The 288,358-nt window shown below is 41.6% G+C and overlaps 1 protein-coding gene across 4 annotated transcripts; it reads left to right on the top strand.

Annotated features, from left to right (window-relative positions):
* Nucleotides 1-62,364: 62,364 nt before the first annotated feature.
* Nucleotides 62,365-268,689, top strand: LOC125321200 (amyloid beta precursor protein). Of its 4 annotated transcripts, XM_048293618.1 has the most exons (17): nucleotides 62,366-62,580; nucleotides 89,132-89,299; nucleotides 123,666-123,795; nucleotides 161,420-161,532; nucleotides 162,960-163,153; nucleotides 181,849-182,048; nucleotides 192,848-193,015; nucleotides 200,461-200,594; nucleotides 209,616-209,690; nucleotides 210,763-210,921; nucleotides 220,450-220,578; nucleotides 222,648-222,747; nucleotides 237,159-237,380; nucleotides 244,410-244,463; nucleotides 256,069-256,169; nucleotides 260,324-260,470; nucleotides 267,731-268,689. In XM_048293618.1, the coding sequence occupies exons 1-17, from the start codon at nucleotides 62,524-62,526 to the stop codon at nucleotides 267,830-267,832; spliced, it is 2,253 nt and encodes a 750-aa protein (XP_048149575.1). In that variant the 5' UTR covers nucleotides 62,366-62,523; the 3' UTR covers nucleotides 267,833-268,689. The 4 variants fall into 4 exon arrangements, with proteins under 4 accessions (XP_048149577.1, XP_048149575.1, XP_048149578.1 ...); XM_048293620.1 differs by lacking the exon at nucleotides 244,410-244,463 and having other exon boundaries at nucleotides 62,365-62,580; XM_048293621.1 differs by lacking the exon at nucleotides 192,848-193,015.
* Nucleotides 268,690-288,358: the final 19,669 nt, after the last annotated feature.

The raw sequence follows: 288,358 nt of genomic DNA, 5'->3' as shown, positions 1-288,358 counted from the left end.
AGGTATCCAGGGATGCATGATACCAAAAATATAATTTGATACTTGGTAGCAGAATAATTGGTTTCTGCCTTTTGTTCAGGCCACTCTCAATTTGAGACCTTGCTCTTGCATGTGTTTTTTTTAAGGCCACTGAAATTATCTTCATGCAGGCAGCAACTCACCCTGATGCCATGAAAACAAACAAGAAAACAAATAAAAGCTACATCTGTCATGTTTCCTAAACTATATTGATGAAAAGAGAAACCAGGCCATAGGAGTGATTATGTGTATCAGATGTCTGACAGCCTATGCAGTCAGTGACTTAAATACTTTGCTTGAAAGAGAACAGTACTGCCTACAAAAAAAAAATATTATCTGAACCGGAAGTAGGACCTGACTTTTCAGGGTTTGGGATTTTTTTACTTGGACTTTTTTATTCTGCTTTTTAAAATTCGTTTTGTTGTTGTTGTTGTTGTTATTATCTTCCAGGCAGATAAATACGAAATTTACTGACCATCATACCAATAGAAGGTATTGGCACATCTCTTTTAAAATATGTTTTGTTTAGGTGACCTGAAATAGCTCCTAAAGGAAAAACTACCCATTACAGGCTGTTAGAGAGCTGATAAATTAGATGAGTGACCTGCTGAAGACACCTTGCTTTCTTCATTGCCTGCAGATGGATCCTAGATAAAATGTGTACTCTAAACACAGGGGGTGTGTTTCAGTTGTTTTAAGTCCTCATGTGATTTCAGCTTTTGGCTCCTTCAAAGGGCAGTTTGGGGCTAGAAGATGATGCAGGACTGGTGGAGCCACACATCTTCTGAAGCTGCAGGTAGGTTAGGCTGAGAGTTCTCAAATGATCGTGGATATTTGTGGTTTTGTTACGGATTTATACCTATGCCAGTTAGACCAGGGGAGTATTCCCCTGGTCTCTCCCTGTTACTGAGGACTGTGCCTTGTTAAGAGATCTGCAGCTCTTGAAATTTGAAGTAAAAGATAAGAAAAGCAATGTAAATCTCTTGGCTGTTTCAGTGCAGAGAAAAAGGTTTCATCAAGTATGTGGTAAAAAAAAAGCTTTAAACCATAAGGAGTTATGGCAGCTTCAAGAATCATTCCTACTATTCCCTGTAGCTCTGGTTATCCACTGCAATCTACTGTTGTGACAGCAATGAAATTGGTTGTAGGTATGTGGGTGTTCATGCAGGTATCTATAAATTGTGGTGGTTCTTTGACACCTCTGTAACTACAAGAACTCCAGACTGGTGAAGCTATTAAGTTTCCAGTTCCTGTTTCAAAATGGCAAGAAATGGTTTTTAAACCTGACTGTTTGCTGGAGCAGTGACACCGGTCATACCCTGCAGGCCCATACTTGTGTTTCTGGAGTCTTTCAGCCACACACACTTTGGCTGTGGTACCTATTAAGACTCTTATTTACACAGTGTCATAGCAACACATTAATTTAGCTTTTGGCCTATAACTGCTTGCTGGATTTTGTTTTCTGATACAGAACAGAAACTTTTTGCTTTAGTGCCACAGCAACAAGATCAGTTTGTATGTAAGCATGTATTTACACGAAGATATGTGCTTTTGGGAATGTGTGTAAAAATCCTGGAGGAGGGAAGGGAAGGCACAGAATTAAATGATTTGCCATTACGGCAGCATAATAATTCAAATGGACAGAAAAATCCCTTTAGCTGGGAGGTGACTCACTTGCCAACACACTCCACAGCCTGTAAGACCCAGCAGGTAGAATGAGTTGTGCTCCCTCCCCAGCAAGCATGGGGAAGGAAAAGTTCAGTGATTTTATTTTTTTCATGCTTCTGCATTTCTGATGTAAATAGTGCTACTGACAAAAATGAGAGGAAATCAGAGGGAGGGGAGAGACAACTTTGGAACAAAGTCAGAGGTTATTTCACAAAACACGTGGCAAGAAGACTTCCTAATTCAAATGTTTCTCATTGCCCTTGAACATTCTTAATATACTCATAGTTCACTTTTTGTGAGTAAATATCTAGCAGGTGGCAAAACTCCACCAAGCTCTGCAGAGCTTCAGGCCCGTGCCCCCATGCAAACACTTCCCAGTCTACATCAGAGAGCTATGTGCCTCAATAGGGGCCAGCCACTGCAGCTTCTGCCTGCTGTGTCTCTGAAATGCTGGGCAGTTAGGCTCCCTGTCTGGTAATCACATTTTGTTTGATATAGCCTCTTAATTATGCCATGAATTTGTGAGGAAACTGCTCATCTCTTTAGAGTGTGTAGATTAAAATTAAAACCGTCAGTTTCCTCTGTTCTTGTGTGAGTGTCAGTTCAACAAACTAATGCGGAGCAAGAAACTGTCCACAGAGGTGTCACAAAAGCAGTCTTTTCAGCAGCAGGAAAGGCTGCTATTGACTTTATTGCTGAAGGAAATGTTTGCTTAGACTGTGTCTCCAGGTAACAATAAATCTATTAAAATAAACTCTGCATTAATTTCCTGGCACTTTACATTTCCTCAATGCCTAATGTCTCCATAGAAAATAGCATTGTTTTTTGGGTTTCAAGGATGAAACATGAACAGGTCTCCAAAGATATATATGTTTAATATTATGTTTATTAACAGCAGCAGGGAGGGAACTCTTGCCTCTTCCCTTTATTATTCTTGTGATCAGCCAGAAGCTAGTGTAAAGATTTTGGATCTGCAATGTTTGAGGAAGCCAGTTGTTGTGTGATGGGCGCCATTCTGATGTTTCTGAAATGTACTAAATCAAGAGGAACAACCATTTCTTGGGTTTAATCCTTCAACCTTATCATTCTGAAGGCAGTAACATATTAATTCAGGTAGAAAAGGAGTGGATAATAATTTTTTTCACTTTTTCTATAGAGGAAGAACTGCTGTTCCCACAGTGAGGCTTGTCCATTAATATGAAAGAAAAGGGTAGTACAAGAACCATCAGTGTATTTGGCAGCATTGCCTTGAAGGCAAATAGGACATACCTTTGTGTCAACTGGTATTCAATTGAAGCAAGGCCTCCTCAAACAGGTAACACAAGAACATGTCCAGGTGGGTTTGGAATGTCTCTGGAGATAGAGTCCACAACCTCCCTGGGTAGCCTGTTCCAGTGCTCTGCCACCCTCCATGGAAAGAAGTTCTTCCTCATGTTGAGGTGAAACTTCTTGTGTTTTAGTTTATGGCCACTGCTCCTCATCCTGTTGCTGGTCACCACTGAAAGGAGTCTGGCACCAACCTCTTGGCACCCACCTTTGAGATATTTATATACATTAATGAGATCCCCTCTCAGTCTTCCCCAGACTAAACAGGCCCAGTTCCTGCAGTCTCTGCTCATAAGAGAGATGCTTGAGACTCCTCATCATCTTCATGGCATCTGCTGGACTGTCTCCAGTATCTCCTTGTCTTTCTGGTGTTGAGTAGCCCAGAACTGGACACAACACACCAGATGTGGCCTCACTTGGGCCAAGTAGAGGGGGACGATCACCTCTGTTGACCTGCTGGCCACACTCTTCTTGATGCAGCCCAGGATACCTTTGGCCCTCCTTACTATAAGGGCACTGCTGGCTTATGGTCAACTTGTCACCCACAAATACTGTGAAGTCATTCTTAGCAGAACTGGTCTCTAGCAGGTCAGCCCCAGCCTGTGATGGTACTGGAAGTTGTCCCTCCCCAGTGCAGGACCCTACACTGAACTTGTTGAACCTTATTTGGTTTCTCTCTGCCCAGCTCTCCAGCCTATCAAGATTCCCCTGCATGACAGCACAGTGTTCAGGTGTATCAGCCACTCTCCCCAGTTTTGTATCATCAGCAAACTTGCTGAGGGAACATTCTATCCCTTCCTCCAGGATGTTGATGAACAAGTTGAATAAGACTGAACCCAATACTGACCCCTGGGGAACACCACTAACTACAGTCCTCCAACTGGATTCTGCTCTGCTGATCACAACCCTCTGAGCTCTGCCATTCAGCCAGTTCTTGATACACCTCATTGTCCCTTCATCCAACCCACATTTCCTGAGCTTACCTACGAGGATATTATGGGAGACAATGTCAAAAGCCTTGCTGAAGTCAAGGTAGCTGTCCTGGGGTGACTAAAACCAAGACAGCAGCCAACATCCACTGCTCTCCCCTTGTTGACCATCCTGCCATGCCATCATAGAAGGCTATTAGACTGGTCAGGCATGATTTCCCCTTGGTGAATCCATGATGACTACTCTTGATGACCTTTTCGTCTACATGCTTGTTGGTGACCTCTAGAATGACCCTCCATCCCTCACCTTTCCAAGGACAGTGGAAAGGCCGACTGGGTGGTAGTTTTCCGGATCTTCTTCCTCTTTTTTGAAGACGGGAGTGATATTTGCCTTGCTCTGATCATCAGGCACCTCTCCTGCTCTGTATGATTTTTCAAAGATGATGGAGAGCAGCAGAGCAACAACATCTGCCAGCTCCCTCAGCACCCATGGGTGCATCCCATCAAGGCCCATGGTGTTTAGTCTGCTTAGGCAATCTCTAAACCAACCCTCTACAACCAGAGGGGAGTCTTTCTTTCTCTGGCCTGCTCTTACCTCTGAGGTCTGTGGCTCCCAAGAGCCATCCTCAGCAGTGAAGATTGAGGCACAGAAGGCATTCTGTAATTCTGCCTTGTTTGTGTTTTCTACTACCAGGACACCCATCTGATTCAGCAGCGGCCTCTCATTTTCCCTACTCTTCCTTTTGCTGCTGATATGCTTGTAGAAGCCCTTCTTGTCCTTGATGTGCTTTGCCAGACTTGATTCCAAGTGGGCCTTGGCCTTCCTTGTCACATCCTTGCATACTCTAATGATGTTCTTATAGTCCTCCCATGTGGCCTGTCTCTTTTTCCACAGCCCATAAATTTCTTTCTTGCATTTGAGATTTAGTAGCAGCTTCCTGCTCATTCACGCAGGTGTCCCTGTGCTCTTTGCCTGATTTCTTCATCATGGGGATACACTGGTTTTGAACTCAAAGGAAGTGTTGCTTAAATAAGGACCGATTCTTGGACTCCCTTCTCTTCTAGGGCCCTATCCCATGGGAGTACTCTAAGCAGGGCCCTGGAGAGGCTGAAGTTGGTTCTCCAGAAATTTAGTCCTGCTTACTGCTTTGCTTCCTCCACGCAGGATCCTGAGCTCCACAATCTCATGTCTGGCTTCCAACCTTCATGTCTTCAACCAGTCCTTCCTAGTGTGTTAGCACAAGGTCCAGCAACATACCTTTCCTTGTTAGCTCTGCTACCACTTGCATGAAAAAGTTATCTTCAGTAATCTGCAGGAACTCCCTGTGTGTGTGCTGGGACATGCTGTCCCTCCAGCAAATATCAGGATGGTTGAAGTCCCCCAGGAGAACCAGGGCCTGTTACTCTGAGGCTGTTTCCAGTTGCCCATAGAAAGCTTCATCAACTTTGTCCATCTGATCAGGTGATAGTAAACATCAACAAGAATGTGCCCCGTATTAGCCTGTGCACTAATTCTCAACTCATTTTTCTGTCCCTGGGTAGAGCTTGGTACATTCTAGTTGCTCTGTCACCTCACCTCTGACCTGTCCTTTCTAAAAAAAGAAATTCTGAGTTGAAGTTTTCAATGAACAGGGCAGAAATTGAGCATGGCATAGGTGATGCTTATTTTGATAAACCGTTGAGTCACTAACCCAGGCTTTGTCTGATTCTAGATGCTCATCAGTAATGATGGAATATGGCAATGATGGAATATGGCTAGTTAATGGCTGATTTGCCTTATCTTTCATTATGTGTAGCACAGTGCTACATTAAATCTACTTATATTTCATATTAATTCACTTGACATATTCTTATTGTCTGCAAAAGTCTGCTTCTGCCACTCCAGCATTATGAGCTTTTCTTATTTTATTTTGATCAACCTTTTTTGGGGGAGGTGACAGTAGGAGAACATTCTCTGACTTTGATGTGTTAATATATTTTTAACTAGAGACAATTTAGAACTATGTCAATATGTGGTACAGCTGTACTCTGCAGTTTTTCTCAAGGAAAATGAGGGGTTGTGGGGACAGAGCAAAGAGGGGTTGATCTTTTTGCCCTCATGAACACATTAGACTCTTCTCAGGGATCTACACTGGAGTCTAATGCACATGATGGATATAGGGTGCAAATGGGGCATGCATCCAACCCTAGACCTCAGCAGGTGCTCCGGGTACATGTGCCTGTGGGTTCAGGGGGGTCTGCATGCATATAAGTGTATTTCCTACTGTTTTGAGACATTCTTTTCTTGAGAAACAGAATTATCTCCTCTTCTCTTTTGTGTTGGTGTTACATGGTGTCCTACATGGGCTTTGTGGGTGATGTTAAAAGGCACAAAATATAGATAATGCACTTGGTGGTATGTGAAAATCAAACATCAAGTAGCCAAACATGGCCTAGAAAGAGACAGAAGGACAATTTCAAGCTAGAATGACTTGTTCATAATCATCTGTTTGACTTTATAAAAGTGACTTGGTCAATCCTTGCTTCTTACTGCAGGCCTTTTTTGGCCTCTCTACCAGCTCAGCGGAAACATTACATCCAGTTACACTCTTCCACTTTAAGTTTACTTCATACCATATACACAAGAAATACAGCTTAAAATAAAAGCCAGATTGTATCATAGAGTGTATTCCTTTGGCAAGAAGCAAAATTGATTTTGTGGTAAATTTTACAGGCGTGAATTCTTATCATAGAAGAAACTGAATACAGGGTTACCCCAGACTTGGCAATGGCAATGTCTTTTTGCAGAACAGAAAGGATGTGATAGGTAAAACTCAGTTATAACTATTTATATATATTTTTGTTTGTGGTTGTATTTTATAGGCAGGGGAAGAAGCAGAGATGTTGGTTTCAATTCATCCCTAAAAGATAAAGTGTAGTAAATGAGAGTGGCTAAACAACAGTACGGAGAATAATGTGGAAGTGTTGAAATACAGAAAATATTTGGGGAAAACAGACTAAGTCTTAGGGATAAATCAAGGGCACCAATTTATTTTTATGTTCTTCCAGGGAATCTTAAGCTAGTCTGGCTCTCAGTGACTTTTGCCCCACATCCAAATGAATTTGTCTGTGTGTGTCCAAGTCCTGCCAAGTGGAAATGCAGGATGGCTGATAACAGCCTATAAAGCTTCCTGTCCCTTCCCTTTCATGGGCTACTGGGAATGCTGTGTCTCACGTTTGTTGCTGTCTCTTTTGCTAATACCGTGAGGAGCAGTTCTAGTGAAATAGGCATTAACAACTACAAATTCACTTTCAAGTGGCTGTCAGACATCGAGAAACCCCCAGCTTCTGAATAATGGCAGCATAAAGCCAATGCTGTGAAATCCTAAAGCCAGAGTTACAAATATGACCGTAACACACTGAGATACAAAACCACAGCATTTGGAGCCAGGCCTGCCATCAAACTCACAGCATAGCTCAGTATTTGAGTTAAGAGGATTTAATCCTTCTAAAACAATATTAATAGGAACACAGAAAAGGGAACCTTCATTATAAGATGTTATAAAATAACTTCCCAGGAAAACTTGCCTTTGCTACATCCCTGAAATCTAATAAAAGTAATATTTTAGTCTTTGACACAGCATGGCTTCAGCCTCTGATGAGATCTGTCTGTATCTGCATGCATAAAATGCACTGGTATCAATGGATATGCTTTCCCAGTTGAAATCAGATCAAGTTTTCTTAATGCTAATTTATTTATTTTAAGCTTATGGTGCCATAAGCCTTTATTTGGTTTATCTTAATTGGTAAACCAAAACAGATACAAAATGTGTGCCAATATCTTACCTTATTCCTTTTTTTAAAAAAAAATCTCTCAGAAAGTTAATCTTTCCACTGACTATGTCTCCCTCCTGAGCTCAGCAGGAGGGAGTGATGCCTGTGGAAAGCCTTGCAGGAGCCAAAGCTGCATGTTTTCAGTGTTAGCTTTACTGAGGGGTTTCTCTCATGGATCCTGATTGCACATAATATGATTCTGGGGAAAACGGAAAACACTGAGGGGACTGGAAAATAACAAAATAATAATCCAGCTTTTCCAGCAGTGCTCATAATGCTGAAGAAAGGAAGAATCCTGTAAAACAACATCTGAAAGAAGTATTTAATCATTGTGTTAACCCTTCTTATCCTGGATTTTTTCCCAAATACCATAATATAAAAAAAAGACTCAAAATCCCAAACAGACTTGCACAAGTTCATATAATTTTTATATAGACTTTACAACTAATGTGTTGCACAGGAAACCTACTTTATAAATTCGAGGAAATCTTTTGCATTTAGCATTTCTGCTAAACCTACTATGTTTCTGCTAACCTACTATGTTGTTAAAAAAATTCACTTTAACTCAGAATGGGCATGAATATATAGCCTTTTCACTAGTCTAGTTGGACTGGTTTCAACTTTAACTTGATCCAAGGCAACTTGTTCTTGTCACCTCAGATACCAGCTATTTCTAGAGGGAAACAGCCGAGAATGTTTTCTTTGGGAAGGCATTGTACTCAATGGTCTGAAAAAAATTCCTTCAAATATGTATACTCAGCCTCCTAAAAGAGTATGTTAAAAGATGTAATGTAGTCGTAATAGTGTTATTCTTTCTTGGCTTAACCATTAACTCTCTACAAGCTTCAACAAAGGGAATCCCAGCCTCTGTGGAATTGGTCTTGACACAAGCTGAGTGCACCTGCTGGACACTTTTCATGGAGGAAAAAGTCATGTTGCTCATCTTCAGCTCACACGAACTAACTTGCCATGCACACATACCTTCAGTTCTGTGACCAGCACATAAAATCAGTTTAGTTTCTCAGTATGCTTCTGAGGTGGGAGTTCTTGACAGCTGGTTGTGAGGAAAGCTGAGAAACCAAGAGGATACATGACTTAACATTTCTGGAAATCTGTACTAGTCAGCCATCAAAAAAGGCTCTGCAGGCTCAACTGAACTTTTTTGAGTGCTGCTTCAGGGACTTTGTGGCACTTCAGTACAATATTTTCTCTTTCTGTCTAATTCTGCAGGATGTCCCTATTTGTGTAATGCTTTCATAGCACAGCCCTGTATTAATATGAGTATGGAGTTAGCCTGGTTCTGTCTAGTCTATAATAATGGGAACAGGAAAGTGGGGTGGCACCTTGGCTATTCAAAAAAATGCTCCAAATCTTTCACTAACTTTCCTGGAGTCAGATGTTTCACATACAAACTCTAGCTCCTTGCACGATATACTGATAGTCTATCTGTACGGGGGCATAATGCTTCCAAAATCCATAGGTGCTCTAAGTAGAAATAATGATCATGATTTACTCTATTGTAAATCAGTATGGAATTTACAATATTCTGATATAGAAATGCTCAGCCTATGCAGTTTCTGTCACCATAACAGACAGGAAAACTTTGCTCATCTCTTCAATTCTATAATTTCTCCCATGCTTAAGAAATAGTTGTCATTAAAAATTTTAACTACAAATCATGCTGTAATTTTGAAAGAAAGCTTGATGGCATAGCAGACCTCACTCAAATTTTGAGAGACAGAGCAGTCTCTTGTAAGATTGAGCTCTTTGGAGCTGTTGGAAGATCAACCTAAATGAAATCCAAAGTAAAATGGATTATTGAGGAGTATTACTTTCTGTTGATAAGCAAAGCTGCTTCAACTTGTGGCCTGATAGAAGAAAAAAATGAGGAGAGATTCAAGAAAGTTTTAGAGAAAGAATCCCAAATTGGGCTTTGGGGTGGGGGCTATGGAGGACAGCTCAAAACACATCATATAGCTGACCTGGAACAGAAGTGTATTATAGGGGTATGTAATTTCTACTCTGTTCATACACTGCATTGTTTTACCTATAATTTATATCACAAGACAAGGATGTTAACAGTGTCCCTGAAGTGCAGCCAAAGACAGTTACAAGAAGCCAAGGCCTTTCCCTTGTCCCTGCAGAGCCTGGGCTTCCTCTGACACCCAGAGGTTTGCAGATTGAAGGGACTAACTTTGTTGGTCAGTTTCCACCTAGAATACCAAGATCCTTCAAAGCTCTGACCTGCTCCTCAGATGGACCTGCTGCATGGCCCAGTGTGTGTTCATAGGAGATTTTATGGAATTTTATGCACCATTTATCTCCTAAATGGATGTGCTCAGATCTTTTCTGTAAGTCCAAAGATGCTGACAGGCAGACAAATATAATACAATGTTGATAGCTTGTCAAAAACAAGGAAAGATGGACTCTGTGAATTGTTGGAGGGAGAGCTGCTGGCTGCTGAGATGTTGCTGAGGGGAACTTTGCCACAAGTATTACCCATTCTTCCTGAGAAATACTCGGGTTGCACTTGCCCCGTGATATCACTCTGGGATGTTGCTGGTTGATGATACCTGGTCTGCCCCTATCCTGCAGCAACTAGGGTTAATCCACTGCTTGAAGTTGAGATGAAAAGTCACCAGAGACCACAAATTCAGACAACCTGAATGATCAACCTGTCTGTCTTGGCTTTGGAGCCTGTTTTCAATCTGCTGACATAGGACTTGATCTTCGACAGATGTATACTGGCAATATACTGGAAACAGAAGTATGATTAAGGAGACAGAATGTATCCAGTCCTGATAAGGGGCTTTATTTACTTTTCATCATGTCTTAATTCATAAAGGTTTTAATCTTCTCCTAAAATAGACTTATAAAAATGGAGAAAATCACCCTGCCTACAAATTTATAAGTACTATAATGACTAACATTACATTAGTATCACTGTAAGTATCACCACTGCTAATCAAGGTAACTGCCAACTTAGAAGGGTTTCACTGATAATCAGATAAATGCTTTTGCAGTCATTTGGGGTTCTGCAGGCTCATTCTCATGAGGTTGAAGAAAGCTCACTAAAAATGGAAATACCAGACCTTCCACAAACCTTATTTTTTTGTTAGTTTCTAAAAACAACTTTTTCTAATCCTAGAGCAGAAAACCTAACTCTTATGAAGAAGGAAGGTAATTTATGTTGAACCTTTGATGTTCAGTAATCAAGTCACTGAGATCTGATCGTGGGATTATGTACCAAGGATATTTCCAAGTTAGAGCAAGAACATTTCAAGAGATGAATTTCCCTTTCTTCCTTCAGCTAACACTTTTGTCATAGAAATTACTTTCCATATATCTGACTTTGCAAAGGAACTAGAGCTGTTCCACAATTATTTTAACCAATTACCTAAACTATGTAAGAAGCTTTTAATCAAAGTTTACTGAAATAAACCAAAAGATTGCAAGGCTATTGTGTTTGTACATATTCTTGGCTTAACTTTGAGACATTTGTTCATAATTTGCCCATTTTTATTAAACCTGCCACTTCAATTATTCTTAAATCTAAAAAAAGTGCAAGCAGTAGGAAAAAATAATGAAAACTTAAATGAGTGTGTTTTCTTACTGCATAAAGACCAAGAATATATTTTTAACTTTCAGAAAATAGTTAAGAACAAAAAAAACCAAAACCAAAAAAAAAAAAACCCACACACAAAACCCTCTCAAAACAAAAAAACCCCAAATCGATCGACCAACCAACCAACCAAAAAAACACCCCTTTGCAATTCACCTTTCGCCTTTAAAATACTATGCTCCTGAGGTTCTTACTGGGATGAATGTTTCTGGGGCAGCAGAACAGGAACACTAGCCTACGGAAACATTTGACATCAGAGCCCACCTAAGAAGAGTACTTCACAACGTGAAAATTACCCTTCCTTCATAAGTGAAGCCATTAAATTGTGGTTTTCTTCTTTTCTCATGAAACATAAGCATTAGGTTTTTGTTGTTTGGGGGTTTTTTGCAGAAACTGCTTGCTTGAACAAATTCAAATGAACTATTTTTCTTTTTGAAAAAATTTTCTTCAGTATTTGCAGGCCTCAGGCTGCAGGGAATTGTTATTTGGTACTTTAAAACTGAGCTGTGGAGGTTATGTGTGAGTGATCTCAGAAGTTTCTCCTTGTTTCCTGACTGACCAGAAAATGCCATTTGGTTTCTGTTGCCAACTGCAGCAGCACTAATTCCTGTAATCAAGGTGAGGGTGATGCCACTGTGTTTCTTTGGGATTTTTTAAAACTTGAAAATCCCTTTCTTTGAACTTCCCAGGTCTGGTTTCTGTGCAGGTTAAGACTTCTGTGCTTTAAGACTTCTTGGTTTCGGTGCAAGTTTACAATGTAACATTTCTGTGTATGTGCGCATGGGTGCCTGGAGAAATTCCTGGCTGTTTCATGGAGCTGTTGTGAGGTTCCGGCAAGAAGGCCTGTGCTGAGTGGTCCCCTACAGTCCTCCCCTGCTGAGAAACTCCTGCTGCTCCAGTCTGGCTTTGATTTTTTTGCCCCCAAGCATAATAGGCAATTTATTCCCAGGAAAACTGACACCCTAGAGCCCTTAAAAGGTGGTAAGTCGGGGGATAGAAATGGCAAAAAGTCACCTATATGCAGATTCTCAGACTTAGCTGATTTCTCAGGAGTTCCAATCCACCAAGAAATCCTGACAAACCTTTTCTCACATACCTGAAAACAAGTACTCTTGAGCAGAGGGAAGTGCCCATCATCTAATCAGTCATCTGTTCTTACATGACTCAGTGAGGGGAAGACAGCATATCAAGCACAGGGATTTATTCTCACAGTATGGTCATGGGTCTGTAACTCCAAAAACTCCAGAGGTGAATGTGATCCTCTGTCTCAGGAACAGAGGATACTAAGGACTGAAGTCACGGTGGTGTAACAAGGACTATGAAAGCACAACACTCAATACCAAGTTTGTCCTCTGAAACTTACTGGTTTTGTCTTCCGAAACACCTATTGTCATTCTAGAACTTTGGTTTAAGTGGTGGAAAATCGACTATGCTCTTCTAACAGATACATGCTGTATCTGTCAGCAAGCTTTGAGTATTTCTGTTCTATCAAAGACAACAGTTGTCTTGACTTCAGCTGATCTTGGTGATCTGTGTTAGTATTTCTTCAAGTTTCTATGTTTGGGAAACCATTTTGTCAGGCATTATATATCTTAACACTACCAAGATTTTCTACAAGTAGATTTCATATTGATGTGGGGTTTAAGCCTTTATTACAAAGTTGTTACAGGTTCACTGTTGTGGGCTGCTTTGATAGCCCTGTGTTCCTTCAGAATATCCACTCAGTAGAATTGAAGAACACAATAAATAACACACATCAGGTGTTCTCATAAAACCATCCCAAACTTATTCTGCATGCTAACCAAACAAAGGAGTATTTCGCCTCTTTGTGATGCAGTAGATTTTCTTGTGGACTTTGCCTATCTTATTTTATCCTTATACATACATAGATTAACAAGGTTTATTGGTCTGCAAAGCAGAGCAGTGGCCCATCCACAAGTGAACCCTTTGAAAAATTGCTGTATGTGATAGACTGGTGTCAGTGTCATGCAGTGGTGAGGAATTAAAGAGAAAAGAAACAGTGATGGGAACAGAGCCTTACAAGCTTGTTATATACAGCCACAGCTTCCGGTTCATAAATGTTTTAAGACATTACTGACCTTCTCTCTTGTCCCCAGCTGAGGAAGCTGGGTGTGCACAACACCACAGCTGAAGTCAGTTGTAGACTCAGATTGCTGCAGCCTCTCTAACTTAAATGGCTATGACTGAGAGCAGCATGTGGCCAGGTACATGACTCAAGACATGGGCTGGGCCCACACTTTCAATGTGTAATTTTAGACTTCCCCCCAGAAGCTGCCTGTGTGTTGTAAGCAGAAGAGAGAGAGAAACCTCTCTGCCATTACAGTTGAGGGATGTGAAATCCAGAAGGAACAGAATGCAGGCACACAAAGGTTTTCTAATCTTCAGACCACCCCTGAAGGCTCTGAGTTGCAAACAGGCAACTTCCTGGGTTAGCCTCACTTCAGGGAGGCTGTGCAGGACTAAAGCAGTCTCTGTGAAGGTTTTGTCTGAACACACAGTGTTGCCATATGCAATAGAGAAAGCTCAGTGGCTTCATGAGCCACTTGTCCTTCTCTGTAGGAAATAAAAATGGAAGCTGTTAAGAGAAGGGTGCTGTGGGAAGAGGGAGACACCCATGTCACCCACCATTTCAACATGGGATAGTGCTTACTTGCAAGTCAGGGCTGCCTTCTACTGCTGATAGATTTGGAACTTAGCTCTGGATAATAAGCCCCTAAAATCTGTGAGTGTGAGCATACGTGCCAGGTTTAATCAGTGACAGATGAGCTAAAACCAGAAAATGTAGTTTGCTAGAGATTTCTGATCCTATAGCTGAGATAGGGGAATGGTTTGTGAAATGATTCAGTTATGACCTTATATTACAGTGCAGTGAAATTAGTGTTGGGTTAGAGTAAAAACCAAAGAATGTTGAAAAGCAGATACTTTTATCTGGAAATGTACAGGTATGCAAGGGAATACATACAAAGACTGGATGTGAAAATTTGCAGCACTCTGTTGTTCATACACCTGCTTGGGTTGTCACCTGAAGCTTTCCAAGTTATGGATGCCAGGGTGACTCTAAAAGACATGCTGTGTTTTGTATTATCATTTATGGTTGTGGATTTCATTCCATCTCTAAACTGCAATTAAGTGTTCTTATCATTTTGTAAATGAGAATTTCTCTTTTAAACATCATATTTGCAACTCTGTGTTCATATAATCCTGTAATTATGTAGCTATTTTCATTCCAGCACTGATTCAGCAATGTACTTAAGCATATGAATAATCTCTTTGAACCTAATGGGACTCCTCACAGGCTTACAATTAGGCATGGTTTAATTACTCAACAGCTACACTGGGGTATAGAAACAGGGATAAAAGAGGTGGCTTGCTGCTACTGTAAACACTGTTATTGAACTGGACATTTCTAAACTCCAATTTTATCTTCCTAATTTTAATGTTTCCAGCTGAATCATATTGTTGGAGACACCATATGTGAAGTATTAAGATTGAATGACATCTCTTAAAACTGTTTTCTCTGGAGACAAAGAAGTTTTAGGAGGCTTGATCCCTCCCTTGCCCTATGTTCTCTGGAAGCTGGCTGCCCTTTCAGGCATGCCACAGCAACTGGAGAGATCAGCACCAGAGAGGGCCTTTTTTTCCCTTTAAAAGAGGAATGCTGCGGTTAAGGAGATTCCAGCATGATCTCATATCTTGTAGTTATACTTGAGATGGTGATAAACCATGATACATGATCAGGAACTGATAGTGGATATCAGAAGGCCTGGGGCCACCTCAGACCACTATGCTACTGAAGAAAATATGTATGTATCTACATTCTGATAAATCTTTAACTTGCTCTTTAATCCTAAAATTGCATATTGTCTAGGATCTAAAATGTTAACACTTTTAACCAAAGTATATCCATGAGAACTCTTTTACCTTATGCTATATGAACTAGGAAACTTGAAGCATAGTCACTGATCTGAAATTACAGCTCTTCTATGTTCAGATGAAATGGAACATCAAGAAGTACCCTTGAAGAAAGTGGGAACATAAAAGAATGAAATGAAATATTACAAACTGCCTTTTATAGCAGAATATGAAAGTTTGTAATAAGTATCTCCAATATTTACCTTAGGAAATGCACCGGTAAAGTTCTTTGAAGTTAAGTACAAATAACTGATTTCTATGAGGCACAATATTGTGATAATTTTAAAGAATTTTTCTTACTGTCATAATGCCTGATCCACACATAGAAGAGCTGTCAGAGAGCAGTGGTCTTGCCCTGAGTCAAAACAGGACTGATAGGTTTGATACCTTTGGTATTTATACAGTGATTATTTAACAAAATATCAAGACACAATCAAAATTCTCTACAACAGGACAGGCAAGGACAGAATTTGGTCCCTAAGTCAGTACACAGAGAAAAAAAAAAAAAATTAAAATATGGTTAAGGACTATTTTAGAGACAGAATCCATACAACAGCGTTTAAAGGTCTTGTTTGTGGCTTAATAAGCACTAATAGAGATGGACTTACCTGAAGCTGTGAATTATGAGAGGCTGCTCAGACAAATGTTTACTGAATAAGGTGGCAGCCTGCAGGGAGCCTGAATCTCAATTAATAATCCAGTACCCAACCCCATGAAAAAAGAAGACAAAAGGAGTAGAGGGTATTTTTACTCCTTGGCTAGGAGAGTTGTTTGGTGATATTCACAGAATAAACGGGAATGGATCCCTTGTGAGAAAAAGAGGATTTAGAAAGAATCAAACAAGAAGGCATTTGATCTATTTGTTTCACAGTAGGTTCTGAAAAACAGATTAGTCTTTGAAGTAAAGGCCTGATTATTGTTTTCTAGTTGAAATTCTGTTTTATAGAGATTTTAATGGTAGTGGGCTAGTGGTGGTGACACTGCTACTAGCAAACGACTAATGCCCTGGCAGACATTAGTGGAAAAATTTGCCATCTTGCACAGATCAATCCATAACTTTGCCAAATGTTTTTTTGCATCAAGCCTTTACCTTTTACCTGAACATACCTTCTAAGAATTTAATGTTGATTTACAGATTTATTTTGATGAAGAATAAATACTCTTCATCTACTGAGATGTGCTTTTTCTTGCCTGAATTTCTCTAGCTCCAGCTATCATGAGTCAGTTAAATAGGTCTTTTTATATCTCGTTCCACCAAAAAGGTCACTGAGTTATTATATATTATATTAAAAACCTGTTTTGCCTTCTGATGTTCTAACAGCAGTCATCTCTGACTCCAGAGCCAGCCTACTATGGTCCAGGGAATCCAATTAAACAGCATCTGTGTAAGAAAAACATAGCAATGTTTAGCACTCCAGAATGTAATTTAGTTACCTAAAACCTATTTTATGCAACCTAAAATTTGGGTTGTAAACCTCCAGCTCCTACTTACCTATTCAGACTAGACATAAATGGTGTTTTAAAATAGCATTAAAAAATGAGATTTGCAAATGAGTAGAAAGACCATGCCTTTTTACTTTATTTATTTGGTTTTTGTTTTGATGTCAAGCACTGGGACAAAAATGTCCTCACAACGTGGATGAATACCCCAGTGAATATCTAGGCTCTTGGCCTCAGTGGAGCAGTGGTATGTGCCGGATTCTCATGTGCTGCAATTGAAAGAGCCGGATACAGCTCCTCAAACTGTATTCTGTCTGAATGAAATCTTAAAGAAAATGAAGATAAAGACATGACACAAATTCTGCCTCTTTAGGGCTCTGGAGTTTTATAAAAGTGTGGGGTGTTAGGGCCATTGGGAGATCGCTGCTGTGTTCCCCAAAACCGTCTCGGGTGCGAGACCGCTCGGGTGCATCAGTTCACGCTAGCAAACTTCTCCTTTCAGCCCCGCGCAGATGTTAAACGCTGGTGACACACACACTCAAGCCAGATAGCTCAATATTACCAGAGATAAGGAGCCGAGGAGGGCCCTCCACATGGCGCGTTCCACAGACAAGTTTTATTTCATCCTCCACAGAGGCGACCAAAAGCGAGAGAGAGTAAGGCATGTTCGTGCTCACGTTTACATAGGGTCACAGAACCAGTGATCTGAGGGCATGGGGGCGGTACAAAGGCGGGACCAGGGAAGGGAACCATTGAGCAGAGGGAAGGGGCAGAGTCGGGGATCAGGTCAGGTAGGCAGCCCCACAGGCTGCTGGGAGAGGTAGTTTTCTTCAACCAGGGTTTAGGGGGTGTGTAAGGTTACATTTCATCCGCAGGGAATTGTGGGAGAGGCTTTTCCTTTACTCACACAGAGGTGAGAGTGGTATCTCAAATATCTGAGTTTTTCTACCAGCAGGCCTTTGCTGTTTTGGGGCTCTCTGGCCCACCAGCTGGCTCAGCTGTTGGCTCAGTGACTCCAGCAGAGTTTACTTGTGGTTCCATGTCTTCCTCCAGTTAGGATTCCAAGTCCCATATCTGTGTTTAATAATTGTTTTCTTTATTTCCTTGCAAGAATAGATCAAAGATTGTTTTTCTTTTAAAAAATCACTCAAAAAATTTTATGTATTCTGTTGCTAGTTTTGACTGCTGAGTGTGGGAAGTCCTTGGTAATGTACTCTGGAATGTGAGTCTTCCTCATACTCTGTGAGCTTACTATACCAGACATATAGGTACTCATATTATATGCTTTCTCATATTTTTCACAGTTACAATGAAAGGGTTTATGGCTCCTTGTTCCTATGCTCCCTTTCTAATGGAATCCTTTGGGTGGGAAGGGCCCCTGGGAGGTCTCTGGTCCAACACTGTGCCCAAAGCAGGACCACCCCTGGGATCAGGCCAAGCTGCCTCGGGGCTTTCTGCAGGCAAGTCTTGAAAAATCCCCATGGCTGGAAATTTCTTTTTCTTTCTTCTCTGTTGGCGATTGAGGCATGGACCCAGACCAGCAGGGGATCTGAATGGTTTATTCAAAGGAATGAGATGGTTTTATACACTTTTCTAAGGCACAGTATTTCCTTATATGGTAATCCTCACTACGTGACCTATCCCATATTGCCACATCAGCAACACACTTTATCAATGTCCTTCTATGAGGTGATCACTCACTGTTCACCCGTCCGTCAGCTCCCGGCAGGCTCCTGTCTGTAGGGGTCTGCTGTGTGACACCTCCTCCCCCCAGGGTCTGGTGGGGACAAGCCTCTGTGTGCCACCATGTGCTTCTTTGTGTGGCCATGTGCCTCTTCAGGCACATTTTACAGCTCACAACCCAATTCTATCTTCTTTGTGTGGCCATGTGCCTCTTCAGGCACATTTTACAGCTCACAACCCAATTCTATCTTATTTCTCCCCATGCTTCTCCCATGGATGACAGCCATTACTCTGGTGATCAGGCCATTCTCTTGAAGTAAACTGGCTGAATGGGAGCTTTGATATTTCGCATATAGCAGCGTCTACCTTTTCTACCAAGCCTGCAACCACCACTACAGTTTCTTAACACATGCAGATCTGCCAGTGGTTGTCTGGTGCCTTCTGTGAGGGTCTGCCTGGCGTATGGGTTTCAGAAGGTGCACAGAAGGATTTACTTTATGGTTGATTTAATGACAGTAGGCAAAATAACTTCTATTTGTATTTAACTGTGTGTTTTTATTTTCAAACACAGGGCATGTCTTCTCTGTAACATGCTCTTCCCTTGTCAATGGCAATCTCCAGTTTTAGCTCCTTCATATTCTCAAAATCTCCTTCAAATAGTGTACTTTTTTTATGTTGTAAAAATCTTTATTGTTATAAATGTATTGTGATGTTGACTTCTTGCATGTTACATAATGTTAGAAAAACTTTACCTGGGTTCTGTAATGTAATACATGATATAGAATGTCTTTTGTTTATGTAGTCAATTTAGAAAAGATAGGCAGAGAAAGTCTTCCCATTCCTGGAGTATCTTATCAGAGAAGAAGAAAACCAGAAACCAGAGAGAAGAATTTATGGAGGGAGCAGAGACAGAATGGAGCCAAAGAGGAAGATAAGGCTGATGGGATGATACATAGAGACTCCAAAGAATTTATGAATAATGCATGATTGTGATGAATATGCAATAAGAGATGTACTTTTAAAGACAATCTTTTGGATGTAGAGGTGTGCCTTTGGCTCTCTGCCAAAGCACCTGGCCATAATACCCATTTTGCTATTGTCTCCTAATTGTCCCTTTTATTAAACTTCTTTAAAAATTTTACAAAGAGTGAACAGCGTTTTTCACATTTACCAAAATTAAATGACAAAAGGTTCATTAATATGGATGAATAATAAATTATAGGATGTTGCCCTTAGATAAACCAGCTATAAACACTCATACAAGTGATTGTTTAATGTAAACACAAGTGTGATGTCCTAATTTTTCTGCTTCCTTCTGTTTGCTAATTCATTGATGTATTAAACTGCTTAGCTGAAAAAAATACTTTGCAAATAACAATTTCATTTGTTTACACACTTATAAATGTTTAATATTAATAGTTTAGGAATTGAAGAGGGGAGGTCTGGAATGATGCTATCACCTGTGCAACATGATTTTCCCAGCTTGCCCATTGCTCAAGATTTAGATCACAGTGCTCATAATAATCCGACTTTTGTGTACCCTGTCTGTGCAGGAGGGGAATGAAAGAACTGAGAACAGCCTCCTACCTGCCATGTGTCCTACCATGTATGTAAGTAGCCAGTGTGCTGAAGGAAGAAGAAAAATTTCTTGGGCCCCCATGTATATGAGCAGATGGGTCAAAGACATAAGAGACTTAAGGACTGTATGCATCAGAATCATTGTTCTGCTGAATTGCATGCCATGCAGGGTACAGAAATTTTATGCTTGGTGCAGCTGTCAGATTCTTACTAGTATTGCTTTGATTTCTCACTGCTTATTAGGAAATCATTCACATTTGTGATGAGCATCATACAGTGATGAGTCATACAATACCTTCTTTATGATGCATCTTTCCAACATTCACAAAGCTGCTTGGTTTTGATTTAGGAGAGGGAAGTGAGTCCAAATAGCTACTCAGCTCCTGTCTCTTCCACTTTTTTACTTAAATTTCTCACAACTTAAATTTTCAGATGTTGGGCATGGATTACTATGATGTAACTCATGCTTAGTAACTCAAGATCACATTACTGAAACAATTCATTACAGGTTTTACAAGGTTTACAAGGAGAATGGTTTCTAGTGGAGTAGCTCCAGTGCAGTTAGACTCCAAGCAAGCACCTCTGTTTGACTTTGCTCATGGAGTACACTGGAGAAGCTGCCTAGTGAGAGCTCATCAGGGTTCCTGTTGATGCAGGATTTGTGAAGCATAAGCAAGCAGGTTGTCTCATGACCAACTCCCAGAATTAATCTGTTTTCCTATTCATTCAATGAAAAAGAATGAATAAGCTTTTCACATTCTTAAACTCTTTGTTCCGTTCATTCATTCCTTAGGATAGCTTGCTTTTTCCTTTCATTAAAAAAAACAGAGACCTAATTTCCTCTCATCTGTTCAATTAACTACTCCATTCATGATATGACTCAACTGATCTTAATATATGGAAGGTAATGCATTTGATCCAGTGAGTTTTAAAGCAATGGATTTTTTACTTACTTTCTCCTACATGTATATGTTTCTTTAATTTTTTTCCTACAAGTCATCAGATGGCAACATTCCTATTTTGTAATATAAATACATGGGCATTTGTCTTTGTGGGCTTTAGGATGATTTGTTTACCACATTCTAATAAACACCGTGATTACCACAAGGCTCTGCTCATAGGCAATACATTATCTTCAATCTTCTGAATAACAATTTCCTTTATTTTCACAATAATATTTAGGGGAAAAAAAGGTAAATGTGTTTTGCTAGCAGTCATTGTCCCTGCTCTGTGGCCAGTATAGTTTGTCTCAAAGGATTTATATTGTGGTTATTAAGGATTTAGAATAAATAGAATTTTTAGGAAGAAAAACTCTTTCCTGTGAGAGTGGTGAGGCCCTGGCACAAGTTGCCCAGAGAAGCTGTGGCTGCCCCACCACTGGAAGTGTTCAAGACGAGGTTGGATGGGACTTGGAGCAACCTGGTCAGGTGGGAGGTGTCCCTGTCCATGGCATGGGGTTGGAACTGGATGGTCTGTAAAGTCCTTTCCAACCCAAACCATTCTATGATTCTGTGATAAATTTGCTTTAATCATTAGAGCCCAAAACTGCCTGAACATCTTTAGTGAAAACAGTCATAGTCCCCATGTTGAGATTCTCTGCGAAAGCTGACAGGTGCTTGTTGCAGCACATTGTGTGCTGAGATGCACCAAGTATTTGTCATGAATGTAATTGGTAAAGACTTAATATCCTCATTTTTGTTTTTATACAACTTAGAAATCTACTTTAAAAGAGACAATGGAGGTTTCTGGGAGAAGCTTGCAAACAAAAGAAAAACATCCCTGAAACTTCTCTTGTTTTAATTTTGCTGTGGACACTTTTTCAGTACCATGTAAGATGATAAAGGGAGAAGTGTGGTCTTGGGCTGTGGTCACTTAAGAAGCAGGAATTGAAAAAAGCTGCATAAAGCATCATGACCAGCAGATCAAGAGAGGTGATTCTCCCCCTCTACTACACCCTGTGAACCTCCATTTACAGTAATGGAACTCTGAGGTCCCAAACACAAGAAAGACATGGACCTGTTTAGAGCAAGTCCAGAGGAGGACCCATGAAGATGATCAGATGGCTTGAGCATCTCTTCTAGTAAGAAAAGCTGACAGGGTTGGGGTTGCTCAGCCTGGAAAAGGCTCTGGGGAGACCATAGAGGCCCTTCCAGTGCCTAAAGGGAGTTTGTAAAAAAGACAAAGGGAGAGACTTTTTACCAGATTCTGTAGTGACAGGGTAAGGATTTTAAACTGAAAGAGGGTTGCTTCAAATCAGATAGAAGGGCTGGGGTTTTTTTACAGTGAGGGTGGTAAGAAACTGGAACATATTGCCCAGAAATGGTATGGAAGCCCCATTATTGGAAGTGTTCAAGGACAGGTTGGATGGGGCCTTGAGAAACCTGATACAATGGAAGGTGTACCTGTCCACAGCAGGGGCTTGGAACTAGATAATTTATAAGGTTTCTTCCAACAAAAACCATTTTACGATTCTATGAAGAGTGTAAATTAATAGATTTCACACTGCCTAGATGCACTGGTTTTGCATGGCCTGGTTTTTAGTAGCAGGGGAGGCCACAGAGGTGGCTTCTGTGAGAAGCTGCTAGAAGCACGCAGTCATATAACACACTGGTATATGAAATTAAGAAAAATGTGAGTGTGACTTTTGTTCTTATGTACTTTTTAATTCTCAACTAAGAAAAACCTTTGAAAAACTCTATGCTGGTTAGCACCTGCAAAACCTGCTTTTCCGCTAAGAATTTTAATGAATTGAAGCTTGCCTTTGCAATTTTGTAGCTGCTGCTTGGGCCTTGTGTGTAACTTTCTATATACTGTTAGCTCCATGGAAGTTCAAAGCTGCTACTGTAGGTACAAAAATGCTGTTAGTGAGGATCTTCTTGTTATTTTTCTAAGTCCGTGAGAGACTCTTCTCTCTCACAGAAGAGGTAGCAGGGAATGTAAACAACCAAGCCACCTGCAACCTTGGAAAGTCTTGTTTATGGTATAGTGGAGAATATTTTGATAATGGATGTTTGCAATTTTGTAGCTGCTGCTTGGGCCTTGTGTGTAACTTTCTATATACTGTTAGCTCCATGGAAGTTCAAAGCTGCTACTGTAGGTACAAAAATGCTGTTAGTGAGGATCTTCTTGTTATTTTTCTAAGTCCGTGAGAGACTCTTCTCTCTCACAGAAGAGGTCGCAGGGAATGTAAACAACCAAGCCACCTGCAACCTTGGAAAGTCTTGTTTATGGTATAGTGGAGAATATTTTGATAATGGATGTTTCAGGATTTTGGCCAATCACCCCCAAGGGGTGGCTGGTCCTTTGTCCAATTAGACTATGAAGAAAAAAGTCTATAAAAGAGTTCGTAAAATAATTAAATAAATCAATCTTACTGCTCAATTCCTGCCTGCTGGATCTTCTCCTCCTCCTCCTCCCTATGGCTGCAGGACATGGTGATATACCATAGGAACCAGGCCTGCGGTAATATTTGGTGCTGCCCAACGTGATCTGCACTCTCTGACGTGTCCTGCTGCTGCGAGCCAAGCTGAATTTCTCTAGAGGTACGTTGTTCCCCTACCGGGAGGTCCAACAGGACTGAGAAATGGCGAACAGCGGGTCACAAACCGACGCTGTCGTACTGGTCTGGAAAGGTGTGTTTAGCATATTGCACACCTCCATTCCTCAAAACTCAGTTCAGGAATTATTAGACTGGGCTACTTTAAAAGGGATTTCCATGGACAGAGATACTGCCCTGGACTTTGCCTTATGGCAGGAACTTGGCTGTGCTGTCCGACACGAGCTCCCGACTGGGGACCCAGCAGCGTTAGAACTATATCAAACCTGGCGGTCGTTATTTATCCTGCTGACAGACCTTGACTGTGATAGCAGGGCTGGATCGCCTGTCTCGGTGATGAGTGACGGAGGAATGTCCGAGGGGGGCCCCGCTGACTGGGCTGCCGGGGCAAGTGATGGTGGATTTGGAATAACCCCCCCGGCTCCACAGGCAGAGCCTGCGCCACCTCACCCTGCACAATCGCAGGACTCCACAGCCCCCAGGGACCCCGCGCCACCAGAGGCGGGGGGGTCAGGGCAGAGACAGGGTGCACAGCCTGCCTTGCCGTTCGGCTGGACGGCAGCCACGGCTTATCCAGGGCCGCAGATCAGCGGCTTAGCAACTTGGATGCCCAGAGAGCCTCCTAGTTCGGTTCCGTATGCACCTGGATCTAACTTAGCGGGCGCAGCGCCGGGCGTGCCCCCCCTGGGACTGCCTGGCTATGGTCCGCTGCCCTCCCTGGCACTGGACTGTTCTGCACAGTCGTAGGACCAAGCCATGGACTTTTTTATGCAGCATCTGCCCTTTCTGTCAGAGCTACGAAACCTATCCTGTAGGATGGAGGACTTGCTCAGCCTGTTAGAGCGGCGAATGCCCGAGCCCGTGCCGTCCGCGCCGCCCGCGCCCCCCCGCCAGAAGCGGGAGACGCAGCTCCGAACCGAGAAACAGCGCGGCCAGTGGCGAAACCGGGAACAGCGCTGCTGCGGGGAAACCCGGAAGCGGCGGCGGCTGCTGAGAGGCGGGCAGAAGCGGCGGCGCCGGGCGCGTCTGCAGAGCGCTGGCCAGGGACGGCGGCGCCGAGCGCGCCTGGGGAGCGCAAAACAGCAGCGGAAGCGATGACCGCGCCAAACGTGGCGGCTGTGCGAGAGACGAGCACGGCGCCAGCCGTGGCGCCGAGCACAGCCGTAGCCCCAGAGTCAGCTGCAGCTTCAGTACTGACTTGGTCAGACCTGGCCGAGATGGCCTCCTGTAAAGAAGCTGCTGTAAAAACTGCCGCACAGCCAGCTGCAGTCTGTCCTGTCTGTTCTGGCTCTGGCAAACTTCGCCAAAGTGCCCCCCCTCCCCGTACATTTCTGTTTACTCCCAGCACCCCAAAGTTGCCTTTGCCTGATGATTCCTCATCAGGCAGTGAGGCAGATGAGGTTCTGGCCCCAGGTCGTCAGGCAGCTGTAGCCGCACGGCGAAGAAAATGGCTGCGCCGGTCTCGCCCCTGGACTTTTCCGGACTGCACGGTAACAGTGTGTCCGACGCATTATAATCGCTTCCTGGAGTCTCTTAAGATGCAAGCATTGGGGGAGGGTGACTGGAGGTTATTAGAAACCCTTGGAATGCCAAATAGATCTGAGGATTCTGGGGGTAACCAGGGAGCTGTTACACTCCATCCGCAGGCTGTGCCAGTAGTTCAGGATGGTACTGGTTCCCCAAAAGAGATCCAAGCTTTCCCAGTGCATAAGGCTCTCCCAGATTCAGGGGAGCATGACAAGCATGAGGTAATTGCTTGGAAAGTTGCCCAGGACCTCCAATCCAAGGTGGCACAATATGGGCTAGGTTCTGCTGAGGTTATGCAAATAATAAGGGTGATAAATACAGATTTGCTTTCTCCATTTGATATCAGACACTTAGGTCAAATTCTATTTCAACCTGTACAATTTACAGTTTTTGAAAAAACCTGGAGAAAGCTGGCCGGCAAGACTGCATTAGCAAATATGCAGCTCCCTGCTGCTGATCCTAGACGGACAGCAGGAGTGGATGCTTTGATGGGGACTGGTCCCTTCTCTGATCCCAGTCTACGGGGTAACTTGTCCTCTAGTGTCCTGCAGCAAGCACAACAGGGCAGCATGGCTGCCCTGTTGAAAACCATAGAGTTGTCAGCACCCAGAAAGCGATATACTGAAATAGTTCAAGGGAAATTAGAGTCATTCCTCTCTTTTGTAGAGAAAGTCGCTGCTTCTCTCGAGAAGCAGGCTGAGGATGACAGGTTAAGGCAGATGTTGTTAAGGCAGTTAGTGAGAGATAACGCAAACGAGGAGTGCAGAAAAATCATAGATGCCTTACCAGGGGATCCTGAGGTAACAGACATGGTCGAAGCCTGCGCTAAGGTGGGATCTGGGAACCAGAGAAGGTCTGCTTTGGCTGCGTTCCTGCAGCCTGTTCACACATCTTCTGGTCGTGAACCAAAGCAACCAAAACAGGCGAAGAAACGGAAGCGGCCTAAGCCGAGCCAAAAAGAAAACACACCAATCCCCCAGTGCAAGAGGTGTGGCAGGCCAGGGCATTGCACGGGCTACTGTAGATCCCGGACTCATGCCGATGGTCAGCCTTTGTCGGGAAACTCGGGAAACTTCCGCCGGGGTGCAAGGAGGGGGAATTGCTCTCTGATGCAGTCGCTCCCCCAGAGAGTGGCACAGGTACAGGCACAGGCCTACCCAGCCACCCTAGAGGCGGCACCCAGGGATCAGACAGCACCCACGGATCAGACGGGTTTGACGTCCACACCGCAGCCGCAGTCGTCTTAGACTCTAGCGGTATTTATAAGGTTCCCTTGGACGCATATGGACCCTTAGCCCAGGGATCCAGTGCGATGCTGGGGGGAAAACCTGATGTTGCCCATCAAGAAATCTTAGTGCACTCAGGAGTTATTGATGCTGACTTTAAAGGTCAGATTTGCGCTATGGTCTCCACGCAAAAACCCCCTGTAACTATTCCTGAAAAGACCTGCCTTGCTAAAATAGTGCCTTTTAAGTCTTGTGTTCCCAGGATAGAACAAACCCACGAAGATAACGGCAGTGGATCTATGGGACTTCCGCAGGCCTTCTGGACTGCAGACATCTCTGACCAAAGGCCACAGATGACATGTACCCTGATCCTGCCGAACGCCCGTCCACCCCGGACTCAGCTTCGAGGTTTGATTGATACGGCTGCTGATGTAACGATCATCTCCTTCTCTGCATGGCCTCCCTCATGGCCTTTAGCCCCGGTGGGATCGGCCATCGCAGGATTAGGAGGATCCACACAGAGCTATTTAAGCGAACGGCCTGTGGTGGTGAAGGATTCAGAGGGGCACACAGCTACAATTAGGCCTTATGTTGCTACCACTTCCCTTAACCTTTGGGGACGGGATGTGTTGGCAGCTTGGGGCGTACGGATTGGGACAAATTTTTAGCAGGGGTCACTGTGTGTAAGGGCGCACAGTATCCTACACTGCCTTTGCGGTGGTTGACTAACACACCAGTCTTTGAGCCGCAGTGGCCCCTATCAAAAGAGAAGTTAGATGCCCTTCATCAGCTTGTTCAGGAATAGTTACAACAGGGGCACCTTGAACCTTGTACTAGCCCCTGGAACACTCCTGTTTTCGTAATTAAGAAGAAATCAGGGAAATGGAGGTTATTGCAGGACCTCTGGAAAGTTAATGCAGTAATGGAAGGTATGGGGGCATTGCAGCCTGGCATGCCCTCTCCCACCATGATTCTTACGGGGTGGGACATCCTGATCATTGTTTAAAGGATTGTTTTTTCACAATTCCTTTGCATCCTGATGACAAACCAAAATTTGCCTTTACTGTGCCTGCCATTAACAATGATGAACCTGCTAAGAGATACCAATGGAAGGTCCTCCCTCAAGGGATGAGGAACAGCCCAATTATCTGTCAGTGGTATGTCGCCCAAGCTTTAGCCGGAGTTTGCAAGCAGTTTCCTGATGCACGCTGCTACCACTACATGGATGATATCCTGGTGGCAGCGTCCACACGGGACGAGCTGCTGAGAATACAGCCTCAGCTGCTCGCTGCTCTGCATGCCTATGGATTAGAGGTAGCTCCGGAGAAAGTTCAACAGCATCCTCCTTGGAAATATTTAGGAGTGAAAATTTTGGACCAAACTATCCAACGCCAAGAGGTGCAATTCCCGGATTCGATTAAAACCTTGAATGATGCTCAGAAGCTGTTGGGTGTCATCAATTGGTTACGACCTTATTTAGGTCTAACTGCAAAGCAGCTTTCCCCTCTTTTTAATACATTAAAAGGGGACCCTGGTCTGAATTCACCTCGGGAGTTGATTCCAGAAGCGCGGCAAGCGCTGCAGGAGGTCCAACGGGCTGTTTCCGCTCGTCAGGTTTATCGAGTGGATCCCTCCATTGCTATCACTGTTTTCATTACTATTCCAGATCTCCATCCTACAGGTATCATTGGCCAGTGGAATGCACAATGGCCTGATCCTTTGCATATCCTAGAATGGGTCTTTTTGCCTCACCAGCCAAAAAGGACGGTGACCACAGTGTTTGAATTGGTCGCTTCTCTGATAATCAAATGCCATCAACGGTGTTTGCAACTGATGGCTGCAAATCCTGCAGTAATTGTTATTCTGATCTCAAAGGAATACTTTGAGTGGAGCCTCATCCATAGTGCTCCTTTGCAAAGCGTGCTGCAAAACTTTTCAGGGCAGATCACTTACCATCTGCCCAGCCATAAATTACTGCAGCTGGCAAAATCGACCGTACTTTCCTTGCACCCGAGAAATAGCCGAGTGCTGGTGCAAGGACCCACCGTCTTTACGGATGGTTCAGGGAAAACTGGGAAAGCCATTGTTACCTGGAAGGAGGGATCGGAATGGCAGGTGCTGAAGGAACACGAGTCAGGCTCTGCTCAGTTAGTTGAATTAAGGGCTGTTACCATGGCTTTTCAGCGATTCTCACAGGAACCTTTGAATTTGGTTACTGACTCTGCTTATGTAACCCAACGCTTAGATTGTTCACTTCTGAAGGAGGTGAACAATGCGGCTCTGTTTTCACTGTTGCAAACCTTGTGGTCTGCAATTCAGGCTCGAGTGCATCCGTATTACATTCTGCACATTTGAAGCCACACCAATTTACCAGGGTTTCTAACAGAAGGCAATGCCAGGGCTGACATGCTGGCCAACCCTGCGTGGGTAGGGCCTCAGCCTCACAAAATTGCACAAGCCAGGCATCGCACAGTTTCTTCCATCAAAGTGCACATACCCTGCAGAAGCAGTTTCATTTAACGCCAACCGAGGCACGCAACATTGTCAGCGCTTGTGCTGACTGTCATGGACTCGCTGCGCCTTTGCCAGCGGGGGTAAACCCCAGAGGGCTAAAAGCCTTGCAGATTTGGCAAACGGATGTAACTCACATCCCAGAATTTGGTCGGCTGAAATATGTGCACGTGTCTATTGACACTTTCTCCTCGGCTATGTGGGCTACTGCTCACACTGGAGAGAAGGGACGTGATGTCATTGCCCATTGGAAATTGGCTTTCTCAGTCCTGGGCGTGCCAGCTTCTGTGAAAACCGATAATGGTCCTGCCTACGCCTCGGAGAAGACGCGGCAGTTTTTACACCTATGGGGTGTAGACCATACCTTTGGTATCCCACATTCTCCTACTGGCCAAGCCATTGTCAAACGCGCTCATGGTACCTTGAAGCGTGTTTTGGACAAACAGAAAAGGGGAATGCATGGAGAAACCCCACAGAGCCGACTAGCAAAAGCTTTGTATACAATTAATCACCTTACAGTACCACAAAATTCAAATAATCCTGTTATTCTGAATCATTTTCTCTCATTGCAGTCTGCAGGCGACACACAACTGCCCCGGGCAAAAGTCTGGGTATGGAATTTACTCACTAACCAGTGGGAAGGCCCTCATGAGCTTATCGTTTGGGGTCGTGGGTATGCTTGCGTTTCCACAGATACTGGGGTACGGTGGCAACCTTCAAAATGCGTTCACCCTGACCTGCGGCACCAGAGGCAGAACAGGCAACCTCCAAATGATGACCAGAACGCCAACCATCTAAATGGCGACCAGAATGTAGATCATCAGCCTAATGACTCTTCTGATAATGACCAGGATGTCGACCATCAGGCAGATGGTCCTTCTACAAGCAGAGACTGAATTTTAAATTTCTTGTTATGGAGTCAGATAGTTAAAGCCTTAAGGACATATTTAGAATTAATAGCTGATGTAGATTTCTATTTAGGATTAATAGTAGGGTTGTTATCTTATAAAACAAAAAGGGGGAATTGTAGGTACAAAAATGCTGTTAGTGAGGATCTTCTTGTTATTTTTCTAAGTCCGTGAGAGACTCTTCTCTCTCACAGAAGAGGTAGCAGGGAATGTAAACAACCAAGCCACCTGCAACCTTGGAAAGTCTTGTTTATGGCATAGTGGAGAATATTTTGATAATGGATATTTTAGGATTTTGGCCAATCACCCCCAAGGGGTGGCTGGTCCTTTGTCCAATTAGACTATGAAGAAAAAAGTCTATAAAAGAGTTTGTAAAATAATTAAATAAATAAATCTTGCTGCACAATTCCTGCCTGCTGGATCTTCTCCTCCTCCTCCTCCCTATGGCTGCAGGACACGGTGATATACCATAGGAACCAGGCCTGCGGTAATACTGCTACCTTGTAGCATAGCCACAGGGGGTTGGGTTTTCAGACTTGGTATGCCATACATTTTCCATGAAAAATAATGGAAGATTCTCTTGTCTAGAAACCTTAGGACATTTATTTCATAGACTTACTTGGTAAAGCATTCTAGGCATGTAATCATTTGAGATGTCTCATAGACAAGAAATAAGTGCTGTTACACAGGAGTGTTGCTAATATTGATGGGCAGATACTAATCGCTTTGTGATTCCTACTAGAGTGACGTATCCTTAGAGATGCCCAAGAGTGCAGGAAGCAGGGAATGATGAATTTAGAAAAATACTTTTGATAAAGTCTTTGTTGTTCTATTGAATTATTAGGGACTACCTTGGCTTGAGTGCTCTGGGTGTCTATCACACACCCTCCAGCAAGCACCCCAGTAAAACCCCCAGGTTTATAACCCCTGTCCCAAAGCCCCCCCAGGTACCTCCAGACAGCTGCTCTTAGGTTTGTGCCCAGGTGCTGACTCATGGGTCATTTAAAGCCTTGTATTCCACCTGGACAGGTGTCAGAAAGGACACCAGGCAGGACCAGGAAAGCCTCTCTGAGACTGCTCCTGTGGTAAGCATGGCACAGTGTGTCACAGCCCTGGGGTTCTTGCAACTGAGGGTGTTGAAGTCTGTTCCATCCCGCTATAAAAGGGAGGCTGGGGAAGATTCTTTTTGATAGATTTCTTGGACGAAAATAAAGCACAAGCATGGCAATATTAGATCTGAGAACTGTTTATTGATGAAGAAAGAGAAGTGTTCCTACCGAAGGGGGAGAGAAAAGGGAGCAAAGAGGCGAAGAGATGGAGAAAGAAAACCGGAACAGATCATTACCGCTGTACCCCGGGCACTCTGTTAGCACCAGGTCGGCAGATGGAGCGTGTGTGCTGCAAGCTGCGATGAGTGTGTGCGGCTCCCGTGGCGGGCTAGGCGCGATTTTCAAACAGCAGCAGGCTGCGTGTCTCTTCTGTCAGTGAAAATCAGGTTGCCATGGCTACAGGCGCGCTGGTGGAGCAGTTGCAGGTTGTCAGGGTCAGGGGGTGGCGGCTGACGGCGGCTGTGGCTGCCACTGGGAAACAGTGGAGCGCTGGGTTGCTGTGGCGCCGAGCTGCCTCGGGGAAGCGGCAAAGCAGGGCAGACAGACAGATGTGGAGGGAAGATAACCAGGGAAGAAGCAGGACCTCAAGGAGGAAAAGGTGGCGGGGGGGAGGGAAGGAAGGCGGGGGCCAAGGTGACCCTCCAGGCGTGCCCCTGGTCGCTCCAAGAAACCCAAAGGAAAATGGCCGGGGATTGTGGTGCACTTACTTGCTTTTATCTGCTAAGGCTCCTCCCATAGCCTGATTTCCGAGGCACTTTGTTCTGGGCATCTGGAGATCTGCCCTGCCAGCAAGCGGGACGGGGTTCATCAGGGGTCAGGTTGCTTGCAGCCCAGTTGTGGAAGCTTTCTCTCCCCTGATCGGCTGCCAAGCAAAGTTTCGCCAGGGACAGGACTCCCAGTACGCCTACAGTAGTTTTTCACTTGATGTATAACATATGTACATAAATAAAAATCAAATTGGTCCCTCTCAAAGTCCCATATCCCATCCAAGCAGTATGGCCACCTCTGCCAGTGCCACACTGTGGGGGGGAGGGGAGAGCCAGGGGGAAGCCTTGACTTGCCACATCTCTTCTCTGCTGGGACTGAATGGCAAGCAGCAGGAGTGAGGTGGAAAAGGATGGGGGTGACTTGGAAAGGGATGTTCATAAATGCTGACAGTGGAGCTGCCCAACAGCCCAAAATCCCGTCAGAATCAGAGTCCCACAGCAAAAATGTTCAGAGCCTCCTTAAAAGTACGCAGTCCAGGTGAAAGAGGATGACTTGTACTATACATGTCCTTATGCCCACCCTGCCCAAGGGATCACTATTTATTTCCCCCAGCTAGAGTCTCAGCCTGGATAAATCAGCCCATTTGCACTGGCTGCCATAGAGCCACCATACCTGTTTCTTAGGTTTTTGTTTTTCATTTTTTATTTTAGCCAATACTGGGAACACAAACCAAGGCACCTGCTGGATCTGTTACCTCCTGATCCTTGAGCTGATCTGTAGCCACAGAATCACGGCATTTTAGTATTTTTGGAGCCCGCTCTTGGGCAGTCTCTTCAAGAGATGCTGAATATTATCCAGTGAAGAATATATTTGGTGAAATCCTGGTTTTTGTTAACCCAAATGAGCTGTGCATTATGGTCAAATCAAAATAGTTTGCTCAGGGTGGGCAGGAAGAGGGAAGGGTAGAAATGGAAAACTGAGGATCTAAATCCACAGACCTAAGGGAAATAGTAGTGTTGCCTTTCCCTCCAGTGCCACAGATTTCTCTCTGAATGATTTAACCCCATGCTTCTGGGTAATATAGAGACAGTGGTAACAAGCCTGGATGGCTAGGGATTCTGACAGAGTCCAGTGGCATGTTTTGAATGAAATTAAATGTACCATGGAAGATTTTCTTTCCTGTAAAGAAAATATTTAAAGTTCTTATATTTTATCTTTTTTATGTGTGCATGTGTCGGGGTTTGACACTCACTAGAAGCCAGGCACCCAGGAAAAACTATCCACTTATTTTCCTCTGCTATAGCTGAACAGAGGAGGGGAAATTAAAACAAAAACTTCTTGAGTTAAGGATTAGGGGAAAAACACTTTTAAGGCACAACAGGTTCAAAACTTAAACAATATAAAGAAAATTTATTATTAACAGAATTAAAAGTAAAAAGGGTAATGAGAACTAAAATAAACCTTTAAAACACTTTCTTCCCAGCCCCTCCCTCTTTCCCACCAACCACGCAAAGAGACAAACATGGGGTTTTTGGTCAGTCTTTCACTTCCTAGAAATCTTTCCTCAGTATGCTTAGGGAAAAGTTTCTTTCTCCTGCTGTGCCGTGGGATCCTTCTCATGGGAGGTCGTCCTCTTCAAATTTTCTAGCGTGGTCTTAATTTTCCTGAATAGCAGCCCTTCTCACCTGCTGTAACACGAGTCCCTCCCACGAATGGTGCAGTATTCCCAAAACTGCACATCGTGGGTCATTTTAGTTCATGGGGTTTAGTCTTTTAAGGATAAGCTGTTCTAGTTTGGAAGCAAGGGTTCTCTATCTCTGGAAGGGTCTTCTCTCTCTGTTCGAGTTCCTCACTAGATTACAGCTTTTCAGCATCCACTCATGCACTTAATGAATTACAGGGAAACAATTTGTTGCATTATAGTCCTCACCACGGTTCGAGAAGAATCTCAGCTCCGACGCCCGAAGCACTTCCTCCCCCTCCCTCCTTTGCACTGACCCTTAGTGTCGCCATGTTGTTCTCCTCACGTGTTTTCACCTTTTCCTTTTCTCTGACTCGGGAGAGAGTCGGTGTTCGTAAGTTAATTTGTTCTCAAGTTCTATCAATTGAAAAGTTTTTATAAAGTTCTACAACGATGAAGAGTTGATCGAGTCCGGGCTCTGTATCGGGGAATTGCTCGCCATGCCCCTCACCGCTGGCCACGTGGTCTCCGCCAGCACTGCGCCGGCCGCCGGCTCCACTCAGCGCCTCTCTTCACGCAGGACACTGAAAAGGAGAAGTTGCTGCCGCCCCTGCCCTTCTGTCCGCAGCACGGCTAGTTAAAAGCAGCTAAGCAAGTAAAACTCATTGCGAGCCGTGCTGAGACAGCAGCGGCTGCGCCGCCCCAGCCGCGCGATTTCGGCCGCGCCGCCCTGGCTGCGTGGGCGTTCCCGGGGCTGGTCCCGGCCGCATGGCTGTTCGCGGCGCCAGGATGGCCCCCCAGCGGCACAGCCCCGGCCACCGCGCCGGGAAGGGGCTCGGCGGCCCCCTCACCAGTCCTCGGAGGGGAGCAAAAAAGAGAGCTTCCGGCGCTTTTTCCCTTCTTAAATATGTTATCACAGAGGTGTTACCAACTTCTCTAATTGGGCTAGTAACCTGCCCATCGTCAGAGCCTGACACAATTGGCTATGTGCTGGACACAGTATAAGCTTCGAGCAGCTTTCTCCCGCCCACCAAAAAACTAGACTATTTTTAAACTAACACAGCATGCAACTTTTTGCTGCTCCCGCAGTCCAGCTGAAAATAAAACTAGCCTTTTGCACAGCCAAACGGAAAAGAGAGATGTTGCTAGAAAGGTCTTAGATTCTTGGACATTTTTTAGAGTAAGTTTTAAAATACCTGGCTCATGATCTGTCTCTTCATGCTATGAAATGCCTAATATACATCTCAAAGGGATAGCAGAGAGAGGTAATGTTCTTTGAATATGACCTTGTTAGGGCTTCTTTAAGTGCCAGATTTCTAAGAAATCTTGATGAAAATGGTTGCCTTCAAGCAGCATCCTAGTTGCTCTTCTATATATAAGAGAAAGCAGGAAGACAAAAATAGGAAAAAGCAAAACCTATTTTGTGGCAAATACAGAGCTGTTGAGATCAGGACAATTTTTTATGCAGTAGCTTGTGAACCTTATGCTAGAGCTTTCAGAAAATACAGTCCCTCTCTTCCTAATTCAGTTCTGTCCAAAAGGAAATAGGATTTAGTCTCTTCTTCGCAAAACAAACTAAAAATGTCAGTCAGGTATTCCATAAATAAGGATGGACACGGGCCATGTACACCAGGCACCAAAACCAAGTTTGGCTCTATTCTAGAAGCAAGATTTGGAGATGACTTCAGTGTTAGTCCTTCTCTACACACATGAAGATAAATGTGTCTTTCATTCTCAAACTGCAGGTATAAAAACCTTAACTACCAAATTGTGTTAAAATTGAATAACTTTTGAATTGATATTGATATTCGAACAAAAGCCTAAGCCAAATTTAGGAGTAAAAATTCTGTCATCCCATTTAAACGCAGTATAAAACATTTGTTTTCATTAAAGTGGCTGTGATCATTGAAGGTACTACCTGTCCTTAGGTATTGTGTCTTACTACCTCTTGAACATAAAACTGAAGCTCTGGAGGATAGGTGGTCTCTAGGAACTGAGTTTATTTCTAAATAGACACATACTAGGACTGAACTGGCTGAAAATGTTGTTTCTCTATGTTAAACACTGAAGGAGAAAATATTTCTTCTCATATGGATTTCTCTTCTCCTTTGGGATTATTCTAACAATTTGTTTTCTGTTTGGGTGGGAAAATCTGTCTGCCCTTCATCCCAGCCAGTTTTAATTCCCACATCACCTAGGAAAGAGGTGGATCGGGAAGGCCTGGTGGGAAATGGCAGCAGAGGGCAAGAAAAACACTGATTTTATCCAGTACTGCAATTATTTCCCTGTGCATGGATGTGAATGATTGGTTTCTATGGCACACCAGAGGGACGGAAAATCATTAACAGCTGTTCTCACAAGTTTGAAATTAAACACTTACAAAATACTGAAAGAAACAGGTTTTGTCTTAGAATTTTTTCACTAACCAAAATTCAGTGGAAATTTTAATGAGACTTTTTTTTTTTTTTTTTTTTCCTTACGACAAAAATTTGGGGGTCCTAAATTTTTTTTGTTGTTCTGGACATGACCTTAAAAATTGACCATTTATTTTGACAGGGAAAAAATTTTAATGTGCTTTCAAGGTAATGGTTAAGAAATGATGAATTCCTGTGTTGTAAAGATACAGATTTTTATTGCTGTCATATTGATGTCAGATAATTTGATGACTGGTCCTTCTACAGGATAGAAAAACATAGCCTTGGAATGGGTTTCCTTTAATATCTGTCAAATATCAATTAAAATGTTTTCATTAATGCAGTAATGTCTCTCACCATATAAACTGTATTGTCTAATTCTGATAAATTTAATTATACATCTTCATTAACTGGAAGTCTGAGGGACTGCTGATGCGAAAAATATTTGATGAGCTGTCCTTCAAGTCAATCTTGGCAAAAACATCATAAACCAGTAATTTGGGCTAACTTGTTTACTTGAAACCTCCCCCCCACCCCCAATATTATTTATTGTAGTTTATTGTATTTGTTTATTTAAATATTGGGGTTTGGAGGAGAAATAGCTGAAGAATGAGGATCTGGAAAGAGGATAGTCTAAGACTGCCTTATCCAAGAAAAGCAATGTCTTGGAGAAAGAAAGTCTATGCTTCTTGTTTTCAGGAAAAGTACTTTCAATGTATGGTAGATGGGTAATAGTACAGGTACTTGGAATAATATCTTGGACAGGTCACTTAATTAATTTAATTCAAAACAACTGTAGCCGTTTTAGTTATCTTCTTTTTTATCCCAGCTGAAGACCAAGTCTCTTGATCTTGTTAAATGGATACAAATATATGTTTGTAAAACAGCAATGCTTTAGATTTTGACAACAGAAGCTGTAAGTCATATCAGCATCAGGATGAAAAGCACCCTACTCCAGGTTTGTTGATTAAAAAAAAAATTCACTTGGTTCCAAAACAGAAGATGAATCCTTGAGGCATCTGGTTACACATAGGAAAATAATGTCCTGTGGCTCAATTCCTTTGATTTTCAAATATGTGTCTACATAAAAAACACAACAAAATTTACTTTCATTGGCTTCACTGCTCTTGATGTTCTGATTGTAACACTTCATGTGCGTTCTTTTAAATATTGTATCTCCCCTTTTTAAAATCCAGCCTTGGGTTTGGAGGCATACAGGTTGAAATTCACTTCTATTTATGATACACAAAACAGCTCTGGTAATAGATCTATTAGAGTGTCTAAACGTAAACTGTATAGACAAGTGAGGAAGAGCATAGAAGATGAAGGGTTAAGTGATGATGTGAGAAGAAACTGAGCTCAAAACTGGAACTGGTATAAATTGAGAAAACTATATAGCTCCAAGGTGTTTTAAGACTTGAAAGCTATTAATTCTTTACACAATGTTACCAATAGTTACCTGGGTAGGTTGTATTAAAATAAAGCTGAGAGTTAACTGAAGCTTACGTTTTACAGGTGCATGTTTAATTAAATTGTATGTTTTATCTGTAGTAATAAAATATGAGACTCATCTGAGTTAACATAGAGTTTTACAGTTTGAAGGTCTGAACCATCTCCAGCATCTCTGTGCAGGGCTGTTTGGTATATGAGCCATAACATCCATTCAAGAAAAGTGCTATTCTCTGAACCTTTCCATTTGCAGCTAGAAAGCTGTCCTGCTCATCATGCTGGTGTTGTATTAAACAAGTAAATAGAACAGCTTCCTGTTCTGGAATGAAGTGAACCTACGAACTCAAAAGAAAATTCTCCTGATTATCAGAGAGCACTCGTCTTTGCATGTGATTTAAATTTAAAAGCACCAGCACAGGATAGTACTCTGAAACTCATCCTTCAAGCCATGCTGAAGGACATACCACAGTTTTCTGTTGATGTTGGAGGACATAGAAGGACACTTGTACATAAGGCAGCATTACTTGATAAACCCTTATAAACCACCTGCACTGTTCTCACAGTGGTTGCTTCTAGTCTTTGTTGACAGTGAATAATCTTTTGAATGTCTCCCTGCTACAACAGGCTAGATTTCAGGTATAACCCTGGAAAAGGCCCAATTCAGTATGTCCTGTATGTCCTACTGCTTCAGTTTTGTCTACAGAGGAACTGAACTTGCTTGATGTGTACTTTTAGACTATGATTTTGCAAACTGAATGTCCAGAACTTTACAAGGAAAACTGATGACCTGATTGGTCACTTCTCCCTTATCATATCACAGCACTTTAACCTTACTCTTTTTGAAACCAAAAGGGCTTCAATCTAGTTCCCACTCAAACCAGTGCAGAAACCCCTCCAGAAGGTTGGCTAATGAGGTTGTCTCCATTTGGCAAGGGGATTTTGCCAAAACATCTGGATTCAGCTCTGCAAGCAGTCCAGTAGAATTGCTGCGTTTAAGAGGAGGAGGCTGGGAAGTTGAGTGCCATATCACTGTTGTGCTTGTCCTGTACACTGGACGAGCCTGAGCTGGCAGACATCTGCCAGACCATGTCTACCAGCCTTTGGCTGCAGCTCAGGCAGAGAGAAAGGTTTAAAATCTCCAATAAAGGTTTAAAACCAAAGTATCCTCTGCCTGGTGGTTATATTATGTGGATGCCAGTGCTGTGACTGTCCAGGCTGCATGGCAGGAGTTAGGATGCACCAAGCCATCTCAGTGGTTAGAAAAGGCTGAGTTTGGCCTTGTTTTGCTTGTGCACAGACGAGTCAGCACATCTGAGCAGATTCAGCTCATTGTCCATCTGTCCTGGCAGACGACTGTGATGCATCTACCAAGCTCTGGCAACAGGAATGCTAAGAAACTTTTAAGGTAGAATCATACATGGTGACTTAGCAAACTTGTGTGAATAAGGAATGATCCGGACAAAACTGAAACGTATCTGCTGAAATTGGGCACAAAATTTCTTTGCAGTACTTTATTATCCATGAAAATTCAGAAAGATTTTCACATCCACGTCTGTTGAGGTCCAAGATGATTTATAGAGAAAAGTCATCTGAAATGAATTAATCTAATTTTCTCTACAGTGTTTGCAGTATTTTGGCTGTTCTTTGATTGAGCTGGGAGAGAAGAAGGAAACAACTTTGTTTTTATTGCTATATTATAATGAATTTTCCAACTAAATGGATTCGCAGCACTCATGTAGCTGCTCTGTTCCCTAGAAGCCAATGTAGCCAACAAAAACCTCTGCAGAAAGAAATCAGTACGTGTTGGGGTCTCCTCCCCCTGCCGTGTAGCCCTGGGAGAGGGGCCCTGAGGGCACAGACACGGGGTTTCCCTGCCCCTGCTCAGCCTCGTTCCCATTGGTTGGTTTGTGTCCCCTGCGCGGGCAGAAGGACCCTTGGTCCCGTGACTGTAACAGTTCCTCGGCAGAGCTCCGGCCATGCGGCTGGAGAAATAAACATCTCTGAAACATCTACCAAGAATCTGTCCATATATATTTCCTTTCCACGGGACTCCTGGTTTGGTGCATTGTGTTACAGAACCCCCGCTGTAACAAGTACCTGTACCCTGGAGATCATCATTGATTAGTAATGGTATTGATTTGTGCCCATCATAGGGCAGAACACATCTATCATACAGATAAACAATTTGTTCTTTAAAATACTGCTTGTAGGTGTGAAAGATTGCTGAGGATTGTTTTGGAAAGCTTGGACAAGTATCTCTAGCTGAAACATAAGCCTGAAGTCTCTCAAATACAATTTTCTGTTGCCTAACAATGTTTACTGCATAGGTATGCAAAAATATGTAACACTTTACCTTTGATTGTAATATCAAGTGGAAATGTAGCTTTTTCTTCTAAGGTTGTTAGCCTTGGCTAAACAAAACCAAAAAGTGACTTTTAAACAACTACCTTTTATTAGCAAGCAATACCTTAAACAATCATTCCCAAGAGAAATAGCATTACACTGGTGAAAGGAAGTAATGAGTTATTTAAGGTTTGGTCCTTGATTGGAAATTCTCTTCAAGCAATGATAGTATTCTTTCTTCTCTCTATAATAGCACCCTGGGTTTGAATTTGAGACTATAATGTATACCTGTAATGATGCATTGCATGCACATTTATTGGGCAAATTCACATCTGGAATTTATTTTTCTCTGTTTAGTTTGCACCCCAGAAGAAGAGAGAAAGCAAAGATTATTTAAAGAAAAAATATTTTGTTATCATGCCTGACCAGCCTGCCTGTTTTCTCTGGCGGTGTGATGAAAGGGAGAACAGAGGGTGTTGTATACCTTGACTTTAGCAAGTCCTTTTATACTGTTTCCTGCAGTATTCTGGCTGCCAAATTGGTGAGATCTGGATTGAATAAGTGGACAATAAGGTGGGTGGAAATTTGGCTGGACTGTTGGGCTCAAAGGGGGATGATCAGCAGTACAAGGTCCAGCTGGAAGTGGATTACTAGTGGCATTCCTGGGATGGACACTATGGCCCAGACTGTCAATGGCTTTATTTACAATGTGGACAATTCCACTGGCTGTGTAGGGTTATTTTCATCTGGGGAGACACAAAATAGGTATGGTTGAACACAAGCACATATGTGACCCTGTAAATATGCTCACTCTCCTTGCTTCTAAGGAGCACTTACAGTGCTTAACAGAGTGTGTGGATTCAAAATGACGCCAAAATTATTTTTGCTTTTATATATTCTTCATAAATATTCATAGCTCTGTAGACTATACTGTATAGTTATATAGTTCCTAGATAACTCCAGTCTTTTTCCTATTAGACTAAACACATTCCTAGGCCTCAATCCTAACCTTGCTTCTTCTGGGAAGCAAGGACAAGCCACTCTCCCAAGACACTTTCTCATAAACAAAGTACAGCTAGTAGCAAGAAAGGGGGGCTCCAGAAGAGGTGGAACCAAAGGGGGGAATTACCTCATTACCTGTGCTTCTAATTGGGGATTCTTGTCAATTATTCTAATTTGCTAAACTTATGGAAGTGTTGAAGCCCTGTACACATAGGAATTTTTCCATACTTGACCCTGGAGGCTTCCAATTAATGATCAGCTTTTATATTACTTCCTATATTGTCTCAAAAGTGTGTTGTTTTGTTTCTAGATTTTTAAGGCATCCAAAACACACTGACTTCATCTGTTCCATAGTATGAAGGAAGAGACATTGGACTGGGCTGGAAAATTGTGACCTAAATTGGTAATACTCCTGTTAGCTGATTTACTACTCCTGAGACTGCCTCTTATGTGTAAAATCAATCAGTAAATAATGGTATTTTCTCTTTATGCTGAACAGCTAAGAGCAGAGAGGGTGGATAGCCTTTGCATCACTTCAGATGATACTCTCCTGTGGTTCAGCATCACCCCTAGGACTTGGCCTACTCTTTAACTGTCCCACGCACATTTCTCTAGGAACTGCTCCAAAACTTAGATCTGAAAATCTTTCTTGGGACAAAAGTGGTATAAATACTGCTGTGGTGGGCATTTATATGAAAAAAAAAAAAAATTGCTCTGTGGTAGACAAACAGTTTAGTGTCACACTGACCGCTGCTGTCTACTGCCCAGGCGAGCAGCCGGAGGCACGGAGCTTTAAAGCTACTCCTCTGAAGCCTCTGCTCCACCCTGGTGAGCACAGGCTCCAGACACTGTAGCAGCCAGCAGCCCCCTACGAAGGGAGAGATAAAAAGTAGCGAGGGGCTTGCCGCGGGAGGTAATCCAACTTTATTGAAGGGTCTCCTCTGAGGACAAGCCCCACCTGCAACACTCCCATGCCTTACAAAGGGGGGGGTGAACAAGGGGAGTAAACCAACTAGGGACCAATAAGTGGATTAGGAGGGAGGGATGCTGGAGGGATGGACTCACACCTGGTCCAATGGTCTTGGTGGGTGGAGGGAGAGGGGTCACATGCCCCAATGGGGCGTCGAGGTTTAGGGGATTTCCAAGAGGGGAGGTATCCGAGGGGGCAGGATCTCGGGGGACTGACAGGAGCCATATAAGGGTAATTAGGGAGGGCTCAGGTGATGGACACCGAACCTTCGGGAACAACAGGAGGGGTTTGGGTGATTGATAGGCAGAGCCAGAACAAGGGGAGGAGAACAACCATATAGGGAGCACCGGGGGAGCAGCATGGGTCTGGGGCAAACCAATTGGGAGTAGGAATGGGGAAGGGTAGGGATGAACCACTGGGGTACAGAAAACATATAAAAATACAATAAAAACCTCGCATCACCACAGTTTAGTATTTACCTGGAGAAGAAAAACTTTCAGTGTCCAGGAGAGGGGTGGCAGCCAGCTTGTTTTTAATGGTTTAAGGTTTGGAAGTTTTTATTGGTAGGTTTTTTTTGGTGGTTTTTTTGGGTGTTTTTTTTGTTTGTTTTTGGGGGGGGACCTCTGTACCAAAACAGCTGTATTCTACCCTTGAAGCAATATATGATTTTGGGAAAATAATATAAAAAAATCCTTTGGCATTTTACCCATTGGCTAGTTATTTCTAGACACCTATTCCCACCTGGTGTTTTGTAAACTACAGATTTAAAGCACTTCAAGTAGTCCACAAGACACCCATCCTCCTATTTTGCTGTTCCTATCTTCTGTCTTCAGTGTGCCTGACGTGAGTCATTACTCTCATTTCTACACTTCCTGACTATGAGCAGTTTGGGGTGAGACTAGGTACGTTTTTTTCCCCTCTCAGCTGTTATTTTCTTTGGGAGTAAAGGGCAGGGAAAATGTTTTGAAGTAATTTAGTGTTTAAAAAGGTTGCCAGAGTAATGCAGGAGCTTCTTTTCTCAATGAAATGTGAAAAGGCACAAATTTCATTCATTTCCTGCCAGGATTCTTCTACTGTGACCTGAAAGGAAAGCCTTAAGAATTAGGAAGGCATTTCATTTTATATACCATCAGGGTTTCTCCACCCCACCTCTTCCTTGTCTTTTTCTTTCCCACTTTTTTATTCCTGCTATTATTGTTTTTTTATTTCTTACTTGTTTCTTTCTCCTGCTTCCCTCACATACCTTTCCTACAGCTGCATTTCAGGCTTCATCTCAATTTCTCAACTTCCTTCGGATTTCAACTCACTTCTAAATATTTCCTCTTACTTGTGTACCAAGGATCTAAATTACATGCAAAGAGAAAGTAAACATCTCATCACATTGTAAAACCACACTGTCCTCGATGGCTACTGCCAAAAAATCACCAATATTTCTCATCATAGATCATGGAATCATAGAATGGTTTGGGTTGGAAGGGACCTTAAAGACCATTAAGTCCTAACCCCCCTGCCATGGATAGGGACACCTTGCACTAGACCAGGTTGGTCCAAGCCCCATCCAATCTGGCCTTGAACACTTCCAGGGATGGGACATCCACAACTTAGCATTCATCTAAAGGAAATGCTGTATGCCATACCTGATAACATCTAAGTCCTCTACAAGCCAGTTAAGTAACACATAGTGCTATTTCAGAGCAGTCCTTCTTTCAGTAAATACTTGCATGGCTATTTCTTTCCCGTTTCCTATTTTAGCATATATACATTTTTTAAAGAAATACAATGGGAGGGTTCTTTTTCTCCTTAAGACATGATTTATATTCTCAGGTTGGTTTTTTGTTATTTGAGTAATTTCTTGTGGATGCAGAAAATTAGTAATCACCTTCAAAAAGAATGGATGTCAGAACCTGATTGGAGTAAAATGCATCCCTACCATTCATAAGCCACCAATAGATTCCACAACTCTACTGCTGTCCCTTGTAACCTTAAAAAACCGAACAAAACCCACAAAACCCAAACAAAAACAACACCCCCCCAAACAACAACAAAAACAGACAAAAACCAAAAAAAAAACAAACCTCCAAAACACCCCCCAAAAAACCCCCGAAAAACCAACCAACCAACCAACCAACCAAACAACAACAACAACAAAAAAAAAACCAGAGAGAAAAATAGGAGAAAGACTGAAATCCAGAGATTCTCACTTTGAATACTGGACTTCTGATGTGCTTTGAAGTCAGAAATTCATTAAGTGTGCCATTCTGGTCCTGAAACATAAGCATTATAAAATATTAACATCCTCTAGAAGTATTTATCATCCACTGACAGGAACATTGCAACTGTACCCATTTCTAGAATATAATTTTCCACTTCAACACTCAACCACAGCAAAGTTTATATTACAGATGGTGCTGCCTCAAATAGGTATTTGCCAAATAGACAAAGATCTATGACCAGAATGGATAAAGGAACTTCCACCCACAACTTCCATTTATCAGGACAGGAACTTACAAGTTTTCAGCTGGATTTTGAATTGATGCTTAATGCTCTGCAGGATTCCACTCATGCTGCTGATCTGAATACACCCAGTAACTTGATAAGCTATGCAACTTAAAACATTCTAATCAGGAGAGAGTTCCTCATAAAAAATTTTTAAATGTTATGTCTGTTTTATTAGCTGTAGGAGCTTGGGGGTCATTTATTATAACAGTTGAATTTTTACAAGCTTGGGGAGGAGAAAGGGGATTTAACTGCTTCTCCTCCTGCACTCAGTCTTACTTAGCCCAGCAAACCTCACTGTTTCCTTGCTCTAATAGTGTCACGTTCTGCTGTGGGGCACTGTGAGGGATTCTTTTAAGCGGATGCCTGAGGCAAAATTAGATGCAAATTAGGTCAATATTATATCTGTGAATATTATGTCTCCATTTTACTGATAGAGAAAAATAAATGGCCCTACCAGAGGAGGATAGAAAAAACAGAAGCGAAGGAAGGAAAAGGAGAAAGGAGTCAGAGAAAGACAGGGGGACGGGGCATTACTACCAGGGCTCCGCAGTGTGCCATCGGTGTTTGGTCGGCAGATGGCCCGTGTGCACCGTGAGCCGAGGGAGTCTGCGCAGCTCTCGAAAGGAGAGGTGCAAATTCAGTGGTCAGCCAGCAGCGTGTCTCGTGCGTCGACGAGCGGCAGGACACTCGATGAGTCGGAACGCCGGCAACAGATGTGGCAGGGAAGGTAGTAGAGCAGCGGGCAGGATAGTGGCAGGCTCCTGCAGGATCGCGGGACAGCGGCGGCGGCAGGAACAGGGGGATAGGAGAGCAGGACCGTGGACAGGGACAGTGCAGCAGGAGCGAAGGTGGAGCGAGAAGGGTTAGCGAAAGCAGGCAAAGGAGAACAGGTGCTCAGGTTCAGGGGGCACCAGGGACCCCAGGGAGGCAGGGGAGCAGGGGCTAGACAGCAAAGACACCAAGCAGGCAGGCAGAAAAACCCAGGAAGGAGCAGCACCCTTGTGACACGTTTCATAATTGCTTTTATATCCATAGCTCTTCCCATGGTCTGCTCGCCCGAGAAAGATTATTGAATAGTCTGCAGAGACTTCGCCCCAGTAGCAAGAGTTACCATGCCTCTAGGGGGAGTAGCTTAGAGTCTATTGGTGGAGGAAATCTTCCCCCTGATAGGCTGCCAGTATAATCACCCCAGAGATAGAACCCTTCTCCACAGCGGTTACCTAGAAACAGAGCCTTTCTCTGTGCAGGTGCTGCCGTGTGCTGTTACTGCCAAGGCGTGTGCAGCCCGTCTAGTACTTTTCCATTCAAAAATCAAATGCCAGATTCATAACCCACAGTTCAAGGAATAAAACTAAACAATGTTGAGGCATTATTATTTCAAAATTAAATTGGTTCCTCACAGATAATGAGCAGATGCTGTTCTTTTCAGTGAGTTTATTCAAGTGCATGGAGTTGTGCACTTTCTTAAATGCTTTCCTGGATCAAAACCCTGAGATTATATTCTTTTGGTTGACTTGATGTCCTGGGTTGCAGTGTATTCCATTACCATCCTCATGAGCTGTTGAAATCAGGTGGGGCAGTGTTTCCTTGCCTCTTCCCCCCAGACTATCTTTCTGTTAATGGCCCATCATTGTCCTGCCGCATGACTCAGAGATAACTCCCTCCAGACTATCTTCTGTTAATGAGCCTTATCAACACTTGGCCTCATGACTCATTACCCCATTGTGAGATGCTCCACCCAGAGGGAGGAACCAAGCATCCCATCGTGGATATAATCTGAGACTCTGAACACCAGAGACAACCCTTTCCACTAGATTTCCAGAGGACAGGAGCTACACAGCCACCACTGGACTTTCTGAGGAAGACCAGACCCCTTTACTACAGGATCACTGCTTCAGAGGACTGCAGCCACCATTCTACCAGACTGCTACCACCACCCTGCCTAACAGGGACTCATGTTGTATCTTGACTCTGTCAGTTTGAACCAGTGTTTTCTTTTACCTTTTTTTCCTTTTCTTTAATTTCCATTAAATTGTTATTCTGACTTGGTGCCTCCCACTGGTTTGTTTTCAAACTAGTACACTTGGCGATCTCCTATTTGTCTTTACTCTTCCACATGAAAATGATTGGTGATGACTTGCTCTGTGGTGTCTCAGCAAGCAGAAATATTTCAACATATCTTTGGATGCTGCTACAAAACAAAGGTATTCCGTAGTGCTTTATATTGACATTTTCACTTGTATTAACAAAACCTCATTCTTTTTGTCAACTGTTTGTTCATTTTGATTTAGTTTTATATGCACAGCTATTAGCATCACAGCAAAATATTTTTTCTGAAGTTAGATCCAACTGACTGAATCAGGTGGGAATATCTAGAAAGCAGCAGCACTGTTCAAAGCACTGATTTCAAAAGATTCATTAGTTGTGAGATACATTCGCTCTTCTTGGCTTCTGCTTCTCTGTTCACTTCTGTTATTTAGCTCAGCACAGCACTTGCTTCACTGTGAACTCAGTCTGCCCTAAAGAAAAAAATTGAATCATGCTAAATCATGATACCTCAATAACAGTGAGAGAGAATATTTTTCAGTTTGTTATGCTTGCGAAAGTACCTGGGTCAACAGGACTGCCAGGACTCGTAAAACTCTTGTGTCACTACCCATTTATTGGCATGAATCTACCATATCTTCCTTTGATGTTTACTGGCTCATGCCAACATTAGCTTCCTTTGATTTTAACCCTCTGTGTGTTCTTGGGCACCCTTTGGAACTGGATATTTTTGGTTCATTGTGTTTATGTCTTTTATTTTTTCTTTCTAAAGGAAATTTAGGTACAAGGTTGTCTTCAAATATGATGTTCTGGAAAAGGAAGGGTCTGATCAGGTTGATAAGCTCCTTTTCTTTTTGAATACTGAGATTCATGTGGACTTCAGCCTAAAACGATTTGCCCCAATATTTTCTTACTTGAAAAACTGCATTTAGATGCCAATACTTCAGAAAGGGTTGGTGTTTTTTTTATTTTTTAAAAAGGTCTTAAATCTCCTGCTATGATGGTACACAGCTCTTTAAAGTACAAAACACAATCAGCCACTTTCCATTATTATATTGTATGACAGTATGATTTCATTCCTAACGCAATTTACTTAAGTTATACATTTTGGCAGGTATGTGCAAGAGACTGAAAGAGCAGAGCTTCTATTAAATTCCATCCTGAAACAATAATAGATTGTGTTGTAGATCTAGCTATGCAGTAGTTCCCATCTCTGCTCATAACTTACTGCACATTATAGGAGACAAAGAATGCCCAGAAAAAGACTAAAAAGCCCTCCATGATATGTCCAGAAATGACAGGCATAAATAAATTATTTGATTTGTGATGGAGATGTTTACATAGCACTACTTCCTAGTCATCAGAGGTCAGTAAACACATCCACTTGTGATTCCAGTGACACTTCTGAGAGGAAACAAGCAATTCTTTAGTGAAAGATGCCTTTTTCTTCTCGTCTGGTGTGCTTTTGAACTATTTTGCTTTGGATAAGTGACAAACACAAAATGTGATTGTTTCTGCAGGCTACAAACTCTGCAAGCACTGTGGGGATTTTTGGAATGATTTGTATGTGTGAATGAGCTACTGGTTGCTATACAGGAATGAAGGCAGGTAAAATAAATTCTCCTTGCACTTAGAATAAAGTCTTATCATTGGCTGAAAAATCTCCATTAACAAATTCAGGGCAGCCCCTGAGATCTGTGTCTCCTGCCTAAACGCAAGGGTACTCACACAGCAGAATGCTCTGAGAATGAAGCAGGACTGTAGACTTCTAGTCCAACCTTGAGGACCACTGAGGTAACTTTTAAAACATATTGGATTCAAGAACAAGTTCTTGAACTTGACAAAATATTCTGTGGAAAGTCAGCCTAAAAGTTGCATCAATATTCATATCTCACCCTCATACTTCCTTCTTATTGGAGGAAGTTGTCTGTTCTGGAGTTTTGACTGGGATAGTTTCAACCTGACTTAAGTCAACTTTAGACTGATCACAGGGCAAAAATATTCCACATGAAGGACTAGATGTGAGGATTTCTGTACTTTGGTATTAGATAGGAATTACTAGCAATAACCTGAAAGCATTATTGTTTCTCTTTTTTTTTTACAATGTGTAAAAAACAAAGCCAAAAAATCCCCACCCGTGACAAAACTAGCTCCATTCTGAAAACCTTGATTTTTGAATAAGCTTTACTGATTTTCTAAGACCGTAAGTGCAGCCCAAGATGCTCAGAAGGTGGGATCATCAAGTTCTGAGTGTCATGGAAAGATAAGTTTATCAGGTCGTTAGTACTACTTCCTCTTTTCTTGACTTCCTGATTTTTTAAAAGACCTATTTAAAGAAAAGAACTAAGATGAAATAACACTGGAGGTGCCACTTGGCAAATCAGTAAAGGACATACTTAAATCTGAATTGGATGACACAATAAAGTACATCAAAGATTTCAACCCTCTGATTAAAAAAATCTCTTAAAACATACTAGACTTTAATGACTTTGAATAAACTACTTCCTTCTACTTACCAAGAGCAGTGTCACATAGGTCCTCCTTCCCATGCTGCGCTGCTGCAGAAGTGAGCCTTCAAGACTTCAAGAGCTAAATTTGCAGCTGAGAAGCTCCTGGCCATTTATATCAGCTTGTCTTCTAGCCCACTAGATCTCTTGTCCATAGAGCTGCACAATGGAGCAAGAATGCAAGATGACCCTTCAGTCAATAAAGTCCTCTGAAAGTGCAGAGAGGTCAGAAAGACCTAAAGGGACCAAAACTGAGCAGGCTTAAAATACCAAAAAAACAGTATTCCCAGATCTTGCCATGAACTTTGCTAACTTCTGCAGTAGTCAGGCTGTGAGCATACAAAGTACTAAAGTAAGGCTGTTTGAGGCACACCAGCAGCCTCCCTGCGATCATGATTTTTCATGTGTTAAATATTGATTACTGTAAGTGTTGTGCTGGTTCAGAGCCAACAGACATTTGCTTGTCACAACGGGCTGTTCCTTCAAAGGAAGGATCACCTTTAATGGGAGAAGAAAAGGCCTGCTTAGGGAAAATGGGAAGCAGATTTCTTCTTCTACTAAATTTAAAAAAGGATGTTTTTGACGGTGTTGGCTGATACATTAATTTCTTTTAGCAGGGGTTGACTGCTTGGGACTAACTCAGAGATGGCTCAGTCCTCATCTGCCCACTAGAAGTGTGAAATGCCATCAGTAAGGAGTTGGTGGTGTCTAATCACCTTAGAAAGCCTGGAACTGTGTCACCTGAGGCAATGGAGCTGTTTTCTATCCATTCCTGCCATAAATGAAAGCAAAAAGTATTAAAGTTTGTCTGCTGTGTTTTTGTTTTCTAGTATAGTAACCTATATTTAACCTCAACTTTTAAATTAAAAGCCTGATCTTTTCTGTTCCTATTTCTACTAACAGTCCCTATTCATTTACATGGATATACAGATGGAAAGCTATTTTCAGAAATGTTCAGCATTGGCTTATATTCTGTAGAAGTCAGCAGTAAAACTCCTACTTATTTTTACTTGGGAGTAGAACTGTGTCAACACCAAACAGTTTTGAAAAGCATAATTTAAGCATCATTTTGACTAAATGCTGCCCAGATACAATCCTGAAGAAATGAAGTAAAAACATTTATTTTAAAATGTCACCGTATTTTCAGTTCATGTTTTCTGCTTAATGTCTTCACAAAGACAGAGTCAAATACTTCCTGTGGATACCACAGCTTAATTCAAGCTGCTGCTGTGATGTGTTTACTTGAAATGCGTTGGAAACATACCAGCTTTTTGCACCCTTGCTGCTATACATAACTCCTTTCTTTTTTTATTTTCCTTTTTTCTTTTTTTGAGAGCAGGAATCGGAAAGAATTCAGATAATTTCTGTTTGAGCTTGAGCAGGGTGCTATTAACATCTGACTAAAACAGTATACGATGCAGTTCTGCAAGAACAGAAAAATCATCCATATGATGATGGTAATTCTCATTTATATCTATATATCTATATTCTTAGATATGTACACAAACATGTGTATTTTGGTAATTCAAGCACACTGGTTTTTAACACCTCTTTCTCTTACAGCGGGGATACTGCAACACGATGCACCAAACAAGGAGTCCCATGGGAAAGAAGTATACATGGACAGATTCTTGATAGATGTTTCAGAGATGTTTATTTCTCCAGCTGCATGGCTGGGGCTCTGCCGAGGAACTCTCACAATCACGGGACCGAGGGTCCTTGCCCATGCAGGGGAACACAAACCAACCAATGGGGAACGAGGCTGACCAGGGGCTCGGGAAACCCCATGTCTGTCCCCTCAGGGTCCCTCTCCCAGGACTACATGGCAGGGGAAGGAGACCCTGACATCTTTCCTACCAGATTCAGGTGTGAAGAGTGAGTTCCAAAATCTAAGCCTAGGCTGAGCCTAGCATGAGCAATTTAAGCGTAGTTTGAGATGACTGCACAAACAAAGTTCACCAGAGTAGATGTTGATTGGTTTAAATGGCTGTGGAATTGCACCAGAATATCTTCAATGTTTCTTGACGTGAACCGGAGATGCGTTGCCTTCAAATCCTATATGTTATCTGCTTTGTTGATCACAATGAGACATGGACCAGGATTTGTGCATGTAAAAAGAGCAATAAATGACCTGCTTTCTTAAACATTTTTCATAAGGTCAGTGATGGCTCAGTCAGTTTTGAATCTCACTAGCGCTGCTGCAATGCTGATGGTTTGCTTCCAGCATCTCACATGATTAATGGTAGTCTGTGCTGTTTTTCTCATCTAGACATATAATGACATCAATAACTACCTTAACAGAGATATATAGCTATAAAATACACCACAATGAGTGTATCATGTTGTATATATTTATATAAGTGTATATGATATATATATTTAATACTGTTAGATATAGAAATAATTTCAGGGTATAGATATGATATTTAAGTGCCAGGGGGAGGGAGAAGGAATAGTTATTTTAACAGTGTGACAGTAACAGCTGTACTACATTTGGAGTAAAAAGCATAAGAAGTCAAATAGAACAACTTTGATATTGCACCTACTAATGTTGGATTTATCTGCTTAATTGCCTTCAATTTTTTTTTCATTGGGGACTTCAGAGGCTGATCACCAGTATTTATATCTGTTTATTGTTTTTAATATATTTAGGTTTATAGCCATGATTTAGTAGGCACAATGTACAGCTATTATGGTAGAAATATTTGTGCATTATACTTTGAGATGCTGTTAACTTTTCATTAATTTTCCCAGCAGTAAGAATTTATCTGTTTCCTTTTTCTCCAAAAACTGAATTTGTATTAATTTTCTTAAATGTACTGTGTTCCAAACTCTGAGAAAATGACAGATATATTTGCCAACTCAGCTGTGTCGTAAAACCTCCTGACAATTTTCAAAAATGTGGTTGTTTTTTTTTTTTTTAATTTGAAAAAAAATGAGAGGCTCAAGTTGGGTCTATGAAGGCATAAGCAAAATATATCAGGTGATGTGTTTTAAATAACCTTGGTGATTTCAGAGTCTGTTGACTTTAAACGAAATGAAGTCAACAAATTGCTTTTCAAAATAGAACTTAGTGAGATTTAACTGAATATTGGCTTTTACAGCTCGATCTGGCTTGCTCTGTGATTCTGTAGTGCAGTAGCTCACAATAAACTGCACCTAGAGCTAGTTCCCAAGGAGGTCTGTCTGTTCTGTACAGCAATAGGCTTTCATAAGCAGGTGTCAGAATATGTTCCCTCTACAGCACCATGTCGATATTTTGAAAAAAGTGGATGGTTCCTCAAATGACTGACATGACACTGATCCTCATTAACTGCATAATTCCATGCTAATATAAAAGCAGCTGCATCACTTGTAATGCTTCACTAGTTAAAAATGCAAAGAATAATGTCAGCATCTCTGTTACAATGAATATCTTGACATTCACACTGCTGGGTGCCTGAAGGAGCACACCTTGAGCTGCACAGGTGCTGGGTGCTGGCATCCCAACTTGCAGCTCTCCTGCCCCATTGGCCACTGACGCTGAATGTACAGTGTGTACAAGCCCTCTGCACTATAATTTTTGTAGCAATTAGTAGATCATCTACATATTGTAGGAGTGCTCCCTCCCCAGGTGGAGACTGCCATTGTTCCAATTCTTTGGCCAATTGATTCCTAGAAACTGTGGGACTGTTTTTGAACCCCTGAGGTAACACCATCCAGGTAAGTTGATTTTTCCTGTCTGTGCTAGGGTTCTCCCATTCAAAAGCAAATATGTTTTGACTTTCTTCTGCAAGTGGCAGGCAGAAGAAAGTGTCTTTGAGATCTATCACCGAGAACCAAATGAGATCATCTCAGAGTTTAGTTAGCAAAGTGTAGGGATTTGCAACCGCTAGGTGGATACTTTTAGCAATCCCATTGACTGCTCAGAAATCTTGCACTAATCTGTAAGTTCCATTAGGTTTTTTCATGGGTAGGATAGGAGAATTAAATTCAGATTCACATTCTTTCAACAGTCCTAGTGTCAAAAATTTGCTAATAATTGGTTCAATCCCTTTTCTGTCCTCTATTCTCAAGGGATATTGTCTCCTAACTACTGGCCTGGTTCTTGTCTGTAATTCAATCTTAATAGGGTCAGCCAATTTTGATCTCCCAGGAGCATTGGTATTCCATACTCCTGGGTATACCTGATTCATTATTTGTTCCAAATAGTTACCTGTATCAATTGCCAATCCTAATGCTAAAATCAATTTGCCTTCAGGTATTTTAAATTTCATTTCTCCCTCTCTAAACTCAATTGTTGCCTCTAAATTTTCAAGGAGATCCCTGCCTAATAGGTATTTAGGCGAATTTGGCAGATAAAGGAATTGATGTACCCCATCCTTTTCCCAACTTTGTATTCTAACAGTTTTAAGAAAAAAGGCATTCTCTGGTTGGCCTGTGGCTCCCATTACCTGGATATGCTTTTTACTTTTAGGCCTTAAAGCTTGATTTAAAACCGAATATGTGGCCCCTGTATCTATTAAGATCCAACTTCTTTATCATCCCCTAGCTGTATCTTAACCAGCGGGTCCGTTAGGGAAAGATCTGCCGGTTCCCGTCACTCACTGTTACTTACTGCTGTAACAACAGTTTCCTGTGTAGTGTTTGGTAAACCTGGGCACTGGCATTTCCAATGCCCTTCCTCCTTACAGTAAGCACACTGATTTGGCCCTAACTTCCCTTGGGATTGATTTGAGCCACCTCTACCTCTGCCTCTGCCTTGTCCCCAACCACGTCCTCCTCTTTGATGTTGCCCTAAAGCTGCCACTATGGCCCCTGTGAATTTTTAGTCTTGCTTCTAGTGTGAGCTGTTACTGGAGTCCCTGGGCTTGTTCCCTCATCTGGGTCATCTGAGTCATCTCCTTTCTCACTTTCTAATCTACTACCACTAGGTGGTAATTGAGGGCCCCCGGGGACTCTTCTGAGGAGATTGGATTGTAATTCTAAAAGATCAACCTCACTATCTTCTTCTCTATCTCTCAGCTAAGACATCTCTGACCTATACTACATGCATCTACATCTGTTTGATGTACAACATCTTCTCATTTTTCTTTTGCCTCCATCCTTTTCTAGGGCCAAAACTAAGGGATCTTGTGGGGGTAAATTAATCTCACATCCTCTCTGCCACTCTGGTTTCCCTCTCAAGATAACATATGCAGTACTTCATCAAGTCACTTTTCTTTACATTACTTCCAGGGATCCCTCCTAAATCCTTCCAATGAGCCAAAACACACCCCAAACAACTCTTTTTGACAATCTCCTTACTGCCGCTGCAGCCCATTCTTGGTGTTATCCAGATGCCCGCACTTGACACTGGAAATTATCACTTGTGTTCCTTTCTTTACTCTTATTCCATGGATTCTGCACTGACCACAAATTGGGAATCTTAGTTTCAACCTGCACTAGTATTCACGTTTACAGTGTTGACAAGCAATAAACATGAAAGGATCACACGGTCCACTCCCATACAACAATCTACACCGTTCTGACCCACACAACAGACAAGGAAACAGAGTACAATGTGGGATAAGCTGAAAACCTTTTAACAGACACACAGGCAAGAAATGAAAACTTTTTAAAAGACACACGGACAAGAAACATTAGTCTTATATAGAAGACACAAAATGACACATACAACAATGAAACCCGAAATTCTAAGACCTAGGCCAATACTTAAAGTCATCAAACTTCCTTTTAGGGGACTCTAACCCCTAGGGGACTCTAACCCCTTATATATCAAAATCGGGAATTTCACCCGTGATACAGCATCCTGCGTGAGTCATCACACACGTCTTACAGGAGTTACTTAACCAAACCCAGAAACAAAATTCAAAACAATCAACAAATACCTTAGATTTCCTGCAGCTGGTCCTTGTCTATCCCCGCAGAGAGCTGGTGAAGCGCGGAATACCTCAGAAATTCTCAGCACGCGCCAAGGGAATCTGCAGCTCCAGTGGATCTCACAGCCGGGCAGAGAGTTCCTCTTGCCTGGCTCACCAGACTGATACCCAAAACTTGGCAAGATTAATAAAACTCTATAGTCCAAGGGTTACAAAGCAGGTATTTGTTTATTCAGCACTGGGAGTGAGGGGGATCTATCCACCAAAAACTCACTCTTCTTTAGCTTTCAGTTACATTTTAGAAGTCCTTCCACACAACGTCACAATTACAACATCTCATTAGCATACTTATATTTGCATAAAGCTTTGTCATGGTTTTACAACAGTTTGTTGCTCCCGCACATGCATCAGCTCCTTCTGTGGTGGTTGTCAGTCCTCTGGTGGTCTTTTGATGAAGACTTCTGTAGTCTTCCTCATGTTTGAACTTTTTACCTCTATTTACAAGGCATGCCTGGTGCTTCTTGTTTTTCAGTCTAACTGTTTTTAGCTAATTTTGCAGTTTGCAAGTTCCATTAACACTTACTATCTTGCTCTTGATGGCTCATGTTATCTCACCGGCTTTGGTGTCTTGCTTGCTTTGCTATCTTGCTTGCTTTTTTACCTGCACGTCTTGTTACAATGTTACTTGTGGTTAACCTTTTGTTACATACCACTTAGGTTTCACAACCTCACGCATACAAGCACTGCTCAGGCTGCCCCATGACACTCTTTCACAGTCTCCTAATGTGACTTTACAAACAGCAAGCTAAGAAAGTTACAGATGCACACTTTAGCCTCTGCTTCCTCCTCCTCCCACCTCAAATGTGGCTGCAGCCCAGCACTGGGAATGCAAACATACTGTTGCTGTGGAGGTTAATAGCAATTGTCAGAGTGAAAGCACTAGCCGCGTACAGAGTGAGCATATGGGGCTACGGCAGCATCACCATTTATAGCTTCCATCATGCTCCACTGGAACCAGAGACTTTCAGGTAATGCCTGTAGTCTTTCAAATGGCTGTATGGGGAGTGAAGAGGCAGAAAATTGTGGCACTTACACATCCCACTGCTGCTGAAATAATTGAACCCATGCAACAATTTCTTGAGTTGGGTGGTTTTTGTCCACATTTGAAGTGCAGGCTTATGGCTTGAGAAACCTTCTTGTCACCTGCTGAATTTTGGTGGAGTTGTGTTCCAGATGAATTTGTCATTTCATAATGTAAAGGTCTCAGACTTCACTTCCTCTGAACAGTCTCTGTTGACCGCTTCAGATTTTCACAGCCTTCAGAAAACTATGTTTTTTCCTTCCCGGACATTTGGGGAAAGGCTAAATCATGTGATGAGTTAAGTCTGCTGTAGGGAGGTTGAAGAATGGGAATGCTTTTCTTAAAGTTCCATGACAAACAGATTCTCTGTATTAAGTAGGGTCTGCTACTGTTCTTGAATTTATTGGATTTAATGTCACTATAGCAATCTAGCTGGGTCTTTCAAAATTGAGTCAAGCATTGTATTTCTAGCAACAGGTAGGAGGATGGGTCTTTGAGCATCCCAACCTGCTGTGTTAACAATTAAGCAGGTGTTTTAGGGTCTGACACTATGCTGAAAGAATCAAAATGACAGTGTATCCTCTCCTTCTGTACAAATGTCTTCAGTTAACTGAACTCAGAATCTAAGAAATATTTTGTGTTTATATATGTATACATACATAACCATCTGCTAAATTTCCTGATTTTTTATTTCTGTTCCAAGATAGTGTGGAAACAAAGCACGGTGTCTGTACAGACAGCTTCCTTTGGCCAGCCAGAGATCTCTTTTTTATCTTGAGGTCCATTCAGGCATCCATAGAAGGCTTGCATGACCTGGAAAGGTGGAAGCTGATTCAAAAATAACAAGAATTTTGTTTAATAACTTCACAACTTTCAAGTAGAGTTGCTTAATTTATCAGCAGCACTTTTCTCTCATACAAAATCTGTAAGGGAAATTAGGTGTGTATTAACAGGTTCTATCTCAGACCATGAAAGTGTCTAAAGACAGGAGTCTAAAAACTGAGAGGAATGTTTGTGGATTCCTGGTTTTGGGGGCTGGGCAGGGCAGATGACAGACAGCAGGATAGCTCTGAGCAAAGACACAGAAGAGCTACATACCCTGGATGGAACCTGGACAAAGCTTGAGAGCTGTGTCTGTGGAGAATTGGGTAAAATATTGGGGAAACACAGGAATGGGATAAAATAATGAAGTAAATATTTGACACTAAAACGAAATTACTTAATGAATTTGAAGTAGTGTTTAAAAAAGCTTACTAGTGCACTCAGATATTGAGAGAAATCAAAGACATCCTGTTGGTTGCCTCTCTTTTTGTTAAGTATTACTAATTTGGAATGTTCGCACCACAAACTGCAATATTGTTTTATCTGGGAAGACAAATCACAGTAGAACAGGCTTCTGAAGAGATGCTGAGAGACCCATAACCATCCCATCTGGTGGCTTTCATAACTGCAAATGCAAAAAGCACATCATAACTTTCAGTTAGAGGGTTGCAAATGGTCAAGTGTCATCTGCTCTGGGGTTCCTGTGGAGTTAGATGCTCTCAAGGATTTGCTTTAATCATTCAGAAATGCTGATTGTTCTCTGGGCTATGCCAAACATTACTTGCTTGAAAAGAAATTGGCTTGGTTTACAGTAGGGTGGGTTTTTTATTTGTTGGTAGAAGCATGTTAGTATTGAGTGGTTCGCATATAGGATGGTGAGTTAAAACACCAGAAAGCCTGCACTTGCAATACTGTACTAGTAAATAAACTACACGAGCATGAGGCCAAAAATATCTAGGAAGATTCAGTGCATGCAGTGTGGGGAAAAAAAGGAATAGATATTAAACTCTGATTCTGCTAGGAATATTTGCATTATGTAGTAATTAGGTAAACAAAATCAGGAGTACAGAATCAAATGAAGAAGCAGATATCCTAAAGATTTCCCCTTTACTGACACCATGAGAGCACAATATCTTATGTTAACAAAGGGAGAAGCCAGAACAGCACCATATTTATTTGGTATGGAGTATATTCATGGAGTATGTCCATGTATATTCATATCCTAATCACTGGAGGAATTACTGTTGTTTGCATCTCCATTTCATTTCCTTGGCTGAGCATGCCTGGAATTTTGGACCGTGATTTCATTATTCACTTGGCTCTGCAATTTGTATTGTGTACCTGCTCCAGCAGATATCATCAATGCCTAATACTCCTGTGCTATGCAGAACATATCATTTGCATTTCAAAAGGTAGCTATGGCTACTGGCTACTTAACTGTGTACTGCATCTGTAAAAACTAACACTAAAGGTGCTTTGCAGAATTCAGACAACAACCAACTGTTCAGTATTTTAAATCATATCTGTACCCATCGCTGTGACTAACAGCACGTGTTTGAGTAGGGTTGATTAGGTACAATCTCTCTCTTCCTATTTTGGATTAATATTTAGACAGCCTTTTTCTCAGGGCTGCAGTCTGACTCCAAAGGAAAAAAAGTGTCTCTAGAGGACACTTGCATATAGTGAACAGATTAGTTATACCTGCAGTGGTTCAAGTTGTAGCATAAACCCAAAAGATCTTCATTAAAATTCATGTTATGCATTTAAAAACACAAATTCCTCCTCGAGCCATCTGAAATAAATTTGGTCATTGTCCTGGGTTACAGAAGGAGAGTAACAATGTGGGGTGTAACCAAACTGTGTACTCTACCCCACTCTGTGCCATTTTTGACAAACTGTTAATGATGGGTGGTTTACAGTAGCTGCCCAGTGCATACCTGACCCCTCAGGCTACAAGCTGGGTGTTAAATAAGAGGCAAACCCTTCGAGGCAGTGAAGTGTTTCTTTTTCTTCACAAACAATTCAGTCATTATAACTCCCTCCTGCGAGGCACCAGCATAGTTACACCCATCCTGAGGGGGTCATCTCTACTAATGGGCCATAATGGTTCAACAGCACCAGCATAATGGGCAGTAGTAACGACCTAGACCATCAAGGACTCACAAAAAAATCCTATGAGTCACAGGATTACATAATTCCATTGTGAAACACCCTGCCCTGGGGGATGTACTGAACATTCCCTCCTGAGCCCGACCATACCGCAACTGAGGATTTGAGACCCCTCCACCACCACTGGTCAGATCCAGAGAAGGACCAGAACTTCCACAGGACCGCTGCTTTCAACTGCAACCATCACTTCAACAGGACTGCATCCTCCACTTGATAGGACTTGATATGACCACCACCCTGACCAACAGGGTGCCAGGTTGCACTGTGACTTTGTGGGTTTAAGCCAGTTTCTGTGTATCATTACATTTATTGTAATCTTTCTATTAAATTGTAACTTCAACCTGAAATCTCTCTCAGGGTAATTGTTTGGGGTTCATTTCTCCCTCTGGTTTACTTTCTAACCAGCATAGTCATTTATGCTGTACTAGTTTTTAGAGTGCAGATAAACTCCTTAACTGGGACTAACACAGGTGTCAGCTCAGTAGGATCTTAGCCTTTAGCTTGCAGAGGTTCATTCAGAAATACTAACCCTAGTGCTTTGATCTGTTCTGTACATGAATCAAAAAAGGCAAACAGTATTATCCCCTGTGAAGAAAATGGAGAGCACTGAAGCGAAGCAACTTCAGGAGACAGTGAGTCAGCATCTAAATCTGGACCAAAAATCAAGTTTGCCAACTTGGAGCCCTCTTCTCTGAGATGGGAGCAAATGGAGAAATTGTCTCCATGAAAGCACTAGCTGCAGCATTGTTCTCAAAGAATCTGAGGAAGTATTTCTCATACAAATAAAATATAGCTGACAAATGCTTCTGTTTTGTTGGTGTGAATGAAGCAAGCCTCTGGCATCAGAAATTCAGTGAAAATGGATAAATGGCAGGTATTCTGTAAAACCACTTGCACATATTCAGAGATATCTGGCAATGTTGTAATTGTGTCCCTGCCACAGGCTGCCTGTCCCTCTTCAGAAATCACAGACAAGTTCTGTTCTCTAATTCATTAGGTTATGAAGCAGGCTGAGGTGGTTTATTACCTATGGTAGAGTCAGTACTGGTGGTTACTTGCTTCATGAGTATTCAATGAGAAACGGAATGGCTGAACAATGTTTGCATATACATAATATATTAAAATGACAAGGCTGTAAAATAATATTAGACATGATTTGTAAAAAAAAATATACAGGCAGAGCACAGAAGTGGCCAAAAAATGAAACATGACATGCATGTTTGCTTATCACTGGAAAGTTATCACATTAAGATTGAATAATAAAGCTCATCAGTTAAAGGCAAAATCACATCTGGGTATAGTTTTGAATTGTTTGCATTGTATTAGATTTGAATATAAACCCTATCATTTTGTGATCCAACCTGTGCTGCCTTCTTCAGGAAGATGATTTCCATTGTTGGCCCTGCTGAGAGGCGGTAGTGGGCTTTGTTGCACTCCAGCTATGACAGCTTCTGAGGTCTGGTAAGAATAGATTTCTATACTAAGATGACAAGTAGAGAAAGCAAAGAAAAAAGTGTATTAGACCTTCTGTTGAGATCCTGAAAGACGATAGAGTGGAAAATAGGACATAGTCTTTGTTCTTTTCTCTATCAGCAGGTCATCTCCAAATTTTGTAGGCCTTACAAACAGCTTTCTAAAGTGTCTTTACCTATGACCTTTCAGTGGGTAACTTCATGAAATATTAAGCAAACATCCCTCACTGTATTTTGGATATTGCCACTGGTGTTTAGTGGCTGTAAATGGAAATACCTATTTCATAGAGGTCTCCTGGTGCCTTTGACTTTTCCCCATCTTTTCTTTCCTGCTCTCCTTGAAGGTGTGCAATCCCAAGGGTCTGCCCCACCCCTAGCCATAGGCAAAAGGGACCTCCAGCCTTCCTGCATGCCCACTGTGACAAAAGAAGCAGGCTTGGCTGATCCAGAGAAGCAGCAGTTGAAATAGTGTTTGATTTTAGCACTAGGAAGAAGTGATTACAAAGAGGTACCAAGCTAACTTATAAAAAAAGAGCTACATGAATCTATTTTGGTTTTCCATTCATCCCTTTTCTTTTTTTCCAGAAACTTGCAAAGAGCTTCCTTCTGATTGCCTCCATTGTTTCAGGAAAGAACTGTTTTTTAATGACCTCTATCAGCTTTAACAGGATGTTGCTTATTTGCAGCCATGGAGTTGCTTTTCCAATGTCTGCGTTTAGAAGCCAACTGGTTAGAAAATTTGCACAGCAAATCCTTTCTAACCCCTCAAAGCCACGTGATCGTTATCCTAACAAGCAGAAAACACTGTTAAATTATTGCAGCTAAGCCTGCCATTGTTACTGTTTAACTAATTTCAATTTACAGTTGTGTCACTGGTGTGTTTCAGCTCAGCTGTTATCTGCCTGCCAGAGATCTGTTAAATTCATCTGGTGTGACTCAAGAAATTCCCCAAAAGTGCCACCATATACTGGCAGTTCTTAAGCTTGTTATTAGAAGATTCATGTTTGTATGAGAACAGTCTTCTAAATCTAGGGCCTGTCTGTAGGGGTGAAATGCTATAGCACTACAGTCTCCCACTGTGTGTTACAGCCCACCTGACAGGCAGTCTGGGTTCCTCTCACCTGGAAAGCATCCTTCCACATCTGGACATAACTTTGACCAAGAGTCTCAGTGGATTGCAGTTCTGACTTCAAAGAAAGAGGAGTATGAGAATGGCAGTAAGCACAACACTGGGCTTCTGTAGTGAGCCATACACCAAGGGCATATCATAGAATCATACCACAGAATCAATTAGGTTGTAAAAGAACCCTAAAATCATCAAGTCCAACCAATACGCAGCACTACAAAGTCCACCACTGAACCATGTCCCAAAGTGCCACAAAATGCCATACATCTTTTAAATACCTACAAGGTTCATGAGTCAATCAGTTCCCTGGGCAGCTTGATCCAGCCTAGATCTCCCCATTGCAACTTGAGGCCGTTTCCACTTACCCTATCATTTATACTGGGGGAAGAGAACAATCCCTACCTCTCAGCAACCTCCTCTCAGGTAGTTGCAGAAAGTGAGAAAGTCCCTTCTGAGACTTTTTTTTTCCAGGCTGGACACCACAGGTTCCTTCAGCTGCTCCTCATCAGACTCATCCTCCAGATTTCCATCACCTGCCCCTCACACGCCCTGGCTGCAGGTCCCTGTTACGGGGTACGTCTATCAGCTGCTGTCTCGGGAGCCTTAGTGGGAGCAGAAAGTCTGCCACAGAGTTTGCACATCAGTGGCAGAATGGGTCAGGCTCTGTCACACTGAATTTTGGCTACAACAGCAGCTCTTTCAACATGAAGCTCCTAATACACAGTTTTAAGTTCTCCTTACAGGTTTACTATACCAATTATAACAGTGCTGTTGAGAGGGTGAGACAGAGAATTTGCGTTGGCCTCCTGATTTAATAATATTTGACAAAGTCCTACATTTACATTTGATTTCTTCCTCGTTCATCTGCCATAAGCCCGAGCTCTTCCGATGTTCCTGCATATCTTTGTTATCGATGGTATGTGTCATGTGTGAAACGGCTGTGCTGACTCATCACCTCCACCTCGACAGGAACGGGAAATCCTGGGTTGGTGTGCAGCCTTGCCAGGAAAGGCAGAATGTGTTAAATAGCCTCTAAATCACATAGCATGTTTAGATTTGGGTGTTTTTGTGAGCACCTTGGAAAGATGGGCGTTGCGTTTTTGAACGCAGTGCCTCAGCGAGCGGGGATAGCGCATGGAGGCGTCGCCGTCCCTGCAGATGCGGGCGGCGGACAGGCGGTGAGGTGCCTTCGAGGAAGGTTATCGGCGGTACCCGAGCAGCCGAGGCGGGAACGCTACTGAGAACTACTAAGGGCAGGGAAGGGCCGGTCCGCCTGCCCCGAGCCACGGTCGCACCGCCCGGGCGCTGCCGCCAGGGGTCCCCGCGGGCCGGGCGGGTGCACCGCCCGCTCGGGGGCGGGCCGGGCCATCAGCTGACCGGCCCCGCCGCGCCGCTCCCGGATCTACAGCAGATCAGTCGTTTTCTTCGGCAGCGGCGCGGCCTCGAGGATTTACAGTCGGACCCCGTCGCGTCTCGCTGGCCGGCGTCCCTCTTTCCCCCCTCCCTCCCCGCTCCCGACCGCCGGGATGCTGCCCCACTTAGCCGTTCTGCTGCTGGCCGCCGGCGCCACCCGGGCTCTCGAGGTAAGCGGGGCAGGAAGCGGCAGGCGGGGGCTTTGTCTGTCTGCAGCCGCCCCCGCGGCGTGGGCTTGGCCGCGGCGGGGAGGGTGAGGTTTGCTTTTCCGGGGGTAGTCTATCCCCAGCTGCCGTCGCTCTCCCTTCGCCGAACAATAGGAGCGGCAGGCCGGGGGGTGGCGGAGGCGTCGGGGAGGGAGTAGGCTGGGAAGTCCCGGGGCCGGCGCTCTTGGCCTTGCTGCGCGTGTCTGGCTCCCTGCGCTGGTTCGGCTGCCGGGGCGCTGCGCCGTTAAGTTTGGCCGCCGCCCACCTGCGGCGGCAGCGGGCAGGGGTCCACGGGCAATGCTGCGTAGGGACGGCAGGGGCGCCGGCTCTGCCTTGGGGCTGCCTCCGCCAGGGCCTGGGGAACGGAAACTTCCCCCGCGAGCAGGCACGCCGCGGGCGGGTGACCCGGTGGCATCCCCCCATGGGGCGGGGGCTAGGGGCGCGCAGCCAGGCTGCGAGTGGGGAACGCGGGGGCGTCGCCCCGGGAGGGAAGCGAAGCCGGTCTGCGGAGCCGGTGGCATACCCCCATGGGGCGGGGGCCGGGCTGCGGGCGGGGGTGGCGCAGGTGTGCGGGGCGGCGGCCGGAGCTCTCCGCCGGTTGGCGCAGTGGCCCTGCGGGAAGGCGGTGCCCGGGGGGCGGTGGTCGGGGCCGGCCTGAGCCCCCCCCGCGGGCCGGAGGCGCGGGAAAATGGCGCCTCTGCAGTGCAGCAGAGAGGAGGCGCCGGCAGCCCGCGCCCCTCCGCCGCCGCCCCTGCCCGCCCTCTTTCCTTCCCTCCCCGGGGCGGCTCCGCCCGCCCCGGCCGGGCGGTATCTCCTCCGGGTCCCCAGTCTGGGTGGGGCGGAGGCTGGGGGTCCCCCTGTGCCCTCCCTCCGTATGGGGATGTGCACGCACCGCGGTCCCTGCGGGGTGGGCTGAAAGCAAGCTCGGACCCCAGAGGAGGAGTTGGCACAGCTGGGTGTCGGTTCTCCCCCCCCCCCCCCCCCGCCAGATCTCAAAAAAGAAGGTATGGGAGGGGTGAGTCACCTCCTGGTCTCCTTCGCTCCCTGCTTGCCATACTTCAGCCTGAATACCTCGGCTTCTGTCTTACTCCCCTATGAATCCCTGCTTTTCCCGGGGGGATCAGGGACTGGGTGGGGGTGAGGTGGATGACAGTATTTAGCCTGATAGCAAAGACGGATGCTCGCCGTCCCTGCCAGGGCATGGGGATGCAGGTCTGTGGCTCAGGTGCCCTTCCCAGGAGGGACCCCAGTACCCCAAGAATAAGACGAGACAGTTTCATACCAGCGCTCCTTCCCTGCAGCCAAGGCTGCCAGCCACAGGCTCTTGCTTTGAGGCATGATCTTGACAACATTGAGCATGATGTATCAAGCTGAGCAGTTCTAGAGATGCTCAGACGTTTAAAGCTTTCAGTTACAGCATTCGGTGGGGTTTTAGCAGCTTCTTGCAACCATTTGTTGTCTGAATGCAATAGAAGGAAATGTCTGCCTTGGGTGCGTAGCTTAAGTAAAAAATGAGATTTTATGGTTGAGACCATGCTTCAGGATAGACCACAGAAGGATGGGGTTTTCTGTTGGGTCATTGTAGCCCAAGCCTTACAGATAGCTGTGTAGGTGTTTCCACTGCAAAGGTGCTGGAAGAAAGGAGGCTTGGATTTAGCACCAAAACTGTTCAGGAGGATTGAACGTCTATGCTCAGAGACCTCTGCAATGGTGTCTGCCTTAGTGATAGCCAGAATTTTGAGAGACATCATCTGCCTGGAAAAAGGCACTGATGTTTCTACAGAAGCTTTTCTGTCTTCCATCATTCCATGTGAATGTTTGAGGCTTGGCATTTATCCCTTTTCTTTATGTTTAATGGTGGGGTACGTTTAAACATCTGGTGGTCTTGTGATAAGACATTTGTCGGTCTTGATTCTCTAAGGTTATATTTTGAGCAAGCTGCTTGTTTTTATAACACTAAAATATTTCATAATAGAAATAGTGTGTGTGCATGTTCTGCACTTGAACTTTTTATGCTAAAGAGTGGAATTTTAATGTTAGAATTTGATTTTTTGTAGATCTCTTTTCTGAAATGAAGTGTTTCCCCTGCCATTTTAACAAATACTTTTTGGAAAGCAGCAAAGAATCTGTACTTTGCTTTCCTTGGGAAATGATATAAGGAGAAAAAGCAGGAACAAAACAAATTCTATCTATCTTACACATGAAGAATTCCTTTCTAAAATTACAGGCAGATTAATAGTGATTTAGCATCTTTAAAGGAAATATTCTGTAGTGATGTCTTGGTGATGCCATGGTTGCTTAGCATTTTACTTCTGACACTCATGTGAATCATACTCACTGTGGTTAGGAAATCCATTGGCCAAGAGCTGCCATGGTTTGTGAAACTGCCATATTCTGCAGTACCTATTTTTGCATTTAATGTTTTTCAGTAATTGTCTGGTCTTAGTAGATAAACACAACAGACTTTTAACTATCATTGTGAATTTGCGTGAATGATCCTAAGTTATAAATAATTTCCTCTTGTTAGCACAGGCTTCTGCCATGTCTATTCTGCTCACTGGTCTAGCTGCCTGTTTCAAAGCAAGACTCCTTTACCAGCTGACTGAAATGAAATTGTTAAGATATTGGTATCTCATAAGCTGCCCCTCAGAAAAAAGACAAAAAGGATGCTGCTTTATTAAAATGCCCTAGGGTATAGTACAGTGTCCTGCAGCCGTAGGGAGGAGGAGAGAAGATTCAGCAGGCAGGAATTGTGCAGCAAGATTGACCTATTTAATTATTTTACAAACTCTTTTATAGACTTTTTTCTTCATAGTCTAATTGGACAAAGGATCAGCCACCCCTTGGGGTGACTGGCTAAAATCCTAAAACATCCATTGTCAAAATATTTTTCTACTATACTATAAACAAGGCTTCTCAAGGTTGCAGGTGTTTCATTGTTTACAGAACTCTGCTACTATCTTTTGTGAGAGAAAAGTCTCTCACGGACTTAGAAAAAAGCAAGAAAATTCTTGCTAGCAGCATTTTTGTAGCTACACTGCTTGACAGTGTTTTCCTTTAAGCTGGGTAATGTAGTGCTCTTATTTTTGTTATTCTGGCATTGTTTGCTTTTTAGTAGAAGGCCCCAAATATTTGTTTCTTCATTGTTTAGTTTCCTAGTAGATCTTTCAAGAAATTACATTTAAATGTGGGAGGGGGAGAGAAGCCTTTACTTTGCTTCTATTACAGACTTTTAGTTCCTCTTTCTGTTGATTCTGTTCCCAAATTCCCCTGATAAAGGTTTGCATTTGTTGCAGGATCCCTTTTGCACTTCTATTTAAGATGCTGCCATGGGGTGGGTGGCTGAGTGGGTACATAGGGCAGGCTCTCTGGGATAATCAGAATCCTTGGCAGTCAGGTGGACAAATGAGTGAGTAAAAAAAAGAAGCTTCTCCCTTGCTTTCTCATTTGTCTTTTGTTTATTGGTGAGCAACAGTCATTTTGAGACTTGCATGATCTTCAGGTGCCTTTTCTGTGGAAAAACCACGATCAACTGCTGTGCTTCTTCACAAAACGTATGAAAACCTGAGGAAGCTAACAAGATCTTCATGTTTTTAAATTTTAATTTTTTTTCCCCATGGGCTCTTTGTGTGACAGATGTAAACCATCTCCCTTATCCACTTTTAATTGATCAGTGCTGAATTACAGGGCAAACCCACAAGAAGCATAGATCTCCTTTGGCTCTTCATGACTTGCTCTTTGCATGTGTTTAATAAACTGTAAAGGATAATAAACAGTTTTGATTTATAAGTTGTGTGAAGAAAAGGTATGACAATTTCTTTTAACTAGTAGTTCTTTTCCAATACAAAGCTTAGCAAAATAGCTGAAGAGTGTAGTAACTTAATCTAATTGCTTGACAAAATGACAGCTGTTTCTCTGAGCAGAGTAATTATTTTAGTGACTCAGTAAAATAATTAACACCAGCTATTGGGTGTGGAGGCTTGGTCAAGAAATTGGTAGATAGCGTCACCTGAAGGAGGTCTCTTGTCTGACCCTGTGCCCAGAGCAGGGCCAGTTCTGGGATCAGACCAGGCTGCATGGGGCTTTTTGCAGTTGAGTCTTGAAAATGGAGCTCTAAGGTCTGAGCTTGTACCACCTCTCTGCATAGCTTGCTCCATCCACTGTTTGGTTGGTTCACCTGTGTTGAATTTCTCTAGGCTTGACATCCTTAGTCCTGAGTACTCTGAATGATGTCATTTTCACACCTTCCAAAAAAGGTATGCAGTAACCAGAAGTTGAAAAAATTGTGTTTGGGTTAATTAAGTAAAAATTGTATTTGTCAAATGTCCATGTATATCTATATACATGTATGCATACACATAATGCATTAAAACACCTTATGTATCAAGATAATGTATGCAAATATATTTAACCTCTGAACATACTTGCATATATAATGTATTACATTTAACATTACTATACGTATATGTCTGTGTCTTACTAGTTCATAGAGTCTATTAAACCAGCAGACACTTACATACATGCTTCGGGACAAGAAAACTTCATGAATATGCTAAAATTACGAGAAGAATAGAATTAATTCGGACCCTGCCCAAAAACTGTATGAGAAGGAACCAGCCGAAGCAGCACTCGTGAACTTGGGAGGTCTGATGCGATAGAGGTCAGATCTATACGTGTTCATCCAGCTCCGACCCCGGGCTCGGTGCTGCTTTTCTCGATCGTGGCTTTTGAGACCGATATTTCAGTCGCATAATAAATGTTATTTCTTTATAAATTTTGTTTGGGCAATTCTGTTTATCCTAGGGAGAAAATCAGAAATTCCAGGGAAGGGAAAAAAATTCAACTCTGTCTCTCTCCAGAGAAAAAGAAGCTGAACAACTGGCCAAAAAACTGACTCAGCAAAAAGCAAGCTGGGTGCTTCCTCCCTCCCCTGCCACAGCTGGGGGGAAAAAAAAAAAGTCTCTATCTCTGTGTGACCTTGAAAAAGCTGCAAACTGCTTTGAAAAAGTTCTGCTCAGTTTTTCCTTCCCCCTCTCAGGCTCAGTTTAGAGGCAAAGGAAGGCACAAAGTTAATTTCTGGGCATAGGGCAGCAATATGGGATACACATCATAAAGTCACCCCAAGACAAATAGTAAGACTCATTGTTCCCTGAGTACCCAGTTCCCGGAGCTGTAAGATTGGGTTGGGGAGCAGAAGGAAGCCCTGTAATCCAAGGGGAAATGGTCAGTGATCTGCTAAATGCTTTAGACATACACAGCTACGGCACCAGATGGGATCCAGGGGAGGCTCAAGGGGGACCTTGATACTCTGCCTGACAGGAGGCTGTAGCTAGGTGGGGGTTGAGCTCATGTCCTAGGTAACAAGCATGGGACAAGAGGAAATGGCCTCAAGTTGCACGAGGTTTAGATTGGATGCAGGAAGAATTTCTTCACTGAAAGGGCTGTCAAGCACTGGAACGGACTGCCCAGGGCAGTGGGAGGCACCATTCCTGGAGGGATTTAAAAGATCTTTTGTTGTGCTTTAGGAATAATATTCCCCAATTTAGTGCTCCTGTCAAGATTCTCCCAAACCAGACACAGTTCACTGGCTCCCCACTTCCACCTTCTCCCCTCCTTCTTGTTCCTGCGTGGACCTGAGAATTAGAGGCACAAAAAAGTGAAAATCATGGCTTGAGATAAGAAGAATTTACTGGAAAGAACAATGAGATAAGAAATATAAACAGTAACAACAACAATGTTAATAACAAAAGGTGTAAGACAAATTATTGACATGGAAAGTGAAACAGTACCAGACTACTGCCACGGTGTGAGATGATATCAAATAACAGTAGTCTGGCCATGCCCTCTTCCTGGCTACAGTAATAAATAAACCTTGTTCTGACTGAAACTAGAACAGGTGTAGATGTGGCACTTAAGGGCCATCAGACTTGGCAGTGCTGGGGGACTGGTTGGACCTGATGATTTTGAAGGACTTTTCCAACCTAAATGATTTTGAGATTCTATAAGCACTTAATCTTATGCTAGTGTGTTAAGGGATGATGCCGCAGCCAGTTAGTTCCATTACTATTTGGAAACCTGTCCTTAGATTAATTGGGTGGATTTAATTGATTTTCCACACATCCCCTCTTCCATAGCAAAATAAGCTTAGAGTCTGCATATTAATCAATGTATACTTTTTTTTGTTCTATATATTGTCCTCATTGCCAGTTGATGATAATTAGACCATGGCTGTATATCATTGTTGCTGACAGACAGGTTTTGCACAGGCTCCTGCAGTGTGTTGCTGTGCTGGGGCTGTTCAATGTCATGTACTGCCAGCTTGGGTGCTTGTGGAGTCCTCTTAATCAATTCAGCCTCAATGCGACCCAGATCAAATGTTGCGCTCTGTGATCTTGTTAGCTTCACACCCTGTAGCTTACACTGAGTATTTTGATTCTTGCCTGACCATACACAAGTTTATTTTCTGATTTTTGTAATTTGTTTGTGATAAACTGAATGGAGAATTAGAAAAAGGTTTACCATTTCTGATAAAAAATAAAACCATGTGATCCATATGCATATGTACTTCAGTTATGTTTCATTTAGGTTTGTATGGTAGTTCAAAATTGGTTGTCTTGGCCCTTGTGCTGGTGGAAGGAAGGCCAGGCTCTCAGCCTGCATTGGTGGCCCAGTTCATCATTGTATTGACTTCAGAAGCTGGTGGTCCCTGGGATTCTCCACTAATCTACATTGTTTTTCAAAACAAGAAATCAACAGAACATCTTCTTGGTGCTGGTCTTATAAGTATCTTGGTTGATAAATAGTATCTGTAGCTTTGGTGGTAACTGGTTTCACAGGGAATCATCATTCTGCTTGGGGTAATTGAGGGATGCTCCCCACCAGTGCATTGATCTGGTTAGGTGAGGAGCATTTTACTTTTCACCTGTGGGTCTTTGTGGGACACTATCCTGAATTTACTGTTTGTTTTGTTTGTGAGAAAATAAATTTCCATTTTACTATTTAAATTGTGTCCTTGGAAAACTGGCTAGCAATTTGTATTCCCCAGTGGATTTAATTGGTATATGAGATGGAGTTGTCACTGCTGTGCCAGTGTATACACAATATACAGTACTGCAGTCTTGTTTGTGCAGGAAAAGTAAAAGGTTCCTTTTTGTTTACTTCTTTTCACCTGCTCAGAATTCAGAGGTAGATTTTGTAGACAGCCTATGTACTGATTTTTATAAGGAGTAATACTGCTTTGCATTCTTTCATTTATTTTTGTGTTCCTTGAAACTTGGTAGGCATTTACATTGAAACTGTTCTTGCAAATGGTTTCCAAAATTGAACACTATTTTGCATTGACAAGTAGCAAATGCTTTCTGTGGTGCTCTAATCTTTTATTTCCACCTTTCAAGTGTCAGCAGAACTGTCCAGGTAAGGCTTTCAGGAGGTGTGGGCTAAAAGGTGAAAAAAGTGGGAGTCCTTCCCCTCCTTTGGCATCCCCTCATTCTTGTTCCCCCTTCCTTACTGCATTTGTTCTCTGAGAAGAGCCAGAATTGTTTTCTTCTGAAGGAATCTATTGTTGTAGGGTGTATTTCTATTACAGCTTGTCCCATTTTACTAATGTCAAGGAAAGAAATGTCCTGTTGTGGTAGAAGGCTCTGCTTTCCATCCCTTGTGAGCTGTCCTGGGCGAAGAAAGAGGAAGTATTTGTTACCTTGCCTTTGCATTTATGCATTGTTTTTTTTTTACATCATAATGTAGTAAACAAATTGCCTGTGCAGGCTCAGAATGAAAACATCAGGCATGTAACACTGATCCCTTCGAAGAATAAATGCTTGAGTGTTTTTTATTGTGCTGGAGATCTGGGATTTGTGAAAGACTGAATGGCAGGTGGGACAATGCAGGTTTTGTAGCCATGTGCTGTTTTCAGTAGGTTAAAGAATGAGGGAAGGAGTGCTCAAACAGTGGTCTGAAGAAGGTATTTGGTATACAGAGCTGATTTGAGGTGTTTGCTTTTTGCTTTTCTAATAATCTGCTATTAACTTTCAAGTGAGTTTCTCATCAACTTTTAGAAATAGTAAATTGCATCATAACTGATTTTTTTGAGAGACTTTGTAAGCAGTTTAATATATGGATAGCACAATAATAATAGCTCTGTATCCCCAAATACAGATTGACGAAGTTTTGGGGTTTTTTTTTTCAGATTTTTCAGTCCTTAAAGTTTCTGCCTTGCTCAGTGGTGTGTTTGGAGTGAAGTGAAGCCAGTCTTGGGTAAAGGCTCTGATTATTTTTACAAACTTGCTACCTGACTGTAGAAAGCTGAGTAATGTACTTTCTCAAACGTTATTTCACAGTACAGTGATAATGCAGGGTGACTGCCTTGCTGCATCTCCCAGGGATGCCCCTCCTTGGAGGGAGGGTGGAGAGAGCATGGCAATGTTCCATGACTCTGCAGTGGCCCTGACACTTTGTGCTATTAGGACTTTTAAAAATGACTACTTAATTTTTCTAGTAAAAGATAATATTGTTTTGAGGAAGCAGAAAAGACATCCCGCTGGAAAATCTCACTGTAGGAGCATTTTTATGTCTGTCCACTTTACAGCTCTGACCCAGATTTTCAGCATACTTTGGTAACACTCAACACAGAAAGTATGATTTAAACTCTTGCAGGTCTTTAATTCAGTCTGCTCTTCAGTGGCAGTGATGGCTTTTCAATGGGGTAATTTGGACATCTCTTTAAAAAAAGTCTCTTATGTTTCCCTCAATGCAAAAGTACTTGGTCAGTGACCTGAATGGTCTTGAACCTAGAAAAGAAACTTCATGGTGGTTTTGACAGTCTGTTGTAGCTGCGTGTGAAACCATCTTTGTATTGCTGTCCTGCACCTTGTTATTTCATGCAAGCCCTAGTGCAGGAGATAAAACAGTTTTTTAGTGCTTCAGGTGTTCCTGGTTGTATAATCATATGCATCTGTTGTGTGTCACTTGCAGTGGATTTATAGGGTTTGTTTATTCGGGCTAATTGCGTTTAACAGATTTTATTAAAAAGTTTTGAATCACAAGTGGGCAGATAGCTCATTTCTCAGAAAGTTCCCTGAGCTAGAGACAGAATGTAGTATCTGTGTGAGGAAGAGAGTTTTGCAAGTCCTGTGAGAACAAGCCAAAAAGGTCTGATGACATGACCACCCTGAAATCTTGCAAGGACCAGAACAAATACTTTCAAGTCCCTTACTTGAAAAGGCTAAGAACTGATGTCTTGCCATTTAAAAAAAAAAATCTGCATTTAATTTATTCTTCTCTATAGTGTGGGAAGAAATATATGTTGTAGACTCTAAACTTGTCAGGCAAACATATTCTGAAGATTTACTGAGATGGTGAAAAGCATGGGTATTGAATCTAATTCAGTGTGCATGTGGAAGAAAAACAGTAACTGTGTTTTTCCTGTTAAAAACTGAGGAATTGTTGTAGAAGTACTAAAATTCTCTCAGTAGTTTGCATTTGTAAATCAGTAAGAGGAACAGATGTTTGCTAAAGTCAGGAGATGGTTAGAGGAAGAAAAATGCCTTTGTGACAATTCACCAGTACTATTTGGGAGCCTGGGATGAGCTCATTGTTAGTATCGATTTGATACTTATTTTCTACTTTTATGTAGCAAAAGAAAATTAAACTGTGTCTGAAACTAAGTATGTGTGCTTCTAATGATACTCTTCGTTACCTTGAAACAACTTCAGCTGTCCTCATGGTTCTACAATGCAAGTAAAAACAGTGCTAGTATTAATGGATGATATTCCCTGTTATGATGACAAAGGGAAGAACCACATAATGTACACTGGCTGACTGCAGAGGGCGAGGATGAAAGAGCATGTGGCCCTGTCAGCAAAAGGGAGAACTCTGTTGCCAGCTGGAATGAGTTGAAGAACTCTTAAAAGTACTCAGTTTTCAAAATACTGTGGTTGTGGATGATTAGCGGATATGGAAGTATGCCATTAGTAAAGTCCCCATGGTATGTGTGTACATAGTGTGAATGTAATACTAGGAATTGCTTTATTTTGAGTAAATCCTCAGTTTGGGGTCCTGCATTGCAGTGTGGAGTGCCTCACCACTGCAGACTGAGTGTGATGAGGAATGCTTACCTTGGCTAAGCCTAGGCTGGGCACAAGTAAGGGAAGTGCCATGTCTTCTCCTGAGGTTTTCCAGGGCCTCTGGAGCGGGACACTGTGCTGCTGCTGCTGTGCTATTTTAAGCTGAACCCTCTTGACATCTTGGCAAATGCTGGGAACTGTGACCATGTTCCTGAGCTTGTAGACAGGAAGGGGGGAGCTGGGGGAAGACTGCTTACTTATAGTTCACTGAGAAGTCTGTCTCTTGCTGGAAGGTGGTTGTTGCCAGCTGGAAGGAGAAGGACTGTAAGCTCCAGTGCAGATCTCTGACCTTTTCATCTGTCTTGGGTTAAAAGCACTATTTCTTGGTGTATATGTATATACATATACATAACTTCTGTATGAAGTTAGTGCTTGAGGTGGTCTCAAGGCTCATATGAAGATGGAGTCTTCCCTACTTGGACTTTTCAGCTCTGTGTTGTATTTTCAGGTCATCTTTTTACTATTTTCTTACTTTTGCTGTGCCATGCTCAAGGAATCCTGCCAAAGTTACTGTGGCTGCTGAGTATGGCTGCTGTTGCTTTCAGCAGTAGAACAGGGTTGGAAATGGAAGAACGTGAAGGGAGTCTTCTGAAGGTGGGACTAGAAAGGCAGGTGTAGGTTGCCTTGGATTACCTTAGCTTGTACATGGAATAAGAACAGGGTATTAAGGCAATTCTTGATGTCAGCTGTAGTTGGTACTATGTTTTCAGTGGTACTGTTTCTTTCAATCTCTCAGCACAACAAGTGAAATGAAGCCTAGTTGTGTAAGACATCTTGAGTTTTAAGGTTTCTTGCCCTGAGGGTGAAAATGAATGTGTGTAACTTTCAGGGAGCATATTCTTTCAGAAGAGGAAGAAACATCCATAAAAGAGGCTTTGTGGCAGCTTGGGGCAACTTTCACCAATGTGGGTTGTAAGCACTTTTTAATATCTGCAGATAAACCTGCATGGAGAATTGGAGGAGAAATAAACTGTTGTGTTGCTACTCTGTAGTGTTTGGATTGTGGGCAGCTTGTGTAGAGTTTGTGCTCTACATTTAGTACTCTGGTCGAATTCCCTGTCAGGGGTCAGCATCCCTGCTTATAGTCCTTGGATGTTGTGTCAAGTGAAATAAAATACGTGTTATTTCTGCTTTCACTGCACCCTAGCTAGTCTTAAATAAAAGTTCACAGCCATTGTTTTTCTATTAGTGTATGGAAATAAGGCTTCCTTGCACTCCCTGCACAAGGTGTCATTAGTGTTCAGCGGGATTTCTGTAATAGAGTACCAGGCTCAGTAACCAAATAAAAATTTTTCTTCCTTTCCATTGTTGCAGTGTATGTGACATCTTTCATGGTGTAAATTGTTCTTATTACATCTTGATAAAGCAACAAGCAGGAGGTGGGAAAGCATAGTATTGTTTTCTTTTTTGTGGTGATGGTTTATCAGGATGCTATAGCTGATGAGTGTCAAAAGCAAGATGATGTTTTAATCTTCCAGATTATTAATTTAAAAGACAAATGAAAAAATCCCCAAAAGTAAGCCAGTGTTTGAAGTATTTATGTGTTCTAAACAGCAAAAATACAATGGAGCTTTTTAAGACAAAAAATGCTCACCTTTCAAGTATGTGGTTCCAACATGATTAAAAAACCTGGAAGGTTTCTTACCCTCCTTAGCAGAGGGCTAATGATTTGGGGGTTTTTTATGCTTAATGATCTGTGGTGATTTTAGTCTACTTACTGGTAAGGAAACAGCCTTCATCTTTATTATGTCATCTTATTTGGATCAGTTCTTTCGGATCTGGCTATAATAGTTAACAATGGATAGTCTCATTTTTCTTTTATCGTTTGGTGATCTGAAAGTTGCCTCCAAGTTCATCTTAATCTCTTTCATGGCAATCTCTTAAATTCAATTAATATGAATTTGAAATGTAGTCTTTAAGGATGTTGTGTTTGAATGCAGTACTTCTCATGAGCCTTCAAATCAAATGAGTGTGACCATGTCTATTCTGCTATCACTGTTGTCAAGACAGAGAGCAGTTGCTGTTAGTGGGTGGACCTACAAGAGGAGTCTGAGGCCTTAGTGTAGTTGAACAAACCAGAAACTCATATTCTGAATTTTTGGCTTCTGGTTCACCTCTTCAATCAATTGCTTTTTCTATCCTTGTCTGAATGAGAGATGTTTATGTAAGATTCTGGCAGCCACAATTAACAGCATGTCTTCCCATAGAAGAGCAAGAGTTGTCAAGCACAGTTTTTCTTGTGTTTCCATGTTTTGCATAAGTAAACTTGCATGTGGTACCTACTTCTGTGTTATTAGAAAATTACTGTAAGAATACCACACTGGAAGAAAGTTATTGGATTGACAGAATCTAGTTTCCCTGGCTCCCAGACCTAACCAACAGCTGGAGTATTCCATGGCACTCAATAAGATCAGAAATTCAGAACTCATGGTGGGAGTATACCTTCTACATAGGAAAGAGTGAGAACATAAATAGGGTACTCTGCTGTCTATTTGGTTAACATTCCGAATGTTGAAATCAGTAAAGCTTTTGCTAAAAACTGTCTGTGGAAGAATTCAGATGAAGGCTGTGTCTTTAAAGAGAGCAGTTGCTGTAAGATACCAGAGGTAGGGTTTGAAAATTTAAATATATATATTGGAAAAATAAGTGTACTTCTGTAGGGTGGCCTTCATGTATTGAGAAGAGTGGTTTGAACGTTTTTTTCGTCTTGTCCCATATTGCTTCCTGCATATTAGTTGCTTTTTTCCTGTTGTTTTCTTGAATCTCATAATGGATTTTGGAAAGTCATAAGCTTAACATAACTATCTTTATGATTATTGTGTTGTTAGGGATTAATTTTATTTGAGGCTGACTAAATATGTTCATGTCCAATTTTGGGTGGTTTTTCTTAGCTTTTTAAGCTGAAGAGTTGCAGTCTATAGAATAACTAGTTTGTGTGGTCAAGCCTGTAACTCCTTTGGTTTGCTATTTCCAATAAAGTTGAGACTCCTGGCTTATATAAATGGTTTTTGTTTGTCTATCATGGTTGTGCAGAGGGGTATGTATGTAATGTACCTGGTGCGTGATCCCCGCCGAAGGGAGAATTGGTGCTGGGGCCCATCATGTATTACTGTTGCCCAGTCTGCTGAACAAAGCTGCTGGGGTTGATTCTGTGAGAGCTTCACTGTGTCTTCATTTGCTTGTTTTTTTCCTTACTCTTGTTTCTTGTTCACAGGTCCTGAAAAAGAAAAGATTCTTGGTTTTAAACATTAGCACAATGGTATGTAGGTCATGTACAGTAGCTTTTAATCAGAAAAAGAACATGCAGCATGCAAACTGTAGAGGTGAAACCTGAAATGTGCCCAGTTGAGAGAATGAAAGAATACTTTTCTTTTATTCTTCCCAAAACTGAGGAATCCTCTCCTTTTTTCTGTTAAGCACTTCTGAAGGTCTTTTTCTTTATTACTTACATATGTATTGTTAATATTATATGTATGCAATAATTATGGTCTTGTCTTTGGTCTGGTCAATGAAATTAAATAAGCTGACTCTGTGTGCTAGAGCCAGAAAGCAGAGAGATGGAGAAATGGCTTCACCTTGTAGACCATGGGAGTGGGGCATAGTGTCAGAGGTTGAAGGCCAGACTTTCTTTTGAATATGCAACATGATTATTATGAAAAAACCTCATGGACATGGAGTAGCTGCTCAAAAACCAGCAGCTGGGTGTACAGTGATATGAAAATAGCTCGTATCTAGTGGGACAGTGAAGTTTTGGTGGGGTGGTTTTTTTTTTTTGGTAACAGGTGATTCAAGTACCCTAAAAACAGATCCAGGGCAGGATCTATTTCAGCATGGGATGTCTAATAATGCTGTATTAATTCCCTTATCACAGTTCTGTTGTGGAGAGATAAAAATTCATAGATTTTTTTAGAGGAAGGATTGAAGAACTAGACCTTCAACTCAAAATGAAGGGAGTCTGTCAGCCATCTATTTGACTCTGTCAGGTTTTTCTATATGCCTTGAAGGTCATCCAGGTAATGTGTTACATTGTTTAATCCTGCTGTTAACAGATTAATTCCTTGTGGCTTGCTTATAGTGGTGTTTCTGTGTGCTAAAAAATCGTTTGTCTAATTGGTGATGTGTTGGCATCTTGGGTAGCATAAAAATTTCAGGAAGGATCTTCTGGGCGTGTTCTTCCTTGTAAGCAGTCAGCAAGTCCTCATCATGCGAAACACTTGATGGTTGAAGTCAGCAAATGCCAGAAATATCTTGTTAATTCATCTTCACGTTGTTTGTGGAATAAAATTGGGAAATGGTTATTTTTATTAATATAATAACAATTTTAGTAATCCAACTAGTCGGACAGCTTGCAGAGAAGACTGAGTCACAGATTCGCCACTTGAGCAAACAATAGTTCTGCATCAAAAGAAGATGAGGGGGACCTTTGGCATAAATGTGGAGTGCTGTCATAGTGCAAAATAGCTGAAACGCCTTGTGTTAAAACTGGTGAATTACATCAGACTTCTCCCATGGCTCTGTTCAGATGTTTGTGGCTCAGCCCAACGACAGCAGAGGATGATTCCGTTTGTATCTTTGGAGAATGACAAATAATGCAGTCCATGGAAGAGTTGCTTTAGCAGTGTAGATGGTGCCTCTGTATCAAGGGCAGATAAAGAACTGTATGCAAGATAAGTAATAATGAGAATAAAATATCAGTCTCAGATCTTCCTTTGAAATCCAGTTGATGCAGGGTGGAGGTCCCGTTTCACAAGGAAAATTACAGCTCTTCTGGCTGTGGTGAATTTTGCTTAGGTAGAAAAAGCTTTGTTCAGATTGGAACACAGGAAAAATCCTCTGAGCAGGTTGGTTTCGGCTTCCATTTTTTCTTGGAGAAGCTCACAAATGCATCGTATTGTTGTTGCAATGCAGTAATAATTCTGTAGATTTAGAGTAATTAGTTCAGTCATCTAATGTTGTCTTTCTACAATAGGAAAATGATGTAAGTCCACAGGATTTTCCAAATTGAAAAATCTGGTATCTCTTTTTCAAGGAGGTTGGTTTCAGGAGAACTCATGTGCCTTGTATACTTTCTCACTTTGTCTAATTCCTGTATTGTCAAAAATACGGGATGTTAGCACTGTGTAATAAATCAGTAATACAAGAATCATGCTTAGAAATGTAACTCCAATGTTGTGGTTTTTGCACCGTTTTTTTAAGTTGTTATTATTAGTATGTATTTATTTATTTATTTATTTAGAAAGTTTCAAGTCCAATTACTTAAATAGAGGCCTTTGAAATAATATTGTCATCTGTACTGTAAGCAAAGTTTGTTCGTTTGCCCAAAGGGATCTAAAAAGATTAAAAAGAGTGCCAAACAGGTAATTTAAATACTTTATTTCCTTCCTTCCTTTTTTCCTCCTTCAAAATGCATCTGAACATCCTTCTAGAACCTTCTAGAACCATCCTTAGCACACTAAGGCCCATGGAAGACAGGGAGGTGATTCAAGACCAAGTACAAGCCCTGCCCAACCAACCCAGTCGCCTTCTGTGATGGAATGACTACATCAGTGGACAAGGGAAGGGTTATAGATGTCATTTATCTGGACTTCTGTAAAGCCTTTGACTCAGTCCCCCACAACATCCTTCTCTCTAAATAGGAGAGACATGTATTGGATCAGTGGACTGGTAGATAGATAAGAAAGAGATTGCATAATCACAGCCAGAGGGTGGTGGTCAATGGCTGAGAGTCCTGATGGACATTGGTGACATGAGTGGTGTCCCTTAGGGGTCTGTATTGGGAGGGGTGATATTTAATACCTTCATTAATGACCTAGACAGAGGGATTGAGTGCACCCTCAGCAAATTGTTGATATCACCAAGCTGAGTGGTGCTATTGCCTGAAGGGTGGGATGTCATCCAGAGGGACCTGGATGAGCTTGAGAAGTGACCCATGGGAATCTCATAAGGTTTAACAAACCGAGTCGAAGGTGCTGCATCTGCTGCAGGGCAACCCCTCGTATCAATCCAAGCTGGGGATGAACAGATCCAGAGCAGCCCTACAAGAAGGACTTGGGGGTGCTGGTGGGTGAGAGGCTGGACATGCCCCGGCCATGTGCACTGGGAGTCCAGAAACCCGCCATGTGCTGGGCTGCATCCAAAGCCCCATGGGCAGCAGGGCAGGGAGGGGATTCTGCCCCTCTTCTCAGCTCTGCTGAGACCCCACCTGCAGTGCTGCATCCAGCTCTGGGGTCCCAGCACAGGAAGGACACGGACCTGTTGGAGCCAGTCCAGAGGAGGGGCACAAAAGTGATCACAGGCATGGGACATGTCTCCTATGAAAATAGTCTGAGATAATTGGGATTATTCAACCTGGAGAAGAGAAGGCTTCAGGCTGAACTTATTGTGCCTTTCTGTACCTGAAGGGAGCCTAAAGAAAAGATTGAGAGAGACTATTTACAAGGGCCTGGAGTGACAGAACAGGGGGGAATGGCTTCAAACTGACAAACAGTAGGTTTGGATTGGATATTAGGAAGAAATTCTTCCCTATTCAGGTGGTGAGGCACTGGCACAGGTTGCCCAGAGAAGCTGTGGCTGCCACATCCCTGGAATTGTCCAAGGCCAGGTTGGATGGTGCTCTAAGTAACCTGGTCTAGTGGAAGGGTGTCCCTGTTCATGGCAGGGGGCTGGAATGAAATGATCTTTAAAGGTCCTTTTCAACACAAACCTTTCTAAGTTAGATATGACTCTGTGAGAGGCTGAGTAACAACAATTTTTTTGGGATCGAGGCAAAATATAAGCATCCCTGAAAGGGATTGCTATCCTATTACAAACTATCCTTTTGCAGCCTAGTTTTAGCAGGAAAAGTTGAAAAACAAATCACATAAAAAAGGAATGAGGATACTATACAGAAGGATTCTTCCATGAGATGCTTAAGCATGATAGTGGAAATGTGATGAATGAGATGTGAAGCTATCTTACAGTCCTCAACTACGTCGAATTAAAAATAAGTCAATAAATTGCTGAGCATTGATTGACATTTGAGGGATCAAGTTCATTTGAGAAGCTGACATTGCTCAAATGTTAACGTCTTTATCAAGTGCATTGAACTAGGATTGTTAGTAATTTTTTGACTGAACAGATAGAATTTAAATTTATTTCATATTACTGAGTTTAGTTCTGCATATAGTAATTTTTTTTTTCACATCCTTTCCAGGTACACATGCAATGAAATAGGCTTAAAATATAATTTACACCACTCAAAAAAAAGGTGCTTTAATATAAACGCAAACTAGAAGTCAGGGCTTTTTTAATACTTACTCTCACCTTGTAGTTTCAGTTTTGCAGCAGTGAGTTTCATGGGTATGATAGGACCCCCGAAGTTATTACTGAGCTTGGTTCTGTGGTCTGTTGCATTGCTGTGAAATGCACTCTTATTTTTCTTCTACTTCATATATTTGTTTAAGATAAGTGGTAGTGGCTTTGAGTGTTGGAATAGAAAATACAATCCTAGAATTAGATGGTTTACAGTGATTTATTTCAGTGCAAAACCTTGATTTGCCCTGTAAAACAGAGTCTTGTGTTTATTTTGGGGTAGTGACAGCCTTGAAGGTGATGAAATTTAAATGCAGTATCATTAACATTTCTGCACATGTAGATGTACCAAAAGAAATCATAACACTTGTCATATTTTCTGGTATCATTAAACACTTCTTTTGTCAAACTTGCACACTTGCTGAATTTAATCTTTTTTTTCCTCCTATTTTTCCAAATGAATAAAAGATCATTAATTCTGACAGGATTTGTCTTGTTTACCCTGCTTCTGTTAGTCAACACATATTGACACATAAATGACCAAAGACTGTTTCAAAATCTAAATTAATAGCTTGGGAGCAGAATTAGCTTTTTTTTTTACTTTTGTCTCCTTAATGAACTTTTTATTCAGCTTGTAAAATCTTGATGTTATTCCACCTCCTCTGCCTTTCCATCCCCTATGTTAATGGTTAGTTGGTGCTGCACTAGATTTAATGCTTCCTGAAAGTCATTCCAGTCTTGGATAATTTTGGTCAATCTGCTTGTTATAATTTTTCTTCCTGCCAAAATGGCAGTTTATATAAAAAATGGTGACTAAACTGTGTGGAGGTACCTGCAGGCTGGGGATAAGTGTTGGCTGTGAGGGTTTTCAGTTACTGTTCTATCAATGGCTAACTTAAAGCTCTGTAAATTTGGCTACGGCCTCTTTAAGGTAATTCCAGGGAAGACCTGGTTGGGTGAAGGTTGTCCCTGCTCCTTCCATTATCCTCCTGCCCTTGGTAGTGCCCAACTGCTAGCACTCCTGGTCTGGTTGTGACCATGGTGACGTAGAGGCTAGACTGGAATACAGTATTTCAGTTGGAAGGGAGCTACAGTGGTCATCTAGTCCAGCTGCCTGACCAAGTTACAGCCTGTTACTAAGGGCATTGCCCAGTTGCTACTGAGAGTCTTGGGGCATTGCCAGCCTTTCCAGGAAGCCTATTCCAGTGTTTGACTATCTTCTTGGTAAAAAAATACTTCCTAATGTCCAGTCTGAACCTGGCACAGGGTTGAACCATTCCCATGCATCCCATCACTAGATCCCACATAGAAGACCTCAGCACTTCCCTCTCCACTTCCCTCCTCAGGAAGCTGTAGGGAGTAATGAGGTTACCCCTCATCCTCCTTTCTTCCAAGCTAGATAAGCCTGGAGTCCTCAGATTTTCCTTATGGGATGTCGTTCCTTTCAGCCCTTTCAGCAGCTTTGTAGCTCTCCTCTGGATGCATTCAAGCACCTTCACATCATCTTAAATTAAGATGCTCAACTTGGAGGTTGTGGGAGTGTGGCTTTTAGGGTTTTTGGTTTTTTTTGGAAGCAGACTTGTTGCTGGTAGGGTTGGTGGTAGGTAAGAAGCTCTTGACACTGCACTTATAGACGAATGTGTTTTTGTTATGTTCATGTAGCTGATGCAAAGATCTGCCTTCTCTGACATGATGGGGTACTCCCTGTGATAATTCCTCACATTTATAATGACATTCAAAGATGCTGATTTTTGTAGCTAAATTTTAGTTTTTAGTCACTCTCACAGGAGCATGGAAATGTGTGCAGGATGACACTGGACAGGTTCAGCACAGGAGCTAGGCTTCTGCTGCTCTTGTGGTTGTCCTCCTTGCTTCCTAGTGATTCCAGGGACCCCAGGGAGGGAAATCCACTTGCTCTTGACACATGCACGTGCAGGTCAGCTGTTTACATAGACACTTCTGCTCAGGTCTTGTGAATATCTCTTGTATGCACTTGGTTGCTGGTTCACTCAGGTCTTCAGGGAGGGGAGCACTCAACCTCCCTGTTGCTCTACAAGCTATCCTTGTGAACTCGGTGCTTAGTCCTGGCATATTTTTGGTTTGGTTTTGACAAACACGTGGGGCTGGGTTGGGGTGTCATTCTACAAGTACGTGGAACGTGACCTGAGGGAAGCACTAAAACTAAGATGTATGGAATAAATACAGCCTATATCTCAGGACCTTGTGAAGGGTGTGGGTGAGGAGAATGATTGGCTGCCAGAAGATAGTTTTGAGAATACTATATTTTCCTCTGCAGGCTCGAAGGCAGAGTTGCTTTTATGTTATTTGTGGAGCAGTTGATCCTTGAGCTGCTGTGGAGATGTGTGTATTGTGCTGTTGTGATGCATTTTGGCATCATTGTTTATGAAGTGGGTCAGGAGGACAGTGTGCAGATAGTTGCACTTGGGTTAAATAGGTTATAGTCAGGGCAAATAAACTTCTGTGGTTTTCCAGAAGCTTTTTGATGGAGTGTGTTTCTCAACCAAATTTTGTATGATGGCTTTTTGTAAATCAGATCTGGATCTTCACAGGGTTTTCTGCAGGTTAGGAAGGTGGTTCTTTCTGTGACTGTTTGCGATAAACGTTTGTCTTCCAGGAGGAGCAACTGTACTGAGCAGTTTTAGTGAGTAATCAGTAAAGTGTTTTTCTGACCTCTTTCTATAGGCTGTTGACAGCAGTAATTGCTGCTGCTGTTTCTATGTGAACATTATACAATGAAACACTGTTTCTAAATTATTCGTGTTGCTTTTGACAACCTTACTCTTTTTCATCTCTACGGAAAAGTGAGGAGATGGAAACTTTTCCTTGGTTTTGACAAACAACCATCCTGAAGTTGTGAGGCGACAATAATTTGATATTACCCCCTTTTCTAATTTGGGTGCCTTATTTTTTAATTCTTTTTTTTTGTCCTGATTGCGTTTTCAAGAAAGGAGGAGATTTTTTCATTGTGTATCTACATGTGCAGGTTTTTAAAAACAAATAGTCTTTAAAGCATTTGTGTTCTGTGAAGATCCTAACAAAGCTAGGAGGAGAAATATTTTATATTAGTATCTATAATATCTAGAGCAGAGTGTAATAGTTTACAGTCTGCCAAAGTTGATGGCTAACTCATGCAAGAAGTCATGGATTTGTGTCCGGTGACATAAACCTGTGTTTGCATGGCATTTGCCCAATTTGAACTGTAGACTTCTAGAACTGGGTAACAGTCTTCACTTGTAGGGTTCAGCAGACCAGACAGTCCAGTGGAACAAACCTGGTCTTTCCAACTGGGAATAACAAGTCTCTGTATCGTGTTTTGCTCACTGAATGTGTAAGGCAAGCAGAGAGTCCTTTCATACTCATTCTATTTTTACCTCTGTTATTTATAGGAAAAACAGTTATGAGTGGCCCCACTTCAAAGATAGAATTTCTTTTATTTTGTTAATAGTCATAGAGGAAATAAACTGCTATGTATGCAAATTGGTGCTGCTTTAGTTAATGTGAAACCTCAGATTTCAACCCAAATATGGTATAAAAGTTTGGAGGAAGCACAGCCATGGGTTGGAAGGGTGATGTGTTATGATTGGATATACTTAATTGTTCACATTATTTGAACCCCTGTTTTACTATTTTTGTCAACAGAAGTTGTTAAAGCTGTAGTTGCTGACTTCTTGGTTGGAGGTTTGAACTGGTATTAGCATTAAAAATGAAAATCAGCAAGGGATTATTTTAGTCATCTCCTAAACTAAGGAGGACATTTGCTGTTCTTGAACAAGTTGTAGATATGGAGATTGTTATTGAATATCCTTTTCTTGAAAGTAATTACAAATTAAGTAATTATTGCAAATTAGGTACACTTTGAATGTTTATAAAAGTGGCTTCAGGTTAGTGTTTGCAGAATAAAGCAAGATCAATCACAGAAGCTGTCTTAGGACTTCTGCGAAATGGTTTTTGATGTTTCAGTGGTTAATAACAGCACATAGACAGTCTGATGCTTATTTCCCTATTATATTGTAGTTCTTAATTATAAGTTAATAGCAGAGCTATCGTAAGTGGTGTTACTTTGGTCCCTTGATGGAAAACCTCTTGAGAGTAAAATCTTGCAGACTGTGTTTTCTGAATATAACCTGAATTGTGAAAAAAGCCAACACTTGTTGGTTAAATAGGGATTATGAAGCGCTATTAGCAAATACACTAATTGTATCTGCAAAAAGCAGTGACAGAGAGAATGGAGGAGGGGAGAGGGCTATGCTTTCTGTCTTAAATAATGATGGTGTTTGAAACGAAAAGGCCTTTTGATATTATGATGGAATGCCAGTGAGCTAAAAAACTCCACATACTTTTTTCTTAATGTAAGGTATTCCGTATTATAGTTTTGTTATTGGATAAACTTCTTTAAGTTCTCTGTACTCTGCTATCAAAATCATTTTTGCGTGTCTCAGGAATGGTATAAATGGCATCCAGCATGTCATGTGGATGTGCATCTCTCTTCAAACAGATGTGCTAAATTGCCAGGCCTGAAAGACAGGAAAGCAGAGGCATCTCTACTGCTTCCTAGCATGGAAAGGAAACAGATTCCCTACATATTAGTATTTTAATGCTTGCATGATTTCCTTTTCTTTTTCCTTTTCCTGTGTTATATGTAACTCAGCATTTTGAAATAAATACTTGTAATGACTATTTTCCCTCTAAAAACAAACAGAAAAATGCTATGAAACACCTATTTTTAAAGACAGGCTCCAGTCATTAAATTATGCCATTCAGGTGGCCTTGCTAAGACTGACCTTGTTTTGTACCTCCTCTTTCCATATCCAAAGCAGTTATATACCCAGTGGGCTTTATCTTACAGAGTTGTCTTCTGATTTCAGTCTTTAGTGTTGGTTGGATTTTCTTTTCTTTTCTTTAATATCCCCACCTATGAGAGTATGCAAAATACTGAAAGCCTACTTGAAAGGTATTTTGAATTTGCTTTCTTTAAAACAATATTTTAAGCACATCATCATTTATCTGCTCATAAGAAGGAAATGTAGCAAAGGAAGATGCACTCAGATGGAAATGAAATGAGTCTTGAAACTGGAAGATAGGCCTCTGATATGCTGGAATTCTTTATGGGAGTTCCTGCTGTCAGCATTGAGCTTTACCACAGCCATGGAACCTTTCTTTAAGAACTTGTACCCTTACACTTCTAAAAATCAGTAATTTTGTTTTCTATATGAAAAAGATGTCAGGCTAGTGCTTGAATGTCTTGTGACATAGTAGACTAATGTAGAGATCTAAATAGTGTACCGTCAGTTGAGTTAATTTTTTCAGAGTCCTGTAGATGCCATTTTTCAAATTTATGTAGTTCCCATTACAGAAATCATATTACAGATGTCTTGTGTAAGTGATGAGTAGTGTTCTTACTTGGTCTCTGAAAACTGGATATACTGAGAAAACCTGAGCATAACATTCGAAGTTACCTTGAGACGCTGTGCTAATTGGTCTTTTATTTAATGATTTGCCAAGAGGCAGGAAAAAAAGCCATGCTGCTACTTCAAAGTTGTTTGCAAAGGAGACAAAATAATATGCGATTACAGTTCCAGTAATATGCTTGGACTTTTTGCTTTTGCAGAATATTAATAAAGTAAATAGTTGCTGTTAATGTAATTTGCGTCCTGTGAGTTATTCTTTGGGAGACTAATCTTACTGAGAGCTCTAGGATTAGTCAAGGAGAGATTTACCACTGCAGGTGTTGGTGTAATAAACTGGACTGTAGCTTTATGTTATTCAGCATTACTTCTATAGAAGCTGCTTATCAGTGTAGATTGGTGCTCTAGATTATTTAATTGCATTGTAATGCAGATATTTTTTTCTTTTGAGGGTATGAATGTAAATGAATTAAACCATTGGTTATGAAGAAAACTTGAGTGATGCATAAAAATTGTCACCAGCTCACATATTTAAGCTGGATATACCTTTGACGTGACCAGCTATTAATTCATTCACAAGTTTAAAATGTTACGGTAGTATGGGTGGGACAAATCACTGTGTTGGTTTTACTAATGTTTTAGTCTCCTGCATTTTTTTTTTGAGGTTTTATTCTTTGTTAGTGTATGGTTTTTTACAGAAAGTGCTACATTTCCCCGCCTTTCCCCCAAAATACTGGTGTTCAGTCTCCTTTGTGATCAAACTGCTGTTCGATGTTTCTTAAAATAAGTAATATTTCATGAGATTTTATGTTATCAGGAACTTGCACCATATAGAGACCCCTTGAAATTAGTTATCTCAGCTAAATTTTATCTTTTATTTTTGGCTTTTATTTTGCTTTAAATTGGAGCGTTAGGTTTACAGTTGGACTCAATCTTAAAGTCTCATTCAACCCAAATCAATCTTTGATCCTATGATCTAAGTACTTTAGCTAGGTTTACAATGTCTGTTAGTTGCTCTAGTATTTCTTTATAATTAGAAACATTTAGCTGTCCTAATCAATCAGATGAAGTGCTATGCTGAGCAGGTCATCAGGCCCTGACATCTCAAAATATAGAAGGCTAAATGTGATCATCTGGTAATTTAATTAAGCTGGGAGATGTCATGGCTTTTCTGAAGGGAATGAGATTTTAAGTAGACAGGCATAGGTTGTGTTTTTAGAGTTCAATTGATAGCACTTTAAATTTTATCTGTCTTTCTAGCTAGGACAAAAAAAATACGCAAAAGCTCCCAGTTACAAAACCACAGGGCAAGTTCTTGATAAATTTAGAACTATGATATTGAGTGAAAAAAATTTTAAATCTGCCTCAATGTGACTACTGTGTGCTTTATTAATTTAATAAAGATCTGAGTTGGAGTAGCGGACTGGGAATATAGAGTTCTCATGCATACATCACCTGTGGAATGACTTACATCTATTTTTATTGAAATTTTGATAGGGTTATGTTGCATGTATAAAGAAAAATAAAATAGTTAACTTGGAGGATATTTTGCAGATGGTTATAGATGTGTTACATTTGAGTTGCTCTCCAAAGTTTCTGAAGGTATTAGAAGGAGTAAGCATGTGATAGTTTTGCTGATCGAGGCAAGCCAAGACAAGGTGACATCCCCGTTACTGGAAAATTCTCTAATTTTCCAGTGAAACAACAGTGATAGTAGACTTTTAAATGGTACAGAATGTACTTGTTTCACAGGAGAAGAGAAATTGAGATAGTAAAGGGAAATCTCTGCCAGTTGAGGTGTTCCTGTCTTTTTATAGATTTTTTTATTTTTTTGAGCTGAATTGCAGTGGCAAGTTAACATCTTATGAAAACAGGAAAAGAAATGTTCTCTCCTTTCTCTTTAAAAAAAACCAAACAAAACCTTGGTTTAATTTTGGCATTTTCACTTTCAATGCTAATCTAATGGATAGTTAGATGTTCACTCCTGCAGTGTTTCTTAGTGTGGAGTTTGGGGTTTTTTTTAGTACTGTGGGCATATAAAATTCTTTGTCTTTTTTGTGTCTGTTTAAACAAAGAGTGAAACTAATATCCCGGGTTTGCATACCTCCCATAATACCATAATTCTGTTTCTTCAGTTTTTTGTGAATTTTTAAAATGTTTATTTTCCTCTTGAGAAGTTTTCTAGCTAAGAGATTAAAAGTTGGAAATAGATATTTAAACTGAAATGAATACTCTGCTGTACCTTGAATATGATGGACTGGCCTTTGGAGTGTGAGGGGCAGTGGAGAGCTGTAGGCTTGTCTCTTGAGGTACCTAACCCAGAGAAGAGGTTTCTCTTTGTGTCATGTTCCTCAGATGTAAAACAGAAGTGAGTCCTTTCAGCTTATACCTTCAAGGGTTGGCTCTTGATTTGCCTTCAGTGCTGTGGTCCCATGGGAGAGATTTAAACCCATGCTGAGGGTGCCTCTGATGTCTGGCTCTATGCCCCAGCAGTGCTTGGTTTGAGTGTCAAGGACAGTATGTCTGTGGTTCAAGAGGAGCCCCTGTCTTGAGCCTGGTATTCTAATGCTTGTTGGGGAGATGGTATTCTATAATTCTCGGTTGTGAGCTGTGGTTATACTCACAGTGCTTTTACCGGCTAGGCTTGTAGTTCAATGCCTTAGAAAGCCGCGAGCAGTCTAGAGAGGTAGCATGGACGATCTAGCATTTCTGTAGCTCTAAAAAGCGGCAAATGGTAGCTGCAAAGCTAATACCACTAGTAGAAGCAAAGAGGTAGAAATATAGCCCTTGGCTTATGCTTCAGTCTTGCAATCAGATGCTTTCAATAGAATCACAGACACATGAGTTATTCGCAGAAGGGAGCTGAGCCAAAGAGGCCGGGCCCACTCTGAGCTCTCTTTTATTCAGGGAAAGGGAAAGGAGAGAGCTAGGGGCGGACCTGGGGTAACTGGCCAATCAGACACTGCTCCAGAGTCTGAGTTACTTTTGGTTTTGCCTGCTCATTAGAACAAAGTGGTTCAGAGCACAGGGCAGGGGCAAGTCCTGACTTGTCTGACTAGTATTGAGGAGGGGGAAAGATGACCTCGGAGCAGGCAGCAACAGTGAGCTAGACCTTTAGCAGACCTATTTTGATATCTCCCCAGCCCCTCTGCATTTTGAGGTTCAATCCAAGAAAAGCTTAGGTGGAAGCTGCTTTTAACCCACCATCTTCAGAAGATATGATAAAATAGAGCCTGTGTGGTCAACAAGGAGATGAACTACCGAGGGGCTTGAAAAAAGATACACTGTGAGCTTTTTTAGGAAACTCTTGCTAAAAACTTGTTACTTTTTTGTTGTTAATAAACCCCTCCTCCCACAGTATAACAGCTATGTTTGGAAAATTAAACTTCTATAATTGTGCTCCAGCTGTGCTTGTTGTTCTGTATTTACCCCAAGTTGGTAAGAAGACAGTTTTGGGCCACAGAACAGTTTCCTTACAGCTTTAAAATTATACTATTGTAATCTGAACTTCTGTGAAGACCCCAATTTGCATTTCTCACATCTTCCTGAGTAAAAAATTTGGTCTTTGCTGCAATGGGTGGATGAGTCTGGAGTTTGTTTCAGGCTTGCTTGACCTGTTGCTGCTTTGGCTGGACTGAAATGTCAGATGTGAGCTTAAAACTTTTCTTCTCCTTCCAGGTGCCTGCTGATGGAAATGCAGGGCTGCTGGCGGAGCCTCAGATTGCCATGTTCTGTGGCAAACTCAACATGCACATGAACGTGCAGAATGGAAAGTGGGAATCAGACCCCTCTGGCACCAAGACCTGCATTGGGACAAAAGAAGGAATTCTTCAGTACTGCCAGGAAGTAAGTGCTGTCTCACAAATAACTGTAGTGGGTGTTCGTTCGAAAGCCTAAGTGCAGGCATGTGCTGGAGAGTTCAGTCTGTAGGGATCTTCCGTTTTATTTTTTGACCTCTTCTGCTCCATTGCCTTCTTGTCCTTTCTGAAGAGGTTCTCTCCAGCGCTTGTTAAAACAGTTTCAGGAATTGGTTGCTGAGGGAGTCACTGGGACTGTTGGAAAATTTTGTCTCTCTCTCCTCTACCCTTGGGGGATAATTTTTGTATAGTATGTGTGCAGTGGACTTCTTTCTTATGCAGTGTTCTGAATAAAGCTGAGGTGGCAGTTTATTACTTAAAATGCCCTTGGTCTTTTTGGACTAATTTGGAACAATAAGCTGAAACATGACTTTTGTTGTTCTACCAAGACACTGAAATGCACTTGTGCAGTCAAGAGTTATTGGCCTCTGCTGCACACAGAACCATTCAGAATTTCCTAATAGAAAACCTTCCTTTACAGATGACATCACAATGACTGATTTCATATTTGAGAGCAGAAACTTTTTACCCACTTGCTTATATCCTAAGAACAGATTGTGGATCTAATTTTATTTTGTCTCCATGATGTGATAGTACGATAACCTCATACCAGTGTGTAACAATTTGAAAAGAAAATGTGTTATTTCATGTAGTGAAACAAGAGGGCATGGTTCGAGTTGCCTTAGTCCTTACATTTGCTATGCCATCTCTTTTTTTTTTTTTTTCTTTTTTTGAGGGCTATTACATATTGCCATAGCAGTAGCTGCTTTGTTTCCTAAATGTCAAACCAGTTCCTGTGAAAATATTTCTTTAGAAAGCAAGAGAATTTATTTTTCAGGTCTTTGCTCTCTTAGCATCTTCATTCCTGTCATTTCACCCATTGATTGTTCTTTCTGGTTTTTGTAGTGTTTTGTTCAGTTTTTATTGCATTTGGGCAAAATATTCATTTTAAGGATGATTTTGTAATGGCAATTGAAATTGATTCTTCATCAGTAGCTGTGACTCTTTACTAAGAAAATTGCTTTGTGAAACTCATATTTTTGTTTGTCACTAACAAAAATACCTAACCTATCCTACTAGTACAGTTTCAAAGATTTCTTCTGGTTTTCTGTTGTCTTTGATTGATCTAAATAAAGTTGGCTTATGCATAATGAAATTATTGAGGGTGAGGAAAGGAATAATTAAAAAAAGAAGAGCATCGATGACTAAAGGTAATAAGGCTATATGAATTTACAGAAATAAATATGTGAATTATGGAAGTAAGATTAGAAAGTTTGGGGGCTCAGTAGGTTGGAGGTTCAACCACAAATGCTGCAGGCAGGGAAGGATTGTGGAACAAGGTCTCAGAGCTGTAACTGTCAACCGACTTTCAGGTGATTTTGAAATTTGGGGTGGCATTTAATAAAAAAAGCCCTCTCAAAATAAGAGAAGAGGTAAGCAAAAGCAGTCAGAAGGTAATAGACAGATTGTTAAATTGATGCCTTTTCTTGGTCTTAAAATCAAGAGTCATACATGGTTAGAAGGGGAAAAGGTATTTTACCTTGGTATTTATTTTAAGGATCCTTAGGTGCACACGTCCAGGTCATATACATCGAAATGCACCCCGCAAAATGCGCGCCGCGGAAGATCTGGTATAACATTAGAGGTTTTACTAATTAGCATATCTATCAAAGATTCCCCAGTGAGAGGCTCAAGTGAGCCCCCCTCCCCAAGGAGCCTTCCCCTGGATGGTTCTATCTTCATTTACAGAATGTGTTCTGGAGAGGACTTTGGGGACTGGGGCACACTGACCACTAGCTAGGAAGCTTCTAAAATGTTTAGTCTCTTAGCTTGACAAACAAGTCGAAGAATGTAGGCAAAAAGCACTAAGAATACTGTAGTTGTAAAAAGATATATAAGGGGTATAAAAGAAAAGGCAAAAAATCTTCATGGCATCAAAATGACAAAGAGACTAATAAGAAAAATTTTGACTCTCTAAGGTAAAAAATTGTTTGCCATGTATGGACACCAAGAGAGCTTAACTGGGCAAGGGTGCAAGCAACTTGGTCTGGCATAGATGTGAGTCCTGGCTGGAGCTGAGGAAGGTCTAAGGAACCATGATAGGTCTCTTTTAATGTGAATTTTTTTTCAACTCTGAAATTTTCTCGTAACTGAAACAGAGGAGAGACCTTGCATTACTTGGGGTTTTAAGGGTAAATACTTAAACTGCAGTGTGTTAAGCCCTATTTTGTGTGCTTGACTGTTTAGTAGCTTAGTGAAGATTAGATGATAATCATAATTTTGGAGTGTCTCCAGCTCCAGTTAAAAGTATGGCTTATGGGGTTCTGCCCTGTTGTGGGGCAAAGTGCTGGCAGGTCTACTCCCTAAAAATGGGGTGAGCATTTATAGATTTTAGTTAATCTCTGTTAATTATGTGAGCGGTATGCTTTCACCAACTTGAAGTGAGCAATTCTGTTGTGGTCTATTGAAACATGGGAATCTCGCAAACCGTCCCCATCTTTTCTTGCTGTGCTCACCACTATGCTTTCGGTTTGTTTGCTGGAAACTGCCAATGTCCTGCTGTCCTGCCATGTCCTTCCCACACACCTCCTTGAGATGCACAGTGCAGCTGCTCTAGGCTGCTGATGGAGAAGGGACAAGGTGGTCTGGGGCATAAGAGCATGAGGCAGCAATGGGGTCTCTGCCAGTAGGTGTTTTGGGGTGGGTGGAATCATGTGAGCCCCAGGTTTTTGAATGCTGGTAATAAATTCAGAAATTGATAGCAAGTATTAGGAAGTTCAGATCTGCTGACAGTAATTTGAAACAAAAAGCCACATGGAAGTTGATCCTGATGATCGGAAAAAAACTCCACTACTAAAGAAGTAGTAAAGTAGGTATGTTTAATTCCAGCGCTGGGACGCACGGGGGATCGCTCCTCCAAAGTCATGCGTGCCGACAGCTTCATTCAGCTCGGTATTTATCGGGTTACAAGTTCCATATTCATTAAGTTTCGCAACACGCCTATACATATTCATCACCTAGCCCCGCCCAGCCTCGCTTCGTATTATAATGAACCCAAAAGTCATTTACATCCGCGTTGCGCTTGCGTAGTGTTGTTTGGTGTTTTTTGGTAGGGGTCTCCGAGGGTCTTTTTGATGAAGGCAAGAACTCTTCCTCGTCCTGAGCTTTTCACCTTTCTCTCCCGCGCATGCTCTTTTGTACCCCTGGCCTTTGAGACTAGTTTGAGCTAGTTCGCAGGATATCTGTCTGAGACTCCCCCTGGTTTTATCAGAGGTTTCTTATCTTTTCTTCTTGCCCTGGTATGCTGACCAAGCTGGATGCATTGTTCCTGACAAACTAATTCTCCTGCTTCCCATCCCCCTGATTCAATCCAACCCAGCAGCATGGCAAGAAGCTCCCAGTTCTGTACAACTCTTGCCCATGGTCTTCTCTCCTTCCCCACACCCCTTTGGCCAGATCTGTGGCATGCTGGGCTTTGGCTTTGGCCAGGGAATGGCACTGATGCTTTGCTATGATTAAACTTGCCCATGACCCCACAAGACAGATGGAAGAGTTGGTGTCCTGGGTTGCAGTGTATTCTATTACCATCCTCAGGAGCTGTTGAAACCAGGTGGGGCAGTGCTTCCTTGCCTCCTGCCCCCGGACTATCTTTCTGTTAATGGCCCGTCAATGCCATGCCCCATGACTCAGAGATAACTCCCTCCAGACTATTTTCTGTTAATGAGCCCATCAACGCCTTGCCTCATGACTCATCATCCCATTGGGAGATGCTCCACCCAGAGGGAGGAACCAAGCATTCCATCCTGGATATAATCTGAGATTCTGAACACCACAGACAACCTTTCCACTGGATTCCCAGAGGACAGAAGCTACATAGCCACCACTAGACCTTCCGAGGAAGAGCAGGCCCTTTCTACAGGATCACTGCTTCGACAAAACCACATCCATCACTTCAGGAGGACTGCATTTTTATTGGACTGCCACCACCACCCTGACTAACAGGGTGTCAGGTTGTATCCTGACTCTGTCAGTTTAGCCCAGTGTTTTCTGCCTTTATTTTTTTTTCTTTTATTTCCCTATTAAATTTTATTCTGACTTGGTGCCTTCCACTAGTTTGTTTTCAAACTAATACAGTTGGATAACAGCACCCACTTCTACCAAAGAAATTAATTTGTAGAAGGTTGCTAGTAAATGCAACTCAAACTGGCTTCTTAGCTTTACCCCTTGTTATTGTGGTTGGTATTCCAAATATACCTAGTATTTCCCTTGCTTTCTGCTGTTTACCTTGGCTGTAAGACAGTACTTGCTATCAGGGAATGGGAGAAATTTGCAGTTTCCCGTTAGCAGGAAGCAATAAGCAGCAAGGATGAGATGTTGTACCTCTTGTGTTGGAATAGTACGCAGGTTAAAATCTCCTTTTTGATTGCTTTTGCCAAATAATGATATTTTCCTTCCTTTCTTTTCTCTCCTTTAATGCTGCTTTTTTCCCCAAAAGTAGGATTGCTTCTTCCTATGTGCTTTTTTTCTTGCTCTAGGCAGAGGCTGCGTGTAAATGCCCTGCTAACCCAAGGGACAGGTACTCTTTCTGCATCTGCCTTCATGTTTCCTGGCACTGTGGCAGCTTTCTTGGTTCTTCACTCCTGCTCTAGCAGCAACTCTTTGTACCACCTGCTGAAGAAATGGGTTTTTTTTTACCCAGCTCCAAAGCATGCCCTGAAGTGACAGCAAGCAAGGGAGGGTTTGGCTTTTCCACCCTGTACTTCTATTGAGAAATCTGTCCATCTGGTTTTTGTTGCAGATTCCTTGTGAGCGCTGTTCCACGCATTGTGATAATGACTGTATTGCAAGGGGCGATGCACTCCAGCTTGGGAAAGACCAGAAGGGACATACCAAAAGGAGCCATTTGGGTGGAAACTCAGTGCGCAAGTGCAGTGCTCTTGCTCTGTGGCTCCTTGGCTCGAAAATAATGCAAAATTAATTTATCAGGAAACTCTACTCACTGTTAATAAGAAAATGATACTTCATGTATTCTCTGGGTTTCATTTCTTCCTTGAAAGTATTTTTCAAAAAATAAAAAATACCATCTCTCTTTTCATCAGAACTTACAAGTAGATGTGTAACTCTGCCTCGTTGTTAGCTTTTCTTTTAAAAGAGCTTCTCTTGACAATGCAAGGCCAGATGCCCGAGTGATGGGCGGGGCTAGGAGGTGCATAGAGTACAGAAGGTCTTGTGTTTCTCCTGTAGAGATGTACTGTGAACCTTGAGATTCTCATTGTTTCCTCATGCGGTCCACTGCCAGCTTAGGTGGATTTTGAAGTCTTGATGCAGTAGATGAGCATTGCAGGGTGGAAAGGGAGGAACAGGGAATAAGCAGAACCACCTACATGTTTTAAAGATTAATGTTGCTTGGTTTTGCTTTACTTCTTTTGGGTGGGAGCTCAGTGCAGCACAGGAAATATCAGAGTTTATATTTGGAGAACACATCACAGAGTTTAAATGTGGCAAAGCTCCGACAGTAGATTGCTTTTTTGAAAGGAAATGGAAGATACTTAAATGCTGCCTTCCAGCTTCCTTGACTTCAGTTAAACTCTGACCCTGAACTTATAGGAAGTGGTCCTGGAAGCACAACTGCACATTCTCTTGTGTTCAGTGTGAGCTGGTGGCTTCTCTTGGTGTTTTTTTGTTTTGTTTGTTTTGTTGGTTGGTTGGGGTTTTTTTGTTATTGGTTTTTTGTTGGTTTTTTTGTTTGTTTTGTTTTTTTAATACCACAAAATGAAACTTTCTTGGGTGGAATGAAGTGCTGTTTGGAGAAGTACAATTTATTAGTAGTTTCTTTTAATGTCAAACTAGTTAGTATGCTGCTGTATGGATTTTACATGTTACTGGGAATTAAAACCGCATGGGCCTGATCTGCAAACAGATGCCAAGTGCAAGTGCTGCAGGTGCTAGAACAACAGGGCAATGATGTAAATTTGGATGGTTTACAGCTCTGTGTGCCAGAATCTTTAAGATGTTGAGTGATCTAGGTGACACTTCAGATGAAGCCACTGGTCAGTGAGTCCTGAAACACCAGCTGTTTCAGAGGAATTTTGGGAAAACCCTGCCATACTACACAATTACTCGATAACTACCCCTGGGGAAAGTTTCTTCCTAACAGCCCCTTATGGGTAGTTAGCTGAGTTCCCAAAGCAGGCAGGGACCACTGCTCCTGGATTTGCCTTTTGTTGTTTTATAGAAGGAGCTGTGTTGCCCCCACCTACCATATTGAACTGCTGGGGTGGCACATTATTGTTGTAGAAAGGTGCTTTTGGAGGTCAGCTCCTGTCTTCCTAACAGTGTTCGTAAAACCCATCTGGAGCCTGCCCTTTGACAGAGTGTACCTTCAGTTACATGAATATGCTGAGTAGGAAGTTAATTTAGCTGTGCTTCATTCCATGTTTAAAGGGAAAGAGTGTTCAGATGGAAGATGCTGGTGTATGTTGTATTTTATTAGCAATTTTGAGCAGTTACTATGTGCAGAATTTTATGTCTAGTAATGAGGATGCATTATATGAGTTCCTTGAATGACTGAAATTATTTCATCATCTGTGCTGAACTCACTGTCCAAAATGAATTGTAAAGCAGTCACAGCTGGCAAAAAATGTTTTTGTCTAATGCATGTTTTTTCCCCCACTTAGTTTTGTTTGGAGATCCTTATTTCCATTTTAAGTATGCATGTAACTGTTTGTTGGCTCTTTTATTTTCCCCCAAGACCAAACCACAGATACAATAAAATAAGTTTGGATCTGGATAGTGTGAGGATGAATTAAACCTGGGAGTTTGGAGATCTAGTGCACTTTGTAATCAGCAGCTGGCTTGCTTTGCAATCTTTAGCTAGATGCCTAGAGTAACTTTCAGATGTAAAGTGAGTGTTGGATTTGGGAGATGTTACACTTGGCATCTCATGACTTGGTTTATTGTGTAAAGTCGTGACATGTGTCCACTTTCCTTTTAAACATTACTGGGATGCATGAGCGTCTTGTGGTCAGTGTGTGTTTCTTACAAAAATCCTCTCCAGAAATAACAAAATTATAAATGTGTGTTACTACATTCTTAACTGTTATCTTTGTGTTACATGGAGCAGAGAATAGTAGGGTAAATTCTTGTAAGAGGTAATTCATTACAGCTGTTGACAGAACACTGTTGACATTTCTACTCTCTAACCATAATGCTTCCAGAAATTATTATCTTGTCATTTTCTCAAATCCCCTGGGTTTGTGCCATGTGTTTAGGTATGTTGCTGGTGAAACCCAAAAGCCACTTTTAGCCAGGCCCAGTATACGCTGGGGTATGATCATGCTAAAGCTTTGACATTAATTCACCTCACAATCCCCAGATGTCCCCTGTTTTGTACATGGGCAAAAAGGGCCACCAGATGACTGGCCCATCTCTTTTTTTCTTTACTTGCTTGGCTTCCTCATGTTACCATGTCTGATAATCCTACTGTGCTTGTTATCCTAGGGCCTACTCCAGGCAGCACTGATCGCAGCAGTTCCTTCCCTCTAGTCTTTGTCTTCCTGCTAAAGAGTTTGTTAAACTGCCAGGGTTGACAAGGTTTTTGAAAAGATAAGAATTGTTTGGCCTCTTTTTTCTGAGAATTTGAGACACAATGACAACAGTCTTACTGCTTTGATAATGGTTTCTCTCCACCTTGTCATTTTCATTGTAATAGAAATTGTTGGTTTTATCTAGGCTGCATAATGTGCCCTTTCTGGTTTCTCAAAGCAAATAGCCATGGTATTGAAGGTGAAAATGAATTTTAAACCTGCACTACTCAAAATTCAGCAGTCTAAAAAGCCATAAATTTTGCTCTGAGGAAAACCATCTGTTTAATGAAACATCATGGAAAACATACAGATTTTTGGCAGTACAGAATGTCCTTAAAAACAAATGACATTTTCAATAGAAATGGATGGTGGTATATTCGGAGATGTGTACAGTAATGCTTAAAAGTTTGAGTGAATGGTATCTTGGCACTCTTTGCATTGATTATTGAGGTCTATGGTTTTACTTAGCTTTTGGTCCACAGCAAAGGTTGAACTAGTTTACTCTTTCTGCCAGTGCTTAGATTTCATTTGCTTGGAAATAGAGGGACTACTACTGATGGTATATTTATCCTGCAGTTAAACCTTAGTATACTCACCTTCTTGAGAAAGAATGCTGGGCTTTTTAGCCCAGACTGCAGTCTACCATTGAAATATATTTCAAATCAAGTGACTAACAAAACTCGGAGCTTATGATGCAAGATGATTCCTGTCTTTCTTTTATTGATAATAAAAGCTCCTCTCTTGTTTTTCCCTACACTGATTTTTTTTTTTTTGCATTTCTTGAAAAGAAATTAAATGAAAAAAATAAGGACTTTTTCAACAAGTGCTTCTGCTTTGAGGCTGAGGGAGGAGAAAGGATGAAAAGGGATGAGGATTGTCTGCATAAATAAATATTTAGTTAAACATGTACTGCAGTGTTTAATGAAACTGTAATGCTGTGTTTTCCTCTAGATTAATTTTGAATTTCACAGATATGACGGACAAGATTAATCAATCAGCATAATGTTTGTGCCAGGAGTACAATAGTTTATTCTGTCTTCTAAAAGGCACAAATGCAATGGCTGTATGCAGGGCAGCCTTCTTGCCTTGTTTGGATCATAGCTGAGCTAGCAGATGACCATTTAGCATGACTGAGAAAAAGTTCTTCATTATTGTCAGCAATTTGTATTCTGTGCTTGCGGTTTGCGGTTTGCTCCTTCAGGTTACAAAAGGACTAGCCATACTTGCACTAGTTGCTCAGTATGCCCAGCTGAGGGAGCGAAGCTCAGCTGATTCAGCTCTTGGCCCAAGATACTTCTGAGAGGGCTGTGTAGTGTTTGATGTGGTCTGTAGAGACATTGCCTTTCCCACATATCTGGTGTCATGGTGGAGACAAGACAGCTGACATTTACTACTGCATTTCACATTGTCTTTTTTGTCTTACATACAGAGTTCTCATCATATGCGGTCTGCAATTTTGTTTACAGACACGTCTCTTGGTCTTCCACTGTGTAACTCTGAGATGGACTGGTAGCAGCTGTTCCTTTAATAAATAATAAGCCTCAGACATAACAGGCATAAAGTGTGATGGTTACCTTAAGAAAAGAAAAATCTATTATGAAATATACAGCTGTTATATTCTAGCCATTTTGAGCAGGATAGAGAAACTATTTGCAAGAGCATGTAGTATAGGCATAAGAGGGAGTGGCTCCATACTGACAAAGTAGGTTTAGATTAGACATAAGGAAGAAATTCTTCCCTGTGAGGGTGATGAGGTGGTGGCACAGGTTGTCCAGAGAAGCTGTGGCTGTCCCATCCCTGGATGTGTCCAAGGCCAGGGAGGTTGGAACAAGATGATCTTTAAGGTCCTTTCCAACCCAGGCAATTCTATTATTTTTTTCATCCACTTTTTGAGACCATGGTTGCATGGACACTTCAGTCTGGCACAGATCTACCCCACTTTTGTTCAAGATCAGTCTGGGTCCTCTTGAACTCCTGGCGCTTTCCACTGAGATGCAGTTTTTATTCTTAGGGGGATGTTTTCAGAGATAGGTCAGTTCCTTGATCCAGCTTCTGTGCTAACAGTGGCTCTTGGAGAGATTTCAGCAGTAAATGGACAAGAGATGGAATAATGCAGGAATTGTGCCCTGGCAATGTTAGACTTGTGTCCAATTCAAGGCATGGAAACCACAGCCTCAGCATCTGCAAGTACCTCTGCAGATGGATGGGTATTGCCTCCTGGGAATGGTGCTCCTGAGACCTGGAAGGCTGCCTGCAGGGTTTGGGTGGTTGAGTGGTTTTAAGTGTCTAGGGGCTTCATCTCCTTCTGGCCTTCCTCAACTCTCTGTGCATGATTGTATGTATGTGAATAGGTAGTATGCTTTGGGTTGTGTTCCATATTTTTTTGATTGTCCCCATTCATTAGGGATGGCTTTATAGCTCTCCTGTGCTATAGCTTGTTATTGTCTTAATCTTACCTTGTTATTATCTTCCTATCTTGCTTTTTGTTGTCGTGGTAGTGTTACTGTCTTCTGATTTGGTTTTGGGGGTTTTTTGTGGACGCAAGTTTTTTTTTCCTTTTTTTTTTTTTTTCCTTTCCCATTTCACCATTGTCCATCTACTTTGGAAGATACAGAAATCAAAAATACTGGCTACAGCAGTGATTATTTCCCTATAGCAGTGTATGAAGCTTGTAGTAGGAGCAGTGGTTGGTATTATGAAATGGGTTCATGTTCAGAGTCTCTTGGCAAGGAAAAGGTCATTACTCACAGTTTCAGCTGCTGGTTCTGCAGGGAAACATAAAAAAGGGAAAGACAGTTCCTCTTGTTCCATAGCTTTGAAGCTGTCGGGAAGTATGTTTGCTGGAATTCATCATTGGGCAATGGCCCAAAGTTGGATGGGGGAAGTATTTCTTGATTTCTGGGACATTCCTTTTTTCCCAAGCAGTTTACTACTGCCACTTTCTAGTTTCTAATTCATATGGCAGCATTATCATTCAGTTAGCCTTTATCCAATTAAAATGATTATGATGTAGCACTGTATTGAGTGCCTGCTTTAATCTTCCAAATACTCTATGCCTCTAGCTAATAAAAAATCCCACTGATAATCTTTTTTTATAGATGTGTGCTCCTTACAGAAAATTGTTCTAGATGATTGTGGATTAATTGTAATTATGGAAAGGTTTCAGAATATCTGTATATCTGTCCAATTATTAATGGTTTTATCTACCTTTTCCCCTTATAAGTATGTAGCATGTTTTTAATGGTTTAAGCAGAATTTTAGCTGTTAATTTTCTTTTTCTTTTTCCTTTTTTTTTTTTCTTGAGTGGGACAAGATTTTCACTGGAGGAGTGTTACTTCAAGTTGCTAACAAAAAAGTTTGAAAGGTGAGGATTTTTGGGGTTTAGATTTTTTATTTTTTCAGAGTTCTTGAGGCATTGTATTGGTTTTGCACGGCCTGGTTTTTGGTAGTGGTGGGGGGCACAGAGGTGGCTTCAGTGAGAAGCTGCTAGAAATTTCCACCATGTCTGGCAGAGCCAATCCCTGATGACTCCAAAGATGGACATGCTGCTGGCCAAGCCTGGACCAATTAGAAATGGTGATAATGCCTGTGTGGTAACTTATTTAAGAAGAAGGAAAAACAAAGGTTGTGGCACAGTTTTAATTCCAGTCAGAGAAGAGCGGAGTGAGAATATGTGAGAGAAACAACTCTGAGGACACCAAGGTCAGTGAAGAAGGAGGGGGAGGAAGTGCTCCAGGCGCTGGAGCTGAGATTCCTATGCAAGCTGTGGTGAGGACCATGATGAAGCAGCTGTCTCCCCATGGAGATCCACAGGGATGTAGAGATCTGATGCCTCCCATGGAGAAGCCCCCGCTGGAGCGGGTGGATGCCTGAGTATGGCTGTGAACCCATGGGAGACCCATGGAAAGTGGAGCCCTGCTCCCAAGCTGCAGCAGCCTGTCCTTGAAGGACTGCACCCTGTAGAAGAGTGACCCACGCCACAGCAGTTTTGGGTGGACTGATGCCTGTGGGATGTACTCGCATTGCAGCAGTTTGCAAAGAGCTGTTGTTTGTGAGATGGACTCACATCAGAGAAGTTAGCGGAGAACTGTCTCCCCTGGGAGGGACCCCATGGTGTAGCATTGGAACGACTCCTCTCCCAGAGCAGCAGGAGAAGCCATGGATGATGAATTGACCATAGCCCCCATTCCCTGCCTTTCTTCTGGAAGGAGGGAGGGGTCGGGGGGAGGGTGTTTTTAAGGGCTTATTTTACTTCATATTATCCTACTCTGATTTCATTAGTAATAAATTCACCTTATATCTCGAAGCTGAACCTGTTTTGCCCGTGATGATATTTAATGAGTGTTCTCTCTCCCGGTCCTTATCTCAACCCATGAACCCTTTGTTAAATTTTCTCCCCTCTGTCCAGCTGCAGAGGGGAGTGAGTGAGCCGCTTTCATGGGTGCCTGGCATCTGGCTAGCATTGACCCATGACAGACATCTGGCTTAGTGTTGAGACCAAAACTAACTCTAGATTTAAGACCCTAAGACTGGTCCAAATTGTTATGGATCTTTGTATGGAAAGGGAAACTGTTCCTTCTCTTGAGCTGAGACAGGAGGTTCTACTAGAAAGACACTGTGTAGTGTTTAGAAGATGCATCACAGTATCTCTTAAACATCACCTTTGTATTTTGTGAGTGCCAATAGCTGTTGCATATATTAACAGAAAAAAAATACATATTTTTACAGTAATGACAATAGCATGTTTAGTTTTTTCTTCTGCCCAGATATGAATATCGAAACATGAAGGCTGTTCATCTGGATATGAGGAAATATTATTCAAGATAACATTTGTTTTACCAACACAGTTTCTTTCTATGAGTGTCACTGTAGATTAGAAAAGCACTGATCCCATGGGAATGTAATGATATTCAGAATGTCCCATTCCAGCTGTGTGAAGAAACCACACAGTGTTTCCAAGCCAATGCAATTTTTTTTTTTTTTTGATTCTTATCCTGAGTCACAGGTTTTCTTGAAGAACAGTGATAATTAGGGATTTATAAAACATCTGATTTGTCCATTCATTACTCACTTCCACTTGTCATAGGTTAGCAAGCATAGTCCCGGAAGGGACGTCCTTGCTAAGGGGTGCTTACAGTTTCCTCTGGGAACTGATAGAACCTATCAGCTGGCCAGTTTGAATATGGACAATTCTCTAAGCCACTTAAAGTTGTGATCACCTCTGTGATCCACATTTAAGAATAGGCAAACTCCCCCTCCAAGCTCTCTCTCGTTTCCGGTGCTGGGACAGGTGGCTGCAGGACCCGAGCAGGGCCCAGTGGGCCCGGCCAGGCCCTGCTTGGGCCAGGCCGGGCCGGGCCATGGCCATCCTGCTCCCATGGACCTGTTCCAGCCGTGGAACCCCCCCCACTGCCTTGCCGTGGGCAGCCGGAGCGGCTCGGCTCTCCCCCCTCTCCACTGCGATAAGAAAGATTCAACATTCCAGCTGCAAAGCTGCAAGGCTGAGGTGAGAGTAACCCTTTTATTGCTGTGAAGAGCTGAAACCCTGAGGGAAGAGAGAGAGGAGATGCTTAAAGCTGAAATTCTGTTGTGAAGCTATGATATATCAGAGTATCCTGTTGTAATTTCATGAAGATATGGGGGGTGGAGTGTTCAACTCGTGAGCAAAAGCACCTGCGCCGAGATAGGCAGATGCTGACACAGCTGTAATTTCATGAGAAGTTTGGACAGGGAGAGATGAACCCGATGAGGACTTTTGCTCCAAACGGGAAAGGAGAAAACCTCAGTCCCTAGAGATGCTCCCAGAAATAGTCCTAAAGATGAAGATGATGAAGACCCTTTGCTCCCAGGGAAGGAGAAGGGCCTCTGTTTTTGTTTCTGAACGGCTCGACCTTAAAATTGTACCCCAAAATCTTCAAGAGTGGACCCTCGAAAGCAGTTGTGGGAAAAGCTGCAAGTCGGGGGAAGGGACTCACACGCAGGCAGAGAGACTCCTCTTCCTAAATGGACTGAACAAAGATATTTGGAAGTGGACGGCTGTCTCGTTGTGATAATGTTTTCATAGCATGAGCAAGAAGAGATTTCTCTTTCTAAATGGACTGAACAAGGTTATTATGGAAGTGGTAAACAGACTGAACATCTTAAGGGTTGTCTTTGAACATTGTCAGTGGGAGAAGGGAGGAAGATGGGGGGAGGAGGAGAGTTCTGAAGGTGGTATAATTTTTTTTCCTTCTTCTTTTAGGTCTGTCAATAAACTTCTTTATATTCTTTCAAGTTTGGTGCCTGCTTTGCATTTCTCCTAATTCTTATCTCACAGCAGATAAACAGTAATGAGTATTTTGGACCAAACCACTACACTAAATTGGTGTTTCTGCCCGGTTACAAACCGAACCCGCGACACTTGGGAAGACATCTCTGACAGAGTTGTGGTCAATAAATGGCTTCCTTGTAAATTCAGGTTCTGAGGAACTTTCACTTTTTAAGGCATTATAAAGATCCCTTAGTATATTATTGCTTTCCTTGTGTGAGCCAATTACAGACTTAAAAAAACCCCCGAAACTATTTTGGTGTTTCCTCAAACATCTGTGAAGTTTTGCAGGTAATGTTGCTTTTCCAAGTTCCCACACAGTTTGGCCAGCTGCCATCTGACAGCAAAAAACAAAATGAAAAGTGTTGCAGTGGGGATCCTGCAACACGCATATATCAAACCAGGAGTCCCGTGGAAAGGAAATATATATGGACAGACAGATTCTTGATAGCTGTTTCAGAGATGTTTATTTCTCCAGCCGCATGGCCGGAGCTCTGCTCAGGAACTGTTCCAGTCACGGGACCAAGGGTCCTTCTGCCCGCGCAGGGAACACAAACCAACCAATGGGAACGAGGCTGAGCAGGGGCAGGGAAGCCCGTGCCTGTGCCCTCAGGGCCCCTCTCCCAGGGCTACAGGCAGGGGAGGGACCCCAACACCTCACCCGTTTTATTTTAATAAAAGGAGAATGAAAACAACTGGATATACATAACAAGAACAGTTTCAAAACAAAACAAGCCACCCTCCTGAGTCTTTAAATGTCCAAACAGGTTCTGTGGAACATCTTAGGGCTGACAGAAGGGAGACAGAACTCTGAGCATGCTTTGTGGGGAAACTGAGGCAGGAGAGGGTTTAATTTCTTCCCTCCCCCTTTTCATCCCCCACTCGGCATTGGAAAGGGATTTTTGGGGAAACAATTGGCAAAAGCATGGTTTTGTGAGGGAAACCATGGATGAAAAAACGGATTGGGAGTACACTGGGGGTAATAGGATATAGGGTAAAAGGGAAAGGTGGGATTAGGAAAGGGAAACTGTAGGGGGGGCTTACAATGGAGATACTGTCTAACATGACTACGATTTTTTGCATATATACTGCCTTTTACAGGAACACCATCAGGCCCAGTGACCTGCGATGCTTGTAACCCTTTTCTCCCTAGTACAATATTAAATTCCACCACCTCTCCATCTCCCAAGCTTGGGATGCATTTTTCAGGGTTATTCTTTTTAATAGCAGTTCTATGCACGAATATGTCTTGCTGGTTGTCACACCTTGTTATAAAACCATAATTTTGCTTAACATTATACCATTTTACTATCCCTAAGGTCTTAGTTGCTATGATCTTTTCCTTTTTCCGAGTGGCTGCTGTTTTCTGTCTCGCTGCGTCTTTGCTCTCTCCTTCGGTCGCTCCCGTGTTGGAATTGTCGGAGCTGCTGGTGCCTGCGCGCTCTTCCCGGGGTCGCGTTCGGGGCCGCGCGGGCCGGGTCGGGCCGCGCCGCTCAGTTCTCCGTGCGTCGCCTCTTCTGGTCGCAGCTTCGCTGCCGCTGTCGGGCGCTGCACCCACGTCTCGGCCGGGTCCCCGGGCGATGACTCCCCCGCGCCCTGCTCCAGCGCGCGTTTCGGCTGGGCGCGGCTCCGTTCCACCGCCATCGCCGCCAGCCGCTGCCCGCGCGCCGCCCCTCTCGGTCGGGCGTTCACGGGGCTCGCTCCACCACGCACTGCACAGGACCGGGCAGGCACCGCCGGGTCCCGCCGCGCCTCGCTCCGCCACCGACACTGCGGCTCGCGTGGCTCCGCCCGCGCGCGGGAACTGCCTCGCTGCTGCTCTCAGAGCGCTCGGTGCACGTGGCCTGGGCCGCACGGTCCCTGCGCCAGGCTTCCCTTCGCCAGGACACAGCTGACATTGCTCAACAGTCTCGGTAACTAAATAATATTCACGAAAATATTCTTCCATCGGCATATATTTTGACTCCAGTATTAACTGTGTCCAAACGGTTTTCCAAAAGCCCTTGGTAAGAATTAAATCCCAAGAAACATAGAAAAAGTTCTTAAACAACCATGCCAGGAAGTGTTTCAGTTCTTTTTGAGCTTGAATCAAGCTAAAATTTACAAATCGTTGTTCAAGAATCATTTTAAGTTTAAGATAAATGTCCATATGCGGCTCTGAGAGCCAAGAGTCTTCCCACGGTTCCTCCATAGTTTAGATATGGAATAGCAAAGCAAAACCAAGAAGAGGAATCCAAAGTTTCCAGGGTTTACTCACACAAATCAGTCGCTTAGGGATCGGGGATCGTTCTGCTCACAATTCTCTACCATTTGTTGCAGTGGGGATACTGCAACACGCATATATCAAACCAGGAGTCCCGTGGAAAGGAAATATATATGGACAGACAGATTCTTGATAGCTGTTTCAGAGATGTTTATTTCTCCAGCCGCATGGCCGGAGCTCTGCCGAGGAACTGTTCCAGTCACGGGACCAAGGGTCCTTCTGCCCGCGCAGGGAACACAAACCAACCAATGGGAACGAGGCTGAGCAGGGGCAGGGAAGCCCCGTGTCTGTGCCCTCAGGGCCCCTCTCCCAGGGCTACAGGCAGGGGAGGGACCCCAACAGAAAAGGATTCATCTAAGAAGCAGGAATTGCATTTATGATTCTAAATAAGGAATCTAAGAGGATTTGATTAGTCTTATTAAAGCTAAACTTGTAATACCATGTAAGTTATTGTCTTACTAAAAATATGTTTATATTTTTTAGTATTTTAGAGGAGATTGTAATAGAAACTTGCTTTAAGCTATTGCTGAGAGCACATCTGTGGATATGCTAACAGATAATTACTTGCTTAAGTCTGGAAGATGACTTCTAACATTTTGGAGCCACTGTGGGTCAGAGCCACTCTTCAGTAGTGGATTGATGTGTTCCTATCAATTTCATTCCTTTAACCCAGGCATTACTCTAGTTTGGAGTTTGGAGCAACGTAGAGGACTGAGGAGTATCCCGTACTCAGCCAGGCTTGAAGTTCCTGTATGTCCCTGCTTTTGCAGACTTTCAGCTTAGACATCTTGAGCTGTTGTAGCTTAGGATCTGTAGCCAGATCTGAGATGGTCAGATTTTGCAAGCTGATTTTAGAGTTTCTTGCCAGGAGAGCTGCTACAGAGTGGTTTAGCACCAGTATAGAGCTTAAGCAGTACATGCTGTTGCAGAAACAGTTTTCGTATCTCCTTCCTCCTCATTTATTCTCTGCTAAATTTTAGCATATGTCTGATCTTGCAGTGAGGAAGTTTAGGGAACTGAAATGACACAAAGCAAACCCCAACAAACAGAAAAAGGGTGAGTTTTCTACTTTGACCCTCTCCTCAGATGAGCTGGATTGGTAATGTTGGAGTAGGTGTGGGGGCAGGACTACTTTTCATGACAGCTGACCAGAGGATGGCTTTGCCTCTGGCAGAGGATGTCTTTGAACAGCCTCTGAAGAGAAACTTTCTAGATCTTTCTGAAGGCACTACATCTTTCTGCCATTAGGTCCTATTTGTTTTCAGAAGAACACATGCTGTTAATCCCTGAATTTCCCCAGCAAGCTTTCTCTGGGAATAAAAAAAGACAACATGAGCAATTTGAAAGGGAAAAAACTCCCAATATTATTAGGTCAAGAAGACAGATGTCAAATCAAGTCTATAATGAAGGGTAATCCACATGTTAATCAGAGATGCAAATGGAGATCCACAATTTCATTTTAGGCAGCAGTAGAAACATAAGTGGAGAGCAAATATATTTAAAATATCAGAATCTACAGAAAATGAGAAAAAAGGCAGGTGAAAATAAAGAAATGTGGAAAAGGTTGATAGTTTTAGGCAGAGTGATGACAGTAGGAAGGACAGAGGAGAATTGATAGGTGAATGAAAGACTCAGAAATTTGATGTAATGCAGTATCCTTGTAGTGGTTATCTGATCTGAAATTTAGTTTTTTTGGGTCAGTTGCTGAACAGTTTCACAGACTCCACAGACCTGCCATAAAGATTTTGAGAAAAAGCATATGTACCCTTCATTTCAAATGCAGAATCCCAATTGTTGCTGTTTTGCTGTAACTTTGGTTTTTGCCAGGGTTTTGCAGCTGGAGGTACAGGAGGAGCATCAGTATTGCATGCTGGTTTCTAAGAGAAGGCTTCTTTGTAGCTGTTGTTTAGCAAACTAAAATACTGTCTTTTTCGTAACACAAGTGGATTTGATATTTGCAAATTAATTTATCACGTTGTGTAGCTGTGTCATAGAATTTCTGGTTTATGGGGTGTTAGAGGGTCAGCCTGGTGTTTTTCACTGGGCTTCAGCAACAGCAGTGTCAAAGTGCTTGCGCTGTGCTGGAAATTAAATACAGAAATCTGTGCAAATCCTTACGTTTACTTTGCTGCTTAGATTAGTCTTTGGAGGAGGAACTTCATTCTAGTTTAATGTCTAACTTTCATGAGTGCTGAAGTAAAGCTTATCTCAGTTACCCCACTAAACAACAGAAACTGCTAAGCCACAGAGCACAGTAATTGATTGCATCATAACATAATCCTGAAAATAAGAGCATTTAAAGCTTTGATCTGCTCTTTTTTTAATGTTGTTTTTTTGTTTGTTTGTTTGTTTCTGAAGGTTTCAAGAGGAGTGTAAGTGCAGTTCTGAGAGGCAAGAAGTAATTTCTCTCCCAGGATGAGGCAAGGCAGTATGGAATGTTAAGGATTTCTTGTTTGTTTTTCAGCAATTTGAAAATCCTTTCAGTCCAGAAGTCCTTGACTGGAATGGTCATATTTGATTTATTTATGTTTACTTCAATCCAATTCAGTGAACTTAATTCTTGTTGGAGAAAGGGTGCCAAAGATAATTTAAATGTGTTGTTTGCCAGCCTTACTCTGAAACAAAAGTAAAAAAAGACTCATCCAATAAATTATCATAATTACTTTTAATATTAAAGTTTTCTCTGGATTTTGAGGACCTGGTAACCTTGAGGATTCTGTGAGTATGCTAGGATATCTGCTGGCAAGATGCAGGGTGCAGAGGGACACGTATATGGGCATGTTCCAGCTTTGCAGTGGTTTATATTGGAAAGCAGATGCAGGGTTACAGTCCTTACTCTGTCCTTTGGAATTCAAGATCAACACATCTCAGAAGATTCATAATTGACTTAGACTTCAGTTTATTCTGATGTTCCCTTTGCTCAGTGTGCCGTTGAGCAGCTGGAAATGCATATCCCATTTCTGAGAATAAGATCTTAAATATATTGGTGTTGAAATTTTGTGGGATATGATTGGGCTTTGTTGCATGACAACAGTGTTGTTCTCTAGGGATTGACATCACCATGGTCAGTTGAGTCATTGGGAGCAATTTGAAGTAGTTTCTCCATTTGGCAGCCATCCTAATCCTTTTGGGACTGTTCTTTTGTAGGATGCAAAATATAAAGCTTTTCATTTTTCAGGTTTTCTTGGAGTTGGATTGAATCTTTCTGTTAGAGAAATTGGTGTCAGTGTTCCCATTGACTTCAGTGGAGCATGCAGTACCAAGCTTCAAAAAATGTTTTACCATCTGTGTGGGAACATCCTGCAGGAGGAAGAAAGCTGGCAAGAAAATGTTCAGCTTCTTTTTTAGTGGGGAATGGAGCACTAAGACAGAATGTTCTTTGGTTTGCAGGCTTCTAAGCTGCTTCTGGTAAATCTAAAGATGCCTATAGGCAGCCTGGTGACTGGCAACTTCATGCACGTGGAGACTTGGTGCTTCTGTGAGTTTGTTGTTAAGAGATTCTTTCAGAACCTTTCTCCTCCCTTAAGTGTAAAAGGTTCAGTAGCCAGCTCTACAGCAGTGTTTCTCACCTGTAAGTGGAAAAAATGACGCAAAAACTTTGGCCCTTAACCTCTCCTGTGCTATGTGCACAGCTTGGAGCTTGTGAGTCGTGGGGCTTGCTGAGGAAGTGCTGTTATAATCCGGTTTAAACCCAGAAGAGCAAAGAAAATTAAGTCTCTGTGTATAAACTGGAAGGAGCTTTGAAGGTTCAAAATACACCCAAAAATGAGATTAGAACCTAACAAGGTTAAGATGTTGCTGCCAAAAAGATTGATATGTTTTATTTAATGGTAAAAGAGGCAGAAAGAGAGTAAGACGAAAGAAAGCAAGAGAGAAAGAATTGTGCGAGGGGGAGGTAGGGGGACAGGGAGAGAGTGACAGGGGTTAGGTGGAAAGCATATCAACCCTCCAAGGCTCCCAATGGCATCTCATTGCTCCCCTCCATCTGGTCTTCTGGTCGTGAGGGTTCCCTGTCGCCGCTGCCATGCCATGCCATGCCACGCCATGCCACGCCAAAAAGTATAGAGTATAGAATCCAGTGGATTAATACGTGGTTTGGGCAGGTGGGAACGCCCACATGTCTCCCCTGCAGGGGGCGAGTTTGACACTGTCCCTTGCAACACTGAGGGTCTGTTGCATCATCTGTGGTGTAGGGTCTGGGGACCCGTTTGGGGAGGGCCTTTGATGGGCCATGACACCCCCTCTGTCCTTTATGTGGATGAAGCTTCTCTGAGTGAAGGGCCCCTCAGCTGGGCTCCTCTGCACAGTGGAGGATGGGCATTACACCCAAAGCCTTTTTTCCCCCCACACTGTGGTGTGAGGGTCTGCTCGAAGCCTGGCAGCTGATAGCCCTGGGGCTCTGGTCTCCACCCTGAAGGTGTTAAGCTTGTGCTCTGTGAATGTCCCCAACCCCGAATTGTTACTTTATCTTATCTTCATCAGCGAGCAGTGTAGGGCCTCTCAGAGCCCCATTCAGGGTGTGATAGTCTTCCCTCCAGCTTTTGTAATACAGTTTTGAAAGTCCTTCATGAAAGTGTTTAAGTCATAAACTATAATATTTCAGTCCCTGACAAGTGCAAAGGTGAACTGTGGGCTTGAGAGAAGACCCACCTCATGTTCTCACTGCTGGAAAATAAACCAAGGTGGGTGGGTCTGATGAGGTAGTGCAGCAACAGAGAGGGACTTTTTGCAGGGTGATTTTCATTCTGAAAAAACCACATTATTTTACAAAAAAGAGTGCTTAGTGAGTGTTAAGCAGCTGAATTGCCCTGGGGGTTGCTTCATGTATACTTTTGTTTCAACCCTAGGGCTGACTCAGTCTGCCATTACAGACCTTGTGCTTGTGAGTGTGTGTGCAGTCCATCAGTTGTGGAAGTCTGGTGTAGGAAAAGGATGGTAGGACTTTGCTGCGTAACGCACATTTGATGATATCCACTTCATTCCTTGCTTTGCTTTCAAGCTGGCATTTGCTAGTGAATTCCAGGGTACAGCTTCACTGACAGGATCATAGCCAGAAGCCCCTGTTTTCAAAAGTGGGGAATGACTAGGAGGTCCTCCTGATAAATACCCACATGGACATCATTCAGGGCCTCAGAATGATGGCCTACTTCTTTAGCAGCCACAGTGTTTAGCAGAAAATTTGGATTAGTTGAGTTTTCAGCCCAATTTATTAACTGGAAATGAAGACATCAATCAGTTTACTAAAATAAAACAGCAGTTTTACATCTTTCGTGGACAAATTTCCAACCTTTGTTGCAAAGATCTTTGCAGGCGTCAGTCTTGATGATCTCTCCATATCTTCCTTCTCTTCTTCCACCGTGAAGCAAAATTGGAGAAACAGTAAGTGCAATTCATGAGTAAAAGTGAATGGTGATTTGCAGAGCTTTGATGCTTTTAATGGTTAATGAAGATTTCTTAATATCCTGTTGGAACATTAGCTTTCAGTAATGCTTGTGAGTGTTATCAAAGTAGATACTGCTCCCTGTAAAGCAGAATTTGCACCACGTATGTACAAACTGCTCCTTGGCAGATTTTCTTCTTTGTGTGACTTGCTGAGGCCTCCATTGCCTGATGCTGAGTTCTCCCCTTTTTTTTCCTGCAATGTGGAAATGTGAAACAAATTGCTGTGGAAGTCTATCCTGGTTTAAAAGACAGGTGTCTGCCAAGGAAGGCAGGAACCTTCCTGGAATGGGAAAGATGACCCCCCTCCCTCCAAATTATTATAACTTTGAAATTATGGGGCTTTCAGGCAAAAATATGGGAAAATGAATATCCGTCCTTTACTAGAATATATATATAAAAGAAGACAAGCAAACAACAACAACAGCAACAACACAAACAAAAAGGAAAATCCCAACCAACAGCCTTTTTCTGCCTGTCGAGCACTTTCCTCTTTGGTGTAGTTCCGATCACAACTGTGGGCCTGATGTGGATGCTGATGGCTCCTGGTTAGACAGAGAGGCTGCAGTGGCTCCCCCGCGGCTGCAGTGGGCGCTGTTGGCTCCTGGTGAAGCAGAGGGCGGCCGAAGCAAGCTGTGAGTCTCCCCAGGGCGTAATGGTGAGAGAAGGTGGGGGGTGTTTCGGTTTTTCCCTGGCTCTCACGTGTCCCGAGGGTGTCCTGGCGACGGCAGTAGCAGCCGAGGCTCCAGTAAGCAGCCGCGAGGTGCTCCCTCCGGAGAGAGGGAGGAGACAGGGGCCACGTTTTCCCCTGAGGCGCCCATGCAGATGGTGGATCGTCTTTCTCCCAGACACGGCGGGTGCCGAAAGTCCAACGGCCGCTTCTGCGAGCAGTGATCTCCAACGGCAAGGAGAAATGGCAAGGAAGGCTCAGCTGTAGCAGCGAGTCCCCCTGGGCAGGAGAAGTCCAGCACCAAAACCCACAACCCACAACCCTCCAAGCGAGGCAAAGACTGACCCACCCCCAGCTAAGAAACTGCCAACCATCACACTGCTTCTCCCCCTCCCCCAGAACCATTCTAATGATATGCCAAAGCCCTGGCTACATCTTTTGTCTTTTAAATCGACGTCCATTCACCATCTCTATGACAACAAATGGAGGAAAATTCCCTAAAGAGAAGACTTAACTCCCAACAAAGTCTCAGCAATGTTTATGATTCATCATATTAGTCTTCTTTTACAAAGTTCTCTGTTTCTTTGGAGAAGAATTGTGAAAACTCATTCAAAGGAAAAAAGAAAAACTGAAAAATAATGGTTCTTTGAAAATATTCCTACTTTGAAGCTGAATACATGAAGCAAATTAAAGTGTAGAAGTTTTTTGGTCTCCTAAAGTGTAGTATCCAAATTTCTGAAATGTTTCCAATATTTTTTTCAGGGAATTCTTTTAAGGGTGGGAGGGGGCATATCTTCAGACACATTTGTATCATAACGGGTTTTCTGCATTTGAAAGTTACTTCAGACTTGCAAGTTTAAAATGAAATCTTGCGTAAGTTCATGTGGGTCTGATCAGAAATAAGTACATTTTTAAAGCTTATTCAGCTTTTGGACTGGAATTTATTGCCTTTGTTTTGGAGCATTGTTATTTTGTAGAGTCTCCAGTTTGAAACACTGGCACATATGAAACATGAAAGACTAATGAACTTCTGTCTTGGAAGTGGCTCCAAATTGCAGTTCACTTAAGTAGACAGGGCTTCAGAAAATGCTTAGTGACAGTTTTTATTGACAAGCTTTCATGGTGAACTTAATTTAATCTGAGATATAGTTAATATTGGTAATGGACATAAGTGCCTGATTTGTCTTCAGTCATGTGTTCTGCAGGTTGCTGTCCTAAGAGAGCAGTTTTCAGGCTGAATTGTTGTATCTGTGCAAGGCAACGGTGAGGCAATTCTAATTATTCTGAACCAAAAAAAAGTTATGAGAAAGAATTGGACAAAAACATGTTTATAAATATTTGTCTAGGAAGGATTGATTTTATTTCTTTAGGAGATTTTTATCCTATCTTTTTCCTGACACTAAATAGTCTCTGTATAATGTATAGCTCGTTCACAAGAACAATAATAATTAAAATATATTGCTATTTGATTTATAAAGAAAGAAAAATGCACTGTAATCTTATAGCTGCTCAGGTAATTACTGTAGGTATCTTGTTTAAAGGACAAGGTGGAAATATAAGACACTGAATGCATGTTGTTCACAAACAAGAAATGTTACTGATCTGAATGTTTTCTGCAGGTGCCCTCTGTATAGCTTCGTTCCTCATTCTTTTGTTCAGTTTCTAATTTTCTTTTTTTTTTTTTTTTTTCCCTTTTGAGGTCAACTTTTATTTTAGAGTTTCAGGTAGTCCATTTTAGTTTGCAGACTTCCCTGACTTTTTTTGTATAGCTTTTACTACTGGACTAAACCATGCATGGTTTTCTTGTGTCCTGGATGATGGAGTACAACCACTGTTTCAGAATATGACCTTATATTACCACTTCACATTCTTGGTACTAGGGCCTGAAGTTGGTTTCATGAAAAAGGAAATCACAGATGTATTTGTCTCTTGGGGTATCATACAAGTGAATCTAGGCTCTTAGAATAATAAATTACCCTTTGGCTATATCTGCAGTAAACTCAAGAATGCATAAATTAATTAGATTACAAAAAATGAGTTCCTGGGCCCATTACTTTGTGACAGTTTTTGCATGGCCTCGAAGACAACTTTGACATAAAGTAGGTCATTTTGTAAACAGTGGAACTTGGAAATACTTCAACAGAGAACAGTTAGGTTTTTCCAAGTATGTTTTCACAGATTTTCTGCTACAGCTTAGATATATTTTGTACTGTGATTTCCTCAACAAACATAACCAACAACTCAGCCACATACGTTCCCGTTTTACAGAAAGGTAGGAGGTTTCTTTAGGTAAGGCTTGTGAAAGTAATTCAGGTAGGTAATTCGATGATTTAAAAAATGCGTATTATAGCCCACTTTTATTAATGATTTCTTTGAAAATCTGGGGATAAGGAAATAATAACTTTGGGTGTGTAGTGATTTTCACAAAGCGGTTACATTCTTTATTTCATGCCTTCAGAATGGTGCCCCATCCTTGGGCAGAAACTGCTGGCACAAAATCTGCTTCTTTCCCTGCCAGCCCTTTTTGAAACATATCATGCCTGAGGTGAAATGCAGCATTTCATCTTCATTATGGTAATATTACAAAGAGAAAGGTCAGACTTTGTTGTTTGGTGCTTTGGGGATATATTGTGGGGGTTTTTTTGTTTGTTTCTGGGGTTTTTTGTTTTGTTTTGTTTGTTTGGGTGGTTTTGTTGGTTTTGTTGTTTTTTTTTTTTTTTGTGGGGGGGGGGGTTGTCTCCTTTCTTTTTATTTTTTCTTTTCATATTTCCTTTTTTAAAAGAGTAGTAAGGATTGCTCCTGAAGATCCACATCAGGTAGCTGAGCCTTTATTGCGGTCCCCAGGATGCTGGTGCTGTAGCCAACAGTTTTGTTTAAGCACTTTCCTTGTGTATTAGTTGTCTTATGCAGATCACTGGCATTTCATATATTGATGTGATTGAGGAGCTGCTGCCAGGAGAGCACTATGTCTCACCTTCCTTCCACGAACTGGGCTGTTGGAGGGATGGCAGCCTGCAGGAGAACCTGGAAAACCAGACCTGGGCTCTCTCACTGCTTACACTGTTCCACCTTCCTTGATCTGGTGCCACACAGTGCCTGAGGCAACTCTGAAAGAGGGAGGTGGGTGGATGAAATATTGTATCATGCCTAAAGGAGAAGATTTTTATTATTTTTAAATTACTTCTGGCTGCTTTTCCCCCTTCCCCTTCACCGCCTTTCTAGGAGGACAGCAGTCCTTTGCACATGATATGTTACTTTGAGAGAAAAACACCCTGTTAGCTTAATTAGATATTATTCTGTTTCACTGCTCTAATACTTAACCTTATTCATGCAGAAATTTAATTAAAAAGCACAAGCATAGACGCAAAAAAACCCCCAAAACACCACCAACACCCCCAAACCCCAAACTGTTAATTGCTTCTGGTGATGCTGCAGAGTAACAGGCAGATGAGGTTTCAACTCAAGGAGAGTGAATCTGTGAACAGGCTTGTGGTGACATGACAGAGTGGACTTTGCTGACTCTGAATAAAATACTCTGCCTATGGAGAAGTAGAAGTGCTTGTTGTGCTTGAAGTGGACAGCAAAGCACCTTAGAAATCCAGCCCTGTTTTCATACTGAGGTTTTACAGTATGAAAAGCTGGATATCATCTGCAATTACACAAGAGAGGCTTTAGAGAACCTGACGTGGTAAACAGAATATTCTCGGCAGGGCTCAAATTTTGGTTTAGTTTTCTTACAGCATACAGACTTTGTGCTATAAAATCAAGAACTTGAAAGGCAGTGTGGAGAATGTGTTTGACTATGCGGCCTTACTTCTGCTTTCATAGGCTTCTGCCTTCCCTGTGTGCAGAGAAAAACGTTAAGAGAAAGCCAGTGTGAGTGTTCAGTTTAGGTCTGTGTTAAAACATGGTGCCCAGTGCATGGATTAGGGTTGAGCAGGCTGCCTCATGGCTGGCAGCCTTTCTGAAGACTTTAATTGCAGGGGAAGTCGCAGTCTTGCATGAAATTCCAGATAGAAGCACATTAGGGAATTTTAAGAAAAGAGATCATGTATGTATCAAGCTTCATATGGGTGAACCAACCTAACTGGTCACTGCGTTAAAACCAGCTAATGTTTCTACCACTCTCAATACCTAAGGCAATTTGAATGATATATCAAGATGTTGTATGTACCCTGCTCACAGAGAAAAGCAGTAAGTGCATGTTGTCGTGACCAAGAGTTAAAAACTGCAGCAGCATCTTGATCTCTGACCCCATCTCCCCCTGATCTGTGGTTAATGCCTAGAAGGTTCATCATCTCCCCTCTCGCTCTCACAGATACACTCACACCTGCATGTTTTGTTTTGCTTCGCTTTCCTTTCCATAGGATAAGATCAGTAAAGAAGTAAACTAATGTTTGCTGACTTTGCATGCCTAGAGAAAAAAGGAAGAGGACTTAAGAAATGAGGACAACATTTGGGTTTTAGAAGTCACTGAGTGAGCAGAGAGATTGGAAATGAGAACTAACAGGATGCCAGAATGAGTGAATTGGAGAAGCAAAAGTTTGAAAGGATTTGAAATAGTGGGTGAGTTTTGTGGCAAGAAGCTGTTGAACAGCAACTCTGTGTATAACAGTGAAGCAGCTGAGATGTTGGAAAGGAGGGTGATTTATTAGATGGGCCCAAAGAAATAGTTATAAGAGCAGTATGTGAAACTCCTAGGTGAGGCTGAGGGTTGACTCTGATAGCTAGTGAGGCTGGAGCTATTAAAAGAATAAATGATGAATAAATGATAAATAAAAGAATGCTATGGATGGATGGAAGAGGATGTAGAAGAAGTAGTATGTCTCTAGAAATTTGTCCTCAGGATTTAATTAAAAGAAAAAAATCCCTGGCTGGTTTGGAAGACATTCAGCCTGGGTTTATTTATTTATGCTAAGTAATTTGGTGTGGGTTTTAGTTTAGGAATTGATTACTGTTAAAGTTTTTCTTTTAAACTACGGGGTTAAAAGAATATATGCATACACTATGTCCAAGTGGCTGCTGGAAATTAGTGCAAATACCTGAGATGCTGATTAACTTGCAGCAGTAGATGCCTGGGACTTGTGATACAGGGGCAGAGCTGTTCCTTCTTGGTTGCCTTGCTACTTCTCATGTTGGCCCATGACAGAGAATTTCAGAACTCCTCCAATGCAGTTAATGCTGGGTTTGACTCTCATAATTCTCTTTGAGCAAGTGAAGGCTTTGCTTGGGTTACAGAGAGTGACAGGAAAAGTTTGGATGCCAGCTTCAGCTAGCCCTGTAGCCTTGCTTCTGTGTGTAGAAGGGCCTGATTGCTGAGAAAGCCAGGAGCAAGTGGTTGAGCATCGTCAGGCATGACAGGACACAGCTGAAGCCACAGAGATGTGGCAGAGAAGGAAAGTGTTCTGCTGGTGATGGGAGTGCTCTGGATCGGAGGGGTGATGGTTCCTGGGCAGGGGGCTGCCACAGGGAAAGCCATGGAGCTACTGTAAAGTAATGTAGAAGAGTTGCTGTAAAAACAAGTAATAAACTAGGATATTTTTACATGACACATTTAGTAACTTTATTCTGCATATAGCTGTCTGTTTTCTGGTCACAGACTGCAAGACTGAGAACACAACATTTCTTTTAGGGCTGATGGTGTTTTTGTCACTGCTGCTCATGTGACACCACTCTTGCTGCAGCTAATCTGGGACTCTGCATTGTCACTGCTTCCTAAATTGTAGGTTGGAAGGCTTGCAGAGACAGTGTATGGACATACAGAAATAATTATCCTATCCTTCCACTTCATGGATGTGCCAAACAGTTGGAAATGAACGTAGCATGCTTGTTGCTGCTCTTCAGCACATCAATGCAAAATTCTGGGAAGCAGAGTCTTTATAGATTCTATATATACTTTAGAAAGGAATAGAGATAGTTTTTGATCCAACTGTAGTTTGTTAATCTGGAATTGAAAGCTTGTTCTCATACTTGAGGTATTGTTTAGTTATCCTTCAGATGCCATTGCTGTCAAAGGATCTTTTCCACAAGCAATTTTAAGACCCTAGTCTTCCTAAATGGTGGTTATTAAATGTGTGTATTCTTTTGTGCTTGTAGTAACTGTTTGCAGATTACTTCACTGACGTGATAAAACCCTTCTTTGCCCATTTAAAGCGCAGAGGTAAATAGTTACCTGTGTCACATCTGTGATTTTTGTTTCCAATTTTAAAAAGCAGATGGTCTGATAATTTCTGTGACTGGTTCTTTTTATTAAAGTAACATTGATATTGAAAGTATAGAATATTCAACACATGAAGTTGCAGTATTCAGGTAAGAGTAAACTTGTCCACAGACCAACTTGTTTCCTTGTTTGTTTTCTTTTTTGGGGAAAGCTGTGGGAGGATAGCAGGCAAGGAAAGTCTGGATGTAATCAATCTCTATCTTACTTTGAATTATGTTCCCTTTAAGTATTCAAATGATTCAAGTTGCTAAAGATGCAACTGCTAAAAACACCCGTATTTTTGTTCTAACTATTTACAGCTGTAATTGCTTCTTCACTTCTTTTATCTGTATGAATATTCCTTTCTAGCATTTCTATAGTCACTCTTGGATTTAGTTTTTAATATAGATCCTGTCACTGATGTCACTACCTGAGATGGACGTCAAGCAGAATTCCAGCTCATAAATTCCGGTCAGATACATGGTGTGTCAGCACGAGTTGTTTGGTGGTATGCTGCAAAGAGTCTGGACCTTATGCTTTCTGAGAGACTGAGTAGCCCTTTTCTCCTTGTGACAGTAGAGTTGAATATTACATTTGAATTCAGTCTGGGTTAAAAGTCTTGCTGTGCCAGATGCTGAAGCTTAGGGTAAAAGGAAGGTTTAAAACCCACAAATGCATTATCTAATTTAAGCCAGGATATCATGAGGAGGTGCAGCAAACAACTGAAGGATTACGGAGAAAGAATAGAGAGAAACAATAAAAAGAAAATATGTCCACTTCAGACTGGCAATTAAATGAATGTATATCTTGGATTTAGAGCAGTCAGAATTCAAACTGATGTGGGATGCAATTTGGAGAAAAATACTAAGGTGTTTAAATTTAAAAAATGGCAATTAATTACATGTTAATTTTTTGCACCTTATTTTTAAAGATTTTTTCTTGCCTCTTGACAGGTTGTCTTGCATTTCAAACTGTTGGTGAAGATGATGAAGAATACCAATTCCTGATTATGCTTTACAGTCTCTAAAGATACTGTTTATCATTTTCTTCCCCCCCCACCCCCCCATCTAATTCATATTAAGGTGTAACACAACCCTGTATTTCACAAAGGGTGAGCATACATCTTTGTATGTGCAAGTGTGTACATGTGTGTTCCATTTTACAGTTTCCATGGATGAAGCACATTCCATTAGGAATTCATACCATTTGTTACTCTGAATCTTGTTCTCTTCTCTATGGTGATTCTGCTCTTAGAATATACAGGAAAAGATCCTTATGTTCAAGGAGAAGTAAGAATAAATCTGTACCACTAATTCAAATCATATACCCTTATAGTACTTCAAGATTTACATATAGTTATTTATATTGCTATTGTTTTGATTGTCTAATAAAAACTGAAGATATAAATTGAAATAGCTTCACTAATCTGATCATCAGCTAACCTTGAAAACCTTTTAAAATTTTATTTGAAAATATGATGAAAAAAGCAATATTTTGAATAGTCACTCTAGAAGATGAGGGACACAATGAATAATATCTAGGTGAAATACTAAGCTTTTGAATTTAAATGTCTTCTAGTATCAGAGATGACTTACTCATGATTACACTGAAGTACTACTTCAAGATTGAACCAAGATGTGCTGAGCATGTGTGACTGGATGGAGAAACTTATTTATATAATCATGTGTCAGAGATTGATTTAAAAAACCAAAAAGTATCTCTCATAGGGATTCCAGTTGCATATAACGCTTGTATTTGAGTGCTGGCAGAGGTTGGATGACTCTGGAGTCTTCATCCCTGCAGATACTCAAAAGCCATCTGGACATAGTCCTGGGCAGTCAGCTCTAGGTGGCCCTCCTGGAGCATGGAGGTTGGACCTGATGACCCCCAGAACTTCCTTCCAATCTTAACAAGGCTGTGATTCTATAGGGATCAGGGCAATCCTCAAAGATGGCTAGAGGAGAGGTTTGGGGGTACACCCACCTGCACCAACCATGCTGAGAGGCCTCTTGGCTGCTCTTCCTTACGCTGGCAGGAGAGGCAGCTGTGGTGAAAGTGGCCTGGCTGCTTCTTTCCTTTAGTGTTGTCCTCTGCCATTGCATCTTTGGTTTTCTCAGATTTGTTTCAAAATAGTTTCTGATCTCCACTTGGGTAACACATATCCAGCTAGTGGTATCATCTGCACCTTCGTGTGTAGACATTTACAAATGCCATTTCATGGAATCATAGATTATCCTGAGTTGGAAGGAGCCCACAGAGATCAGCAAAGTCCAGCTCCTGGCCCTGCAAAGAACAGCCCCAACAATGCCACCATGTACCCAAGAGCATTTTCCAAATACTTCTTGAATTCTTGTCAGGTTTGGTGCTGTGATGACTTCCTGGGGAGCCTGTTCCAGTGCCCAGCTACCATCTGGGTGAAGAATTTTTCCCAATACCCAACCTAAACCTTTCCTGAGTCAGCTTCATGCTGCTTCCACTGGTCAGAGAGAAGAGATCAGTGCTTGTCCCACTACATCCTCTTTAAATTCCTTTAATTAGAAATATTTTTCCCCAAGTTGAGTCTCTCTTGCCTATGACAGTAATTGGTAAAGATTTTCTCTCTATCTCAATCCAGAAGCTTTCTCATCCCATTTTCTCCCCCTCTTTTATTAAGGATGCCTACATTTTAGTCCTAAATCTATGTGGCATCAGAGCTGGTAGTGGTAAACACAAGTTTTAGCAAGATGATATGAAATTCTGAATAGCCGGAATGGCTTTTTAGATTTTTGTTTCTGCAGTCAGTATATAAGGAGACTTGGTAATGAAAATGGAAGTAAATGAAGACACAGCTGTAACTCTTGATTGCCAGTTCAGTTTTCTAGCTTTCATTGATCTCTGTTTGCTCCCCTGTTTCTTTTAAGATGAATTAAAGGAACTTCTGTACAACAAGTTACAATAATGTTGAAAGTTTGGATGTCTTACAACTTTCTAGCACTGCTTGCACTGACACTGTAGAAGGAGCAGTGGCTCATTAGGGACACTATAAATAAATATGAGGCTCATTTTTCTGTGCCACTAAGTAGTGGCACAGAAAGTTCAATTCAGAGCAAATATATAAGTCTAGTGAGGGAAACTCTCCTCGGCACATTCACTGGCATTAACCTATTGATAATGAAATTCAAAGCCTGTTTCCTCTCCTGAAGGGTGGACTGAGTTTTGTGTGAGCTGTCAGCAGAAATTAGGAGTTTAGTAACTGATGCAGTAGTAGAAGAAGAGGCTTCTTTGTATTTCTTTATCCTTGTGTGTTTTTGACAAATACTGCTAACTACTTAGCATTTGGTCCACTTTACTAACCAGCAGTTAAAATGGTGGGTTTGGGTAATAGTAAAAATAAAAATGATGTATGAACTTATTTTTCCCTCTAATATTATTGTTTCAACGAGGCCCTACAGTAATAGTGTGCTCTTACTCTTTAGAAATTCATCTCAGGAAAGCAACTTAGTGTATCTTTGTTCTTGTGGATCAGAACCCTATTTTCTGTCACTTTAAAGCTGTGTTTACACATTCATGTGGGTAAATAAATTGTTTTGAGTTTTTTGTCTTAATTTCCTTTTTTAAACATTCCAGTCTATCAATTTTGAAATTTCCTTAGTTGTCTTCATTTAAGGCATTTACTTCCTCTGGGCAATGTTAAATGTCCCCGATGAGAACATGTCAGTTGACACTGTGATATATCAAGCACATTGCTTGTGACAGCACTCGGTATTATATAACCACAGGCTTTAATTACTTGAGTGTGACATTTGTGGAGGTATGAACTGAGAGAGTTCCGCATGACAATGCTAAAGGAAGTATCCAAAGAAAATCAAATCTTCCTCTTGCATCATGCTTGTTAGCTCATGAGGCAGTTATGGAGTCTTGCAGGGTAATATTTACACAGTAGTTAAGATGTGAAGTTTCCTGCTAATCCATTTTGGCAGTGCTGCTACAGGAATCAAGAAGCATGTGCCAGAGCTTTCCTTGAACCTGCTGTTTCAGTTCAGAGTTCAGTATCTGAAGCACTGATGAAGCAGGGGAACAGCAAGTTCCTCTGGAGCCACTTTCTGCAAGCAGTGTGAAAATGCGGGTCTGTATGTAATGTGGACGATGACCATCAGCCTTAGCCACCTGCTGACAAAAGGAAGAAAGTAAAGCTTCAATCTTCTGAGTGCAGGAAATTTTCACACTTTTCAGTTCTGCCCTGTGGACTTTCTTGTGGTCACTGTATTTGTATGCTGGGTTAACATCCCAGGCTGCACCTTCAGGCTCTGTATTTCTTCAGTCATCAGTTGTAGTGAGTGAGGGTGCTGTTGAAACTGGCAAAGATCTGACAGATGGATTCTATGAAGTACTTGCACAAGAAAAGAAGTATCTGATTAATAAATTATATTTTGGAATAGAAGGCGGGGTTGATATTCAAGCTCTTTAGCATAAAGTGCACTGTTTAGGCAGTGTCTCTTTCTGTGGTCATTTTTGTGGCATTGTTACTGTATCTGCTCTTGTTTTGTGCATTAAGCTGTTAATACAGTTCAATTTTAAAATTGTAATAGCCCCTTTGTGTCTCTTAATGAAAGTAAGAAATTATTTCCAATTATTTCCAGGTATGCTTTGATTGCTTTCTGATTGTTCCCATGTGTATGGACCAGGTCACATTCATTTAAAGACTACTGATCTCAAATCTGAGAAGGCTCTACTGTTGTTTGTTAGTGTATTTTTAAGTTTAAGACTTCAGCTCAAGCTGCTTGCTTCATTTTTGCCATATTTTAAACCTTTGATCTGGGGAGTGCCAGGAGTCACTGTTTCTCAGATGCCATGACCTCAGTGGAGATCCATGATTGAGACAAATCTTTTTTACTTGAAGTGGGACTGTCAGGATTCTTAGAGTAGTTTTCCAAGCACCAGTTTTGAACTCTCAGAATTCACTCTTATCTCAACCCAGCTTTCTTTTGTTGGGATTGTGTTCCTTCTCTGCAGGATGTTTTTTGACCATCTCCAGTTACTTCAGACTTGTTCCTATTTCTGTTTTTATTTTCCATTGGTAGGTACGAGTAGACAGTAGTTTTCAGTACACTTAAATCCTCAGATCTCACACAGTTGGAAATTGGTAAGGATTGCTTGAGGAAAGGCAAAGGAAAATTAGTACCTGCTGAGTTTTGTATTAGGGCTGGTAAATTGCCAATTTGAAAAATATAAAGCAAGAGCTACAGGCTGTGTTAGCATAGGAAAGGGGGGTGGGATAAAGGGACTGAGGGGGATAAAAAGCCGAAGTTGTGGTTTGCCAATAAATTAGTCAGCAAGTTTGCTGGTGTCATGGTTGTAGGTGTAGAAGTGTATTGCAGTATTAAAGCAGATAGTATTTTGATCTCAGCAATTTAGAAATGGGTGATGTAAACCTAAATATGAATAACTGTTTCAACAGACTTTTAGTACTAGGCAGACTGCAGAGCAGGAAAGAATGATGATGTTTGCTAAAATGGTTGAGATGAACATAAAGGCATGTTATTAAATTTAGTTGTATGGAGATTCTGCCCTGTATATGGAGTTTTGCAGTAGCCTAGACATGGAGGAGAAGGTATTTAACCGTGATTAGCTGATCTTTACCTTAGTCAAATATAACTGGCAAAGTTACAATTTTGACAGTCAGCTGTTACCACCATAATTTTTCTGAACTGGCAGCCACATGGTTTTACTGATGAACAGACACACCAGCTTTCCAGGTACGTGCACACAGTCATACCATGACATAAATATTTTACACAGCAGAAGAGGGAGAAGAGAGGGAAGATGAATATTGTGTTGTTACAAACGTGTGACGGTGACTCAGAGTACATACTTGTGATAACATTTGTCTTTTCCTATACTTTTAATGCTAGGTCTACCCTGAATTGCAAATCACCAACGTTGTTGAAGCCAACCAGCCAGTTACAATACAGAACTGGTGCAAGAGGGGATGGAAGCAATGCAATGGTCACCCGCATATTGTGGTTCCCTACAGATGTTTGGGTGAGTGACTCAGTTTTAGTCTGTTTTTTCCAGCTGTATTTTTTCATGAAAAAGGTAGAGAATCTACATAAATACCTTTTATACCTCAGTATTATTGTCTTTTCTGAAAGGAGTTTTGTCCAATTGTTCAGTCCTTTGAAGGTGCATTATCTAGAAAGAAAGTACTCCTGCTCTTCCCTAAATAAATTCTTCTTTTTCACATTAATTTTTGAATATCTAGTACTTAGACTCTTACTGTGAAAGACAGTGGGAATCTGTATTTGTTGAAACAAAACAAAAGATAGTTTATGAATTCCCCCATTTCATCCTGCAATTTTATTTTTGTAGCAGTTGCTTGCTGTTCTCTCCTGCATCCTTGGTGGTTTGAATCAATTAAAAGGGACGTTTGGGCCCTCATTTTTTTGTTAACCTTTACTTTTGTCTGCATTAGAAAATTGAATCATTAATTTGCTGCTTTCATTGACATTCTAGGTACAACATTTTCTTGATATTATTCCATGAGTTACTTATGTTGCTTTACCACTGCTGTTTGAATTGTGATAAATGCTGGAGTTCAGAGTTGGAACTTGCTTTTCTAGTAAGCCAAGACAGCTAAAAGGCATGGAAACCAACTCAGATCAGTTATTCCATGAAACAAATAATGAAAGAAATTTTTAAAAACTATGCAATGTTTCTAGAATTTTTGTTCAATTGTGTAGAATAGGTAAAACACAGGGTGCAGTCTGCCCTTAGCAAAGCTGGGACTGAAGAACTAACAGAAATGCTACCAGTGTGGTCAAAGGTGCCAAAACAGCAGGTGTGTAAAATCTGTGCTAAGTATCAGAGAAATTTTTTTGTTTGGTAAAATTTCTAGATCTGATGTTTGTTTATATAGATATAAAATAGGTTTTTCTAAAGCTGCGGTATGTCATTGTTGATGCTACTGAGGCTCTGCAGGACCAGTTTATTCTAGGCAAGAATCTTCAAGGAGAACCCAAATTAAAGACTTTTGGTAAGGAGAAGAACCTGCTTCTAGGAATTACGGATTCTTACTGTGGGAAGGAACCTGCTGGTTTTTGTGTTTTTCCAGACTTCTACTTGAGTTGGTTGGTTCCACCACAAGCTTTAATGCTAAAAGGGACATGCTCTTTTACCCATTTGTTGCTGTGTTTTCTTTAGTTTTTCATAGTCAGGATAGAAACATCAGCTTGTAGTGTTAATATATGTGTAAAGCCAGATAAGCAACTTATTAGAGGTGAGGCGGTCTCACCTAGAATGCATCATGATATATTAGATCAGACTCCATGTGAGTGCACTTGCACTAATTGTGGATATGGCAGAAGTACATCAGACTAGTGGAACTACAAAAACTAATTTTTATTATTTATTTTATTGTCACTACAAGCAAAACTCTGAATTAAGAAAAGGGCACTCTTAGGCTTAGGACTCTCTATTCTTATGTAGATTTGGTCAGTGTCCTGGAGATCTTAAAACCTAATTTAAGCTAAAAGGCAATGTCATCACGAGAGCAAATGACTATAAATTGGCTCTGAATAAATTTAATCTGCAAATTATAAGGAAGTATATGCAAGCATAAGGAGCTCCAACAGTCTTCTGGTAAAGGAGTAAGAAGTCTAATCATGTGGAAGGAAGTTCATAAATTCATGGACAGGACTATATGCAGTTCCTTGCAGGAGTGAGAAACTGAACTTGGATTTTTAAGGTGTCTTCCCTGAGTTGCAGTTTTGAAAGAAAAATCATTGCAAGTTGTATGGTTTCTATCTTAGGTAGCAAGGTAGGCTTTGGAGGCAAAAATTTTAAAGTTGTTTGAGCACTTCATTCCCATTAGCCCTTAGCTCTTATTTTTTATTTTAAAATCCCCTCATACGCTATTTTTTGTCATATTTCCTTGTAATTGAGGCTTATGTAGTTGTGTCTGACACATTGTTGTGTTTGTTATCTTTCTCATATGCTGACATACATCTTTTGACCCTGACTAGAATAAACCTTAGATACTGATGCTCCCAAGGGCTTACTGGGGGATAGGTGGCCACATAATTACTTCCTCTAGAGGGGAAATGGTGACAGTGGCCATAATATATAATTTCTCTGTCAAACAGCCCTCTGCTTGTTGTGTACTATGTCTGTCTTGGAATACTTCTTCTTAATAATGTTTTTTTACAGAACTAAGGAGTCCAGAGAGCTTTTTTTTCTCCCCTTCTAGTACTTCTTCAGTGTTAAAAGGTTTTTTTTTTTAAAGTTGCCTCTTGCCTGTCAGCTCTGTGTGTGCCTCAGCTGTTCTTAGTGTGGTAGCTGTTAGTGGACATGGCCGGAAGCTGGGCATTGCCAGTGCCCATTTGTCACAGGTTGGGTTTGTAACCGGGCAGAAACACCAATTTAGTGTAGTGGTTTGGCCCAAAATACTCATTACTGTTTATCTTCTGTGAGATAAGAATTAGGAGAAATGCAAAGCAGGCACCAAACTTGAAAGAATATAAAGAAGTTTATTAACAGACCTAAAAGAAGGGAAAAAAAAATTATACCACCTTCAGAACTCTCTTCCTCCCCCCATCTTCCTCCCTTCTCCCACTGACAATGTTCAAAGACAACCCTTAAGATGTTCAGTCTGTTTACCACTTCCATAATAACCTTGTTCAGTCCATTTAGAAAGAGAAGTCTCTTCTTGCTCATGCTATGAAAACATTATCACAACGAGACAGCCGTCCACTTCCAAATAACTTTGTTCAGTCCATTTAGGAAGAGGAGTCTCTCTGCTCGCGATGTGAGTCCCTTCCCCCGACTTGCAGCTTTTCCCGCAACTGCTTTCGAGGGTCCACTCTGGAAGTTTTTTGGGGTACAATTTTAAGGTTGAGCCGTTCAGAAACAAAAACACAGGCCCTTCTCCTTCCCTGGGAGCAAAGGGTCTTCATCATCTTCATCATTAGGACTATCTCCGGGAGCGTTTCTGGGAACTGAGGTTTCTCCTTTCCCGTTTGGAGCAAAAGTCCTCATCTGGTCCATCTCTCCCTGTCCAAACTTCTCATGAAATTACAGCTGCGTCAGCATCTGCCTATCTCAGCGCAGGTGCTTTTGCTTACGAGTTGAACACTCCACCCCCCATATCTTCATGAAGTTACAACGGGATACTCTGATATATCATAGCTTCACAACAGAATTTCAGCTTTAAGCATCTCCTCTCTCTCTTCCCTCAGGGTTTCAGCTCTTCACAGCAATAAAAGGATTAATCTCACCTCGGCCTTGCAGCTTTGCAGCTGGAATGTTGAATTTTTCTTATCGCAGTGGAGAGGGGGGAGAGCCGAGCCGCTTTGGCTGCCCATGGCAAGGCAGTGGGGGGGGTTCCACGGCTGGAACAGGTCCATCGGCTCCAGGATGGCCGTGGCCCGGCCCGGCCTGGCCCAAGCAGGGCCTGGCCAGGCCCGCTGGCCCCCCCACAGGGCCTGCAGCCACCTGTCCCAGCACCAGAAACGAGAGAGAGCTTGGAGGGAGAGTTTGCCTATTCTTAAATGTGGATCACAGAGGTGGTCACAACTTTAAGTGGCTTAGAGAATTGTCCATATTCAAACTGGCCAGCTGATAGGTTCTGTCAGTTCCCAGAGGAAACTGTAAGCACCCCTTAGCAAGGACATCCCTTCCGGGACTATGCTTGCTGACCTATGACACCGTTCTTCTGTAATTTTAGTGCAACTAGACCCTTGCCCTTGACCACTGTTAAATCCATCTGGTAAGAATTAAGACACCAACAGAAAGTTTGTCAGTGGGCAGCTGATTGCAGGGTTGAGTCTTAATTTTGCGTTGCTCTGAGGATCGCTTGAAGTATCTTGAGTCATCTCAGTAATTTCTTCTATCTTGACATTTGTTTTTCACAGTTGAGAAACACTGAGTGACAGAAATCTGGCTGCTTTCAGGCCAGAGCATCTTCACAGTCTGTTTGCATCATAATCTTCAGCCAAGTGTTTCAAACGTGTAGAGCCCATTTCACTACAGCCTTTGCCTGCTCCAGCAGTTTTTTCTCTATGAGACTTGTGCAGGGCAGTAGTTACAGCAGTTATTTGTAGCAGTATACTTTAGTAACATCCATCAGATTTACTAAATTACACAACTTCATATTTTCTTAAGAGAATGCAACTAAAGCATAAAAACAGTAATTTAAACAAGGCAAAATGAAAGCCCCTCATTTGGGTCAGTCATGTGTCTTTGCATTGACCACAGAAATATTCCCTAAAAATGTTCTAATTTAATTTAAATCTTAAGAGTTAAACTACGTTGTTTGAGTGGGGAGTGTGGTGATTGACATAGAGCAACAAATGTGTTTGGGTACACAGCAAAGATGAGGAGCTGTGAGATGTACTGGTGGAAGAGTGAAGATCTGCCGAACTCCCTTTTCCTGGTCTCAGGTGTATGTGCCGTCCTCACAGCTGCACCATTTGCTGTGGGGCACAGCTTGCAGGGCTACACCAGACAGTGCCAAGAAACCAATGATTCCTGCTTTACAGAAACTGTTTTTGGGAAAATACCATGGCCACCAACCTGGCTGTGTAAGTATTGGTGGGAGCTCTGCCGGTGGCAGCAGCAGGAGGGCAGGATTTCTGCCACTGTTGGGGCAGTGTAGGCAATGAGCAGTTCTAGTCTGCATTTTTTCCTCTCTTCACTGCTTGCCTGAGGAAAAGCAGCTGGTGAATTTATGCAGTCTGGGCAATGAAGTGGAGTAATTCACTCACTCCATGTTCCTTTCTGGTTGTGGGAGCAGACATCCTTGTTCCAGTGATGTGATTCTTTGTATACCTCAGATAAATGTATGGCTATGCTCTTCTGAATAGATGACATTATTTTCTGTTGGTGAAATACATATGTCAAACCCTGGATAGAGAGGAGAAGCTCAGTTATGTGCGTGTTTGTGGATCATTATGTGGGCATGGTAGACAGAATATGGCAAGGTGTGGCAAATGGGGAATTACAGATTAACCGTGCTGTGTGAAGTGCATGTTCAGGAGTGGCTCTGCCTCATTATACTGTTAACGTATGCTGCTAAGCACTGCATTCACAATGTTGGAAGGATCCAGGTGTGTTGGAATCTCATTATGTACATAGCCTCTGTCAATCAAAATGTGATTACTTGCAGTCATTTGTCCATAAACAAGTGGATTAGGTTATATGAAAAGTATATTTTGCTGTGTAGTTATGTAGTGAAAAACTGGCTTCTGTTTCTGGTTTTAACAAAAACATCTTTAAGAATATTTATTAACTTGTCATGCTTTATTACTCTAGCAGTTTGTGAAGTTATCCACTTGTTGATGTGTCTGGGTTTCAAGGACAGGTGTCTGCCAAGGAAGGTGGGAACCTCCCTTGGAATAGAAAATATGACCCCCTTCCCTCCAAATTATTATAACTTTGAAATTACAGGGCTTTCAGGCAAAGATACGGGAAAAGGAATAACAGTTCTTTACAAGTATGTATATGGATAACAAGGCAAACAAACAACAACAACGGCAGCAACAACAAACAAAAACTAGAGACCCAACCACAGCCTCTCTTGGCTGTTGGGCCCTTTCCCCTTTGGTGCAGTTCCGCTCACAGCCGGCAGGGGCGCTGATGGCTCCTGGCCAGGCAGAGTGGGTGCGATGGTTCCCCCGCACCTGCAGGGGGCGCTGTGGCGCAAGATCAGCAGTCCATCCATGTGGTAATGGTGACTCAGCCAGCGAGGGAGATGGAAAAGGGGCTTTCTGTGCAAACCTACAGGGGCAGCTGATCCTGGTGCCCCTCCGGATGGTGAAATGGGCTGTAGCAGGAACCTTGGAGCGGTAGCTGGAACAGCGGGGGGGTACACCCCGGGTGACAAACAAAATGTAGCAGAAACTCTGCAGACCTAGCAGGAGCCATGGGGTGTCCTGGTGGGCACTGGGTGCTAGATTAGAGTGTAGCAAAAAAGCCCAAGGCAGCAGCAGAAAACGGTGGGGCAACTCGACTCTTCCCCTCTGATCCCAAGAGCAAGAGAGAGCGAGGAGCTGAGCCCAGCTTGTGACCCCCCCAGCCAAAATCTTGTGGTATCTCTGCCTTTCTCAAAAGAAAAACTGCCCCCTCCTCCCCTGCCAGCTAAGAGAGTGGCCAGCTGCACCCTTCCCCCTCCTCCCCTTCCCAGCCACATCATTTGTCTCTTAAGTACCGGTTGTTATAGTCTCTTAGGCAATAAATGGGACAAAATTCCCTGAGAGAAAGAAAAAAAAAAAGGAAAGATCCTAACTTCCAATATGATGTTTGAAGAAAAGACACACTCAAGTTTTGATATGCATGCCTAGCCAATTATATCAAAGAAAACACCAAGATTATGCCTTGGTTATTTAAATAGAGGTACATGTAACTGGCAGTTCTACTAGTAGTTCTTCTAAAATTACTTGCAGTTTTAATGGATTTTTTTCTCACAAGAATGTGAAGTGCCTGTATATTTCTGCTTCATGGCAAAACTTGCTGTTTTTACCTCCTCTAAACTCACATTGCAGTGGTGGAGCTTCTCTTCTGAGTAATTGGAAACACTTTCCCCTGACTTTTCCATGCAGTGCCTAATTAACAGAATGACATTAAATAATTGTCCTGGAGTTTTCCTGTCCCTGTTAGTTTAGCTTTTTGGCTCCAGCTTGCCTCAGTCTCCACTCAGCCATGTGAGTGATGCAGACAAGCCTCACACCACAGTGTTCCAAAAATAAAAAAAGTCTCTTAGTTTCAGCCTACATAACTACAATATGTCTAGTTTTTCTGACAACACTTGCTGACAGGAAGGAGAGGATCTCCAGAAATACCGACAATCTGAATTGCTTAGTGGGGAGGCCACAGATAGAGAAATCCTAGGTGTAATGAAAGTTGTAAATATTTCATGTGTCTTTGCTGTCTCACAGACAGAATTCCTATCTATTAGTAGTATATTTGGTAGAGTGCTGGCAGTGGATGAGAAAACCAGGCCCTTTTTTTTGTGAAACTGCAAGCTCTGCAGGGATAATGAGGTGTCCTAGCACACTGGTTTCCTCCCACTGCAGCAAGGCCTTCCAGATGCCCCCTAGCCAGGTCCCTGCCCAGGTCCAGCCCTGCTGGCCGTATGTCAACAGCTCTTCAGTGTTGTGCTGGCAGTCAGAGCTTTCTCTGGGTCCTGCATCCTCATGGCTGAGCTTGTTGCCTCAAGCTTTTCAGACCTCAGTACCTAATGTGTGGTCTTAAATGTGCTTCTCTGCAGTGGTGCAATTAAGAGCATGCCGTGATATGCATCAGTGAATAGAAATGGTTTGCCATAATACCTGAAGTCTTCTGGCCTGGATTTTATGTTCAGCTTTGGTAATAGAGAAAAAAGTGGCTGTTAAGTATTAGTTGAGTTACTGATCATTTGTATACACATTAACGAATGTATTGGTTTATTAAAATTCTAAGAAGCTCTATTGCCTCATGGTTTATAACTGTGTCTTTTCAAATATTTTCGTCTCAAAGCAGGACTGTATAGACCATTTAAAATGGCCTTTGGCATGTTTCAGGGAACAAAATCCCATCAGCTGGACAAAGAGGTAGAGAGTGGGCAGAGAAATCCTGAATGAGATCACCCACCAGCAGCACAAAAACTTCCTCAGGCAGTCACAACTCTGTTTCTGAAGGCTTCCACCTTTTCACTTGAGCCAAACATCGGTTCAACTGGTGGGTTAGCCACATCCTAGCTGAAGTTGTAGAAACCCTGAAGTGCAGAGATAAAGCAAAATTAACATTCTGCTAATGACCAGAATGTATCTTCATGTGTGACTAAGAGCAAATGTAAAACATCTAATTATTGTTATTAAGACGAGAAGAAGAAAGAATTCTGAACTTGTCTATTTCTGTGCATTCTTGGGATGTACATGTGTTTTACTTGTTTGGTGGTTGTAGTAAGGTTTTAATAAGAACAGGTCACAACACAAAAACTTTTTGAGATCTTGAACATCACAGCTCTGCAGATCTACTCCTAAAGCAGTAAAATAATTTCTTATAGGTAAGCATTGGAAACGATATGTTTGTCTCTTTACAATGGACAAAGGAAACCACAAGTAGTGCACACACTTCAGGAACAGCTCACAGGGAGTGGTCACTAGTATACGAGTCTTCTTCATAGCTATCTGCTAAAGACAGCAATATACATTGTATTAAATGTTTTTATGTTAAGGAGCTTAAGAAGAAAAATCAGTTTTCCTGCTTGAATGACCAAAGCTAGCTGGACTAAGTTTTCGGTCACTTGTAACTCTGCCCAGGCTGAGCTATCAGGGATTAAAAGCATGTGTTCCTGCTTTTTCTGCAATGCTTTCTATAAAAAGAGTTAACCTCAAAAAGTAGTGCTAAAAGACTATTAGTAAGGTTAAAAATAGCTCAAAAATTGAAAAAGGTGCTTCTCTGATCATAGTTTGACCCTTCCTGTTCAGAGGGTTCCAGGGAGGCTATGATTGTGGGGCTGCTCTGTCTGCCTGCCTTGTTCTACTGTGGGTGCTTGAATGAGCTATTCTGTTTCCTGGTCTGTTGCAGTGGGGATACTGCAACACGCATATATCAAACCAGGAGTCCCGTGGAAAGGAAATATATATGGACAGACAGATTCTTGCTAGATGTTTCAGAGATGTTTATTTCTCCAGCCGCATGGCCGGAGCTCTGCCGAGGAACTGTTCCAGTCACCGGACCAAGGGTCCTTCTGCCCGCGCAGGGGAACACAAACCAACCAGTGGGAACGAGGCTGAGCAGGGGCAGGGAAACCCCGTGTCTGTGCCCTCAGGGCCCCTCTCCCAGGGCTACACGGCAGGGGAGGGACCCCAACACTGGTCCAGCCTCTCCCACACCCAAGTTACTGTTCACCACTCCGTAGAACAAAGAAGACAAAACGAATTTTCCTCTCAGAAGTTTCTCTACTCTTACCCAAACACTTTGGAGATCATAGGTTTCTTTTCGTAAGGGTCTTAAGGGAGAGGGGTGTCATCCTTAATTTGTAGTTGAAAGCTGGAGAGAAGCTTCAAACCCTAAGTATCTATTGGTAGTTGGGCTTCAAATTGGAAAACGCTTGAAAACAGTCTTGATGTGTATCTGTTTTCCCAAGAAGTCTTTATGATGCATAGCTGCACCTTTGGTTTTGATAGATGGGTATATTCACACACACACAACCTGTGAGTAATGCATGAACCTGCTGCATAAGTTTCATGTCTTGTTCATTGTACGCATCTCGTTTTTGGAACAGACAGACCAGGAAGTTTTCATCTGAATGTTTTTGTAGTGCCACAGAGCTGATTCATCCTCTTTTTTTTGGTGTTTTCCTTCAACCTAAAGAACTTAATTTTGCAGTTGGAGAATCCCGCTAATTAAAGTGTGTTGTTTGTTTTAACATCTTAGGAAGGAAAGACACGGAGAGGAAGAAGGAAGCATCCATCTTACTATGTGGTCATGAAATTGATCTGCATAGGTAGCATTTTTCAAAAAATTTCTCACCTAACTGAAAGTAGCTGTAAATTCTCATGCTAAATACATTCTTGGAGTAGAACTGAATGTTGCCAGCAGATTTGATGCAGTTAACTGCAGAGGGAGAGTCAGTGACGGGACTCACTGGGTATTTCTAAAACGTGCTAGGGAATATTCCAGAAATACAGTTCAGTAAGTCTGTCTGGGAGATGGGATGCTTTTTTTGATGGGCTGAACATCCAGGAATACTGGACTTGTCAGTGAGGATGATAGTGAGCAAGACGATTTTTTTTTTAAAGAGTAGGTAGACAAGTGGATAGTGTGCCTCCTTTGATTTTTCAAAAGATATTTACCAAGGTCCACTACCAAAAGCTATTAAAGAATTTCATCTACCATGGGATAGAAGAGAAAACTCTTATGTGGCTAAATAAAGATAAGAAAAGGCAGGAATTAATGGTCCATCCTCAAACTCTACAGAAAGCTTACCAGCAAAATCTCAAGGGATCAGTTCCTGTGCCAGTGATGTTCAAAGAATGTGTGATTTGTAAAAGAGGGTTAATTGTGAGGTGACCCATTTGATGAAGATACTAAGTTATTCAAGGTAGAGTTAATAAAGGCAAATTATGAGGAATTTCAGTGGGATCTTTGATACTGAGTGACTGGATGTAAAATGGAAGCAAAAATTAATGTAGTAAAGTCAGTGTTCATAGGAGAAGCCCAAAATGTAGTAATCTTATCTTAGTGTATATGGTGAGACTGTGAGTAGCTTCAGACTTCTCAGGATTGAGACCTTGGGGATTAATAGTTCTGTGAAAATATATGTTCATTGTGCCAAAATCCAACAGTCTTAGGGATTATTAGGAAAGGAATGGGGAAGAAGACAGAACATAACTGCACCACTGTGTCAGCTATGGATTTTCTTGTATTTGTGAGCACTGTGTGCAGTTCTGGTTTTCCTAAGAAGTGCAGAGTGGAAACTGAAGAGTTAAGAGTGATGGGGAGTGCTTGAAGTATGACATGGCTCCCATAAAAGAAATTATACGGATCTTTCCAGCACAGAAAGGAAAACGACTGAAGGATCTGACAGCACTTTGCGAAGTCATGAGTAGCTTGGCGAGAATGGATGAGGAATGGTCAATCACCCTGTATTTCATGAGGAGACCTCAGATTATCAAATAAAACTTGCTGGCTTTAGGTTTCAAGCAAACAGAAGTAATTGAGTAGTTAAAAATTTTGTTGCACAATGTACATGTGAGCTCCTCATCCATCTCCCACAGTGTCTTTTGGATGCTGAGAGGCTACAAAGTTTCAAAACCCAACAGTTCACTACAATATAACTCATCAGGTGTTAGAGACCCTAGTTTTGTGTCTGTTGAAGTTGTGGTGAAACAGTCTTGGGGAAGTAGTGCTGCATGCTCTTCCGCGTACACCTTTATGCCCTTTTGTGATGCAGTGTTGATCTGCTTTTGACCACTTGAGCTAAAATGTTTTGTGGACTGAGATAGACATTGTCATGCTTATGTGGTTTCCTCTGCCATATCAAAGAGTGCTTGCCATCAGACTAGTTACTCCTTCTAACCTGCTTCTCTCCTGCCCTTCTGTATCTCTGAGGGTGCTGCCCCTCTCTGGCTCTTCTTACAGAGCCCCTTGCTCCAGATTTTCCAGCCTTGCTCTCTTCTTTGCCTCAGCAGATGCTACTGTCTTGTCCATCACCATTCCACTAAAGTCTCGCAGGCAGTGATGCTTCTTCACCTCTCCTTTCCTTCTGAGTAATCCTCTTCCTATCTTGACATCTGCCTTTTCCTCTCAGCACGTTCTCTTCTTCCTGTCAGCATCTGCTACCCAAGCCAGTTTTGTTTCTGTCCGCTTCCCAGCCCTTCATCAGCTCTGCCATGCACCTATTGTCATCTCATTTCACACCTCACTTGAGCAATCAGATAAGGACTCTGTGGTCCTTCCTGGAAGTGATAAAATTGATCTGTTCCAGCAAGATGGCAAAGGAGCCCTGTTCTAGTTTCAGCTGGGACAGAATTAGCTAGCACAGTGATGTGTTTGGGATTTAAGGTGAGAATAATGGTAACACACTGATGGTTTAGTTGTTCCTGAGCAGTACTTGCAGTCAGTCAAGGAGTTTCGGCTTCTCACCCCACCAGTGAGGAACTGGGAAGAAGCAGTAAGGACAGCTGACCCTAGTGACCAAAGGGATATTCCATGCCATATCATGGCATACTCAATATATAAACCAGGAGGAAAGCTGGCCGCAGACTCTGCTTGGGAGCTGCCTGGGCATCGGTCAATGGGTGGTCAGTGCAAGCTTGTTTTGTAGTACAATATAATACTACTAATAATTTTTTATTCTTAATAGTAGTAGTAGTAGTATTTCTCCTCACTTTCATTTCTGTCCTGTTAGGCTGTCTTTATCTCTTACTTTTTTTTCCCCAATTCTCTCTTGACACAGTGCAAGTGGGGGTGATGGAAAGAGTGCTGCGTGTGTCCCAAAATCATGCCTCGGAGCAGCTTGGGGGGTGCCATACAAACACACTAGGACACATTCTGACACACCGGAGTTGGTGAATACACCAGTGAGTGTATTCACCAGTGATGAGTGCAGCCACTCACACACACAAAGCTGGATAGCTTCTGCAGCGTCGCCGGAGGCAAAGAGGTGGGAGGGGTCCTTTGTATGGAGTTCCAAGGGGTTTATTTAGGTCCACCCTCAGAAGGATCCAGGGACAAAGAACCAAGAACATGGAGGGGTCCAGGGTTTTATCCAGGGTGGCACCAGGGGCCGGCAGAACATCAGGGACCAATCATATGGGGGCCGAGGGGTGGAGGGGACATGGGGTGACAGGACAGTGACCAGTGGGGAAGGTGAGAGGTGGAACAAGGGGACCAGGAACCAGTGGGTGTTGCAGTGGGGATTACTGCAACAAGCATATTTCAAACCAGAAGTCCCGTGGAAACTAAGTATATATGGACAGATTCGTGGTAGATGTTTCAGAGATGTTTATTTCTCCAGCCACATGGCCGGGGCTCAGCTCAGGAACTCCCCAGTCACGGGACCCAAGGGTCCTTGGCCACACCGGGGAACCCAAACCAACCAATGGGGAATGAAGCTGAGCAGGGGCAGGGAAACCCCGTGTCTCCCCCCTAGGGCCCATCTCCCAGGGCTCCATGGCAGGGGGAGGGACCCCAACATCTCACCCGTTTTATTTTAATAGAAGGAGAATGAAAACAACTGGATAAACATAACAAGAACAGTTTCAAGACAAACCAAGCCACCCTCCTGAGTCTTTAAATGTCCAAACAGATTCTGTGGAACATCTTAGGGCTGACAGAAGGGAGACAGAACTCTCCGGGCATGCTTTGTGGGGAAACTGAGGCAGGAGAGGGTTTAATTTCTTCCCTCCCCCTTTTCATCCCCCCCTCGGCATCGGAGAGGAATTGTAGGGAAATGGAATTGTATAGAGAAGCCATGGGGTGAAAAACGGATTAGGAATAAACTGGGGATAGGGTAAACTTAGGAAGGGGTTCATATTGGGTATAGGGTAAAAGGGGGAAGTAGGCTGTGGGTAGGGAAATTGCTGGGATGGATATTGTTTATAATTTTGTGCATAACGGCTGCCTTTGACTGGAATACCTCCAGGCCCAGTAACATTTGGTGCTTGTAAACCCTTCTTTCCTTGCACTATATCAAACTGTACAACTTCTCCATCTCCTACACTTTGCAGGTAATTTTTAGGGTTATTCCTTTTAATGGCAGTTCTATGGATGAATAGATCTTCCCCTGTATCATCTCGTGTTATAAATCCATAGTTGTTTTTTACATTGTACCATTTCACAGTTCCTGTGACTTTCATTGCTATAACTCCTCCTATCACGTGCTTGCGTGTTCGTCGTGGCTGCCGGTCCTGCGTGGCTGTCGACTCCGACGTCTTGGCTGGGCCCCCGCGTTGCGGCAGCTCTGCGCCCTCCGAGCGGCGCTGCTCCAGCACGTGTCCGGGCTCTGCGCGGCCCCGCGTTGCCATCGCCGCTGGCTCCGTGCCCTGCAAGCGGTTCCGCTCTGCAAACTCCACGCTGCTTTGGGTGTGGCCCCGTTCCGGCTCGGCGCTGCGCGGCTTCTCGTGTCGCTGTGGGAACCGCCGCTTCTCCCTCCACAGGGCTCTCCGAGCCAGTCGCTCAGAGCGGCCTGCCACGCCGATCCCTGGTTCCTGGCTGCTCGTGGCCCACGGCACCCGCGGCGCCTGCGGCATCGCTCTCTCACTCGCGGTCGCGTGGCCGGGGACCCCGAGACAGGGATGGGGTCTGCAATAAGGCACGGGCTCCCGAGGGGGCCGGGCGCATCCAGCGCAGGCACCTCCGCCAGCATGTGCCACAGGGATGGCGGCCGCGCGGCCTCGGCCGTGGGACTATGGCCATCCTTTGCTTTAGGGGTAATAGGACCATATAAATGATCCTAAATAGCTTCACTGACTACCATGGATCCACGCAAGGGTTCAATCTAATACAAACTAATACATGTTCTGTTTGATCTTTCATTTCCCACAAGATCTGGTCCCAAAAACACCCCTGACAAGATCCAGGAGGTTCAATATCAAAAAGTAAGTCTCGAGAAATATAGGAGAAATTTTTGAAAAGCCAGTTAAAAAAAAGTTCTAGATCTCCCGGTTCCATAACTTTTTTGTTTTGTTGTTCAAGGATTCCTTTAACTTCTAGGTACATTTCTTTCTGTGGCTCAGAGAGCCCCATTTCCCACGATTCTTCCATAGTCCAGAGAGAATATCCAAACCAAGATGAGAAGAGAGAAGTCTAGAGTGGTTATTTTACTCACGAATCTTCCTCAGGGATCGGTATCTTGCTTGCATTCCTCCACCAGTTTGTTGCAGCGGGGATTACTGCAACAAGCATATTTCAAACCAGGAGTCCCGTGGAAAGGAAGTATATATGGACAGATTCGTGGTAGATGTTTCAGAGATGTTTATTTCTCCAGCCGCATGGCCGGGGCTCAGCTCAGGAACTCCCCAGTCACGGGATCCAAGGGTCCTTGGCCACACCGGGGAACCCAAACCAACCAATGGGGAATGAAGCTGAGCAGGGGCAGGGAAACCCCGTGTCTCCCCCCTAGGGCCCCTCTCCCAGGGCTCCATGGCAGGGGGAGGGACCCCAACAAGTGGGGTATTAAGGAAAGGAGAACTTGTAACGCTCGGGAGCAGCGAGGAGTCCCCAGGCAGGTGCAGAGGAGGACTTCTATTTACAAAAAACCCAGACTTTTTATGCCGTTAGTCGGTTGTTAGTTTACATAGTTTTAAGGCACAACAAACCAAATTCAACCAACCACCATACACCACGGTGCGGGCACAAGGCATTCAAGCAGCAAGCCTCACTTCCTCTATTCTAGCTGAGTCATTCTCCCACAGTCTCTTCTACTTAGGCTAAGTAACAGGCTGGAGTTGTGATTTTACCAGGCCTTCCCTTTACAAAGCTTTACCTATGGGTCACAAGAACTATCTAGAACATGGACTTAAAAGGGGTAAAGTGGAGTGGTCTTAGACCTCTGAGCCTGCCACCAGCAGACCTCCACTGTTTTGGGGTTCTGTAGCTCCTTGGTCACTCCCGCGGTGGCCTCAATCACTGCAACACTCTCCCCCGTTCCATGGGGAGGGGTACAGTACACGGAATGGTGAGCAAACAGTAATACGGTGTTTAGCTGCCTGCCAGCTTAAACCACAACAAGAATTTAAGACGAAGGAAAAATATCCTTCTGTCACAGCAAAAAACCGCTCTGGGTTCTGAGCGTTAAGGTGTTTGTGTGTGTGTCAGCAATTCATCAAATGTAAAGAAAGCTGTAATTACTCAAATTAGTTTCTATTTTATTTTTCAACAAACTACAGTAAAATTTAGTTTATTAAAGTGTTCTAAATAGACTGTTATAAACAAAGACTGAATGTTGTCTGTGATGTTGCTTTATTTGTGTTGAAGGAAGATTCTGATGCTCTGTTTGTCAGATGACTTCACTGCTTAGAGATACTCTACTTAAAGCTTAGGTAAGATGATGTTGTGTTGTATAACAAACATGGTCATTCATTTCCCCTTTGGTGGCTTCTGATGAATGTTTTAAATGGTCTTTAATTTTCCCTTTTCAGTGAAAAATGTGATTCCATGTTTCCTTATAGTTGCATTTAATTATTTTTTAAAACAAACGTCAAACAAAATCCTCACCTTAAGATGTTTTTTCTTCTCCATGATTTCTATCCCATTTGTGGCTTTTAACATTGGTTGAAGATTTCCTTAGTCTTTATTTCAAGTCCATTATCTTGTAGTCAGGATGGAAGAGCACTATGGATTTCTTTTTTAAGTGGCATTGTGGTTCTTCCTGAGCATTAAGTCCAACATTAAAACTGAGCAAATCAGGGAAACTTGGAATAATAATGCTTCAAAGCTCTGAAATCCAAAGGAGAAAAAAGCCACAGTGATGGGCACTGTGGAAAGGAGAATCTTGGTTATAAGTAATGGTATTGAAATATGCTATTTCCAAAGTCTTGGAAATGCAGTGGAACAGTGGATTGGGCCTGTGACGTTTTTAAAATAACCATTCCTTGTCTGAGCCTGCACTGTCCTCTGTCCCACATACATGGGCAATCACGAGCAAGGCGGTGTTCTCACTGAACTGTTGCTTTGTGCAGAAGCAGATAGGTGAATTCCTTGGGAACACTGAGCACAGTTCATTGTTTTTATCACTGTGTATGTCTGGTAGTGCTTCTAGAGTCCCCTTGAGTCTGAGAAAAGCTGAACCACCTCCCACTGCATGAAACACAAATTGGCAACACTTCCAGGGTATCCACAGCTGCTGGACGAACACTGTTATTGTGCACTTGAGTTGGGTATTATGTGTTGGGTTTTTTATGGTTTTCAACAGTACTTTAAATTAATATTACCCATGTAATTTAGAGGTGACATTACATTTAAGTTCAATCACTTTGAATTTCTTAAGTGGTTTCTAGATCTTGTATTTTTTTTATGACACAATACTTTCATCAAAACATCAGAAGTACTTTTCAGGAAATATGTCCTTTTAAGGAGCACAGTAAAATGGTTAGTAATTTGTTAACCATATAAAAAAATTAAAAATACAAATATAATGTTTAAATATAAAATATAAAAATAATTAAAAAAATATTGTACTATAACCAGCAGTATACGTAGTAGGTTTTTTGTTGTCACAGTGTTGATATGACATAATGTCCGTATTTGTCTGGTTAATTTAGGCAGGCAAAACTGTGTGTTTAATGATTTTTAAAGAGGCTTTCTGTGAAAGGTATTTTGTCTTTCATTGAGAGACTTTAGACATTTGTTTATAAATATGCTCTTACATTCTTATTTTTAGGGGATAGCCTGGGTTTTGAGGAAGATTTGTGTCAGAGAGCTCACGTGTAACCTTGATTTTCAGCAAGTGTAGGAAAGAGCTTGGTTGGGGGTTTTTTTTTTTTTTCAGTCAAGGATTTCTCATTTAGGGCACATTGCCCTTCAGACAAAGATAAAGCTGGTACTTGGGATGTGACAGTGCAGTGCCTCAATGTTTATCTGCTCTCAAAGGATAAATTGTCCATACTGGCAAGGGGAGGCATGGCAGCATTACGGGGCTGTGCTCCAAGTATTGGAAGTCACTTTGTTCTGGCACATTCATTCATCAGACTTTGTCACTGACAACATCAGGATGAAGAAGAGGAATGACCTCACACTGGGCAGACGCAGACTCAGCAGTGTACCTGTGAAATGACAAGCTGGGATTCAAGGGCTGCAGGGCTGTGATGGGATGACACCAGCTGCCTTCCCTCTGGATAGATTGTGGTGCTCAGTGTGTCTGTGGGGAAAGAATTCTTCATGCTTGTGTAAACATCCAAAATCTTTGCAAGTTGAACATGCTGGTATTTGAAGGTCAAGCATGCTTCAACACTTCCAGTCTCCTTTACCCACAAACACAGGCATCTTTGTCATGCAATCAGAAATTCCCTTTAGGTTCCTTTCTTGTCACAATGACCGCTACTGACCACTGTCCAGGCTAGCGGTATGCAGCAGGAGTGGGGAGCAGCTGGAGGCTCTTGGCTTTGAAGCTGCTCCTCTGGAGTTCAGCTCTACCCAGGGGAGCTGAAGCTCCAGGCACAATAGCTGTCAGCAGTCCTGACGAGGGAGAGGATAAAAAGTAGCAAGGAGGCTTGCCACAGGAGACAATCCAACTTTATGGAATGGTCTTGTCAGAGAACAAGCCTCGAGCAGCTCCGGTAAACATCTTATAAAGGGAGGTGTTACAACGGGGATGGCTTAACTGGGGACCAATAGAAGTCTCTAGGGGAGGGATATGTACACGGATAGACATTCACATAAACCAGTGGTATCGAGGGGTAGAGGGAAAGAGATCACATGCTCCAATGGGACGTCGAGGTTTAGGGGATTTGCAGGAGGGGAGGTGTCCAAAGGGGCAGGATCTCGGGGGATTGACGGGGACCATATTAGGGTAATCAGGGTGGGCTTTGGTGACAGGCACAGAACTTTTGGGAAAGCCAGGCGGGGTTTGGGTGATTGATGCGGAAAGAGCTAGAACAAGGGGAGGAGAACAACCATAGAGGGAGCACCGGGGGAGCGGCTTGGGTCTGGGGCAAACCAGCTGGGAGTAGGAGTGGGGAAGGTAGGGATGAACCATCGGGGTACAGAGAACATATAAAAATACGATAAAAAACCTCGCATCACCACATCTTCTCTTTTACATGAAAGCTTGCACTTGTGGTTGATGCTAAGAATGGCTGTATAGCAGGAGGCATTTTGTGTTGAAATGTGGGAGTTTAGTTTCTTGCAGAAAACTTCTGCAATGGAAAATATAAGTTGAGAATGGGTATGCAGAATTTGTAAGAGCTAAGCATCCATTAACCATCTAGGAACTTGGGTTTTGATGAATCCATGTAAATACTAGATTCTCTTTGCAACTGGAAAAGCAAGATATTTTAATATGTTTGTGATGGGATGAGTAGCAGCAGGAACCTAAGAACTTTCTCATGCAGGTGTATTTGGCGGTTTGGGGTTTTTTTTGCAAACTTCCGTTCATTCCAAATTCTGTCACTTCATGCTTTTGATAACATTTTTTGGCTGTGACTTCTTCAGGGTTGTAATTGTTTGGGTTTTTTTATTGTTTGGGGTTTTTAAAGTTTACTTCTCTTGAAGCTCTTTAGAGCTGGCCATGTGGTTTGTCAACAGCACTGGAAGCTGAGAGCCGAGTAGACTACAGCTATCAGCCTTCTATCCAGGTCTTCTGTCAAAACAAGTGGAGCAGTACTGTATATTTTTTAAGGAACCATTTTGACTATGTGTGAGGTTTTTGTGCTTGGAAAGCTGTGTGAAGGTCAGGCAGGGGATAAGTGGTTGGGATGGGGGTGGATGTTCTGAGAAGTCACCAGCTTGGCCCCAGGAAGCTGGGGAACTGCTGATGGGTAGGTGTTCTGTCCCCTCCAGAGCGAGTTCTTTTTTCCCTCCTGCCACCACCATCTGCCTGCCAGCCTTTGCCTGTTAGCTCAGGAGGTGTCACAAGTTTTTGTAAGTTAACTCATCCCTATTGTTGCAGGAAGCTAAAGTAAGAACAATGGTGGTATCCAGGGGTGGGAATGCACTGACATTCACTTACCAAAGTGAGCATTTGATGGGAATGTTTGGGTGTTTTTGTTTAATCCTATGCTTGCATTTATTTGTTTATTCTCCATGAGAAGACTTGTATTGGTTTATTTGAAAGGTACTGTAATCTGCTTTTCTCCACTTCTGCCTTCATTGGGTTAAAAGTGAGGAAAAATGCCTGCGTAGGGGAGTCGCAAAATGATGGGAAGGAAGAATCTGTTTCTAAAGAGCAGTTGTCCATGGCCAGTTTGGTTTTAAACTTCTAGATTTTATCTATTTATACATAGATCATTCCAGCTCTGGAATTCCGGCTTGCCATTTCATGGGAATGCTGCTGAGTCTGAGACTGGACAATGTGAGGTCATACCTTAATGATACCCACAGCCTCCTTTTTAACAAAATAAACCCAATAGTGTTAATACTCTGTTAGCTTGAAGGATTGCTGTTTTACTGATTGCAGTATAGTCTTTCTTGATGAGTGTTTGCATCTCTATTAATGTATATATAAGCAGTTCTGCATTTTTTGGATTTAAACTTTATTCGGACATTTTGAAGTTTCTTACTGACCTTCAAGTTGAGAAGTAAAATTAAGGTGTTTTAGTGTGTTCAGAATCACCTGGAAACTTTCTTAATGATCACTAAGGGAACTTAAAGGGGAATTTGTTCCAGTTAAATATGTCAAACTGAAGCTGATACAAAGTCCTTTAGTTTTAGTAGAACATAGAGTGTGCTTCAAAAAAGGACAACTTTAGTAGTAATCTTTCTTCTTAACCTTCTGAATTTCTGTTGTTGTTTTCTAGTGAAAAATTCTTTTGTATGTGCCTAAAAACCACTGAATTGATAGGTAAGAGTTGTATCTTAGGAGTTAGTTCTGTAGCCAAGCGTAACTTGTACTTAACTCAGCCATTGAAAATGCTTCCCAGTTGTTCAGTTTGAAATACTGAAAGACAGCAAAAAACTGTATTAGGGATAATGAATGAGAATCATGATTATTGGAAGTTATTTACTTTATGCATTACGGTGTTTGATCTTTTATTCCCAGTGGCTTTGTCAGTGAGATCTTGATGTATAAAATATTTATATTTTTCTATTGGATCATTGCAACTAGAAAATTGAATCTTAACTACTTCATATCAAAGTTAATTTTGGTAACATAAAATATTGTTGGCTCTGTAGTAATATTAGCTTCTATTTCTTTTTCCAGAAGCTGCTCAGGTGAATACATAATCAGTGTCTTCTTCTTAGGAAGTCTGAGCCTCCATGCTTTGAAGGAGGCTGGTTTTTATTTTAGTTTTAACTCTTCCTAATTGAGTTGGTCTTATATGTGATATGTTTTTACTCCTTTTCATTATAGTTTAACCTAGGGTGTGATTTCTGAATATCTGTTATTTTGCCAAGTCACTGTCTTTTGCATGTGAATGTTCTTAATCTGTTAGACGATTACTAACTATTCATGATGAGCTCCTTTGACTACAGTTGTCTGGATCCACTCGACAGAGATTACAGATCCTTTGTGAAAAGGACTATTTTATATGTTGATTAACACAGGAGCACCCTGCCCTATAATCACAGAATATCCTGAGTTGGAAGGGGCCCATCAGGATCATTGAGTTCAACTCCTGGCCCTGCACAAAACAACCCCAACAATCCCACCATGTGCCTGAGAGTATTGTCCAAACACTTGAGCTCTGTCAGCCTGGGTGCTATGACAACTCCCCTGGGGAGCCTATTCTAGTGCCCAACCCTCCTCTGGGTGAAAAACCTTTTCCCAATATCTAACCTAAACCTCCCCTGGCACAGCTTCCTATGACTGAAAAGGAAGCTTTTGAAATTTATTTTACAATTTATTGAAAATGCAAGCTCTCAGGCTCATCAATGATCCATGAAACATTTGGCTACCCAGAGTGGTTTTTTTCTAGTTCTCTTGGGTTTTATACTCTGAAATAATGGGTTGACTTTGAATATAGAAAACATAGCATGTGTAAATCACAATGAATGTTGTATTGTTAGTGTAGAAAACGGAAGTAATACATCTTTCATGTTTCTTTTCCTTCTAAATCTTCATGTTTCAAGTTTTGGCAAAAAAAAAAGAGTCAAACTTCATTCTAGTTACAGGGTGAACTTTCCCTGCACATGACCTTGTGCTCCATTCTGTAAATAAGAAACAATTTGTATGTCACTTTGTTCTCAGTTAGTCTGGGAAACAAGGATTTTAGAATGAATATCTAATTGAGTCCTAATCTAACGTTTTTCTGTAGCCTACCCAGAGCCTTTTTACTGCTTCATTTGTTCTCCTTTATTAAGTAACAATGATACCCCAAGTTAATTTGACATGTCACAAAGGAGTAATACTGAATTGTCATGCACCTTTCTTTTTTGTGGAATTCTCTGAAATGATAGGCTGCTGTAGGATTTTATGTCAATTTTCACATATGTAAGTGCCCTCAACTTACAAAATGTCTCTTATGTCAAGCTGTTTCAAGAGTAACTTATATTCTACTAAGAATGGAAGGCGTTACTCCATTTAATTTTGTGTGAGCAATTACTTGTGTTATGTTATTGTTATCTGGTCTGTTAAAACAGACCCAGTTTACAGTGGGCTTTTGCATGTTATCATCAGAGCTAAAGCTCTGAAGTTAAATGTTCTCTAACATAGCATGCACTATATTGTGGCCAGCTGCTTTAATTAAGGACGTGTGAGAACTGGGAGGATGCCTTTCAGATCCTCTCAAGTGCTTTGAGGTGCCACCTCCTCCTGTTTGTCCCTCTCCCTTCTTCAGCAATATGGCTTGTAAAGAAGGTGTCTGATACTGCTCATTGGCCAAAAATCCTTTTGTTGTCAACTGCACGTTACAAGAGAAAGTCTGAACAGTGTCTTCATTGTGTTTTGGCCTGTGTGTGACACTAGGAGATGCGGAATAACTCATGCCCAAAGATTCCTCTTAGAAATTGGGGCTCGGTAGATGATACCTTATTGTGGCACTGATGCTTAGAAGTACCCTTTTTTTCCATCTGTCTCTCTGCCATAGAATTTCCCATTATTCTCTCAAGATTTCTGTTTATCACATGACAACTGTAGCTGAGGATGAAATGGGATAAAATAGCATATTTCGGGAAAACTTGAAAAAGAACTCATTGATGTGGCTTTTCATTTGGCAAAACATTTTTTTTTAAGTACTGCTAGAAGGAAAGTGTTTGTTTTGCTGAACTGGAACATCAACTTGACTCTTTTGTCTGATGTGGCAGGTTCAGATTTCTTTCTGAGCTAGAAGAGCTATGGTGCAATAAAATGCCTGAATACCTGTTTTGGCAGCTGTGGTCTGAAACTTCGGTTAGGCAATATATTTTATAAAGACTTTTTAACCATGACAGTCCAAACAAACTTCTTATTTGCATAATTAAATCCTATGTACAGAATCACAGTCTGGTTGAGCTTAGAAGAGACCACAGTGGATCCTCTGGTCCAACCTCCCTGCTCAAGCATAATCATCCCAGAGCACATTGTACAGGGTTGCATCCAGATGGTTCTGGAATATCTCTAGTGAGGGAGACTCCACACCTTCTCTGGGTGATCTGTTCCAGTGCCTAGTCACTGCACAGGAAAGAAGCTCTTCTTCATGTTCAGTTGGAATTCCCTGTGCATCCGGTTCTTCCTGTTGCCCCTTGTCGCATTGCTGGGCACCAACAAGCAAAGCCTGGTCCATGCTCTGACTCCTCCCTGCAGGCACTGACAGACACTGAGGGCCCTTCTCAGTCATCTCTTCTCAAGGCTGAGCAGCCCCAGCTCCCTCAGCCTTTCCTCATAAGGAAGATGCTCCAGTCCCTTCATCATCTTTATCACCTTGATAGGTGAAGTTTTTCATGGTAGCAGTTTGACTTCAAAAGCAATCAAGGCTCTTGCTGTCCTGTGGCATCAGTCTTGGCATGAATATGTTACGAGTTTGTTGACAAGGTGCCCCTCTGCGTGACTATTAAGAGGACCATTGAGAGAGAAGTTCAGCTTCCTGGGCAGTTAGGGCGGAGGTACTTGGGGGAAGAGGCAGCACCACCAATAGATGTTGCAGTGGAGCGCATTTTGTGTCTGTTTTCCACTTTTAGTTACTAACACTGCTAGAGGCTTATCTGCAGTGCTGCCTTGCTGCTGATGTCAGAGAAACTGCAAAGCATAACGCCTATTTTCATCGGCTCTTTTGAAAGTTTTTGCTCCTGATTGTTGCTAACCAGTTACTTAAACTCTCTGCTTCCCAGTTGTAGTGGTTTGGCCCAAAATACTCATTACTGTTTATCTTCTGTGAGATAAGAATTAGGAGAAACGCAAAGCAGGCCCCAAACTTGAAAGAATATAAAGAAGTTTATTAACAGACCTAAAAGAAGGGAAAAAAAAATTATACCACACCTTCAGAACTCTCCTCCTCCCCCCACCTTCCTCCCTTCTCCCACTGACAATGTAAAAAGACAACCCTTAAGATGTTCAGTCTGTTTACCACTTCCATAATAACCTTGTTCAGTCCATTTAGAAAGAGAAGTCTCTTCTTGCTCATGCTATGAAAACATTATCACAACGAGACAGCCGCCCACTTCCAAATATTGTTCAGTCCATTTAGGAAGAGGAGTCTCTCTGCTCGCATGTGAGTCCCTTCCCCCGACTTGCAGCTTTTCCCGCAACTGCTTTCGAGGGTCCACTCTTGAAGTTTTTGGGGTATAATTTTTAGGTTGAGCTGTTCAGAAACAAAAACCAGAGGCCCTTCTCCTTCCCTGGGAGCATCTCTAGGAACTGAGGTTTTCTCCTTTCCCATTTGGAGCAAAAGTCCTCATCTGGTCCATCTCTAGGAACTGAGGTTTTCTCCTTTCCCGTTTGGAGCAAAAGTCCTCATCTGGTCCATCTCTCCCTGTCCAAACTTCTCATGAAATTACAGCTGCGTCAGCATCTGCCTATCTCAGCGCAGGTGCTTTTGCTTACGAGCTGAACATTCCACCCCCCATATCTTCCCATATCTTCATGGAATTACAACGGGATACTCTGATATATCATAGCTTCACAACAGAATTTCGGCTTTAAGCATCTCCTCTCTCTCTTCCCTCAGGTTTTCAGCTCTTCACAGCAATAAAAGGGTTAATCTCACCTTGGCCTTGTAGCTGTGTGGCTTATTGCTGTTGGTCACCTGACCTCTGCCGGACATTGGTGCCGATTTGCTGAAATCTTGGCCGCAGTGGAGGGGGGGGGGGAAGGGGGGTTCCGAGCCGCTCTGACTGCCCACAGCCCTGCTGGGGAGAGTCATCCTGGAGCTGTGGCCCGGCCCAGCCTGGCCTGAACAGGGCCTGGGCCGCGCCCACTTGGCCCCGCTCGGGCCCCGCAGCCACCTGTCCCAGTGCCGGAAACAAGAGAGAGCTTGGGGGGGAGTTTGTCTATTCTTAAGCGTGTATCACAGAGGCGGTCACAACTTTAAGTGGCTTAGAGAATTGTCCATATTCAAACTGGCCAGCGGATAGGTTCTGTTAGGTCCCAGAGGAAGCTGTAAGCACCGCTTAGCAAGGACATCCCTTCCAGGACTATGCTTGCTAACCTATGACACCAGTGTTGTGTATAACTGTCCAAATGGAATTTGGGTTCTCCTGAGCAGTGCCCACTTCAGCTAACTTAATGTTTTCTCTGTGTGGGAACTCATAAGATACATTTCAGCTCAAATACACATTGTCAAACATATATATAGAAAATATGCAATGCACTGACTTTCATTTCTTTAATATCATTCTTGTGTTGTCTTACACATTTGGGATAGATGCTTTGCCATTAAATTTTTGACTAGGCACAGAAATTTGCAAAGGATTTAATTAGAAAAATAAGCTTTTATAGACCTTTTAGATATATTACAAAATATTTCACTCCGGTGGTTAATCTTGATTTATTCCGTCTTATTTGGTCATCCTTACTGTAGGCCTACAATATGATATATTTAGTGTTCTTGTAGAGTTTAATGTATTCCTTACTGTTGTTCACCTTACTCTAAAATCCATTTACTCTCTCAATTTTTGTTGTTGATGTGATACAAGATATTTGAATTATAAAAAAATCTCCACTCTGATACTGTGGATTAGACTAAGACACTATACAGTGTTTCTGAGCATAAAGTCCATGCAAATAGCAAATATTATTATATATCCCTCAGTATTTGCATGGAGCATACTGTTTATATTATTCCTTAAGGGCATTCAGTTCTCAATAGAACATGATAGTACATGTTAATCCTGACTTGGTTTCTGTCCATAATGACTCATTTACAATGAAGAGAAAAAAATGAAACAGGTTGGACTTAATCACTTGATAAAATATTAATATCTTCTACCAACTCTCGGTAACTACTGTTGTGTTCACTGAGTTAATTCTTACAATAAGAACTGGAGAGGAGCAATTTTGTTATAAAGAGGATTAGGGTTTTTGTAGGTAGTAATATTTATACTAAATATTTGTGTGGCATTGCACATTCACAGAGATTGCTGACTTTCACTGAATGCAGAAAGTATGTTACCCTGACTTCTGGATTATTGGGTGCACTTATGGGAGGGTTAGTGACAATACAGAGCTTTTGTTTCTTAGTTATTCAGAGCAGTTCAGCCCCATCATTAGTAACAGTTATAACTTTCACATCCAACCCTTGAATATAGGAGAGTTGGAATTCTGGTGAACAGAATCCTGTCTCCTTTCCTCTCTCAGCGTATTTAATGATAGAAGCCAGAAACTATTTGCATTGTGTTTATTTTAAAAACTATTTTTTAATATCTGGAGTGGGTCCAAAAAATTTGCATACCCAGTGAGGCAATCTAAGGTACTGTCTTCCTCATTAGGCAGCCTGTCTTCTCATTGATAGATTACACTAAACAAAATCAGTGCTGAAAAGAAGTCCCGAGGTGTGGTATTTTTACTTCCTTCCAGGCAGAGTATGGCCGTGAGTTCAGTAGAGCCAGGAGCCATTACCCATTGAGGTCCACAGCACAGTTTTTCACCCAACTAGGACTGCATCTATGAAAACCATAACATTCCAACTTAGTTACAAAGATGTTGCAAGAGAGAAATGGTGTTGCATACGTTGTTAGAGTTAAGGTGGATGGTATCTACTGCTCTGTTCTTAACTCACCAATTTTGCTGTTTCATCCTAGAAGGCAAGTTAGGTTGATCAAGCACAATTTACTGTTGTTAGTCTGTTTTGGCTATTGCTAATCATCGTCATCTCCGTGTGCCCACAAATGGCTTTCAATAGGACTTGGTTCATGATTTTCCCAGAAACTGAAGTGAGGCAGTCTGGCCTGTAATTCCCCAAAGCATCTTTCTTGTAATGTGGTTGCAGCTTCTGCCTTTTTCCAGATATCAGGAAAAACTTCCTCAGACTCTGTGACCTTAAAATATGGAAATCAGTCAGGTTTTGCTTTAAACTTTGTATTTTAGTCTGGTTTATAAATCAGAGAACTTAAAACTTCTAACCATTTAAGGTGTTTTTTGGAAAACCAGTATATGGTAGCCATAGACAAGTTTCAAGAAGTTCTCTGTTGCTCTAATACTTAAAAACCTGGCTTACTAACCATTCAGAACTGTCCTTAACATGAAGAAATGCCAGTGTTTATCAGTTGTCTGTTGCTAATAATTAGTATTTTATTTCCAAAAATGTTGCTGGCTGAATGCAGACTGTGACATTGCATTCAGTCTGTGTGGCTGCTGCTTGAGTTACATGTATAAATAGGCTCTTCTCTTTCTCCCGAGCTGTCCTATCCTGGCTGCCTCGTGGCTGAGCTGCCAGACCACACTGCCATCCTTCCTATGAGATGGATAAAGGCTTTGCTTTGTATAGAACAAAATCACATTTTGTCAGGTAATTGTTAATTTGATTGCTTGTAAACTTTGCAAAGCCTCAAAGCAGTTTCTTGTTTTCCCATGTCACTGGTAATATGGCATAGTGCTTCTTGCACAAGTAGTAACAATTTCAGTAAAAGTTTGGTCAGGACTCAGCAGTGTTACAGGATGTGATTGCTTAGGGTGTTAAAAATTCAACAGAGTATTTCTGCAAAGTTGATCTTCAGCTGCTGCTTATGGAGTTATTTATTTCAAATGTTGCTTATGGAGTTACTTGTTCACTCATGATAGCCTTTGCACAAGATTGTATTGCAGAAACATTTACTGCTCGAACTGGCCTTCATACTGATTTCTGTTCTTGTCAGAAGAGAGAGAAGGAGAGGAGCAACTGGATTAAATTACTACTGAAGTAAAAGGAATTAAAATTTTTATTTAAAAATGTGCCATATGAAGGTGTTTAGGAAGGAGGAGCAGGGGACCAGAACTGAAATCTTGCTGAAGTAAACATGTCCTTGTTTAACATGTGTTATATTCTTCACTGAAATGTTAGCATTTGATGGTCAAACCTTAAATGTCTGTAGTGTTTTCATTGTTTCCACCTATCTATGGTCATTACTCCCTCTAGACATCAGTGACTAGCAGGCCCTTCTCTAGCCTTAATCCTAATACCAGATGCTTTATTCCAATTACCAATAATTGCCCATGAGAAATATCTCATCATATAATAATGCAAAGCACAGCATGATTACTGGTCCCAGTTGTACTGCATTATTCCTAAGCATTTTATCTTTATGCCATCTTTCCATTTGACTGGTGTCTTTAGCAAGTCACTGGTATGAATATATAGGGTATTAAAGAATTCATTAATACAAATTGCTTCTCACTGGATGTTGTTGCCATTTCAGAGCCTGTTTTACAAGTACATCTTGCTTAATGAAGTGCATTAAGTGTCCCTTCGGCCAGAGGGACGGCACAAAATTTTAAACTGCTTGGAGATTTGCATTTGCAGGTCTTGCTGCAAAACGTGCCTGCTGCCTGCTGTGAGGGGGGGAGCAGGAATATTGACAGCTGGTGTGCAGCTCCTTGTGCAGCTCGGCAGTAACAGACCATGATGTTAACAGCTGGAGTGTTAAAATTCGCGCATTTGCTAGCATTTATGAAGCCTAATATGTTTCGAAGTTCAGACACGTTACAGCTTATGAAAACCTGAAGGCAGCTGGGGGAGAAAAAATATTCACAAATATATGATTCCTGAAGGTTTGGAATGTATCTGCTCTTTAGAAATACCACTAAATTTTATTTGGGGTTTATATTTAAATATAAGGAAGGGCACTAAAATGGGTCCTGCAGTATCAGTCATCTTTATCAAATCATGGTATACAGTTTTGTTAATAATTTCTGTAAAAGTTCTTAGAAATGTTTTTATTTTTTAAAAGCTGCTGTCTTTGTTCTGTCTTACCATTTTTGGAAACCAACTTCATTAAACACTCACTAAGTACGGAGAAGAGTGCCTTGAATAACCCAATTCCTTTCCTACTGTAGAGTTAGGATGTGTGAATGGGCTCTTCTGTTTGCCCCTGAGTCATGCAGTGCTCTCCTATTTTTTGTCCTGCCTGACAGAGCTGTACAGGAGCTCATCAGCCATGAAAAAATGTGTAATTGGAAGAGAACTTAAGTACATGAGTATAGGGAATAAAGGGAATCTCAGAAAAGTCAGAAGACTACAATATAGGGGGAAATTAATATTTTGAGATACAAATGAAAAAAATCAAAGTGTACTTTGTATGAAAGAAGAGCCTGAAAATGATGAGGAGAATGTTTCTGCAAAATAATTCACACCACTTGAGGCTTTTTCTTAGTGTCTGTGATTTTTTTTAATTAACAGTATCTCAACGCTACACTGATGATGCTGGCATAAAGACTGTTTCAGTGGTGTACCGATGTCATTTTTCTGTCCCGAGGATGAAGTAGGTCCTTTCTTGAGGTAATAGCTGCTCCTTTACTAAGAATACATGCAGCATCTGTATATATGACATTCCTGTTTTCTCCTCTTGAGCCTTCCTGGGTTGGTGAGTCCAGATAGTGTTTCTGACCTCTGGTGCAGGGGTACTTGGGCAATGTGCCTCTTTAGAAGAAAGCCTGTCTTTCAGCCAGTTTTTGTGTGCATGTTGGTATACTTTGTTTTACCTGGCTGACTCAGCAGGTACTGACTTTGAGGTCCTGGGACATGCTTGAGGATGGCTTTTGTTAGCTAAGCACTATGAAGAGAAGTAGATGTGGAGAACAAAAGGCCTTTGGTGGATTTATGCACTGGATGTCAGAGAATTCCTCTGTTTTAAAGCACTGTCACAAAAAGAGGGATAAGACTAGAAGAATCTTACCTTGCTAAAAGGAGCATACCCAAATATCTGGAGTGTTCTGCACTATTCTGGATATAGGAAGTCCTCAACATGTGATGTGGGGTTCAGAAGTCTTTTGGGTCTTTACCCTTTTGTTTCCTATTTCTTGCACTCCTGCATCCTACACGTCACCCTAAGTACTTGACAGGGATGTGTGCACTTCATTGTGGAAGAAAAAGAGTTCTACCTGTTTTGGAGGAGGAGAAATATTTATGAAATCTCAGGTTTTGTTTTTCGTGACAATTTTCAGGGAGGTCATGGAGGTCAAGATACTCTTACCTCTTGTCCCTTGCACTTCCTTTCCAGGCTGAGGTGGTCAGTGCTTTGAGGAACATTTCTGGGCTCCTTTTACTGCGCCTTGCTGTACAAAGGTATACAGGGACAGGATGTTTTGCAAACAGAATGACAGTGGTGTGTAACGGCAGGGATATAACTGCATCTCTTAGGCAGCACTGTGTAAGGACATGGTTTGTTTGGAGTAAAAGTGTTGTTATCTTTGAAGGTACCACTGTCCTATATTCCTCATGGATTTTTTTTTTTTTTCCTACTGGGTTGTGGCCAGAATTCTGCCCAGGGTTCTTGACAAAATCTTAGTAAATCTTCACAAAATGGTCTCATTAAGCCTTTCATATTTCAGATCTGTTCGTAAGAGTTTTCTGGCACTGTTCTTTTTTCAGGCTTATTCCTTTATGTGAGTTTTACTGACTTTTCTGTAGATCAAACAATTCCTAGTAGTTTTTTTTGTTACTCTGTCCTCCCATTTGAGGAGCCCAGTAATTCCTTCTGTTATTCTTTATGCAGGATCAAGCAGTCTTTTCTAACTTACCTTGGCTTTCAGCACCTTTCAACTTCTTACGGTTAGCTCTTTTTATAGTTCTGCAGTAGACCTAATTTAGCCAGACATGCTGCTGTCAGTTTAGAGTCTCAAAAACCAACCTCCCTACTTGAAAAAACACCAGAACTCTCCACCAATTACTCTGCAGCAAGCACCCACTCATGGCATCCTTCACTTTATAATCTTTTTTACCACTGTAAGCAGCTATGCTTCAGTCACCAGTGTGTTCAGCAGCTCTCCAGAGCAGCTGAGCATGTTCTCTTACAGATTTGTCAGACAGAGCTACTACCATGATGGAGTGGAAAGGAAAAACTGGATCTAAAGACTCTGCTGGGGCTGTAGAGAAGAGAAGGGAAAAAGCAATAAGCAGTTAAGAACAGTGTGGGAGGAGAAGAAAGGTTTTTACTTGGGCAGAATCACAAAAGAGCTCTGTGACTGAGACAGGATGGAGTCAGGCCATCCAGACTTCATTATTCCTGCTGTTTTCTAACTCAAGAATTCCAATAAATCAGGCAGGATTTTGTAATTGTGAGGGAAGGGCCTGTGTCTGCAACAAATACTCTCTCATTTGTGGGAGAAGCTTTGCAGATATAACCTGTGCACTGAGGAATTGGAAGGGAGAGCAACTTGGTTGAGAAATTTGTTATCTTCCCAAGGCGAATTTTGCAGTCTGCTTTTGGGCCTGTTTCTTGGTAAACTGTGTTTGAGAGGCGAACTCTTGGTTTGTGGTGTAAGGCAAGAAAGTTTGCTAGTGTGAGTGGTGGGTGCCTAGAGGAAGAAAACTGAAGGGAAAATCCCTCAGGGAGCCTATTTTGAGGTGATCTTTACTGTTGGTCACACTGATAACTTCTGGGATGGGTGTTTTTTGACTTTGTAGGCCTTTTAGGAAGGTGGGACAGGAACAGGAATCCCTGTGGCATGGTGCTAGGGTAGTGGGTTTTAGCACAGCTCTTTCATGTTGCATTACTGAGCAAGAGAGGGACAGAAAAGGCATCTTACTGAACTCACAGCAAAATGCTTCCGTGAAGACTGGGGAGACAAGTAAAAAGCAGGAGAGAAGTAAATGAACTTAAAGCTGCAATAAACTGTTGACGTGCTGTGGACTTTCAAAGAATGTTTATTTGCTTTGTTTATAAAGATGCAAGTGTGTGATGATGTGCATTTGAATCTTCTTGCATGTAAACAGATATATCTGTTAATGCATCAAATCTGATCTTGTGTTATATCTGGGAAGTAAGACAATTGTATCAGAAAATTCAGTCAGGCAAAACAATAGCAAAGTGAGTAGAAATTGCATTTACGTCTGTGATGGAAAAGCTACAGAGGAAGAAGGAAGAAGGTTTGAGAAATAACCTTTTTTAATGTATGGTGTCCTATGAAAATTAAGACATAATAAGGACCATGAATTAATTATATTTCTTTGTATATTGTTAATTGCTTTAGTCCAGACAAATGTACTTTGATGAATTGTACCTAAAGGATTTTAGCCCTTTGACTCCAGAGTTCTGAGTATTATTTGGGCTTGCCAAAAATCACAGTAGATCATGTGATGTATCAAGGCTGGAGCTCCTTGTGGTGCATGTGTGGATATTTAGATGTCAATGAGTCCATTTCAGAGGGGTTTCCCTTCACCTCGATCTCATGTCCCAAGCATGTTGCATGTTGTGTGCCATTGCAGTGTTTGTGGAAAGTACCTTAATTGCCGTGATTACTTAACACCATTGTAAGAGCGTCAAGATGCTAAAGTATAGTACAACTAGAATTATCAGTCAGTTCTTAATCTAATAGGAGGGCTTTGCTCATCCCAAATAATTGTCTTTTGTAGCCTAGAACAGTGAAGGTGTTTTACTTGAGAGTTACTGTATCAGAGTGTATTTTTTGCTATGCCTGCTAAGGAGCAGAACTACCCACCCACCCCCCCACCCCCCCACCCCCCCCCCCCATAGTTATGGAAAATATTTTCTTGGTACTTCAAGGATGAAGGGTAAATATTTAGATCAGCATTGGTTTTGGCCAAGCCTCTGGAAGACAGCAGAATTGCAGCTATTCCCACTTCATGCACCAGAGGTGGATGCTCAGGTCATGCTGGCACTTCTGCTCCTACCCTTCAAATTCAGGTCTGCATTGCTGTCTGTCTGCAATGCTGTGGGTCTCTAACTGAAATTCATGTTACAGGCTACAGATAAAATGAGGGAGTAGGGACAGTTTTGCTACAGAGCTGTTTTTGGAAGCAGTGTTATGGGCAGGAGTTAAGCCTCTTCTCATCAGAAAAATATAGATGTTTCAGGCTGCTGGGGCACAGACACATTTTATCAGCACCACCTTGCCTTCATGTTGGCTGAAGGATGGGTTTTAGGGAGAGGCCTTTCGCTGCCTGTAGAAACTGTAGAAAAACTACCTGTGAATGTCCGCCATGTAGATGCCCATATCCCCAAGAGAAGGGCTAATGAGGAACACCAAAACAATAAACAGGTAGATCAGGCTGCAAAGATAGAGGTGTCACAGATAGACTTAGATTGGAAACACAAGGGAGAGCTGTTCTTAGCTCAATGGGCCCATGATGCCTCAGGCCATCAGGGCAGAGATGCCACCTATAAGTGGGCACGAGACCGAGGGGTGGATCTAACCATGGACAGTATCTCCCAGGTTATCCATGACTGTGAGAAGTGTGCTGCGATCAAGCAGGCCAAGCGAGTGAAACCCCTATGGTATGGTGGGCAGTGGTCCAAGTACAAATATGGCAGATCAATTACCTCACACTGCGTCAAACACGCCAAGGCAAGCGCTATGTGCTCACAATGGTAGAAGCCACCACAGGATGGCTGGAGACCTCCCCTGTGCCTCACACTACAGCCTGTAACACCATCTTGGGTCTTGAAAAACAAGTCCTTTGGAGGCATGATACCCCTGAAAGAATTGAGTCTGATAATAGGACTCATTTCAAGAACAGCCTTATAAACACCTGGGCTAGTGAACATGGCATAGAGTGGGTGTACCACATCCCTTACCATGCACCAGCTGCAGGCAAAGTGGAACGGTGCACTGGGTTGTTGAAAACCACCTTGAAGGCACTGGGTGGGGGAACTTTCAAAAATTGGGAACAGCATCTAGCAAAGGTCACCCGGTTAGTTAACACCTGCGGTTCCACCAATAGAGCTGGTCCAGCCCAATCTGAATCCCTGCATACAGTAGACAGAGATAGGGTCCTAGTAGTGCATGTCAGAGGTCTGTTAGGAAAGGCTGTTTGGATTAATTCTGCCTTGAGTACAGACAAACCCATCTTTGGGGTTGTTTTTGCACAGGGACCAGATTGCACATGGTGGGTAATGCAGAAAGATGGAACAACACATTGTGTACCGCAGGGAGATTTGGGTAAAAGCCATCTGTAATGTGGAATGCCTATATACCACTGCTTGTTGAGTGTCACTGTCACTGTTTGTACATAGCTATATATTACCGCAGGCCTGGGCCCTTGGGTGTATCACTGTGTCCCGCAGCCATAGGGAGGAGGAGGAGGAGAGAAGATCCAGCAGGCAGGAATTGTGCAGCAAGATTGATTTATTTATTTATTTTACAAACTCTTTTATAGACTTTTTTCTTCATAGTCTAGTTGGACAAAGGATCAGCCACCCCTTGGGGGTGATTGTCTAGAATCCTAAAATATCCATTGTCAAAATATTTTTCTACTATACCATAAACAAGATTTTTCAAGGTTGCAGGTGGCTTGGTTGTTTACATTCCCTGCTACCTCTTCTGTGAGAGAGAAAAGTCTCTCACGGACTTAGAAAATAACAAGAAAATCCTTGCTAGCAGCATTTTTGTATCTACAGCTATATATATATATGTATGTATTAATGTGTGTGTGTAGAGTTAGAATATCTTAGTGTGGACATTGAGCCAATGCTATGGGATAAGGGGTGGAATGTCTTGGGGTGACTTTATGATGTGTATCCCCTATCACCTACTCTATGCCCAGACATGAATCCTGTGCCTTTTCTGTAGCTTTAAGGCAGACCTTTAAGGGGGGGGGAGGAAGCCAGTGGAATTCCTTTGACGCTGTGTTCAAAAACACAGATAGCTTGCCGGCTTCTCCTGCCCGGCTGCTCCGCTTCTGCAGCAGGAAGGAGAATTACATTCCTTTTGCTTTCTAGCGAGCTTTTTGTTTGTTAGCTAAAGCAAGTTTTTCCTGGGACTTTGGCTTCTTCTTTTTCTCTTCTGGAACTATTCAGAACACCAGAACATCAGAACTTCACTGGGAGGCCTTTCCACCGAGGCCCAGAGTGGCCCATGCTGAGCTCCAGCTCCAGAGAGGAGAAAGCCACACCCACAAAGGACTCTGAAGTCTACCCAGATTCTCTCCACAGTGAGAGGTTTTATTATTTAGCATTATACCTTTTTTTCCTGTGCCTGTGTGCACTCTGCTTGTTAAAATAAATAGTTTTTTTCCTTTTTCACTTGAAAAAAAATCCCTAAACAAACCAACAACAGAAAAAAACTCAATAATTATTTGTCCCAGTTTGAGACAAATTCAGAGGAACGTCTGAAATGAACGTCTCTGATAGAAGGCAGGTTACAGCCGTCCCTCCCCCACCAGTTTCAGGAAGAAATTCCTTGGAGGAAAGTGAAATGAGAATTTGAGTTACTGTGATGCTGCTGTTGCCTTATTTTCAAGCAGTATGATTCTATAAAGCAGTGCACATTTTCTGTGTGCTGGCCAAATCTAACACTGTATCTTCACTGACATCTGAACATCTACTATTTCTGTAGTGTATTGTTATGAGTTGGTTGATATAATTAGATGCTCAAAAATTGATATGCTTTATTTTAAATTAATTACATACTCATGCATACTTTTAATGACACTGCAGCCCAAGCTGCATTACCCAAAACTTTGGACATATAGTTTTCTATCTTCCATTTGGTGGCTGTAGCTCAGTGGTACATCCGATTGTGTTACTTTTCACAGAACCATAGAGTGGGTCAGATTAGAATGGACCACAGTGGGCCATCTGGTTCAAACTCCCTGCCCAAGCAGGGTTGTCCCAGAGCACATGGCACAGGATTGCATCCAGGTGGTTCTGGAATATCTCTAGTGAGGGAGATGTCACACCCTTTCCGGTGAGCTGTTCCAGTGCTCAGTCACTGCCCAGGAAAGAAGCTCTTCCTCATGTTCGGGTGGAACTTCCTGTGCATCCCTTTCTTCCCATTGCCTCTCGTGCCATTTCTGGGTACCACCGAGCAGAGCCTGGTTCATGCTCTGACTCCTCCCTGCAGCCATTCACAGATACTGATGAAGTCCCTTCTCAGTCATCTCTTCTCAAGGCTGAGCAACCCCAGCACCCTCAGCTTTTCCTCATAAGGAAGATGCTCCAGTCCCTTCATCATCTCTGTAACCTCCACTGGACCCACTTCAGGAGCTCCATGTCTGTCTCGTCCTGTGGAGCCCAAAGCTGGACACAGCACTCCAGATGTGCCTCACTGGGGCTGAATAGAGGGGCAGGATCACCTCCTTCCACTTGCTGGCAATGCTCTTCCCAATGCACCCCAGGATCCCATTGGCCTCCTTGGCCACAAGGACACTGCTGGCTCAGGGACAGCTTGTTTTCCACCAGGACCCCCAAGTCTTTCTCTGCAGAGCTACTCTTCAGCAGGTGATGAAGGTGATGCTCCCCAGCCTGTGATGGTGCCCAGGGTTATTCCTCCCCAGGTGCAGGACACTTCAGTTCTGCATGAAGTGATCATACTCTTGAGTCTTCAGCAAAGTTCCTGTGTGCTTGCTCAGTGCTCAGGCACTTGACTAAATTAAAGCATTAACCATTGCCAATTTCTTACGGCCTGAGAAAGTTCAGGTATGTGTCAGGCTGGTCCCCAAAAAGGGGGATTTGCAAATTTATGCAAATTTCATTTCAGGATTTCTGTGTGACACTACTGGGAACTGAGACTTCGTTAAATGAAAGTGCAAATTTTGTATTTTAGGTTACCAGAAAGCGTACTTACTTACTATTTTTGCAAGAGAATTTTGGACACCTCTAGAAAACATTTCTGTTAATTTGCAGACATTAGAGGGTGCTAGAGAAGGATAAAAATATCAATTTTTTTTTTCCTAACTGAGTTAAGGAAACTAGTTACTAGTTCCTAGTTGACTAATTGATTTTAAGGGCTTCAGATCAAAGACACTGAAATACAGCAAGGAATTTAGTGCGAAATACACATCTTGGTGATTAGCAAAGATATATTTGTTGAATTCTGCCTTTTTCCAATGCATTTGGTGTTGGTTAGTTTTAAAACTGACTTTTTAATTGTAGGCCTTAAGGGCCACTTCATCAGCTCCTTGAGATGACTCTCTACTCAACAATAAACTTGTAGTCATCTCATTTTGATCAATTAACCTGTTACTACATCCTAGTAGCCATTGGACCACCTTGATTCTTTCATTTAACACAGACTGTAGTATTTTGAAGGCTACAGACAAGTGGGCTTCAGAGAGCTGATTTATGCCAGCTGAGTCATGTGCTTTCACAATCCAGTGTCTGTTCAGTATATACACTTTCTCTAAAGTACTCTGTAATTTTTCCTTTAAAAAATATCTTTGAGAGGGTTTGAGGTTATTTAATTGCAATGCCAGAATTGTACAGAATTAAAGTGATTTTAGTCTAATAAATCATGTTACTTAGCAGCTGAGTTTCTTCTTACTTGTCAGTACTGGTGCTGTGAGCACTCTTTATTTCATAAGCATGTAAATTTTTGTTTTTCTGTTGAAGATGGAACAATCTCTTTGGTCATTTATGTCCTTGGGAGAAAAAGGCTCTTCACCCACTTTGATCTGACCAGATATTCTGGTGATCATTAATCATCTTGTTCCCTGGCTGATGAGGTCTACTTGCTTATTAACCTTCTGGGCTAACCTGAGTTCATCTGGCTGCTGACATAAGGATGCAATGAAGAGGCTGCATCAACAAAAATAACTAAGTTGACTGTGTTGCTGTTAGCGCTGTATCAGTGGAAATACTCTCAAATGCTTTGAAACAAGGTGTTGGTATAGTTTGTTTTATATAGTGCACAAAAGTACTTCAGAACACTTCATACCCTCTCCCTACTACTATGAAAATGAAAAATGTAGTTGTCCCTCCCTGCCCCCATAGTCCCCTTCCTGGAACTAGATCTGCCAACTCCTGACTTCATGTTGCACCACACGTATCTGCAATGGGTCCTGCATGTTTTATTATGCTGAAATTTTCATAAACAAATGCATCTAAGATCAAAGACAGGAGTTCCTTTCCACTGGCAAGTTGGAAGAAGGTCATAATTGAAGCACCATCTAGAAACTATTCCATTCTCTGCAAACCTGCCACTCATTCACAAAAGCTGCTAGTAGTAGCTAGAGGTTTAACAGAATGAGGTATTGGAAGCAAAATTAATATTTCTTGGGTGTTTTTTTCTTTTCCCTTCCAGTGGGCGAGTTTGTGAGTGATGCTCTTCTGGTGCCAGACAAGTGCAAGTTCCTTCACCAAGAAAGGATGGATGTGTGTGAAACTCACCTGCACTGGCACACTGTTGCTAAAGAGGTACATTTATCTGTCTTAAAATTGCCTGCCTTCCTTCTTTCAAGCTATGTTACTCTTCTGAGGATGACTTTAAATATACCAGCAACATGGAACACAAAAAACAATACTTTCAAATGTTTGAGTGAATGGCATTTTGGGTTTTTTAATAAGGTAGGAAAGAGGAGTCAGAGCATATTAGAGTCTATGACTGAGTACTTACCACTGTCCTTTGAATATCGACCCTCTTTCATGTTTTCCTCACATTCACTCACAAACTCACTGTGTTTTCCGCTTCCTCCAGTTTCCTGTGTTAGCACTGGAACTAAATGCTTAGGATTTGCCTTGAATCATTATCCTGGTAAATATTATCCATCATTTATCGCGGATATTGGTATGCCAGGTGCCCACAGAGATCAAACAGGCCTCAGGGAGTGCACTATGTGAAATCCAGCAGAAAACGGTAGGAAAGCTGATCAAACTAGAACTAGCCAAAGGCATTTTGCAGTCAGGCACAAAGATTTTATAATATAACAGTGCTTTACTGAAAATAGAAATAAACTTAATTGCTAATGTGTTTTGGACTTTTTTTCCTTATGTGGAGAGGTTTTAGGCGTAAAAACTGAGATGAGTTGCCAAGATTTCTGACTAATGGTTTTTTTGGGACCTCTTAGTTTGTACATTATTCCACCTTCTGGAGATGAAATTTGAAATGTGATCAGCAGCTTTTCGAATTTGCAGTTCTTGCTTGAATTATACTTAAATGAAACATTTAAGGCACCAACCTTCACACAGGGAAATTCTAGTTCATTTTGACTACTTGCAAACTTGAAATGGCAATAGCCAAGAAGAACATCATCACTGTGCACCACTAAAGTATTTTCATTTTTTCAGCTGTCAAGCATCACTATATCTTTAAGGTATAATTATGCATGACTGATTGTTTTCCAAACAAGGATAGGAGGTACTGTATTGGCAGATTTATAAGACAAGACACAGTGTGTTTCCAGTGTAAGAGGTATTTCAAATGTTGATCTACCTTGTGGTGAAGTCTTCAGTAGCATTAATGCATCAGGATTGGGATTAATACATCAAATAATTATTCTGTCATCAAGTTTTCTGTTTATGAGGCAGAGCCTGTGAGGATTTTAGACAGGAAGATACGGAGTTACCATGTGTATAGGAGGAGACAAGTCTTTTGTTCTGGGAAAGACTGATAGGAGAGCTTGTTGCTTACAGTGGACATAGGTAGGGAGCTGCTTACAGTCAAGTAGTGAATGCAAGTGTGACCTTTCTAAATCGTGTTTCAAGTTTCAGAGATCATGCAGTTGGCCAGCTTTGACTTCCTAAGGTAGTATGTAACCCCTTCATATTTTCTCAAGGTCTGTGACATTTTTTAGACTTCCTCCATGCCAATATTGTTGCTGCTTTTTTTTTCCTCTTTTCTGCAGTCCTGTAGTGAGAAGAGCATGAATCTGCACGACTATGGCATGCTGCTGCCCTGTGGAATCGACAAGTTTCGTGGTGTGGAGTTTGTCTGCTGCCCATTAGCAGAGGAAAGCGACAATCTTGATTCAGCTGATGCTGAAGATGATGATTCAGATGTCTGGTGGGGAGGTGCAGATGCAGACTATGCAGATGGAAGGTACAGTGACTTTGTACCCTTCAACTTGTTATTAAGATGTCAAAAATCTGTCTAAAAGACCGTGGCATAGTCTTTGCACCTTATACATGAACTTGCAGTTACAGTGGCTGAAAGCATCAGTGTTCTACTCCTTTTTTTTTTTTAGCTTTTTACAGAAAAGTTTTTTATTAAAATAGTTAGTACACTTTTTAGTGCCTTTAATTTCTTCAGTGAGAAGTATTGCCATATTTATAACAAAAATGCTTAAATTCATGTATTTTGACAAATAAATGATAAATAGTGTACTCCTAAGATGGTTCATGTGCAGTCTGGTGTACTGCAGCAGATATCAGCCAACATAACTGGTGGAGGTTTTGAAATGCCTTCATTCATAGTAACAGCCATTAGCTATGTGCTGTTATTGCCATAAGAATATTTTTCTGCTGACAATTAGTTTCTAAACATGATCTAAACGAAAATGTGTTTTAATATCTAACCTTTCACAGAGTTGTTAATATGCTGCTGTTGAGAAGGAACATGGAGGTTTCCTTTGCAAAGCAGTGATGGATGGATAGATACCATCCCTGTCCTTACCCTTCCCATCTCCTGTGCACGTAGGCTAATTTTGAGCTGGATACGGGTCATAACTGTGTTGTTACACTCAGTGGTAACTGAGTGGTCTAATGGTCTGGTGCTGTTCAAGCTTTTTCATATCACTCTCCTGAGCCTATCAGACAGCAGTTTTAAAAGCAGCAGAGTACTGTGTCACGTCCTTGCAACTGGATGCCAACAACTCGCAAAGATGGCTTTCTTCATAAACTAAGATCAATGTTCAAACTCTTTGTGCTCCCCAGGCTTTCATCACTTCATACTGTGCTAATGCAGTGTTTTTACTTCTTTTCTTGTACAAAGAATGCACAAAATCTAAAACTTGGGGCCGACTGCAAGTGGCTTCAAGGAGTACCCAGAAAATAAGTGGGGACCAAATTATGTGAATAATGCAGAAAGCTAACAAGTCTGAACTGTGTTATGTTTGGACTTGTTAATAATCTAGATGGAAACAATTTGAAGAACAGTGCAGAGATGAAGGATAGAGACTGAATTGCTGTAATTTGGTGCAATGAGATGGCATTAAGACCTAGAATAATTAGAAACTGTATCATGGTGGGCAACTAAATCTTTCCTGACAAAGCATTAGTAAGTGTTGCAAGGAAGACATTATTCCTTTTTGAATAATGGAATAAGTTTAAAATAAATATTTCCCCATGGTAATTTCCAGTTTTTTGTCATGAACAGGAGTGAATGGTCAGACTGATGCAAAAGCCTGCATCAAAGAACTTTGCATACTCCTTATTGATACCTTTGGATTGACTTCTGATTTGTAGTTCTAACATCTCTTAGTGTTACTATTTATAACCCTTTCAGTAGGATTTGTGAAGCTGCCTTTGGACTGTTGCTGTGTCGTTTCTGTATATTTAATTTAGATTTTGATTGGATGTTTAAATGTTCTCTCATTCTAAGAAATGAGTGCTGACCTTATTCTAACGAAATGTTTGGTTTTTTCATTCTATATCTATATCTCTATCCATGCAAGATAGATCTATCCATCTATCTTCTATATCTATTACATGGCTTTTATAGGTAACATATTTATTGTATATATACTTATATGTAGCACATGTCTTATAAGATCAAAGATTCCAAAATAATTTTACTTACAGATACTCACTTCATTTCTGGGTTTTTTGTGTTTGTCACTGAACATTTCATTTACTATTGTAGCCCATTTTCTTCCTCATAAGGCAGTTTAATATCTGAAGAGATGAGTTCAAGAATAACTTCATAAATTTTGTATCCTCTAGGAATGGGAGCTGTAATTGCATTTCAATCCATTTCTGAAATTCCAAGCAAGTACTGATTTATTTTTTTTACCCTCCCCTCTCACAAAAATGCTTGCAAAAGGAAAATGAAAGATCCTTCTATGGGGCACTTGTACTTCACCTGCAGATGAAGAGCCAAGCAATTGGTAGTTCTTTTAGACTGACTCACTCGTATTTTTTGCTACCTCTTTAGCTTCCCAACTACATTTAAACTATGTATATTGGAGCCAGAAATACTCTTGAACTTTAGTTATATATATATAACTATATCTATATTTTTTGTATATATTTTTTTAAAAAATTCTTACACAGCAGTAGGTGGTAATTCAAATTCAAATTTTTGTATATATATTTATTCATATCTGAGCATATGTCTGTGTGGCTATCGATACATATATGCCTCAGTCCTAAACTGATTGTGAGGGAGAAAGGAAATGTAAGATTTGCTAATGCTAAATTGCCAATATTCTCTGCTATTAAAGCACCTCTGAAGTGCTTACTCAAGTCTACATTTTTCACCTTACATGGTTACCCAAGTCAAAGAGAAGGTGACATGTTTGAGGTGGAGGTGATGAGCTGAAAAGCAGATGATTCTATTTTGTTTCTCAAAACTATGGCAGAGCAGAATCCAGCAAATGTGGGTGACCTATTTTGAGGTAACTTTATATCTTAAGCTATCAGATATAAATTTTAAAATATTTGCATTTATGGTTCTGAATGTGTAGAGGAAAGCACGTTGCAGCCATTCAGTTAATAAATGCCCTTTTTCAGACTGTTGTGTTTTCACCCCCAACAGTTTTCCCTGAGGCACTGTATTTTATTTTTTTGCTTTGTCAAGGGTGTTTTCTTCCCTGCAGGATGGAGAAAAGCTCAGCAGTATGTTATAGCCACACTATTAGAGGGCATGTGGAGGCAGCTTGGGCTGCGTTGCCTCATAGTTGGATGTCTTTCCTACCCAATATCTGACCACCACCTGGGTATGGATGTAAAAGGATGTGACTTGCTTGTGGTGTGGGTTGTTGGCAGTACTTGAAAGGTGGGTGGGTGTATTTTGGTGACTGGTGATATATATACCCATTTATTCATGAGGCCAAGAGGGAGGATCCACATGTGCTTCTGAAATTGTCTTGTCGTGCTCATCCTGAAATAGTCTGTAACTCTGACAAAGAGGTCACAAGCCTTTCTCAGCAGAGGAGATCTTTGTTGTTATCTGCACCTTTAATTAAAATTTACCTTGAAGTCTGCCTGAGGGACAGTCAGATGTAGGTGCTGACTTTCAGTATAACTGCAGACCTCTCCCTGCATAGCTACAGCTCAATCGAGTGACCTGCAAGCTCTGGCTGCCCTTGCGACTCAGCACAGCCTGGTGGCCGTCTTGCCTGTGTGTGGGAACTTGCTGGAAGCTTTGGTGTCCTTGATGTCCAAAGTTGAATATCTTTAGGAGTGACGGCCAAGCTGGAAACTTCCAGGTTTCCTCTGTCTACATCTGTCTCATATCCACCTCTCCTTATCTTCCTGTCAATGTATGTCAGACCTCCCAGGCTTTCCTTCCCACAAGGAAAGCAGTCTGCTGTCATTTTCCTTCTTTCATGGCCAGGACACTGAAGCACTGTAAGTCTCAATATTGAGATATATATGGAAAGCTTTTCCTTTAAGTCCCATAGCTCAGGAGCAGATGGTGCCTTAACTTCATCCAAGTCTTTCTAGACCATTTAAATATATTTTCAGTGTCCAAAATAGGAGATTTCATTTCTCATTGTTTTCCCGTCAGCAGGTTAGGCCAAATTAATTTTCTCTGTTTGGTAAAAAAAAGGTATAAAACGCTGATGTAATGATGGGATAGCATTGTAAATACCGCACTGTGGCGACTAGTGTATTTTATAATGGTTTGGTTTACAGTTTGTGAGAAACTTCTGCCAAGCAAAGTTTTATGGTTTGTTTATACTTTCCATTAGCGTAGTTAATACAGTAGGCTTTTTACTACAATAAATAATCCAAAAGAGCAGAGTCTATTTTGTGCTGATAATTAGGCATCTGTGAAGTTAAACTAAAACAAATTTGTGCTATAAAGCATGATAATCATGTTCTCTGATTTTGCAACCCTGTACCAGACTGAGTTTAAGGATGAGTATGCTGAAAAAAAATAGCTGAAATGATGTATCTTTTTGACTCAATGAAGAACTTGAGTTTTTTTGTCAGTAGTATCTGGAAAAAATTATTTTTTTCCTAATTGCTTTCTTGAACTATAATCCAAGAAATCCTGAAAGGCATTTAAAGCTGGTCAGTTTTTGTAGTGGTGGAAGCAGCATTGTATATGTACCTGTTATGCTGATGTAGTGGTTTGGTCCAAAATACTCATTACTGTTTACCTTCTGTGATATAAGAATTTGGAGAAACGCAAATCAGGCACCAAACCTGAAAGAATATAAAGAAGTTTAATAACAGACCTAAAAGAGGAAAAAAAAAATCATACCACATGTTCAGAACTCTTCTCCTGCCCCCACCTTCCTCCCTTGTCCCACTGACGATGTAAAAAGACAACCCTTGAGATGTTCAGTCTGTTTACCACTTCCATAATAACCTTGTTCCGTCCATTTAGGAAGAGAAGTCTCTCTTGCCCATGCTATGAACGCATTATCACAACGAGACAGCCGCCCATTTCCAAATAACTGTTCAGTCCATTTAGGAAGAGGAGTCTCTCTGCTCGCATGTGAGTCCCTTCCCCCGACTTGCAGCTTTTCCCACAACTGCTTTCGAGGGTCCACTCTTGAAGTTTTCTGGGGTACAATTCTAAGGTTGAGCTGTTCAGAAACAAAAGTTCTCTTCACCCAATTCTGGGAGCATTTCATCTCTAAGAACAGAGGCCCTTCTCCTTCCCTGGGAGCAAAGGGTCTTCCTCATCTTCATCTTTAGGACTATCTCTGGGAGCATCTCTAGGAACTGAGGTTTTCTCCTTTCCCATTTGGAGCAAAAGTCCTCATCGCTTCCATCTCTCCCCGTTCAAACTTCATCTCATGAAGTTACAGCTGCGTCAGCATCTGCCTATGTCAGCACAGGTGCTGAGATCACAAGTACGAGTTGAACGCTCCACCCCCCCATATCTTCATGAAATTACAATGGGTACTCTGATATAGCGTAGCTTTACAATAGAATTTCAGCTTTAAGCATCTCCTCTTTCTCTTCCCTCAGGTTTTCAGCTCTTCACAGCACTAAAAGGGTTAATCTCACCTCGGCCTTGCAGCTGGAATGTGGCTTATCGCAGTGGAGGGGGGGCGGGGGGGAGCCGAGCTGCTCCAGCTGCCCACAGCAGGGCTGTGGGGGAGGTTCCATGGGTGGAAAAGGGCCCATTGGCTCCAGGATGGCTGTGGTCCAGCCCGGTCTGGCCCAAGCAGGGCCTGGGCCGGGCCTGCTGGCCCCTGCACGGGGCCCACAGCCACCTGTCTCAGCACCGGAAATGAGACAGAGAGGCTCTGCCTCGGAGTTTCCTATTCTTAAGTGTGGATCACAGAGGCGGTCACAACTTTGGGTGGCTTAAAGAATTGTCCATATTCAAACTGGCCAGCTGATAGGTTCTGTCAGGTCACAGAGGAAGCTGTAAGCACCCCTTTGCAAGAACATCACTTCCGGGACTATGCTTGCTAACCCATGACAGCTGAACAGCTTCCAGGTGACACCCTGTACTTCCGTGGGGAAGAGGAGTCACAGGGCCCAGCAGAATTGCTTTGTTTAATAATTTGTTATAAAATCCGCACTTAATGTGGAGGAAGTGTATATTTAATTTCTTTTGCTTTCTAGCTCTTCTTACATCTTTATCTATGACTTTAATGGTCCAAAGGTAGCAACACACGTTACTGAGTGTCTTCCCTTCAGAAACGTCTGCAAGTTAACCCCAGCATCAAATTAGTTACTATCTAAATTCCCCAGAGAGCTGCCATTAAATCACACTGTCACAAGGTGTTGTTAAATTCATCGCAGTTGTACAGTGCCCTGACCTGTTATAACAACATACAGACTCCTGTCCCATTGCTGTCTTGCAGAAGGTAGGCAGACAGGCAGTTGGAATATCTGCCTGTGGCACAAGTTTATGAAAAATGCTTAAGAGTGACACATAAGCAAGTAAATTCAATAATATAAAAGAGTTAGCATAAGAATTTCAAAGGTCAAATATATGGGGTTTAGTCATTTCACTTCACACTTGAGGAAAATTCCCTTTCCTTTTTTAAGAGTTACTTTGACTAGCTCCTTTTGTTTAGGTTTCTGCATGCCAAAGCAGTGGGAAATGTATTGCAGGCAGGAGTCAGGAAGATGTTTATGTTTTAATTGCAAATACAGTTGAAAGCAAGTAAATGCTACAAGCTCCATGGTGTTCTCTGTGCTCATGGTGTTCATTGGCAAGGACTGTCCAAACCATGAAATCCTCTTGCGCTGTTTTGCTCCCCATTACAGCTCCCCATGTTCTTCAAACCCTTCTTTTTCCCCTGCTCATCTCTCCATCTACCCACAGAAAAATTATTTGGAAATACAGCAGGAAAAGAGAGCCTTTAGGGGGGAATTGTTTGACCCAAGTGTATTTTTACTATCTGACCTGGGAGATAAATAAAATGCTCTAATCTTCTGTATCTATTGCTTTGATGGATACTCCATTTGCTTTGGCATTTGCTGGAGGAAGCAAATGTGGTTCGATCATGGAGAAAAAAAGCATAAACTAGGAAGAATCAGATGGTGGAGGGAGGAGGCCATCTCGGATACCTGGAGTAAAGCTGTGCTGTTGCTGTGTGAGCGCTGGGGTGTTACAGTCCCCCTGCAGTGGGAAGGGCTGCATGGCTGAGGAACTGGCTGGATAATGGAGGGTTGTGAAGGAAGAAATCATGGGGGAGGACCAGATCTTTCAGAGATGATTACTACTTAAATCCTTCACTTTCTGCATGTTTCCTCATGCTTGTATCTGGTATGCAGTGACATGGTGTATCTTGATGATTCTTCTCTCTGTCCTCCTTCTTTCCCATTGTTCTTAATGTTGTCTTGTGACACTGAGTCAAAAATCTGAGCCTTAATTGGAAGTCCAGCTCTGAGTCCAAAAGACTTCCCTGCAAAATGTAGGATCACAGAATGATAAAAATTGGAAGAGACCTTAGAGATCATCTAGTCCAACTGTAAACATCATAACCAACAGCACCATAATAATCACCCCTAAACCAAACCTTCAAGTGCCACATCCAGATGTCTCTTGATCAGTTCCAGGGATGGTGACTCCACCACCTCCCTGGACAACTTATTCTACCACTCCCTCAGTGAATTTTTTCTTTTTCTGATATCTAATCTAAACCTCCCATGGTGGAACTTACGGTTGTTTCGTCTCATCCTTTCACTTGACCCATGGCAGAAGAGACCCATCCCCACTTCATTACACCCTCTTTTCAGGGAGTTGTAGAGAGTGAAGGTCCCCCCGAGCCTCCTTTCCTCCAGGCTGAGCCCCCCCCAGCTCCGATGTCTTAGGATCATTTTATGATGATTAGTCTATTCCCTTATCATCAGCTCTATGCCCAAAGAATGGTTGCTGTAGCTTTAAGGTGGGTCCAGGACAGGGGGGTTGGAGCCTTGGGGCTCTTGCGCAGGCTTTTTCAAAGCCTCACTCCCCAGGCGTCCATGGTGCCTTGAGGACTGCGTTCTCTTTTTTTGCTTAGCTAGCTTGGTTTTTTAGGCAAGAAGGTTTTGGGTTTGTTTTCCTTTCCCTGGTTTTGGAGAGGCTGCGGCAGCAATCATTCGGTGGCTGTTTTTTCCAAGTGAATTGGACAGTTTGGTTTTGGTCCAAGATCAGAGAGAAAAATTGACAGAAGAAGAATCAGCTGGGACCACTGGGAAGGCAAGGGGCCGCTCCATTTTGGCCCCAGACTGCAGAAAAGCTATGTCAGCAAGAGAAAGGCCACCAAATCCACCAGCTTCATCTGCTATGAAGAGGGGACTAACATCAGAGATTAACCAGCTTCCTATCTGTTTGCCCAAGCTGCTTCATGAACCTTTTGTTTGTTTGTTTTTTTCCCTTGAGACAGGAGCTGGTGCCATTTTTTTCTCCCCACAACATTGCCAGATGTTGTGGTTTTATTTTTTCTTTCCCTGGCATTTTGGGCTTTTTTGTTCCGGGGGGGGGGGGGGGGGGGGGGGCCAGGGGTTAGATCTGACAATTCAATATCTAGCAGTTATTAATCTATTTTTTTCCTTGTGCCATGTGGGCACTCTGTCAATAAACAGTTGGGGTTTATTTCACTTTCATCCACTAGTATTCATTTCTTACTGGCAGAAAGGGATTGTTGGAATCCTTTTTTTTTTTTTTTAGAGAAGTACTCATTCCAGAGTGTTTTTCTCCTAAACTTGTCTCTAAACTGAGACATCCCTCAGCCATTCTCCCTAAGACTTGTGCAACAACCGTTCCATAGCTTTGTTGTCCTTCCTTTTGAAATTTTTGCTTTTCTAAAGCTAAAAGCATTATTGATCCAGAAAAAGAAAGTTGTTGAGGCTAAATTTTTTATTGGAAACATTGTCACTGGAGGAAAGAAAAAATTAATTTAAAAAATGAATTTAAATCAGTTTTGTCTCTAGATTGTTCATCTGTTTTCAAGCCATCTTGCCTCTCATGATAAACAATGAGTTCTCATTGATGTTAGCTTTTTCATTAAATTGGAAAGCTAATTCCTAAAATTTCAGTGCAAAATGCTGCAGTGGGAATCTCCTAAATGATTCTTTCAAAAAGTGTAACATGAAAAAACCCCAACCCATGCCTTACTTCCCTACACTTGAGCTGGTGAATCTGAACCAGATGTGAAGCTGGACAATGGGTCTGTACTGCAAGTTCTGCCTTTAGAAGAAGGAAATTACGTGCATTTGGATGGATAAAAAGATTTCCCTTTTTCCATACTGTGCAGACTGAACTGTAGGCTGTTCATAGCCCTGAAAATTTAAGGAAAACTGAGCCTTGTGCCTGTTGCAGTGATTCAGGATCTGCTTGGTGGAGGGCTCAGTTGTCTGTGACACAGAAGCAGGAAGGGGTGCAGCCAGAGGCAGTGTTTTCATCAGCTGTCCTAATGCAAATTGTTCCTAATTGGGAATCAGTGCCCTAAAATGAACACTAGGAATTACAAATTTGCTTTCTTGTTCTTCCTTTTTTCTTTCCTCCTTCCTGAAGTTTTCCATGAGTAGAGGTTAATACCAATTATTGAGATAGGAAGATTTTGCAGTACAAGAGTTATCCATCACTAAATTGCTGTTTCAGAGAAATAATTCATTTAGGGAGATAATGTGGAAGGTATTTTGCAATATAATATTTCAGCTAATTGGTCAGAAGTTTACACCATCTTGATTTTTGTGGTAGAACTGTTAGAAATTGAAGTCGTTTTATATCTGTTCTAAACAGATCTATCTATTAACTGAAAATGATAACAGATCTATCTATTATCTGAAAACTTCTGTGTTTTTATAAATATTTTAATGATAAAACTTAATCACTTGTATTTACAGATTAAACTAAGGCATCTCTGAATTGTATAATATACAGTATAATTGCATAATGTTACTGCTTATGTTGAAGAACTGTAGAAGTATGTACTCCTATTTGCATATTTCATATGCTATTAGCATGGTCTGTGTCTCACATTCTTATTAATTGGGTTTGTTGCTTGTGTTGGCTGCTACTTAATATTCAGCTAGCTCATGATATATCTTTTTAATAACACTTTTTAAACTTTTTATCTTGGAGGTGAGGTTGTTAAATTAAAATTCTGAAAGCATAGAAACACCAGAACAGTAATGACTAGCAAGACTGGTAAGTGCTGGATTTCTTCTTAGGACAAGAAAAGTTAGAATGGAATTGATGAAACAGCACATTGCTTTAAGAGCTAGTTGCAGTCATGCTGAGCTGGCAAATCCAATCACCTTTTCAGTGTAAAGCATTAACTGAAGTGATGGCTGCAGCTCTGGGAGGAGAAAATCAATCTAATTGAGGAAGTGATGAGTAGAAGATAATAAGGCTTTCCTGACCCTTGATGAAAACAGTTACAGCTGTGTCGGCTACCTTTATGACTTCAGTGAATGTTGAGCTTGTTTCAGGAGGCATCAAAATTACACATTTGGTAGGAGGTTTACTTGGAGAGAATGGTTACGTTTTTTTGACCTCACAAAAGAGAGCCATCAGCTGCCAGGTTTTCCTTAAGTACCAGACAGCAATTTTATAAGTAAAAATTTTAAGTTGTCACTTATAATGACTGGTGATGACTGAAATGTGGGAGAGAAAGTTTAATGTAAAATAATCAGCTTAAGAAACCCTTCTGATAGATCTATGAGAGGTTCTCAGAAGTTCTTGTGGCACTGTGATAGATACTGCCCCATTTCAAGAGCTGTATTACTTACAATGCATGAAAAAATGAGAAGTGAGAATTTTAAACCTGGGCGTTTTGACACATACTGTCACATCAGCATGACTATGTGCTGGAGGATGCATAGCATGATATGGCCTCATAAAGTTATTCAGCAGTTCCTGCTCTGCTTTACCTTTCAGAGATACTTGTGGTCTGTACCAGAAGTAAGAGCTTGGCATTGGAGTGGTTTGTAGGAATTTCAGAATTCCACCTCTTGTGAAGCTGTACTTTAACAGCACAGTGGACTAAAGGGTCTTCTGTAGTACTTTTTTACCTTTGCCTTCTAACAAAGGCTACGTACTTGGGGTACATAGATAAAGCACCAAAAACATCTAGGTTGTTTTTTTCCTAGCAGAAAAAAATCATTGCATTCTAATCTTGAATGCAAATGTTTCAGCTTGATTACATGATGACAAAATCCTTCCTTCGCCTTGGTTCTCTAGTTTGATCACTGTTGATGGAAAAAATAACACTGAAATTCTGACCTGCGAGAAGAAGAAAAGGCTTAAACAGTAAAATGATGACCTGGAGAACTGGATCTATGCTTGTTTCTGCCAAGTCTTTTGCCAGGCTTGGCATGCTGTGGCCACCATAAAAAATTTAGTATGAAAGGTGCCCCTTTTTCTTCTGGCTGCGTTAGTGGAGATTATCTGCTCTGCAGAAGTCCTGGCCTCTTGCAGCTGCTGCTGGTGGCAACCATATTTAAGAAGTTTAAGATGGCACATTCTTGAAAAAATGTTATTCCATGTCTTAAATTGAACATCCAGAATTGTTGCATGCTTCAGGTATTTTTTTTTTTGTGGTTTTGTTTTGTTTGGAGTTTTTTTCTCAGTTGTAGAACAAAGTTATTCTTCCAATTTTCCCCTGTTGTCCTTGTGTGACAATAGCAAGATGATGAATTCCACAAACAGGGCAAGTACTTGGTTTGGTACAGATTTCACTCTGTCTTCCCCAGATAAGCTGTAGGATAGCATGTTGAAGAAAGAAACTGAGTATTTCATTCTGAGTACAGCACAAGTTTTGTGGAAAGAAATACGTTGTAACAGATCTGGATTTTTCTGCTGATTCTCAAACAGAGCTGTGTAGATGATCTTCCCTCTGCCCTCTTCCATCACATTCACTCTTAATGCATTTCTGCTGTCAGGATTTTGAAGATATTCATTCATTGTCATCAGACTCACAAAGCCTGATTTTGTGTGTTTGCAGGTATGTCTAATTTTTTAGTTTCTAAGTTTCTCTTCAGCAAAAATAATCAGAGCGAGAAAGCATATGGGTTAAATACATTATTATTCTGTTCTCTAAAAGTTACATACTTCTTGCTGAACCCTTCATCTTCTGAAGAGAACTGTCAGAACAGCAACACCAGCAAAGGCTTTGTTTCAGAGAGAAAACTCGGTCAGTTTTGAAAGTTTTCTTGCCTTTCAGTCAACAGGAACCATCTCTGAGATGAAATGCTACCTTGTACATGTGGCTTTTTAAGTAACTCAGCTGTGGAAAGAAATTTCTAATGGTATAAAAGATGTTATTTAATTATGGGGGGAAAGGGTAAATATATCTGTCAGAGGCAAACAACATGTGTTTGGTTTGTATAAGTGTTCTATTTAAAAATTGGATTGAAAGATTCTTAGTGCAACTTTTCTTGTTTTCTACAAATTTAATGGAAACAGGCATATATTTTGGTATTGTTTTTGTACAAAACCTTAGTTACAATAAAAGGAGAGAGAGAGAGTCTGAAGCACATAATTCAGTTGGTTTTTCTGTCTAAGAACTCAGAAACAGCCTTTGAAATAGCTTATTTGATTTTTTTTAATTAGGAAATGTGGAAATAAAGATCATTGCAACCTCTTTGGTAAAGGGAAACAGAATGGAAAATTATTAGAAGTGACAACATGAATGTCTGAAAAATGCTATGAATATGAATTGTCTGTCCCAGCTTGCTGTGCAATGGAAGGTGCCCATTTGAGTTCAAACTTTGAGGTCTAAAAGTGTCTTAATAGGTGTTTAGGTGTCCAAATGTGGTATTATTTCTTTTTTGTGTGAGATATCCAATTTCCTAACCTAATATAAAATCCAAACCTAATGAAAATAACCAGGGGACTTTTTGAGCGTTTTTTGCTTTTGTGGTCACTTAACATGCAGACCAGAAACATTGCTGTGGGTCAGACTTTCAATTCTGTAATTTTCCAGACTTTGTTACCAATAAGCCACTTTAAAAATCGTAGATCAGGCATCTGGCATAACCCTTTTCATTCCTGGCTCTGTGCCTAATCTCACAACTGTAGTGTAGTTTAATTTTTGCCCTGCTGTCTATTCCCACCTCCCCAGTGCTTCAAAAAAACCAGATGTCTTTGTTAAAACCCCTTACTCATAGACTTTAAAGATGAGTGCTGAGATCTCCATTTCATATTTGCCTTTGGCTTCCTTTCCTCTCTCTAGCCCGTGCAAAAGTACTTTGGTAGGTGTTGCTTAAACCTGCTAACTTGACTCTCAGTATAACGTAGTTACTATACTCAACTTAGTGTTGAAGTCAGCTTGTGTGCCAAAGTCAAATAACAAAGTACAGTGGGAAAAATGCTCATGTGCCAAAGTGCACCATTCAATTAGTTTGTAGTTTAAAGTAGTTCCTGGTTTGCCGCGAATGTTTCATTAGTGACCATTTAGAGTGTGGTGGTGGGATCAAACTCTGTTTCTGAGAAATCTTGTCCTTTGAAATTTCAGTTTGGAAGAAATTTTTCTAGCGTGCAGGGTTTGGAAATATGTTAGGTGGAAAATACCCCTGCCTCAGATGTGCGGATTTGTTGAGGGAGTCTTTGTTTCTTTGCCTGTTAGCTTTCTGATTTTCTTTTAACCAAAAGACTGGTAATTAAGCCACCTCAAATGCACTCATCTTCTTTTCTGGATTCCAAGCATATGTCTTACTCTTGTAATTTGCTTTCTGTTTCTGTTTTGTGTTTTCTCTTAGCGCATGTAGAGGTTCACTGTTGGATCTGTTGGTTTCTTCTCCCACAGCTGAAGAACTTTGTGGTCTGGATCTTTCCTATACACGAGGATAAATATGTATCTGTGCTCACCATTATTCTTTAGCTGGAAGCAAAGCTAAGCCCAGGTGGAATACTTGACAATCCCGTCCCCTCCCAGCAGTCCTGGAGTTCATTCGGAGGAGCTGTAGAGGGGGTGGGGTTTTGTGCTATTGGGAAGCTAAAGCGCAAGAGGCTGGAAACTGGGATGATGGCAGCTGCAGTGGTGAAGGTTATGGATGTGTAAATTACCATCAGCACAGCCTGTTAGACTGAAAGAGCACATGCAGGAATTGCTCCCACAGCTGTCTGGAGCCAACGTTAGCCTTGCTCTCTCTGCCCAGGCAGCAGCTTATTGCTGCTGCTATTTGGTTCCAATCCTGGAATTAGCTTTCCCCCAGCTATTGGCTCAGCTGTTGGTAGCTGGTAAAAACTACAGTCAAGATGGATGGGCTCTGTCTGCAATAAAATGCATCTTTCCAGGTATTACAACACCCTTCTTGAACAAGTTTGCATTCTTTCTTTCACCCACTGATGAAGTATATGTTTTTGTTCAAGTTATTTGGCAAAATCATGGTAAAATTACATCAAAATGGATGAGCGTTTATTGCAGACGAGCAGGAAACACTTACCAGTACCGGTAATTAGTCCACAGTTATGTGCTATCCTAAATTGAAAACTTTGCATGAAGTTAGTAGCTGCAGAGACGAAACTTCTTAAAATGTAGCTCATACTCCAGCCCCATTATTTCTGAAACAACATTAGAAAGGAAAACTCATTGTTCTTGTCATCTGTTTTCTGCCTTTGTCATTCTTGCAAGTTATTGGAATACAGAAAGAAAACTTTCATTTACTAATTGTTGGGGAAGATGAAACAGGAAAGCCTTATAAATATGATTGCCTGACAAAAGATTTTTGGAATATGAAAACTATAAGCGACATCGAAATGAAGGCCACCTTTGAGATACCAAGTCTTAATTACTGAACAACTGGAAAACAATGGTATGGCCGACTGAAGGTAATCCCCTCTTGATTGAACAATACCCTCTGCTTGCAGGCAGGTCCAAGGGTCAGAGCAGACCCTACTAGCTCAGCAGAAGGGGTCCAAAGAGTAGTTTTTAGGAGTTAAGATGTAACACTCTATGGTAATAGAAGAACTCTTATAGGCTGTATGTAAATGCTATAGGATTTGTATCTTGTATTAGATTGGTTAGTGAAAATTAGAATATTCAGTACAGAAGATGATTTATTGTATTGTAACCAGGACTTCACAGACCACTCCACTCTACTTACTCCCTTACCCGCTTACACTCTTGCTCTCTTGGGCCTGCTCCAAGCTGCGGCTGGCAGCTCTAAGCAGTGCCCCTGTACCCACGCCCTTTGCAATAAACTGCATGTTCCAAGATCTGACTTCAGAGATCTCTCGTCTCCGTCCCGACCGTCCGACCCACCCAAGCTCCTACAACTAATGTTTTCTTATTTCTTGAACAGCAAGAAGTAACATAGTTGGTTTTCCTTCACTCTCTTTTACATTTCCTTCAGTTTTACCTTCCCGAAAAAACAGAACGATGCATGCTTCTGAGTGAAAGTAATAAATAATACATTGATGCCAGTTCTTACCACAGTGATGGATTGGGAAAAGGAAGATACATATTTACAGGTCCATGGTTTAAACATTGCTTGTAATTACGTACTTAACTGCATACTAGCAGGAGCTGTACAGTGGTTTGTGTTTTAAAACCAGAAATATGCCCACTGGAGTGGTCAGTATGTTCCTGTTTTAGTCAGGAAGGGACTGAGTAGGACTTCAGGCTGCCTGGAGGCCCATTGTGTTTGTGGCATCAGAAATAGGACTGAAACCACCAAACTTCAAATACCCTCTTTCACCACACACAGGACTGGAGATGATTTGTACTAATGACCCACTGTGCTACTTGGACTCAAGTAGAGCATCATTTCCACGATGGCAGAAATGGATCTTAATATCCTGTGTGTGAGGAGGTTGAAGCAGAAGGTTCACAACCATGATGACCTTTGTGTCCATATGAAAGGGAAGTGCTGGCCCTCCTTGCCAGAAGTCTCCACAGAAAGGAGATGGAGATGTTGGGAGGGGTTGCAGGAATATTCATGGCTATATCAAGCCTAACAATTTCCCTCTGTTATTTACTGCTGAACTGTTAAATTCAGACAATGGCTGAATGGCTTTACAAATCTGTGAATTTGTCAGTGCATCAAGTAATTTTTTTGAGCAGCCTTTGAAAAGTCCTGTCACTAGCACCGCTAAGCTAAGGCGAAATGTCAACAAATTCTTGTAAACAAGACACTACAGTTTGTGCTGCCAATAAAACCTTGGCTGAGGTGGTATTGAGGGAGTAGACAGAAAAAGCTGTCAAAGTACTGTGCTTCCAGGAGAAACAAGACTGAGTCATACTTGTTTACAGAAGAAGGTAAAAAGTAATAATAATAATAATAATACCAGGAAGCAAGCATGCCTGCTACATTCATTAAATAAAGCTCCAGGATTTCTGAGAAAAATACAGGTATCCACATTCATTTGGTAGTAAATGTTTGCTTGAAAACAGTGGATTTTAACTGATTGCTGAGGTAAAAGTTGTAGAGAAGCGAGATGTGCTGTCTGGGAAACAGCACTGGGGTCTGCTAATTGAGAAATGTAATTGAATCAGAGAATTTAGCCTGGTGGGGAGAAACAGCTCTGCAGGATGCAACAGGGAGAGATTTGTCACCATTTGAAAAGTTCATGCTCTTAATTCCAGATGTTGTAGATGTTCATTTCCTTCCCTGTTTTTCTCTGTTATTCCTCTCACGTGCATTTTCCTTGAAGAAGAGCCAGGGTGATAATAGTGATTAAATCCAAGGAAAAACACCCAATTGTATTTCATGATGTTTCTTGCAAGATGTAGTTCTTTTCCAATACTAAAAATATGCAAAATCACTTCTGTTTTGGTAAATCTAAATCGGAGGTAACCCATTTCTATTTCCATTGTTCCTTTTTCTTGAAACATGGAATAAAACATAATTTTGTGAAATCTGACCTTTGTGACTGAGTCTTGCAGAATAGCTAGCAGAAACAGGATTTTTCTAGGAGTGATCAAAATTGTAGAGAGACTATTCTAGTAGTATTCTAGTACATTTCTGTGCAAGTGTTTTAGAATATTTTCAGGAGCCTGATCCCATAAACTGATGTAGCCTCCCACCACTTGCGGCTTTTTGTTGCATTCTCAGATGTCTCGTTTTTCAGCTAGAAGCAAGTCATAATGAGGAGGCAGGTGAGGGCTATCCTTTAAGCATTTGCTTCTATTAAGTAACTGGAGAGGGAACCAGGGCCCACTGTAATGGCAGGCACAGCAGCCAGTGGACAAAGAGAATTGTCCTCTTTCATCCCCTCATGGTGCTTTTCACCATCATGCTCCCTAAAAATAATAATAAGAAACAAAACAAACAAACAGACAAAAAAAGCTTGGCCTTCATGATGAGAATTTCATAGCAAAATGCTGTGGACTGACATAGCTGAGTTGATTACTTTTATGTAGCTAAAAAAAGATGGATGATGCATGCAAATTATTTTTGAAGTGCCTTCCATGTGACTAATTGACTTTCCTTTGCTTGTTTCATTGGGTTGGTTTTGTTGTCCTTTTTTAACATTATGAGTGTGTCAGTATCTGAAAGTGATCATTCATGAGAAAGGAAGAGGAAAAATAATTTGCAATTTTAAAAAAACATGTTGTGTTTGTAGCTTAGGTGAGAGAAAGACAGAGAAGATCTTTCTTAAATGTTGATAGGCATATGATCTGATGCTCTTGATCAAAATTTGGATGTCTTATACTTAGCATGCCTAGTTTAAATGTGCACAGTGAGGCAAGACTGGAAGCCCCTTAACCTGGAGATCACCTGCAGATACTGGACTTGACAAATCCACTTCATTCTTGCAGTTCAAAGGTGATGGCGTCAGAATATAGACATTGTTCAGAAAAGAGTTACTTAAAGTGGAAATTTCAGACATAATGAAATTAGTTTTTCAGGGAGAATGGTACAGTGGAGATGGTGAAATTTCCAAGCCAGTTTTTAGAAATCAAGAAAAATTAAGAGAGGAACCAAGTGCCTTTGTGCCTCTTTTTAACTTTTTCTCCTGTGTAAATGGAAACAAGTCATCTTTTATGCAGACTCTTCTGCAAGGTGGCTTTAACCACATATATTCATAAAACATACCTGGGTTTTCCCCAGTGGAAAGCTTCAGTATTATTTGAAGTCTCTCCTGTGTTTCTGGAGGCCAGATATTTTGGGGAGAAGGGAACAGGGAAATCATTCTTGTTTGTATAGAGGTTTAACTTGCTCCTAAGTAGTCAGGTTTGTGGCATACAAAAATTTTATCAACATGTATTAACTTCTTAATGCCCTGTTAAAAAGAAATCATACTGTCTTCCTTTTTGCTGAGTTCACTTTCAGAGTTGTGGTAGGCAACATAATATAAAATGAAGTTGGTCTCCAAAGTAAGTTGAAGAAGTTGTTAACTTCACCTAGAAGGCTGTTGAAGCATATGTGATGCTATGAGAAAGGTTTACACCCACTTGTGCATGAAGGTGACAGAAAGTCACTGTGTGTTTGAATATTTAAAGATCATTTATTCATTAGTAGTAAATTTCAAGTAGAAGATCAGAAACAAACCTGAAACCATGCCACAGCTGGGCACTGAGCTCAGGAAATATTTCAAAGGAAACCGTAGCAGTAGCCAAACATAGATTTTTTAACCTGTTGTCTGTATCACTCAGAACTAAGAATGATCCCAGAAGATTCTTGACATACTAATCCACCAAATGCATTTGATAGTCAACTTCAGTATTTCCTCCTGCTGTCCTGTAAAAGTTTCCTTTCCATTCACATAGCGCTTGTAACAGCAGAAGAAAAAACTCCGCAGTCAGTAATTCAAGGTCGGTTCAACACTTGGTGGTAGTCCTCTATGAATGGCACACAGGTCGTCCCCAGGGAGCCTCTACATTAAGCTGTCTCCTGAGTGAGAAGGACAAGTTCCTGAGGAACTTTTTTGCTTCTTTCACAAACTGAGTGCATTTTGTGCAGATTTGTTCTTCTGTCAAAACAAAATTTATTGGTTGATGGTATCATGAAGCGAGCATGTTCACAGTAATATTCAGCTGTCAAAATATGGTATGCTAATGTTTACTCCTTTTTTTTTTTAGACATTTCTTTAGCATTTCTTACTATTTGGGACATTGCAGAGTCCCTGATTCTTTATTTTCTCTTTAAAGGGAAGGGAGGGAGATTGAGAAACAGGTAACTGTAACTGTTTTCCTTACAGAGTTTTTGAATAAAATGTTCTCTCATGTTACCTTGAAGTAATCTTGTTGCTGACACATCACGATAATTTTCTTCATTTAGCGATGATAAGGCAGTAGAAGAACAAGCAGAGGAAGATGAGGAGCTAACTGTTGTGGAAGATGAAGATGCTGATGATGACGATGATGATGGTGACGAAATTGAAGAGACAGAGGAAGAGTATGAGGAGGCAACCGAAAGAACTACCAGTATTGCAACCACTACCACCACAACTACAGAGTCTGTTGAAGAGGTTGTCAGAGGTAAATTCATGAGCATCAGGCTTGGGGCTGAAAAACTAATCCTGCTGCTTTGCGTATTTGCCCTTTACAACAAAAAAATGTTCCAAACAGCAAAATACCCAAAGTTGCAGTATTGTTGTGCTTTGGCTCCTGTAATTTGCGTGTTTAATCCCCTTGCCTTTCCCTTTCCCATTATAAATATTCTTTGGAGTTAGTTCTGCCACAACCGTTAGGGTTTTCTGACCTCCAGCCCTACTGGCACACAGATGCTGCAGGGACTGTCTGTCCTTGAAGTGTGTTTGTTGTGTATGTGTAAACAGAAGGGTTGGTTTTATTTTAAAGTAACATTAAATAAAATTCAACTGCCATATTTAGCAAATAGGACAGGAAAGTGTGTATGGTTTATCATGCACATGTGTTACAGAAGGATAGGGACTATCAGTTCCAAGCAGGAGGTCGCATGAGCTGGTTTGGTCTCTCATATTAAGAGCAGTGATGGGTCATTTTGTGTAGTTCTGTTAGATACCAGTTTGCTATGTTTCTTCATGAATTAATAATTCAGTGAAATTAGATTAATTTAAAATAACTATGCAGAAAAATGAACCTAAACTAATGAGTTCTACTGAGTGGGGAAGAAGGAAATAGGAAAAAATAGGATACGTGGAGTGAGAAAGAACTCTTCATTTCTAAAATTGAATTTTCATTTTATTTTTTAGTTATTAACAGGACTGCATTTTAAACTTTGAATTTTACCCTTATTAATGGGCAGCGTAGCAACATATTATTTTTAAATGCCATATTTCTCCTACAATGCATATTGGAATTAATTATCCTTATTTTTCTATTTTATAATACAGTTCAGTCTGGGTGTAAATCTCAGTAAAATAGATCCCAGTATTTCTACAAAGCTTACATCTTTACTGATAAATGCTGGAGATGGTGGCAGGAAATGAGATTAAAGACTACATTTGAAAAGAAAGGAGTTCTGACATGCAGGAGGCAGAGGGAAAATGATAGAAATTGGGGCAGTTGTGAAATGAGGCAGAAAACATCTGGCCTGCCTCCTTTCCTCTCCCCATGTTTCCCCATCCCCTGCCACTGGGGATTCTTGGGACTCCAGCAGTACTGGAGTCCCACATTTTGCATGTGGCAGTGTCCCTTTCTCTTGAGCCATGGTTCCAATGTTTGTCAGAGGAGAGGGTGCTGGCTACAATTTATCATACCAGGATACAGAAGGATGCCCAGGGGATGCTTTGGAAAAGCAGAGTTACTTGGTTATATTTTTCAGTTCAGTCTACATGGAGCACTAAAGCTTTGCTAAAATCACTTGCAAATGTTTCTTTCTAAGCCTGGCAACTCAGTCTTGTGTGTTTCTGTCTTATATAACTGTTGAGTGTTTTGCTCAGTTGTTGGAGAACCTTTTCAGTGAGGAGGGGGTGGGAGCAGTTTATGTTCAAATCTTTAAACCAATTAAACATATTTCCATATATGAGCTTTTACCACCTGGGGATAAAACGCCCTGTTCTCGCTGGTAAATGAATATTGAAAGGGAAAGAAAAAAAAAAAAAGAAAAAGTACTTTTGATTTTAATGGGATTTTGGATGAGTGGAAATTACAAGTTTGGTAGAACACATTTCTTTACTGAGGGTGATGTTTCAAAGAGGTTAAGATTGATAGTTTTCAGGAAAGTAGTGTACAATCACCTGAATATAATATATAACATGTAAAAGATAAGGTAAACTATTGAAGTGACCTTCTAGAAGCCATTTAGAAATGTATATATTTGCTGATTATGAAATGGTAGCATATTGTTTTTCCCATGTCTAACATTTCCCACCTTGGGTGACTGTGAGGAAAATATGCATTGGTGCAAGTGAGGTGAGGGCAATCTGTTACCAACACAAGTTTTCAGCGCAGTTCTGCTGCAAACCTTTGGGCTTCCTGACCTTCAGCCTTCCTGGGGCACTGATGTTGTAGGGACTGTCCTGGAGAGTAAGTGGTGTCTGACAGAGCTGTACTATGCAATGTGCTTGCTTATTTATTAAAGTAGAAGTGTCCAAATGACATAGCCTTGATCCTTGCTTTTGCTTCCCTTGCTACACACAAGAGAAAGCTGCTTACAGGGTCCCTGTCCTCCCAGTGCAGGCAGCAGATCCAGCATAGGAACTTGTGTGGTTAGCGTCTTGCTGATGCAAACACAAGTTTGTCACTGTCATTGTAAATGAAAGACACAGAGGGATCTTGTTGAGAACGTATGTGTTAAGTGGTCTTTGGAGACACCTTGAAAGCCTTTCTAGAAGGATTGAAGTGTCAGAGCTTCATTCATGTGGACTGAGCTCTGCTCCAGGCTGCCTTGCCCAAGCACTAGTCATAAAACATATCCTAGGATGCTCTTCATAACCCTTTACAGCCACTTTTATGAAGCTGTAACTAATATTATGTCTTCAGCATTAAAGAACACAGAGTGGGTTTATCCAATTTGAGAGGAGCTGCTTTTCAAATGTGAACAGCTGTTGTAAATCCGTAAGTAAGGATCTAATAGTGGGCTGGTATTGAGCCCTTTCTCTGCCAAATCAGTGGAATGACTGATATCAGCCATAAATAATTAAAAAGCATAAATGCAGTGTTATACTTTAAAGATACTTGAGCTATTGAAGAATCAATTTTTCAGGCAGTTTTATTTCGGTGCATATTTTAATGAATTGTGACCAAAATAGTAATAGTAGAATCACTTATTTTCAGTGAAAAGGAAATTAGTCTTGCCTAGAGAATGAGAAAGGTCCATTGGCAGGAGGGTAGTATTTTCATTCAGTTTCTGCAGCAACCACATTTCTGTGTGTTTAGTAAAAAATGTGGATAAACTTTCCATAGCCCAGTATTTGCCAGTATTCACTTTCCTACCTTTTGTTAGAGATCATCTTTACTCTCAATTCATATGGAGTATAGCAGCACACCCTGTTTAAACATTTAGATATGCTCTTGCTGGGCTTCAGATGTTAAGTCCAGATAATTGTGGGTCTGAGATTACAGGGATTCAGATGGTGAAATTAGTGTCAAATCTACCTTTGATCACAGGGAGATGTTAGCATTGAATTTGTGCTGAAGAAAATATGGCTCATTTATGAAGCCCTGCTCTTGATTTTTGTCTCTGTGTGGAGCAAGGGAAGTGACTCTGCTGGCCAGGATTTAGGCAAGGGAGTGGTTTAATTTCTGCTATCATTGCCACAGTGTCATGGGTGTTGCAGAGCTACTTCTGAGGATCCAGGCTCCCCGTGATTTTTCCAGTGTATGATGGACACAAGCAGGAGCACTGCTTCCTCCATCATTGTTTCTGCTGTCCTTCTGCACAGGACAGCAGAAGGACACAGGAGGTGACAAGAAAAGTTAGTCTCTCTTGAAAGAAAAAGTAGTTTTCGCTTAGTGCTTCCCATCAACATCACAGTCAGATCTCATTAGAGGAGAGCAGCAGGGTCAGCACAACAGTCTGGCACAAAACACTTGGCAGCTTCTCTGCACACCTGCCAGCAGATGTGGGGGAATTGGCAGCATCAGCCTCACCTGCCTCCTCCAGCAGTGTAATATTGCCCTTTATCAGTTGGTTTTGCTTTCTCTAATTCAGCTGGATTTCTTTAGACAGTTAGGGAAAAATCTAAGCAGTGCTGCTTCACGTGACATTTTAACTGTATTTACAGTCTGGAGTTGCAAGTGAGAGACCATATGCTGGTTTCCTAGCAAGAGAAAAGTAGCCTGATTTTGGTATGGTAGGTTTTAGTGTCATTGATCCATCATGAGTGGTTTTTTTCTTAAGATTTTTAGCTGAAAGATTTAAAATCTATTCAGTGACTTCTACCATATATTCTAAAGAAAGGGACCTGATTAAAAATTAACCCTGATTGCCAGACCCATCAGCTGGGAATTTTGGGACAGTATTAGTAGTGTATGCTACATTAATTGGGTTTTTTTCTACTCCGTAGCTTTGCCCCACTTTCATGGAATCATAGAATGGTCTGGGTTGGAAGGAACCTTAAATATCACCTGGTTCCAACCCCCTGCTATGGGCAGGGACACCTTATTCTAGACCAGGTTGCTCCAAGCCCTGTCCATCTTGGCCTTGAACACTTCCAGGGATGGGGAGTCCACAGCTTACCAGGGCAACTTTTCTTCTTTAAAAGGTTGTCATCTTTGTACTGCAGTAGTAGTTCCTTGTTCTTCTTCCTTGGCTTCAAGACTATACAGTATGCTTTATTTGGAGAGATATGATGTGTGATTGCATTTCATATCAAGAAAACATGATTGGTTGCTATATAAATAGTATACATTAGGGTAGATCCACTGGAGTTTTTTGCTATGAGATCTTCATTAAGAATGATCATCTGCTCTAATTTATGAACAAGAACTGATAAAATTAACCTAATGGATTTGCATTTATAGCTTTTAATTAGGCATTTTAATTTAAATTAAAATTAAATACAGCTATTCCACCATAATATAATACTTTATTATATGTTGCAATTGGAGGAGATCTTCTTTATAATCTGGTGATCTTGTTGATGCAGACACAACATACTATTACCTTTTTGGGTCGAGGGCAAAAGTACTGAAATACTAAACACAGTTTAGTATTATTTAATGTTATTTTATGTAAAGTTGGAAGGTGGAGAGTAATTTCATTTGAAATATATCCTGCCAGAAAAAATTACCAAGAATCTGTTTCCCTAGAGAAAATGTCATTTTATTATACTGAAGCAGTAATTAATTGCATATTTTTTTGCTGAAGATTTTGCTGTATAAAAAGACTGGAATGCTTTTCTGGGCTAATCCTCATATTCACTGTTATGCCGTGTTAGCATAATTATGATGTTATGTGGAAATAGTACCTTTTCTAAAACACATAAATTCATGAAACTGTATTGACCTAGATTTTAAAAATCAGGCTGGGTTTTTTGTTTGCGTTCTGGCCATCAGTGGTAACTTAATGGCACATTAGTTCCAAGTGTAGTTCTGTTGTGCACAAGAAATAGAAAATATATTTTCACACATTTGTTCCACTTCAGTGTTATGAGGCTTTGTATTTTAGCTAAGTATACCATTAATTTTTTTTAATATTCTAAATATGCCCTTGCAATAGCTTAAGAATAAACATTATAGAGAGAAATTCGATCTTGATTACTCAGGATGGAAATTACAATTTAAGGGTATTTAACAGCTTTAGAGGAGCTGTCCTCAGTATTGCATTGAGAAGTCATCATTTTGCTTTTTTTTCTCTGTAAAAAAGCATTTTAGCAATTGTGTAGCTTGAGCACCAACTTTAGTCCTAGAGCATGTGCCAGCTTCACAGCTGTCTTCTCCTAATTCCAAAAACATCTTTTGAAATTAGCTCTTGTCTTCGAATACTCAAACTAAAATTTGGTTGCCTCTTCTAACTATATATTCAAAATGAGGAAGTTTTGTTTCAGTGAAATGATCTTCAAATATTCCCTTTTGATTGATTGAGTAAAAACAGTTGTGCCTTTTTAGAACACAGAGTATAACTAAAAGAAAAACTGCATTTGCTCTTGCCTGATTTTTCTCAGCTAGTTTAAAAATAAAGACTAATATAGAGGCATACATACTAATATCCTCAAACTATAGCTCAATTCCTGAAGATAGGGAAGCCAAAATTAGTCCAGTCATGATATTTTGTATACTAGTGCATGAAGAAGGGGAGCATATATCTCATGATATATATTTGAGAGGTTCATTCCTTTGGCCTCTCTTGCAGTTACCAGTTATTTACTCTGTTCTTTAGCAAGATATAAATTGTAAAATAAAAGATCTGATCCCATATACTTAAGCAACTGAGTGTTTGAGGTCCTCATTGAAGAGGTGTTCAAGTCCCGTGTGATTGTTTGAATTGACAGTTTGAGCACACAGCAAACACACACCAGGGCTAGTGGGCTGGTTCAGACCCCCAGTATGATTTAGTTGTGTGTACTTTTATATCAGCTTCAAACGTGCAGGACTGGTAGTACAGAAACGCTCATCAATACAGTATATTTTCCATTACCATGTCTATATTTTCCAAGACCTTGCAGTATTTATAAGCCTTTCTTCTGTAGCATTAAAGTAAATACGTTTCTCAGAGGTGTAAACTAGTCATGGGAAACCAATTTCCAGGACAGGTCAGAGTTAGTAACCTAACTCCTCCTGGTGGTCCTTTTTTTCTTAGATCTCTTCAAATTTAATTTCTGATTTAAGGTTTGGGGCTGACTGCCAGCATTAAATGAGCTTAGTTCTCATGATCACGTATATAAATTCATACACTGGAAAAATATTGAGTAAACTTGATATTTACAGTGATAGAAATATGTAAATGTAGCTTTAATTCTTCTCCCTGTTAGAAGTTAAAATTTTATTTCCAATTCCTCTATTGAGAATGTTGTAATTAAAAATTTAAGTCCCATATGGAAAAAAAAGCATGGAGTTGAGATTTTGAAATAAAGCAATTATAATTTCACTTTGATTTGAAATCAGTTTTCTTCAAGTAGCAGGAAAAAAATGGTAATGAAAAATTTAAACTGCCATTCGGAACCATATTTTATATTTCCCTCTGTAAAAAGTGATCATCATAAGTATCTAAAATGTTTGCACATAAATTCTAATGAGTTCTACTTACAGCATTTTGGTAAATGAGTGCTTATGGAAGTACTTCGTATAAAGCCAGTATAAATCAATGTCCACATACTTGAAGACTGTATTTCCTAGGATGCTGAAGTCCGTGCTTTGCAAAGAAAAAATAACACAGTCAGTGCCAGTGTTTAATGTAACTGATTAGTTTTCAGTATTCAACTACTTAATTTAAAAGCAAATCAACAAGCTTTGCCACAGCACTGTCCTTCAGGGAGTGTTGCTGGCTTGGTTAGAAACAACTGGGTTTGCCCCAACATGCTGGAATAAGTACAAGGAGCATGGAATGGGGGAAATTGAATTACGCTTTCCTGATTATCTCAAAAGTAATTTGTCATGTCTAATGTTTTGGAGAACAAAGATATTAGCACCTGTGATTTAGGACACAGGATGAGAGAAATTTGAGTGTTGGAGTAGGTTGGTTTGGAAACTCTGAAGGGTCTAAAAGCAGCTGTTCATGAACCTGGGTTGTGGCAAAGGCTTGTCCTCTTTAATTGTATCCAATTTCTTGAAACTCAAGGCAAAAGTTTGTCTTTGGAGGGGGAAGAGTGAGCAAGTTCCTCAAACAAAGCAAAGCTCACTATTACTGCTGTACTGGATACAAGTTATTTGTGGTATTTTGCACATTTGCAAAAAGTAACTCATCTTTTGCCTCAGTTTTCAGCAACAGAATTAAAATAAGAAGCAAAGACAGCTTTTAATTTTTTGGTGAATTATTACAGCTGGTGGTGAGGTCAGCGGCTCTGACCCAGGAAGAGGTGACCGGTCCGGGGAGATGGTCCCGAAAGGAATCGCCTTCCCGAGGCCCCGGTGTCTTCCCTCAGCTGCTGGCCTGGAGGGCCCTTGCAGAGGCTGTCAGCTCTTTAGTGATTATCAGCTCGTGATTCCAGCTCAGCTCTGCAGGGCAGCCTCCAGGCCAAGCCAGACCAGAGAGAGAGGAGAGGCTCGTGTGGCTGGTTCCGCATGGAAGGTAGCTTTATTGTTGGTCCCCTCCAGCGAAGGGGAAAGCCAGGGATGAGAACCCTCTCTGAGCCACAGGGGCCGGAGGGCTTGCTTTTATAGGGATACAGGGGATCAGTAAAGGACCAATGGATTACAGAGGATCTGGGATGGGTACAGGCCAATGGGTTACAAATGATCTGCATAGCGTCTCCTAAAGGATTGTGGGTCTGTCTTTTCTCACTGTGACCAAAGTGGTTGCCTTTCCAGGGAGTCCTGCTGGGCAACTGCGAAATCTCTTATCTCAGCAGAGATCCGTCCAGGGCAAGGGCTGGGCATACCCCACAGTGAATCATTTAGCAGTGCATGCTGCCTGCCTGCTCCTAATATCTGCTAAAATACCATTGTTACCTCTCATAGATATTAATTGCTACACTTGGCAGCAGCAGAAGGAAAGGGAAGTGGTGGTTGGATTAACAGCCTGAGAAAACCTGTTGAGTTTCCAATCTCAGCACTTCATTTCCCTATCTTCTCAGCTGAGGTGTTGCATCTGAGAACCAAATGCGGTGGCTTTTCTTTTAAGGACAAGTGATGGATGGGGATATAGAGAGGCACGGGAGGAGCATCTGGCCCATGAACAGGGGTGATGGGACCATTGCCCAGGAATAGAAGCTAGTTTAAAAATGTACCTTTGCCCCAAAGCAGAGGTGGAGGAATGCTACTCTGAGCCCTCCACAGAGAATGGCAGATAGGGGTGGTGACACTGGGAAAGGGATGAATGACAGCAGTGACAAGTTTCCTAGACTGGACTGGCACCACTCTTCACTCTAATAGAGCCGTCATGAAACAGTAAACCAGACCACTGCCCCCTCTCTTGTTTATTCTCCATTTAGGTCATAAACATGAGAAGACAATAGAGCATTTCTCTCTGTGGTGACCTAAGTACCATGTAGGTCTCACCAAGAGCAGTAGGTTGGCAGTGCAGGCTGGAGGGAAGGATGTCCCTTCCGTGGTGGGAGGTGACAGGTCAGGCAGGAGGCCTGGCCATGGCCACAACCTGGGCTGCAAAGCTTCAGGCTTGCTCTTTTTAATGTTACTCTGTGGTTTACTGAACACTTGTTCAAGTGCATCTTCATGTGTATAAATGACTTAATTCACCAGTTCCAAAGTCCAATCTGATGGACAATAACCTTTGCTTTTGCACATTCAAATCTCTGTTGCTATTTCTGTGAGAGAGGTACCTATAGGAAATTTCAGATTAAATCTGTAAACAGTTTCCAACCTGATAACAGTGCAAAATAAATCGGTTTTTATAGCAAAACAAGTATTTTGAAAGAAACCTGGAAGATGCTTACTGTGTTGCTAGAGGCTGGCCCACAATCAGCATTAAATAAGAAAGACTGAATTGTTGAGACCTTTGTATTTTCAGAAATTACATTTCCTGTCAGTAAAAATTCTTTTAATTGTACCTGTCCGTTTTATGTCAGAAGCCAGTATTAATTTTTAATTGACATGTGACAGCTTTTTCAAGACTGTGCAAAGTTAGCTTTTTGTCAAGATTTGACTGTATAATTGGGTAGTATGGCTGGATTTGATTTTAAGATAAATCAGGGGAATTACTTGTATACTAAATATGGTCTATAATTAATCATATGGTAATATACAATTAATTGTAATTAATGTGCTATGCAATTAATGATACTTACTTTGTTTTTTCTTCAAGTAAAACCTCAGTATTCCTTTCTGCCTAATTTCTTCATACAGAAGTGCAGCATTTTTAGCACATCCTTGATGGTTGCATAATCTTGGATCTGTTTCTCTCAGACTAAATGTATGCTTCCTGAAATTGATTCTTGATATTATTTATAGTTAGAATACATGGGTAAGTTAAACACATGTAAAATTGTACCTTTTTTGTATATTTAAGGAAATGTAGGTTGTATTGCCAGTGACAATTGGACATTAAAACCTATTTATGGTTTTTGTGTGCTTTTGAGGATAGTGAATTGACGGATCAGGACAGACACTGAGAAGCAGGATTCTTTGTAGCCAGCATCTGAGAGGTGGTGAGCTTGCAGAGGATTTCCAGTGCTGGTGCACTGATATTTCTTCCTACCTTTCAACCCTTAGGAATCTGCTTTCCACAAAATTCAAATTTATGCAGAGAATTTAGAAGCCTCTAGTTTAACGTGGCAGTTTGTTTGCCAGTTAGTGTGTGGGATGAAAGTAAATGAAGGATTTATTGGTGCTTAATATTATGTATATTTGAAACTATTTGTGCAGCACACTGAAAGATGAAACTGTTTTTGTCTGTTTGGAACATTATTGGTAAAGGGCTATACATTTACATGTGTAATTGGCTGAACTCCAAATTGCAGGCAGAATTTGCTTTGTCTTCCTTTAATTTGTGTGGTTTGGTTCTTCCTTCAGGTTTCCCTGTGTTGCAGGATGTAGGCAGAGACTATGGCAGCTCACAGTGAACACAAGCACAAATAATTTTAACTTTTTTCCTGTATGTGTATTCATTGGGGGTGAGATTTCCTCCTATGGATGGTTTAAGCTATCGCAGTAATTTTATGTATGTGAGCCCTTGAACTGTGAATTGAAAACCCTATGCTGGGTAGCTTGCAAAAGGGAATTTCTTCATCGCTAGCTACATTTAAATAGGTGTCTGAAAAACATTTGTCTTCCACTATAATGCTTAAATGTTTGTTTGTTTGTTTTCTTTTGTATAATTTGATCAGGGAGGGTATGTAGACCTAAAAAAGAAGAGAAAATGTGTCTCCTACTTGCAGACGTTTCCTTTCAAGTACCAAGTAAGCTGCTTGGGCAGGGATTTGCCCAGGGCTATCGGCAAACCCCCAGTCAGTTGGTGGTTGTACCCCTCTGGCCTGGAAGCAGATGAAATTCCACATTGGTTTCAAGGCAACACCTCTCAGTGTGTACAGATAAAGTTGCTAAAAACATCAGATATAGTCAGGCTAAGGAGACTTTGTGGCAGGAATCTGAGTCAGTTCAAAATTTACCTTCATTATCTCTGGGGAAGGGTTTTCTATTCCCCAAAATTCCTTCTTGGTGCATCTCCTTCTAAAGCACCATCTTGGTGCATCTCCTTCCCTGTTTGAGTGTGTGGACACAGAGAGACACCTAATTAAGAAGCCGAGACGATACCATTTCCATGCTAAATGTGGTTCCTCCGGGTCTCCTGTGACTAGAGGTGTGCTCTGAGCAAGCCGAGACTGGGCCATGCCGCGCGATGATCTCCCGCTGGTACTTTGACGTTGCTGAAGGAAAGTGTGCACCCTTCTTTTACGGCGGCTGTGGCGGGAACCGGAACAACTTTGACTCAGAGGAATACTGCATGGCGGTCTGTGGCAGCATCAGTAAGTGCCCTCCACAGCTCCCGCCGTGTGGGGAGCGGGCCTGGGCTCACACTAACCCCAGCCGCGGTCTGTCCACACCTCTGCTCACCACTCAGGCTTCCTTGGCCTCTTGCTAACCTGGCATGGTAGTGGGTGACTTCTTGGCACTGTAGGTGGGCTCTGAGTAGGGGGCTGAGAGCTTAACACCTCCTCAGGCGAGGCTTTCGCACCCATCTTCTCTCTATTCTCTGTCAAAGCGTACTGACGTTTCATGTGTCTGTGTGTGTGCATGTACAATGCATGTGCAGGAAAAAGCACAAACTTTGGGGGAAGCCTCAGGTAAGTTTAAAAATATCTCATAGTTTTTATAGTGTATTCCTTTGTATTTCTGACCTTTTTTTTTTAAGCAAAAAGAATTAGAATGTGTATTTCCAGATTTTTTTGGCTTTGTTTGGTTTTAGTTTGGTTGAATTTTGTATATGTTTGCAATGAAAAGGAGACAAATGAAAACATTTGATTTTTTACATTTCCCTAAGGGCTGTGGTGCACTTGTGGTGAATCATCTCCCACTTACGTTAACTCAACCATATGTTTTAATGACTGTTTTCGCTGAAAAAGGATGTTTGCACTGATTCAGAGTGGTGGCTTTCTCCACCATGCAGCACTGAAGCTGATAAATTAGGTGCTAGTTTTATCAGATGGGTTCTGTTTTGAGAGCCTCTTGTACACTCCTCTCCCAATGTGCCTTGCAAGCAGGTACTCCTGGGAGAGCATCAGCTGACATTTACACCTGACACATTAAAGAGTGAGTACATGTCTCACTGCCCTGCCTGTTCACAGGGCACAGAGGAGCAGAACACAGGCAGCATCTCAGGGCTCCTTTTAGTAAAATATTTTCCAAAATTGGCCTAGGAGCATTTTTTAGTAAGTAGGTTAAAGGGTTCAGTAAGGGTTAAAAATGCACACAAACAAATGAAGAGCTTTAGCAAGGGTTACTATGTGTGTCATGGAGCAGAGGAGCTTACCTGTATTTTATTGGAGCAGAAGCAAGAGCAGTCTTGGAGGCAGGATTGCTGCACTGATGCTCCAGCTGCATTTTATCTCAGCGTCTTCTAGAGCTGTCCATGGCAAAGCTCCAGGGAAGGGACGTGGGGAAATCTGCCATGATGGGAGTGAGGAGGATACTTCATGAACTGTGATCAGCTTCTGCAACAAGACAGAAGATGTAGTGAAGGGAGAGATCTGTGCAGGAGGTTGGAGTGAGGTCTAATGTATTTACTAACAGAAGAACATTTTGAGCCATTCCTGTGTTAGGTAAGATATTTCCAGAGATGCAAAACATGATTTGTCTCTGCATCCTCTCTTTGGGAGGATAAATTATCTTCTCTTCTGCTCAGGAGATTCTGCTCTGTCTAATGGAAGTTGTTGTCTGTCTGGGTGTTTTTTTCCTCAGATTCATTTCAATAAAACAATGACAGGACTATTACCATTTCCATGATTCTCTTGGTTTATTTTGGAATTCCAAATTTTTGGTCTAAGTAATTTTCTCTTTAAGGACAATGTAGTTAGGCTGAGTACTTGAGCTTGCTTGACTTTATTTGTGCAACTCAAACTGATTTTGTATCTCCCGTAGGTTTTTTTCTCCCTGACTTTTTTTTCTTCAGTAGGTTCTCAAACAAGAGTTGAGTCTATGCGGATACACTTTCCAAGCTATTTCAGTTACATTTTTATTACTGTATCCCGCAGCCATAGGGAGGAGAGGAGAGAGATCCAGCAGGCAGGAATTGTGCAGCAAGATTGATTTATTTAATTATTTTACAAACTCTTTTATAGACTTTTTTCTTCATAGTCTAATTGGACGAAGGATCAGCCACCTCCCTGGGGTGATTGACTAGAATCCTAAAACATCCATTGTCAAAATATTTTTCTACTGTACCATAAACAAGGCTTTGCAAGGTTGCAGGTGTTCATAGTTTGTAGAACTCTGCTACTATCTTTGTGAGAGAGAAAAGTATTTCACAGGCTTAGAAAGAAGCAAGAAAAACTCTTGCTAGCAGCAATATTTGTATCCACATATTTTCATTCCTGGTTTTTAATGTTATGTCAGTGTATTCTATACCCTCACCTATACACCTGTTATTTCTATTCCTGAAGTAACTTTTTTTTCTTTTCCTTTCATGTACTGTTTCAGTCTCACCATGCTGTTTCTGCTTATTCTTCGTATTTTTGCTGAATAAAAATTGTAATGAAAATAATTGGAAGTGCTGAATGTAGTAAGTTTCACCACTGAAATGATGTCTTATGTTTAGTACTAATCCAATGTTGCTGAAAGAGGTAGCACAGACACTACCCTCACCCCAATCTCACAAGAAGAAAAGAAAAACAGTGTAGAATAGTTTTTCCATCAAGGCCACTTCTGTTCTCTCCTGTCATTTTTCCCCCCGTCACCCTTAATTTAGTCTTTCTATTTGATCTTTGTGCCTCCTCCTCACTTCATTATTATTAATGTATTTATTCCATTCTTTATTTCTTTTCTCTCCAAAGTTCAGATTGTTGTTGCTCCCTTGTGTCCTATTAAAACAAAAATCAAGCCTCTATTAGGCAGGAGGCAAGATGGATGCTAAAGCACATCTTTCCTTTGTCTAGCTATAGTTTGCTTTTCAGGATAAACTAGTGTTGGGGTTTTTAAGAGACCTAGTTTTTTTCCTGTTAAAGGAATTTTCCCCCATTCAGTTACTAAGACGATAAATCGCCGGGTACTTAAGAAAAGACAAAAGGGCCTGGCCACCTTTTTGTTTCACCTGGGTGTGGGTTCAGTTCGCTCTCAGCGTCCAGAGAGAGGAGCTGCAGAGAAAGGAGCTGCTGGTTCCTCTTCTCGGCCGTTTTTTTTCCTTTTCTGCTGGAAACAACGCCGGGATCCCAAATCCGCTTTTCCTGCCCTGCCCCGCTGCTGCTTCGAGCTTTCGCTACGCTGTAGCCGTGCTCACCCTGCCTGCCTGGGCCTCTGTGGGGTTTTCCCATCTGGATACATCTCGTCTGCCACCCGGGATTTGTGCTCATCCCTGCCGCTCCAGCCTGCCGTTCCAGCCTGCTGTTCCCGAGAGCCCGGGATCGGCTGCCCAGGGGTTTGTGAAGCCTTTGTCCCATCCCTCCCGGGATCCCAGGCCACCGGTGCCGCGTGCTCCCCGAGCTCGCTCCGGAGCGCCCCCTGCAGCCGCGGGGGAACCATCGCACCTGCCCTGCTCACCGGGAGCCGCCAGCGCCCCTGCCGGCTGCGAGCGGAACTGCACCCGAGGGGAAAGGGCCTGACAGCCGAGAAGGCTGGCACTGGGTTTGTGATTGCTGTTACTGCCATAGTTATTGCTGTTTTGTTTGACTGGTTATATATATAATAGTAAAGAACTGTTATTCCTATTTCCCACATCTTTGCCTAAAGGCCCTTGATTTTCAAAATTATAATAACTCAGAGGGAAAGGGGTTACATCTGCCACTTCAAGGGAGGCTTCTGCCTTCCTTAGCAGACACCTGTTTTTCAAAACCAAGACAACTAGTTAGATTGTACAGAGTAATACAAAATAGTGGATAGCATTGGGTTTCAGTTGTGTAGTGGGCAAAGGGTGAAAGTGTGGGATGTGAGTCAGGTTTTCTGGTAATGAATTGGAACTGGACTGAATCAAAATGTGAGGAAGTCCTGTTGTCACAAATACCCATATACTGCAAAATCGGAATACTACTATCCTGAACACTTTTTCTTAAAAAGCATGTTTTATTCTGCTTTCTTGCTGAGTCTCTTTGCCTTGATCTGGAAAGTTTGGTCTGTCCTTTTGTGTAAAGCCTTAGACTGCCTCCATGTTCAGTGGATTTGACTGGTGCTCTGCCGTCTGACTGAATGATTTAACTGTTGGGTAGGAGCTATTGCTGTAATATTTTTTTTTCATTTATCATCCGACTCCATGGAAATAGATACATAATTGCTTTAGAAGTAGTAGGCTTTGAGGATGATGTTACCAATTCCTTCAGCCTGTCAGACAACATGCTCAGTCTTTACTGATTTTTATTAAGAATGTTCAGTACTGTCTGTGGTTTCTGTTCAATATAATGATTCAAACTTCTACTGTGTGACTGTCCATAATGGCTCCTTTGAAGTCACAGAATCTGTCAGGGGGTTAATTTGGATTTAATGGCCTCAGAATGAGTATATATTGACAAGAATAAGCAAACCTATTGCTGTCATCAAAGGAAAGATTTCTGTCTTGTTATCATACTGAAAAGTAATTTGTTGTACTAATTTTTTTACTTGTCTCTTAATTGTTGCATTTTAAACATCCTTAAAGCTACTGGAAATGTATTTTTTTAAGTGAGTACTATTTTGAAATACATTAATGCTTAATTCTTAACTTGGGGACTTAAAAGCTGGGAAAATCCATTCTCTTAAATGTGCTTCGTTTCTCAGACAGCTCTCCCAGCAGCTCCTGCAGCCATCAGAGCTGAGCGGAATTCATGACTGTCTCAGTTTGAGACAAGTTTAGGAGGAAATGTCCTGTAATGAACGTCTCCTCGTAAGAAGGCAGGTTTCAGCACTCCCTCCCCCACAGATACAAAAGGAATTTCTTGGATGAAAGTGAAAAATACTATTTCTTTAACAAGCAGAGTGCCTGCATGGCACGCAGAAAAAATGAGTAACTGTTAAAATATTAAACCTCCTCGATGTGGAGGAAGCTGCTGGATTCAAAGTTCTTTTCTGTAGCTGGCTTGGCCCCTCCCGAGTTCCGAGGCCAGGATGCAGTGTCCCTGCAGCCTCCCTGCCAGTCCACGGGGTCCGATGATCTGGTTCTCGGATTGCAGCTAAGCTGAACGGTTCCAGAAGAAAAAGAAGTTCCGGAGGATTTCAGTGTGCCAGTATGGGAACATTTCTTGCCTCAGCTAACAGGCTGGCTAAAAGCACGAAGGTGCTCCCTCAGTTCTGCAGCGGTGAGAACGCAGGGGAGTGTGTGTGAGTCCTTGAACACAGACTGCACTGAAGAATTCACTCGGCTTCTCTCCCTCCTCTCCTGGACCCAGTTTAAAGCCGGGGGTCCCATTTCTGGGCATAAAGCAGTCAATAGGGAAATACAGTATTATCATAAAATCACCTCAAGACAATAATACCGTGTTTTCATTTGTTCCTCATTCAAAGTGGGAGTGAGTTGTATTCTGGTGGCACAGTCAGTTTTTGAAAATTTTGACATATCATTAAAATGACCTTTTATAAATAGTTGTGGGGTTTTTTATGATAGTACTGAATTTCTGTGGCTCACAACAGAGGGAACCAGCAGGGTTCAATGTTGTCAGTTCCCTCCTTCCTTGCCATAAACCCTGAAACTTAGTAGGAAGTTTAAATGTTGACACATGTGGTTTTATTTTTGGTCATTTTAAAGCACTATCGCAGGTTTTTGGGTGAATTTAGGTACAGTAGTGTTTATTCTCTAGACTAAATACTGAACTTCCATATTTGCTAAATCTTTTGGTGATTTTAAAGTGGCAGTTACTGTCCACTTTAATTTTTCTTCAGAGGTGTATTGTGAATAAAGATCTGTACCTTTTACAGCAGCAGCTTACAAGATTGTACTTCTGTTGCCAGTCATTTCCTTTATCCATTGTTTGCTTGTTTAGGATGTTGACATGTCCCTTGTTAGCAAGAAGTAAATTGTTTTGGCAGCTAAACTTGCATGCCAACTTCCAGTGTCTAAGACATTAAAGAACTGTGACTTATAATATCATCTATTCAAATTCTTAATTTTGACTACAACCTTTAGTTGTAGGATGCAAGTGACTAATTCCTGTTTTCACAGTTTGTTAGTCTATATACATTTGCACTTTTATTTCACCTTTGAACCACATATGTACTGGACCTTTTAATAAGTAAGTGGGTGAAGTTTAGGATTCAAAAAGGAAATAATGCAAACGTTTTCATATCCCAGAGTAAGACTACTACTAATTTCAAACACTAAGAATTTTATTAATATAAGGTATTGTTGTAAGCAATGTTTACTGTAACTTGTTTTGCTGGATCTAACCACAGCATTTTTTGTTTTGGTTCTTTTTACTCTCTGGAACTTGATGACTCTTGTTTACAACCTTGGCAGAAGTCATGCTCATGAAAATACTTCTGTCTTGGATTTGTTCTCATTTGATGCAACACGTGAAGAATTTAACATTTTTTTCCTCTTGTAAATATTTAAACTTATGATAAGTTGAAAGAGAATAACCTTGCAGCAGAGTATTGCAAAGATGCTTGAGGAAGTTTTGCTTTGGGGACCTGCTCCCAGTCATGAAGTGCATCAAAGAACTCAGAGAGGCGTGATCTGAGCCATTAATGGATGAATTTCGAATGGATATCAGCAAGGCAAAATTGTATTTGTCAGGGTTGGTGAAAAGGAAGTTGCATTCATGGAAGGCCTGATTGCCAGGTTCTAGCTGTGCACGGGTAGGAAATGTATCTTGAAGTTCTTACACAGGAGGCTTTTTATATGAGAAAATTCAACTTAAACCCTAGTTTAGATGGCAAGTATCACCTTTAATTAAGGTAATGGATCAGGAATAATAGGAGTATGGTATGTTTTGTTGGGTGGGGTTTTTTTCTCTCCAAGGAGTCTCTGAGGGATTTCACTAAACTCTTTCAAGCTGCCTGTCGTTTGATGCCATACCAACTACTTAAATTCTAACATATTAAAGGAAAACAGAAGCAGTCTGTGCAAAGTAGGGGTTGGATATCACTGCATAGTGAGGGAATTCTTGCTCCCTTTGCTTGAATTACCCCAAATGCACTACCAATGTCACAGCTATTTCCTAGTTACCCAACAGCAATGGCTGGCAATTAGTGCAAGCTTGCTGATTATTTCCAGCCTTTGTGAGGAGTTTTTTTAATCAAAGTTGTTACAAATAAAGTAACTATCTGTGAAGCCAAACTGTCACTAAGGGAGGAATTTGAGGTATTTCATTAGGTACTGTGGGGTCCATAAGTACTTTAAAATGGATTTGCATTCACACTTACGTGTTACAATTTACCTTTTAAAAATAAACTTACGTACAAAGCATGTAACTTTGCAAGGGGCTTTTTGCTGGCTTATGGACTTTATTCGTTACCAGGGTTTTTTTCATACTTGAAATTTTTCTTTTGGCAGCAGTTTCTAACCTGTTTCAAGAAAATTATTTTGTCCACTCTGCTGAGTTTCTCCTGGTTTATAAAGCGGGATGAGGGAGGGAGAAGAAATCCTGATGTCTTTATACGTATTTGCTGTGTGTAACATGTTCATCTAAACCCTGTTTCTGTGTCTTCCTCTGAGGCTAAATAGATGGCTGCATTCCGATGGAAATTAGAACAGATGCTTCTTTATTAGTCCATCTAAATTTTTCCCATACTAAAGTAGAAATTCTGCTTTTCTTCTCCCTCCCCTCCCTCTCTCCGCCTCTAAATTTTACATCAGTCCCTACCACAGCTGCTAGCACTCCTGATGCTGTTGACAAATATTTGGAGACACCTGGAGATGAGAATGAACATGCACATTTCCAGAAAGCTAAGGAGAGGCTTGAAGCTAAGCATCGTGAAAGAATGTCTCAGGTAAGGGGAGATTTCTTTATTCCTAAATGTGTGAGTTTGTCTGTCAAGTGATAAGTGATCCTTCATCTTCTTCTTTCCCAAGGCTTCATCCAGGTGCCCTGCCAATTTGCAATGCGTAAACACACCATTTACTGCCTTTCTGACTCTTATCTAAGAATTCAGCTGACTGACACACATTTGCGGTTGTGTCACCACTGCAATCATAAGTCGATACAGTTACTAGAAGGGTTAAAAGAAAAGAAAAAACTAAAAGATGTCTCTCATCTTTGTGAAAGAATGTTTGTTTTGTAAGATTGTGTTTCAAAGTCAAGAACTTGGCCGCTGTTATCCTTCCCTTGGGGCAGCTGAGGGGGAAATGGTTTGTGTTGAGGTTTTCTGTGTGTGCCCTGGGGTAATGTGAAATCACATCTGTTCATCTAATGGTCTTGAGCCTCAAGGTAACATGATATGCATCTAAAGTCAAGAGGTAAAAATGGTGCTTTTGAACTGAAAATCCAAACTGAATCAACTCTTTTCTTTCCCTTCAACCAAACAGATTCGTGTAGCCTGAAACTGTACACTGGTTTTAATCCAGTGAGAGATGAGTTACCCACTCTCTGAGAAGCAGGGTTTATAATGGTAATGCCAATAAAAAATGGTCAGAGTTTCTGCCTTAGTAACAGCAAAGAAAAAATATAAGAGGTTTAAAGGAAAGTCCGTGATGCATATTTTTTGAGAATGAAACAACGACAAAAAATGAATGTAGTATAATTCAGATGCACTTCATATACCCATGTAGCTAATTTACTGTATTTTTTTCATTATCCCCTGATGGGATTTCAGTGTGTCTGTCTGTTACTGATACATTAGCCTTTAGCTCTGTGCTAAAATGTTATTCCAAAAATGAAAATAAAATTGTGAATGAATATGAAATTAAGCTCTTAGTGTAAGTCCCTGTCTATTGGCACCGTAGCTGTGCCTGGCACTTTTCTAATAAATTGGGCAGGGCATCTTACCTGAAGCACTCATCTGACTGGTGCAAGCCACATACTGAGAATGTGACATGTCATAGATAGAGGAAGATAGGTGCTCCTCGTCTGCCTGGGAAGTGTTGAAGCACAAATAAGCTGTCTCCTTTCTAAACAGAGAAAATAGAGCCAATTTAATGGGCAGGGAGTCTGGAGAATAAAAAAGGCACACAGCCTGCCTAGCAGAGGAGAAACCCTGCCTTGGCTAGGCATGTAGAGTGTTAGTGGATAATACAGTCACCACCCCAACAGTCCTTCCTCTTGAAATAACCTTTTTGTAAAAAATGCTGTTGAGGTGGATTTCCTGAAAGGAAAGGACAGTCAAAGCAGATTTCCTTGGCATAGTCTTCAGATTCTTGCTGTGGTTCCATGTTTGTCTCCAAAATCCCGGTATGTAAAGGTCAAGCTGAGTAATTAAGGGCAGTATTGGGGTGAACTGTGTATTTTCTGTTTTAACATGAGCATTTGGAGGGCCCTCACAACTGAAGGCTGTGGTTCAGAGGTTTGACTGAAGCTGGAGCTGGTGCCCTCATTAGCACGTTCCTAGCCATCCTTCCTATCAGCACTAATGAGAGGACAGGGGGTGAGGTAGGTCAGCTGCCCATCTCCTGCAATGTCAGTCCTCCAACACTGCAGTCAATCAAGTCAAAAACCAGCTGTAGCCAGTTCAGCAAATTAAGTCGGCCCTGGTAAACAGCAGCATGATAGGTACATTAAAAAAAAAATTAATCATTAAGTTGCCTAAGCTGCTTATGAAATCGCATCTTAAAGGACATACGTCTTGAAGTACACAGACCCCCTGCAGAGCTTTCAAGATCAGAGTTTACTTGTAGAAGGCAAAGCTAATTTTTAGAAACTTAAGTTATGATTTTTACAGTATTGAAATAGCCTCTCCATGTTAACTTGTCAAGTGTTTAAAAGATAGTAGATACTATGGGCAAGTAGAAAAGGCAGCTAGTTCACCATTCTGTGTTTTCTCACATGAACATCTATGTCCAACACCACTGATTTCCTTTTCTGGCAGTTGATTTTAAAATTGCTTTTTACATTTTCTTTAAAATCAGGTATGTTTTTAATATAAACTTAAATATATATGTAGCTGAAAATGAATCTGAAACTATTACTTGTTAAGTTAAAAACAATGCTGAATAAATTAGCTTACCAAGCCTTTGCTGTCAATGCTTTTCTCGGTAAAATAAAAGGTAACAAGTGAGAGTCACTAGCCAAGTCTTCCAGCTGCACCAAACATTTTTTTTATTCAAAGTCCAGTTCTTTCAAAGCTGAAAAATGGAGGCTTATAAAGAGCAGAAATGCCCATTTTTCTTATATTAAAAAAAGGAAAAATGATCAAGTAATTCTTTAATCTTGATAAATGTCATACTCTGAAATAGATTGGTTTGTTCGCAAAACACAGATATTTATTTAAAGGCTAATTTTAATTAAAAGGCTAGTTTTAAAATAGTATTTGATTTGGTGCACACCTTACTTTGCAATAGCCAATTAACTAGTAAAAAATCAGATGCATTCTAGTTGACATGCAAAATGTAATCATCTGAGGAGTAAGGAAGTTTATCACTAAAAAAATTATACTGAAGTGAAATATTTAAAAACATGTCATCAGGGAAAATGTAAATATTCTGCATATCCTCTTTCTGAGATTTCCCTTCATTTACCATGAAATTCTGACAACTCATGTTTCTTTTTCTCTTGTATAAAGATGTTCACATGAGCAGAGACCAAGATTCTGTCAGTGGTTATGTCACATCATAGTTCACAGCTCATGAAAGACTTTTACTAGAGAAGTCTGTCTCTGTAATGACCTGTTGCACCTCTGGTTCAGACTCTTTTAGTCCCTTGTGCTCTAAAGTGTCCATCCCTTTAGACTACAGATCATGAAAGTTTTCCTGCACCACACCTGAAGCAACAGAGCTTATAAAGTTGCCTAGGAAGTACTGTAAGGAGAATTACGTTAACACAAAATGTTAAGCTTTTCCCAAGAATCGTTAATACAGCCAAAGCAGGAAAACTGCATTCCCATGGAAACAGGGGTAGCCATTCAGTGATGCATGTGTAACCTCTAAATGTTTGTTGTTCTCCAAAAGATAGCAGGGAGAGGTTATGCTAACTGATTGCAAGGTGCCGTGGTTCTTGGTTCTTGTTTTGGTACAATTCTCCTTTTTCTCTTCCTATTTTCAGTTTGTTAACACCTGTACAGCTCCCTTACATAATTAGTTGCTGCTAAATAGCCTGATGAACCAGATACTGAACCTTACTCAAGGGAGCAGTATATTTATACATTTCTCTCCTCAGACATCTTGTGACATCCTTATGTCTGAAATTTGCTCTTCTTCTGGCTGCCTACAATATTTTTGGAATTGTAGCATGTAGAATACTTATGATAGGAACTTAATGATACCTTGTGTCCTAGAATAGTTTTGCTTCTTGGAAGTTTATTTCCAAAGCAAACACCTGAAAATACTGCAGTTCTCAATCAGCTTGAACAGGCCTGAACAGGTGTTCCATTCAAGATTTTTTTTTTTTTTTTTTTTTTTATCATTCCATGCCACTCGTTCCAACATCCTGGATATGTCTTCAGCTGATTTTTAGTTCCAGTGATGCTATAGAATCACAGAATCGTTTGAGTTGGAAGGGACCTTAAAGATAGTTTAGTTCCATCTCCCTGCCATGGGCAGGGGCACCTTCCACTACATCAGATTGCTCAAAATCCCATCCAGGCTGGCCTTGAACATTTCCAGGGATGAGACATCCGCAACTTCTCTGGGCAGCCTGCGCCAGGGCCTCACCACCATCACAGTAAAGAATTTCTTCCTAATATTTAATCTAAACCTACTCTCTTTCAGTTTAGAACCATTCCTCCTTATCACTACATGCCCTTGTGAAAAGTCCCACTTCTGCCTTCTTGAAGGCCCCCCTTACACAATGGAGGACTGCTATAAGGTGTCCTTGAAGTCTTCTCATCTCCAGACTGAAGAACCCCAAATTTCCCACCCTGGCCTCACAGAGGAGGTGCTCCAATCCTTTATCATCCTCACAGTCCTCCTCTACACCCACTCAAGTAGGTTGATGTGCTTCTTGTGTTGGGCCCCAGAGCTGGATGCAGCACTGCAGGTGGCATCTCACCAGAGCAGAGCAACAGAATCCCTTCCTCAACCTGCTGTCCATGGTCCTTTGGATGCAGGATACACTGAGCTTCCTGAGCTCTGAGCACACATGGCCAGCTCATGTTGGGTTTTTCATCCACCAGGACACTCAGGTCCTTTTCCCAGGGCATCTCTCAGTCCATTCATTGCCCAGCTGACACATGGCCCTGTTGAACATGAGGTTTTCCCAGGCCTGCCTCTCAAGCCTGTCCAGGTTCCTCTGAATGACATCCCTTCCCTCTAGAGTATCAGTCACATCACTGAGCTTGGTGTCACCTAGCTGAGATTGCTATCAGTCCTACTGTCCATGTCCTCAACAAAGATGTTAAATAATACTGGTTGATGTATTCCCTAGATTCTACCATGTCTACTACTGTGTGTGGGAAGCCTGTTTCCTTCCTTAAAACTGTCCGGTTAATAGGATTACGCCCCTCAGTTGTAGTCAGGACTCTTTGGAGAGGTTTAATAATGTTATTACCAGAAAAAGGGTCAAGACTTAAGTGTGGAACAAAAGCCATTGTCAAAGATAGGCACCTTTTTGGCATGACTGTGACCTCAATAAGGTCAGACAAGTACCTCTGCTGGCCTGATTGTGCTAACCCAAATGTCTGCCATAAATTCTTCTCTTGCAGATATGCTTTTGTGCCCCAGTGTAAAAAAATGGGAGTGAATTCTGCTGCTTTCAATACATAATGAAATTTTTGTACTTAGCATCTCTTAATAATGAATGACATTTTCCATACTGTCTCTTTCCCTCTTGCTGTCCCCTACAGCCCAATTTCAAAAGGCATCTGCCAGGCACTAAGGCCTGAGTTTTGAAGAAGTTTGAATTTGAAATGGCTTGCTGTTTATATCTCATTCAGAAGCTGTTTTCCCTGTACAAAACCTCCAATCCTTGAAGACCCATTGTTAACGATCTGGTTTAAACTCTGAAAAGCAAAGAAAGCTAAGTCTCTGTGCATAAACCAGAAAGAACGTAGAAGGTTCTAAATATTCCCAGAATAGAGATTAAAACCAAATGAAGTTAGATGTTGATGCCAAAAAATTGATGTATTTTATTTTATAGTAAAAGAGGCAAAGAAAAGGAAAGAGAAAAAGAAAGAAAGAGAAAAAGAAAGAAATGAAAGAAAGAAAGAAAAAAAAAAAAGGAAGAGGAAGCAAGGAAGAAGTGTGCGAGGGGGGGGGAGGGTGGGGGGACAGGGAGTGGTGACAGGGGTTAGGTGGAAGTATATCCCCCATCTGAGGGCCGCAATGACATCTCGTTGCTCCCCTCCATCTGGTCTGCTGGTGGTCGCCACTGTGGCCACTGTGCCCATGCTGCCACACGCCACCACATGCTGCCACACATCACAGAGTACAGAATCCTGTGGATTAATACACGCTTTGGGCCAGGTGGGAACGCCCATGTGTCTCCCCTTGCAGGGACTAGCTTGACACACTGCCTTGCAACACTGAGGGTCTGCTGCATCATCTCTGGTGCAGGGTCTGGGGACCCTTTTGAGGGGGGCCCCTTTGATGGGCCATGTCACCCCCTCCTGCTGTGGATAAGCTTCCCCCCACCCCGGTGAGGGCCCCTCAGCTGGGCTCTGCACAGTGGAGGATGGGCAGTCACTGGGCCTCTGACCAGAGGTTTTTCCAAGATACCCAAAGCTTCTCCTCCCTCCACCCTTTGGTGTGAGGGTCTGTTCCAGCCTGGCAGCTGATAGCCCTGGGGCTGTGGTCTCCACCTTGGAGGTGTTAAGCTTGTGCTTTGTGAATGTCCCAAGCCCTGAGTTGTTACTTTATCTTATCTTCATCAGCGAGCAGTGTAAGGCCTCAGTCAGGGTAGGGTAGTCTTCTCTGCGGCTTTTGTAATACAGTTTTTAAAATCCTTTAAGAAAATGTTTAAGTCATAAATTACAATATTTCAGTCTCTGATACCCATGAATCTCTTATGTTTTTCATAGGTCTGTGCTGTCAACAGAGGAGAATAGGTTTACAAGTGCAGAGGCCAAGTTCAGCCTTTTTCTGCACATGCGTAACTGGGGAATTTTTTCTCCTTGCTTTTTGGGGACCTCTGTAGTGCTGTAGCATATTTCTCACTCACGATTCCCTGAAGTGATCTTTGGTGGGAACAGGAGTTCCCTGTGGGTGGTAGCATGGCCCATGGATAGCTGTATCTTCAGTTGGTTAGCACATACACACAGATGCTCTCAACCATTGAAGTCTTCTCAGTTACAAGAATCGTCACTGAGGGCACAGCAGTCTTACATTGTTTCTGCAAACAGCTGTGTAATTCTGGGGTTTTTTTCAAAACCTTTCAGTATTGTGGCACCAGAGCTGAACTCCGAGGCCGCTAATTTACATCCCTCCCAACTAGCTGTATAGTATGTCAGTTTATCATCCTGCCTTCCAAGCCTTAAAAGACTTAATGAAATAAAAGGGACAGAGACAAATGTAGTCTAGCCAAAGGTCCCCTCATCACATTACCCACAGTACTTATTTTTGTTGTGTGGATTAGCAAAGGGTTAGTTTGGGGGATAAAGATGGCAAAGGAACTCTTGTTCTGAAGATCCATAACTGCTCTTTCAGAATCAGAAAATTAGGCAGATGTCAGAGATGTGGTTTTAAGATGGAAAGGGAGAAGGGGGAGAAGAAAATCATGAAGTTGTCAACCTTGGCCAATGTTCAGTCTTGAGCACATCATTGTAGTTTATGACTTGGGTTAATGCCATAATTTCTGGGCCTTCTGTAAGTTCATATTCTGTTGCAATCCACTCTAATCACAGAGGAGCAAAGAGAGCTCTCTGTGAATAAAGCAGAAAGAACCATGAATATTCGTTCCAATATTGGTTCGAATATTCCCCAAAATGAGATAAAACCCAAAAGAGGTTAGATGTTGATACCAAAAAATTGATATATTTTATTTAAAAGAGGGAAAGACAAAGAGAAAAGAAAAGAAAGAAATAGAAAAAAAAGAGGGGGGAGGGTCAGGGACAGTGACAGAGATGAAGTCGAAGCATATCACCCCCTCCATGGGTCCCAAGGATGTCTCCTTGCTCTCCTCCATCTGGTCTTCTTGGTGGTGAGAGTCCCGCGCTGAAAAGTATAGAATCCAATGGATTAATCACGTTTAGGCAGGTGGGACCACACATGTACCTCCCTGAGGGGGACCAGTTGGACACTGTCCCTTGCAAGACTATGGATCTGTTACATCATGTAGTATCATGTGCAGTGCTCTGGTGCAGGGTCTGGGGACCTCTTTGGGGGTGTGTTACGAACTAGTTTAACAAAGAAGACCAAAGGAAACTAAGCCTCTGTGAATAAAATGGATGGGACCCAGAAAGTTTTGAATTATATCCAAAAAACATGATTAAAACCAAACGAGGTTAGATGTTGGTGCCAAAAAATTTGATATATTTAATTTAATAGTAAAAGAGGCAAAGAGAAAGAAAGAGAAAAGAGAGAAAGAAAGAAATAGAAAAAGAGTTGTGTGGTGGGGGTGGGTAGACAGGGAGAGAGTGGCAGGGGTCCCAGCATCATCTCGGTGTTCCCCTCTATCTGGTCGTCTTGGTGGTGAGAGTCCCCCGCCACCCACTGCCACCACACCGGGAAGTATAGAATCTCGTGGATTAATATACATTTGGGCCAGGTGGGAATGCCCAGGTGCCTCTGCTGGATATTTTTTTTTAAAGGCACAGGCTCAACCAGGTACCCTGAGGCACCATCAGCACTTTCCAGTCTGTTCATCAAAGAGCCTGATTAGCAATGTCTGGTGTGGTGTGTGGAAAAACTGGGAAGCCTGAGACAGGAGGTGAGTGCTGGAGGCTCAACGTGCAAACGTGAGTCACAGCAGGTCTTACTTCTCCTGCCTTTGTTATTGGTCTTGGTAAAATTTCAGTTGTCCATGTGGACTCTGAGCTTTTTTAAAAATTGCCTTGACTATTTCTATTAAATGGTGTGAAAGTGTGCATTTTATTGAGAAGGGAAGGAAAGGAAATGCACACTGTGAGTAATTGCTTATAGGTTTCTTATTGTGCTAGTGCTGCACGTAAATAGTGACTTACTTGTGTGCATTTCATTCTGTGGGAACAATTGTTCCTATATAAAATGTGTTACCTGAGGAGATTGCTGTCTAGGTGTGAAATGACTGAAGGCCTTAGGTAAGACCACAGGAAGGTTTCAGATCTCATGGACAACAAGTTAAGAGTAACCTACTCCCTGACTATTGAGATACTGCTCTGTGTTACAGGGGGAGGAGGCTTCTCCCATTGCTGAAAGAAATTACACTGAAAGATCTCCTATGTTATTTTTCTGACAGTGTTGTACTTGAGATATATATTCAGTTCTTGGAGTGTTTCTACAGCCCCTGTTTCTGAACAAATAGTTGGACTAGCATGAATTATGTGTAATTTTTGATCTGCCCTACTCAGGCCAGAGATGCAATCTGAATAAATTAAAAGGTTTTATGGTGCCAGAAAAGGTGGCATGATCCAATTGGAATGAGTTGAAATTCACTCGTTTTGTCCAAGGATAGGAAGAATTGGTTTTCTTTCTGTCTGAGATGAAAAAGGTTTGGTGTGTTCACCCATGGAGATCTCCACTTCCCTTGCTTGAGGGCTGGTTAACAGCTGTGTTCCTTCACAGTGAAGTTATGAGAGCTTGGCAGTGTTTGGACACACAAGTACTGTCTTTGTTTAATTTAATAACAGGATCCTACCTTCATTAAATGTTGTAACTGCCTTTTTTTCTAGAGATAAAAGGAGGAGAGTAATGTAAAAATATGACTCTTGGAGCTGTAGTGCTTGGCTGCAACTAAGCCCTGGGACAAGAGAGGAAAATAGGAAAGTCACACTCGTTGTTTTGTTCATTAGGTCATGAGAGAGTGGGAAGAGGCAGAACGCCAAGCAAAGAACTTGCCAAAGGCTGACAAGAAAGCTGTTATCCAGGTAAAGGAAAATGCAACCTTACCGGCTGGGGCCCCAGTTAAGATGCATAGGGAGCTGGGTGTGATGTAATTTTATAGTCTACTTTATGGAGATTTAATGTTATTCTCTGCTCTTTTTTTCTCTTGCTGTGTTTGTTTCCTGCTGTTAGTGGCTGCTGGGTGTCTCTGTACTTTGCAGCCAATCCCTGGAACAGCAGTGCAGGACATTGCTCCTGACTGCATGGAGAGGTAGAATTCCACTTGAATTTAGATTTACCTTCAGTGAGAACTGAAAACTCAGTTCCCACAGGCTCCTATCAAAATTTAGGCCATGACAAACTAATACAAACTGCAGGATCTAAGCTCAAAGCAGAGATGGAAAATGTGATCTAAGGAAGGAATCGCCATCAGTTTTGTCTGAAAGAAGCCCTTAGCCAAAAATTATTTTATCCAAAATGTATTATAATTCAAAAATTCTGACAAGCCAGACACTCCTTGAATCCCACTGTCAGGTATTATTCAACACTGCTGGAATGTTTTCAATGCACAACTATAAAAAGGAAACATTCAGAACTAGATTGGTTTGCACATTAGGTCCCACAGCTTTACTCTCTGTGCATTTTATTCAGTCAATCTTTTCCTTTACTGGAATAAGTTTGGGCTCAATTTTTCTTCCTGGCAGCCAGTTTACAAGAAATTATAGTTACTCTGTTCAGGCTGGACATTTTTTTCTCCCTGTGTAGATTTGCTCATGAAGTTGTGTTGATGGCTCTCAATGGCAGGGGTGTACACTTGCCAAACTTCACCCTCCCCCAGGCACAATTTCTGTGGTGCTGAACCTCTGTCTCGGGGCAAACGAAGGCGGTTGTGCTAGACATGTCAGGAACATTTTTATTAGATTAATAAAATCCTGAATACAGGGCACTGCAGTTCACACTGAAATCAGTAAAAGGTGTGTGCAGTGCAGAATTTCTGGGAGCCAAACTACATTAACAATGGGGAAGGATTTTGGTGCTTTGCAGACAGAGGTGTTCACATATGCTGGTCTATGCTGATGTCTTCGCTGTTTCTGTTGTGATTGGTGTTTTTTTCAGCATTTCCAGGAGAAAGTGGAATCACTGGAACAAGAAGCAGCAAATGAAAGACAGCAGCTTGTGGAGACTCACATGGCACGAGTGGAAGCCATGCTGAATGACCGTCGACGCATTGCTCTGGAGAACTACATCACAGCCCTGCAGACTGTCCCACCCAGGGTGAGTGCGATACCACAAACTTTGCCAGCTGTGTCAAAATCATTGTAGTTGTCCTGGAGGAAATACAGATGTGCCCATGTGCAGTCCAGCTTTGGAGCTGGGAGCGTGCTCAGTGTGCAAGAGCTGCGACAGCAGTCAGACAGTTTGCACAAGCTCCCCATGTGCATACCTGTCGATGGATAGATACATACATAAAGATACTTAAGCAAATCACATGGAAGTTATTTGGTTGTCAAAAATTGTAGCTGTTGACAGATCCTGCATGAGGAGGATGAAGTGTCCCTTCAAGTGATGCACATTAGGGTACTTCATCATGACAACATGGAGCTTAAAGATAGGATAGTTACGATTTTTTGTTTTGTTTGTTGAACTGTTGAAGTGTTTGGTGAAGGATCTTGTGAGGATTGTTGAATAGCATGAAGTTAGCACTCTAGAAATTCGAAATTGTCTGCTTTGGATGTGATGGCTATTGGTGGGTGTAAACTTGTACATTCAGATTGCAGATTGAATGGAATTTAATGACTCTGTATCTTTGACACCTGTTTTCAATACCACAATAGCTGGTCAGTGACCTCCAGAGGAAGAGAATTTGCAAAAAGACTGGGGGAAAGCAGTACATTGTTTTATATATCTCTGGCGTCTTAAACACTTCCTAGATGGAAAAAACATTGTTACACTGCTGAGTCTTTTAGGTTATTTGACCTCACTGGGAGTTATACCAACATGGCTAACATGATTAAATTACATATTTTCAGTAAATTTCCTTCTGAGGAGAAACCTGCATATTTGGTAACCATGGAAAAGTGATCATCGTCTTAGTTCTTTATCATCATCATCATTATTGAACTTTTTTCTCCATCCTGTGGTGCAAAACTCTCTTGCTTTTACTGTGTATGCCAAGTAAAAGTTAAAATCCTTTACTTAGATAAAAGTGTCATGGGGTAACTTCAGGATAGTTATGTGAAGAGTTTCTGTGTATTTTGCAATATAGTAATTCGTGGAAAATGAAGTTAGTCTGTGTTAAATTGGTAGAGGATGTTATTTGGCCTGAGTGTGACTTGCATGTTATGACCTCTGACCACAGTGAGGGTAGTGAGAGGCTTGAACTCATTAGGAGACAGGTTAGCAAGTTATAGGTTGGGATGCAGCTTCTTTTAGGAAACTGGAGTCTGTGGCTCAGAACTGAGGTGAGGTGAGTACATGGACTGGCTGCAGGTCATGTTTGCTGTCTTGCGGTGTGCGTTTGGGTAGTGCACCAAAGATAGGGTTTCACATTTGGCTTTGGAGCCAAGCTTTCCTGCTTTGAAGTTAAGCCTTGTACAAATGTAATCCTGTCTGAAAAGTACCCCAGTAAAATGATTTGCTTTTGAGCTGTGTGTATATCAGGCTGGCAGCTTGGTTCTGCAGGTATCTGCGGTTGTGGAAGGGTATGAGGAGGACCACACACAACAGCAGAAAGGTCTCTATAGCTGCCAAAATGTGGAATGCAGAAGATACAAAGTGAACTTCAGCTGCAGAACTCTAAGGGGCAAAAATGTTAACAGTGACTTTGGGACCAGAAAAGCTTGCATTTTGTGCTTGTGTTGCTTATAGTCAGCTCCCAGGACATTTAAATTACTGATACATTTCCTGTGTCAGGGGGAGAGCACCAGACCTGAAAGGTGACATGAGTCCAGTAAAAGTAAGTTTTGAAGGTACTGCTTAAAAGACTGAAGTGCATCCTCTGTTGAGTATATATCCTATATATGTCCTACAATAGCCAATAATTCTGAAAGGAGCAGGCAGCAAGCATGGAGGTAACATCAGCTGAAGGTGCTACCAGACAGGGACTCATCTCAAAATAACAGGGGTGAACAGTTTAAAAAATAATGTCTTTAAACAAGTCCTTGGTCAGTCTTGTAGATGGTCTTGTCCTTGCCTTAGCATTTTTTGGTTGTATGCTCTATAGCTGATGACAGTTGAGGTGTTGAACTGTTGGTCAAGTGTGTGCCAAAGCACTTGAAAACACTGACCTTGAATTCAGCAGGAGGATTTGTCTGATTGTATTAAGAAAGAGGGTGAAACCTGGGGAGTGATTGATGATAGCTGAACAACCTAATGAGTTAATCCTGTCCACTAACTGCTTCGCAGTATGTGGAGCCGGAAATCTAAATACACTGTGAATCCAAACTTTGGGTGTCTAGCCAAAGAGAAAATGGGATTAATGGAAAATTCAGCTCTCATACCCTAGCTGTATTTTGCTCTGGCAGTTCCCTAGTAAAGTAAAAGTGCGTTTGATGCAGTTGTGTTATCTTTGGGAGAGTAATTCATAACCTTCCTGATAACTTTTAAAGTATTATTAGAAAAGGTGTGGGAGTGGTGGGGTTCTGGAGTTCTCAAACTATTTTTAAGAACCCCCTTCACAGTCTGCTTCAAGTCAAATGGTTTGCTATTAGTATGTTTACGGCAAAAATAGATTCTAAATATTTTAAGTGATGGAGTCTCTTTCTCTAAAGTTGTGAGGAAGAATTTGGATTTAAATTTTAAAAAATGAATTAGACTTTTTAATTGAAGTGCTGCATGCAGTTAGGAGGGTTAAAAAAGTCTGGGACTCCTTTGTGAATAGCTTCTGTATCGGATCAAAAACTGTAACTGCAGGTTTTTTTCATGTGTTACACAGATGATTGCCTAGGGCCAGTGTCAGAGGTGTGTGCCTGTGAGTACCACTCAGGGCAGCAAGGGAGAGAGGGAGCACAGAGAGATGAAATTGCATAGTTTCAGGGTCTACAAGAAAATAAATTCAAGCAAAACCAAATATTTGTACTCTTGTTCTGTTCTCAGAAGCACTGTCATGCAGGCTGCCCAGAAACTCAAAATTTGATCCTCATTCTTGATTCCTGATGCAGCTTAGCTCTGCTGCTGTAGTTCACTGCCTTTGGGGTGCAGCTGTTCAGTATCCAGTGTCAAAATACTGTATTGTTTCATCCTGCTTGATGGGCTTACTACAGGAGAGAAGGATTAGTAGCAGCTGGAAGCAATATGCCTCTAGTTTTTAAAACAGTTGGAAGTTTTCCCCTTCATTTTGTATGTTAAATAGGGGAATTCAAATCCATCATTCTCTGTGAGCAGATTAATTCTGTAATGTGCTTGTATTCCCTCTTTCAAGAGCATGTCAAATTTTTGTGGATTATGTCTCCCTTTTTAATCTTTGTTGGTAAGAGAGGCGCATTATCCATGGGAAGCTGGTGATGGGTGACAAAGACAAGCAGAAAAAAAAATTGATGAAATAAAGTGTTTCAGGAGAGGGAAACATACAGGAAAACTTTGAAAGGTAATTAATTAACCTCTTTACTTTGTGCATAGATTAAAGTTAGCATGTAATCCTTAAAATCAGTTTAAAATGCTTCTCTTCTAATTCAGCACTATTTTACTGAAATGTAAATTCTTGCTGAGAAGAGCAGGATCATTAAGATCAACCCTAGCATGTACATTAATCCATCTGGCTTTTTTTCCCATGTTTTCTTCAGAATTTACTCTGTTACCTTTTATGCTTAGGAGTGTAGTGTCTGTTCACAGAGAGAGCACAGCACGGGTTGAAACTAGTCAGGTTTGGCTGTTTGGACAGGGAAGAGGAATCTGCAGGGGGGTCCATGCTCAATGCCTCAGTGTTTGGGAAGCTTAAAGCATTTCCTGAGTCTAAGCAGGTTGCTGTGGAAATATGCAGTTGGAAGCAAGCCAAAATGTTGCTGCTGAATTGGTGATAAAATCCTCCTCTGCAGCAGGAAACAACAGTCCAGCTCTAATACTCCACCCTTAAACTCTGCTCCTCCAAACCCATAAACTTCCAGCTGTGGAATTCTTCACATATAGTTAATTTTGAAGGCCTTTTGTGAAATAGTATGGATTTCAGCTCTGTTTTTATACAAAGTCAGATTTCAAGAAATGTGATCACCTAATTCCATTTTCCAGTGCCTTCTGAAGCTCTTGTGTGAATAAATCCAGAGTGTCTTGTTTTAAACCCTGGCAGGTTCATTATATCTAGAATTAAGAGTTTTAAAATAGTGAGCAGAACCAAAATTTGTCTTAATTTGTCGAAGTTCAGTAAGTTGAAATACTTAAAAACAAATAATGAGATTGAGTCAAATAGTTTTCATTTTATTTGGCCCCTGGAGGTGTCCTTGAGAGTGGAGGCAAATGTAAGTCTTGGGCACCATTATAGCCATATGATTTTGATGTGTGAGATAACACGTTTTGTTACAAATTAGCAGAAATTATGAAGGCATCTTTAACTCCACAGGACAGGTATCTGTATGGGATTTATTTGTCTTGCCCGTGAGTAAGTGTTGCATTCATCCCGTCCAACTTTTCTTGAATGTTTCTAAAATGAGCTACTTCTCCTTGATGAAACATGACCTGCAAGTTAATAATGAAGCAAGTGAAATATGTACTGAATATGGTACACAAGGTATTCAGAACAGTGAATGAAAAGAAGCAATTGTTGCACATTCCAAGAGTAGTAATTGGAAGGGACTGATGATTGATTTTTCTCTAAAGGCAAGATTAGATAGCACAACACAGCATTGTGAAAGTTTCCTCTCTGATTTAGAGTGAATTTTGATCAAAATGACAAGCCAGCTCAGAATTTCTCATGAAGTTCCATGGCACAAAGCCAGGAAGTTGTATTTTCAACACACAGAAGTGCTTTATTACGGTTTTTATGTGGTTTCTCTGTAGTAAGTATTTTGGATTTCCACAAAGAGATTTTTTTTTTCATGAGGATAGATTTTAGCCATGCAAACTACACTTGATATTTCCATTTTCCAAGCCCAGTGAAACTGCACTGTTTCATCACTCCCTTAAAATCTGAAGTAGCAGATTAGGATCAGTATAGAGATCATGGTGGGGGGACATCTGCATGTTTATATGTATTTATGTGTGTGTGTTTATATATAACTTGCTAGAAACTGGATTGTGGGCATTTTAGATCTCATATGCAAGACCACAGAAAGAATCATCTTCTAAATAAGAGACAAGGCATATTCTCTACAGCTGTAGGTAGAACATTAGTTCTTAATGGCACATTGTCACCCTAGGTAGCCTATGTAGCCCACATACATTGTCTGTGAACCTGTCTACTTTGTACCAAATGTATTGAATGCATGCAAGTCCCCATGTACTCAGGAAAGCTATATAAAATAGCACTTTGACAACATTCTCCAGAATAAACAGGATTTTAAACTAATAGCTATAAAATACCTGAAGACATGAGCACATCTGTTGGACGGTCACAGTAGCTTGTAAGAAGGAGTACAATCAATCTGTACTCAGTTGTAGATAAAAACAGTTTTTTGAATCTGCGGGAAGGGGGAGCTTTGGAATGAGTTTGATGGGAGCAAACGATGTTAGAGTATGTGCTTAAAATAGCTGGTAGGTTCACATCTTATTAGGTGTGTCTTTTTTGCTGCGTTTGCCTGAACAGTGAGTGTGTGCCATGGGACTGTGGATTTAAGCTTCTTACCAGCCAGTCCGGAGTTTTGGAGTACACAGTAGCCATATTATTCCTAACTAATGAGCACAGTTAATGAAATAAAATGTATTCAGAATTTGGTGCTGGATCCTGTTGCCTAGGAAGTCACTAGCCATTCTTGTCACTGCCTAAATGACAGTCACCAATGTCATCAGTAGTATCCTGGTTGCCTTCAGAGGAAGACCAAAACAAAAAAAAAAAGGAAACAAGCCAACAAAACAGGTACAGATCACTGAAAATAGTGGAATTATTTCATGAGGCTTAGGTAGCCTCTGGTGGCTGATCCAAGTTATTCTGTGAGATGTTTTTTACTAAGACAGTTACAGACATAAACATGCACAGTTTTCCCTGGCAAAACACATAGCAGAATTTCAAGTGTTAGACCCAGAATTTTTTAAAGAACTTTGGTGGTTGGTACATTATTTAAGAAGAGCAAGCGGTGCCAAGCTGGCCCAAAGATGTGTCAGCCACTTGTTCTTCTGTCATAGACATGTCAGAGCTGAGACCTTGGAAACTTAATTTAGCTGATAATAGAACCACTTTGATTTATAATTTAGTCTGAAGATTCCTGCCTAGGGTCGAAGTAATAGACAGCTGTGGATATAATGGCATCAGACACAGGGTCTGGGTGCATCTCCTCAGCCTGTGGTGCCTTTCCCTATCTCTGTGCTTGACCTAGATCATTTTTTGTGGCCCCTCTAGTCTGCCATCACAGGAGTTCATATCACTACTTCGTGTATTAGATTTGGGTGTGAATCCTGCTGAAAGTGTTACCAAAAATCAGGAAAAATAAAAACTCCTTAACACTAGCGTAGCATTAAGAAGCAAGCATTCTTTATTCAGCCAGATGCATGAGGGGATATCTCCTCCTAAATTGTGCATGCTGAGTACTGTTTAGATACTATATTTTACATACATATTCATAGGTTTTCCTAGAAGAAACATATATGTGATAGTGATTTCCTCGAAATGTCGTAACTGGGCTTGTTGCTTTCCAGTTCTTCTTCCTACGGAATAAGCATTTTGCAATTCCGTAGGCCAGTGGTTTTTGAAGAATGAGCATTGTATTAACCCACCAGTTGCAAACAATTTTTAATCTGGCAACGGAAGTACTTCTGCAAAAAGTGGCTGTATGTGTGGGGCTTTTAAGTAGAATCAGTTCACTCAATAATGACATTTAAAAGAAAATGGGTATGAAGTACAATGCAGAGGGTGGGACTTGAGGTGAACTGCTTTTGCTGATGTAGAAATTTGTCAAAACTCTGCAAGAAGTAAGTCTACTGCTTTCTGCATCAAGAAGAAAATTATCAATTAATTTTTTAAGTTTGTTTTTTCAGTCTAAGTTATATTCAACTGTAGAACATGGTCCTCATGTATGGTGGGTGCCACACTGCGGTATGCAAAGCCCAGTGAAGAGCTGTCATTGTTCATCACCAAATCTAGCAGTTTTGCCTCCAGCCACAGCCGTGAAACCATGAGGCAGAAGCGCTGCAAAGTAGTTGGGCAAGTTGGAGGTCTGACCTGATCCAGTGTAGCTGGGACTTCCAGAAGGGACGAAGAGCTGGTTTAGTTCATGTCAGATGTTCAAGAGATACCACCACCTTTTGGGGATTTTTGATCCATGTGGAAATGACCTACTATATTACCGTAAGAGCTGGGGCAGGGCATGTTTCCTAAAGGTCACAAAAAAGACATTTTTGGCAATAAAAAGTCTATGTGGTAAGTCTTCTAATCCATTTCAACTTCTACATCACGGGATCTTGGGTACATACGTATCTCAGGTCTCAGCATTCCATTCAGGGAATCCTGTTCTTTCCATAGATGCCTACATACACCCTGGGAGCTTGCGTGTAGTGCAATAATGCCTTGCTGACCAGGAAAGCCTTGTGTGCCTGTGCCAGGTAATTCAGTGCTTCACAAGGACATCTTAGCTCTGGATCACCTGTTGTTGAAGCAATGTCACAAGCTTTTAGGCCATGTGAGATCACCAGCAGGGCTGAAGCATGCATATGGATGGTTTTAAAACCAAAACACTGAAACTCCCTAGGATTGTATTCCTACACACAGTGAGTTTCTAGTGGATTTTTGGGGTGTTTTTCCTGCTTGAGAAAAAGCAGTCTCTGCCCCTCTAAGGAAACACCTTGCATTAAATATTCTTTAATTGTCCTAAACTTGAATTATGGATTTCTGCTGCATCACAGGAAGATTTCTTGGTCAGACATGCTGGAGGAACACATTTCCATTTCTCCTTTATAGTGATATGTTTGGGACATTTGTCAGTGTTAGAAAAGGCACTGAAAGTGGACTGCCAATGTACCCAAGTGACTACTACTGCTGTCAGTGGTATTTCTTAGGTATTTTCCATATTGTTGTCTTATTAACAAGTCTACTTGTAAAGTCTCATTCACACATTCCAGTGAATACACACACGCTATGGGAAAACAAAAGTTATTCCCTTCTGGTTTTAGACATGATACTTAACATGGAATATCTCTTAAAAAAAAAATTAAAATGAAACCTTTTCTGTCTAGTCTACCCTAGTCTGTTACCTTGATGTGTCTTGGGGGCAAGAAAAGTTGAATTATCAGGAAAGGTAGCTAAATTTTCTGTCTTCAAAATTTTCTTGTTGTTAAACTTTCTGGTCTCCTAGCATTCATTTCGATAAAGCTTTACAGTTGACATTTCAGTTGTTTCACCGTTACCACAAAGTTGTGAGGATTACTCACTTTCCAGTATTTGTCCACAGTTTCTTGCAATTCATCTGAGAGTATTTGGCTTTGGGGACTTGGAGTTATTTTCCTCATAAATGAATTTTCAGCAATGGGGACACTAATTCTTCGGCAGGAAAAGGCTTCACATTTCTCTGTTTCTGTCTGACATATATTCTCCAAATAACCTTCGGTTTACTTTCCTCAGACATTTTTGAATCTGTTCCTTCTCTTATACTGAAGAGATTCTGAAATCTTTGGACTCCATATCTTAGTATTCATCTCTCGTGTAAATGTTAAATCAGTTTAGGCTCTATATTTGTCCATGAATCTAAGCCTTCTTAAAACTTCACCTTCACCCACAGTTCTTTCTGCTTTGGAAAGCTGTGCACAGAGCTTCTGACATTTTATCACTTCCACACCTTCTTCCCTGTGTCACTGTCAGTGCCTAGACAAGCTGCTCATTCTTTAATCTGCTGCACAGTAAGGTCACCTTTCTATTCCTTCTCACTGCTCAGCAGCTTCAGGTAGGATGCACAAGCACAGCTCCACAAGCGAGAATGGAGGGAAGGCAAGTGCGTTTCCAGTATCCATCATCATCTCAGAGTTAAAAATGGCTATCTTAGCTGGATGCTGGAGAACACTTCCTGTTTTGGCAGTGTATTATTGTGCAGAGCAGGAAAGTACACAAGAATACATGTCTTAGCCTTCAGTGCTCTGCCATCACTATGTATATTTTCAAGTTCCCTTCAGCTGCTGATCTTTTCTTTGTATTCAATTACGTGTCTGAAGGTGCATATCTAATAGGTTTTACTAATTAAAATTACTTGCAATAGACTTAATATTTTTACAAAATCTGGCATCTAAGCTGAGAAACTGCAGAAGACTGGGCACATGTCTCTTTTTTCTTATGGGTTTTTAGTCAGTTACATGTTCTGCATGTGTATGTTCTGTACCTCAGCTCAGTGGTTCTTTTCCTCTTTGTTTTCTCCTCTGGTCGAGTAGCAATAGTGGCAGGGCAGGAATATTGTGAATTTTTTTTTCCTTAAGTTTTGCAGTCAAGTCTGGGGATTGATTATTCATAGGAATATAGAAAATCTGAACACTCTCCTCAGGAGCATTACCTACTGCCTACAGCTACTATTTAATGGTGCATCCTGATGGTGTTCAGTTGAGTGGATGTCCCTTATAGAAGTCAGACCTGCCTTCAGAAGATAGCACCAATGGCTTTTGGCTTGGGACACATCTCCAGCTCAAGAAATGATAACGTGCCATTCTCAACTGATGGTTTTTTCTTCTTTTTCTTCCCTGTAGCCTCGTCACGTATTCAACATGCTGAAGAAGTATGTGCGTGCTGAACAGAAAGACAGACAGCACACTCTCAAACACTTTGAACACGTCCGCATGGTAGACCCAAAGAAAGCTGCCCAAATCAGATCTCAGGTAATCCCCACTGATGGTTAGTGAGGTTGTCTTAGTTCATAACTATTGTGAAATTTCTGTCAACCTATTTTTTAAAAAATACTGAACTGTCTGTGGACAGCTTTAAATGCAATCAAAAATAATCTGCTTTCCATCAGAAGATTTAAGCAAAGTGATATAGTAGTGTGGGTATGATTTTTCTTCTGAGAACTAAAAACAGGTTTCCTATCTGTCTGGACAGTGAGTCAGTCATGGACAAGTCCTGAGGAGCCTTCCAGATCATTAATGCTGAGAGTCTTTGTTAGTGCTTTGGTAAATAATACCTCTGGGAAAACATCAGTATTAGATTGAACAACAACACATGGTTGTGCTTCCCTCAGCTGGCAGAACCAGAAGAGATGTAGCCATCTGACTGCAACCAACCTTTCTGTAGTCATTGCAGAGGCACTTGTCTATAAATGTGATTAGTGTGATGCACTTGAGTTTAATATGTTCTTTTAAAATAGTGTAGTTCATGGCATTTAACTGCTGAATGTTACTATAGTCCTCAATGCATACGTTTTGGACCAGCTTTTATCTTGCCTTCATAAATCATAGAGGGTAAGAAAGCAAAAAGAAAACACCCAAGATTGAAGATGTAGCTGGCTTTCAAAACAGCAATTAAAATTGGAGTCACAATGGATAGACTGTAAAAACAGTGTACTGGAATCTGTGGAGTCTGCTGCTGTTCCCTCTATAGGATTCAATGGCAGGCACTGTTCCAGCCACAGTTTTTGAATTGACTGACATCACTAAAAGAAAAATCAAAACCATGTACCTCCCTGGATGGCAGATTAGATTTTCAAACACCTATTTCTGCCAAATGTGTACATTGAGATCATGCTGTCTTGAAATTGCTGGAGTGAGAAATGCACTCTTCTAAGTCTTCTGCAGTGACTGTTGTCTTTGCCTTGGCTTAAGCAGCTAACATGACTTTTTTTTTTCCAAGTCACTGATTATTTAATAACAAAAATCAGTGGAATTTTGCAGAGTGCAGGTTGTGTAGCAGCACTGTGAAGAATAGAAACAAACATATAAATACAAGAAGTGCAGTGTATTACCTAACGTGTCATTGTAGGAATGAGTATTGATACAGGATCTTTGCATCTTGAATTGGTCAAAAGGTTGGGGAAACGTAGCCTGGAAGTTCTGTTTGTGAAATGTTTTTCAGTGGTAAATGGAAAACAAAATATTTTGTCCAAAAGCATAAATATTTTATTTGGATTTGAAGAAATCATGGTGGTGTTTCATTAAGATTGCTGTCTGCAAGTCATTTTACTTGTTAGGCCTAATTATCCTGTCAGTCTTCTAAGACTTTCAAGATGCAGCTCAATTTCTCCTTCTACTGAAGAAAGGTGATACTTGTGAAGAGTACCCTGGGGGAGCACAGGTCATGTGATGTCATAACTCAACCCATAACAATGTGCAGGCACTTGAGGCAAAAGAGCTGTAATCATATGAGAGGATGCAGTAATGCTTCTGGGTGGAAATATTTTTTTTGCAGCTGAAAATATTGGCAAATATTTTACAAACCTGTTTTTTTTTCTTCTTCTTTGGAGAGCTGTTTCTTTTTGCAGTATTTGGATTAGAAAATAAATGAATCAATAAATAAATAAATAAAACCAAACACCTGAAACATTCTGATGCAGTAATCACTGTGCCTCATTTGGTTTACGTGTTATGTGAAAAACTTATGAGTATGGGCAAATGTAAATGTTGCTGAAAGAAGAATGAGGCGGTGGATTTTTGCCACAGTAGCTGCTTGTGTGCATGTTCTGCCCCCCAGCAAATGTAAACCCCTACTTTAAATTACTGCATTTCCATAGGATTTCAGGTGGTTGCTATGGAAGAGCATCTAGAACACTATTTTTGTAGCAGCTGTAGGAGAGAGGTGAATTTTGTGATGGGTTTGATAATTTTGGTACATAGAGCATTCTGAAATCTTACACCTGCACAAGTGAAAACTGTCTTGCTTCCTATAACCTATAAAATTTGTGATAATGTCAAATTATCCATAGTATTCCTTCCTTCAAATACTTTTGTTTCCGTAGGTTATGACACATCTCCGTGTGATATATGAACGCATGAACCAGTCTCTCTCCTTCCTCTATAATGTACCTGCTGTGGCAGAGGAGATCCAGGATGAAGTTGGTATGCAAACTACTAACTAAGAAAAAGACATATATTTCTGTGATGAGAAATTATCACCAAAAGCAAAAATACATCATCTTACTTTTCCTATTGATACACTACCTCAGCTGAAAAATAGAAGAGTAAACCTGCCAATGTTCTTAAATTTTGAATTAACTTATAATGAACCCTTGGAAGACAAATCCTGTATAACCCATGCAGTGGCATCATCATATTGTTGTCTTCCCTGAAATATGTTAATTGACATTTGGAGTCTTCCATGCTATAGGGATGCAGCAATTGACAATGAGATTTAGCAAATCCTGTCCTTTGGATATTTAATTTACATGGTAAGTATTTACATGATATAGACAGTTTGGCAATCCCTCAGCTAAAAAATTGGCTGCAGAACCAGGCATCTGAGAAAAGTGTCGGTATCAACTTGGCAGTATCCTAGTGGTCACACACTTAGTTCTTGGTTAGTTATCAAATTGATATCTCTGCTCCTCCCATTTTTTCCAGCATACAAGCTGGACTGTGGATGAATCAGGTAGCAACAGTCGCATGTTTGCCTCTTTCCTGAGAGCTGTAATGGCAGATAGCTGTGAGGGAGACTGGCCTTTCCTTCCATCGAGATTCCTGCGCTTGGCTATGGCATTGCGGCAGCACAGAGATCTCCAGCACAGCACTCAGACTCTGCTGTGTGCTGCTATTCCAGCAAGGCAACTGCACTCAGTTTTGGACATCAGGTTGCTAATGTGTGTCTTCAGGAAAAGTAACACATGGTTAAATGTAAAGGCCAGAGATGGGACAGTTGTTTTTGGAGCAGCTTTTTTCAAAAGTTGTAATACTCTGCCAAATGGCAGTTAATGCGTTAGTTTCACTAATACAATACTAACCAGCTAAATAAGTCACTGATTTCTTCAAAACACAAGGGAGGGATGCATGCCACTGCAATAAGGATTAGGATGCATTTAGGACACAGGAGGGCATGGACAAGGAGTAGTGGTGGATTCATTTGCCCGAAGTATAAGTTACAACGGAGATATGCTTCTGCTTGAGATGGCTGGAGATGAGATCAAGAAATTGTGGAAGGGATTGGGAGGCAGTCAGAAAATAACTGGTTAGTAATTGTCCTTAACCATGTGTTTCAATGCTCCACAATTATAAGCACAATCAACAGTCTCAGTCTGTGGGTGTAGAGTCATTCAGGGAGGAACATCATCTTATTGATAATTTGAAAGCATATCATTTCTGTAGAAAGATGTCAATACTGTCAGGTCTTTGAGATGCTCAGTTATTTTTCTTTATGTGCTGCTATCATTCTCTTGGGGTTTTTGCATAAAATTTAAATTTCTTCTCTTCTTGGTAATGTTAATGCTTGTTGCTGAGGACATTCTTGTAAATTTGTTCTCCTTTCTAAGTATTAAAATGGAACAAGAATTTCAGAATCATCTTTGATGTGACATGAGACCAAAAGTCTATTAACTGCTGAGTGGTTTACAAGAATCTGACTCCTAATCTCAAATGTAGTAGTAATTTTTAGGGGGCAAAAAGAGACTAAAATTGGTCATGTATTATTTCCTAGCAAGTTGAGAGCAGCTAAGAAATCACAAAGAAAATGTCTGTCACAGTCTCTTGAGTCGTTTTTCCTTACCTTGATTTTTTTTTTTTCTTTTTTCTTTTTTTTTTTTCTTTTTTTCTTTTTTCTTTTTTTTTTTTTTTTTTTTTTTTTGTGGTTTAGGTTGTGCTAAAAACTATTCAAAGCATTGCAAAGTTTAAAGCAATTTAAACTAAGTTCTCATAACTGGGAGTTACTAAGCAGCACAAATTAAAGTACTATCTTTTCTGGGTAAAATATCAGATCTAGATAAAATAGTTTTCCATAATGAAATGTCTTTCAGTATCAACATGCTTCTTGTTGCTAATATTGTCTCTATACTTTGTTTTATATGTTGGTTTTAATGAAAGTTTGTGGAGGTCATTCCCATCTGTTCAAGGAGACAGTATGCTTCTAGCTTTGAGCACTGATCAGCCTGTTTCAAATTCTGTTCTGAAATTACTGGATTTCTTAGTCTCTGTACTCTTCTTAAACCCATGGAAAAGGCCATTATTACAACTACAGAATCTGTGGAGAAGTAAACTTCTAATAAAACTTCACTTTGTAGCATTCCCAAGAAGTACTACAACCCTCATTAAAAAGACAAATCTTTCATTAAATATCTTTTGTTGCAACCATTGACTTAGAAATTCTGAGTCAGTAGAAAATTTGAAAAATAAACAAGCTAAGAACATCTCACACACAGAATGTCTGAATAATATATTACATATAAGGAGATATGTTTGAAAATAGTTTTAGTTCATTTTCTTTGTTCATTATAGTTTTAGCTTCTAGTTCCACTCTGCTGCAGAGTTCTTAATGTACAGTTTTTACCTTGAGGAATGGATAATCTTTGCTTTAGACAACAGAGCTCTGACAAAGGTAGTTTTTTCCCAAAATCGAACAAGTAGCTCTATGAGCAGCAATATAAACGAGATCTAGATTGCTGTGAATTTGTACCATGGGTTTAATTCTTCTTATGTCTAATATTGTGCTGGTTTTCACTCAATTTTTCTCATTGCTAGAAATATTACGACCTATTTTTTCACAGTTGATCAGATAAATCAGTCTAGCATTTGGACATTTGAAGTTTCCTTAAAATGCAGACTTTTGTTGGAAGTTCCTGCCTTAAAAGGCAGGCTTACAGCCATTGTTTTAGTGTGCGGAATCCAAAAATAAAAATCCAGTTTCTATGCTTAAAACGGGCTTTTATGCCTTTTAAGAGCAGCCTTTTCTTGTTATTTTCATAAGTCCAGCAAAGATGGTGTCAGGAATTTAGGGTAAAATTGAAAAGAGTTCTAGTCCTTACCTGCAGATATCCATCACCAGCTGATGTCCACTGGCTTTAACAATGGGTGTCACAGGAGCATATAGATAGTTAGAAGACTCACAGCACTCCAGAGGGTAGAAAACAGCACTTAATTTAAGTGAGAGCTTTCTTCCTAAGCATTTGACTAATTCGTGATGTACAAATGCCCCATTAGGGTTTCAGGCATCGTAATGTAGCAGCAAATTCCAGATGTGTGAGGAAGGATATTGCTGGCTGTCTCTTGTTCATGTTGGGGCAGGGGAAAAAGAGCCAGTCTGAGAGCTTCAGAAAGAGGTCACCTGACCATGGCTGTTCTGACAAAGCTTGGAAAGAATAAGCAGGTCATTTGGGTAGGAGACTCTTTGGCATTCTGTCTGCAAATGATTTATCAAGGGGCCGTGATGCAAATGTGCTAAAAACCAGGTCACTCTTGGCAATTGATGCAGTTCTTGGCGATTAATGGAGTTTCTTATGAGCAGGAGTATGCCCCATGAATAGGAGAGTGGCACAAAAAAAAATCTGAGAAGATAATTTGCCCTCCTAGGTATTTGTACTCACCTTTTCCCTCTGAAAAATCTCATATACTATTTAATATGTATGGAAACCCAGAAAAAGCAATAGCAGACTTTAGGAGAAATCAGCAGTTTCTTTGAGCACATCCTGCTTTAAATCCTTATTTGATTAGATTGCTTATCCATGTATGTAAAAGGCAATTTATTGCAGATAGTGGCACAGCAGGCACAGCTTCTGAATCAGAAACTATGTCAGAGGTTTGTGGATCAGTCACATGGGCAGGCAGTGATCTGAATTTTTAATTCTGTCTTTGCTACTTGTTTCCAAACCGATGTTCTCAGCTTCAGCTTTTCTAGCCCACCACTGAGGAAATATAAAGCATTGTAGTAATACCACAGCAGTATTGTACCTAAACTCAGAAGCATTCAGTTATGAGCAATAAGTAAAAGAATATTATTTCATCTGACCCCTGACAAACAAAATCAAACTATTGTTATGTTATTACTCAGTTCCACTCTGCCTGTCCTGTTCTTCTGCAGCATGTTCCGGATGCCACACCCACATTACGTGCCTAGAAGAGAAGGCAAACCCAGGCTGACCCCAGATCAGTGCCTGCTTTCACATATATGTAGTGTGCTGTGGGTCATGTGCTATTTTAAGCATTTGTGTGCTCCAGCTTAGCATGACAAAATTTGAAACAAGAGACATTTGCCTCTCGACATTTGCCTTGCAACTTCCTTTGAAGATTTTTTTAAGTGTTTTTAGAAACAGGACAAGCTGCAGACTTAAGATGTCTGACAACTTCCTTTCTTTTAACACTTCCTCTTTAATCATCAGGCCCAATACCTGTCTTGAAGGCAAAGTTAGCGCTACCTCAGCTGGTTCTGGTCTTTCAGCATTTATTAAACTAAATTTTGATTCCTTGTTTATAGCTTGTAATTTTGACCTGTAGTCAATCCACAGCCTTGCTGCATTTCTTGCCATGAGTTGAATTAGGATGCTGTTCCAAATAATTCTGTGGTATCCTTCTTAAGAGGTTTAAGGGCATTAGTTTCTTGCCGCGGGCTGACAGTTGAAAACCGCAACCAGGGTGGCTTGGGGACTGATACTGCAAAACCAAAACATGCTCCTGAAGGCTTTGCAAAAGGAAATTCTATGTCTTGTCTTGTTTGGTGCCATTTGTTTTGTGATTGTTTTCTTCATCCTCTCCCTTAAAATGCTATGTTTTGAATACATAATTAGTAATGTCTTTCAGACTGCAATGGGACTTCTCAGTATCTTGTTTTTCTGTAACTCTTCCTTGTCCTTCTGTCTTAAAATTACCTGATGGGAAGAATTCCACCTTCAAAAATGTTTAATATTTTGAAGCAATACTTAGGATTTCTGAACCTTTATTTGAAGTTGGGTTGCCATATCAAGGTATCAGAATAATAAAGGGAAGTTGACATACATTGACTGATGATTAAAGAGAAAAACAACACTTGGAAAAAAAAAAAAGCTCAAGAGTGTGTATGCATATGTATATGAATTAGTCAAATGCTTTAAAAAAAAAGTCCTTGGGCGGAAAAGGTCTTAATTGCTCATCAGGCACTCCACCTGGGCCATATGTCAATATTTAAGCATACAAAATCTATCTCAATGTTGCTGTGGAAAGTTTAACACAGAATTCATTTGCTTTTGTGGAAGAACTCTACTGGTTTTAACCACTGATGCAGCAATATAGAATCCTAACAAGTCATCTTTTCAACTGAATGCCATAGGCCTCCAAGGGAGAATATTAAAGGTGTATAACCATCTCACAGAAAATTCAAAATTTTCTTTGAAAAGCTAAGTTTACTGGATACACATAAATATGTCAAATCAATTATGGGGAGAAAGCACAGGCACAGTTAGTGCTAGAAGTCACTTCAGGGTACCTGTGCAAATACACATTCTCTGAAGGCTGCTTTTGACTGCTTGTTCCAGTTGCATTATATGTATCGGCACAATGGGCAGAGCAGAAGGGCAGGAATATGGGCTTGTATGATACAGCACAGACACACCAAACAGGCTCTTTAAAACTAGACAACAGGTTTTACAGAACCTTTGGTAAGACCTACATACAACTGTCCTACTTCCAGAAACTCTGTTTAGTTTACTGAGAAATTTCTGTGTGGTGTAGATATCCAACAAATCTCAAGAGAAGACTTGCTGTCACAGAAAAATGTGCTGGTTTTAAAGAGATGAGGGTGGAAATTCAATACTTCTGCTTTGGCAAAAATGATGCTTCCTTGCATCCAGAACTGAACGCTCGCCTACACAGTACTAGTCAAGTGCCTGGGGCAATTTAGAAATGACAATTCCATTGATCTCCAGCATGGCAGAAAGTATAAAACTGAAGAGGAATTGTCCAGCTTTCCTCAGATATGGGTTTTTGCTAGTACTGCAACTGCTCACTCTATTTACATTGTCTGGATGATGCACATTCATCAACTGGTGCAAAACCCAACTGCCTTGAGGATGAGCACCATCATTCCTTATCTTTCTCTATGCCAGTTCGCTGAACATGGTCTGTCCCAGTGCAGATAAATCCTGGAGTGCTAATTCATTCACCTCAACAACACTCTTTTACTTTACCAGAAAAAAAATTAAGGCATTATAAGGACTCTGATGCATGCCATTATAGCATCAATCAGATGCTACCAGTATTTTTGCCTCTAGTTTTAGAGAAAGGCTAGAACTGGTTCTTATTAAGCAGCCTAGAACTGCCACCTCCACAAACAAAAAGCAATTTTAAGAATTTTCTAGTCTAACGCACTCAAATTGAGTTACAAGGTAATTACTGTTCTTACTTGGTATGAACTACACCATTCTGAATGATCCCATTACAATACCCTTGGAAACCTTTAAACGAGCTTTTGACTGGGAAAAGGATAAATGGCTTCAGGTGGCTTTGGACTGGGGTGGCTTTTTCATCAGGGAAAGATATGGGACATCTTGTTTTCCAGTTCAGAAATTTAATCAGAATAAAAAGTTAATAAAAGTGACTAAGTTTATTAAAGAGAATATTTTCCTCTGATTTGAATAATGCTGTTCTGTTTCACTTGCAACTCTAAAAAATCTGGTCTCATGATCTAGGTGTTAGAACTGAAAACTGATAATAATCGTGGACCTGTAATTTATAAACAAAGTATATTTTAAATTTTATGAGCATCTGCTATTTCAGTGAGTATTTAAATTTTTTCACTCTAAATAATTCATCTATTTGCAGGAGAGGTTTAAAGGTGTTGCCTTGATTTTCTTCAGGAGCTGATGGTGAGAGTACTCTGCCCTTCATTAATAGATCCTTCTTGAAGACCTTATTCCGTGTCTTTTGCATTACTGTAGTCTGAAGTATTTTTTCATAGGCAGTTCTCTTTTAATAGCAAGTTGCTATCCACAGTACAGATCCCACAGGAAGTTCATGATCATGAGACCACTCTGGGCAACAGGCTGAGGTTGAGACAGTGTCCACTTAACAACTCCTTTTGATTCCCCTCTGGAAGAGTCTAGAGCCTACTTGTGCACAATGAAAAAAAAGCATTAAACTTTGAATAATTGTCCAATTATTGGTTGTAGTCTTTCCTATTTTTTCTTATTTGATTGGATACACATGGAAATATAGATTTGATCAGGATTTTCTTCTAAATCACCAGTCAGTTTCTGGTGTCAAGACAATAGACTGGGAAATTCTGTCTTGGAGAGTCTTGTTTTTGCTAGTAGTAGGTTTATAATTGTATGAAAATGTTGTAATTTTAGGAGTGTGTGTATTATTTTAAATTGGAATACTGGATATATTTGATTTTAAAAAGCATTATAAATTAGGATTACCTTATAGCTACAGATTTGCTCTGAATTGATATACTGTTCTTTAGTGTCTTCAGTGAAAAGCCAAAAGCTGAGCACTCACTTTTGAGATGATGCAGATAAAACATGTGGTGGTACCACATTTTTTTTTTAAGTCTGCTCTTACTCTTATGAAGCAGAATGGCTTCTCAGCCTTTCTCATTAGTGTTTCCTTCTTGCTTCTAGTGCTACGCTTTAAGGAACTCATATGTTAGTTCATCATGTGCCAAATTTGAGATGTCATTCTTTTTTTCTTTTTGATAGATAACAAAAGTCTGAAAACGGCTTCCAGTTGTCCAGCTTTCAGATACGATCTGAGAGCAGGTGACTTTCTGAATGCATAGCTCCAGTCAGAGGGGAGGCTCTGGTTTGGTAAAATGTTGCTCGTTAATGGAAATGTCATTATGCTGAGCTATTGGAGATTTTCTTGATACACTGACTATATGTGTAAATTTTTCATAGATATGTCATCTTAAATCAAGTTCATGATGTCAATGTCCATGAGTACTGAAGCAGCCCAAAACTGTAGGATCACAGATTGTAAAAGAAACAAAGGAATCATCTTAATTCTTACCTGCTGGCAAATTGTGAGTGTCCAGTGAGAATCAGTTACAGACTGTCTACACAAGCTAATATAATTTTATATATAATATATTACAGAGCTAGTGTGTCAGTCTTTGGAATTGTTATCCAGAGGAATTTAAATAGAAGGAGCAAGAAATGGGAAAGAAACGGAAGTGCTAAAGTTGTAATTTTTTTTTTAATTTATTAGAAGCATGTTCTTTTTAGCGTGGTTCTAATTATTGCAGCTATTCTCAAGTTCAAATGTATATTTTTTCTGAAGTTAGGTTCTTAGCCAGCAAGGTGATGTCTAAGGCTATGGGATACTTACTCTCTTATTAACTTCTAGAAAAAATCTTTTAGGTCAACTGTCTCGTGATATCTTAAATGTTCACTTTCTGAGAATTTGGAAAAGGCAAATTCTTTTCAACTTACTGAACAAGATTTTCATACACATAAGAAATTTCTGAAATATGGAGGGTTTTGGCTGCTACTTGCTCTTGCCCTAGTGGTGATGTCTCTGAAGGACAGAAAATAAGAACTATGAAATGCTATTTTCCATGGTTCTTGCTCTTTCTGTTTCCCCTTAGCCCTGAGGGAGAGACATATTGCACTGAAGAAGTTTCCAGACAAAAAGACCTGTGGCATAATTTCACAGGCTGACCAGGAGGTGAGAAGAAAGCTTAGATCTGATGGGGTGGTCACGTTTCTCTGTCAGTATGGATCTGAGCACTAAAGGCTGGGATCATTTCCAGTATTTCACAGGAATGATCTACCATAGCATTCCTCCATCATCATCTTCAAAGTACACGGGCAACAAAGTTGCTCCTCCACCCTCCAGTAGGCAGGTCACTTTCAATAAAGTTCTCATCAGAATCTCTCTCTAAATTATATTTGACTTGTACTATACAAATGAATTAGTTCAGCACTGAATACCACAGAATTGTGTTTTGCAGCTTGATAATGTTATAATTATGACTCATAGCAATATGTAACATCATGATCGCACAGTGCTTGATTCAACAAAACATCTTAAAATAACAAAATACTTGAAATTCAGTGGAGCTTCACTCTTTGTGGTAAGGCACAGGAGGTTTTGTTTTCATATTTACCAACTTGGGGGAGTTTTGATTCATACAGCTGACAAGATGCAGACACCCAAAGTTAGTTAAAACCTAACATCAGTGCAACTGAAAATTACATCCGTGCAACTGCTTTAGAAGATAACATGACACATTGAATTAGCCTGTAAAGCAGGCGTACAATTGAAAGCTGCAGCTAAACGTGTTACCTCGTACCACATGCGCTGTAATAAATGATTGCGTTGGTATTCTTAGTGAATCCTGTGAATCATGTGCATGATTTAAGCTGCCTTCAGACTGGATTAAGGCAATGTGTGCCAGTGCAAATGAAGCCATTGCTGTGACTCAATTGCTCTGCAATTTTTGCTGTTGAGAAGAACGGGGAGGTTGCTGACACTTCGCAGTTTTGTCATTTTGAAAGCACATGCTCAAAAGCAACTAACTTTGGGAAAGACACATGTTCAGTTCAGACCCAGTGGTCACTGATGGTAAGTGAGGCAATAAGACTCTGCATTTGTACGAGTTTATTTGAGCTGGTTCCAAGCCCTTCTTTGTTGGATCAAGTATATGTTCTACCATGTAGATGGCAATTTACAAAGGAAGTTTGACATTGGGTCAAGACTATGCATATAATTTGGTGGTATTTTAACTAGTGCTAATTAGAGGTGTTTTGGGTGCACTTCATTTCTAATCTGGTTTAAGAAATTGTTTTTTAAAACTTCCACAATTACAATTGCTAATTTTAGAGCTGCTTTTCAAATAAATACAATGATCTTGCACGTAATAGTGATTGCAGAGCTTTTCATCTAGTAGATGGGCTCCTTGAAAACACAACAAACAAATATTACAGTAATTTTTGGAAATTTTAAACAATAAACTATGAACTAAATAAAAATTATGGTTTGAAAGATAGCTAATGGGTTGCTGGCATTCCAGGACAGCAAGAGAAGCTGTTCCACATGAAATTCGTGTCATCATAGCTGTGCCAGTTAAGGGCTGGGAAGTATGTCCCAGAGTTCAACACTGGAAACAATGTTGTGTGACAGTAAAAGTAGATAAGGTTTCAACATAACATGGGTTTTGCCACTCCAAGACTCCATCAACTTTGTTGGGATGTGTCATGATATCTTTTCTAGCACAGTGCTATTTGCAAAGATTTGGAAATACAGCTGTGGTCTTGGGGCATTATAGACAAATAGCTTCTAACAATCCAGTATCTACCAGAAGATTTTGTAGTAAATTTTATTTCTTTTTTTCAGCTCTTTCTTTGCTTTTGGCTCTGTTTGCCTCTTTGGTGGGATAAGAGAATAGTCTTGAAAGGAGGTTGGAGTGATGTTACACTTTTATCCAGTTCCCCAAACATATTTCACTTGAATTTTTCTAGATGCTGTTGTTGAAGAGTATTGACCCATGAGGAAATGCCTGCAGTGCGCCCAAGAATTAGTGAAACTTGCTTAGGTGTTATGAGAAATCCAAGAAGCATCTTATTAAAATACTAGAAGTGAGCCTGTCTCTCATCCCGAGAAAAAAAAGGTTTAGGTGCCTGAAGGAGAATTTCGAGTGTCTGGAAGAGAAGCAGCAACTGCGTACCCTCGCACCAAATCCAGAGCTGGTGGGAGGTCTGAGGTCCCAGCTGAGTGTGGGCTTTTCCCAAGGTCATGGTTGCTTTTGAGCACATGCTCTCAGAGGGACAAAAAGTTTTGCCATCCACTTTATTTTTCTCAATGGCAAGGCTGAGCAGAATGCTACAAGGAGATAATGAGCCAAACAAAAAACTTTTATTATGGGAAGATTCTCAGAGAGCTTTTGTCCTGTTGATGTGAGATGAAATTCTGAGGAGCAACCTAGAATCTCTCTATTTTCAGCACCTAATAATAAGATATTCACAATACAAATAAAACCCCTGAAACAATCTTGAATGCACATCCTAGCCTCCAGCTGTGTCTGTACTCCCTGCTCCCTGCTTATTTAGGGAATTGTTGCATGGTGGGGGAATTGAGTTGACAGCTGCAGAAGGGAGGGAGTACTGTGTCAATGAGTAGATGTACGGCTTTCCATTAGCGTAACTGATGGTTCAAGTAGCCGTCAATATTTGGAACAAAATCAGCCCTGAAAAACTGATCTTGGACTTTGCCAGTAGTGTCAATAACTGGAAATCCTAAGGCAAACTTTTTTTAGCAGTTCAGCTATTGAAGCAATTATTTGTGAATCATTTACTCAATGCAGACACAGCTGCCTCAGTGTGATGGACTCCAGCAGCTTCTATGGCAGGCACTTCCAATTTCTCACTGCCATTCAGTGTCTGATTCATCCTGTCAGATGGGCTTGACTTGTGGCCATTGTTTCCCTGCTTGTAAAATGGATGTGATCATAATTCTGATGGTTGTAGTATCTGTCTGCCTCACTTGAGCTATTGTGCAGGTCAGTTCCTCTCCAGGCTGTGCACCACAGCTGAGTGGAAAACAACAGAGCTGACAACATGCTCCCACTTGGGTAGCCTTGAGAGGGGCTTTGTGTGTGACTACTCCCAGCCCTCAGAAATTTGGATATAATCATGGTATCGTGATGGGAGTTTGGTGTCCCTCTCTGTCAGCTTGGCAGGCCCACCCATGCCTGCACCATGGCCTTTCCTGAGTGCTGTGCCAGTCCTGGTGCCACTCCTCCACTGCCAGAGCTCAGGTCCTTCCTTCCCCTCTGTGCATCATTTGTCCCTTTCCAAGGGCAGGAGCTGTCTGCAGGTGTCAGCAGCAGGGTATGGACAGGAGTTGTGCAGGATTGGCACTGCCCAGGGCAAAGGAGTGGTTGGGGCACAGCTTCCCCAGCACCATCCCCTGCCACTGCTGCCTGAGCTCCAGGTCTCTACAGATGCCCCACACCATCCTCTGGGGATGGGGAGAACAGTGGGAACAAGGGGAGCTCTCCCCGAAAACCAATGCCCACGGTTTAAAAGGTCTGCCGTCACTAAGATGCTCAGTACTGTAACACTCTCTCTTGTGGTCCATGATGACATGGTAGTACAGTATTCTCAGCTGCTGTCATGTGTGGCTCCCTGCAAGGCACATGGACACCAGACTCCTCCCTCAGGCCACTAAAATCCAGCTCCTTTTTGTAGTCTCTTCATCCCTATCTGATGAAAATTAACATGTCATGTGATCGTGTCTGCTCAGAATATCAAGGTGCTTCATCTGTCGTTCTTCTGATTAAAGGAGGTGGTTTAATTTGAAAAAGGAGTAGTGTAAGTGCAGTTTGGAAACAAAAATCAGACTTAACTTCTATGTTGAAGATTAAACAGGTGTTATAAAATAATACTGTTTTCAGTAAAATGAACATGAAAAGAAAAACAATTCAGTGTGACTGACATAGGCTTTCTATACTGTCCTAGTAAGTCATTCTAATGGATAGATTAAATCACATAATTAAATTTTGTGTTCACATTAGTCTTACCATCTTCTCAAGTAATTACGCTTTAAACTGGAAAATTTATTTTAAAACATTATTTTACAAGATTCAGAACCCATGTTTGTCCCAGAGCTGAGGTTGCAACATTTTGTTTATTTTTGATGTTCTGAATTTAGTGTTACAGGAATAGGGTGGCAGCAAGTTTCATCAGCTATCTCAAGGTGGCCTTTGAGAGATGTATTAAAGAGCAGAGCCCTACTGCATCATCGTTGACAGAAGCACTGAAGCAGTGGCACCTCTAGTGCTCGTGAGGTAGTAAGGGTCCTTACTGAGCCTGCTGCATGGTTACATTGTACTTCTGTGGTATGAAGCTTCATCGCATAAAGTTGGGAGAAACATAACATTCAAAAGATTTTTCTGAGGGATCTAAAGCTCTGGTGTATAGAAAATTAGATGCCCTTCATCACTGATGTTACCAGGAAATGAGTGAGCCCCTGTGGAGTGGCATAAAGGATTTAGCAACAGAGTGGTGATTCATGTCCCTGACTTGCTACATGGGAGAGGTGTGGGTGCGAAGTAGCAACAGTCAGGGGGTCCTTAATGAAGTGCAGAGAAGACAATCTTTGTAAAAGCTATTGTATCATTAGCTGCCATGTGTGTACTCATGTGCTCACTTGCACTCTATTACAGTCTCCTATTATGAACTATTTAGCTCTGTGGTACCTGCTCATTATTGGCACCTTATTAGCAATTACTGGTCTTCATTGCAATTGCTTACTTCAATGCGCTCTTGTGCAGCAAGTTCCCTCAAAGTACTTGCAAACAGTATGTTGTTCCTACAAAAACAGATGTCAGTGAAAGGTGCAGGGGATCAAGAATGGAATTGTAGAATAGTTTTGATTGGAAGGGACCTTTAAAGGTCATCTAGTCCAACTCCCCCTGCAATGAGCAGGGACATCTTCAACAAGATCAGCTTAGTCAGAGCCCTGTCCAGCCTGTCCCTGAATGCTGCCAGGTACAGGGCATCTACCACCACCGTTATTGTAAAAAATTTCTTCTTTATATCTTACATAAATTTACTTTCCTTCAGTTTAAAACCATCACCCCGTGTCCTATCGCAAAAGGCCCTGATGACAAGTTGGCCCATCTTTCTTATAGACCCCCTTTAAGTATTGAAAGGCCACAGTAAGGTCTTCTTCTCCAGGCTGAACAGCCCCAGGTCTCTCAGCTTGTCTTCATAGCAGAGGTACTTCAGCCTTCTGATAACTGTGGCCATCAGGACTCACTCCAGTAAGTCCATGTCTTTCCTGTTCTGAGAGCAGAGGAACTTTTATGTGAGACAGGAGTAGGAATAATGAAGCACACACAACCTCTGAGCTTATTTTTAACACTGAGTTGAACAGTGTGTCCTATACACCTGATGGAGCTGAAAGGTACTTTGATTATTCTCACCTTGCTTCAAGAAAAAAAACTCCACAACATAGATAATACTGTGTAGCTTTAGGTGCTGGTAGCTTGTAAAATAATTTGCCTGTAGATGTCTATTACTGCTTTTTAACAAAGAACTACTTCAGTGTTATGATGAAGTTATATATGTTAAAAAATCAAATGTTTCTTCAGATTTGATGTGTTATAGTAAACCGAATTTAATAGAGTGACTGCTTTGAAGATTTAGGAGTTAAGAGTTGTGATGAGCTTTGGCAGTGACCATTTAAGAGGAAGGAGAAATTACAAAGACATTCCTTCCTGTGGATCTCTTGTCAGTTGACTTATGGCAGCATGTTGAGTTGAAGAGAATTGTTTGTGCTTCCTTCCAAAGTGGTTAGGAAGAGCCAAGGAATGTATATAGCACAGACCTGTGATCTGTTATGTGGTAGAAATGTGGATAGGAAACAGTACTGAACAATTTTGGTTGATGTTTCAATAAAATGCCTTAGCGGCAGTGCTTATCATCGGGTTTTTACTATTCCAAGCCGTAATGTTTTTATTTATCATAAGAAAACAGAATCTCACAACAGTGAATTCTTACTTTAATAGCATTGAAAATAGGTCTGTAGATACGCTGGCTGTTCCAGATAATTTTTGCATTGAAATTTCCTTGCAGATGAATTACTTCAGAAAGAACAAAACTACTCTGATGATGTTTTGGCCAATATGATCAGCGAACCCAGAATCAGCTATGGAAATGATGCTCTTATGCCTTCGTTGACGGAAACAAAGACTACAGTTGAACTTCTTCCAGTGGATGGAGATTTCAGCCTAGATGACCTTCAGCCATGGCATCCCTTTGGAGTCGATTCTGTTCCAGCCAATACTGAAAATGAGGGTAAGTACAATAGGGGGAGAAGCCACAGAACTTCCTGAGCTTTGCGGTTTCTCTTCATGTTGTTCCCTGAAAACTGATATTTTTTAATGTAAGTGGGATAAATGTTCTGAAGTGTACATTTGGAACTGGTCTGCCATGTCAATTGTGTCTCTGATGGAACAGAAAGTCCTGACTAAAATCTGTAATTTAGACACACAATAAATTTCAGAGTTGAGCTTACTTGCCTTCAGAGACAAGCCATAATAAATTCTAGGAGATTATGAGTAACAGTCTTGTAAGATATATGACAATGACCAAAGGGAGATAGGTAAGTTGTTAGATCTGTGCCATGATGAAATGAGTGTTTTATTTAAGATAGAGCTTTTTATTTGCTGGCATGAAAATGACTACAGTTCCAGCATACTCCTAGCAGACACATGATGTTATTTTCTGGAATGTACTGCAGAAATGTTCCTACATGCTCATCAATACAACTTGGCTAGTGAAAAGGTTTTTCCTGAGGAGTATTTTATGTTGTTCATTGACTACTTCATTGAAGTGACTGTATGCTACTTAAATAATCCATGTAGAATCTGGAATTGGTAGTTAACCTAGGCACTGGAGCCAATAAATCAGAAACCTGAGGACTTGGGTCATGTCATTTAAGTTCCTCCTCTTGCCTTTGTTTTCCTTTAAAAGTTTAACTGCATTGTTACTAGTGGTAAGTTAATCACATCAGTGAAAGTTTGATACTGCAAAGCCACAGTACATACAGAGCCTGGAACTGCAGAAGTGTTCTCAGGCAAATCTGTGATTTGTAGCTGAACTGCACAGACATTAGCATCCTCCTCAAGTCTTTTGAAACCAGTGGCTTGGGCTGTACCTGCTCTCAGAATGAGTTCTGAGATCATCCTTATGCAGTTACTCTCACTCCAGCATGGTGTGTGAGTGACTGTGAGCAACTGGGTGTGTGGGAGATGAAACGTGGAACATAGACATGGATTTGCCAGGTCTGGTGTTGGTGCCAAGTGAAATCAGTGGAGTCAGAAATAGTTTTGTGATCAAAGTTTGTCCCAGCAAGTCAGAGAAGCCTAGGATCAGGCAAAAGAAAAGACCTGCACAAAGGTCAGTGAGGCAGATGTTTAGCAGATTTGACGGGAGGAGGGGAGGCTGGTCAGGAGTAGGGCTAAAATCAGAGTACCAGGGAGTCAGCACTGCAAGTTAGGGACCAAGTAAAAGAGCAGAGCCAGAGCAAACTCAACAGACCAGCCAGCAGGAAGAACCAGAAGGCAGGAGATGGTGACAAGGACTCCAGCTGTGTCCAAAGGGCACTTGTAGCCAAGTGGCATGCCAGGCAGTGAGAGCAGCTGGCTGGAGCATGTCAGGCACTGACAAGGGGCACAAACGGCTCACAGGCTGGCAGGCTGAACCTCATTTTCTGGGGGAAGGAGCTGCAGCTTGCTTTAACCCTAGCGCACATATCAAGGCTGTCTGCCAGCAGCAGGTCACAGTCTGGCTCATGCTGTATGTCCTGCAGGAATTATCAGTTCCAGCTCTTGCTCCAGTTTTTTCCGTAGCTAAGGCATCCGAGGCATCAGTTTCTATACCTGCTGCCTGCTTTCATGAAACATGGGGGGGATTAATTATTTTTGATATCTGTCCTGCTAGCTTTCAAAATATGTTGATTTCAGTCACCAGGTTTAGAAGTTATTAGGTAGACAGGTGCACCCAGACATACCCGTAGTTTAATCACACAAGCATATTTTTTCCTTCAGAAACCTGTCTAAGCTCAGAATCTAATTATGAAGGGTACTTCAAAGTGACACTGAATTCCCACAGGCAGCTATACTGAGCATGGTTCTCCTTTTCAAATGTATGTAGCAAATAAGAAACAAAAACTCTCCTGCGTGGAATAGCATACCATTTAATTATTAGTCCTGTGTGTTTTAATGCAGTATGTGGTTTGTTGCAGCACTTATTCTTTCATGCCTTCAAGTTGCTGGGGTTTAGTTTTGGATTTTTATACCAGGATTGTATTATATTTGTCATGAACTTATTGCAGCAGTCAGTTCTGTTAGGCCAACCGTTATAATTGTTCAAGTATGCACAGTTAGAAGTGGAAATCGTTTGGTGACTTAAACCTCTTCAGGTCATGGACTCTTCAGGTCCTTCTTGTTTCCTGTTATACTTTTCTGTCATCTACCCAAACCACAATGTTCTTAATGTCATCATGCCTACAATACCTTCTTTCTTTGGAGACCCTCTCTGTACCTTTGCCCATAGCATCAAAGGGGAATTTCACAGCTTTGTTTTTTCCTTTGTGTTTGTCTCCCACTTCGTTGTTCCAGAATCCCAGGACTGACTGTGCCATTTGACTTCACTTCCCGTGCATGTTTTCTTCTTTGATAGTGGTCATACTTCCGGCTTTGTCTACGTTGCTTCCAAAAACATGTTTCTGTCTTCTTATAATATGGTTTGGAAGTAGCAATAAGTTAATAACAATTGACCTAATGTTCTCCTCCTCTTTTTTTCTTCCCCTCTGATGAACTGATGAAGTTGAAATACTACAACCCCTCCCTAAAATTTGTTATTATTCATTCCCATGCCTATTTCCTTCCATGACCATGATCTAATCCCAGGTTTCACTCAAAGATATTAATAATGTATTGGATTGGTGTGTTGCCATGTAATCCTAAGGTTTCATAACTCCATTTGAAATTTTCCCAATCTAAACTGCATGTTTTAAAGGATAGGTTTTGTGCAAATAGTTTATTTTCCTAGAATTGCTTTTACTGACGAATAAATGTAAAACAGTCTAAAAATAAATAGACTTTGAAAGTCTAGCATAGCTCAGTGTTTTCTGCAAGTATTTCCTTCCTTGTTTTCCCCTGAGATAGTTTCCCTGGAAATGTCCACAGAAGTTAATCTGAAGTAACAGGTAATATACTACTTGCATGGCTGTATGGATGTCCAGCGTGATGTGACACAAATTAGGTTGACCAAGAGAAACACTTTCTGAGGACCGTACAGAGGCACCGTGAAAAATGTCAGGAAACTGTATTTCAGCAATGCAAAATGCATCTTCAGAGGTGACCCCCAACAAACTCCCAACATCTGTGAAGCTCTGACACTGCCAGGCTCTCTGGGCATTTTGCCAGTGACTAATGATTTGGTGGTTTACACTTTGTATTTTAGCTTGCAGGCTACAGGGAGCCTTAATGCCTATATCTAGTATTTATCTAAAGTGAGATTCCTGTAAATGTACTGTGTTATCCTTATGATTTGTCCAGTTGCTCCCTCAACAATGTTCTTGATAGGTGAGCATCAGATAGCACACCTGCTGGTTCGTACCAGTTTTTGATGTACTTTTATTTTTGAAAAGAGAAGTAGTATTAGATAAAAGTGGGAATGTGTGGCCTCTATGAAGCCTGAGTAGTCAGTGTAAATAAAGATGTAGCAATTTAGTTTGATGAGTCTATTTGTACACTGCATTTTCAGTCTTATTTCTGTGCACATGGAAGTATATTCAAGAGAAATATAATTCTGGAGCATTGTCTCAGTTTGAAAGATAGATGTCCGCTAAGGAAGGCAGGAGCCTCCCTTGGAATGGAAAATATGACCCCTTCCCTCCGAATTATTATAATTTTGACATCAAGGGGCTTTCAGGCAAAGATATGAGAAAAGGAATAACAGTAGTTTACAAGTATGTATATGGATAACAAGGCAAACAAATAACAACTCTGACAACAAACAAAGCCAGAGACCCAACCACAGCCTCTCTCAGCTGTCGGGCCCTTTCCCCCTCGGTGCAGTTCCGCTCACAGCCGGCAGGGGGCGCTGGTGGCTCCCAGCCGGGCAGGGCGGGTGCGATGGTTCCCCGCGCCTGCAGGGGGCGCTGTGCCGCGAGCTCGGCCGTTTCTCTGCACTGGGGTAATGGCGGCACAGCCGGCGGAAGGGATGGAAAAGGCATTTCCTTTACAAACCCGTGGAGCAGCTGATCCCGGTGCCCCCTCTGGACAGTAAAAGGAGCTGTAGCAGGGACCTCGGAGTAGCAAGCTGGGAAGGCAGGGATGAGCAAAATCCTGGGGTGGTAGACAAGATGTATCAGAAACTTGGCAGCTGTAGCTGGAACCATGGGACCCCCTGGCAGACAGGGGTTGTGGGGCCTGCAGTGTAGCAAAAGACCTGGAGCAGTGACAGAGGAATGGCAGGGGCTGGGAAGTGACTGCCCAGCTCCTGAACATGGCTGAGAGAGAGGTTCCCTTGTAGGGGGAAGAGGCTCGGGGATCCCAGGGTTTCCCCTGAGGCACCCCAACAGATGGTGAAAGTCCTTTTTTAGTGAGGTCGGCTGTTAATGAGGTCCCAGTTCAGTGGCTGCTCTCACAAGCAAAGGTTCACACACAGCAGAAGAAGCAGGACTAAGCTGGGCTCTGGTGGCGGCTGTGAATTCATGCCCCCCCCCCCCGCCAAGGCAGCAGCTCAGATCCTCCTCCTCCTCAGCTGAGAGCAAGAGAGCTAGCAGTTGCCCCAGCCCCTTCTTCTTCCAGCCCAACACTCAGGTATCTCTGCTCCTCTGAAAGATACCCTCAGATAATAGAAGTGCAGCCAGATGTCCTCCTCCCCTGAGCTTGGTCACTTCTTTTGTCTCTCTTAAGTGCCTAGTTATTGTTCCTTAGCAACAAAAATGGAGGGAAATTCCCTAAGAGAAAGAAAAGCAAAAGGAAAAATAACCTCCAACAAGCATCAAAATGAATGCACCTTTTTTGTAATAACCCACAGTACATATTTGAGTTTTGATTATTGATAAATGCTGTAGTAGGTTTAAATTTCTTCCCTCTTCATTAACTGTTGAGATGATGTGGTCCAGTGAGGGCAAGCAGTGAGAAAACCCACAGACAAGATTTTCAGAGTCAACTGCTGTTTGTGCATACATCAGTACTGGGGCAGAGCAGGCAGGTTTTAAAATGCTACTGAAATTCAAAAGGTGGTAGCTCAGGGCTCTCCAGAAACCAGTCTTTCTTTGTACCAGGCTGCCTGGCATCACAATCTGCTTTGGAAGACCCTTGGCTCTTACCATTTGCCTCCAGTTTTTGCCCTGAAGTTGGTTTGTGACCTTGACCAGGTCTTTTTGCTTCTGTGTCAGTTAAGAAATGTGCCAGTGGCTCAGCCTTTCCCCCCTGTAAAGTGTTTCCAAAATTACAGATTACAAGAATTATTCACTAGTAATACTTTCACCTAACCACAAATACTGCATTACTCTGAGGTCAGATTCATGCTACTCTGCAACAGAAACCTCTTTCATCCTTATCCCCTTCACCTACTCCCATTTTTGTTGCTATGCATAGGTTTCTCTCTCAGTTCTCCATAGCTGTGGCCATGTAGGATTACAAAGAGGAGAGAAATAAAACCCCTCTGCCTTCTAGGGAGAATGTGGGGGCCAGGGTAACAGAGGAGGGGTCTGCAAGAGCAGTTTGGATAATGTTTGCTTGTGGTTGTTTCTTCCCTTGGGTCCTTGCCACTGAAAATTACTGTTGACCTGCCTGAGGATATGTGCTGAGAATATTGAAAACCTAGCAGAAGACATAAATGGGAAAATACTCAAAACTATAGCTTTTAGTTAAGGATGGAAATTGCGTTTTATATAGAGCTATGTAAGGAAAACAATTGCATGGTCTGCTAGTGCTACTCTGAATTCTGCAGCACCAGACCAGCAAGCTCTGTGAAAGTTTGCCTTTCTGGAGACACAAGTGAGTCAGATGTGCTGATGTGCTTTTAGTCTGCAGCTACTCTAAAGCTGAATTACTGGGGTTTTTTTCAGAGGCAGGAGCTCATGCAGTCATCTCCTGTGTGCAAAGGACATGAGAGTCACTTAGGCTCTCACTTATAAGCATGGTAGGTTGTTTGTCAAACCCACAGGAACATTAAGCCAGTGACACATGCTTCCTGAGAAGATCGGCAATTCCATTGCTCAAATCAATAGTACCATCAGGTTTGTGTGATTTTCCAGTGAGCAGTTCTTCTTGATTGAAAACTGTGGATCTCTCAGATTTCCTGTGTTACTGCTGCTCACTTACTGCTGATAAAGGCTCATACCTGAATCCAGAAATTCAAATAAATGAGAATATATGTTAAAAAATCTGAATTCTAAGGAACAATGTAACATTTCATTTCTGAATTTAAGTTCTTTGACACTGTCCAAGATTGGGTAGATAAGGCAACACAATTGGAGCAAAACAGAGAAACAACTAAAAAAGAGAAGTAAAAATCTGAATGTTTTAATAAACATTTCCAGTATGTTTGAACTTAACTGAGGCAGTAGGCAGTGACTCAAATAGCTCTAAGTTTTGCAAATCCTGTTTTTTTATTAGTGCCAGTGAGCTCCATCAACCTTAGGTTTCAGCAGATAAAAGCTTAGTAGGGTAATAAAAAAGTTTTGTGAAACTGGATACGGCACACAGTTGGATAGAAATTTGTGTTTCTTCTTTGTTTCCCTTTCAAAAACTGGAAGACAAATATGCTGTTCACAAATCAGAACATATAGGAATGAAATATTGATTGTATTTTCAAAATGCGCTTTACTTTTTTTAAACATTATAGCTGGTGCTGTAAAGAATCCCAGTTGAAATGAAAAAGGAGATATTCAGTTGGCTTTTAAGTCAATATTGGTAAAGAGCAGCTGCAGGAACTCGTGTCCATTCTGGCTGCCAGTTCTGATCAGACAATGGGAAAAAATTTGCATGTAATGAATATGATTTTGTTCTATTGACAGAAATTCTTTAGTCTTAATGGTTTCTCACTTGAAGCAGTAACCAGAATATGATGTAAAAGTGACGCCTCAGCTCTGAAGCTTTCCTTGTGAAGTCACACCTATCCCTTCCTTTTACTTTCAGGATTAACTGAAGGCAGATATTTTCTAGCTGTTGCTTTGGTAACTGTTGATGCAGTATGTCTCTCCTGCACTGTCCCACGAGAAGACCACTTGACTTTATAATTTTGGGGGATTTTGTTTATTTTTGTTTGCTTTTTTGTTTCTTTTCTGCACATGCCTAGTTGAGCCCGTTGATGCCCGCCCAGCTGCAGACAGAGGACTCACCACACGACCAGGTATATGACTTGCATGGCTTTTACCTAACCTGTATTTTTCTGGCATGCATGTGGTCTGCTGGAGCTTAAATGATTTACCTTTGCTTTGGTGTACCCCTCTCATAAAATTTAATGCTACTCCATGAATGAGGGAAGCATCGTTCCCTAACAAATTCCTCCTGTGTGACTGCTGTCCATATTGAGGGCATTTGGTATGTGTGCTTGCAGCTGGAGTGAGTCCCAGACCCAGAACTGGTTTGTATTGAAGGTCTCATCCCTTCCAGTAATAACACTTTGGCAGGTGCAGGAGATGGTAAACTTGGTACCCCTTAATACAGTCGCTGGTTCTAATTTGGGAATGTATGATAGAAATGTTGAATGCTCTATGTAGAGTGAGCAGGGCTAATAAAGAATTAATGCGTACAATTTCAGAACTGTAGGGGGCATTGATATTTTTTGCTGTGGTACTTACCTTACTTACCTCCAAATACCTAAAACTCAGTATTATCCTTCTGGATTCCCTGAGGATGCCTGAGGACACAGCTATTCATTCCATTCTAGGACAGAACAAGGTGATTGTTTCTCCTCTCTATGTACCACTGTCTCTGTATTGATTTCAGAATAATAGCAGATCACTAGGTTGCAAATGTTTGGAAAAGTTAAAATGGGACAATTCCAGTTTCCAAAAGAAAAAATATTTCAGCTTTCATACTAACTTTTTTTTTGCTTTTGGGGTTTTTTTCATCTGTTTTTTGTTCAGAATTACCTGAAACTGTTGATTCCATTGGGAGGAAACAGCCATTTATTTCAGAAGAGGTTACTCTCCAACTCTTCGACATAGTGAGAATATATTTTAGGGTCAAGATTATTTCAGTGTCACATCATAATTGTGTTTTCTTTCTTCAGATCACATTAAACTGATTGATCTGTATCCTTTTTCCCTTCATCTTGTCTTCCAAACATCCATTAGATAGCATCACAGACAGCATGTTCCTAGTGGTTTTAAATCTTTCAGATAATTCACCCATGTTTAGCAACTACAGAATTTGCTACAGCGGGAGGTAAAATAAGCTCATATGTTGCAGCAATTGGGACATGTGTCAGAACTAGCCAGGTAGTGTGCTCCTAGCACTGTTTTAGGAGTCCGACATCTTTACTTGTGTTTAGAGTCTTAATTCAGTCCATGAAGAGAGCCTGAAACAGGTACAGAGCTACAATGCCAAAAATCTTGGGATCAGGGAAAAATCCCTCCAGTACTGCATTATCTACCTTGCTTCCCAAGAGCAGTAGAAGTATCACAGATGAAACATACATATGTTTAATCCAAATTTTGTAATGTTAATTCAGTCTAGCCATTTTCTTATAATATTAAAATCCATGATTATTTACAATTTTAATTTCAGTCATCTTGAAAAATCTCCTGTTATGAGGCCCATATTTATTACTCAAGGTTATTCCTTCCTCCCTTCTGCTCCCTCACACGTAAACACACGTCTCAGAAATCCTCAGTGTCTCTTCTCTGGAACACACTCTACACTCTAGTTTCAGAGTGAAACTATATGTTTTAGTTAAATGTATTGGAGCACTTTGTTGGTTGGGGTGATACAAATAGTACTAAAAGTAAGTCATGAGTGATCTTGGTGAATGTGTGCAATAGACTACTAAGGACAGGTAAAAAGTATTTCAGCATGTGACCATTATGGCTTGAAATTTCCAGTAGATGCCGTAACTTTCGCACTATGAAAATTGCATGGAATATTTTCTCAATGTTCTGCTAAACTGCAAAAGTAGTGCTTAACTTCCCTATGTCTTTAATCACCATTTCCAGATCTAGAAAAAATTTTTCTTACTGATACAGATTCTGTCTATAAATGTCCATGTGGTTTTTCATCATCCTTGAAAAGCAATTTATGTGTGACAAAATTTCAGTTTAACAGAGAAATTATTCCAGTCTGCGTATCTTCATGAACTAGGAATAGAGGAAAGCAAATGGATGCTTATTTAAACAGTGAAGTGCAAAAGGGATTCTGATAGTTTGAAAATGTGTGCTTTAAAACTGTTTTACTTTACTTGCTAATTACAAATAAAATTTCTATATTAGAGGTTCAAAAAGGAAAATAAATACGCTTCGTGCAGTAACTGTCTTTTTGGGATAGTCTCTTTTTACAGTTTGGGGCTATTATTAAAAAAAAAAATGAAAAAAATAGTAATTAGTCTAGAGTGAAAAAGTATTAATGAAAGACCTGCAGAGTAATGCATCCAGCTACTTGTAATTTTTTAATTCCCCAGCTTCTTGTTGGTTTCCTGAAAGGTTTGCCCTTTCCATGGGCTTGGTGCTTCTATTTGCTTGGCTCAAGTGACCTGCTTCTTCAGGGTGAAAAGATGCAACACTCCAAGCCTGCATAAGAACAAGTGAATGTTTTGTAGCTGCTTGAATTTCTTGAAGAAAATGAGCTCTGAAAGGACTAAAACAAACATGCAAACATGTGCCCTTTTTTCTCTTTTTAATTTTATTTTCAGTACTTTTTGCTCACACAACATTCTTAAAATGATCAGTATGTTTTTCTTACAGGCAGATCAAAATCATGCAGATCATCTTTGTTACTTTCTTACAAGAGAGATAGTTTGGTCAGAGTACAGAATAGATTCACAGACTTACAGAATACTGGGTTGAAAGGGGACCTCAAGGATCATCTAGTCCAACAAGTATTTAGGTGATGGTAGTATTTGTGATACCTAGAATCTTCTTCCTTCACCACATCATTCTCTTTCAAGAAATGAAGTCTGTGAGTCAAGTCAGAAAAAGTAAGGAGCTGTCCAGTCCATAGAGCAGAAAAGTTTACGAGTAAGGACCAAGTTCAGAGCATCCGTTGAAATTTCTGCCGGTTGTCTAAACCCCCACCTTGTGCTCCACCTTGGCTGTCTACAGTTAAAGCTTGAATTGGAATCTGATGTACATCAGTCCTAGGGAAAGAATATTGTCTGGACAAGCCCCATTTTCTGGTATGGATAAAACATCTGTGTAATTCACATGGGTGTTAGAAAAGGACTCTAGTGCCTCAACTTACTGTCCTTCCCCTTCTTATTTCACAAATGGGCGAACAAAAAGAAGAATTATGCCTAAAACCATTTCTAATCATCTCCTTACTAAAAAGGAAGTAAACAAGATGGTAAAAGGTCAAAGGGAAGAAAAATATCTAGATGTACTAAGTAGTCATCAGTGAGCTATTTTTTAATACAGCACAAAATTGTAGCAGATTTATGACATATTTCTTGCTATTTATAAATTGCTTTATACAGGGAGATGTTAGATGTTAGAAGGCTCCAGTCCAGCCTGAGAACTTCCACAGGAAGAACTTTGTCTCAAACCGAGACAAAACAAATACCTCTTTCCTTGATGACCTTGATGACAACTTTTTCAGTAGTGTTTCCTTCTCTCCTGTGCTCCAGCAGTCACTTTTTCATGATGAACACTTAATTTCTTGCAACTGAATTTTGGGTATCTGTTCATTAGTAACTTTTTCTTTGTGTGCGTGCATGTACATATAGAGACATATACACACACAAAAATACATATAAAAACATCTCTAGATGCTCATGAGCGAGCTTGTTTCACTTACATTAATTCAGCAGGTCTGATCTGTGGAAATTGAGTGAAGATTAGAAAATGTGACATCAGAAGGGATGCTGCTTAGCATGTTTTCATCTGTTGCAGAGTTGCAGCTGTAAGTATACACTCACAGCTGTAATTACATCACTTACAAGATGCCCATAATTCACAATGCAAGGATTTTATGCTATTAAGTATGTTACTTTCTTCCATATAGTATAGTTTGGACTTGGTGGTGGTTTTTTGTATTATTCCAATTCTTTGTCAGTTGATCATTTTTGCAAACATTTAATTATTTTGGGGAAACATTGCACATAAAGCTGCTTCTGTGTCTTTGGCCCTTCTGCTAATAAATCATAACATGTCTGTCTTTATTACATTACATAAAAATGGAGGGGTTTATTTCCTCATGGTTGCAGAGGCTCTGTAAGCCTAATGGCTGTTCTGCAGAATCATTAGCACATACACTGCAGTCTATATGAGGTGAGGGCATAGAGCAGCTTAATTATTTTCATTTTCTTGCCAGAAACTGCCAACATATTTTTTTCCCGTCTTTGTGATGTTCAATACTAACATCACAAACAAACAGTCTTTAAACAGTTGCTTTAAACAAACTGTCTGCAGCTACCAAATAAAAGTCATTAATGGATTATTTTCCATTAGACTGTTTTGGTTTATTTTATAAATGAGATAGGTGCTATCTGTGAATGCAATTATAGGTGCATATGCACAGCATCTGGATTGACATACCAGAAAGATTATCAAACCAGATTTTACTTGTTCTGATTATTCATTTCTACACATGTATTCTGAGAAAGAATTATTTTATACTCTGTTCCAATGAGATTCTTTTGTAAAAAAGATAACACTTGTATTGCACTTATTTTCTGCTTTCTTCAGTTTGAGAGCCCCATAGTCATCCATGAAGTAAAAGTGAAACCAGCATTTCACTGTCACCTTAGGAGAGACCAGAAAGTTTTAGTTCCATGCAGTCTTAAATGTGCATATCCCTCAAAGATATTTGAGTTGTCCTTACAAAAATGAGCATATAATCTTCATTTTCATCTCTATGAGTGTACAATATTCATTCTTCTTTCATTTCAAAATTAAATGACCTGCACAAAGTCACGGAGTCATATGGAAGTAATAGTTGAACTTTTGGTTAGAACAGGCAGCTCTCTACCCCTGGGGTGTTTCAAAGAGTGCATTCCTTCCCTTCCACCCTTTTTATCTCAGATGAAGCTTAACCCAGATAAAGTTGTTTGCCACACATGTAACAGGCTTTGATTCAGCAGCTCTTTTCTTGTTCTTGCCTGTGACTCAAGCACAGTTCATTGACATGGAGCTGAATGTTTTCCTGAATGCAGTCAGTACCGCAGTCACTCAAACTGGTACTTTGGTTTTCTCTATGTAGAGACCACCCAGGTCTAGTTGTTTAAACTGTGCTTCACTTGGAGATTTAATTTTTAACTCTAGATGTAACCTCAGGCACAGCTAACACTGTCTCAGATCTGTGCAAAACAATATCACAAAACCTTTCTAACTGTTTATGTAACCAGTAGATGAAGTAATTGCAAGCAGTATGGTAGATAATGTGCACCTAGTTATATCCTTGGTGGAATTCACTCTATCCTCTTTTTTTTAGTCTTCTGAAAGCATAAATATATATTTACACAAACACAGAAGCTCATCAATGTGAGTATAAAGTGTTCCCCAAGGCAGCTATTTGGTTTTTATTTCATATGACTAAATTTTCACTCTTTATGATTTTTTTTTCCTTTAGGTCAAGGATAAATAAGGGTTTCATACTCTCCATTTTTTGATGTTTGGAAATGTATGTGTGCACAGATTCATGTGTACACATGTATGTATAAAAACAGTTAATATTGCTAATTAAAAGCAATATCAATAAAAAGCCCATCATAGCTCATTTTGTTGAATTCCACTAGAAGCTTTTAACCCCATGGTTTTTTATTACAAAATAGCTTTGTCAGTTTTTCTGAGGAGCTGTGAGTTAATGTATTTGCCAGCTGAATTGAAGCATTTTTAAATTGAAGTTATTAGGAATGCAACTCCCTAAAGATGGTATGTAATCCAGAAGAAAACTGTTAATGATTATCATTATTTGTGAATTTTCAATGAGGCTGTTGCTCTCACTTTTCATCTTGTATATTGGCTTTTGTGTTTGGGTTGTGTATTTTAGAATTGGTGGTGAAAAAAGATCATTTTGTCCCAGGTCAGGATTAAAGTTCTTGTCAGAGGGAGAACTGTTCTTCATGTGTTTGTCTTCAATGCAAGGGTAAAGAGGTATTAGGAATCCCTTGACTGTTTGCATCTTACCTCTGATCAAAGTTGTAGAAGGACCCGAAGTTTTTCCTTCTTCAGTTACTACCCTTGAAAAGTATATCTGTGATTTTAGTGTGCAAGACTAAATGTGTGGTCACCAGGACAGTAAAGTGAATGAACTGGTAATAAAGAGAATCTCTTAAAGGTCTCAATTCTATAACGTTGTGGAAAGGTGTATGTAACCCCATATATATTTTTATCTCATACCAGGTATTTAATTGATTCCAGTGCAATGTCATACTTCTCCCTACTATATAATCAGTTATTTGCAGAAGACCAGCAGTTTACCCTAGCTGAAGTCTTTTTGATAACTTGTAAGGGAGGTAGAAGGAAGGAAAAAGTTGCTATCGGGTTTGTTAATGCAACAGCTAAAAAAAAAAAGATTTTTCTGTTTCTGAACTTTTTCTGGTGCAAGTTGCCAAAAACAAGTTTCAGTAAGTCTTAACATCATTAACTTCCTAATATCAGGTCCTACCTTGTGTTCAGATTCCATGGCATTTTTGTGGGGCCTTGGTAACTTGGCCCAAACCAAAAAATTTATGCCTGATCTCAAGGCAAAAAAACATGGTTTAACCTGCTACATGCTGAAAGCATGGCTCCCATGCTGCTGTTTGGTTGGAAGGGGAGGAGGAAAAGGGAACCAAATCAAAGAAATGTTGCTCTAGGGAAGCCTGAGCCTGCATTTTTCCAGCAGCTGAGACTACTGGTGAACTTTTCCACCCTCTGGTGCTCATTGACATGACCTGTTCTGCCCCTGAAATGCTGCTGTAACTCCTGCCTGTGGCATTCGACTGTTGAACAGAAGCTGACAAAGACCCATAGTCTCAGCCGTTGCAGCTTTGCTTTCAGTAAAAGTGGTCAGACCCCAAGAGCAGAAGTGCTCATGTCCATTTTCCTACCTATAGCAGTGGTACAAACAGGGTATGTACAGATTTCACCTCTGCCTTATACCCCGGCACATCCATTGAACTTTTGGCAGCTAGCATTTGATAGGTTCCAGGACAGAAAACTGTATTTTCACCATTGTATTCAGTAATCCTGAAGGAACCTTCCTTCTATGCATTTTTTCATTTGTATTTTGAACATCCTCGTGATTTGTGCCAGTGAGTTCCACAGTCAAATTTTGCATTGTACTGAATTATATATATATATATATATATACACACACACTTTCTTATGTTACTTTTCAATCTGCTCTATGTATGTATGCTGCATGTAACACATGTTAGTGTCCTGTATTTCTTAGAAGAAGTAATGAATGACCATTTCCCGTAGACTTTCCCCTTGTCATTCGCAGTCACACACTCTTGTGTTTCACCTCCTTTGCCTCTTCCAGTCTGAAGACTCATGATTTTAGTCCTTCATATACAGAAACCATTCCATTCCTGTGATCATCTGTGTCTCCCTGCATTATATCTCTTGTAGTTCTTCTGCCTTTGTGTGAGGTGGAGTGACCAGAATAAATAGCCAGATTTAAAATGAGGTTGTATCGTTTATACAGCGGTGTGACAATGTTTTGTTTTCTCTATTTTCTCATAATTGGTCCTACCTTTCTCTTTGCTTTTTTGAAAGCTACTGAGCCAAGTGCCCACAGAGTTACTCGCAGTGACTCCAAGGTCTCTGTCCTGGGTGGAACGGAGCTAAATTAGAGTCTTTATAGCTATATGTATAGTTAGGGCTGTGTATCCCCACAAGCAGCACTTTGCATTATATCAACACTGAATATAATTTCCCTTTTATTGTGCTCTTGGAATTTGTAAGATCCTTCTGCAGTTCTTTGCAGCTGGTTTTACTTTGACTATCCTCTTTTTTTCTTTTATTTTTTGTCAGTAAACTTTGTCATGCCACTATTCACTCTCTTATCCAGATCACTTCAGAAACAGCACAGCACAGATCCTTATGGGACCCACTGATAAAGTGTTTCCATTGTGAAAAATAGATGTGTATTTACACCTTATTTCCTTTCGTTTAGTCAGTTATGGGAAGTCACGTAGAACTTTCCCTTCTAATCCTTGGCATCTTAGCTTCTGCCAGAGCTTTGATCAGGGACCTTCTCAAAAGCTTTTTGGAAATACAGATTCACTCCAATCATGTTTCCCATGTGATTCCTAACTCTTCCAGTGACCTCTAAGAGTTTCGAGAGGCAGAAGTTACCTCAACGAAAGACAAGCAGATTCTTCACTGATTTATCTTAGATGTGTGTGGATATGTTCTAATCAATATTTATAGCTTCAGTGGATCTGCCAGCTGTAGCAGCGAAGTTGTGCAGTTCCTCAGGCCTTTGCCTTGGAGGAATTTTCATATGATGCTTTTGCCAGGGTGTCTGTGAGGGGCAGTGAGTGTGGCCATGGACAGTGGAGAGCAGCTGGGAGCAGCCACCTCTTCAGCTGCTGCAGCCAAGGGCAGTGAAACAAGTCCTGGGAAAGCCCTTTCCCCCCAGCTTCTGCACTGCTACTCCACTACTGTAATTTTCCCCCTGCCCTTTTAATCCTAAAACCAGAAAGTTGGGAGAGGTTGACAGGTCAAGCTTCCTTGCAGGCACATACATGTTCTCCTTTATTGCAATCCACTCTAATCACAGAGGAGCAAAGAGAACTAACTCTCCGTGAATAAAATGGAATGAACCCAGATGTTTGGAATAATCCCTGAAATGCGATTAAAACCAAAAGAGGTTAGATGTTGATACCAAAATATTGATATATTTTATTTAATAGTAAAAGAGGGAAAGAAAAGAGAAAAAAAAAAAGAGAAAAGAAAAAAAAGAAAAGAGAAACGGGAGAGAGTCGGGGGAGGGAAGACAGGGAGAGTGACAGAGACACAGATTAATATTATAACACTTCTCAATAAAGTTTCGGCTGGGGCTAGGGACGCAGAGCAGCCACAAGCCAGAACATCGCTCATGGTAAGTAGGGACAGGATAGAAATTTTCATAACGCGTCAATTACCACCTGATTTGTCCAAGGTGGACGGGCTACCTTTACCTAACCCGGAAAAGGAACATATAGTATTTATATGTGTTCGAAAAATAGAAGCATATCACCCCTCCATGGGTCCCAGCAATGTTTCCTTGTTCTCCTCCATCTGGTCTTCTTGGTGGTGAGGGTATCATGCCAAAAAGTATAGAATCCAATGGATTAATCTACATTTGGGTAGGTGGAAACACACAAGTACCTCCCTGAGGGGAACCAGTTGGACACTGTCCATTGCAAGACTGTAGATCTGTTACATCATGTAGTATCATGTGCAGCTCTGGTGCAGGGTCTGGGAACCCCTTTGGGGGGGCTTTCATGAGCCATGACACCCCCTCTGCTGTGCCCCATGTGAATGTTCCGTAGATGTGGCTTTCCAGGGGTGGGAGGCCATGCAGCTGGGTTGGTCTGCACAGTGGAGGATGGGTGTTCACTGCCTCTGACCAGAGGGTTTTTTGCTATACACAGAAAACCTTTGCTCCTCTTCCGTTTGGTGTAGGGGTTGGTGCAAGCCTGGCAGCAGATAACCCTGGGGCTATAGTCTCCCCCCCTGAAGGTGCTGGGCTTAATCCTCCTGTGAAAGTATTCTTCTCCCCAAGCCCAGACCTGAGAGTAGTGTCACTTTATCTTATCTCAAATCAATTGACAGTCCAGGGCCTCAGTCAGGAGGCCCATTCAAGGTGCACTGGTCTTCAGTGCAGCTTTTGTTATACAATTTTGCTATAATAGGCAAAAGTCGTTAGTAAAAATATTTAAGCCATAAAGCATAATATTTCAGTCTCAGACATCCTTTTCCTCATTTCCCGTTGATGCAGGTGTAGGGGGTACTTTGAGATGATGCACAAAAGAGAGTAAATTTTACTCTTAATTTGGAAAACTAGCAATAGCTGCTTCAAGGATAGAAAGTTAAATCTGTTTTCAGAGACAGTGTGGGCTTTATTTCCTGCAGCTCCATTTCCTCCTGCATTTCATTGACAGAATATCATTCAGACTGCAATTCCTTAAGTACTTTACAGTTCTTGCATTTTAAAATGGTCTCCCATGTATACGTCATAATATATTTTTACTGTGATGTATAATATATTGTACTGTGATGACATAAAAAATCAGGAACTTAATAAAGAAATTTGAGGGGTTGAAGTGCTTGATTCCTAAAAAAAAAAAAAAAAAAAAAAAAATCCAGTAAGGTAAAACTTACGGGGCAGTTAGACTCTTCAAGGAAATAACCATAAAATCTTTATAGCATGAAGATTATTCTTGTTCTCTTCTTTGCATGGTTTCTTATGAAAATAAAGATCAGAACCTTAGAGTCTGTACAGTCCAGAGAAGATCTTGGGAAGATCTGTTCTTGCTGGTTCCTAATTCAAAAATAAACCACCACTTAATGAAAAAAGAAATTGCACATTCAAAGGCAATAATTCTTGGATTGAGTGCTGTTTTAGACTGTGGAGCTCATTGGCACATGGAAGTCTTAATTATTATTGAGAGTCTAGCGAAACAGTGGAGCACAGGAGCAGTCAGTAGTGTTAAGAATTTTAAAAGAGGTTCTTCCTCTTCATCAAAACTTAAGTTCAGCACAAGATTCTAAGAATTAAACCTTGGAGAGAGGAGTTAGGGGTGAGAAAATGCTGAAATAAAAACACGGAATATGAACTGGTTTGTTCTTATTATATTCAGTAGAGGGAGGAAATAAAATCTCATAAACACCATTCTTCTGCAGTGTTTGTACCTCTAAGAAATACAAGTGTGGGTACATTGATACTGAGAAGGAAAACAACCAGTTCCATGAATACCCATATTTCATTCTTAGAATTCTCTCTAAGCCAGAGCCAGCTCTTCAGGATTCATAGACACATACAGGATTCACTGCTCTGCTGCTGTTAAGTCTTGCTCATTCTCCTAAGGCCTTTTCCAGGAGGAAATTTTGGCCTTCTTTCCAGCTAGATGAGTGCAGCATCTCCCCTTCACCATAACAGAACAGGACTGCAAACTATGTACAATTATGATTGTTGCAAGCTGTGCTCACTTGCTTTTCTGTATGTTTCTAATTGGGAGAAAGTTATCATCTCTCAGAGAGAAGAGAAGAAGAAGAAGAAGAAGAAGAAGAAGAAGAATTAATTCTGAGTAGTGTGAAATCTGAAAACAAACAGAAATTCTGTAAATTCACAAACATTTTAATAACTTGTGCATGTTTGTGGAAAAGGTAGCAAGAAAGCACGAAAATAAGATATCGGGAGTTCTACTCACACCATGAGTATTCTGTTTTTTCCTCACAGCAGCCTGAGCTTAGGAGGATGAAGATTTTGGCCTAAACAACAAATTTTCTTGACATTGCTAAAGAAGCTGTCAGAGCAGATCTGTCTGCAGCCTGTGAGCCAATTCAGGAGGCCTCTGTTGGTCCCTCACAGCTTAGTTCATGCAGTGTTTCATGCTGGAAGCCTTTGATGCCTGTACTGATATAGCTGCTGTGGATTAAGTATCGTTTAATGGAGGAGAAATTTTACTAGCTCATTCTGTGTCACCTCAGTGGGACTGAAACACCAGATGTACCTCACTTTGCTCCCAGTTCCCTTTCATGTTGCATCACACCTCCTCTGTATGAATGGCACTGTTGCCATCTGTTCTCCAGCAATGGGGTTAAGCAGAATCTTCCTAAATCTGAAACCTGACTTTAATGACTTGTCTTTGTGGTGCGATGCAGGTTCTGGGTTGACCAATGTTAAGACAGAAGAGATATCTGAGGTTAAGATGGATGCAGAGTTCCGGCATGACTCAGGATATGAAGTTCATCATCAAAAGCTGGTAAGTAAACAAACAGTGCTTTCCACACATGCATTTTGAGTTGCTGATTCAATCTTGAACTAGTGAATAATTATGGCCATGTTTTGCTTGAGTGATGTGGATACTGAAAGTGCCAACAGAAAGTTATCATGTGAATAGATTATGATTTTTCTGGTTCTCTCTTCAATGGGAGTAAACCTGGAACAATGTCAGCGAAGAGGATGGGAAGTCACTGAGCCTTACATGAAAGGATATTCCAACAGTTCCTGTCCTTGCACTGCCATGTCACCGGATGTGCTTATATGGAGAATACTTGTCCCACAGTCCATCTGTCTCATACCGAAAGAGAAGGGATACAGAGGAAGGAAAATGCTGAGTTTAAGGAAACGAAAGAGCATTTGAGACACATAGCACAGTGCAGCAAGACATAGAATGACACTGATTCAGGAATAGAGTCCTTTCCAGCTGTGTGGTAGCACAGCTGGTAATGGTGTATGCATGGAGTATAACCTTTCACAAGAATGCCTGCTTGGGATAAAAGGAGATTCTCCACTGGCCTTAATTTTAGTTTGTGTTTGGCTTTTCTCTTGGTTTGAAAGACAGGTGTCTGCTAAGGAAGGCAGAAGCCTCCCTTGGAATGGCAGATGCAACCCCCTTCCCTCCAAGTTATTATAATTTTGAAATCAAGGGGGCTTTTAGGCAAAGATGTGGGAAATAGGAATAACAGTTCCTTACTATTATATATATAACCAGTCAAACAAACAACAATAACTATGGCAGTAACAGCAAACAATCACAAACCCAGTCCCAGCCTTCTCGGCTGTCAGGCCCTTTCCCCTCGGGTGCAGTTCCGCTCGCAGCCAGCAGGGGCGCTGGCGGCTCCCGGTGAGCAGGGCAGGTGCAATGGTTCCCCCGTGGCTGCAGGGGGCGCTCCGGAGCGAGCTCGGGGAGCACACGGCACCGGTGGCCTGGGATCCCGGGAAGGGATGGAACAAAGGCTTCACAAACCCCTGGGCAGCTGGTCCCAGTGTCCGGCTGGACCCTCGGGAACAGCAAGCTGGAACGGCAGGCTGGAGCGGCAGGGATGAGCACAAATCCTGGATGGCAGATGAGATGTATCCAAACGGAGAACCCCCCGGAGGTCTAGGCAGGCAGGGCAAGCACAGCTACAACGTAGCGAAGGCTGGAAGCAGCGGCGGGGCAGGGCGGCCACGGCCTGGCTCCGAGTGGGGCAGGGAAAGCGGGCTTGGGATCCCGGTGTTTCTCCAGCAGAAAGAAAAGCAGCCATAGAAAAAACAGCTTCCTCTCTCTCTGGATGCCGAGACCAAACTGCCCACACCCCCAGGTGAAACAAAAAGCCAGATCCTTTGTTTTCCTTAAATATTCAGCCATTTGTTTCTGTAGCAACATGTATAGGGGGGGAAAATTCCTTTAACAGAAAAAAAAACTAGGACTAAACTAAAATCCCAACAGCTTTATCTGTGTGTTTTGTTCCTTAAGATATGTTAAATTATTATTAACAGGGGAAGGGCAGGTAGGGGCAAAATATTGTTCCCCATTTGAACTGTGCTTCTTGTGAACATAAAAAGGACAATTTTGACCCAATACCAGAAGACCCAGATTTGTGAAGAAGAAGGAGAAAAGAAGAACAAATCCACACCCCAAATCCTCCATATTGTTACACATACATATCATTATATCCCAGAAACCTAAATTCTCTAAACCCAGGGTTCCAACATCAACCAAAAGCACTGTAGGTAAGAAAAGCATCTTCTAAAAATTTTTTTTGGTCACTTAATAAGCAATGAAGAACCTATACAGCAATGTTGACTATAAACCTGTTCTGCTTCTTTTTAAAGGTATGTGATGAGGTTTCAGTTCCACAGCTTTCAATATCCTGATATTAAACTTGAAAGCTTTTTTCCCTTAATATATTAAAGCTAAGTAGTGTTTAAAATTAACATGGGACTCAAAGTTGCATTTGAACTAGGCAATCACTCAGTGAAAAGATGTTCTGCCATCTCTTTGATGCCGAGAACTGACAATTCCCTATTTGATGAGTTAATCCAAAATGCATTAGCACTAATTTGGGAAAGTCTGATGTGCTTAGCTCAGATGGGTTAAACATGCCGATGGAGCAAACCTGTGCAGGGTGTAGAAGGGAAGGAACTTGCAGGAATGTGTGCTAGGTACAGTAGTTACTGGTTGTCATAGGCACAGCACCACCCTTCAGTGTATAAGTGGTTTGATACCATCCCAATGAATTTGGTGCTGGGAGCTCCCCATACCATGGTGGCTGATGGGGAGGGCATTATAGTCCCTGCACATGGTAATCTCTGTCATGCTTAAAATGGGACCTTTCCAGCTTTTCACAGCATTTTTTGCCATACTTTTTACTGATAGGTACAACCACTACTTAAAAATTAGTAAGCTGTCTTCGAAGTTATCTTTTCAATTGAGACTGAGCAGGGCTTCTGGTATTGCTGTGCAAGTACTGGACTGATGCTTACAGGGCCTTGCTTCCCTGCCACACACCATGTCCTGTCCAATGCCCCTCTCCATTTAGTGTTAATTCGAAAGCAGGGAGCAGAAAACACTTTGAACTGTGCTTCCATTCTGTGCCATGGTAGAATTTCCTGAAACAGTCTCCTAAGGATACTGCTTTGAATTCAGCTGCACATTGTATTTTACATGCAGACCTCTGAATTGGGTTGAAATTGCAGTTATTTTGTCCTTTATGGAGGTTCACGTTTGAACTGTACATTAAGTTGATTTTCACGGGTCGGAGTGCTTAAGGCCTTCCTCTCTTGTACATGTGTATTAGCTGGGGCATTTCACAGTGCTCTTCAAATAGTATAGTAACAGAATTTTAGTTCTAGGCAGATAAAATTCATGGAAGAAATTACTACTTTGCATTGGCTCATGCCAACGCTATCCATTGTGTGTACTTTCTAGTGAATTTTTAACTTTGTTTAAACACATTTCTTGCTTGTGACTAGGAACAGTATAAATATTTACACTGCATGCTTTAATACCTTTCTGAGGAAGGTTGTGTTTCTTAAAGAGTACAAATGTTATACAGCTCATTATAATTCTCAGCTGGTTTCTTGTTTCCCCTCTGTATTTTTGTTAAATATTTGTCAAAGTATTTAGTCTTTCAGCATGAGGTAGTCATACAGTTTTGTGAATGTAATTTATTCTCTAATTCTTTTTGCCCATTTTGGTTAAAAATAACAATGATAATGATGATGATAATAATTTTAAAAGCCTGCTGTTGACAAGCAACAAAAGGGTTGTAATATATGCTCAGGTGTAAAATAATCCTACGTATTCTTTGAATACAGGAGGATTCAAAGAATCCTTTGAATTCTTTTCAGGGCAGTGAAAACAATCACCCATTTTTCATACCTGCTCCTGCTTATAAAAGCCAGTCTTACTAAATGCAGAGTAAAGCATCTTGTGGTCCTCTGTTTCGCCTTATCAGTGCATATAATTCAAGTGGATTTTCTCTGGTTTTCACACAACTGTTACCTCCTAGGTTTCACATAAGTACATCACGCAGATACAGCTCATTCTCTTTGCCCTGCAAAATCTTGAAGCACTCCTTGGTGGTCACTTAAATCAGTGATAGCTTTTGTTGGCTCATCTCCTTTGGTGTGAGAATTTTCTCCCAGCTGGTTGTGTGCAAGTTTCACTGTAGTCCTACAGGTCCTTCACTACTCTTTTATCAAAAAAATGCATCATAGTCCACAAACAAGCCACACAGATGTAAATTATGACCATGCACATGATTAGCATTCTGAAAATAAAGAAATGTGTGTGCTCCCAGGTTACTCCACTCAAGCCTATCACTCATTGTGCAATTAGCTTGACTTGCTTACTCAGGGAAAAAAGGCAGCTACTGTCTGAGACCTGTGTGAAGCTGAGAAACATGGAGCTGAGTCCCCCTTTAGCACAGCACTGCCATACCACAGGCCATATATATTTCCCAAATTGCCCCTCTCCAGCTTTCGGAGCTTTGCGGCACAGCAATCCAGGTTTGAATAATTAGGAAGACATGAAGTGCCATTTAATTACTGATGTTTCAATAGCCTTTATGTTGCTGTGGCAGCAGGGCATGTTAGTCAAATGTTCAGTGAGCTTTCTATTAGCCATCTTCCTTTATTTTTCTTTAGGTGTTCTTTGCTGAAGATGTGGGTTCAAATAAAGGTGCCATCATTGGACTAATGGTGGGAGGTGTTGTCATAGCAACAGTGATTGTCATTACATTGGTGATGCTGAAGAAGAAGCAGTACACATCTATTCATCATGGGGTTGTAGAGGTAAGAAAAGCACAACTGGTGTCACCTGTGCAACACAGTCAGCACACTGCTCTATAAATATTAATTTATGAAGGAAGAAACTCTGCTTTTGGCTGTTGGCATTGTTACATCCAGCAGTGTGGAATCAAATTGCTTTATTTAGTAAATGCAAACACATTGTAAACCATGTTAAAGTGGGTATAAAACCACAAAACTTTATTCTGTAACTATTCCAGACCAATCATTTCATAATGTGAAAGTTCATTTTATAAGAAATTTGACAGTAGCCAATGAGAAGATACTGCGCAAGAGGAAAAAGCTGGTTTTACTGTTGGGAACTCACGTACCAATTTCTTTATTTAGCTTTAACACTTGAGACTGGCCTTCCGTAGCTTGTGCTGTGCACTGCAAGGATGTTCCCTAGACAGATATTTTATTACTCTCTGTTCTCTAAACAAGATTTTTTGTTGCCACCAACAGCTTTTGATTTATGGCTGATCTGAAACTCATAGTTTTGAGAAACAAATAGTGTATAAGACTCTTATATAGGATTTTCAAGATGCAAATCCTTGTCTCTTCTTAGTCTGCCAAGGCAATTTGTGGTCAATTTACAGTAATTTAAAATACTTTATCTATTTCATGGTTTTAAGATAAGATCTCTGTAAGTAGAAAAACTTCATTAGGAGAAGTGGAAGGAGGTTCATGTAACTCTCTTTCTCCCTGTTTAGTTTACTCTGTGAGTGTCTGGTTTGCAGATAGCACTTGTATTATTAAGCACTTGAGACACTTGTATATGTTCGCCTTTCAGAATTGGTATTTTACATTTTTGATTGAAACTGAAGTCTTGATCAAGTCCGTAGTTTATGTTGGTTTCACCTTGAGTCAAATGAACCTTACTTTGGTCTTGCTGGAGGCACACATGCTTCGTGATGCATTTATTTCACTGTCTGGGATAATGAAGGGTCTTAAGAATTATTTGTGTAAGCCTTTGTCTTAAGCATGTGCTTGTGCATCCTTGTGTCCACACTGTGCATATCCATGTGGTTTGAAACCTTCCAAAGAGACATGGTCAGAAGAGCACCAACAGTGTGGGATGATTTGCACAGGTAGCAACTTGTGCAGAATTTTGGACCAAGAGGCAGAAAACAGCAAACTTTAGCTTTCAATGTGATAGCTTTCAGACCATTTTGCAGAAAATTGAAGCACATTTTAGTATTAATCCACCAAGCTGATACCTGCTGCCAACAGTTGTGCCACCAGAGACTCTGCTTTGGGTGAGAATATAGTGAGAATGAAAAAACCAGGAACCTTGCTAGGCCAAAGTCCCAAATCAGACATTGAATGTGGACATATTTGCCAGTTTGGGCAAATTTGGAAATTTATCCTCTGAGAGAAGGCAGGTTACAACCACCCCTCCCCCACCAGGTTCGGGGGAAAAAAATAATTTTTTCCTCAAAGGAAAGTGAAAGAGATAAAAACTATTTATTTAACAAACACACAGGAAAAGGATAATAATGCTAAATAATAATAAAACCTTTCACTCTGCTGAGAGAAACCTGGGAAAATTTCAGAGTCTTTCCATAGTCTCTCTCTCCCCCTCCTTGGAGCTGGACAGGGTGGTGGGCCCACCTCCAGGGCCAAGGTCTCGGTAGAAAGTCCTCCCAATGTATTCTGATGTTGAAATCGTCCAGCAGAGAAGAAGGGAAAAATCGGAGTCCTAGGAAAACAAAGTTCAACTCTCTGGAGGAAAAGGAGCTGAAAAACTGGCCGAAAGCTGGCTGGAAAAAAAACAAGCCGGGTGCTTCCTCCCGCTCCCATCACTGCTGTTAGAAGCAAGAGGAATCTGTGCGTATATCTCTGTGTCCTTGAAACATGAAAACAAACTGCAAACTGCTTTGAAGGTTTTGCTCAGCTTTTTTTTCTCTCCCCCCTCTCAGGCTCAGTTTGAAGGCATAGAAAGGCACAAAATTAATTTCTGGGCATAAAGCAGAGATATGGGATACACATCATAAAGTCACCCCAAGACAACATACCATTATTGCAGTACAACCTTAAAATTCTAGGTGGGCTTCACCTGATAAAATGACATGGCAAAGGTGATCCTGGACTTCTACAAGCTTTCTTTGGTGACAGTGAATTTGGAAATATTGGCCTAGAAATAACATGCACAAACTGAATAAGTAATTCATGTCAAAATGACAGCATCACTTAGGGAATAAAAAATTTTACAGCTAAAACCATAAAGCTTTAGCACGCAGATGTACCAAGAATCTTAGTGGATTTATAGAATCACACTGTAGATTGTGTCACCTTGTGGATTTGCTGGCACTGGCAGCCAGGATTCCTCCTTCTGCCAGACTTGCTCTGTGGTCTTGGCAGACTGCACAGCCTCACTGTCTGAGCTTCTCACCTGCAAGAAAGGTATAACATCTGTTTTTGTCCTAAGTCGGTAAAAATTGCGTAGCACTTGTACTGGGGACAAAAAAAAAACCCCAAACACCAAAAGAGCCATATACAATTGATGTTTAATACCAAAATGTCTTCAAAATTAAGCTGTTACTTTCTAAAGAGAATTAACTTATATTTAGCTACATCACACCTCTAGCATACTGTGCACAGAAAGCATAGAAGAGCAAAATGACTTGATGTAAAAATAACTGTACATCAGCTCTAGCTTGATTGAGTGTATTTTAACTAATTTGCCACCTCTTCGTTGTGTGTCAGAAGTTACTGTGTGAATTTAACTCTGTGATAATGGAAGATTACAAAACAGGTCTTATTCCACCTGTATTCTTGTCTTCCAAAAAGTCAGCTCTGTTGTACTCTCTCATTTCACTATAATTTTTTTAACAAAATAAGTTACTAAAAATCCTGTTCGCATTTTTTTAAGCTCTGAGAACGGATATACTTGTCCTATTTAGAAGTGTAATTTTTCCCTACTCTGAGAATAAAAATGTTCCAAAGTTGTTCGGCCTCCCCAAGAAAAAAAACTTCCATAGTTAAGTAAATAAATGATTGAGAGATTGAAAATTACTTACTACATGTGCACACGGGGGCTCCGACAAATTTTTTGAAGGGGTTTTTTTGCGAGTGCACTCCTGTCTGCAGGAGGTTATTCTCTCAATTGAAAGCAGGTGGCAAAAGAGAGATTCTCACGTCTGCTGTGCGCTGGGCAACCACTGACTGTCTCAGTTTCTCCTCTTTTGAGGATATCCTGTTCAAAGCTCATTTGCTTTCTGACAGAGGCAGGACCTCCAGCAGTGACAACAGGAGGGCTTTGCAGCAGGAGCAGAGATGACACTGAAATTGCTGAAGGGGTAGATGGGCAAACAGTCTCACAAGAGGTTATCTACCTAACTGAGGTGTTTTTCAAGAGACATCATGTCACAAAAAAAGGAGCACCTACACCTCTTACATGCTGTGTTCAGCTTCTGCCACCTCCATATTTGGTGCAAAAAGCTTCTTAAAATGGAGAGGGGCTTTGGGGATTTACTGACAAGGAGATAATTGTGTTCAAAGCATGTCATTTGGCAGAGTGGTACCTAGGGCAGAGGTTGTAAGGAAGAGTTTGGGTAGCATCAAAATGGGTAAAAGAGAATAGAAGAGAAGACATTCAGGATGAGTGATAGCGCACGTAGGTTGATGGTTAGATGGATTACCCTGTGGCAGAGAGCTACAGGAAGGAAAGGAAGTACCAGCACTACTTATTTTAAAGGCTGAAGAGGAAATTAAAAAAAAATTGACTAAGACTGCAAGTTGGAGCTTTAGTAAATCCCTTTCATCTATAAATGCCATATTTCAGAGTTTATTGGACTTTTACTAGAAACTGATTTTATCAAAATGAAATTTTTTAATACAGAACATTGTGCAAAGGTGTTAAAAATTCAGTCTTTTTTTATTGTCCTTCCTTTTTTTTTCTAATCTCCTTTTCCTTCTTGATTTTCTTCCAAGTGTCTCATCAATTCTTTGATCTCTTCTGCCTTGCAGTTTCCTTGATTACTTTTTAATTTATGATGGTCTCTCACTCCATTTCTTTCTCACAAGCAGGTTATGCTGTGTACTTACCACATTTTCTAGTCATGAATAAGAAAAGCTGAGCAAGAGACTTAAACTAAAATAAGTGACAGAGTTCAATACAGTGTTGTTTGGAGCTTTAAGACAGAAGTCCAGCACATGTTTTGGCATCCCCCTCCTTTGCATCCCAGCCTAGTGGGGGAGCCTCCTAGAAATGAAAATGCTCTTGGGCAGGTATTGATACACATGGAACCCTGGTCCGTAAATGCCAGAGCTTCATACTGAGTCTTAATTTTATGCTAGAAGAGAATCTGTTAGTGGGATTAGTTGTGAATTGTGAGACTCTCACTTCATGAATTGAAAAAGCACTGGATGCTCTGCCATAGTGGTGATACAGCATGGAAGAACCAGGGCTGACTTGGTCCAGCAGCCCCTTCAAGAGTGAACAGAACAGTGGCTTTTCCTCTGCAGCCGCTTTTATTCTTATTTTCTATAAGTGCTGGAAAGGCTGCAGGAACATTTGCCATGTTCCTGCTTTGTTCTTGCCTTCACAGCCATGTTCACAACAACTTCATCAGCAGCAGAATGCTGTTAATGCTGTTAAATTCAGGAGTCCTCAGGGTGGGGATTAGGTCTTTGGCACATTTTTACAAAATTTATATGGAATGGGTTTGTTAGGCCCTACTGCTGTTAAACTGCTGGCATAACAAGTGCTCTACTGAACACCAATAGCATGGAGGGATTGCCAGTCAAAGATTCACTGCATATGGATCTAGATGGTGTATTTTTGTGGAGGGAGAAGTTGGCAGCCCCCAGAAAGGACAGGTAAAGCAGCAGAAAGTAGCCCAGCCCATGGAGCAAAGGTGAGTGCTGTGAGGTGTGGGCCTCTCCCCATCCCTCCCCAGCCCTGCTGCCAGCGTAGGGGACACAGAGCAGCAGGCATGAATCACACAGCTGTACCCTGGCTGCTGAGCACATGGCTGTGCAGGATGTCTTGGGCTTTGGGAGAGGGAGGTTGAAGAGGAGACAGGCTGTGAAATTCCATGGGGCTCTTTTGTTCTTGATGGATCAAAATGGTTGTTGACAGCCAAGTTGAGCACTCAGCATGCACATGGGCTGGCCAAGGGAAGCTTGCATTCTTCAGAAGAAAAAGGTTGTCACTTTTGGAGAGGGAGGAACCAGGGAAAGGAAAAAAATATTCCCTCTTCCCCTCAGTTTCTCAAACAAGGGAGATACAGCAAGTGACCTCTAAGCATGATCTTGCTACCTAAAACCATGTCACAGGAGGTGAAGAAATAGATGGGTTTGGGGATCGTTGCATAAGAGAAGTACTGCATGCAAATGCAATTTAAAAAGAAAGAGAAAGAAAGCCTGTGAATGGCAGTATTAAAAGTCCAAGTTATATTGCAGAATTTGAAACACAAGGAGCACAGTGTCAGCACAGCCCAGTGATCCTTTCTGTCTGGCATCCTGTTCCTTGCCCACAGGAGTCAAGGGCTTGCTGAAAGTCTCAGGGCTCCCATCTGTGAAGTTTCACAATAGCTTGTGAGCAATATATAGAGTGATATATAACCTTTAAGTTGGATATTTCACAAAAGTATCTAATTATTGTGTAAGAAAAACACATCTGATGGGAGATGTAATGTTGATTTTAAATGCAGTTTGAGAGTCAGGACATGGACAAGGGGCACAGATATGAAAATGGATCAGATATGAAAATGGGGTTAGCAGTTCATCTGAGTAATCAAATGCATAGAGAACCATTTCTTAAATAGCAAATAAAAGAGCATATAAAGTGGAAATGGCTCTGAGAGGAGCCATTTTCTGGTGGGACTGTGGGAAAGGTGGTCAGTACTATGTTGTAACCTGCCACAATGAAAGAGCAGCTGCAAAAATAAGCTGAACAGCCTGTGTTTGTCCCAAGCATGGGAAGAACATACCTTCAGTCTTTCTCCAGGGTATCAGGGAACAATTCACCAACATTTTCTCACTAGGCTGAGATATTTCTAGTATTGCAGAGTAGATTTAAAATTGGTATCAGACATCAATACTTCTCCTTTGCATTTTTATTAAAAGGTTAGATAGAGTAAGTTTCTTGAGAGAATATACTTTCCTTTATCCTAAAGGCTATTTAGTTGCTGAAAGCGAATTGCTGTATTTCCTAGAGGTCACTGCTTACAGGAATCCACAGGAAAATGTTCATACCTAATATTTAACAGTAGAGTTTTAGGCACCTTCCTGATTTTAAATTTTTTAACACTGTAAAATTTCACTTTTTACTTTTTTGCTTTTAGGAGATGATGGAGACATCAGGTAGCAAATGAAATAATTAACAACTAGACTGTTTTCATAGGTGCTTAGCAAGATAGCCAGGATTTGGTAGGTTTTGAATACACAACTACTGAGCTCATACAGGAAAGGTAAAATACCTAATTAAGATTTAGAGGCTGTTCTCACCCACTTTAATTTGATGGAGTTTTATATTACTGTAATGTTCAGTGAAGGAGGAGAATAATCTGTGGAGATGCAGGTATTCAATGGAGAAGTCATAACTGAGCTTTGTGCCTGGCTCCCAAGTAATCAAGAAAGGTTAATTTTTGTTAAGTATAAATACTTAAACCAGTGCAGACATGTCATGTTTTTTGTCACTAAACTGAAACAGACACAGCTTTGGAGCTAGAGGAGTTCTGTGTTCCTGAGTGCAATGGGATTTTTTGCTCACCTTGTGCCTGGCTGCTCTGGAATTTCCTTGCTACCCTCATTTTCTCTTTTCCAATTAATGTTTTGAGACCATCATGCCTGCAACAGATCTGAGAGCACAATGCAGGCAGAAGGCAGCCTCAAGCCACTGCCTCCAGCTTTTTGGTGGGCTTTTTCTTTTCTTTTGAGACCCAATTGATCCCAAGTATAGATATTGATATATATATATATGCTGGGGGGGGAAAATCTCTTAATGAGGGACTAGCAGGGAGAGGCAAACGTCATCCCCCTTTTTTGTTTGGGGAGTTGCTTCCCGAGCCAGACAACAAATTCCAAAGCTGGTACTGCTGGCTTTGCTCAGCTGGTTTTGAAATCCTGCAGCAATAAAATGAGTTGGAGAGTTGTTCTTGGTGCATTATCATCTTCTGTTCAAAAAGTGAGCCAAAGGATGCTTTCTGCCCAAACACACAGGGTACAAAGTACATTGGATGGCCGTAAAGTGGGGAAACAAGGGGTGTGCTGTGAATTAAGCAGGAATGTGACCCTGGTTGTCCCCTCTCCTGACAGGTGGATGCTGCAGTGACACCAGAGGAGCGCCACCTTTCCAAGATGCAGCAAAATGGCTACGAAAATCCCACATACAAGTTCTTTGAACAGATGCAGAACTAGGACACCATAGCAGCCTCATGAGTTGGACAGAAGAATGATTGCTTCACTGCCCAGTGGTGTTCAATTATAATGTCGAAAGAAAGAAAAACACTCTGCTTTATTATTTACTCATTCTCGCCTTTTGACAGCTGTGCTGTAACACAAGTAGATGCCTGAACTTGAATTAATAAAATCAGTAATGTATTTTCTCTCTCTTTCTCTTTACATTTCAGTCTTTACACTACATTATTAATGAATGTTTTTTGTGTACTGTAAAGAGGTTAGCTGTATTTAACTAGTGCATGGATAGATTCTCTTTCCCAATTATTTATCATGTAGTTCCTTAGCCAGTTGTATATTATTCCTGTGATTTGTGACAAAAATTAAGTCCTAGTTGAAACATGCTTTAAGAATTGATGGGGGATGCTTTCTGTGTCTGTGGGGTTTAGCTGCTTCTCTTTGCTGAGCATTTTTTTCTGATCACTATGCATTTTAGAGTAAACCAACATTTTTTTTTAAGTATTCCAGATGAGTTATTGAAATTTCTTTCCTCTGCAGCTGCATTTTGTTGTACAGATTGTTGCTCCTGCTGTATTAGTGATGTAGAAATTATGGGAATATACATTTGTTTCTTTGTGCCTGTTTTATGTGCACACTTTAGGCATTGAAAGGTAAACTTTATTTTCTTTTCCATGTATCTTTTTGACCTTAAAAAAAATTATTAAGAAGAGTCCCTGTTAATTGTGAGCACTTCTGGGGGAAGAAGTACCTGCTGGCCAAAAATTAACAGGGGTCCTCTGCAGGATGATTGTACAGAGCCATTGCTTATGAATTGATAGCTTTCTACACTGTGTTACATAAATAAATTAAAAAAAGAACATGTGGGCAAGAGTTTTCTTTGGAAGCAGAAAACAAAGAGTTCTAAAAGTCACTTAAACAGAATACATAGGTGTTCAAACTGAGAGAGGGTTGGGATCCTACAGAGATTGTGGCACTGACAGTTGGACCAGAGCAGAAGGAAGGCAGCAGTGAGACAGGGCGGGAAGTTGGGAAGTGGGGAGTGCCAGCTTTGGCACAGCTACCCCTCTGAGATGTTGTCTCTTTTTTTTTTCCTTTTCTTTTACTTTCCATTTGTATAATAGTGTTTTAATGTAAATAAATACATTCCTGGAGGAGCCCTGTTGTAGTAGTGTGTTTCTGCGCCAACCAGCCACCCTTGCTCACACAGAGGAGCATGACATGGATGATTAACCAACCTCCCACTTTTCTGGCCATCCTCAGGAGTGATTTACCAGCAAACTCTTCCCTCTCCTCCCTGCACCTCCTGCTGGCTTTCTGGCAAGATCCATGCCCTGCAATGTGCTATACTGGTGAAGGCAAGGAGGAGCATCCCAGGCTGCATCCAGCCTGATTCTGCTGCCTCACAGCAAGTGCCCAGGAAGGGTAGGACAGCAGCACCAGGAATTTTTTCTGCAGGAAGAGGTCAAAGCCATTGGTGAGCTGGGATACACATTCTCTCTGTTGCCTGAGAGCTTCCTTCAGCTCCTGGCCCTCCAGGAGCACTCCTGTGGTGTAGGGAGAGCACAGTAACTCACAACATAGGGCTCACCTGCCTAGAGAGATGAGACCACAGTGGGCGAGTGGATCTGAGGATCTTCAAGATGGCCTTTGTACCCAGCCCAAAATAAGGACTCTTCTGTTTGAACTTGGAGATGGATTCTAGAATAAAACCAGAGGGGTGTGTTTGTGAAAAAGGAAGTGAATTACTGTTTCTTTACAGTGAATGGGTTAGATAAAGCAGGAGTGAGGGAAGAACTAGGAGCAGAATAAAGACAGCATGATCTCTTCAGGGAAAGCCTCTTGTAACTCAGTTTGTGTGCAAGCCATGGCAGCCTCTTCTTCAGCCTCGTTGGTAGCTTTTGTCTCTGCAGCAACGTGAGGCATGGCTGCAGTGGGGCTGCATAGCTCAGGCAAGTGGCTGAGTCGCCCCTGACCTCAGCTAGTAGAAAACAAGTTTCCAGTCCTGTTACTCACTAGTCCTTCCCCATCCATGATCTTCCACAAAACCTCACCTGTTCAGGTAATTCACCTGCTGGCCTGGAACACAGCCATGCCGGCAGACTGACCAGGACAGATGTTCAGTCAGTGAGGGGACAACCAGGGCAGGGAGTTTCAGAAGCCATCTGTGGAGATTCAGGAGGATGAGATGGCACCTACTACTCTGAACTAGTAGTGGGAAAAACTGCAGAGCTTCCCATTACCTGTTACCAAGCAAGTGTTTATTCCCTTTGCTCTTCCATCCCTACTGTGTCAAGGGATCCCTACTGTGTCAACTCAGCTCAAGGGATCAGAGCACTGGAAGTGGTTAGTGTTATTTTCAGGCCCTGGAGTACCAGAGTGTTACAAAGAAATTACAAAATACCCCTGGAGGATTTATCATCTCTGCTTTCAAAACTGAACTGATTGGGCCAGAATAATGTGTGATAGTGAGCAGAGGCTGCTCAAACTGCTCCAAAAAACCCCCCTTTTTCTTTTACAAATATTTAGGTTTGTGTCTGTTTCTGTAGGTGTTGCTATATAGGTCACAGCACGTAGAAAGGAATATGTAGGACTGTCTTCTGTGCGCATGTCCAGTATCATAGAAGAAGATCCCACTTCAGGGGGAAGGCAGGATGTAATTCAATTTAGCCCAGTCTCATTAAAGAAGCATTATCAAAATTCCTTTTAGAGGAAGCTGGAGTAATCCATGTTATAAACGAGGCTTGGACTTTTTTGGGTGCAATAAAAGTCTGCTCGTTTATTAAAAAGAAAACCAGGAGCGGAGACTCGAGGTAAGCCCAAGTCCCACTCGACAACCCAGAAAAACAAACTGTGCGACACACAGGGTGTTCCCTTGGACTCAGGTTCCTCAGGAAGATGGGGGGGCTGAGCCCCGGAGCAGTTCTTATAGTCTCTTTTGATGCTGTGATTGGTGCAGCTCAGATCCTCCCTCTGATGGCTCGTTGCTAGGGTCCTCATTGGTGTTCAATTCTGTCAGTCTCTGGGGCGTCGAGTGATTGGTTTGCCCCCTAACCAATAATTCCCCAAAGTGTTTACATCATAATTATTAGGTTATCTTAAGAACATTCTAGAACATTCTCCTCCTTTCTATAGGCCCACTACTTTCCCCCATTGCTGTCCCCATCTAGTGGGCACATAGCAACATTACACTTGTACAATCGCAGTAACAATTAACTCATTAACTGCATACCGCCACTCTTCTAACAAGCAACTTTTAACTTCTTCTCAACCAAAAAAAAAGAACTTTTAACCATTTATTACACATAAGATACAGACAGCCGCTGTCCTTTAAGCAAATCCCATTTATAATACCATAATCCCATGCAATCCCAGTTATAGAAAAATGCAATTGCTTTGAACACTAATTCCCAGACAGTCAGGCCTCCTAGTGTGGGGTTATGTGTCCAGTGAAATGCCTGGTGCTGCTCTTGCTACTTGTGGACAGGCTGTTAATAAATTGCTGTTTTAAACACTGATTACATGATCAGGTTTTATGATTCCTTCCTGTCTCGGTTTGGAGACAAATTTTAGGAGAAAAAGCGCTCTGAAATGAGTGCTTTTCTCTAAAGAAAGAGGGCTTCAATAACTCCCTTTTCTTCTGCCAATGAGAGAAATGGAAACCAAGGGATGAAAGTGAAAAAAAAGTAAAACTGTTTATTAACAAAATAAGATACCCGCAAAGCACAGGAAAAAAAGATACTGAACTTTACACTCCACCCTCACCTCGCCGCATGGCCGAGAGGCAAAGATGGCGGCTGTCCTTCTTTGTCTCTGGGAAGAGGGGAGAAAAGAGTTCACTCAACAGCTGGGAACCTGTTGGGTTTCTGGTGTGGGTCTTCTATTCGCAGCAGGTGAAGCTGGTGGAGTTTAATGTTCCTTCTTTTTGCTGGTTTGGTACCAAAACCGGGGTTCTGGCTGGGGACGCCCCCCCAGGCTCTTTGGGCCAAAGAAAGAACAAATCGAGACAGTTCCAGGGGAAAAAAAACAAAAAAAAACCAAAAAAAAACCACCAACCCAACAGGAGCCCTCCGAAAGGATTTGCCGGTGAAAAGCCTCCAGGCCAAGGGAAGGAAAAAAACCCAAAACTCCCAGAAGCTTCTTGCCTTAGTTGCCAAATTAATCTAGCAAAGGCAACGAAGTAACAATTCGTGTAGCTGCCGACCACGTTGGAGAGAGATTGAACCAAACCGCGCAGGAGCCCAAGGCTCCTGCCCCACCCCCTGGGTCCATCTTAAAGCTACAGCAGCCATTTTCTGGGCATAAAGCAGACAGTTAGGGAATAAATTTACCATCATAAAATCACCCCAAGATACCTCCACACTCTCCTGAAAGAAAGGCAATAAATGCACACCATGACATGCATGGAAAGCACAAGGCGTGAACAAAGTTCCCAAAACTTCAAGAGAAACACTCCCACAACTGCTCGAACTCTGGAAGCAGATGTTCCCAGGTAATAGTGGCAGCATCCTGCCCACCTCTAGCCATGCAAGCTCCTTATTGTTGTCAGGAAAATTAATTCACAAGCACCAGAGGTTTATGTCCAAAAAGGAGATAGAGGAGTCCTGTAACTTCATTCGAATAAAGTGAGAGGCCATGGGCATTTCTCATGGGGTCTCTCAAATTGTTGGGGGATGCAACACCCTTTTTATCCTAATTCCTGGTCGCAACAACCTCTTCCTTTCCCCATTGGCCAGGGTACTCAGAAGGTACAGACTTCTCGAATCGCCTATTCTATGCCCCCCTCTAATATGCACCCTCCTTTTTGTTATATAAAAGAAAAAAACTATTCATAATTCTATTAAGTTTTTGTTCTTTGTCTCAAGGTTCAGGAATGTAACATGGCCTTGGCTGAGCTACACTGTGTGTTGATTAGTAACATCTTCTAGAACTGACAGTTTTCTTCTGTTACTTCCCCTTCTCTAAGCTCCTAGCCCTATCTACAAGCAGATTCGCACAGTCTGTTTGTAAACACACATTCATCATATTCCTTTCAATCCCTCCTCTTTTTATTTTCTCAGTAATTGTCTTTACAAACCTTAATTATCATTGATTTAATCCTTTCTTCCTGGGTCTTCTTTGGTTTAATATGTGTTTGATTCCATCTGCCTCAATATTTGGAACAATCATAAGGAGGGCAGTTAGGGGTCCAACAATCTAAACCTAATGTCCAGTTACAAACACTTTTTCCTACACATACACCCCCTGTCCTATTTAGGCAATAAGTGCCTTTTCCAGAAGAATGAAGTTGTCATGGACTTCCTTCTTCACCCCAAAATCCTGCTCCCTTATGGACCTCATTCAGAGTGCTGACCCACCATTTAGGTTCGACTGGGCTAGCCACCCATGGCCAGTCTTCTGATCTTCCTGGCCCTCCGCAGACCCAACAATTGCTAAAGTTAAAAAATTTTGCTACTTCTTCTCCTAAGGTTACAAATCGATTCTCCCACTCCAGGCCCAAACCTAGCTGACAATATAAAAGTAGGATTATTAAGGAAAACATTCTACTAGTATAATCTAATTACTTAGTCTAATTTTTACATTGTCTTCTGCACCACTTGTGGGAAATGAAGGCACAGAATCCACTTAACATAAAACAATGACAGCAAGGATTGGCTCCCAGTGACTGGAGATTCTAAAGGAGGGATGCCCATACAGACCATTTCAGCAGACGGTCTGCGGGTAGGCACATGAGGATTCCCCCAATGTCAACTCACTGGCTGCTGCTCTGGTCCACTCCTGTGGAGTGTCAGTCGTGGCCTCCCATCCTTCTCTTCCAGCCAAGATGTCCAAATCTCCAGGGCCTTAGAGACCTTGACCTGAGTGTGATGGGTCCACCTGTGTTCAGCTGTCTTGACGGCTGTTTCTGTGGTCAGTAACACTTGGAAAGGTCCATGCCACTTCACCACCAGCGGTGCTTCTTTCCACTCCTTAACCAGGACCCAATCCCCTGGTTGGATGTTATGAGCAGTGAAGGCCAAAGGCAGGGCCTGTGCCAGCTGAGCTTCCTGTCAAAGAGATTTCACAAGAGACAGGATTCTGGCCACATATTGTTTTAAATATACATCAGTTATCTCCACTCCCCCACTAGGTTGAGAATTAATAGGATAAGGAATGCCAAACATTAATTCTAAGGGAGATAACTGAATATTCTCTCTGGGTCTGGCTCTTATTCTTGCCAAAGCCAGTGGCAAAAGCCGTACCATGGCATCTTAGTTTCTATCACCAGCTTCAAAAGGTGTTTCTTTATTTCTCCCATTCATCTTTTCTACCTGGCCTGAGCTCTGGGGGTGCCAGGGGGTATGGAGGTTCCATTGTATTCCTAAAGCAGCTATAACTCCTCAAAGAATTTTTCTGGTAAAATGAGTTCCCCTATCTGAGTCTATTGCTTCTACAATCCCGTATCTTGGAATTACTTGTTCTAAAAGTACCTTAATAACTAATCCAGCTGTTGCTGAAGCAGTCTGGAATGCTTCTGGCCACCCTGTTAATTGACATACTATTAACAGAAGATATTTAAGCCTTCCCCTCAGGAAGCCTTCCTACTCATTTCAGTAAAATCCACCTGGCATCTTTGAAAGGGATGTGCAGCCTAAGGCCTCCCTCCCCTCACAATTTTCTTTGTAACTCGGCTATTGGCTTTAGCATACATCAAGCAACCTTCAACAGCTTGTTTTGCCAGACCAAAAAGACCCACAGCAGCATACATTTTGAGAAAGGCTTCTGCCAATCCTCAAGAACCCCAATGACTCCCTTCATGGAGTTGTTTTAACATTTGTAGGGCTAAAGCTTTTGGTATCCTTGTAAACCAATTTTTCCTCTTGTAAACCCTTGTAAACCCTTTTTCCTCTGTCCCATTATGTTTAATTATGTCCAATTCCTCTGGTGGAAAAGACAGTTTCTCTGGCAGCAATTGAGCCACTGGGAGTAAAGGCAGGATTTTAGAGAGTTCTGGCAAAAGTGCAGCTTTCCGAGCTGACGCTGTTGGGGCTGCCCAAGGCAGCACAGTGTCCAGCTGCAGATGTCCTTGGCTTCTGCTGCTGCAGGCAGGGGTCAGCTGCAGCTAGCAGGGAAACCTGTCAGCTGTAACAGGCAGGGGTTGGCTGCAGCAAGCAAGGAAAGCTGTCAGCTGCAGCAAGGAGGGAAAGCTGTCAGCTGCAGTTTGCAGGGAAAGCTGGCTCCTTTGCAAGGAGCGAGCCCCAAACAAAGGTGGTGTAAAAGCGTTGGCAGAGGCAAAGGATGAGAGAGGGGTCTCTGTGTAGGTTCCAGCTGGTTTATTGCCAGTGGAAGATCCAGGGACAAACACCAAGAAAAAGGGGAAAGCACAGCATTTCATACAGGGGTGGAACAAAGGAAAACAACCAATGGGGATTGACTGAGGAGGAGGAGATAACAGGGGAATAACCAATGGGGATAACTTAGGGGAAGGAATTACATGAGTAGACCAATGGGGCATCGAAGATGGGAGAACTTTCCAGAACTAATACATAAGCAACTAGTGGAAATACATGAACATGAACTTATACATAAAACTGGGTGGAGAACTCCTGAACCAATAAACTTAAAACATGTAAACTAAGAACCACTAGGAACATGGGAACTCGCCGTAACTGCGGGGTGAGAATCAGACCTCTGTGTTTTGGAGGCTTGTCCACTAGTCTTCTGAATGCTTTGCTGCAGTGGCCATTGCCACCTGCACTGCAACACCGAGCCTCTTCATCAGTCAGGTGGTTACCTATTGCCTCCTCCGAATACCCTGTCTGGCGTTTCCTAATTGCCACCCATTTTAGTGGCAAATAAACATTTTGGTAAATTTCACTACCTCCAATAGACAAGTAATTAATTTTTCATGAACTAATGTTTTTCTCCTGCAGGTTAATAAACCTCTTTCCTCCCACAGTCTCCCAAATGCATATACTACCCCATATGCATATTTAGAATCAGTAAAAATATTCACTATCTTTCCCTGATTCACAGGCTCTCACAAGCCTACACAGCTCTGCTGTCTGAGCTGGCCATGTGGGCAGTAACCTCCCCCTTTCCTCTAATTCCCTTCCCTTAATAATGGCATATCCTGTAACTCGCTTCTCTTCCACTGCTTTTGAAGACCCATCAATATACACATTTTCTCCCTCAGGCCAGGGAGTGTCTCATAAATCTTCCCTAGCCCGGGTCTGGAGTACTATCACCTAAATGCAGTCATGGGTTTCTTCCTGGCCCCCCTCTCCAGGCCTGTTCAGACAGGACGCTGAGCTAAACCTTTCCCCACTTTTCAATTCTAAGTCCTCCTGTTCCATTAAACAAGATTCATACTGTAATAACTGGGTGCTGGTCATCTACTTAGAGGCTATCTCAGTTAACAAAGCTTTAACCTGATGTGAAACTTTATTAGATATCTTCCCATTGTCAGTTTTCGGGCCTCAGTTACCATCAAAGCCGTGGCTGCACAGTTCTGCAGACAATGATGCCGGCCTCTGGCCACTGGGCCTAACAGCTTGGAAAAATAAGCAACAGGCCGCTGTGTTCCCCCATGCTCTTTTACCAAAATTCCTTTAGCATGGCCCTGTTTAACATCCACATATAGCTCAAATTCCTTTTCTGAGGAAGAGATGAAACATGGGCATTAATCAATTTGTCTTTTAATTTTCTAAAACTTTGCTCTCCCTCTGGTGTCCATACTACAACATTAGGACTGTTTTGCGTTAAAAAAAACATGCAATGGTCTGGCTAAAATAGAAAAATCCTCAATCCATACTCTGCAATATCCCACCAATCCTAAAAACTGATATGACTCTTTTTCTGTCTGGGCTAATGGTACTTGTAAAATTCTTTGTATCCTTTCTGGATCAATACAACATGAGCCTCCAGTCAAAATGTTTCCCAAATATTTAACCTTTTTCTCTACCAACTGCGCTCTCTTTTCAGATACTTTAAGCCTGTTTTTAGCAAGAAAATTAAGCAGCTTCACAGTAGCCTCTTCAATGACCTCTTCCTGTTCCCCTGATAAAAGCAAATCATCCACATACTGCAACAATTTAACTCTTGAGGGTGGAATAAACGCTCTCAGTATCTTCTGCAAGTCTTGCCCAAACAAAACCAGTGACTCTGTATATCCCTGTGGGAGGATCGTCCATGTCAGTTGTTGTTCTATCATTTTCCCTCGTTCTTCCTGTTCTCACTCAAAGGCAAAATACTGTTTACTGTCCTCTGTAATTGGACACCTCCAGAAAGCCTCCTTCAAATCCAGTGCTGAATAATACTGATGTGAAGAAGGGATCTGATTCAGGATGGTATAGGGGTCCGGAACTGTGGGATGCCTTGGTTTGACAATTTCATTTATTATTCTTAAATCCTGCTCCATTCTGTAGGTTCCATCTGGTTTCTTAACCGGCAGGACAGGAGTGTTACAGGGAGATATACATCGCTCCAAAAGACCTGCCTTCAGCAGGGACTCAAAGACAGGCTGTAACCCCTTCCTTCCCTTCCTTGAAATAGGGTATTGCTTTTTAGACACTACTTGTCCCGGTTGCTTCAAAGTCATTTGGAGAGGCTCTATGTCTAATTTTCCATATTTCTCTGGGGCTGCCCACACTTCTGGGTTCACCTCAGCATAGGCCTTCTCAGACATTTTACATAAGGTTATAACCATGTTAGCCTCTCTATCACCTTTTGTAATACTGATTTGCATTCCCACTTTAGCCATCAAATCCCTTCCCAGTAAATTACAATCACAATTAGGAACAAACAGGAATTCATGCAGTTGAAACTTATCCCCCACATCTACTAATAGTGGTTGAATAAAACACATATGCTCATTTTTACTGCTTACCCCCTGGATAAACAAAGAACTCTTTGCCAATTTTGCCCCCTTGGGGATAAAATTTAAAGTGGATCGAGAGGCCCCTCTGTCTACTAGGAAACACACCTCCTCTCAATCTGGACCCACCTTAAATGTTATCAAGGGCTCCAGTGTGGTGGGTCCCTGGTATAATGGGAGCCCCTGACACCCCAAACAATCTATTTCCTTCCTGAGGGTCCACCTGTTTTTGTCGACATTCTCACTTCCCATGTCCTTCTGCCTTGCAGATAGCACACTGATTCCTCCCTAACTGCTGTTTGGGTCGGCACTCCCCTGCTGAGGAGGGCACATCTTTGCCACATCCTTGTCCACAGCCCTGGTCCCTCTGTCCTGGGGGACCCCTTGAACCCTGGGATTTATCCCTCAGGGGCTGTAAAAACTCTGCCATTGCCTTTGCCTTTGCCTTTGCCTTAGCCTTTTCCTCATCCCTTCTTACATACACTTGCTGTGGCTTTCTAACCAACTCGTGCAAGGGCTTATTCTGCCATTCTTCATCTTTCTGTATTCTTTTTCTTATATCAGGCCAAGATTTAGTAACAAATTGTACTATTAACAATGTGTCAAAGGCTGGTCCCTCAGGATCCAGTCTTCTTTGCTTCCGCAAGGCATCTCTAATCCTCTCTAGCCAGTGAGAGGGACTTTCATTCTTTTCTTGTTCTAAGGACATGGCTTTAGCTACATTGTTAGTTCTGGGAACTGCCTATTTGATTTGTCTAATTAAATCTGAATGGTAATCTCTGAGGCAAGCCAGACTGGCCTGATTATTTGGGTCCCACTGAGGATCTACCTGGGGAATTGCATCATCCACAGTAGGTCCATTGTGTCCAGCCCCTTCCCACTGCCTGTGGGTGCTCATCCGCCCACAGTTGCCGAGCTTTCTGCAAAATAATTTTCTTCTCTGATGACCTAAACAAAATCCCTAAAAGAAAATCCCAGTTCTTCCACATATAATCTGCATTTCCCAAATATTCATCTGTCTTTTCCCCCACCCCTATGGGATCATCCAAATATGGGAGTAATTCCTTTTTCAGCCCTTTTATATTCCGAGTAGTAAGTGGTACAATTACAAACCCAAATCCCCCACCCTGGCCCCCCCAGGGAACCTGGCGTAGGGGCATCTGATGGACCCCTGCCTCTTGGGTCTTAGAGGCTCCTGATGTCTTGTATTGGAACCCCCTACTAGTCCTAGAGGGGGATATGATATCCTGTCCTCCTTCCCCTTTGCCATCACTATCCTCAAGGGGGGCCAACAGAAGCAGTGTTAGTTGGCCCTGAATCAGCTGGCAGAATTGGAGAATAAGATGGGGGAACATGCTGGAAAACATTCCAATCCTCACTATTTTTTTTCTTCCTCCCCTTTTTCATCTTCCTTTTTCTTTTTAATCACATAGATTCGTCCTGTTGCTTGCCTTAACCATGTTTTTCCACATTCCTTTTCAACACCCACATACTCGGACACAAACAAGGTCTATCTATTCTATAAGGTGGCCATTTAAGTCCCCTTGGCAAATCTAGCCACACAAAATAACAATATTTTACCATTATCTCCTTAGTTACCCCTGGAGGAATGCATAAATAATCCCAAAACCTCAACATTCTCCTCAAGGGACTCTCCAGGGGTATTTCAGGATCATCATCCCTTTTGCCGAGACCCTTTCTCGGCTTTACCTTTGTTACCCTCCATGGGTGCCCTGGTTTACCTGTGCTACCCTGTTGGAATTGTAAAAGGACGAGAGCCCAGGAATCCCAGCGGGGGGAGAGATGCAGTCCAAGCCAATATGGTTGATAAGCGCAAAACTCCGTTTATTAGCAATCCAAAGGCACTTATATAGTATACCAGCTTGTTAACTCCTAAGTGGCTTAAAGCTTATCAAAGCACATTTCTACTTCTACATAATTGGACTTACATTGGCAAGCTTCCACAGTCATGTTATGATTAAAAGAATTCAGTGTTCACCCCCTATTACCGCAGGCCTGGTTCCTAGGGTATATCACCGTGTCCTGCAGCCATAAGGAGGAGGAGGAGGAGAAGATCCAGCAGGCAGGAATTGTGCAGCAAGATTGATTGATTTAATTATTTTACAAACTCTTTTATAGACTTTTTTCTTCACAGTCTAATTGGACAAAGGACCAGCCACCCCTTGGGGGTGATTGGCCAAAATCCTAAAACATCCATTATCAAAATACTTTCTACTATACCATAAACAAGACTTTCCAAGGTTTCAGGTGGCTTGGTTGTTTACATTCCCTGCTACCTCTTCTGTGAGAGAGAAAAGTCTCTCACGGACCTAGAAAAATAACAAGAAAATCCTCACTAACAGCATTTTTGTACCTACAACCCCTCTTTTTCCCTGGTTAGCACATCTTATCAGGACAGCTGCATCGTTTCAAAACTCCCTCTTTATTCTCAGCCCTGCTTGTTTTCTTCACACAGGGACTTTCCCATGGAGAGTTTTTTCTCACACACAGGCCTTTTGCTTCTAGGCCTATTGCTTGTACAGTCCTTCTATTGATCCCATAATTCTATCAATGATCCATGCCCCTGATCCTTTAATAATTGCAACAATTCCCCCTTTTTCTTTTTGTACAAGCAATACGTGATTGGTCACAGATGTAGTGACTTTGTATATTATCCTTTGCAAGCATTGGAAGGCAAGGTGAACACACGATTATTAATAATATTACTAGTCCTACAGTAATCAAATGCTACACAAATAAAACTAGCCATGATTTTAAATGTAATAACTTTAACCATCCCTCTAAGTTGAGACCGTCTTCTTTTTTCTGTAATTGCACAGTTAATTGAAGTAACTCACTTATCTGCTTGTGAAGTAGGAAAAGGTGGTTAGAATGATTCATACAGCACATACCTTGGAACCTTTCACAGCCGTGGCTGTGAGCTAATGGTAGAAAATCAATGGCTGCTTAATCTTATAATATTATATGTCTAACACTAATAACATACACACTTAACTTATTGAGCATTTGCAAAGTCATATTAAACTTATCCCTCTTCCAGCAAGCAAGTTTAAGCAACATAGCGTAAGCCCTGGCTGCTAAAATACTAGGTAAAAACATAAATGCTAGTTAAATTGACTGCTTTCACTTGATCTAAATGGGCAGACAGCTGATTGAAAATGCCTGCTAATGCTTTTGTTTCAAGACAGTCAAAAAACAATTTTTTCACCTTACTTCTATGTTTGGTGTTATACCCAAATTCTCTTATTACAACAATCACAAAGTATTTTAACCCAAGTTCTACAGTTCACAAAACCACAGTTAAAGCAGTTCTTGACATAAGGTGAGCCCTTATTCCAAGTCAGGTTTGCAGTCTATATACAGAGGGCACAACAGCCCTTTTCAGCCTTTCCTCCTCACGTGGATGCACTTCTGGATACAGGGTCGGTGCTGTTCACTGCAGGCTCTGTCGCAGCACGAGTCCAGCGGCTGGGTACCCACAGAGGTCCTGCTGGGGTAAGCACACACATGTACCCCCTGCCTGAATATCGAACCTCAGCAGGCCCCTGCCAGATCCCTGTAGCTGGGTGCCTATACATCACATAAAAAGGCTTTGTTACTTTCCTTTTTGCTTCTGCAATACCACTGTGAAGATAGGCAGGTGCAGTGTCACTATCCCCAAATAAACACAAGTAATTTAATAGATACAAGGCTTTTGCTAATTTTTCCTGCACATCTGAAATGTCCTTGAACTTAGCTAAATATAACTTCAGTGTCTGATTAGCACGCTCCACAATAGCCTGCCCTGTGGGTACATAAGGGATTCCAGTGACGTGCCGCATACTCCACTGCTGACAAAACTTTCGCAGCCGCTCGCTAATGTAGGCAGGACCGTTGTCTGTCTTGATCTGCTCTGGTACACCCATCATGGCAAAACAGCTGGTCAGGTGTCGTATTACATGAAGGGCCTTTTCACCTGTCTGTGCTGATGCCCATATAAATTTGCTGCGTCTATGGTAACATGCACATATTTCAGTCTACCAAACTCAGGAACATGGGTCACATCCATTTGCCATAGTTCATTCGGGCCTAAGCTTCGGGGATTAACCCCGACACCGAGACCCGGGCCATGATGACTGCATGTAGGACATGCCCGTACTATTCCTTTGGCTTCTTCCATGGTGATGTCAAATTGCCTATGAAGACCTCTGGCATTCTGATGGAATGTGTTATGGGCTTCCCGTGCCTTTGCAAATTCATTCAATGGCACTATCACAGAGACTAACTGATCTGCATAGGCATTCCCTTCGCCCAAGCCCTCCGTCCATAGATGACTCCTGACATGTATTATAGCATAGGCACACGATCTCTGACCAATAGCTGCTTGGAGCTGGCGCAGTTCAAACAGGTGTCTGTTGTTTATGTCTTTGATCCTAGCATCCTCTATCCATTCCACGATGCCAGCAACATATAATGAGTCTGTTACTACATTGAGCTTAACAGACAACCATCGCTTGAATGCCCAGACCACTGCAGCTAATTCAAGGGTCTGCAAAGAGTCTCCAGGTTCAGCCTCTAGTATCTGATGGCACCATTATCCTTGAACCTGCCACGTCGCAGCTGCTCATCGGGACTTCTTTCCAGCATCGGTGAACACTGTTACTGCTTCTTGTAGTGGGTGCTTACTCCTTTTGGGAATCTGAATCCATGTATGCTGTGTCATCCATTTCAGTATTGGGGCCTTGAGTGGTTGTATTTCAATTTGCTGGGCATTGCTTAGCAAACTAATTTGCAAAGCTTGAGAATTTTGTAGATACCACTCGAGCTCAGTTCTTTTTATTGGCAAGTAGATCGTTCCTGGCTCTTGCCCAGTAACTTGTATTATGTGGGTGCGGCCTTTCTGTATCAATTCTGCCACATTATCGATTTTCTGTTGCAATGTTGTTTTAGGCTGTAGGCTTGTAAACATCCATTCTAGGACCTTAACTTGCTCCCCCTTTTTCTTTTTGCACAGAGTCAGTGCACCAATAAGTTGACTCTCTCCGTGGAGGACAGTAAAGTCGACTGGAACATCAGCATCCATTCGATCAACTGCTCTGTCTGCAATAACGGTACTGATACGCTGGATAGTATCCACCTGCTCTGGTGTGGGCTGAACAGGCGAGGAAGGATCGGTCCCTTTCAGCAGGGGCCGCAGCACCTCCAGATCCTCATTACTGATGCCAACAACTGGCTGCAACCACTGCAGGTCACCCAAGAGTTTTTGTGCATCTTTCAGGGTTTTGAGATTGGTTTGAATTGTCACCTTCTGTACCTGATTTGTACCTCAGCGATATTCCACCCCAGGTACTTCCAAACAGGTGTACGTTGAACCTTTTCGGGCGTAACAATCAAGCCATACCGGTTCAACTGATTAGTGAGCAGGAGCTCCTGTCGGGGGGTGATTGGGTCTGGCTGAGTGATCAGTATATCGTCTATATAATGATAAATGATGGCTTTCAGCCACTGCACTCGAACCGGTTTCAGTGCAGCATCAACATACATCTGGCACAAGGTGGGACTGTTCTTCATCCCCTGTGGAAGTACTGTCCACTCGTATCGAGAAGCAGGCCCTGCCCTGTTTATGGCAGGGAGAGTAAAAGCAAAACGATGCATGTCATCAGGATGCAACGGTATAGTAAAAAGCCAGTCCTTTAAGTCCACTATTAATAAATGCCAGTTCTCAGGTACAACTGCAGGATTGGGAAGACCAGGTTGCAGGGTCCCCATAGCTTGCATCTGAGCATTAATAGCACGCAAATCATGCAACAGCCGATATTTCCCAGATTTCTTCTTGATTACAAAGATGGGTGTATTCCATGGACTCGTAGATGGTCGCAAATGTCCTTGATTTAACTGTTCATGCACTAGTGCATGAGCTTGCTGCAGACTTTCCTCTTTGAGCGGCCACTGCTTGATCCACACTGAGGCATTTGTAATCCATTGCAAGGCTATCGGGAAAGTCAATGCAGCGGCCGCTACTGAAAAGGCATGTCAGTGGTCAGCACAAAACCCAGCTGGTCGAGCACGTCTCTCCCTATTAAAGCGTTAACTTTCTCAGGCAGAGGCATCACTGTAACTACAACAGATGCAGTGTGTCCGTCTAGTATGATTTGAATTCGATCCTGGCTGCGTTGCACTGAAGCAGTGCCTCCGACGCCTTCGACCCCTCCTGCTGCCTGTTGAAGGGGCCAATGCGGAGGCCAGCATGAATTGGCCACGATTGTCAGGTCTGCTCCAGAGTCCAAAAGCGCAGACAAAGTTATAGAATCACTGCCACGAGTGAACACGGCAGTAGCAACTGGCCGCTGAGCTAGTGGGAGGGTGAGAAGAGCGAGACTCCCAGTTGAACCAAAATTTCCCGTTCCCCACTCCAGCATTCCCTCAGTCATAGCTGCAGCCAGGTGGGGCAGAGGAATTAATTGAGCGATCTTGCTGTGTGCTGGGATGTGCACAGGTGGAAAATGAGTTTGAGCCATAATGCAAATTTCTCCTTCATAGTCCTTATCAATTAGGCCGGGCAATATAAAAAGTCCTCTCAGGCTACTAGAAGAGCAGCCTAACAGCAAAGCTCCATAGCACTGTCCGTTGATAACCAGGGGCCCTTTAATGCCAGTTGGAATCCTCTGGGGCTGGCCGTCGATCAGAGTCACATCTATTGCTGTTGCCAGGTCCAAGCCGAGGCTTCCTCGGGTTGCTGGCCGAAGGCAGCCAGCAGGTTGCAGGGAGCTGTGGAGATTGGCATCGCTACTGCTGGGGCCACTGTTGGTGTCTGCGCGCCGTGACCCTTCGCGCTCGATCTCCCGTTTCCCAGCCTCCTCTGGCAGGCTTCCGTGGAGTGAGTATGGAGATTGCAGTTATGGCACCATACTCGCTGGACCTGACACTGCCGTTTCACGTGCCCTCTTCAGCCGCATCGGTAGCACTTGACGTCATTAGAGGTAATATAGCACCCGTCTCTTGGTGCTTCCGCCCCTTTCAAGGGGGCAAGGGCTGCAAAGGCTTGAGTCTGGGCTTGCACGAGATCTTTCCCTATCTCCTTAACAGCTTTCACTAACATTGCCTGTGGCCCTACTGGCACACAGCTCATTCTTTCTAGCATCAGCTCTACCGGTGCGTCAGCTGGCAAGGTAACTATTATGGACCGGGTGTACAGATTGCAATTCTCCATGACACACTGTCTTAACAATGGTCCCTTCATAAAATCCTGTACATCTGAATTATGTATAGCATTAGTAACTTTATCAACAAAACTTGAAAAGGATTAATCCCTTCCTTGTTTGATTGACAGATAGGAAGGCTCAGGGGGTGCTGTTTTTACAAAGGACATTGCCTGCCAGGCAAGTCTCATAGCCTCCAATAATCTTTCCGGTCCCACTTGCACTTGCATTTCCACTCTGGCAAACTGCCCAACGCCCATAAGCTGCTCCACCGTAACCCCATGTAAGGGGTCCTGTGCGTCACGGTGGGTATTAGCAGAGGCGTCACAAAGGCGTTGCCAGTGCGCCTGCCACAGCATAATCTGTGACGGGATCATAATCATTCTCATAATAGTTTTCATATCCTCTGGGCAAAGAATCCCACAGCCCCATACGTAGTTTAGCATCATCACTGTGCAGGCCGGACTCATTGACTGTGCCCCGCAGCTGAGTTAACAACTTCCAGTTTACCGGACTATATTCTCCTACTACATCATCCCCAGCTGCTTGATATATTACCGGGAAGGCAACCGGATCTCCGATTGCCTCGGGGAGGTCGTAATCTTCATTTTCAAGGGCTGTTTTTACGATATTTCTCCAATCAACCTGACTACATTGTAACTTAGGGGTGTTACATGCTCTGCGAATGTCAGTTCCAGCAGGCTCATGGCGACATCTAGCGGCTTCTTGGCCTAACTGTTTGTTGTCACCATCCGATAACTCAGCCTGCGTTCGCCCCGGGGGTGCAGTAGGTACGGCACCCGGTGTCAGATCTGTAGGGGGTTTCACAGGCACGGAACACCCTATTGGTGGCGTGGGAACATGGCTCCCAAGTGTCATTATACCTGGTGGAGGATCATTGCTGCCTAAATGAGCTGTAGCAACTGCTGCTACCTGCTTCTCTACCCGATAGTGTTTCAAGCAATTAAGAACTGCTCTCCACAGCTTCATTAACTTCTTAGCTTCCTTACTGTAGTCTATAACCAAATTCCATGAACAGTCACCATATTCTTTCCACTGCTGCTCATGAAACAGCGATCCTGACTCTTTAAAATAGCCTCTTGCCATTCCAAACTCCACTAACTGCACCAATTCCTTATTAAGGTTTATCTCCTTAATTCCCTGCTTTTCTAAAAAGCGTAAAAGTAAACCAAAGGCCACCTCAGTTTCCATAACCGCGTCCTACCGCAAACTGCATCCCAACCGCAAACTGCGTCCCAACCGCAAACTGTGTCTTACCACAAACTGTGTCTTACCACAAACTGCATCTACCCACAAAGCCGCGTCCTACCGCGCCTGTCCCTGCTGTCAGGGTCGTGCAGCCTTCAGGTTTAGCCTTTGTCAGCCAAACGGCAGACCCCTGATGCCAGGTCGGTCCAGGTTGGGATCAGGCAAGCCGCCAATCCTTACGCCCGCCGGCGCTGCTCCGGCACCGCAGTCATCTCCCGCCGGGTCGAGAGGAACGAGTCCGAGGTCGAGTTCTGAGCTCCGAGTTCGGGCGCCAGATGGTGGAATTGTAAAAGGACGAGAGCCCGGGGATCCCAGCGGGGGGAGAGATGCAGTCCAAGCCAATATGGTTGATAAGCGCAAAACTCCGTTTATTAGCAATCCAAAGGCACTTATATAGTATACCAGCTTGTTAACTCCTAAGTGGCTTAAAGCTTATCAAAGCACATTTCTACTTCTACATAATTGGACTTACATTGGCAAGCTTCCACAGTCATGCTATGATTAAAAGAATTCAGTGTTCACCCCCCTTTTTCCCTGGTTAGCACATTTTACCAGGACAGCTGCATCGTTTCAAAACTCCCTCTTTATTCCCAGCCCTGCTTGTTTTCTTCACACAGGGACTTTCCCATGGAGAGTTTTTTCTCACACACAGGCCTTTTGCTTCTAGGCCTATTGCTTGTACAGTCCTTCTATTGATCCCATAATTCTATCAATGATCCATGCCCCTGATCCTTTAATAATTGCAACACTACCCTCCATGGGTGCCCTCCCAGGTTTACTCCCTGAAGATCCCATTGTACTCACTGGTGAAATTTTCAGTGGTCCTTCCCTGTGGACTCTTCACAGACCCCCTGGTCCACCACTTGTCTCTCTCCTGGACAGTCTCGGGAACCCAACCAATCACCCAGTGCCGGCCAGCACCAAAGGGAGCTGATCACCAAAATGGGGTGAGGCATGCCTTCAGCTCCGCTTGCTGCCCACCACCCCCGGACGGTGGAAATATCCTGGACGAGTGCCTGTTTTGTCAGGAAAGTTACTGGACTCCTCTGTCTCCTTTTTGGACATAAACCTCTGGCGTTTATGAATTAATTTTCCTGACATTGTGGAAATATATTAGGTATGAATAAAAACAGTTTGACAGGCTCATAAAGTAGAAAAGCAGATAGAAGACAGTACCAGAGTGCCTTGCTTCTAAGTGTGGGATTGACTGGGTATCACTGTCTTCAGCAATAAACCGGGCAGGGCCACTGCATGCAGCTGTGGGCTGGAAACAAAACTCTATTCCCCAGCCCTGAAGAAATTACTCTTGGAGGGGTGGGGGAATAAATAAAATAAAAACATCCCTGTCTGTTTCTAGCCTGTGCCATTTCAACAGAACATGGTTAGAGACTGCAGGTTCATGACCAGAGCTGGTGAGGGTGGCCCCTGGCAAGAGAGAGTGGTGCCGGGCAGTGATAGCAGATACTTGCAATAGCTGTGACACTGCTGCTGGTCCAAAACAGGTTTTGGTAATTATGATTATTTTGAGTCCCACGCCAAGTCCATCTAATTGTGCCTAAGCACTTCTTCAGGCTATAGCTCTGGGGTGTGTTTCAAGCACAGGATCTTTTTTCTGTCTAATTAGGATGAGATGGCTTGGAAGAAACAGGCAAAATCCTATTTACCCCATATGTTACTTCTCTAAGAAGGGTTTATGGAGAAATGTTTGCATCCCTCCAGCCACTGCACAGAGATGAGAGCAAACCCAAGCTATGGCCAGCAGCAGTCCCTGCCAGGAAGGCAACTGAGCTCTGGAGTCTTAATTTGATTTTTAGAGTCCCTTGAGAAGAAAAAAAGCAAACATAAAACAAATAAATACTGGGGAAGTGGGGTTTAATTTCCTTTCAAAAGCCTTGTCTCTCAACCTGCTTTATGAAAAAAAGAGAGCAGTCAACTTTTAATTTTGTGTGTGTGAACTAGCTGCTTCTTGGGGAAGAGCTGGAGGCTGTGCCCCCATACCCAGCTGGGATGAAACTGCAGGCCCAGGGCATTAATCTGGGGCTGCCTGGAGGGAACATTCCAAGCCCTGCATCTGGCCCCGCTGTGTGGCCATGCCAACCACATTGAACTCTCTGCTCCTTCACAGAGTGTTCCTGACCCAGGGCACAGCCAAGGATGTTTCTGTAATGTTCAGGCTACTCAGGGTGCACCAATTTATGTTAGCCA

The sequence above is a fragment of the Corvus hawaiiensis genome, chromosome 2 (genome assembly GCF_020740725.1).
Source record: "Corvus hawaiiensis isolate bCorHaw1 chromosome 2, bCorHaw1.pri.cur, whole genome shotgun sequence".
Classification (NCBI taxonomy): domain Eukaryota; kingdom Metazoa; phylum Chordata; class Aves; order Passeriformes; family Corvidae; genus Corvus; species Corvus hawaiiensis.
This window is presented reverse-complemented; position numbering and strand designations above follow the sequence as displayed.

Coding starts and splice junctions, on each gene's coding strand:
- LOC125321200 (XM_048293618.1), top strand. CDS start 62,524: ATGCTGCCCCACTTAGCCGTTCTGCTGCTGGCCGCCGGCGCCACCCGG. Junction 193,016..200,460: donor GGCGGTCTGTGGCAGCATCA/GTAAGTGCCCTC, acceptor ATTTTACATCAG/TCCCTACCACAGCTGCTAGC. Junction 244,464..256,068: donor AGGACTCACCACACGACCAG/GTATATGACTTG, acceptor GGTGCGATGCAG/GTTCTGGGTTGACCAATGTT.